The following is a 253,339-nucleotide window of genomic DNA, read 5'->3' as shown; positions in this document are numbered from 1 at the left end:
CTTCGCAGTTCGGCGCCAGTTGGAGATCCCAAGTGTAACCAGGTCGCTCTCCACCTGGTCCCTCCAACGGAGTGGAGGCCTTCCCCTTCCTCGGCTTCCTCGGCTTCCTCCGGCGGGTACTGCATCGAACACTTTCAGGGCTGGAGTGTTTTCGTCCATTCGGACAACATGACCTAGCCAGCGTAGCCGCTGTCTTTTTATTCGCTGAACTATGTCAATGTCGTCGTATAACTCGTACAGCTCATCGTTCCATCGTCTGCGGTATTCGCCGTTGCCAATGTTCTGAGGACCATAAATCTTGCGCAAAATTTTCCTCTCGAAAACTCCTAGTGTCGTCTCATCTGATGTTGACATCGTCCACGCTTCTGCACCGTAAAGCAGGACGGGAATGATAAGCGACTTGTAGAGCTTGATTTTGGTTCGTCGAGAGAGGACTTTACTGTTCAATTGCCTACTCAGTCCAAAGTAGCACCTGTTGGCAAGAGTTATTCTGCGCTGGATTTCGAGGCTGACATTGTTCGTATTGTTGATGCTGGTTCCCAGGTATACGAAATTATCTACGACCTCGAAGTTATGACTGTCAACAGTGACGTGGGAGCCAAGACGCGAATGCGCCGACTGTTTGTTTGATGACAGGAGATATTTCGTCTTGTCCTCATTCACCTCCAGACCCATTCGCTTCGCCTCCTTATCCATGCGGGAAAAAGCAGAACAAACGGCGCGGTTGTTGCTTCCGATGATATCAATATCATCGGCGTACGCCAGGAGCTGTACACTCTTGTAGAAGATTGTACCTTCTCGGTTTAGTTCTGCAGCTCTTATAATTTTCTCCAGCATCAGGTTAAAGAAGTCGCACGATAGGGAGTCACCTTGTCTGAAACCTCGTTTGGTATCGAACGGCTCGGAGAGGTCCTTCCCAATCATGACGGAGCTTTTGGTGTTGCTCAACGTCAACTTACGCAGCCGTATTAGCTTTGCGGGGATACCAAATTCAGACATCGCGGCATGTGTGTCGATCCTCTTTTCACGGGTCTTCTCCAAGATTTGGCGCATGGTGAATATCTGGTCAGTTGTCGATTTTCCAGGTCTAAAGCCACACTGATAAGGTCCAATCAGTTTGTTGACGGTGGGCTTTAGTCTTTCACACAGTACGCTCGATAGAACCTTGTATGCGATATTTAGAAGGCTGATCCCACGGTAAATGGCGCAGATTGTGGGATCTCCCTTTTTATGGATTGGGCAGAGCACACTGAGATTTCAATCGTCAGGCATGCTTTCTTCCGACCATATTCTGCAAAGAAGCTGATGCATGCACCTTATCAGTTCTTCGCCGCCGTATTTGAATAGTTCTGCCGGTAATCTATCGGCCCCCGCTGCTTTGTTGTTCTTCAAGCGGGTAATTGCTATTCGAATTTCTTCATGGTCGGGTAATGGAACATCTGTTCCATCGTCATCGATTTGGGGATCGGGTTCGCCATCTCCTGGTGTTGTACTCTCACTGCCATTCAGCAGGTCGGAGAAGTGTTCCCTCCATAATTCAGCAGGTCGGAGAAGTGTTCCCTCCATAAACTTCACATCACTTAATAGTTATAAAAATATTTTTGAAAATAATTATAAGAAATACTCTAGTCTGGAGAATATTACGTAAATGGATATGTGTGCAACTTGTAGGAACATATGTGTAATCTGTAATCATATGATAACATATTTTTGTATTAAAAATGCAGTAGTTCGAATATATAATAATAAGCTATCGATTGTGTATGTCATGTAAGCGATGTAAACGGCGACCACGCGACATTTTGCAAATTTTTAAACTCGTGATATCTTTCGAATGGAATGTACAAATTGAATAATTCCAAAAGTTATCTCCTGATTTTAATGCAGAGCTTTTATGGCGGTGGTATTTAAATATATTTTTTATGAAAAAAAAATCACTTCTTCTTCTTTTGGCAGTTTGGCGCCAAGTGGTTATACCAAGCGAAGCCAGGTACTTCTCCACCTGGTCCTTTCATCGGAGTGGAGGTCTCCCTCTTCCTCGACTTCCACCAGCGTGTACTGCATCGAACACCTTCAGAGCTGGATTGTACCTTCTCTATTTAGCTCTGCAGCTCGTATTATTTTTTCAGCATCAGGTTAAAGAATTCGCAAGATAGTGAGTCACCTTGTCTGAAACCCGATCCTGACGGAGCTTTTGGTGTTATTCAACGTCAGCGTATAAGTTTAGCAGGGATACCAAATTCAGACATAGAGCGGCATAGAGACAACTCCTTTCGTGCTGTCGAAAGCAGCTTTAAAACGGTTGACTAGAACATTTTTCGCCACTAAAACCGATTGTTCATTTATGATTTGTATTTATCACTAATATTTATATTAATAGTTTGTAGTGTTTATATTTAACTTATCGAGAGCGGAGAGAACAAATGGGTATGATCATGAGATATGTAGCGTCCCTTCAACCGATTGTTCCGATTTTAAGCTTTGCTTTGTAACATCTCAAATTAAAAGGCTAAAATTAAGAATCGTCACTAACGAATAGTGAATTCTGAAAATCGGATTAACATTATATGTAATATAAATATATATAGCTGTCATACAAGCGATATTCCATGAACCACATTTTCAACCGTGTTGCTTCATATTTTATTGAATTGTGAGAGCTCAACAAATTGTTACTTTTCCAGCTACGTTTGCTTACAAGTATATAACTTTATATTCCCGCAAACAGCTCAGCCTCATATATTTTGTAATACCGTAAACGGATCAACTTAGCGAGAAACCAATTGACTAACACCATCACAATATAAATACAGCCAAGCCGTAAAACTCACCTTGACACTTGCCAATCCTACGCGCCAGCAGCAACAAAGAGCTTGAATAGCGGTATTAGACGTTGGAAATTAGGTTAACGCAATCGCTCATCGCAATGCACACACACACACGCACCCATACACCCACAGAGACATACAATAAATATCTGGCAAACATTTTTATTAAAATCAGCTATAAATAACAAAAGAATCCAAGTTATTGCAATTTTCTGCGAACGTTAGTTGTTTCTTGTTTTTGTTGTACGCTACGACAACACACTATCACACACACACTTCAGCAACAATAGAAATTTTCCAGCTGCACGCGCATGCCAGCCGCCAAAAGCGCTCGACAAAACAGAGGGAGCACATGGATGGGAGCAGAGCCCAAACTGCAAGTGGCCGCCGCGCCACAGAATCATTCGAACAAAATGTTGCAGTTATAATGGCGCGAATCATATGTATGTCGATATGTTTGTCCCGGTTCTGCATTGAAAGTAGGTCATTTCTGCAAAAGTGAAAGAAAAATAATAAAAAGAACAAAATAGAAAAAACGAAAAATGTAAAGAGAACGAACGTACGAATTAAAAAGAAACCACAAGTGAGAATTTATTTATTTAAGTTGAACGAAAAAATAAAAGTGCAACTTTTCTAATAATGAATTTCACTTTTCATGTTATAAGCCAGCAAACACACACACACATACACACAAGTAGTAGTCGCATGATGTGTATTATTTGTTTAACTTTGTTTGTTTGTTTGTATGTACGAGTATGTGTGTGGCGCATAAGTTTTCGCTTGAATGCATCCGCGTGCTTAACCCGCCAACCTCATTTACTTACTTTGCATGCTTCGAGATAAACTGTTGATGCCTTTATGATTTTTTCTTCTCCTACCATTGTTTTCGCTTTCAATAAGCATCCATTGTGCTCACATACATATAGAAATACTTACATATTTATATGTATTTGCGTTGATATGCATGCATTGTAGAGCGGAATTCCAAGGTTGGTTCGAGGCTAAGCTTGGGAAACATATGTTGAAAGCAGTTCTGTCATTCAACTGGTGATCCACTGAGATGATGAGCTCCACGAAATATTACAATATACTGTAATACTAGTTCTTTTAAACGACCATAACAGCGAGAAGAATTAATTCTTTACATATTTTTCATTAAAATTTCAATTCTAGATGACCCATTCGATGGACTTGGCTTTAAGTCTAAGATAGTATATGGCTTGTAGAACACACTATACATATGTCTAGAGAAGCATCATAATAGATCAAAATGATTTGCATCTAGATTGTACTTTCGAATGAATATACTCTTCTGGATCTGGTTAAATGTTAGAACTTAAGTGGGTTTCACAATAACGCCAATTAAGATCCTTGCTCTTCATACATATATTTCTATAGATCCTATAACTACCGCCTGTCTTCTGAAGACTACTTCGAAAATTAGCACACTAACAAGTGTTTTCCTTTTAAAGCCATTGAACTAATATATCAAAAAAAATATAATCTCATATAAGATTACCTCATATTAGATCTAAACCACAAAACTATAATTACTTGCACAGACTCTAACTTGGACATTTACTTTATAATCTCTGCTGAAGTAGTTCGATTACCGTTTAATATCTTAAAGATAATAAATATTAAAAAATCTAAGCTTTCTGCAATAACGTCATCCTCCGAAACCTTCGAAATTGGTAATCCCAATATGCCTCGAAAAACGTAATAAGAATGATTAAAATAGTTCCGTTAGAATTTTCAAATTTTCATTTTTCAAAGAGAAAATATTTCTCCTTTCAAAAAATCTAAACCAACTAAATAAATAGACCAGTCAAAAGAATTGCCTTTGGAGCCTTAATATCAGGAGAAAGTCAATAATCCCTCTCTTTTATAAAGAGCATAGGTATTGATGAATATATCATCGTCTTAATGAACCTAAATATGCTGTTCAATGATAGAATTTATCTTCTCAAGGCTGAAATTATCTTTTCTTTCCTTCAATCTAGAGAAACATATTTTCTGCAGCTATACAAGGATAAGTCGTAATAATTAGTTGAATCCAAATTGGATTAGTTGAAATACATAAATTATATCAGCAGATCTTTAAAAAAAACTTGTTCTTGTCCGTCTTAGAGTTGTAAATAATAAAGGTTTGAGTCTTCTTTTACGAATAAAGCCTTAAGCCTTTGGGCCCTTAACACAAACTCAAAACTTTATTTAGTGTAAACATTAACACTCTCTCTCTCTCTTTATTAGGAGAGAACATCGACTAAACTATAAGCACAAGTCTTAGTGTTTCATTAATCATTTGCCTTTTCGGCTCTCCACTTCGTGTTCTAATCCCTTGTCCAAAAAATTCTACAAGTGAAAACAAATATTTGTATCACTTGAATTTAATACATAAAAGTATGTGAATACTTCTTTGAAGTGGTATAAGTTGTTTCCAATCTATCTCAATTTAAATATATCAGTTGCTTGTTCGCTATTCTCTAATCAGTTTTAAATCAAAGGCAATTATCGTTGGCATCAGTTGAAGTTGAGTTCTTATATTTATACCAGATACATAACTACAAACGAGTATATGAATACTTCTTTGAAGTGGTATAAGTTGTTGCCAATCTAGGTGTTCTGTGGGAACGCCGATTACGACAAAAGCTGTGAAATTTGGAAATAGTAAAGAAAAGTTGGTGACACTTTCGAAAGTTATCAAGTTTTCTTTCAATTCCTAAAAACACGGGATTGCTCTTGGTAGAGTTTTTATGAGGACACAACATTAAGTATTTTTTTAGGTTATAACGGATTTTCCTATGAAACTTAGTTATTTAACTGATAAATAACTTATCGCAATTAAATTATTTAAAACAGAAAAGTTTTAAAGAAAGTGAGCTTTTGAATAAAAAATAACTAAATAAAACGGACAGGACAAAAGCGTATAATATGGTACACTAGTGGCAGGCCAATTTGGTATAGTGTACCATATTACCGGCCCTATGTTATTTAGGTTAATATTTTAACTTGAATAATGATAAAAGCCATATCAGCTTTAAGAAATGGGGAAGTTGGTATTATACTGGCCTCAAAAATATACAAAGTTCCACAGCTTCCAGCGTACGCACTATGGGCCAGCGGACCACTTTTTTGGCAAAAAAACCATTTTTTTTGCATCGTTCACAAAAGGAAATTAATACATATAATTAATACCACTATACTTATCTTAAAAAAAAATATATATGGACAGATGGCAATCCTATTCATTTACCGTAAGTTCAAAGATGAAATTTCAATCATATGGTTTTTCGTGATTCGTATGAAGAATAATAACTCAAAACGCAAGTATTTCTAATAGTGAAAAGTGAACATTTGTTTTTCTTTCTAAAAATGGAAAATAGTTATCAAGGTATTTTATATATAATGGAATAGCTAGCATTTGTTTAATCATTGTTGTGAGCGAGTTTTAATTACGTGTAAGTATGTGGTTTTGTTGTGTAAATTTATCAATCGTATTTGTGTTCTGTGGATGTGAGCGTTACTTCATTTTGGTCCCTTTTGTATCAAACAATATATCAGGTTAAAGGTGATAATGTGTACTTTCATGTGGTAAAATTTTTGCGAATTATGGAAATAATGTATATTTTCAGAATCGATTAAACTCAAAAATAAAGATATTTTTAATGTATGGCTACAAAATAAGAAAAATAAAGATGTAGTTGAGAATTGGATTATCCATGAAATAAATAAAAATGTAAATGAAGAAGAATTGGAAGCGTTTAAAAAGAAATGAGAATGAAAAGAATTGAGAATCTTTGTTCATTCATAAATCGAAAATGGATCAAATACCAAAGGTCATTAACTCGTTTTAAGCAATATAATAATGAATGACTAGAGGGTGAGACAAATTTCATAATTGGACGCAAATGTAAAAGAGGAAGACCACAACTTAGTTATAGTGAGGCGAGTGATCGTTTGAAGAGAAAACTTGCCTCAGATGTGTCTTCGGAGCAACAAGATGACCCTATGATACTAGTTCACGCTGCCTCTAATGCAGCACGATGTGCAAATGAACCTGATTTAAGATTTGTTTTGAAAGAGTCGCTTAAATCTCCGACAAGGCCATCGAAAATTAAGAAAAGTCCAGTTAAGTTTCTACAACGAAAAGTCCAATTGCGTTATCTGCAGAAGAAGCTTTAGTGTTTTTATTAGAGAATAACTTGAGCAAGCAAGCACGTAATTGCGACATATACCCTGCGTACAATAAGTTAATTGAATGCAAGCTTCACTGCCGGCCAGAGGGGATAACGGATTGTGAAACTTACGTAGAAGTTCCTTTACAAAAACTGGTAGACCACATTGCCAAAATAATTGTATTGCTACAAAAAGAAGTTATCGAACAACTCTCAGATATAAATGAAGCTACATTGATATTTAGCTACGGTTTCGATCGTTCAACAGGACAGAGTATGTTCAAACAGATGTTTAACGAAAACACGCCCGAGTCCTTCTTTGTAACCTCAATTATACCTCTTAAATTAATATCATTTTCGAATCAGATCATTTGGCTTAACCGCAATCCATACGGTTTTGCAGACCAATTAAAATTGAGTACGTTAAAGAAACTAAAGAGCATATTTTAACTGAAAAAAATAAATTAGATCTGCAAATATCTACTTTAGCGCCGTTGAAATGGGATTTGGAGGATGGTACGGAAATTATCATTAGATATGATTTAAATATGACATTGATAGATGGCAAGGTTTTGAACATATTAACCGGAACAAGTTCTACTCAATCTTGTCCTATTTGTGGTGCAACTCCGAAACAATTTATGTCTATAAGAGATGTAAAATCTCATGTTTTTGAACCAAAACCAAGCACTTTAAAGTACGGCGGCAGTCCATTACATGCTTGGATACGATTTCTGGAATTTGTATTACATCTTTCGTATAGAATCGGTATAAAAAAGTGGCAAGTAAGGAATCCGGAAGACAAAAATACCATTAAGCAAAGAAAACAGGAAATTCAGAAAAATTTTTGGGAGAAAATGGGATAAGTCAAATGGATGTGGCTCAACAAACGACGGGAATACGGCTAGATGAGTGTTCGCTAACTTAGAACTATTTGAACTATTTGCATCAATTACTAATGTTGACATTGATCTATTTAGACATTTTCATATAATACTGGTGTTGATTTCGAGCGAATTTCGCATTAATTTTAAAAAGTTCAATGATTTCTGTATAGATACTGCCGATTTATATTTCAATAAGTACGATTGGTACCCAATGTCGGCAACAGTCCACAAGATTTTAGTTCATTCGGCACAAATAATGGAGGCGTCTTTAGTACCAGTTGGCTGCCTAGGCGAAAATGCATCAGAAGCAAGAAATAAGTTTTACAAAAAAGATCGTATTGCTCATGCGAGGGAAAATTCACGAAGTAACAATATTGTCGATGTGTTTAATAGAGCTATGGATTCCTCTGACCCTTTGTTATCAAGTATCTGCTTAAATAAACGTACTAAAAATAAATTAATCCGAAGAATACCACATGAAGTTACTGAACTTTTAGAGTTGCCTGCTGTTCCAGACAATTTAGACGTGGCTTCTACGTCCCGGCATGAAGATGATGATGAAAATTGTAGTTCGGAAGACGATATAGAGATGCTTTCTGAATATTCTTTTGAGTTAGAAGTTGATATTGAACAGGATTCGGAATAATGTATGGTTATATTGTAATGCATTTAAAAAATTATCTCACATGCCTGTTATTAATGTTCTTCCTTAGACAAATTTGTAGCTGTCGGGAAATCCGGTTGTGTTTGCCCGAAATGCACTCACTAATAAACGTAAACATTTAAAAACATAAACTTTTTTACTTTATACTCTCCATTTTTGCATAAAATAAATTCATTTTTATAAACTATTGAAACGTTTGCATATTACAGAATTTTTAATATTTTATATCTACGAGGGGTAGGAGTGGCAGTACTCCGACTACCCTCATTTTTACAAAAGTCTATAAGATATGTACATATGTATATGAAAAGCATTTCAGCGAAGTTTTAGCGATCTAGGACTTTTCTCTGATTTTATGCCAAAAATAATGGTGCGCTGGCCCATAGTGGTATGGCTAGAAGCAACGAATCATCAGAGGAGTTGCTTGCAACAAAACTTTGTCAGAAAACCATTTTTTAGCAGAAATAGAAATAGAGAGTGACATTGTATGGTACTTTTTGAAGAGAGAGTCGCACTTTTCAGGCCTGACGATAGAGGATTTGTGGTCTCTTACATTCAAAATTGACATAAAAAACAATATTCCTAATAAAACACCGGCACTTCTTTCGACCGTGCAAAAGGATTCATACGTCAAAATGTGTCTTCGTTTTTCAACTTCCTGACAACTCGTATTTGGAACGATGACGAAACGCGCATTGCTTATAATAGTTATAGCATATACATATGTATGAGTGCTGTCGGATTTTTAGCTCCTCCATATTTGATTTTCCCAAGAAAGAATTAACTCCTTATGAAGAAGGAGGGAAATCGTCGTGCCATCTGGGTATGGGTACAAATTCCAATTTTCACCAATTGGTTTAAACATTTCCTAGATTTCACAAAACCATCTAAAGAAGATCCGGATCTTTTAAACTATAGTCACACGCGAATAAATTCTAAATCGTTGATATTGTGTTGGTAATATGGTATACCATATTAAACGAACCATGTATACCACATTACCCGCATAATTTTCAAAGTACTACTTTTTGACTTTTTTTAATTTTTCTAATTTTTCGCAGGTAATTATTTTAGCCAATATTTCAGTGATAGTGTGTATCAAATTTCGAAAGTTTCGGAATCATACCTTCATAGTTATGATTAAAAAAAACAAATAGGTATTCCCATATTACCCGAACTTACTCTATTTGAGTATGTGTGCTGCCTGCAAACATGTTTGTATGCATTTTTAATAAGCTACTTGTATGTAAATATTTCTAGACCGTCTTTTTTCAATTTTATACATTTTTCACTCTCGCACAAGCTGCGCCATCAAATGAGTGGCCGTACTTCAATAACATTCGCTCAACAATGTATGTGTGAGTCTGTGTAAAGGTCTGTGTGTGCTTTGAATGCAACGCTTGCATCTTCTTATCAAACCGCCGATGTTGGAAAGCTATCAAAACTAAAACGCGCACACAATGACCAGCACAATATTCTATATGGAGCATAAACATTAAAGCAGTGGTCATTGAAATGGAAACACTTTGTGTTTTTTGTTGATTAAGTTTGATGCGAAGTGGATACACTCATATAAAATTACTAAATTTTGTGGAAATTTTCTTGGTTTAATTTAGGCATGTTGGTTGTCATCAGATCATAAATCATCAGATATCTGATTTTTCAACCGTTTACTGACGTAATTATTATTATAATGTGGTAGATGTTCGAGCAATATTCTGCAGTATTGTCAATCAAAAACAATGTAGAGCACACAGTATTATAGCCTTTTCGCACAGGCAAATTAATTTAATACATTAAGTGTATAATTGAAAAACCATTTTTTGCCTTTCGCACAACCGCGTACTCCATTAACGATCAGCTGTTATACAACTTTTTTTTTGCTGTTCATAAGATACATGGTGGACAACAATACGTACGGTTGCATTCCAATTTCAACTCGATTTGTATTCAATTAAAATTAATATAGTAAAATAAGATTATTCTTTTGTATGGTAAATCGATATATATCAGCGAGTTAATCGAGCAAAGGCCGGTTAATTGAACAATTAACTCATGTGTGAAAAGCCTATTAAGACTTATTGAATGGTAATTATAATAATTTTCAATTTCATTTTTTATTTCAATCTATTATATTCAACATACATCAGATAACAGCATTGCTGAGACCTTGCCTATAATTAGGCGCTTGATCTCAGTTTTTCGAAGCCACTTATCAAACGAAATTGCGCAAAATCGTAAACAATTTTATTACATCCGATCACAAAAACAATGGCATGCGTTCACTGTTTTATTGCTCAGCACTGTTCTGTGCGAAAGCACATTAGCCAAAGCATGCCACAAGCAAAGCCTCAGCTAAAAAGGGCGCTGCCTGCCGCCCAGCAGCTTTTAGTATTATTTCTGCACTGTGCGCGTTGCAAAGTGAATGAGTAAGTGCGCGGATTTAACGATTCGTTCGTTTAGAGAAATAAATCGCTGCCGTTTTGCCGCAAAACAATGTATCGAATGCGAAGCGGCAACATCATTGCCATGACTTTGCTATGCCACGTTGCACTCAACGTTGCAGTAACACCAGCAGCAGCAACACCAGCGACAGCTGCAGCGGTGGCAATAACGACGAATGCCAGCGTGGCAATAACAAATGCAACAACAATAACTGTCACAACAACAACAGCAGCAGCAACAGACACAAATCCGCAAATCCCATATACAGCAAATCGGAAAATAATTCCAAATACCCCACAATGGCTAAGAATGGCAACAGTTGCAGCGCTCGCGTCCGCGTCCCCGTCCGAAGCGGCCCGCATGTCGACCCCAACCGCGCTGGTTTTAGCCTCGTCTACAGCCTTAATATCCACGCTGCCGCCATTGAGTCAAAGCAATGCTGCAAATTACTTCACTTTAGTCGGCAAATTTAATCCGGTCGGTGGAGCGTTATGGACGCGCGCAGCAGAAGTAGCGACGGCAGGAACAGCTGTGAATGCAGCTGTTGCTGCCACAACGTTTGACAGTAATCCTAATACCAACAGTGGAAATAGCAAAAATAACCCTACTTTTACCACACCGTTAAATGTTAGTCAACATCCTGGCGAGTTGTGCAATCGTCGTTGCATGGCTGGCGACAGTCGCATTTGCTATTTCAAATTTACACTAGAACATTACCAGGTCATGGGGGTGTACGTAAGCCAAAACCCACATAGAAACACACACACATAAATACATACAAACATAAATACACTAAAAATAACCACAACGCTTTTATGTGTTCATATTCATACTGAAATATTTTTCTCAGCAATATGCTTTGAGGATCCGCTGTAGCCCACATAGTTTGTTGTGTGTGCAACGCCACAAACATTCGGTCAACACTCAGCGAAGCGGCGAGCGCACAATAAAATATTGATTGTCACAAAAATATCCTCGCGCAGTGCATAGCGACTGCTCGTTTCCGGCAGCCTGCAACTTGCAGCCAACAACTTCCTGAGTCCTGTATCCTGTGCTCTGTGTGACCGCTTTGGCATGCTGGCATAAGCATATTAACGGTTCTTGTTGTTTTTTGCCACTTTTTGTTTTTTCCACTTCCACTTCTTAATTCGCATTTTTTCCTGTTTTGCTATTTTATTGCGTTTCCGCTTGCATTTCGCTGCATTTCCATCGCCTTTGCATTCACCGTTGTTGCCGTTGACCCAGCACCTACTTCTCTAATGCCGACACTCTGACTTTCGCCACGACAACTTCATCACAACTGTCGACATCGTTGCGCGGTGTTTCGTACAGCCGCTGCACATAGGAGCATTTACCCTCAAAAACCGGACAAAATTATTTTAAGTGATTTTATGGATGAAAATGCATGATTGAATATAACAATGCAATATATTAAAATAAAACAAGTAAGGAAGGGCTAATTTCGGGTGCAACCGAACATTTTATATCGAATATATATTTAAATGAAATGATACAATAAAATTATAACAAAAAAAAAGAATAACTCCTCCGTGTGTGTTGTTACAAGGCCTCTTCTGATTCATCAGAATGTTCAGGCAACCCTGTTTCAGTGTCGACGTGGACCTCTGGTTCCTGTGACTCGAAGAACTTTATAGTTTTACTCAAGAAGGGTTGGCTTTTGCTTCGTTGACGTTTTCGCTGGCAACTTAAAAATGGATCAGATGTGAGAAGAAGCCTGTTTAAAATATCTTGGTTGCACCGAACCCGTGAAAATTTTCTTGCAAAGTCTTGTCGATATAGACGATAATGCTTGTTTCGAGCCTCCGCTGCCTCTTCTGATAGCTGACCGATAGGTAAGATAGCGTGTTTTATGATTGTTGGGCCATGTGCAAGTATTTTATGAAGAGTGGGGCTTTGGATGCCAGGAGTAGTTCTCCACGTACATTTTTGCTGTATCTTTGTAAAAGATTCGAAATTTCATTACATCAATTTTATGGCCAGATGACATTGCTTCTAGAATGACCTTAAGTTTGATTTTGAAATCTTTTTTTATTCCTGTAATTTCAGCAGCTAAATCTGGATCGCTGAAGAATCTTCGAGATGTGTTACCCGAATTAGAATTTCCGAAACCAGCTTTTCGCATGTCTATTAATAGTCCAGTCCTTTCCCTGTATACTTTTTGGATTCTTTCTTTATTTTCTTTCACAAGTTTTTTCTCTTCTGTGGTTCGGACTTGCCATTTCTTCAAAGGAAGTTTATAAGCAAGGTGTTAGTATGTTAGCAAGGTGAATTTGTATTCGGCGTCCAGTTGTGTACTAAAATGGAAGCGTTAAGCCATTCTTCGTATTTTTTGACAAATCTTTCTTCAGTATAACTGGACAATACCCATTTCTTTTCCCATATGAAATACTTTAAATCATTACTTAAAGTTTGGACACTTCATCATTTCTTGAAGCTTTTTTTCCATATATTCGTTTTATCTTCCCATTTTCTCGCAGCGCTTACCCTACAAAGTATATATAATGTTTTTCGAGACATCTCTATAACTTTTGATTTTGATCCTGAAAAAACGAAATAATAGAACAAATTCCTAACGTAGTTCTTGCACATTTTCAATTAAGTAATTTTCAATCCAGTAATTTTGGGTACTACTCGAAAAATGTATACCCTCTTCCCACCCGTCTAAACTAATTTAGCAGGATTTCAGTATTCAATTAATAAAAAATAATAAAGCAGTAATAATTTTTTTGCAACTGATTAACTTTTTTCAACGCGTTTTTTTTAAAGGGGGGGGAAAAACGGGGAAAATGTTTAAGCTGATATGTTAAGTAGAAACCCTGCAGTTTACTAAAAAAAAAAAATCAAAGCTCAACTTTGCCCAACACTATAACAAAAACACTGATTTCTAAAAAATTAAAAAAAAATTACTTTTTTTAATGATTCCTTGTTTTCTCGAAAAAAAACATAATAGTACATTAACTAAATTAATTTTTATATTATTAATATTAAATACATACCATGCTGTCCTGAATCCATAACAAATATTTCCAAGAATTCCGTTCACGCATAAAAAAAAACCACTTACAATCTCGAGAACAATGGAGAGTTTCGCGAATAATCATGTGCGTTCTGAACGAAGTCTAGGTTTCGACTACTTGTGTGGCAATATAGCGGCCTGAAGGTCATTCATTTAATCGGTTCATTGTAGACCGGTTATTTAGGTACCAAAAAAAATTAATTTTGAGGACCATCGCTGAATTTTGTAATTTTCAATTTTGTCCGGTTTTTGAGGGTAAATGCTCCTATGTGCGCTGGTGGAGTATGGTGTTTTTGGTCAATCGTGGCTTCCGCACTTATGTACTGCAAAATTCAGTGCTGAGGCAGCTACGAGAGCAGTTTGAAAAGTTAGCGAGATCTGACTAAACTTATTGTTGCTTCAGCTCAAGAAATGAGCACATAATATTTCGTGTTTCCAGCTTATGGCATTATCAGGCTCCTCGAAATCATTGGTTAGGGACTTATACCTTCGGTTTATTGTAACTAAATAAGACAACTATCGTCCAAAATGGTATTGATTATTTAATCCAAAATCACCTTACATAGCTTTATACAGGGATCGTGGATTTATATTTCAAAGGTTGATTTAGTATTATCCAGAGCCCATTATACATATATTCATGGTGCAACTTGTGTAAAAATTAAGATATCTTGAGGAAATTTGGTACACTTGCTCCTTGGGATCGTATCTGCTGGGCGAAATCGGACCATTGCCACGCCCACAAAATGGCGATAGGGAAGGACATATTTGGATGCAATATTCTTGTACAATATCGCGTGGTCTCGCCCCTAAATAAATTGTTATATATATTTCGTAAACTACTAGCTGTATCAACCAAAATCCCTATAGTCGTTTCCCTTAGGCACTTCCTTATACAGTCTAAAAATGGAGTAAAGCGGATTATAACCACGCCCATACAAAGGCTAGGTTGAAAAATACTAAAAGTGAGTTAACCCACTAAAGGAAAACATCAAAAACAAAAAATTTTACATAAGAAATGGCTGTACTCCAATAACCTTATCACGCCTGCCTCCTACTTCGGTTCACAACTACGTTTACTTCTCATATAACTCAATTTTGTATTCCTATGATTCCTTCACTATATAATATAAACATTAGGAACCAATGAAGATAGTGGAATACAACTTTACACTAATACCATATTTGAGCTGAGGTATCATTTGTGAATTGCCGAGATCGGACTATAACTTTAAAAGGTCCCGGATATCGAACAGGAAGAACTCCGTACTTAAGGGTAATTTTTTACCGAAAATATCTCTCACATATTTTAATGTAATTCAGAGGTACTGTTTTTCTTCTAATAATGTGTATCTGGACCAAAAAGGGTTAAAATGGGGTCTTAATTTCCGTTTGTCCCCATATACCTAATTATAGGTTTCCGCAAATATCGGTTAATTTGTGCCAAATTATGTCAAATTAAGTGGGCGTAGAGTCTTGAATATATTATACATTGTGGTGAAAATGAGTGAAATTGGTTCAAGAATTATCTCAGGCCTCATATACTATTTATGATGATTTTCATCATTCTATTGAGCCTAATGTATGGGTCAAATTGTGTTATCTTAATAAAAGTTCATCATGAATTGGGAGAGTAGAAAATGTTCCATTGCACCCAAACTTAGCCCTTCCTTACTTGTTTCTAACAAGCTTTATCTGGCCAATAACGTACTAGAAGTCGTTCGTCTCCTGTTTCGTAGAAAACGCAAATTTTAGGTTTCAATGCTTAATACTCAAACGCACGTACGGAAAATGGTCCTATAACTCTAATTCTATAAGGAACTTGATGTTTTACCGGTGACCTCAAGAAATTTTTCTCCATCCAGGACTTTGGAATATTAAATTCACTGACCTATCGAACAACCCTACGTACCTTCTGCTTTACTGATCAGAAACGCATTTACGTTTCACTCATCAACAACTCTCATTTCACCATTGCACCTCATAACATGCAATTCAACTGTCGACTTATAGACTCTATATTTAAGTTTGCTCCCCAACACTTGTTCTTTACCCTAAACATTAAACATTGCACTGTCCTACATTTAACATTTTCCTTTTCAATCGCTTTTATTGCACCAACTGTCAACGCTATCCCCAAACCTATATTACTACGCTGACGCTTTACACTTTCATGACATAATTTTTTTCACATATAGTAGACTCACTTTCTCTCTCTTCCCCACTGTTTCTCTCACCCACATAGCGCTTGTGGCCGTTGCGCGCTTGGCATCATCGCCGATTGCTTCGCACCGCAATGCATCTTGGCCGATGGCTATGAAAAAGGTGTGATGAGCATTAACCGGCAACTACCCGGTCCAACCATTCAGGTGTGTCGCGACGATTTGATTATAGTGGATGTGGCTAACCAAGCGCATGGCACCGCTGCAGCAATACATTGGCATGGTCAGCATATGGTTGCGACCCCCTGGTCGGATGGTGTACCCTTTGTCACACAATGCCCCATACATTTTGCCAACTCGTTCCGTTACCATTTTTGGGCCACTGAAGTGGGTACACACTTCTACCACTCGCATTCAGGTGAGTTTTTCTGTTTTTTTCTTTCCTCTTTTTTCTTTTTGTTAAATGTCGAGTTCACTGTGGGGTCCTGCTGTAAGTTTTATCTTGCATCAGCGCGGCAATTTTACACCAGTGCGTCCGGTTTTCATTATGCAATTTTTATGCTTACTAAATGTAGTACAAAAGGTGGAAGCTGTTAGGTACATCTGACATTCCGCCATAGAATGATTTACTTTCTGGTTAACCGTTATATTATTTGTAAAATGGAGAAGGGATACAACTAATGATGGTCCATGGCGATCCCAAGGATAACAAAAGTAAATGGAATAGATAAATCAAATAGATGGAGAATAATGTAATTTCTGGTCTTTAAATATCAAATTCGGAGCACCGCATTCTTAGAGTCCGGTTCGGTAAACTCTCAAGACACCTTTAATATGTCTACTGAACGTAGGATTGGTAGAGTAAGCCGTCACTGCTTTCGAAAATTTCAATTGCACCACTGGTACATGAATTTTGACCTACACAAAAGCTTCTTAATTCTACATAACTTAGGCTTTCAGTTATAAAGAAGCCAAGTCATTTTACTTTCTCTTCACTTTCAGGGCATCACAAGGTCAATGGGCAATATGGTGCTCTAATCGTACGCGATGACCCAGCTGCTATGCTCAGCAAAGATACCTATGACTTCGATTTACCCCAACATTATATACTCATGTCCGACTGGATGCATACATATGGCGAACAATATTTTCCAGGAGAGCCAAGTTCAGCGGGCATATTTCCGGATTCTGTGTTGATTAATGGTCGTGGCATATATTATACCAAAGAGGGTATACGCGTATCTTCAGTGGTGCCTCCAATGCGTTATTATGTTCTACCGGGAAAACGCTATCGTTTCAGGCTTATAAATTCGATAAGTCATTCGTGTCCATTTCAATTGCAGGTAAGTAACAAATAGTTTTTGATTCCGGAGACTTGTGAGAGAATTGTATTCTCTTGTGAGATATATAGAAATGCCTACAGCCAGTTCTTGGGTATATTTTATTCTCTTTTAATTTTCCTTAGATCGAACGTCACAACATGAGTATCATTGCTTCCGATTCGTATGACCTCAAGCCACGCTACTTCGATACAATCATCTCCAATGCCGGTGAACGCTACGATTTCGTTGTATTCACTAATCATACTGAGGGGGATTACTGGATTCGTGTGCGTGGCATGGGTGTTTGTGCCATTTTGCCGACAGAGTCATTTGCCCTGCTACGATATGTGAGTAATGAAGCCAACCCGGAATCTGATGATGAGCGTCCATTGCCACCAATGCCGTTATATAATGAGACATATGTTTCCGGTGTGGTAAGTAGACTATTTTAAGATGGAATGTTGTTTTAAGATAGACATATATATTTCTTATGTCGGGATGGATCCGGAAATACCTAACAAAGTAACTCGATCTCTTCGTTAGGACCAATGGTGAATTAGTATATAGGCTGAGGTAATTCATGAACCGATTTCACCAACATACATTGGATCTTAGAATATATGCTCATTTAATTTGCCTAAGATATTTCACATATTAACCGATTTATAAGCTATTAAGCCCATGGTATTTTTGTATCCTAAAATTAGGTATATGAGAGCTAGGGGAAGTTATGACCCGATTTTAACCATTTCTGGTGCAGAGACACACTATTAGAAGGAAAAAATTTCTTCTGAATTAAATTAAAATATTATGGCACAGAGTTTTTCATATTCAATATCCGGGGCATTGAAAAGTGATAGTCCGATTTCGACAATTTTTTCACAAGTAATGCCACGAATCATATACAGTATTTGGTTACAATTTTATTTCCTTATCTTGGTTCCTTATGTATATCATATAAAGTGAAGGAATTCAATATTGAGTTATATGGGAAGTTGTCGTAGTTGGAACCGATTTCATCCATTTTCCACAGGGTGTCAAGAAAATATTATATAACGAATTTCATTGAAATCTGTTGAGTAGTTCCTGAGATATGGTTTTTGACCCATAAGTGGGCGATGCCACGCCCATTTTTCATTTTGTAAAAAAAACTGAGTGCAGCCTCCTTTTGGTATTTCTTCTGTAAAAGATAGTTAGCGCACTTTTAGTAATTTACAACCTAACCTTTGTATGGGAGGTGGGCGTGGTTATTATCCGATTTCAAGCCTTTTCATGGTGTATGGTGGGGTACGAAAGCGAACCGACGGCAGTAAGTTTAGTTTATACAGCTTTATTGGTTTTCGAGATATATGCTAAAACCTATTTGAGGGCGGGGCCACGCCCACTTCCCCAAAAAAATTACATCCAAATATGATCCTTCCTAGTGCGATCCTTTGATCCAAATTTTACTATTATAACTTTATTTATGGCTTAGTAATGACACTTAATGTGTTTTCGGTTTTCGCCATTTTGAGGGCATGGCAGTGTTCCGATTTTGCCCATTTTCGAAAGCAACCCTCTCACGGTCCCAGGGAACATGTGTACCAAGTTTAGTCAAGATATCTCAATTTTTACTCATGTTATCCCTTGCACGGACTGACAGACATTCGGATTTCAACTCGTCACCCTGATCATATTGATATATATCCCTAGGGTTAGAACTCGTTTAGGTTTATAACTTATGTGAACAAAACTATAATACTCTCATAGCAACTTTTGTTGCGACAGTATAAAAAGCAAATTTGAAAGTTTCTTATTGGGTCCATAAAATCATGTTCGGAAGGAAAAGGTTCCTATTACTTACGCCTTCACCAGTGGCGGACACAGTGATTCCACCGTAAAGTTGCTAGTATCTTATAGGAAGCTTCTGATAACAGATAAAACTCAGTGATTTGGTATTCCGTATCCGAGAAGTTATCTACTATCAGAAAAACAAAAATCCTGAAGCTATGAATTTTACGCAAAATATTTACTTCAACCTCTTCTTTTTCATCGTCTTCTCATTAGTACCTCAACCATCCGAATGGTAGCTGTGGCGCGAGCGACAATCACTGCGTTAGCGAACTAGAGGCACGTGAACAGGATGAAGTACTGCGCACCGCTACACCGGATCATCAATTCTTTCTTGCCTTTCACAATTTTCCAGTGCCAAATAGTGAGATCTTCAGCAATGGCACCTACGCTCATTTCGCAAGTGCGTCTCTGTTACACGCTCTAATTTCATATCACTAAATGTAATGAACTTCTTTCAGATCTCCAAAACAATCTAACTATTGTGGGCGCTATCAACAATTTAAGTTTTGTCTTTCCAAGTTACCCACCGCTAACGCAACCCGAGGCTATCAACGATACACAATTTTGCACTGAACTTGAACGTCCGGCTGCATGTCGTGGTAATCGCCTCTGCCCATGTGTGCATCGGCTACGTGTCCGACTGGGTAGTATTGTCGAACTAATATTAGTTGATGAAACGGAATGTAAGTAGCGAGTTAGCTAATGGCGATGTATACATAACTGTAAAATAAGGTCAGTGTAATTAATTTTTATTTCTAATTACCCACTAAAACTCAAGGATAAGTATTCGTGTATATCGTGGTGGTTGTTAGAGCATATGAACCATCTACTTTCCAAATATCATCCTAATTTCTGTACTCTTGCTTTTACACCATATTGTTTATTTATATATTTTATATTATACATGTATTCTTATGTATACTGGGTGGTTCATATTGTGGTTTATTATATGAAATTTCAAAAGATATAGAAGCAGAATCTTTTTGTAGTTCCAATGTTAAATGTGGAGCTTGATGGCTAGGCGATGCTCATGCATTGAAACATTCTTAAGTGAAGTGGAAGTAATGTTTCCACGTTGACAACCGGTTAAAGTCTCAGCTTTTGCGATTGCTTAGACTTAACCTTGGCAGAAGCTCAAACTTTCACCTTTTCGTAATCGCATAAGATCCATAGTTTTAAAGCTAAGTCCGTGTCCGACGAGCTATCACTCCCAAAAAAATAGCATAAGAATACCAAAAACAAACCACTATATGGATCACTCTTTCTAAACATATAGTATATATCGTTATACATTGCTTTGTAGTGGTCGGTCGCTTGCATCATCCATTTCATTTGCACGGACATCGTTTTATCGTAACTGCCTTGGGACGTGATACTACTGCAATGCCAATGTCTGTTTCGACTGCCAAACGATTGAAAGTCAGCAACAATTTGTTGCCACATAACAGCAACAACACAAGGCCACCATTTAAGGATACCGTATCGATACCGAGTCGCGGCTATGCAATTGTACGCTTTCGAGCTGAAAATCCAGGTGAGTTCCAGTATCAATGTACACACATATTGCATGTTTGTTTGACTTTAATCTTTAAAATAACTTCATATGGGAGCTCAAATAGTTATTCCGTTTGCGAGTAATGGGTGCATCAGAGAGTACTGGTGTTATTTAAATATGTTATATAAAATTCTGAAAAAATTGTAAAATAATTATGATATATTTTCTATGTCGGGTCTGAATTAATTCTTTTTTGATACTCAAATATTGTCGACAGAGTCGCTGAATTTCAAACAAAATATGTATTAAGTTACGTGGTTCTACTCATAACGACATTAAAAAAGGTATTGAAGAGTACTCCACTATCAATTGGAGTGGATACTAGGGGTCACCCCGTAGCCGCTTTCTCACCAAGGTCCAATTGTTTTTAACCTTCTTTGTCTTCTAAAGGGGGTTAAATATTCTTATAGTGTGACTAATCTAACAAGAACTGTATACCTTCAAGTCAAACTCCTCTTTTGATAGCAGTTGATATTATCAGAAACCATTATCCGAAGGCTGGTGTTTTTCCTTATTCAATATCAGGCTATGTTTAGTAATTTACCATAGTTTCGAAAATATTCGATTACAGTGGCCGTAAATTCTACTGGCTTGGCTGATACTCGTATTCCTCCTCAAAAGGTAGATCAAATCAAGAGTCTATGGACAAGGTGCCTAGCGAGAAAATCTTGGGATGTGATTCCAACCTCAAAAAACATCGAAAGAATGTTTATAATCTATACTCGACAGGCAATGTTCTGATCGTGTTTCTTTAAAGTAATAGCATCTCATAAAACCCACAAACTTGCAGGAGTTGAATGAAATCCCGCTATTTGTCGGTTAATATATATCGGATTAATATCTAGCTCGACAATAACGTTTAAAAGTTTTCAAATTTAACAAATTACCGTGCCATCCAAATATAGATCTGTATTTTATAATGGAAAGAAAATTAAAAGCATTGAGTGGGTACTTAAAGTTGAGCTCCAGATTCAGTAAAAGGAAGAATTACAGTGTAAATACTCAGGCGTATCCGATCTGACCTTGTTGTGTTGGTATACCAAATTTGTAGCGGAAGTGTAGGTGTCTGGAATACACCTGGATATAATTAAATAGTTCACATAAAATGTGTCGAATCCCAACACTTTGTATAATAGCAATACTTCAAATATTAGTTACCTCCAATTCTACCACTAACTTAATGAAATGAAGTAAATATTGGTCACTGGACCCTGGTCTTGTCTGTACTTCATGTTTATAAATATATATACAACCACAAATGGCCTCATCAATTCCGCTACTTTCTAGACATGGAAATAATGGATCCTTTATCCATTAGTAAGTTTTTTATTAGTCTCCAGAAAGTGCATTTCATTTTAATTGACCAAACTATTTGATTTCACTGAATGTGCTGAAGTTTGTACATATGAATCCAGGCAATTATATGAATACTCCATTTGTATCATAGACACACACAACTCGATATATATACTTTATAGTACGTCTACACGTTATATCCCACCACTTGATGTGTGTATAGTTTGTGCTAGTTTATGAAACACAATGAAAACGTCCGTAGGCTCCTTAGTTTGAAGTAGAGTAGTCAGTGTAGTTGGTTGGACGTGCTTAATATAATTTCAATTGAAACCAATTTTCCATTCCATTAACTCACAACGATAATAATCGTAAAACACTTGCGGCATACAACATAATCCTGGCGCAATTGTTGCACAAAAAAAAAAGAATTTTTTGTTCCGAAAAGCTTTATTGACAATATTTCTTACAAATATTACACACAAAAGCATGGGGATGCCAGATTTCATAAACATGCGTCTACATGTATACAGGAAGATTAATGTGGCGGGAATAATTTTTCGAAGCGAAGGATGTGGTGAAATAAAACGAGTGTTTAATAATAAGGAATTTAATGAAGTTAAATAACTAAAGAAACGATAATACCCCAACATAGTTTTTAAATTAACAACTGTCGTGTTTATAATTGAGTCTGACTGACGAGTAGAGAACTGCGAGTAAAACTGTTGACAGGATTTCAAACATAGTCTGTTATGTACATCTAACGGAGCTAGGTATACGCACTATAAAAAGAAATATGAACCTTGAGAACACCAGAAATTAGCAGCTGCTTTCGAAAAAAAGAAAAAAGTTCGACATTAAATCCACACAAAAGAGAAATACTATCTACTCTTCTTCCCTTTCTCTCTCTCTCTTACATTTTCGCAGTAAACATATCCGCTCTTCTCTTAATTTCTGCTGTAAATAAATATATTCGATTTTTCGCTCTCGGTTTTTCTTTATCTCGAAAGCTACATTTACCAAGCCACTGAATACAATAAGTATTTTTTATATATTTTCCCCAACCATTCGAGTCAGTTCACTCTGTACATTTTTTCAACGTTGGCTTTGGAAAGAAAATGTTTTTCAACTGCATAGAAAAGAAGTAAGGAAGAGCTAAGTTCGGATGTAAACAAACATTTTATATTCTCGCAATTTATTGAAGAAATTTTATTTGCATAACACATAAATTTACCCATAAATTGGGCATAAAGTTTAATAGAATAACGAAAATATCTCACATATTACCCAATACATATATGCGGAATAAAGCCCACCGTATTTTTGAAAAACCTATAATTAGGTATTTGGCAGCTATGTATATATGTATTATAGTCCGTCTTCGACAATTTTTCCACAAATGTTTTATTCCGCTATCTTCATTGGTTCCTTATGTATACATTATAAAGTGAAGGAATAAGATGGAATTCAAAATTGAGTTATAAGGAAAGTAGTCGTGGTTGTGAACCGATTTCGCCCATTTTTTGTCCGTGTTATCAGGGGGTCAAGAAAATATTATATACCGAATTTCCTTGAAATCTGTCGAGTAGTTCTTGAGATATGGTTTTTGACCCATAAGTGGGCGATGCCACGCCCATTTTTCATTTTGTAAAAAAATATGAGTGCAGCTACCTTCTGATATTTATCGGTCGGACAGACATTCGGATTTCAACTTCACTCCTTATCCTCATCATTTATATATATATAACACCATATCTAACTCTTTTATTTCTTGGTGACACAAACAACCGTTATGTGAGCAAAACTATAATACTCTCTTTAGCAACTTTGTTGCGACAGTATAAAAATACAGACATAAAATTAAAGCAAGGGGAATCAGAAATGGATCTGTATTCATTATATGGCAAGCTTTTCTTTTCGTTTAGCAAAGATAAGATACACATATTCAAATAGGCATCGGAGAGAGAGTAGCTGTGATATATAATATTACCCTGAAATAAATGCGTTTTTAAGCGCTTGCGAGTAAAGAATAGAATTTCATTGAAAATATTTGTTTAACTATGTGAATACTTAGTCATTATAAACGGTATCAGAACTTCAAATTCCCAAGATTGTTGTAATTTCAACCTTATGTATGACGGCAAAGGGGTATAAACATCGTTTAAATTCATCAGATTGCAAATTTCAACTGGTAAGAAAAGTCCAGTTCTTAGCTCAAACCTTTCGACTCGTCAAAAAAAATTACGTATCCAACATTTTATAAAATAAATATATTACAAAGGTTGCGATTTAAATTATTTAACCTAAAATATGAAAAAAAAAAATTATTACCTCTAATGTTAATGTATACTCATAATTCCCAATTACTGCATGCGTTCACCAGTTTAACAAAACATTGTAATTAGAAAATGTTCTCTAACAAAAGAAGAACTTAATTTAGTGCAATTCATTAAAACAAGACCACAATTTCATAACTAGCTCCATATCCTCGCAGGCACTCTCACATGTATTTAAATTCAAAATACAAAATATATAATTTTAACATTCGAGCTAATTACATTCTACTCAATATATTGTAAACTCATTTTAATGTTCACATTAATGCACCCAAACGCACACATACTTACCTAACATGGCTAGTAGTGTATGCCATCAATGAAGAACAGTTCACTCATATGCTTGCATAATTTTCATTCCTCTCACGTTACCTCTCTATCTCTCTCTCTGTTACTTGTTACTTTACCACAGGCTTCTGGCTAATGCACTGCCACTATGAATGGCATTTGGCCATCGGTATGGGTTTAATACTGCAAGTGGGCAACACAAGCGAAATGGTGCCAACACCAAAAGGATTCCCCAGCTGCGGCAATTACCTACCCGAACTGAATGAACTGCAAGGATTTCGCGCCAAAAAAAGATATTTTATGTAACTAAAGTGAAAATTATTATTACTATGTGTTAAATTTTGATATTTTATTGGAAAAAAATTTAAAAATGTTTGGATAATAAAGCTTGATATCTATAGAAATATCTACTGGAATATTAGTATGCATTAGATAATTAGAACAGTTATGTTTGCGGCATAAATAAATTTTGAAAATTTCAGTTTGATGTGTTAGAACATAAACATATTTTATTATGAAAGTACCGTTGTTCTCATATACCGTTATATGTACATCTCTGAAACTCTACTGTATATTATTCAATCTAAGTGGATTCTTCATACAATTAATACGGTGGCCCAGGTGATATTTTGTCTTTTCACAAACCGAAATGACAAACGGCACTTGTAAATAACTAACCATTACAGCTTAATATTCTTAGTTGTTGCTTTGCTGTTGTACAGACAACCGACCATACAATATGGCAGTAGAATGGTAATAAGTACCATCGTATGTTGCTAAATTAAAATTTCAGTGAAGCCAAAAATAACAATGTGCGTACTTAAATAGATTTGTAAACAAATATTATACACTACTTATGCACACACACACATATACACAAAATATTTTGTTTGGTCTTCCTTTACGTTTGCATCGACACTTAATATTTTATTAATGAAGCTATTAATGCGGAATGTCCGTCATCAAAACTGACGATATCTAATATTGGCCATGACGTTGCTGTAGTCGTCATCATGCTTGCTTACTTTACTGGTCGCTCAGTCGTTCGCTTTTCGTCCACTCCGTCTGACTGTCCGTTATAACGATTTTAATATGCATGATAATAATAAAGATAATGATATGTTCAGCCAAGTGAAATGAAACGTACAACAAACTGTTGCTGCTGTTGTTGTTATTGTTGTTTACGTTGTCGTGTTGGCAAAACAAATGTACTTACCATTTTTGGCATAACTGCTGTCATATGTGATTATATAAATACATGCATATGTATATGTTTGCTTGCGTAGTCCCAGGTGATGCCTGCTCGCACCTTGAAATTCACATAGCTACTAATTTGCTATACAAGTGTAAATTTAGTGAATTCTATTTACACACATACGGTGGAGTACAGTTATATTTATAAATAAAGACGAAATATTAAACGGTATTTATCAGCTTTAGTGCCAAAGAGATTTGAAGTGTTTGAGGAAGGTTATTACGATCGCACCAACCATGTGGGTTAAGTAGAACACTATTATTTTATTTGACTTTCTAATTTCAACCGAGGTAGTTTTTTAAATTTTCTCCAAAACAATAGAAATTAAATTAAACTAGCCTATGAGTGTTTTTTGTCGAGAAAAGCTTCTCATAGAATCCATTAGCCTTCTCTTTCAAACTTACGGGATCTCTTAGAACGAGAACAGCCAGACCTGTATCATAGCAAATATGATTGTGGATAAGATATATATATATAACGGGTGATTTTTTTGAGGTTAGGATTTTCATGCATTAGTATTTGACAGATCACGTGGGATTTCAGACATGGTGTCAAAGAGAAAGATGCTCAGTATGCTTTGACATTTCATCATGAATAGACTTACTAACGAGCAACGCTTGCAAATCATTGAATTTTATTACCAAAATCAGTGTTCGGTTCGAAATGTGTTTCGCGCTTTACGTCCGATTTATGGTCTACATAATCGACCAAGTGAGCAAACAATTAATGCGATTGTGACCAAGTTTCGCACTCAGTTTACTTTATTGGACATTAAACCAACCACACGAATGCGTACAGTGCGTACAGAAGAGAATATTGCGTCTGTTTCTGAGAGTGTGGCTGAAGACCGTGAAATGTCGATTCGTCGCCGTTCGCAGCAATTGGGTTTGTGTTATTCGACCACATGGAAGATTTTACGCAAAGATCTTGGTGTAAAACCGTATAAAATACAGCTCGTGCAAGAACTGAAGCCGAACGATCTGCCACAACGTCGAATTTTCAGTGAATGGGCCCTAGAAAAGTTGGCAGAAAATCCGCTTTTTTATCGACAAATTTTGTTCAGCGATGAGGCTCATTTCTGGTTGAATGGCTACGTAAATAAGCAAAATTGCCGCATTTGGGGTGAAGAGCAACCAGAAGCCGTTCAAGAACTGCCCATGCATCCCGAAAAATGCACTGTTTGGTGTGGTTTGTACGCTGGTGGAATCATTGGACCGTATTTTTTCAAAGATGCTGTTGGACGCAACGTTACGGTGAATGGCGATCGCTATCGTTCGATGCTAACAAACTTTTTGTTGCCAAAAATGGAAGAACTGAACTTGGTTGACATGTGGTTTCAACAAGATGGCGCTACATGCCACACAGCTCGCGATTCTATGGCCATTTTGAGGGAAAACTTCGGAGAACAATTCATCTCAAGAAATGGACCCGTAAGTTGGCCACCAAGATCATGCGATTTAACGCCTTTAGACTATTTTTTGTGGGGCTACGTCAAGTCTAAAGTCTACAGAAATAAGCCAGCAACTATTCCAGCTTTGGAAGACAACATTTCCGAAGAAATTCGGGCTATTCCGGCCGAAATGCTCGAAAAAGTTGCCCAAAATTGGACTTTCCGAATGGACCACCTAAGACGCAGCCGCGGTCAACATTTAAATGAAATTATCTTCAAAAAGTAAATGTCATGAACCAATCTAACGTTTCAAATAAAGAACCGATGAGATTTTGCAAATTTTATGCGTTTTTTTTTTTTTAAAAGTTATCAAGCTCTTAAAAAATCACCCTTTATATTTGGCGTAGGAACCGCTTTAAACGATAATAGCCGAATCCACCAGAGCGCGCCACTCATTCCTCCTTTTTGCTTTTTGGCGCCAACTGGAAACACCAAGTGAAGCCAGGTCACTTTGCACTTGGTCTTTCCACCGGAGTGGAGGTCGTCCTCTTCCGCGGCTTCCTCCAGCGGGTACTGCATCGAATACTTTCAGAGCTGGAGTGTTTTCTTCCATCCGTACAACATGACCTAGCCAGCGTAGCCGCTGTCTTTTTATTCGCTGAACTATGTCGATGTCGTCGTATAAATCGTACAGCTCATCGTTCCATCGTCTGCGGTATTCGCCGTTGCCAATGTTTAGAGGACCATAAATCTTGCGCAAAACCTTTCTCTCGAAAACCCCAAGAGTCGTCTCATCGGATGTTGTCATCGTCCACGCTTCAGCGCCATACATCAGGACGGGAATAATGAGCGACTTATAGAGTTTGATTTTGGTTCGTCGAGAGAGGACTTTACTTTTCAATTGCCTACTCAGTCCAAAGTAGCACCTGTTGGCAAGAGTGATTCTGCGTTGGATTTCAAGGCTGACATTGTTGTTGTTGTTAATGCTGGTTCCCAGATAAACGAAATTATCTACAACTTCAAAGTTATGACTGTCAACAGTGACGTGGGAGCCAAGACGCGAGTGCGCTGACTGTTTGTTTGATGACAGGAGATATTTCGTCTTGTTTGATGACAGGAGATATTTCGTCTTGTAAGATATCAGAAGTTTTAAGGTTTTTTCTTAGGTCTGTTACTGCAAATCCTTAATAAATCAATCATCAGTTCTAACAAAACTTTTCAAATTCATAGAGCACACATCGATATCTTTGAAAGGATAAATTAGAAAAGCTGTTCCGATAGTAATTGGCTAACGATGGCAAGATCAAACTTTTCGGTATATTGTATTTTCGTTATAATAATGAACCGCCATTAATCACTCAACCCTTTAGAAGGAGCTGACAGTTCTTAGAGACCTACCACCAAATCATATATACATATGTACTACAAACTATGATCTTCTACTTACTATCTTATCTGCTTACCTATATTCACGATAATGTAGAAGAATAATAGGAAAATTAGCATAGATGTCTAAGATTTGCTTAAACATGTCTTAAAAGAGCCCTCCAGATTCTGTAATATGCTTGAATGCTTTTTAAGATATGTAAAATATAGATTGCTTGGGTAGAGAATACTCTATGATTTATAACGACCGAGACACTAATATACTTCATTGTTTTTTGTGGGATCATGTGTAAAAGAAATTTGTTGATTGCCTTTCACTTGGGAATGGCCACAAACGATTCTTCTCCACATGGTCCAAGCAGCTCATGAATTCCGGTTTTAGACCAAGTATCCTCGGAGTAGCCAACAAACAGCCGTTTGGAGACGAGCTAAATTGAGAATTCGAACCCGCTGCTGCGGTTGTGCGTAGGGTTTGGGACCCCCCCTCATAAAAACGAATTAGCAATGAAAAATCGAGCCTAGGATGAGCCCCTTTTGATGACGACCCCTGCAAAATCGTGATTTGAAGCCATGCTCCAGAAATGTCCGGACTCTCAATTGGGAAAGTGCCTCTGCCCAGCTGATTGATGTCTTCATACAACTAAATCAAATAATATATTGCATACCACTACAGCTCCGTTATGCTTTTTTGGGAAGCTTTTCCCAGAGAGCTCAATAGGTCTAACTTCCAATCCATTAACAACTTTCCACTTCATCAACCAGTTAATTACTTTAACAGCCCAATGATGTCAAGGCTATCTCACTCGATTTTTATAATTATTTACCGTAATTTCTTGTCTTACTTGGTTGTTCATATTGCAGTTGTTCGAAGACATTCATTTCGAGAACGGCTGATGAGTTTTTTAGAAACTCTTCAATTTGAGGTAATATGGTTGACCGCAAAAAATGATCGAGAGTAATGAATCTTTAATCTATAAAGGCGTAACAAAAATTTTGGCAATTCGAATTCCAAAAAACTACAAACGGTCAAACAACAAGATGTCTAACAGAGGATCTGTAGAAACGTGTTCATGGTGGTTTCAGCTGGTTTAATTCAAATCCGGGGTCTTTTGACTTTTAAGAGTATGGGAATCAACTACCAAGATTCCTAGCTGAATTTATATGGAACAAGTAAGGAAGGGCTAAGTTCGGGTGTAACCGAACATTTTACACTCTCGCAATTTATTTATTTAACTTTATTTATATTATATAATACACAATTTGACCCACATATGCGTCATATATATTGTATAAAGTCCATTGAAAGTTGGAAACCATAATATTAGGTTAGAAGCACTGAGGTCCTCATGTTCGATATATGGGGCCTTAAAAACCTCTGGTCCGATTTCGGCGATTTTTAGAATGGGGCTGGACTACATACTATCAACATAGTATTTGTGCAAAGTTTTGCACCGATATCTTCACTAGTACTTACTTTATATATTGTAAAGTAAACGATTCAGATTGTCTTCAAAGTTCTGGTATATAGGAAGTAGGCGTGGTTGTGAAGCGATTTGGCCTATTTTCACAACATATCATTGGGATGTAAGAAAACTATTACAAACCAAGTTTCATTGAAATCGGTCGAGTAGTTCCTGAGTTATGGTTTTTGACCCATAAGTGGGCGACGCCACGCCTATTTTCCATTTTGTAAAAAAATCTGAGTGCAGCTTTCATCTGCCATTTCTTATGTGAAATTTAATGTTTTTGACGTTTTTTTTAGTAATTTTCAACCTAACTTTTGTATGGGAGGTGGGCGTGGTTATGATCCGTTTTCTTTCATTTTTGGACTGCATTAGGAAGTGGCTAAAAAAACGACTGCAGAAAGTTTGGTTTACACTGCTCTATTGGTTTGCGAGATATGTACAAAAAACTTAGTAGGGGGCGGGGCCACGCCCACTTCTTCAAATAAATTACATCCAAATATGCCCCCTCATAGTGCGATCCTTCATACCAAATTTTATTTCCATAGCTTTTTTAATGGCTTAGTTATGGCACTTTACGTGTTTTCGGTTTTCACCATTTTGTGGGCGTGGCAGTGGTCCGATTTTGCTCATTTTCGAAAGCAACCTTCCCATGGTGCCAAGAAATAAGTGTGCCAAATTTCATCAAGATATCTTAATTTTTACTCAAGTTACAGCTTGCAAAGACGGACGGACGGAGGGACAGACAGACATTCGGATTTGAACTCCACTCTTCACCCTGATCACTTTGGTATATATAGCCCTATATCTAACTCGTTTAGTTTTGGGTGTTACAAACAACGGTTATGTGAACAAAACTATAATACTCTCTTTAGCAACATTTGTTGCGAGACAGTTAAAAATTTAATCTCTCTCTTGCTGCTTTCGAACACATAAAGGCTCAAGTTTCCAAATGAGTGCATTATTACGCTTTTAGACAAAACTGACCCCATAACGTACCATCCCTTTTGAACTTATCTATATGTACATATGTTTTAGACTCATGCCATCAATTTGTTATGGCTATTACGTAACATTGCAGTAATTTACATAACATAACATTACTTTGATTACTTTAATTATTAATTTGAAACGAGATATACATAGATATTCATAAAGTGACCTAACTAAAAAGATGATACACAAATGCATGACGCCATTGTATTCACTTTCATTCGCCACTTAAATCAAACACCACTTAACAACCTTTCCACTAACGACGCACTTTCAACACGAACTCTCAATTACTTCAGCGCCTGTGGGAGTGACCACAGCAGTGCTACGTGTATGTTCGACTTCTTAGTACTTAGTAGTTAAATCACTACTATCCCATTCTAAAATCGTGTAGTAATAAGACTTTATTTTACTTAGGGGAACAGAATTATGAAAATACGGTAATTACCGTTATTCTGTTATAATGCCGTTTGCATGCAAATGTGAGTTTGTTGTACTTTGTGTGTGATTGTATACGTATGTGCAACAATATGTTGTACAACAACATGTCTTACTATTAATAAAAGACATATATATAATTAACTGGACACCACGTGGTGTGTGATTAGGGAATATTGAATATTAGAACAGCCACAGACGTGCATACAAATGTCCATATACGGGTATCACGCAGCGACCATAAATGACTCTAATATATACATTTGGGTATGTGCTTGGAATGTGTTAGTTAATAAGCTGAAAGGCGAATACGTCATATGAACGCAACTGGGCTGTGAACGAAAATCACATTAACCAAGCATTACTCAGAGTGATATCTGAGTAGACGAAGATTTGAGCAACTTCTTTTGAAAATGCTCTGACAGAGTAACATTTTTTTAAGGATCGGCAGTCGTCTCTCGTTTCATAATTCACAGAGGAAGACAAGATCAAAAATAGTCCAAGGTATAATCAAATCCATCTTTACTTTGTCTTAATAAGCCACGGACGATCTTCCTCTACCATCATTATTAGATAACGCAATGAAATCAATTCAAAGTCTAAAATTCATCTCGACATCAGCAGTTGGTCAGTACGGAAGGATCTATTTTTTTCTCTTAAAAGAAGGTGACAATTATATCATCGGAAGCAACAACCGCGCCATTAGTTCTGCTTTTTTCCGCCTGGATAAGGAAGCGAAGCGAATGGGTCAACATCAACAATGTCAGCCTCGAAATCCAGCTCCAGAATCACTCTTGCCAACAAGTGCTATTTTGGACTTAGTAGACAATTGAGGAGTAAAGTCCTCTCTCGACGAACCAAAATCAAACTCTACAAGCCGCTTATCATTCCGTCCTGTGTCAACATCAGATGAGACACTAGGAGTTTTGAAAGAGGAAAATATTTCTCAAGATGTATGATTCCCAGAAAATTGGCAACGGCGAATAGCCCAGGTGATTGAACGATGAACTGTATGAGTTATTTGACGACTTTGACATAGTTCAACGAATAAAAATACAGCGGCTACGCTGGGTAGGTCATGTTGTCCGGATGGACGAAAACACTCCAGCTTTGAAAGTGTTCGATGTAATACCCGCTGGTGGATATCACGGGAGAGGAAGGCCTCCACTCCGTTGGAAAGATCAGGTGGAGACCGAATTGCGAAAGAAAGAGAGGAATGACGCACTGTTGTCGATTCGGCTATAACCGGCTAAACGGTTTCTACGCCAATTACAAAAAAGCTGCAAGAACATTAATCATTTAAAGCACACTGAGTTCGAAAGACCGACGTAACTCTTCTAAAAATAGTTCGTTATAGAGAATCAACTCAAAACAGACTTAATTTATTTCGCTATTACCTCTACTGCTTCTTCAATAAATAAAGATATACATATGTATACCAGAGTTCAATAGATGACTTCGCAATAGGTTGAACTGTAAGAATATTTTAAAATTTTAAAACAGTTTCTCAAGGTTTAGGGCATCAAGAATTTGTTTTGATGTTGAAAATTAGAATAGAATGGTCTTATTTATCTTGGTGATCTCCAGTACTGGATTATTTTGAGTATATGACTACCAAAGGTCATGTATCTTCGTAGTATATTCCCCGGTTTTCGATTCTATAAAGAAATCTGAATTAATAGTTGAAAAATGTTCAGGACATCAAAAGGCGTTCTGATGCCGGTTTTTCCGGCAGGAAATCTCAAGTCCTTCGAGCTTCTTCAAAAACATTAGCATATCAAATAGAGTTCCGAATTCGTAGATCTATCTATTAGTTGAGTACTCTCATTATATTTATTCCCCAACTATAATCGAGAAGAAGTACTTCAATAGAAGAACTTATTCCGGAAAAATCCAATTATTTTGGATACATAATTGAAGCATTTAGATTTTTTCCCTTGAACCACCCACGGTAGCAAATTCACTGAAAGCGCACCCAAAAAACTGTTTATCCGGCGTTCCAAGTAAAATATTGCCAATATAATTATGTTTGAGTCGCTGTTGGCGCATTTTGTATGCGTTTGCGACACCAAGCAACGAAGCAATCAACAAAATACTTATAACGCACACACTTGCATACACGTGGCGTGTGTTTAAGATGACTTAGCAAACGTAAGTATATTATTATTAACTTACCTTCTGATGCCACCGACGAACATTTCGCAAACACTTTGCGCATTTCGCTTGGGCCACTGGAGGCCTATGTCAGCAGCACTTATTTCTGTGCGACTGTGTGTGTCTGTGTTGATATGGAAATACGCGTTGCAACTTAGTGATGTCCTTTCGTAAGAAAACCTGACGTTCAAACTCATAGGGTTGCATATGTAAATACTTACATACTTACGTGTTTACTTACTTACAATCTTGCGTACTTAGGTGCTAACTTACTTACTTACATACCTGGGCGTCTACTTTGTGGAATACTTATGTATATACTTATACATATTCTTAGACTTACATACATGCTTAAGTACTTACGTATTAACTTACATACTTACGTATTTACTCGCATACTTGCTTACGTATTCTCTACATATACAAACATACTTACTTACAAAATTACATGTTTACTTATGCACCTGCTTACTTACCTCTACACTTACTTACGATTTGAGTCATAATATTATGCTCATACATCATTTATACAGTAGTAGTCCTCTTTTATTGCCTGGAAATGAAACTTCTTTACTTTTTAGAAAAGGTCAGCAGCATTTTCGTTTATTTCAAACTTTCTCATAAATATTTAATTTTTCCATACATTACACATTACACTGTGTATTTCGATAAATTTGTATAACAGTATTCACTGTGTATGTATGTACGCTTATTTATGTTTAATAGGTTTATATGTACAATAATTTATTTCGCTTAGTACTCAAAAATACTAAATATTTAACTAAGATATTTTTCGAATTCTATAATAATTTTAATTTTTCATTTATTTATTTTATGCTTTTTGTCTGCATTTCGCAATTGTAAACTATTCCTCTTAATAATATTTAGATTTATTTATTTTTAGAGTTTTCTTTTATTTTTGTTACTTTTTTTTTTTGGTAAATTCTCAATTTTTATTTTATGACTTCAATTGATCGAATACATACATTTCTATACAATTTGGCGGGAATTAGGTGATGTCTGTTGCACAAACAACTGTTGGAATATGATTTGATGTGTGTGTGTATGATTGCTAGTAAATAGACAGCTCTGTCATGCTGCCAGATCAATGAATCATCATTGCAAGCATAAATTATTTGTTGAAATTTGATTCATTTAAATGAATTGAAATCTAAATTGGAAACGAAGTACCCTGTAGGAAATGTTAAGCTCAAAGAAAGTATAAAATTTTAAAAGAAAGTGTATATAATGTAGTGACATTTTTGAAACATGTACAGATAACTGTCAGTGAATAAATGTTTTTGATCCTTCAAAAATTTGAAGATAGTTCCATAGAACATATAGCTCCTATAGTTTAAGAAATATAGTCTAACATTTCATAGTCTCTGAAGCCAATAAAAACTATAAAAATTACGAATTATATGTTTGCACAAGCAGTGAAACCGTTAATACGACACCCTAAAGTATTCGAATGGAGAGAATATGTCTTCCAATAATAATGTTCAAAGTATCTTCAACTATTGGTCAGACAGAGTCAGTAAATAAAACGTTTATTTGTCTTTTATCTCTCCAAATTACTTCGATAAACAGAACACTTTCATTTTAGCAAAATTAAAACTATCCACAATCGTATACGATTTATATTTCGAACTAACTAGCAGGTCGTAAGTCGAACACAACAAGGTTCTAACAAGGTTCGATCGAATTTCATAAACAAATATCTTTAATGACGGTAACAAATCAAACTGACTTTAAGCTGTTAAATATATGTGGACCGATACAAAATTCTATAATAATAAAAACCATTAGACCATATAGAACCCACGATTTTGCAGAAGCTTGCCAGTTAACCATAAGTTAGGCGTCAAATTATTATAAAGGTGACATATGTAATGCTATCCGATAGGCTATCTATTTTATAAAATATATTCGATTCGTCACTTTTTAAACTACTCTCAAATGCAGTAAAGTATTATAGTAACTGTGATTGCATAAAAAATATCAAATTCGCGACCTTAGTTCGAGATTTACCTAAAGAATCGAAACAAATGTGCTTATATTTCTTACAGAGTACGGATGAAAACAAAAAACAATAATTCTGTTGCTATATTACTTAAATAACTATGAATTAACAACAAAGGAATTCTACAGATTCTCTCACAAATCGAACAGTAACAATGCATGCAAGGATATGCATCTTTAAGAAATTATTTATTTTAAATGGAATTTTGTCAAATAGAATAATATGCATATTTCAAGTCATAAATGGATTGTTTACTGAAAAATTTACTAATGTGAGCTTAAGACATTTAAATTACTTTGTCACTGGCGAATTCAATGCAATCTTAGAGTTGAAATTCAATGTAGAATACGGAATTAAAATATTCTGGCTAAACTCGTGAAGCGAAATACAGACAACCTAAAATAAAGTATTAGTCTTTTGACTAGGTATATATTGACGTATTGGCTCCAATCGGGGCTCTGAACCACCACTGCTCTAGATTAAACTGGATTTGGACAGCAGTGTTAATAAAAGCAGATGTCAGTACAGGTTTTGACTAGATTTTATACTCGTAGCACTGTCGAGCTAATTATAGTTTTGAAACGAGGACTCTTAATCCACTCCTAAACGATTGCCGATATATGTATTTCTTAGGTGAAATCTATACAATTATTTTTCAAAGTGAAAGGTTTTTTTGCTGGTTTTGATACATTGTATATCATTGTTGAATATTTAAAACAAAAATATAATAATTACCGCATAGAATAACTAGTAACGCAACGATTGAACTTGGATAGTGCGAATCGAACAAACAAATGGTATACAACAAATAGTGATAGTTTAGCAACCAGTTAAAAAACTTCATTGAGGTAACCACATGCCTCAAACCAATGGAAATATTTTGTTGATTCACTTGTAAACTCTTCGGTAAGAGAAGATCAAAGAAGGCACATTTTTCTAACTAGATCAAATAATTACTCCGAATAGTAAATTTACGAATTTTGATTTTGATGAGAATGGATTCAATGATATTACAATTAAAAGAAGATCTAATACAAATTTTAAAGCTTCAATGTAATGTAGAGTGGCAAAAGGTGTTTAAATCTAAACTCGAGAGTCCTATGATTGCCAAATACGATGGCATTCTAAATTGGCGCATAATTCTGTGAATTCGATAAGGAATATCATGAATAAAACAATATAGAATTTTACCAAAATTCTCAATTTCAAAATTTTTTTGGGGTTCCACCTCGCTGCACTACGCTCTGCTTCAGTGAAATTCAATAAATTTTTACAAAACTAACTGAAACGAACAAAAACACCTACGAATGGGAAAACATTGCACTTCAATAACGGGCCACACAAAGACAAGTAAATTGCAATAGTTGTAGGTAAATAACAAAAATTGCTAACATTTTTCACAATTCTTGCTGGAATAGTGTAGATATTTCGAGACCTACTCGAAAAATAATAAAAGTTCAAAATAAATAAATGCTAGACCAGAGCAAGCTGAACTGCATTGCATAGGCACACACTAATCCATACATGACTAGGGTATACAAACAGATGTGGGTATTTAAAAGAGTGATATGCGCATAAATATGCAATTTCCTATCCTTTGATCTACTGTCGAAATAAACAATTTTATTATGGCATGCCAACAACTACCATTTAATGCTTGAGGTCTGTTAACGTTTGATATGCAAATTAAGATAGATACAGCAAAAGCTGGAGTGGGAGTGAGAAGGCGGAAACGGAACTCAACAGTCACAAACAAACGTACGCATATGAAAAAATAAATAAATAAAAAAGAAATAAAAATCTCGTATTAATGAACAACCACAAATTTTGTAGAAGAAATCCAATACAATTATAATTCCAATGATAATTTGGGATTACACTTATTAAGAATTTATGTTTACAATTACCTATACCCATCTATGGTTACTTCTTGATTACACGTGTAATAAATTACAATTTCCGATGTACCACATTTAACTGGAGATACCAATATGCCTTTGAATTTTCATATGGGTCTTTCTTTTTAAATTCAAAAGGCAAGTCAATCTTTTAATTATAGAAAATATGTAATTTAAAAATGATATTCTGGGTCGGTCTGGAGCACTTTCAAAATTTTTCATTACAATACGATTATCGATTTTGCTTATTAATTTCTACAACATCTCAAAAATATTATCCTAAAGTTTCAAGTCGATCCGAATAATAGTTTCGGCGATACAGCCTTTGGAAGGTGTGCACTCCAAGTCAGGTATTATTGTTAATCAAAACTTTAAACGCGTTTTTCTCGGAACCGTGTTTTCAAAGTCGGTTGTCAAATGTTCTCGATAACTTCTCAATCGATCTCGATGAAATTTTTCACAGGTGTTCGTGATACAATTTACTACGTCGAAGGATTTTTTTCAATTACAACTCTTTAATGCAAAATGTCAAGAAAATTTTACCGAAACTTTTTATTATTTTTGAAACATGCCTGCCAAAATTCCAATCTTTCTTTCGTTCAAGCACGAGATTATGGTCTTAACTGAAACATTGATTTTTGTTTATATTAGGTGATCTTGTCAGGAGTTTAATTTTTTTCCGAAAATTTCAGAAATTTTTCTTTCAATATGTAAGACTATAAGACAGAATAAAGTTTGAATTAAATAAATAATTTTTTACATAGAAAAAAATATTGAAAATTGCTTTTTTTTACCCGACAAAACCCATGTAACCCCTTAACGTCTTACTGATAAGACAGATCTAGACAGAGATTGGGAAGGTACGAACTCCGTTATCTATCCAAGTAGGGACAGGCTCTGTAAAGCTTAGGTGTTCCAATGTGAACAGAAGAATGAAAGAAATATTTGTTTGTTCTAGAGTTCGGCGGAATTTAGATCAAAAAGCAATAGCAAGGAAAAACCATTACGTTGGCTATGATCGACCATGGGTGTTCCAAAACGAGGTATGTATATAGATCGCTGGTTTCGATAAAGCACTTAACACTTTGAGCCCCGCGTGCCCCACCGGTGGACATTTATGTTTTGACGATTTGGGGGAATGTGACCACCCGTGAACATTGGTGGATTTTCATTATGGGACATCGTGACCACCGGTGGTCACAAAAAAAAAAACAGGAAAAAAACAACACAAATGGATTTGGTTTATCAAAAATAAATATCACAAAGTCACCTCAATCGCAAAAAATCAATAAAACTAATTAAACAAATTTTGGTCCCAGCTTGTCAACTAAAGCACAACCCTTCGTCAGCATGCGGTCCAACGGTGCAGAAAAAAAATGACTACGGGTGGGCACGCGGGGCTCAAAGTGTTAAAATGCTATGTGTATAACCCTGAAGAAATCGAGAGAATATGGTCTGGTAAATGCAAAATGCAATTTTAATGGTATAATTAAAGTGATCGGAATGGAACATAAAAATATATATGTATACATATATAAATATATAAATATGTATGTTTGTATGAGTGTAAGCAGTTGTTTGTTGTTTGTGTGTTTGTGTTTAATTGTTAATTATTTAGTTAAATATTAAAGTAAATACATAGCTTTCGTTTAAGTAGTCCTGTAATCCTTTTCACATATATGTATATATGTACATATGCATTTACATAGCTATAATAACTAGTGCATATGTATGTGTTTATGTAATATTTAATAACTATTTATTTATATATATATATATATACATTTGTATATGTAATTGTGGCATCGAGTTTATATTTATTAGCTATTTGAGCTTAACTGTACATATATGTATATTTATATTCACACATTATTTATTACTACATATATAATTACATATTTATCACTTTTTATTTATGCAGACATATAAATATGCACATATACATATGTGTCTAAGTGTGATCGCAAATTTTTTGATAAATTCAATTTTCTATTTTATTAATTACTAATTACCCTTAAATGCTAATTTACTAATCATCCATACATATCTGTATATACATATATATGTATTTTAAATATACATACGCGCATTAGCGTTTAATCTGCTTGTCTTTGTGGTTGAATTTATTTCCAGCAAATTTAGTTTATTAATTTTGGTTGGGTGCAATAATTATAGACGTGGAAACGGTATAATTTGTCAAATTAACAACAACAACAATAATACAGTAACAAAATAACATAAATAATAATTTATGAAATTGCTACCGTTTATTAATGACAGATGTGGGCACATTTTTGGTGTATGTATATAACATACATATATACTCGTATATACAATACAGCATATATGTGGATACACATACAAACCTAACCGCATGTGTCACCAAATAATGTCATTTGGTTTCATTATGAACCGAAAATAATACGGAAAATCAATAAAAATTAATTGACGCTGAGGTGAAAGTTTAACAAGCAGTCGCTTAAACAAGTATTTGTATATATATATAATATATAGAATATGTATGTACATATGTACATTTTCGGTTTTATATAACGTAGAAATTATATGACATTCAAACAGATGTAGAGATTGGGTGGCATGTGTGTAACTGAAGCTGCAGAAGAAATCATTATTGGCATTTTGCAATATAAATGAAAAAAAGAGGAAATAGGAAAGCATAGTTCATGATTCTGATGATAAAATTCATAATTTAATTAATTTATTAAGGTTTCATTTTTATCCATAATATTTTCAACATTACTTTTTGCAGAAAATTTGTCGATAATAGGATTAAATTGAAATTAACCTTGTTCAAGCCGAAACGAATTTGTGAACTTTGGTGTTTATCGATGTTTTTAAAACACATTTCCGTGTATATCGATTTTTGATACTAAAAATATCAGTAAATTTATCGAGTTGTGCGGTTTTCAAATGTGTCGAAAAATTTATATCTATTTTGTGATATTCAAATATGATATATGTATATCGAATTTATCGATAAAAATATATTATTTATACCGACTTTAGTTCTTTAATAAACCGGAAATTTATTTTTCGTATTTTTTCGTAATTCCAAATAATCAGTTTTCTTGAAAACAGTGTATTAAATAATGTCATATATAAAAGGTTTTTCAATAAGAGCGCTACAAAACAATATATAATAACAATTTGGGATATCACTGAAATTCTTTATTTCTGTTATTATGTATGGAACTTGATTTCTTTTGCATGGTCACCATGGGCACGCTGGCAGAAGTCCAGACGCCGAACCCAATTTTCGACATTTTTCTAGCATAAATCAGCCGATACTGCTGCAATTTCACGTTCGATATTCGTGCGAAGTTGATCAATCGTCGCTAGCTTGTTGGCATAGACCATAGACTTGACGGAGGAAATAGTCTAACAGCGTCAAATCACATGACCGAAGCGGTCAATGGACTGAAGTATTTCGTGAGATAACACGTTCACCAAACATGTTTTTAAATAAATCGATAATGACATTCGCTGTGAGGCTTTTGGCTGCCGCCCTGCTGGAACCACATATTGTCCAAGTCCATATCATCCACTTCGGGCCAAAAATATTCGGTTATCATAGTCACAATAACGAACTGGATTTGATCATCACGGAAGAAGTACGGTACCGCTGGCCTATAATCCTCATCAAACCCTATTTTTTTCGGGATGCAATGGTGACTAATGGAGTACGTGTGGATTTCTGGCTGACTAATAACGCATATTTTGCTTATTGACGAAGCCATTCAGCCAGAAATGAGCCGACCATAAATTGGACGTAGCGCTCTTAAAGCTGATGCCACTGACTCCGAATTTCGGTAGTACATTTTTAATAGTTTCGACTAGTTGTTGGATCGTATATCTTTCAAAGATGAAATAACAAATCTTACTGAAGAGAAATGTCAAAAGAGCGGAAAAAACTATGGCCTCGTTTGCCGTGCCTAACGGTCTACCTTTGTAGCTACCCTATTGAAAAACCATTTACTTAAATTAAATTATCCGATTTAAAAACAAGAATGTAAATATATGTTTAGTCAAATAAAATGTAAATAAAGTAACAGCGATAAATATTGTGTATTTATATACAGTTTAAATGTCACAAATTATCGATTATAAAATAGATTGGAAAATAATTCAAAAATTATCAATTAAAAAAAAATCGTCTAAATAAAAGTTAAGCCACAAATAAAGATTATTTTCAATTACAGAGTCAGGCAAAGTTGTAATTTATTATCCAAATACAATTATTGCTTAGAGTTTTTATTTTTTTTTTTCAAAAAATAACCGAAATTTATCACCAAACGTGCTTCATAATTAATAAATATTTGAGATGCCAGATGTTTAAGCCTCCATATTGCATTAAATAAAAGTATATCTCATTCGCTTTATACAGGGACTCGTTTCAGTACATTATCGACCATAGCCAGCTCTTCAATAATCGATTTCGATAATTTGGCTGTGTTATCTCTAATCGAGCAAATAATTAAACAAAAAATTTAAATAAAATAATTGGCTTTCTTCTAAATTATTAAACAAATTAAATTCACAAATTTTTATAGTGATGTTCAATGTAAATTTATTACCGTTATATTCTAACCATTCAAAATTGCATTTCATCCATTTAATTTACACTATCCTGTCATTATTGATGCATTGCATTAACATACATACATATTTATATTTTTAGGTCAAAAATGTTATATTTAAAAAAATACCCGTGCACCTTTATGTAATCAATTACATTTACTTGGAAATTTATCAAACACCAATCAGAAATTCGCAATATTTTTGCATTTAATCTGCTTTCGCCAAAGCTACTTAGGTATTTATGTGTAATATATGTACATACATATGTATATGTATATGTATTAGAAGTAATTTACATAGAAATATTGAATATTATTTTTAATCGTAATATATTAATTTTTTAACATTTCGTTACATTGATAAAGATTTATTGAAAAATATTTTAATCTAATTTTTATTTTTTTGTTTATTTTTGGTTTATACAAACATATACTTACACGCTTATTATAGTATAACTACAATTTGTAATTTGTGCTCACCGTTATTCATTTTGTTTCTATGTTTTTTGTGCAGTTTTCTGCTATTTTGTTGTTGTTGTGGTTTTTATGCGTAAACGTATTAATACTTTGTAGTTATTTAATTGGTAATTTAATATTCGTACAATTATTTAATTTTTTATTTTATGTTTTTGTTGTTATTTTGTAAGTTTGTGTGCGCCGCGAAGGAAATACGAGTACATCGAATTTATGAAATTCGTTTGATTTTACAATTTGTTGCCAACACATGTGTTTAATTTTGTAATTTATTTAATCATTACTTCTTTTGCTGTGGCGCATTATTCGCACTCCCACTTCCACTCTCACACTCTCTCTTACTTCCGCACTCTCTCATGCTTCAACTATTTATGGCTTTGGCTCTATCACTTGCTCTTAGGAGGGTAATCACGTTCGTGGTCCTTGATAACGGCAGTATGATCTTCCCATTATATCCTCGGGTGGTATCGTTTGATCGACAGGCGGAACTTTTTTGTGCTCCATACGATCGCGCACCTTCAGTGAAATAGAAGATAAGAACCGAAACAAGAATATGATTATAGCTGACGTTTTATGCGACTGTGTGTGATGTTAATAAATCGTTTAATTTCATTTGTTATTATTGATATAATTTTTTTGTTATATAACATCAAGATGTGCGCTTCTGATTGATTTGATATGATTTATGTATCTACATATGTACATACATACATACGTACATATACATATAAATTATACATAATACATATGTATGTACATTTGGGTTAAGATATATGGTCTAGATTTGTTTAAAATAAGTTTTTTCTATTTTTTACACAAAATTTGTATTTGATTTCCTTAAATCCTAGTTTTGTTATTAAATTGTATGTAGCACTAAATTAACATATTTACATAATCTGAGTACATATAAATTAATTGTAAATATTATTAAATAATATAGGAAAAAATATGTATTGGTCTTAAAATAAGAAAGTCCAAGTTTTATACAAGCTCCTGCTTCAATAGATTACAACACCGCTAGATATTTCCCCCAGCTCGTTTTCCGTTTTGTTGTTTGTTTGAGCTGCTTTTCGATGTCAGATGAAAGTTCGGAAGTTATCATTACTTCCCAACAGATGACGACCATTAGAATTACTTAATTAAACATTTTCAAATTTTATATTTATTTTAGACTCCTAGATTCCTCGAATAAAGATTTAATATCACCATCTCACATGAAAAAATATAAAATCTATCTTATAGAAAAATCTATCTATCATTATAGAAAACTACAATTATTCTAAAAGGCAATCTTACATTAATTTGTTAAATCATTGCTGAATAAGAGTTTTCCATTTCTTGTAGTGATGATATGCACTCACAGACCTCTTTCTTTAGGTAAAAGAAATGGTAATGATACTATGACCATAGACATTGACAGTTGTTAATGTTAAAGCTACATAATAAGTAGTTATAATATGACAACCCTCATAGAGGGAAAGTCTCGGCCAGAAATTACTAGCACTCACGGAAAAATCGCTGAGATTCTCTGATAAATTAATTAATAAATCATTGTATATATTTATTATCCATCACTACATTAACTCTCTCATGCTCGAAATAAAATGGGCGGAGCTAACATGTTTTTTAGAACAGATATATATTAGTCAAATATGAAGTGATAAAAATTTCAAAGTTCTATGTATTCTGGTTCATTAGTTACAGGATGTTACTTATAGGCACAAATTAAATTATTATAAATAAACTAAACACTTTTCTCATGATTTTTTTTTAAATAGATCTCTTACTCACTTTAGTATAAATTTGTTAATTTAAATATTCTATACCTAAATCCTACTTATATATATTATATATATACGAAATACAGATGTTGAAATATGGATTATCCCCAGATTCCAAATACATATGTATTCTGTCTAACAAGGTATTCACTATAATGAATATATCATTTTAAGGGGCATACCATAGTGATACTTTCAAAAAATCGATTTTTTTTTATTTGGCTTATTCGATAGTTTATATTTTCAAAAATATCCTGGCAAGATCGTATCTTAAATAGTTTTTGAATGGTAGCGTTAAATATCGACCGCTCGCAAGTATAAACCCCTATGGTTGAAACTTTAAACGCATTTTTTGTTGTAAAGGAAATATCTTCAACTGTAATAACATTTTCGATTTATTTTTTGTTTCAGCTACGTATTCGGTCGGAATAATGTCAGATTAAAAAAGTCTTAAAATATATTAATTATTAATATTATATTATAATTAAACACTTCCCTATAGCACAGGCCTAATAACACTCACCGTTAGGGTAAGTAGTAGTTTTTTTTCTTTACTTGACGACTCATTCGATACAAATGTATCAGTCCGTACTGATCTACAAGTGTAAAATTATTATCCATTGATAGTACAATCCGAGAAATCTGTATATTTTTGTACAGCTGATTTAAGATCAGAAGATCTCTCATCATATTTTATGATAGGCATATGGTTAGTTGTGGCCCATCCTTAGAAATCTTAATACAAAACTTTGTATGAGCTGGTCCCTCGTTGAAACTTGAAAGCCGCAATTTGCTATATAAATAAACTTATCCTCATGTGCGTCCACGTTAAATTAGATTTGTTTTTATTTGGAATAATGACGAATCTGAACGTCTAATTTTGATTTCTTTAAATTTTGAGGGGACACTAAGGGGATTACAAAGGTTCTTATAAGAAATTAAATATATATTATACCTTATAATGTCCAAACTTCAAAACATTCGATCGAGTACTTTCTTAAAAAACTTTCGCAAAAACCGCCTTCTTTTTAATGGGTTACACTGGTATAGCCCCTTAAAGGACAATTTTCGGTAAAGTTATTATTCATCGTTTTATGTATCTCGAGCGCTATACTCATCTTCCGGTCTTCTAAGTTTCCGACCATATTTGTGGACCGAAAACAAGTATTTTGCTACAAAATAGGCCGTAGTCTTGATTTGAGCTCTATGACTGCTAATTTTTTCTTTCTAGCGTTCTCATGAGATCTGAAAATAAGAACGGATTGCTAGCGAGTAGATCTGCATAATACAGTGGCATGGGAATAATTGGAAGCCCTATTTATTCAACTGCTTCGTCTTTCCACTCAGTTGATTTGCTTTATCTACGGCCAACTTGGAGGATTACTTTCATAGAAACATTACAAACTTTTCGGTCAGCCTGAAATATATAACCCACCAATGTTATACATTACATACTAAGGTAACTTAATTGATATTTTTACTGTTAACTGACCTAAAAGTTTTATTATTAAGTTTTTTATTAATAATTATTTTCCAAATGCATTTTACATTTAAAATTTTTACGGATATATATATTTGCAATTCTATCAATTTAAAAAAAAAATGTTATTTCTAAAACCAACTGCCCACCCACGTAAATATGAATGTAAAGACATTTTTTCAGTGTATTGCAGAGTATTTTATATTAAATGCATAAATTTCATATTTGATTGTGAATAGTTTACAGATAATATTTTATAAATTTGTATTTTATAGATTTTAGATATTTGTAAACATTTACATCTAGTATATTATTCTATGATTGTGTGTATAACGGTTTGACTACACTAATGGCCTAATGCAGACCTAAATGTATTTTCATAACAACAAAATGCAGTCAGCTTAAAACAAATACTGAATATTCGTTTCGTGAATATTTTTGTTTGGCGCAATTTTAAATTTATTTTTACCGGCTAAATGAACATTTTTAGTTTTGAACTCCTCTGGTATGGAGCGCAATCACTGCAGCCTGTGGATAAACAAGTTAACTTGTGCATTAATTCTAGTTTGCTAATTAATATTTTATTAATTTTTGAACTAACTTTTTTATATATACACGATTTGTGCAAATGGATTTTGTGCTTGATTAAACGAAGTTGAAATTTTATTAATTTTTGTTGATTATATTTCATATTTTGATTTATTTGGAACTTTATTTTATTTTAATTTTAACACCTTTCCTTGTCACTCATATGTATGTACTACTCTACGACCATAGATTTACTATTTTTGTGGTACTTGAAGTTGTAGTCTGTAAATCAACAGCTTGGAATGTGGACAGATGCTTATGGAGTTTATATTAAAAATCATGAAGTACTAGTTACTTTCTAAGAAATTTTATTTGAAATTAAAATATGGTCAGTCTAATCCTATATCAATCCCACTTAAGATTATTCCTAAACTAAATCATTGAAAAAACCTTAAATTTGGTTCAATAATATACTTCACCGAAACAAATATATATAGGCGAGCTATTCCACGATATTTCCTTCGTTCGACGTTTTAAGCCCGTTTCGTAAAATAGTCGATGGCCCATCATTATCACAAAAATCTTTTCAGCAAAAAAACGTTGTTTGGTAGTCAATGAAGATCTCCTAAAATATTTACCAGTTATAATATTCCATTAAAACTACTGCTCTTGACTTCCAGCCTAAAAAGTTAATCTCAAATTCTAGCACGAAAACTTAATCTTGAAAAATAAAAACGATTTATTTATGTTTATCTTTATGTTTACTGTTACCTCAACTTAATTTAATGCACAAATTTAATATATTTGGTTTCATAAATTGATAGGCTCTTTAAGCATTAAAAAAACATATTTAATAGCAGTGCTCTTAGGTTAATAAATGTATGCGCATAAATAACCCCGTAGTTCCAATTACTTTGCCGAGAGTTTATTTACCTACCACTTTAAAATTTCTACAATAAACATACTCGTACATTCTTATACACTACATACTATATATTTACTCTCTATATAGTTTACCTTTGCCGTTTGTTTTGAAAAAATCTTAGTTGAAGATGTATGGCATAAAAATAAATCTGGACCCCTAGAATACTTGTACTTGTATATACAGGGTGACAAGAAAATTTTCAACCAATGAAAAAATCACATTCCGTAAAGAATGGGTTTAGCACGATTCGCTCAACTTATTATCAAAATAATCGGCCTATCTGTTCGCTATTCGCAACACCATCATCCATCTTCATTCAGTATTCATTATTAGATAATATTCGACCGAATAGACCATGTTCAGCACACTGTGAAGACAATATAGCAGAAGAAGGGGAGAGTGTTGATTCGGTGCCGTTCGCAGCAACTCGGACTGTTATCACGCCATGAGAATCGACTATTTTATGCCTGAAACTGAAGCTCGTGATCTCGGCGACATTTGGTCTCAACAAGACGGCGACACTTCCCACACATCGCATCAATCTATGGATTTATTGAGAGAATACTTTGGTGAGCAGATAATTTCAAGTTTTGAGACGGTCGATTGACTACCAAGATTGTGTTCGACTTTTTCCGTCACCGTTTGACTTTTTTCTGTGAGGATATGTAAAGTCTAAACTCTGTGCGATTAACTCCGCTTCATTTCATGCTTTGGAGCAAAACATCACGCGTATCATTCGCCAGTTACCAGTCGAAACGAGTCATCGAAAATTGGACTCAACGGATCGACAATATGAGACCAACATTTGAAAAAGATAATCTTTAAAAAATAAATGCTAAATAATTTTCTTTCGAATGAAACATTCCCCATTGAATTTGAATTTTCTGAGTGTTTTTCTGTAAAAACGTAGGGAACCTCGAAATGGATCAGCTTACATATCCATAGCAAACGGCATTATGGGAATTAATCTTTAAAAATATCCGTTGTTTATGTTTTTATTTTGGTAATACAACAAATTTGTTTTTATAAATTCCACCCTCTTTCTGTTTTTTATTAGGTAGTTCACATCAACTAACAAAGAAATTGCAACTTAAATGCTATTAATATGAAATTTTGTCATCATTTCCTGTCACCCTGTATAAAATTATGCTCTCCTGTGTGTGTATATATTTCCGTGAAAAAAGGGTCAAACTTTCTTCCTTAAACCGCAACAACTTCAACATGTCTGACCCTTGCCAGCATTGCTTAGATACACAAACATACAAACATACAAACATACATATATTTCTTATGTATGTACATACATATGTAATGCTCGTCAATGCCATTTTCGCAAGTCCTTCTACGAAGCACTTTTTCCCTACTACAAATTGTAATTGATGAGCAAAAAACGGGAAAAAACGCACAAAACAGTGGAGAGCAGAAACTTGGCAGCAAAAGTGAAATAAAACAAAAAAACGTAAACAAAACATTTTATCTCAGCTTACATTTTACTTTGGTTTTATGTTTATGCTCTACTCCCTACATTGCTTCTTCTTGTTCTTGCATACTTAATAATGAAATGAGTGCAAAAAATCAAAAAAAAAAAACACCAACAACATAAAATCATTGCAACGCAAGGTAAAAGTGCCGTTTGCTCTGCTGCAACGGAAATATGCATGACATGGACACGGTAGAATCTTTCATTTTTCAGACGGACTTAAATGACTTTCTTGCTTGCTGCTTCTACAACCAATTATTCTACTTCAATGCAGTGCACTCATCTTGCTTCGTTTATTTTTATTTTCTCCCTATAGCGTGTATTTGCATTTGTTATTGTTGCACATGCATATTGATAACTGTTTTTTTTTGCAATAAATTTTACTTCTGCATCGTTATTAGTTTTCCACTTGTTTTGGCATAATTAACGAAGTGCACACACTACTACACACTTACATACATTTGATTATTGATTATCCTTAAATAACGGTTAGAATTATTTGGTTTATTTTTCTTGGATTTGTTTTGAGTTGCAGCGTTGCTATTGCTTTTTTCTGTTTTACCGTAAACTTGATTAATTACTCTTCGGTTGAATCTGATTTTACTAAGTTTTATTTGTTTTTGTTTTTATAAGTTTTTCTAAGTTTTTTTTTTCTAACTCTTTGTTGTTGCTTGTTTTCGCTTTAAATTACTAATGCGCACAGTTCTGAATTAATTAGCCGTTTGATTGCATGGCGTGGTCGGCACAGGTGGACTTATTTCAGTTTTAGCATCCTTCATCTGTTTACTTACCGCTTCGACTTCTTTGAATACGCGTATTAAATTCTTTCCAGCCACTTTCGCTATATCCGCCTCGGTCCATTTATCAGACGCGAGCAGTGCCGCAAATAGGTGTGGATACTTCGAAACGTCCTCCAGTCCTTTGGGCACACTGTATGGTGTGGAGAAATGCAGATAATGAGTTTAAATAAATGAAGAAATTGAATTACTTTAAAGTTAGTTTTAATTTGTGGGTTTAAAATAAATTTTCTTAATTTTTAGAATTCTCATTTTAATACAAAACCAGTATGTAACGCAAAGCTATGCTGATGAAGCACATTAATGCCAGATTAATTCATTATTTAAGATTACATTTTATTAATCATAATGCCTACTGTAATTAATTACAATGATTACATCAATGATGCAATCGAATTAATTTTGAGCATTATGTTAAGAAGAAGTCAAAAAATTAGCAAGTTCAATCATTGTAATCATAATCTTACATTCAATGATTACAATTATAAATACAACACATTCAACGCTGATGACTACTGTAATAGTAGTTAATACTTCCATTACTATCATAGCGATTAAATGTTTCTAAATTACACTACTACCTACTGCTACTATCTACTGTAATCACAATCAATATTTATTTAATTACTTAAGTAATCGTAATGTCTCAATCTATCGATAGATATAATAATGTACAGGGTCATATGCTGTAATAGTAATCCTGTTAATTTTGAGCCTTTCGATTGTTGTAATTGCAGTAATAAAAATCATGAGTGTGAATATTTCAACTGCAGTTCCATAAAATATAATTATTACAACAAATGTAATCGTAATCTCATGTTATCATAATAGTGATTACAAAAATAGTAATGACTAATTACTTAATGTTTACAGGAGTTATAATTCTAATTCTAATTGTAATTGCAATTAAAATTGCAGTTATTAGCGTACTGATTATTTTTGTTTCAGTAGAATTACTAAAATCACAGCAATTTTGGCACTGAAAAAGTAATCGTAATCCAAAAATACCATCTCTGGTTAAAAACAATACTAAAGGGTCACGGCAAGCACGGTTTCTATGAAATCTGAAATCTAAGTGTAGATAGTTTATATACGAGTATCCGTTTTTGAAAAACTATCAGCTTAAGCATAAGATGAGATATTTTTATAGAGCGAGAGAGAGTTCTTAGAATGCTTGAAACTGTAGTTATATTCTTATTATCAAAATACTTAATTTTCTGGTATTTATTATTATGTTTATTATCTGGTACGCAGCGAGTTATTAGGAAACATCAATTACTCTCCTTTAATAGTAATTCTAGAAGCTGCGAATAATTATGCGTGTTTACGTAATTTCACGCTTCAGCGGGAATTTGTTATATGAACAACAGCTAGGTAATTACTATGATAAATAAAATATGTGAAAAAAATAAAACGAAATAAACATTTTAATTTAAGTAGTTATAAGCTTAGTAGTAGCATAAATGCTATGAAAAAACTTACAGATTAACGCCATCGTAACCCGCACCAATGCCGACATGATCCACACCGGCAACTTCACGTATGTGATTTATATGCACTGCAATTAAAGTTTAATTAAATTATTGTTAATAGAAAAAGTAAATAAATTGAGCGAGCTTGAGTGTAAAAACTACTACAGTGATTCTCAAACTATTAGATATAAAGTCTGCTGTGGTTAGGTATACGCAGTGTAGCACTCTTTTTATTTGAATTTTATTTTAATGACTCTCTTAAAGTTACTACAGAGCACTTTTATTTATTTTTTTTCTTTTTTTGTTAGCTATACGATATGAATAACAGGAGAATAAAATACGCAGCCGTAATGTATAAGGTAGCTTTCTAGAATAATATATTGTCCATTAAGTAACATATATTACTCATATATTACTCATACCTGACCATACCCAGGTGAATGTCATGCTCAATTAAGTCTTAACTAACTTAACACTTATAAATTAAAGCGTTTTTACACCAAATTATTGATCAATAAAAATTTTGATTGAGAAACCCTTTTTTGCCCTTCACACTGCCAACTACTCGATAACCGATCAGCTGTTATACATTTTTGGTTTTGCTTTTCATAAGAAGTTGGTAAGTTTCATCAGCTGATTGTTATCTACCATAGGCAATCGCAGACAAAGAACGTATATATAATTGCAAATACGTCTCTGTCGCAGAGTTGCATTTCATTTTCAAGTCGATTGAAGTTCAATTTAAAATTTATGTAGATTTGTGTTATTAAATATAACTTAATTGAGCTTTATTTTAGTAAAATCTATCTGTTTTTGGCAAATAAATATACTTTTGTGTCTATAATAATAATTTGCTGAACCGCTTTCAAAATAATGTGTGGTTAATTAATGAAATTTAAAAAAAAATACAACTTCAAATATTTTACTGTCATGTCAGGCTTGCCATGTATTTATATAAATTATATAGAAATTAGATTTTATGCATTTAAATATGTATTCTACCTGGAATTTTATGATTTATGCAAATAAACATTTGCTTGAACATAACAATGCACTTTTGTACGTTTGTCAAAAATATATATGTCACATTTATTTTCGCTAAATTACGCACATAAATAGAATTAGTATTTAATATTTGCTTAAATTAGACAAATACCGAAATGATTAAAACCATTAAATGGACTGATGCCCTCACTAAATTAGCTAATTCTCGCAATAAAACCGCAATACAATTTATTTGCATGCTTACAAGCACACTTCTATATGTGTAAGTGTGTGTGTGGGTTTGTTGTGCTCAACAATTTATGCAACATGCTCAACAATTTGTTGTTTATTAAAATTTTACACAGCCAATAGATTGAGGTTTTGTTTGAATTTTAGTTTTATTGTTGTTGTATTTTTTGTACTCCCACTGGTTGTCATTTTAATGCGCAACAACATTTTTGTAATATTTTCTTCAAATTTTTTTTTTTTTTTTGTGGCTTTTTGGTATGCCTTGGCTTCCTATTGCCATCAAGTAAGAATATCATTTGTTGGAGCGGTATATGTGTGTTTCTGTGCACCCTGCTGTTGGCATCTAACAACGGTTACATCGATTTTCCATTTTACTGAATATTAATATGATATTGACTTTGATATTTTATTGCATATCTGCTACAAATATGCATAAATGTAGGAATATATGTATGCTTGGCGTATAAGATACTCATATTTACATACCAATAACATCATCGAGTGTCGCCTGCGTCGAGCAACTAAGAAAATGTGGATAGAATGCGACCATCACCAGACCGCCGTTGACTGCCTGAAAGGATGCCAAACAAACCAAAAATGTGTGCATACATACAAATAAAGGCATCTAAATGTAGATAAAGTCTATATAAATATATATTTATTTAAAACAGTTGATATGAGTGTGTATAGATGTATGGGGGGATGTGTGTGTGTGTGTTGCAGATATGCAGTTTCCAGTACTTTCGAGCATTCCATGGCACAACAGAGTCATTTTTATATCCATATTTTTACATTTGTGTATGTGTGTGTGTATTCATGCAGCGTAAACAGAGATAAGGGCAGATCAAATCGTCTGCATTGGTTAAGTGTGTCCTTCACAAAATTTAAGCGCTACGTATATATTTTATTTTTTTAAATAGTCCTCTGTGGCACCGACCAACATTTAACGTACGCTCCTTTCATTTTACATACACATGTATGTGTGCATGTGTTGCATGCCAGCAATGCACCTACAACGCTTTATACTCCCTGTGCATCAGCGAAGCAGTCAACTAACTAACCAATTGATTGGGAAAGAGGACACTCGAGAGTAAAGTTGCGCGCTGTTCACTTTCCGCTGTGAAGTTGGTTGCATGAATGCAATATTTTACCGTTGTTTTTTCATACCATAAACATATACAGTTGTTTGTATGGTGTATGCTTAAATTGCAGAAGCGTACAAGTGCCATTCGATAGGTCATTGAGTCTTTTTTTTTTATTTTTAAACTATAAGGCTAGGGTAAGTTTGGTTTATAGAGATAAAATAGATCAGTTTAGGTTATAGCCTTTTCGCACTGCCAAATTAATTTGATATATAAAGATAATAATTAATAATAAATAACCAGTATTTGCCTTTCGCACAGCCGGCTACTCAATTAACGATCAGCTGATTTCTATTTTATCAATAAAATTTTATAAATAACCTCAACCAAATACCGTGGACAACAACTCGAAGAGTTGTATTCCATTTTCAACTCGTTTTGTATTCGATTTATAAGTAGAATTTGATATTTATTTTTTTGTAAGACAAATCGATCTAAATCAGCGCTTTAATCGAACAAACGCCGATTAATCGATCAATTAGCTCCTGTGAGGCATGAATAGGTTATGTTAAAAGTGACTACCAAAAACCAGTTGATATTAAATTAAGGTATGCATCAGCACATTCCTCTTCAGAATGAAAAACGAGTTTCATTTAACGTCCCCTTGTTTACATATGTATAGTGTTAGACTATCATTAAGTAAGGTCTCATGCGACGAAATATAATATTTCTGCTGATGATATTTCACCAAAGATTCTTATATCGCAAGTTTTTGGCCTATTTTGTCTTAGAGCTAATCGGCCGATAGTTTTCATGTTCATCGTCAATAACAGCAGTATCTTCCACAGCTATTATAAAGTTCAGCAACTCATGATGTCTTCCGTTTGCAAATCTTTTATTCTATTCTCTTGAACTATCAGTTTCATTCCTTTCATTTATTTAGATACCCAAGATATAAAGATCTGGCTGAATCACTCTGTACAATACTCGGCTGGGTATTGGGCCAAACTTTCCGGAAGATTGAGTTATAAGTAAACAAAGTGAATATAACGTTTTTGAATTTAGCTTCTAAAATATAAGGATTCGAAGTTCGAAAAAAGGACTTTTGAAAAAAATGATTATTACCAAAAAATTTAATTCCTCCTGAAAAAAGTTGTTTGGTTCAATACCTAGAAAAAAGTCAATTTGTCATATAGTGTTTTTTATAGAACCGTTTATCTCTTTATCATCTTGAATGAATCACTCTAGTGATAGTTGAATTTTAGGATCCTATGGTTTAGTAGGATCCAAAAGAATTCGGCAGCGCTCCGGGCAATAGTTTACCATTAATTAGTTCTTTATAAACATAGCAAGAGAGATTTGTTGACTAACTGAAGATGTCGTTATGTAGGTATATTCGGTCATTGAATACTTAAAAATTATGAAGCATTAATTGGACCAACAATTTCACTTTGTTGTACATGGGACCAAACACATTTCCATGTCATTTCGTAATACTGGACCCAATGCTAACCCATCATCAACAAGCCAAGGAATGATCGAAACAGATTATTTATGAAGCTGTGACTTGAGCTCAAATTGGGTTTCCCTATCGATAGATTGATGTCAATAGTTTTCTAAGGTATCCATTCTCTGTTTTCACCACTCTAAAACGATCCATGAAAACCAATGTATGCTGCTTAAGCTGCTGCTTGAGCTCAAATTGGGTTTCCCTCTCGATAGATTGATGTCAATAGTTTTCTAAGGTATCCATTCTCTGTTTTCACCACTCTAAAACGATCCATGAAAACCAATGTATGCTGCTTAAGCTGCTGCTTGAGCTCAAATTGGGTTCCCCTCTCGATAGATTGATATCAATAGTTTTCTAAGGTATCCATTCTCTGTTTTCACCACTCTAAAACGATCCATGAAAACCAATGTATGCTGCTTAACTGATCCAATTAAAATAGGTCGCATTTGTTCTATATATATACTTGTAGTTTAATTGATGAATCTGTGTGAGTTTAAGTCGTTTTCACAAAGAAATATATTCGACAATGTTAAATTTTCAAAAATAGAAAATGTTATTCTAGACATAAATGGTTTCCATAAAGCTTTAATTTATCTTTCAAGTGAAGGTAAATATAACCTCAATCCTCTGAGAAACTTGGTGATTCAAGGAAGCTGCGGTTGCAGTCGACGAAATTATTCTTTACTTCGAGTTTTTCGTCATAGAAAAAGTCTTAGATGCTGAAAACGTAGAAAACTAAATACTATCGGGAGAGTTTTACAAAAAACTACAATGGTTTTTCAAACCACACTCGTTCGCTGGCACGGCTTGTAAAAGTATATTTATATTTAGATAAGTGTGCGCGGCTACAAAATATTTTCCCTCGGCGGGTCAATTGAGAAGAACCCACCGGTGAGTGGTTTTACTAGCGCCGCGCGCTCGTAACTTCCGCACAAAATGAATTCAAATGCAATGGCATGAAAATGAAATGCCAAACTAGTAAAAGTAGTGAAAATTGCGCAAAACGACTAAAACAAAAACAAGACCGAGTGATATGAAAAGTAAAACTAAAACAAAAACTCCGGCAATGCGCCATGTAAAAATGTTGTGTTAAATGGTGAATATACAAGGATGGCAAAAACTTACAATTTTCTGCAGGACATGATCTGGCACATTACGCGAACTGTTGCATATGGCATGCGCGGAGGAATGCGAGAATATCACAGGCGCCTTCGATGTGCTCAACGCGTCCAACATTGTGGGCACCGAGACGTGGGACAGGTCGACAATCATGCCCAGTCGATTCATTTCATGCACCACCAACTGAAATTGCAACGACGCGCGCCAAGAAGAAAATATGAAAAGAGACGAAATGTGAGTGAAAATATAAATCAGCGTTACAAAAACGAAACAAACAAACACACATAACAAAAGTGTGTAGCGACAAAAAATTGGTTTGTTGAGCTGGAAAAAAGACACGCCATTACAAACTGTATTAGAATGCGCAGATAATGGAGGAAATTAATGGTGTGTACGAGACCTGTGTGTGTGTTTGTAGTTATAAATATTCAATGAATAATGTGATTTTGAAACTTAACAAGAATAAAATATTTGCGAGAGCGGAAATAAATTTTAATAAACAAACAATTCGTATGCAAAATTAAGTGCAAAAATATTAAATTTTTATTTTGTAATTAAATCTCATGAACCTTTTTTGTTATGTTATTTTTTAATATAAATATTTGTTTTCTTTTATAAAAATCGTTATGTATATGTATACAGTGATTCCCGCTTAAGTGCCCCCCGTTCGCTTAAGAGCCTTTCCCGCTTAAATGCCTGTAACTTTTAAGCCACAAATACAAAAGTGTTTACAATTTTCCTCTTTTAAGTGCCTTTTAATATTTTTGACATTGAATGAGTATTGTCAAAACGAAAAATTCATAAGGGGCACTTAAGCGAGGATTACTGTATTATATTATAAGTAAATATTTTCAGTGACTATCTTTTGTTCGAGAACCGAAACCTCTCCTTCAACTCTGAAATGGAAACTATAAATACTCTTACTTCAATGTTTATACTCTTGCAACAAAGTTGCTAAGAGAGTATTATAATTTTGTTCATTATACTCTCGCACCAAAGTTGCTAAGAGAGTACTATAGTTTTGTTCACATAACGGTTGTTTGTAACACCCAAAATTAAACGAGTTAGATATAGGGTTATATATATACCAAAGTGATCAGGGCGACGAGGCGAGGCAAAATTCGAATGTCTGTCTGTCCGTCCGTCCGTCTGTGCAAGCTGTAACTTGAGTAAAAATTAAGATATCTTGATGCAACTTGGTACACTTATTTCTTGGCACCATAGGAAGGTTGCGCAAAATCGGACCACTGCCACACCCACAAAATGGCGAAAACCGAAAACACATAAAGTGCCATAACTAAGCCATAAATAAAGCTATGGAAACCAAATTTGGTATGAAGGATCGTACTATGAAGGGGTATATTTGGATGTAATTTTTTTGTGGAAGTGGGTGTTGCCCCGCCCCCAAATAAGTTGTTTGTACATATCTCCAAAACCAATAGAGCTATATAAACCAAACTTTCTGCAATCGTTTTTTTAGCCACTTCATAATACAGTCCAAAAATTAAAGAAATCGGATAATAACCACGCCCACCTCCCATACAAAGGTTAGGTTGAAAATTACTAAAAGTGCGTTAACTCACTAACGAAGTAAGTCAAAAACACTCAATTTTACATAAGAAATGGCAGATGCAAGCTGCACTCAGATTTTTTTACAAAATGGAAAATGGGTGTGGCATCTCGCATTTATGGGTCAAAAACCATATCTCAGGAACGACTCGACAGATTTCAATGAAATTCGGTATATAATATTTTCTTGACACCGTGACAACACGGATGAAAAATGGGCGAAATCGGTTCACAAGCACCCCAACTTCCCATAGAACTCAATTTTGAATTCCATCCATTCGTTCACTTTATAAGATATACATAAGGAACCAATGAAGATAGCGAAATAAAAGTTTACATAAATACTGTATATCATCCGTGGCATAACTTGTGAAAAAATGATCGAAATCGGACTATAACTTTTCAAGGCCCCGGATATCGAATTTGAAGAACTCAGTGCCTTATGGTAATTTTTCACCGAAAATATCGGTAAATCTCTAAGATATCTTAATTTAATTCAGAGGATATCTTTTTCTTCTAATAGTGTGTCTCTGTATCAGAAATGGTTAAAATCGGGTCATAACTTCCCCGAGCTTTAGTATAGCTAATTATAGGATATTCAAAAATACAATGGGCTTAATAGCTTATAAATCGGCTAATATATGAAATTTCTTATCCAAATTAAATGAGCATATAATTTTAGATATATGTTGGTGATGAAAATGAGATTAATCGGCTCAGCAATTAACTCAGCCTATATATCATATATGATGATTTTCGTTATTCTATTGGACTTTATGCCGAATATATGGGCCAAATTGTGTGTTTTCTTGATAAAAATATAGCAATAAATTGCGAGAGTATAAAATGTTCGGTTGCACCCGAACTTAGCCTTTCCTTACTTGTTTAGATTACAAATATTATTTTGATTCAGAAGGAACCCCTAGCATTAGCACTCCTAATAATCCGAAAATTTTATTTTTTTCATTTCACTGAGTTCTTAGTTTGAGTTACAAGGGCTATATATTATATTGAGCTAAATCATAGATTGCTAACTAATAAGGAGTTAGTACCACGCTAAGCTTTAACAAATACAGTTATTAATGGAAATTACTCGTAATCTATTTAATACAGACTCTCCTTATCCTAATATCCTTGGGTCCTTGAAAGATCGTTCTATACATCCAGTATCCAGAATCCAGTATCTCTTCAAGTTTGAGTATGGCTTCCCCTTAGATACCTCATGTATTAGCTCTTTGTTGGTTCCCAAAATATCATACTGCTATTGAACCCAAGCAGTTCCTGTTCGAAACAAATTTTTAGCTAACAGCTTCTTTAGAACTAAAGATCCATTGTCATTGATTACATATCAACAGTGGGTATTGCAGATAAGAATATTTCAGCCCACCACTGTATCAATATGTCTCAAAAGCTATAAGCTATAGCTTAGCGAGTATCGCTTAAAATCTGCTATAGTACGAAGTTCTGATTGTATTTTCAGTCTGTTGAACCCAGTGAAAAATTATGTTGTATTTATGGCTTCTTAAGCTTGATAGTGGATCCCTCATTGGACAAAAAATTAATTATTTTCCCTTTTTCACTCTTAAGGGGTTATATACAGTTAGAATTTTCAAAAAATCGATTTTTTTTATTTCATTTTCTTAATGTACATATATTTAAGAATACACACAGAAAATTTCATATCGTTCCGGGGAATATTTTCAAAGTTACAAGCAAATGAAAAATTTGAAAAGGCGTTTCAGGGTGCTTTTAAGTACAAGGTCCAAACTTTAAACGCGTTTTTCTCAAAATGGTGTTTTCAAAGTCGGTGACCAACTTTACTCGAAAACGGCTAGACCGATTAGTCTCAAATTTTAACACGACCTTCTTAAATATATTTTTTAGTAATTAATCGTAGATTTTTTCTCTCTGATAAATATTTTTTTTTTATAAACAATTTAAGGCCGAAATTTCGGTGAAAAATCGATTTTTTTTTTTGAGAAACCGCCATTTTGTCAAAAAATTTTATTTTGCTTATTCCTTCGATTAATTACTAGATTTAACATTATTTTACCGAAATCTGTTTGATTTTTTAATTTCGGATGATCCAGTTCCGAGATATAGTGGTCACCGCAAAACGTCTTTTTTGAGAGGAGCTCCTGGAGATCAGCTGTAGCTCTTTTTCAAATAAATATTTTTACTAAAACTAAGTCTTAAAATACAGTTAAAAGATACCATAATATGTGTATAAATTTTTGGATCAATAAATTAAAAAGTTTTCTCAGAAAAAATTCTGGAAAATTTACTTTTTTTCGGCCGTCTAACTGTATATAACCCCTTAAACATAGTTGGGTTTTAGTTCACCGCGTATTATAAAAATGAACTAGGGATGCGAAGCGCATTATCTTGATAATCTAATCATACAGCATATAGGAATTAATATTGCAAGCCACAGATTCCTTAATTATATCGAGCAGTAAGAGACTTATTTATACTCTAGGCAAGAACTGTTTAAACAGTAAATACTTTATACTCAAAAGGAACGAGGAAAAACTCGATGATGTCCCATTCGATTACAGTCTTTCAAGAACTGTAAAACCAATATATTTTGGATACTCAGTTTAAAAGAGTAGCAAACCAACTTTTAGAATGTCAATGCATAGTACTCATTATTATCAAAGATAAAATTGTGAACTGCAATAAAGAAATTATTAACTGTTACAAACTTATTCATGCATTTCTATTGAGTTTTCTTATGTAATTATATTGAAGGAAATATTACTTAGCATAAAGAACTCTACAATTTGATTATATTTCGCATTCTACCGTGAAATTAAAAACATATTTTAATACATACATAAATATGAAAGTAAGTCTGTTATATTTTCCAGCTTTTTCTACCATTTCATCAAATGGCGTATAAATTAACACCTCAACCTCCGCACTTGTGCGCGCTTCCACTTACCTTGCCGAATTTGGAGAGTCCCCCAATATGTGGATATTTTCCCGGCTCGTCAACCTTACAGCAATCCGCCCTACAAAGGTAAAGTAATAAAAAAAAGCATTTACAAATACATTCATATACTGGTATGTATGTATAGTTAAATCCATGTAAATAAGCAACGCAACGGCAAAAACGTCAAATATGAAACACATTAATCCACATTAAAAATGCGCTGCAAGATGAACACTTCTTCACTTCTGGAAGTGGATTTCTCATCATCATAATTTGAGTGAGCGAGCGTTAGCACACACACATTTGCACACAATTTATTTGCAAGGGAGTAATTTTACGCTGACAGAGAAAGTGACAAAATATATTCGGGGATTGAATGGTTTCTTTTATTCTAGTTTGGGGTCCCTCTTTTTCGAACTAGTTGAATGTGAAGCTCGCTTAAATCTTTGCTCGACTTTACTCACCATAAAATCATTGAAGAATTGTCTAATGAAACTGGGAAGAAACCCCCCAGATTAGCTTAACTTTGGCTTTGGTGCTATATATTCCGATTTCTAAATTCGTTGTCTTTCGAACTTTTCGAATAAATACCAAAAAGGTTGTCTAACATCTAATAAGACCATCAAATGATGATGCATAAAGATCTAAGAATAACTTATAAAATTGAGGGCATTATTTTCAGGGACCTATCAGCAGTCTGCTCTTCCCTATTTCATTCACCCGTGTTATTATTATGCCTATAACAGGTTGTAAACTTAGATCCAGGGAATGAATATTTCATTTTGAGACATCTTCATCTTTTTCACCATACTGTTTTCTGCTGCAATTCATCATGATAAACTTGAAAAAGTAGTTCGGATGCTATTAAGCTCTCAAAGCTAAGGGTCTCAGTTAGAGTTCATGTATAGATTTATATCGTAAAGAGACCCCTTTTGTCACGATTTAAGAAAAATCACAACGGTTTTACGGTAAAAGCTATATTATAAGTAATGATTAGTTAACTAGTTGATTAGATCTATACGAACACTACCGGCTGACCAAGCGGATTGGTTTGAAGTAATACCCGAAAGGCGTAACAAACTTTTCTACACTGGGTTGCTTTTAACAGGACCTGTGGGTGCGTGTTTGCGAGCATAATTTCGTACCAGATGAACTCATCAAAAAATTTTAAGCATCTACATGGATGCATCTGTCATTGAATAGGTTCATAGCACACATGTATGCCTGTATTATTACGGATAATATTTATCGCACATCCACAAGTGCTTACATATGTATAGGGAAGTGTATTTACATATATAAATTTAAGAATTCCCATTTGGCATGCCGAAAAGAATTAAATTTGTATTTTAACAAGTATTAAAAGATCCTGAAGTGTCCCAAATCCATCCACCTGTGGATTAATGGGTTCATAAAGTGGAAATTATGAGTAAGTACATTGCAAGAAATAATGTAGGCAAGGTCAGAGCACATCACAAATTATTTTGGCTGTCAAATTGACGGTATGACATGGGTGAAATCTTTAGCACACATTTATCGTAAACATTTTTGGAGTTGCAGTTCGGATTCAGAAATATTTAATTTAAAAACAAGTAAGGAAGGACTAAGTTCGGGTGAACATTTTATACTCTCGCAATTTATTTATTTAACTTTATTTATATTATATAATACACAATTTGACCCACATATTCGTCACATATATATATATATATTTGGCGTAGGAACCGCTTTAAGCGATTATAGCCGAATCCACCAGAGCGCGCCACTCATTCCTCCTTTTTGCTTTTTGGCGCCAATTGGAAACACCAAGTGAAGCCAGGTCACTTTGCACTTGGTCTTTCCACCGGAGTGGAGGTCGTCCTCTTCCGCGGCTTCCTCCAGCGGGTACTGCATCGAATACTTTCAGAGCTGGAGTGTTTTCTTCCATCCGTACAACATGACCTAGCCAGCGTAGCCGCTGTCTTTTTATTCGCTGAACTATGTCAATGTCGTCGTATAAATCGTACAGCTCATCGTTCCATCGCCTGCGGTATTCGCCGTTGCCAATGTTTAGAGGACCAAAAATCTTGCGCAAAACCTTTCTCTCGAAAACCCCAAGAGTCGTCTCATCGGATGTTGTCATCGTCCACGCTTCAGCGCCATACATCAGGACGGGAATAATGAGCGACTTATAGAGTTTGATTTTGGTTCGTCGAGAGAGGACTTTACTTTTCAATTGCCTACTCAGTCCAAAGTAGCACCTGTTGGCAAGAGTGATTCTGCGTTGGATTTCAAGGCTGACATTGTTGGTGTTGTTAATGCTGGTTCCCAGATAAACGAAATTATCTACAACTTCAAAGTTATGACTGTCAACAGTGACGTGGGAGCCAAGACGCGAGTGCGCCGACTGTTTGTTTGATGACAGGAGATATTTCGTCTTGTCCTCATTCACCACCAGACCCATACGCTTCGCTTCTTTATCTAGTCTGGAAAACGCAGAACAAACGGCGCGGTTGTTGCTTCCGATGATATCAATATCATCGGCATACGCCAGGAGCTGTACACTCTTGTAGAAGATTGTACCCTCTCTATTTAGTTCTGCAGCTCGTATTATTTTTTCCAGCAATAGATTGAAGAAGTCGCACGATAGTGAGTCACCCTGTCTGAAGCCTCGTTTGGTATCGAACGGCTCGGAGAGGTCCTTCCCGATCCTGACGGAGCTTTTGGTGTTGCTCAACGTCAGCTTACATAGCCGTATTAGTTTTGCAGGGATACCAAATTCAGACATCGCGGCATAAAGGCAGCTCCTTTTCGTGCTATCGAAGGCAGCTTTAAAATCGATAAAAAGATGGTGAGTATCGATTCTTCTCTCTCGGGTCTTTTCCAAGATTTGGCGCATGGTGAATATCTGGTCCATTGTGGATTTTCCAGGTCTAAAGCCACACTGATAAGGTCCAATCAGTTCGTTGACGGTGGGCTTTAGTCTTTCACACAATACGCTCGACAAAACCTTATATGCGATATTGAGGAGACTTATACCACGGTAGTTGGCGCAGATTGTGGGGTCTCCCTTCTTATGGATTGGGCAGAGCACACTAAGATTCCAATCGTCAGGCATGCTTTCTTCCGACCATATTCTACAAAGAAGCTGATGCATGCACCTTATCAGTTCTTCGCCGCCGTATTTGAATAGCTCGGCCGGTAATCCATCGGCCCCCGCCGCTTTGTTGTTCTTCAAGCGGGTAATTGCTATTCCAATTTCTTCATGGTCGGGTAATGGAACATCTATTCCATCGTCATCGATTGGGGAATCGGGTTCGCCATCTCCTGGTGTTGTACTTTCACTGCCATTGAGCAGGTCGGAGAAGTGTTCCCTCCATAATCCCAGTGTGCTCTGGACATCCGCTACCAGATTACCTTCTCGGTCCCTACATGATAATGCTCCGGTCTTGAAACCTTCTGTTAATCGCCTCATCTTTTCATAAAATTTTCGAGCATTACCAATGTCGGCCAGCTTTTCAAGCTTTTCATACTCACGCATTTCGGCCTCTTTCTTTTTACGTCTGCAAATGCGTCTCGCTTCCCTCTTCAGTTCTCGATATCTATCCCACCCCGAACGTGTTGTGGTCGATCGCAACGTTGCGAGGTAGGCAGTCTGTTTTCTCTCCACTGCGGAACGACAATTCTCATCGTACCAACTGGTTTTTTGGCGTTGCCGTAGACCAATTGTTTCGGCTGCAGCGGTATGCAATGAGTTTGAGATGCCGTTCCACAGCTCCCTTATATCGAGATGCTGATGAGTGCTCTCAGAGAGCAGGAGTGCAAGTCGAGTAGAAAATCGTTCGGCTGTCGGTTGTGATTGCAGCTTTTCGACGGCGAACCTTCCTTGTGTTTGTTGACGGGCGTTCTTTGCTGCACAGAGGCGAGTGCGTATCTTTGCTGCTACTAGATAATGGTCCGAGTCAATGTTTGGTCCTCGGAGCGTACGCACGTCTAAAACACTGGAGACATGTCTTCCGTCTATCACAACGTGATCGATTTGGTTGCGCGTGTTTCGATCAGGGGACAGCCACGTTGCTTGATGAATTTTTTTATGCTGGAATCTGGTACTACAGACAACCATATTTCGGGCCCCAGCGAAGTCGATCAGCCTCAGGCCGTTTGGCGATGTTTCGTCATGGAGGCTGAATTTTCCGACTGTTGTGCCAAAGACACCTTCTTTACCCACCCTGGCGTTAAAATCGCCAAGAACGATTTTGACATCGTGGCGGGGGCAGCGCTCATAGGTGCGTTCTAGGCGCTCATAGAAAGCGTCTTTGGTCACATCGTCCTTCTCTTCCGTTGGGGCGTGGGCGCAAATCAGCGATATGTTGAAGAACCTCGCTTTTATGCGGATTGTGGCTAGACGTTCATCCACCGGGGTGAATGCCAGGACTCGGCGACGGAGTCTCTCTCCCACCACAAATCCAACACCAAATTTGCGCTCCTTTATATGGCCGCTGTAGTAGATGTCACAAGGACCCACCTTCTTCCGTCCTTGTCCCGTCCATCGCACTTCTTGGACGGCGGTGATGTCAGCCTTTAGTTGTATGAGGACATCAACCAGCTGGGCAGAGGCACCTTCCCAATTAAGAGTCCGGACATTCCAGGTGCATGCCCTCAAATCATGATCCTTAGTACGTTTGCAGGGGTCGTCATCAAAAGGGGAGTTTCTCATCCGAGGCTCGGTGTTTGTTTTCATTGGGGAGATTTTTTTATGTGGTGGGTCCCAAGCCCTACGCACAACCGCACAAGCGGGCTTCGCCTTCTCACTTTAGCTCGCCTCCAAACGGATGTCTGTTAGCTACCCAGGGGATACTTGGTCTAAAACCGGAAGTCGTGAGCTGCTTGAGTCATATGCAAAAGAATCGTTCCTGGCCACTCCCAAGTGAACACATATATTGTATAAAGCCCATTGAAAGTTGGAAACCATATTATTAGGTTAGAAGCACCGAGGTCCTCCTGTTCGATATATGGGGCCTTAAAAACCTCTGGTCCGATTTCTGCGATTTTTAGAATGGGGCTGCCACACTATTAACATAGTATTTGTGCAAAGTTCTGCATCGACATCTTCACTAGTGCTTACTTTATATGTATATTGTAAAGTAAACGATTCAGATCGTCTTCAAAGCTCTGGTATATAGGAAGTAGGCGTGGTTGTGAAGCGATTTTGCCTATTTTCACAATATATCATTGGGATGTAAGGAAACTACTACAAACCAAGTTTCATTGAAATCGGTCGAGCAGTTCCTGAGACATGGTTTTTGACCCATAAGTGGGCGACGCCACGGCCATTTTCCATTTTGTAAAAAAGTCTGAGTTCAGCTTTCATCTGCCATTTCTTATGTGAAATTAAGTGTTTCTGGCGTTTTTCGTTAGTGAGTTAACCCACTTTTAGTAGTTTTCAACATAACCTTTGTATGGGAGGTGGGCGTGGTTATTATCCGATTTCCTCCATTCTTGGACTGTTAAGGTAGTACCTAAAATAAACGACTCTAGAAAGTTTTCTTGATATAGCTTTAGTTGTTTGCGAGATATGTACAAAAAACTTAGTAGGTGGCGGGGCCACGCCCACTTCCCCAAAAAAATTACATCCACATATGCCCCTTCATAGTGCGATCCTTCATACCAAATTTTACTTCCATAGCTTTATTTATAGCTTAGTTATGGCACTTTAAGTGTTTTCGGTTTTCGCCATTTTGTGGGCGTGGCAGTGGTCCGATTACGCCCATTTTCGAATTTAACCTTCTTATGATGCTAAGAAATACGTCTTCCAAGTTTCATCAAGATATCTCAATTTTTACTCAAGTTACAGCTTGCACAGACGGACGGATAAATGGACGGACAGACAGACATCCGGATTTGAACTTTTCTCGTCACCCTGAACATTTTGATATACACTGAAGAGCAAAACTGGAACAATAATTACATAAATGAACTTTGATGCAATAAATTGCAAGCATATATATATTTTTGTAAAAAAATGTTAATATATTATTTTCATACAGGTTTAAAATACACTATAACTAAAAAAAATTGACAAATTCACTCGTGAAACAAAAAAAAATAACAAAAATGTGGCAAAACTCCATTGTTCCACTTTTGCACCCACACAAAAAGTTATATTTTTTCCATTAGTTTAGTAGTCCGTCCACAATCCTTTCACCTTTTTTAACGAATTCAGTCTTCGTGGCATGCTTTCATACAATTTTTGTACGAAATCTGGCGAAATTGAATACCACTCGTCCTCGACGCGCTCCCAAAGCTCCTGCATGCCTTTTGGTGGATTCGGGTAATTTGCCAGTTGCCGTTTCAAATAACTCCATAAGTTCTCTATGGGGTTCATATCTGGGCTCTGCGCAGGCCACCTCATTGTTGAAAAACTTTGCGATTTCAACCAATTTTGCACTAATTTCGAAGAGTGTTTAGGATCATTGTCCTGTTGGAATATAATCCTGTTCTCCCGTAAGCGAACCATATCCATAGCAATCGGCAAATTTGTTTTTAAAATGTCCAAATATTGTTCCTTTTTCATCTTTCCATCGATTTTCACAATGGGTCCAACTCCATACTGCGTAATACACCCCCACATCATTAAACATCCACCTCCAAACTTTATAGTTTGCTTTACTTGATGGGGTTGAAGTGGTCCTGAGTTGTTTGACCAGTACCAAGAGCGGCCATCTGACTGGAATCGGTTAATTTTGGTCTCATCTGACCAAATTACCTTAAAGAAATTCAAAAAAACTAAAGACTGCCCACAAATAATTAACATTTACAATTACTCGTTTCCAGTCATCACACGTCCAGTATTCGTGGCGTGCCAGGAAATCCTTTCGGGCTGAAACATTTTTTTTTGTCAATGCAGGTTTCTTCTTCTTCTCTTTCGCTTTGTAACCAGCATCTTTCAACGCGCGACGCAATGTCCAGACACTAACATTTTGCGTTAAAAGCGGTAGTCCTTGCTTTGGGGTAGTCAATTTGTTGGATATAAGAAGTCGTCCAACATGTCTAGCTTCACGAATTTGAATTTTTTTGGGTCTCCCGCCCTTATTGCATGTTAGCCTTTCCAGGTTGCTATTCTTTCCTATCCGCAAAACCGTTGTATGGCTGATTTTGAGCTCCTTGCCAATATCGCGGGCAGATTTCCCAGCAGAGAAATATCTTTCAACTTTTCTTTTAATTTCTTCACTTACACCACTCATTGTAAACGAATTTAACCGTAACACAATAAAGAAATACAAATTTCTGCCAGAAATTTCAATTTGAATATTTAATTGCAACGTTTACTTAGTGAGTGCAAAACTGGAACAATGTAGTTATGCCATACTTTTTATTTTTTTTTAGGCCTGCCACATAATTTCCTGCAATTTTTTTTAGTCACAGGGTAATTCAACCCACCTAAAAACGAAGATATTAAAAAAATAATAAAACAAATAATCCTTCCATGAAATACAGTACATCAAAGTTCATTTATGTAATTATTGTTCCAGTTTTGCTCTTCAGTGTATATAACCCTATATCTAATTCGTTTAGTTTTAGGACTTACAACCAACCGTTATGTGGACAAAACTATAATACTCTCTTAGCAACTTTGTTGCGAGAGTTTATAAATCTTACCGGACTTATCCTACAGGTTTAAAGAACTTTAAACAAAACGAAGTTCATACGAAGTTTTTTGATGACAGAGAGAAACTTCTGTCAAGCACTTATACTTAACAGTTTATGAATCGGAAGAGAGCTCGTAAACCAGTGTTGCCTCTTATGGCTGCTGATACAAGACTCAAAGGGTGATAAGGTGTCTAGCACCCTTATTGGGCTTTATAGCCGTCTGACAAGCAACTTGTTTCATTTCAATCTCCTCTGCTTATCGAAATTCTAACTTCACCTCAACAGGTTTGGCTGTTTTGAGAACATTACTACTTTCACCACCAAAAATATGTGCTGCAAGCTGTCACTGACGTCATAATAGCGATATTAATTTTTTCATAAAAGTATAGAAATAATTATATATATTTTGCCATTAATCAGTCAAATGCAGAGGTATTCGTTATGCAATGAATAGGCTTAGTATGAATTATGCATTACTGGTGGTCAACGTAATAGGCTTAGTGGTTTAATTTTTCTATGAATATGCTCTCTATTGACTATAAATATATATACTGAAATGTATTTACATACATTAAGCCGCTCTTTTTTATCACATAAACTCCTTTGCAATCTATCAGAAACAAAAAATGATGATACAAAAATCAATTACCTCGCATTACAAATCGAAATAGCGGCTTAAATGCAAAAAGCATAGGCATTAGGGAAGTTTGTTTGCTTAATGAGCTTATGTATGTATTTTATATATGGATGTCCAGACAATTGTAAATGCAGCTGAGCAATGGCCAGCACAAAAAAAAAGTTAAGTTGAAATTTAAAAGAGAGCAATGTGTAATTGAAGAAACCTTTCATTTTAGCAGTTTTTTTTTGTGCTATATTGAATTTCTTTCTTTTTCGATACTTTTTTTAAGTTCTGCTTTCAATTCCATAAACTGCCTCCACCACTCTGCGCTAACAAATTGCACTATTTATGCGTTGAATTGAAGCTTCAAATCTTGTACGCTTACAATTTCCTTTATATTTAAAGTTTGCCACATTTTTGCGACCCTTTTCAAAGCACATGCACACACATGATTATATACAAAAATATATGGGAAAATATGAAAGAAAAAATCTCAAATATTTGTAGGTTGTGGGCAACCAAACGTATAAAAAATACTTTTCACATGGTAATACAAGTTTGTATATTCACATATGTGGCTCTACACAAATTTGTATATACATTTTTAAAACGCCCACAAACTACCCAACATATCCTTATTTACATCTATTGCATATACACATACATACCATGGCGTATTGCAGGTGTGTGTCAGTGTCAAATAGCGCGCACCCAACTGATAGAACATACGTAAAACGCTGAGGCTGGTGCCAATCGAATGGCCACCCTCCACCCCGATCAGACTGGCAATTTTTCCACTTTTATGCACCTCTTCAATTCCTGTAAATACAACAACAACAAAAGGTAAATGTAAAAAAAATGACGGTAATACTTAGAAGAGAAAACATGTCAAAAGAAATGTTTAAATATATTTTAAGAAATGTGACAGCTAATGGTTACATGTACATATACATATTTTTATTATATCAATAATATCCGCCGAAATATACATAAATGGGACTTCTTGAGAACATATGTAAGCTTTAGGAACTATTTCTTTATAAATTATTTTTAGGCCCGGTCTATTTGAGGTTTAAATTATGAGTTTTTTTACTAAGAAGGTTTTGCATACATGTCAGTCACCCGAAAATTTTACAAGACTAGTACGAAGAGCCAAATAATTGGTGATTTTTAGTACGATTGATTTCATTCGTATTCTCAATAAATATTTTTTTTAATGTTACCCTATTTGATCTCTTACAAATTCCTCCATTAAAACAGGAAACATTTCTACCTGAATAATTTCGTTATAGGGGACCAAACTAAATCGTGTTATATCTTGATTAGAATTGAAAGTATTTTTTTTACTTCAGGGAACACCATTATTTTAAAGTCTAATTAAAGAAAATAGCCATCACCAATTTTTATACGAGGCAGGAGGGACTTATAGCGTTTTTAGACAGGAGCGAAGTGATCAATTAACCGGCCTCTGCTTAATTTAATCGCTTATTAAGATAAAATCTACATTTACTTTTAATTGAATTTTAATCGACTTGAAAATCAAATGTAAATGATCAAAGACGTACGATATATGTTCTTTGTCTGCGATTGGCTGAATTTTTTGATAAAAAAAATCTACGATAGATGTCGCTGCTAAAAATATTAATCAGCTGATGAAACTGACCAACTTCTTATGAAAAGCAAAAACAAAAATGTATAACAGTTGATTGGTTATCGAGTAGCCGGCAGTATAAAGGGCAAAATTTTAATTGATCAATTAACTTGGCTGTTTAAAAACGCTAGTGATATCTAACTAAATAGTGGTGTAATTACATCCGGTATTATTTTTCGATAATTTAGTTATATATTGATTGCTCATAGATAGGGCCTGGCTCATTTTTACAACACCATAACAACATCGTATGTTTTACAAGTCCATGGTAACATAAAGAGTTTCTGGTAGCTAAATATTGACTTCAGCACCACCTAGTGAGTCAATAAGTAGCTTATGGCAATCTTGATATTTTTAATGGTTTGGGGATGATTATCTGTGAATGGCACAGGCAATATTGTAGTTCTGTAAGGAAAAGTTACTGCTGAAGATAATTAATATTTTAAAGGAGCACACCATCCCCGAATGTGAAAGATTTGACCTTATGTGCTTCTTCAACAGGACATCGCAGCCGTTCATACTGCAAAATCTCAACCGAATACCTAAAAAATTAAAATGTGAGTGTGTTGAAATGGCCTACTCAAAGCCCTGATGTGTTACAAATAAAGAATGCTTGAGCGATGCTAAAAATGAATATAACTGAAGAGAACACCCAAAACCTGCCTGATTTGAAGCACCTCATCTATAACATATGGAAAAATCTTGCTCAAAACGAGTGTTTGAAGCTTGTAACTCCATGCAACAACATCAACTAGCAACGCGGAATTATGGACATAGTGGATATTAAACAATTAGATAAATTTTTTTCCAATGGAATTTACTGTTTGTGTTTATGTTTCCATTTAATAAAATTAATGAATTTATTTTTTGTTTTAAAAATACTTCAATTTGATACTTTAAAATATGGAAATATGATCTCAATGTAAAAAAAAAAGTATTTTATTTAAAAAATATAAATTTTAACATTTTATTCACATCGATATTTTATATTTCACTTTGATAACTTACTACTGTATGTATATAACTTCATAGTAGAAAATTATTAGAAATTGATAATCTCTATGCTCTGAAAGTCATACGAAAATGAAAAGCATATTTTATTATTTGCAACTGGATTCCTTTGCAGAATATTATTTTCATTTTTGCCATTTTGCAAGAAAAAAGTATTATTTCACAAATGCTGCACATATCGTCTGCCGCAGCTGCTGCTGTTAACCCATGCATTGAGTTCAGCAAGCCGCAGACAGACTTACATACAGGCATACTCATAAATATATACTGGTATGATATTATATAAAGAAGCATTTGACTTGCAGCTTACCTGAAGCATCTGTGACGAAAGCCATTTGATTTGGATATAAGTTCACCAGACGTCTTATTAAGTCGATTTGTTCCAGTGTCAATTGTACAGCGTCCATATGTTGGGAGGAGCACGGTACATATGCCGACCAAAACTGTTGTTGTAGGTGTTGAAATTGTAGAAAAATATGAAGTAGAATAGAGTGAAATTCACAATATAAAAGCAACAAATAGGTTTTATATGAGTGTGTCTATGAGTTCCTGCATGCCTTGGCAACCAATAACCAGGCGAATGAAACAAAAATAAAAAATATTTCAGACAAAAAATAAAAAAGCGCTGTTTATCAGTCGACAAACTCAATTTGAGCGACGCTGGTGCTTTACTTGCTTTGTATGGTATGGTAAACTTATGGAATTTCACGATTTTTGCAAGGCAACCTGTTGAGCGCCTCAAACTATGCAACGAAAAATGCGAAAAAACTATGCAGGAATGCCAGCAAGCCCATGCATGTGGCTGTGTGTGTATAAATTGTTTTTTATTCTATGTACATACCTGTGCCGACACCATGCCCTCTTTCAATCGCGGCAAATCGGTGTGACTCCAAGCGCTCGCCGACCATGGCAACACCTCACGCAAATCGCCGGCAAATGGGAAATCTTGCAGACGATTTTTCAAAAATTTCCGTATATTCCATGCCAAATCGTTGTGTCTGCGATGCGATGCATTGTGGTGGATGTGGTGATGACGGCGTTGAAAATAGAAAGACAAAGAAAACAAGAAATATATGTGGTTAGATTTGGTGTGAAAATGCATTGTTGTCTGCCAGCGATGGCGATTATTTTCAGCTATTCAATGTATAGTATATACTCTATATATGTATGTGTGTGCATGCATTTTCTGACTCACATAGCGCTATGTGTGCGAAAAGCTGAACGTAGGCTGGAATTGAATATAAATTTATGAGTGTAACTGTAAATTGATTTAGTTTCGTACACGCCTTAATTTATATTTACGCTAGCTTAGATAAGATTTTTGGATCAAGAAAGCACTTAGATATTCTGGTATAAATGGAAACAGAGATTCAAGAAGTGGTCTCTTACCGCTTATTGTTCCCTATGGTTCTGCAGCCGACACCCGAAACTAAATTTGGTATAACAAATTGGCAGAACCTAAAGCTTTTAACAATGGGGAACATTATCTATAAAGCAGACAGAGAGAAGGTTTGAAAAATGTAAATTTTTCTACCTTTATGTTTAAAAATCCGCAGCCAATATTCGAACAAGAACTGGATGTTGTGAACATGTCAGCACTCGTGCTTGATTTCGATGCAGCTTTGATAAGAAAGCTTTCAACATTTTTAAATTCCGTTGAGTTTTCAAATGATTACAAGCCACACAAAAAAAAATTGTGTCATGACCTGGTGCTTTTACCATGTTCACTATATGTTTTTGGGATCGCTGAATCCGAATCGGAGGTCCATTTAACCCCATCAGACGAGGGTTTTGAGAATCGCCTGAATCGCTGATTACGAAGTTGATGTTACTTTATAAAAATTCATAATGACGAACCATTATGACGGACATATTTTAAAACTTCCCCATATTGCATCCGCTATTTTGAATTTGAAAAATCCTGATCGGATGGAGTTAAATGGACCTCGTATTCGAATTTAGCGATCCCAAAAATATATAGTATACTTAGTAAGAGCCCCAGGTCATGACAAACTTTTTTTTGTGTTATCCGAATTACAAAATTATCTGAATCTGAACTTTCCACGCACCTTTGATTGATTTGTCCTTCAAGATATCTGCAAACTCACCAGCACAACAAGCTCCAAAAACATTTCTACAATCGAATGAATATCAATAAAGAAGCAACAGATAACGAAACATCACAAAGTAAGAACTTTGACCTCCGTCTGTCGGACCTAGTTATTACACTCTCATATTAAACTTGAAACCTTTAGATAAACGTGGGATGTTCAGGTTACAGGTTTTCCTCAACCTTTTTAGCTTTCGACGTTAGATCTCAATATTCGATTTATGGCTGTTGATCGTTCTGATAAACTACGGTCTACCCGTTCGATATGATAGAAGACCCTTGACAGCGACGAACTAACATATGAATGCATGAAATGATTTCTATAACTCGAGCTCTACAAAAACAGTTCTTGCGTGAGTGGAGGTATTTTCTTATTAAATTTTTTCAATAATCTAATTAATAAGTTTTTATCGCTTACACTTCAATTTTCTAGAAAATGCGATCAAAATATTTTCAGAATAAATAAAAAAAAATCGTTTTTTATACTCTCGCAACATATGTTGCTAAAGAGAGTATTATAGTTTTGTTCGCATAACAGTTGTTTGAAACACCCAAAACTAAACGAGTTAGATATAGGGTTATATATACCAAAGTGATCAGGGTGAAGAGTGGAGTTCAAATCCGAATGTCTGTCTGTCCGTCCGTCCGTCCGTCTGTGCAAGCTGTAACTTGAGTAAAAATTAAGATATCTTGATGAAACTTGGCATACTTATTTCTTGGCACCATAGGAAGGTTACTTTCGAAAATGAGCAAAATCGGACCATTGCCACGCCCACAAAATGGCGAAAACCGAAAACACATAAAGTGCCATAACTAAGCCATAAATAAAGCTGTGGAAATAAAATTTGGTATGAAGGATCGCACTATGAAGGGGCATATTTGGATGTAATTTTTTTGGGGAAGTAGGCGTGGTCCCGCCCCCTACTAAGTTTTTTGTACATATCTCGCAAACCAATAGAGCTACATAAACCAAACTTTCTGCAGTCGTTTTTTTTTAGTCACTTCCTAATACAGCCTGCGCAGCTACAGCTGCCAAGGTATCATGCAGCTGGCTGGCACCGATCTACGCGAACTGCGTCAGACTGGGTCATATTCCGGGGGCTTGGAGGCAGGTTAAGGTGTATTTCATCCCAAAAGCTGGTAAAAGCTCTCATGTTACTGCAAAAGATTTCAGGCCTATTAGCCTCTCCTCGTTCCTCTTGAAGACGCTCGAGAGGCTCATGGATCTGTACATAAGGGACAAAATTCCTAGAAATAAACTTATTAAAGCTCAACACGCCTACTGTAAGGGCAGGTCGGTGGAAACCGCCTTACACTCTGTAGTGTCGTGGATAGAGGAAGCCCTATTAAATAATGATTACGCGGTAGGTACCTTCCTCGATATCGAGGGGGCCTTTAACAATGTAAGACCGGAAGCGGTCATTGCTGCATTAAACGATTTTTCCTACTGGAGGAACTTGAAAATCAAGGCTGTCGAGTGACGGCCTATGCTGATGATGTAGCCCTTTTGGTCAAAGGAAAATTCCTAAACACCGTATATGAAATGACCCAAGGTTACCTAGAAGTGGTAACCCGCTGGGCGCATAGAAGTGGCTTAGCCATAAACCCGAGTAAAACGGAACTCGTCTTATTCACAAGAAGGTACAAAATTCCAAATGCCACTCTCCCCTCATAGGGAGGCTCCAGTCTGCAACCTGCGGACAAGGTGAAATACCTGGGGCTTATTCTTGACAGGAAGCTCTCATGGAAGCCAAACATTGAGGAGAGGGTAAGAAAGACTTCGGTAGCTCTTTACTGCTGTAGAGGGGCTATTGGAAAAAGGTGGGGTCTCTCACCGAAAGTGGTTTTATGGTTGTATGAGCCCATTATTAAACCTATAATGTTCTATGGCGTTGTCGTCTGGTGGAGGGCACTCGAGAAAGTCACACTAGCTAAGCAGCTGGAGCGTGTCCAAAGAGCGGCTCTCATTGGAATCAGCGGAGCGCTAAGAACAACACCAACAATGGCTTTAATGCCATTTTACACGTCGCACCTGTTGATATCGGCGGTAGGTGCACTGCGGCAAAGGTCGCTGTCAGACTCAGAGACGCTGGGTACATGATCGGTCCCAAGCAGGGGCATTCTGAAATTCTCCGTCGGTTCGATTGCATCCCTGACTACTTGGACCACTGCACCGCGGAATCGTCCCCTAGAGGCTTCTTCTCTGCACATATACCTACAAGGGATATGTGGGAAGGTAGAAGTCAATGGAGGAGAAGTGCAGTCAGCTTTTTCACGGATGGATCGAAGCTTAGGGGAAAGGTGGGTGGGGGAGTTTTCTGTAGAAAGCTTTCTATCAATACTAGCTTTAGGCTACCTGACCACTGTAGTGTCTTCCAAGCAGAGGTCCCTGCGATCAAAGTAGCAGTGGACGCACTGCTTCGTATGGTGACCTCTTTTAGAGAGGTATGTATTCACTCCGACAGCAGGGCGGCAATACTGGCATTGGAATCGATGACAGTACGCTCTGTGATAGTTAAGGAGTGTCTTAGATCCTTATCAATAGCTTCCAGCTATTTTGCAATCCGACTAGTGTGGGTACCCGGTCACCGCGGGATCGCTGGTAACTGTATAGCGGACAAGCTTGCAAGGGAGGGTACCCTAGCTACATTGACGTCGGAATGGGAGCGCATTGGTAGTCCATGGTCCACCTGCGCAAGAGCGCTGGACATGCAGACTACGCATGAGCTCGTCAAACGCTGGTCAACTACCGGTACTTGTGCAGTGGCGAGGTCCTTTTGGCCCTCTGTGGAGCGTAAGCGGTCCTTTCAACTGCTATCTCTGGGCAAGGTCCATCTCAGCGCAATCATAGGTGTACTTACTGGACATTGTCCAATGGGTACCCATACGGTTAGACTTGGGATCGTGGCAGATGCAAGTTGCCAAAGCTGTATGGAGGAAGGCGAGATGGAATCATCTAAGCATTTCCTACTGCATTGTCCAGCTTTTGCCAGACTGAGGTTGAAACACCTCCGAAAGCCCTTTTTCGACGATCCTAGCGAATTGGCTAGAATCGATATTACTAGTCTTAATAAATTTATAACGGATTCCAAGCGGTTTGCTGAATCTTAAAGGTCTTTGATCCACGGGGAGTTTTATTAGCACCACAATGGACAGCGCCTCGCTGTCTAAGTGAGATCTTCTGTCTTTGCAAAGATCTGCCTACAAACCTAACCTAACCTAACCTTCTTCTTCTTAACTGGCGTAGAAACCGCTTACGCGGTTATAGCCGAGTCCACAACAGTGCGCCACGCATCTCTCCTTTTGGCGGCTTGGCGCCAATTGATAATACCAAGTGAAGACAGGTCCTTCTCCACCTGGTCCTTCCACCGGAGTGGAGGTCTCCCTCTTCCTCGGCTTCCACCAGCGGGTACTGCATCGAAAACTTTCAGAGCTGGGGCACTTTCATCCATTCCAACAACATGACCCAGCCAGCGTAGCCGCTGTCTTTTTATTCGCTGGACTATGTCAATGTCGTCGAACAACACATACAGCTCATCATTCCATCTTCTGCTGTATTCGCCGTTGCCAATGTTTAAGGGACCGTAAATCTTCCGCAAAACCTTTCTCTCGAACACTGCTAGTGCCGTCTCATCGGATGTTGACACCGTCCACGCTTCTGCACCATAAAGTAGGACGAGAATGATGAGGGACTTGTAGAGTTTAGTTTTTGTTCGTCGAGAGAGGACTTTACTTTTCAATTGCCTACTCAGTCCATAGTAGCACCTGTTGGCAAGAGTGATTCTGCGTTGGATTTCAAGGCTGACATTATTATCGGTGTTAATGTTGGTTCCTAGGTATACGAAATTATCTACAACTTCAAAGTTATGACTGTCAACAGTGACGTGGGAGCCAAGACGCGAATGCGCTGACTGTTTGTTTGATGACAGGAGATATTTCGTCTTGTCCTCGTTCACCACCAGACCCATTCGCTTCGCTTCCTTATCCAGGCGGGAAAAAGCAGAACTAACGGCGCGGGTGTTGTTTCCGATGATATCAATATCATCGGCGTACGCCAGGAGCTGTACACTCTTGTAGAAGATTGTACCTTCTCTATTTAGCTCTGCAGCTCTTATAATTTTCTCCAGCATCAAGTTAAAGAAGTCGCACGATAGCGAGTCACCTTGTCTGAAACCTCGTTTGGTATCGAACGGCTCGGAGAGGTCCTTCCCGATCCTGACGGAGCTTTTGGTGTTGCTCAACGTCAACTTACACAGCCGTATTAGTTTTGCGGGGATACCAAATTCAGACATCGCGGCATAAAGGCAGCTCCTTTTCGTGCTGTCGAAAGCAGCTTTAAAGTCGACAAATAGATGGTGTGTGTCGATCCTTTTTTCACGGGTCTTCTCCAAGATTTGGCGCATCTGTTCCATCGTCGTCGATTGGGGAATCGGGTTCGCCATCTCCTGGTGTTGTACTTTCACTGCCATTCAGCAGGCTGGAGAAGTGTTCCCTCCATAAACACAGTATACTCTGGTCATCAACCACTAGATCACCGCTGGGGGTCCTACAGGAGTGTGCTCCGGTCTTGAAACCTTCAGTTAGTCGCCGGATCTTTTCGTAAAATTTTCGAGCATTACCCCTGTCGGCCAGCTTGTCAAGCTCTTCATACTCACGCATTTCTGCCTCTTTCTTTCTTTTTCTGCAACCTAACCTAACCTAATACAGTCCAAAAATGAAAGAAATCGGATCATAACCACGCCCACCTCCCATACAAAAGTTAGGTTGAAAATTACTAAAAGTGAGTTAACTCATTAATTAAAAACGTCAGAAACACTAAATTTCACATAAGAAATGGCAGATGAAAGCTGCACTCAGATTTTTTTACAGAATTTAAAATGGGCGTGGCGTCGCCCACTTATGGGTCAAAAACCATATCTCAGGAACTACTCGACCGATTTCAATGAAACTTGGTTTATAATAGTTTCCTTACCTCCCAATAACGTGTTGTGAAATTTGGCCAAATCGCTTCACAACCACGCCTATTTCCTATATACCAGAACTTAGAATATGATCTGAATCGTTTATTTTACAATATATATAGTTAGCACTAGTGAATATATCGGTGCAAACCTTTGCACAAATACTGTATTTATAGTGTGGCAGGCCATTTCTAAAAATCGCCGAAATCGGACCATAGGTTTTCAAGGCCCCATATATCGCACATGAGGACCCCGGTGCTTCTAACCCAATATTAGGGTTTCCAACTTCCAATGGACTTTATACAATATATATGACGAATATGTGGGTCAAATTGTGTATTATATAATATTAATTAAGTTAAATAAATAAATTGCGAGAGTATAAAATGTTCGGTTACACCCGAACTTAGCCCTTCCTTACTTGTTTAAATATCAGTTTCTCCCATTTACTTCAATTCCACTTTTTCAATAATATAAAATTAAATAGAGCGATTGATTGCATCTGCTGTGATATGCTCATTCGTTTTTATCATCGCAATGAGAAAAAAATGCGTTAACAATTTTTATCGTTGCTGAATGAATTCACTTCAAGGGCAATTGATATTTCCAATACCGCCAGCAATGTTAAGCGTTAAAAAGAAGTCACTGCATTTTATTTCTCAATATCAATAAACGAGCTGTTTATTAATAAAGTGTTTCAATAACTTTACATAAAGTGGAATTAAATTATGATACTCGATTTAAATGACCAAAAGCGTCTTGAAGTATAATGCTAAATTTTTTTTTTAATTTTGTGATAGGCTGTTAATCCAGCCAATCTAAAGGTGTTTGTATAAACAATATTTATTGCAAACAAATTAACGAAATTGATCAGATTTGTTTATGTATTCGTAAATTTTACGGCAAAACCTTCGGGTGTTAATTTTTGTATTACTTCTTTCAGCATAGCTGGTCTTATCACATCAAACATGCTCGAGTAATGGATTCCAACTACTCCCTTGTAGCTTGTTCAACAGTTTAGACCTTTGACCTGATGAACACGAAGAAAAGTAATATAATAAACTCTAATCTCAGTGTCTATGAGGCCAATTGTCAACATGCTCCGATCGAAAAAGCGACGATTAGCATTGGCGGGAGAACTCATTTACATATAGAACTTTGGATCGATCCTCCGCCTTCACATACCAGCATAGTTCACTTTTTACTGTCCCCCAGTTAAAGTCCTGATTTTCCTTAACAGGGCTGAACATAAACCAAATAACTCCCTATGCCCATTTCTTGATTGCTAGTCGCAGAGTTGCTGTAAGTCATTAAACAAAATTCCCTTTTTCTGAAAATCGTTTCTGGGTTGATTGGGACCATCAACGTCCAAGAACAGTCCATGAATCTAATGTATTAGGTTGTGAAATATTCCATTCCTCCGAAGTTCGAAGTGATAGAGTCCCATCACACAAAACATCATTAATCTCACGGAACGTTTCTCTAGCGAATTTGCCTTTAACGAAGGAAACTTTAAAATAGCGCGAATTTCGGCATTAGTGAACTCCATGTTTACACGTCTATAACTGTTTAACTAATCATGCATAGCGTCGTTTTGCAGGTTATGTCAAGACCTTTCAAGGATGTATACTATTGCCAGATACAAGCTTTGTAACGCTTTATACATAGCCGCGAAATTCAAAAGACAAAAAGGCGGAAGGGATATTTGAAAACCTTATATTTTGAATCTTTGTTTAGAGCTTCAGTCAGAAATTTACATTAAATTTTGTCAATAATGGAATATCTTGTTAGAATAGCTATAATTAGAGGGGAGAACCAAGTCTTCATGCTCCAGCTCATAGTCTAATGGGCTTTCGGCATTTTAGGAGCTTACACAGATAAAGAAAGAACTTGCAGAGCCAAAACCTTCATCCAAGCTGAGCAAATTATACAAGGTTCTGCTACCAGAATGGTTTAGAATATCTAGAGAGATATATTACATTGATTAAACAAAATCGATACACATCTCCATATTTAAAAAGCTTAAACGCACCCTGTATTCGGTGGTCCAGTATGACCTTGAATCAGCGGAATAACTTCATCAGCGTGCTTTAACTGCTCAAGTTGGGAGCAAAGCGAGTGACGTAAAGGATTACAAGCTTTTTCTGCATGTTAAACTGTATAATATTCTGCCATCAAACTAACATACCATACATCCGTTATAAGCTGACGTGCTCACTATCTTTAATATATTTTTAAATATTCTTATATTTTTTAAATCGTTTGCAGTTTTTCCTTTTTAACCAGCTGAAACTGTGCCAATTTGTAACGGCCAAATATTCTAAGAGTGTAATTGTTGTTGTTTTTGCTGCCGCTTGGCGCTAAATAAACTGAATGTTTCTCGTGTGAGCCGGAAAAATGTTTGTTAAGCCAATTTTCTGTTAATAAATGCATTTTTGACAATGTCACTGTGGGCAGCTAATAAATGTACATACATATATACATAAGTATGTACATATGAAAGTGAGCTTCTAAACGAATGTTAAACGTCAAGGCGACATTATGTTGGTTCGCTGCCAATTAGCCTATAGACAGTTGTATAACATACATAGATGTCGGAAACTAAAAGAGCCACAAGGATAACTAACTAACACTGATAATACATTAAGAATTATGTGATTATGCAAGAAGTTTGGAGCTTACACATAAAAAAAAATTTTGCTATGAATACTTGGAGAAAAAAACAGAAAAATTGGGTCGGTCAGTTTTTAGTTAGCTGAGTCACTTATAAGTGATGTTTCCGTTCGTTTGTCCAGTTCAACTGAGAGCGTTCTCAATATTCGTTCTTGCAAAGATTACAATCCTTCTGAGATTCTGTTGGAACCACATATTGTCCAAGTCCATATCATCCGATTCGGGCCAAAAATATTCGGTTATCATTGAGCGGTAGCGATTCCCAATCACAGTAACGTGACGGAAGAAGTACGGTCCAATGACGCCGGCGGCTATTTAGCCGGAAATAAGCCTCATCGCTGTATAAGGCGTAGAGTTCTCAAAGTTGAGGCCGCTGACTTCGAATTTCGATAGTAAATTTTAATAATTTCGACTCGTTATTGGATCGTATATCTTTCCATGATGAATGTCAAAAGTTTAAGTGCTTATACATCCCGGTTTTAAAGAAATAGAGAACCAGAAATTAGAAACTCGTTGACACCTGTCAACTGATATTCGCCTGACAACCTTGTCTTGTGATATCTGATATCTATTTGACAGCTGACATTCGTTTGATGGCTGCGATCTGACAATAACTGGACAACTTCCATCTGATTCTCAAGTTGGCTTTCTATGTAATTTTTTTGTTCGTGGTCAGTTACTAATAAAAAATGAAGAATTAATTTGTGCAAAAATTTTAATTGTTCTGGACCCGTATATATAGACCCTATGTGTTATACTTTGGTGTAACCTTTATTAAATTTGTTCAATATTTTATAAAAATACTGCTAATGTCCAACTTCTACCATTAAAATTACTTAAATGACCCATAATCGCGCGAAAGCGTGCCGCTTTAATGATAAGCCGCCCCCAAAAGCTTAATTGGCTTGTAGCGCGTTTTTTAGCTCATAAGCTACTTATCAAAGCGTGTTAAACAGTTGCTCGTAAAGCTGTTATCCACCCCCAAATCCCTGCTATAATTTTAAAGAGATGTACTTGTACATAAATGTGATTACACTTAAGGATGTTTATCGCTGAGTAAAGCTAACGGAAAATATGAAACCAAATGGATTTATGCATTCAAACTGGCACACAGGCATCCAGGTAGATAAATGAACGTGGTCAGGCGGTGGCACACACATACTTGCATATATTTTTATTTTGCATATTCATATGTGGTAAGTGGTGGAATGCCGTTATACTATATATGTATACATTTAAAGTAATTTCCCACACTCTTTCGCTTATCAATTTTGATTGAGCTGAATAGTTGCTGCGCTTGCACGCTGGGATTTCGCTTGGCAACCGCGGCACCGTGGTCACTGATTCAAAAAGCTGCAAAAAGTTTGACATTTATTTTGGCTTTTCAAACACGTCAACCGCGCTAGTGGTCAGGTGAAATGATAGCATAAGGAAAAAATGCCAATTTATCTTTTTCCGTTGCAAGTTTCTGGGGGATTTCAACATTTATTGGGGATTTGCGGAAGACATCAAAAGTGACGGTGGCTACAATGGCCACAGCGGCTGTTAAATGGCAACCGTTGTGCAGCGGTACACAAGTACAGTGGGCCAAAGTTATGTTCTATAATTTCATCAGAGAGTCGCCTTTCATTTATAAAACTTTCCATTTACGAGGGCTGCTATATATGTATATTTCTGGCCTAATAATGAAAGTAGGAAAATATATCAACGAAAATGGTTTTATTGTTTTTCAAAATATTCTCCATCAAGATTTATACACCTTTTCATGCGCTCAAACCAATTTTCGAAGCACTTTTTTTAGCCTTTTTTTTGAGCGATTGTCAAATTGCAAATTGCGGGATCCAACGAGAACAAACCTTTTTTACGGCCAGGTGTTGATGCAATATAGAATGTATGCTGGTGGGAGAAATGCATAGGCATACATCTATCTGAAGGTATCGATGTTTTCTGCCACAACGGCTGTTTTTGGATGACCTTCACGGAATTCGTCTTTGAGCGAGCGTCGGCCACGGTTGAATTCGTTGTACCAGTTTTTCACAGTGCTATAGGATGATGCTTCATAGCCATACAATATAGCAGCCCTCGTATTAGTTAGACAAAGGTCTCTTAATGAAATTCGTGTCCCAATTGGGAAAGTAGCTGAGGCAACCGATGTTTAGAAGTTTCCCTTTAAGCTAATTTTTCACCAGTAAAAACTTTCGTGAAATATAGGAACAACTAGTAATCATCTGTTGTCATGTCCGGACTATAAGGTGGATGGTCCAAGAGAGTCATTATCGATGTGGTATTGTCCTGATGGAACAGCCAAAGATTGCGGCTTCTGGGAAATTGCTACCTTTAGATGGGTTTAGGTTCGATTTAAGAGTATGGCCGTTTATTAGTGGCTCATATGGCCCTGCTAATCCTTCGTGATCGTCAATTCTGGCTTGGCCACTGTTCATGTCGGGGATTCTACAGCAACCTTTCTCGCTTGATATTACCGTAGTGTTCTTCATCAGCAATATCCATACGCTTCAGAAATTTATCTCTTTTTTTGTAAGTCAGGAGCGATTCGCAGATGGCAGTGCAGTCAACTCCTGTGGCACCCAACTTCTTTTTGTACTCAACCGTATTTAAATGGGTCCAAACAGTTTTTAGGCAATGTTCAGCTCTTGGAAAATCGAAACAACGCTTACCTGTCGTTCGGACTTGACAATTTCCAATATTTTATTAATATTTTCGACAACTGGCCTTCTCCTTGGAACATTTCAAATTTTCAGATTTGTTTCAGTCCACATTTAGTTCAACCACATCTATAGGAAGTGTATTAGTTTCAAAAGAAATCTCTATCGTATTCTGAAAAATTAATATCTATTGCCTGTTCTTAGAAAATTTGATCACTGTGCCCTGCACTTAGCTTGACTGCCTGCCAGCAGAGCATTATCATTCAAGTTATTTGTGTATATATATAGTACTTCCATATACATATGTGTGAACCTATATGTGTGCGCCTAAAACTGTGCTAAGGTACTTTGTGCTACGGTAGCCTAAAAGCTATAAATATATGTTCTTGTCGTTTGTGCGCTGTAAGGATATTGTTGCCATTGTTGCTGTTGTTGTTGTTGTCAACCTGAATGTTGCCGTTAGCAGATGCAAGAAGTTGTGAAGTTGCACATCTGTAGAGATTTGTTTATTGATCGCTTTTTCATCCTTCATCATTCGGTTTTAGTTTTGCTACAACTCTTTTTGTGAATTTTCCGTTTTTCTGCATTTTTTCCTTTTATTTTTTAGATTAGTAAATTTTGTTTTTGTAAGCTTTGCAAGCGCATTGCTGTTCTCAAAACTGTTTTTTCCACTTTTTATTTTTGCTACGTTAAATAAATGTTATATTAAGGTGAGTGGCGGAGAGAGCGAGAGAAAGGGAGAGTGGGACGGGGCAAAAGTTTTTCAGCTCTCATGTTCTTTTGCACTGAGTGCCATTTTGCTTGAATATTTGGCATGCATGCGCTTTGCTGCACACAGAGTCCTTTGAATGCGCACATACATATCTTTTATATTTGTATGTAACATTCGCCTGTGAGCACATTTTAACTTTGCTTTCAGCATTTTAAGGTATTTATAAACATACGTACGCCATTACAAGCGCATTTACACACATTGATTCAAGTGTATATGTATGTAAGCGCTGCCTGTTGCTTTAAGTCGCCCCCTTTTCCATCCGTTTGAAGAATTGTCACGGTGCAACCGCCACAATATGTCGAGCTTAAGAGTTAAAAGCTGCTCTGAACAACACCTTCCTTCATCAGCATATTCCCGCCAATGAACACACCCACCCACTCAATTTGGTGTATGTATACACCCACATAGCTGTGCAAATTCTTACACTGCCGAGTCGGGCACATTGCTATGCTAAATACACAACAGCTATGCTTAATTGCCTTCTTGAGGCTGTGTCATTCGTTAATTACGCTTTTCAGTTTGCTTTTATTGTCGCTCGCTGGGTGGAGCGTTATGGCGATAAGCAAAGATGAAATATATGCAAAATGGGTTAATACTCTGGAAAAGCATATTCTATTATGCATAGTATATAGAAATTGTTTAACGCCCATTATGTGCAGGATAGCGTGTTGAGCCTTATATACATACATATGTATATACTGTATAACGGCATATTCACAAAATTATAGTAACAGCTGTGTGCGGAAAATAAGCAGTGATGTAGAGACCTAGATATTAATTATATAAGCATATTACTACTCTGCTCTGAATTCAAATTCCAGTCTAGCCAAAATTGGAACAAATATTGAATGTTTTTCCTTTGAGGTGAAATCTAACATCCCAGAATATTTCCAAAAAATTTTGTTTCTAAAATCTATCTAACATCCAAAGACGACTTATCAGTCACTCCATTGTATAATGCCGTTAGGTAAAATAGTCAAAATTATCAAGAGGAGTCAATGATATGTACTAGATAACAAGTTCCAACGAATTAGCCTCATAAACGATATTAAACTACTATTTCCTCCGACCATTAAAAATTGTCTTCACATATAAAGGGTGATTTTTTAAGAGCTTGATAACTTTTAAAAAACGCATAAAATTTGCAAAATCTCATCGGTTCTTTATTTGAAACGTTAGATTGGTTCATGACATTTACTTTTTGAAGATAATTTCATTTAAATGTTGACCGCGGCTGCGTCTTAGCTGGTCCATTCGGAAAGTCCAATTTTCGGCAACTTTTTCGAGCATTTCGGCCGGAATAGCCCGAATTTCTTCGGAAATGTTGTCTTCCAAAGCTGGAATAGTTGCTGGCTTATTTCTGTAGACTTTAGACTTGACGTAGCCCCACAAAAAATAGTCTAAAGGCGTTAAATCGCATGATCTTGGTGGCCAACTTACGGGTCCATTTCTTGAGATGAATTGTTCTCCGAAGTTTTCCCTCAAAATGGCCATAGAATCGCGAGCTGTGTGGCATGTAGCGCCATCTTGTTGAAACCACATGTCAACCAAGTTCAGTTCTTCCATTTTTGGCAACAAAAAGTTTGTTAGCATCGAACGATAGCGATCGCCATTCACCGTAACATTGCGTCCAACAGCATCTTTGAAAAAATACGGTCCAATGATTCCACCAGCGTACAAACCACACCAAACAGTGCATTTTTCGGGATGCATGGGCAGTTCTTGAACGGCTTCTGGTTGCTCTTCACCCCAAATGCGGCAATTTTGCTTATTTACGTAGCCATTCAACCAGAAATGAGCCTCATCGCTGAACAAAATTTGTCGATAAAAAAGCGGATTTCACATTTCGAACCGAACACTGATTTTGGTAATAAAATTCAATGATTTGCAAGCGTTGCTCGTTAGTAAGTCTATTCATGATGAAATGTCAAAGCATACTGAGCATCTTTCTCTTTGACACCATGTCTGAAATCCCACGTGATCTGTCAAATACTAATGCATGAAAATCCTAACCTCAAAAAAATCACCCGTTACAAACACCTGTGTAATTCCTTTGACACTTGAGAGGATATTCTCTCAGAAATGTCTTCTTGAAAAACTAAAAAGTCCGTCCTCAAACATTGCAGACGTTATTCTCTCAATAGTGTATTCTTGAGAAATTGATAGATCAGCTATTTTCTATACAGTAAAACTAGCGCAATTTTTCTGTGTCGTTAATTTCCATTTTATGATCGTCATAATCGTCCTGTTAGATCAACAATCGAGCGTCTAGTGGAAAAATTTGAATCCACAGACACAGTACAAAATGTTCCTGTGCTAGTGAGACAAAGAAGTGTCCGTAGTGTGGAGAATATTGCTACCGCTAGCCCATCAATTGAGAAAGACCTCACACGTCGTTCTCAAGCGCTGGGCATCTCTGTGACGTTGTTGTTGTGAAAAGATCTTGGCCTACATCCTTACAAGATCAAATTGACGCAAGAACTGAAGCCGCTTCACCACTAGAATCGTCATATGTTCGTGAATTGGAGTGAGCAACAACTTCAAAATGATCCGGATTTTCATCGATAAATCATCTTCAGCGATGAGGCTCATTTCTGGCTGAATGGTTCGTTAATAACCAAAATATGCGTTATTGGTCAGGCAGCAATCCACGCGTACTCCATGAATCACCATTGCATCCCGGTTTGGTGCGGTTTATGGGCCGGCGGCGTCATTGGGCAGTACTTCTTCCTTGATGATCAAGACCGGCACGTTACTGTGAATGGAAATCGCTACCGCTCAATGATATTTTTACCCCAATTGGTTGATATGAACTTGGAAAATATGTGGTTCCAACAGGATGGCGCCATAAGCCACCAGCGACTGTCACAATCGATTTATTGAAAACCATGTTTGATGACGGGTTGATCCGTGTTTTAGTTGACTTAACATTAGCTAAACACATCGACTTATGATTCAAGATGTAATTTTTTAATACATTGACCTCCGTGACAGGCGGAGCAGTCTTCCTTATGAGGTCTTCGGTGTTAACTTCTGTCGATCCGGAAAACGAATGTAAATTTAAAGAATATCTCTGTCTTGTAGCTAGCTAAGGAGCTTAAAGACGTGAATTTAAGTTAGGTGACTAGTAGAGTTGGCTAATTACTTTGTTTAGATATTTTAACGCTACTATTTTCCCAAACACAACTGTACTGTGCGGAACTTGTTTAAAATATTCATTCATTAGCAATCCTCTCCACCGCCCATTGACCTATTAATGACGGTCTTAGTAGCTTTAAGCGCATATTGTTTCGCAGATACTACTCGTGATGCTTGGAGATACACTAGTATTTGAAGATACTCATGCTTCATTGTGCGGGAGTGCCTTATATACATACATACATATATTATAGACTCGTGCATTTTACGCTTGTCAAATAGTACGTAAATTTTATGAAAATAATCGCATTTAAAATGGTTTATTGTTTTTTATAGAACTTCGGTTACTTTTTACAAATCCATAAACCTTATCTTGGCGCTAATAAAAGGCGCAAATTAGCTAATTTAGGCGTTTAAATGTTTTTCCTTATTTTATATATCAGCTATAAATTTGTGGTTGTTTCAACAGATTTATGTGCAAACTGTGCTCTTAATTTCTCTTTTGTTTGCTCTTTTATTTTAACGCGACTTTGTAGCAATAAAGGTTTGGTCAATCTACACCGCGAACATAAAATTTATCTGTATATTTGAACATATTTACTTTTGGTTAGCCGTAAGGGTGTTAGGATAAGAAGAGCAGCAGTTATGTGGCAGAGTAGAAAGCAGAAAGAGTAAAACTTACAAAGTATAAAGTAAATTCGTAAAGTAAAAATTCAAAAAGTTTCCAGCAGATTATGAATTAAAAGATTGCAAACCCGTTAATTAGATTTTTACATAGGTAGATATCGGGTTAAGTGTGTTCATACAGAGAGAAAGAGAAAGTTTTAAAAATTAATGTCTCTCTTTTACATGTGTTTCATAAAATGTCAACTCAGTAGTGGTTTTCGAAGAAATTTCGTTTTGTGAATATACTTATTTGCTAATACTCTGATAGGGAGATCTCTTGGAGTTTTATCAACATTTGTTTGATGTATCTTCATTAAACATTTAAAATGACAGCGTTGTTCTCAGCATACTATATTGGCTTTGGAACCTCAGTTTCCTAGTATTGAGACAAAACTTCCAGGTTATATTCTTCGTAGACTGTTAAACCCTCTATCATTAATCGATTTTAAGAAGATACACTTCATCGACAAAAAAGATGTTTATGGTCGAGGGTTGCCATAAAAAAAAAAAAAAAAAATATTCTGTTAATTATGGTAATATACGCCTCAATGAATATTAAAAAGATGCATAGCTAAAGGCATAATCTGCAAATTTCCAGTGAAAACTTGCATAAATTCATTAACACGTTGACTGCCAACTACGAGATAACTCGTAGTATGATTTCCCTTCCAGGAAGCCAACTACGAGTTTCCTAAAATTACCACTTTTCGTATAGCTACGAGTAAAATGAGTAAGTATTATAATAGTGTTAGTATCGATAAATGGCTTCTGGGAAAATAAAAAAATTTTGGGTTTGGTTTCCGTGAGCTTTTTTTTATTAAAACAGTAATTTTAGAGAATGTTTATAAATCTAAAAAGAAAGAAAATAATAATAAAAATATGATAATTTTAATAAATAATAATAACTATAAAACAAAATACTATAGAAAGCAAAAATTATGTTTTTTTTAGGAAAAAAGGACCTGCCTTCTACGAGATAATTCGTAGCGTTCTTTCCCAGACGCCAACTACGAGATAACTCGTAGGTCCTTTTCCTCCTTAAAAAAACATCATTTTTGATTTTTGATGATACCAATAATGATCTAGAAATAGAGTTTTTAGTTATATAATGCGATAAAATCAAAATGTCATTTTTGGACAGTTTTCAGAAAATGGCCTCCGCAGTCAATATGTTAAAAAATCACAAAAACTGTGTAAACTAAAAATGTTGTCAGACAAAAAAGTGCACAATAACAGTAATTCCGGTTAATTAAAAATATATGCTTTTTTCCATGCGGTGCCTCAAATGGTCATTGATAACGGAATTGTAGGGGATGCAATTAAAAGCACTTCTAATGAGTAATGATTTTTTCAATTGGTGGTCGCGCTGTTTTTTATAGTTTTTCGCTTGTGTGCGCAAAAATTATAATTGATTTAAACACAAATTAACCTTAATAAATATATGAACGAGTGTGAGTTATTTGTTTGGAAATAATTTAAATACTGTTGCTTAAATCTTGACTTATTATATGCTTTGGAAGCAATTTGATGTCTCGAGTTGTTTTCAGCAAAAAATATATATCGATTTCTTAAAGAAATAATTGCTTTTTTCTCACAATTAAACTGGTATAATATCAATAGTCAATTGAAATGAAAATAAAATATAAGGCGTAACCCGACCATAAAATTTTCAAGGTCCGAGGAGAAAATATCGACACAACAGTAAATGTCATGCTCTTCTAGTCCATCTACCATATCTCTCTTCGAAAGACTTCCATAAAATTGTTCCAGAATAGTACCACCGCGGTATCGAAACAAATATATAAACTATGATTACAAATAAAAAACTACCTCCTTTTGTTTGAGTGGTGGACGTGATCCGTTAAAACAAAGCTTTCGTAAAAAGGAGGCAAGTGGGTAATTCCGCAGGTAGGCGTGAAACAAAAATAAAGGGTTATTTTACCCTCTCGAGGATTTCTTAAAAACCAAAAGTTAGGTCAGAACAGGTACAAATCAAACGGTACTTTACAGGTGCGTTTGTACCTGCAACTTATAAAAGGACAACCTATGTGCCAATGCATATCATAACCACAACGGAGTTCATTAGAGCAACATTAAAATTATAAACACACAACAGTAAAAAAAAATAAATACAAAACATGACATCTTTAAACAAGAGTAAAATCGTCCAACGAAATAACGCCGTCAGGAAGATACATCCCATTAACTCAAATTGGCTTTTGAACAACAAAGATAGTAAATTATCTTTAAGCGGACGGCCACAAACCGGAGTTAACAACCAACGCATCGGTGATCCGAAGACTATAACTGGAGATGACAAGAACCCCATTAAGAACAACAAAGTCAGTGGTAGTGAGTTGTTTCTAAGAGACAAGCCACAAAATGGAGTTCCAAAGGCAAGCATTGGAAATGAAAAATTGCAACACATATCGACACGTAAAATTCGTGAACGACTAATTCATATGCTGGGTTTTAATTCGTATACCAAAATTGAACTGTATGCAATCCTACAAAGGGAAGGTTTGCGCGATTGCGAAAGCAAAGTAATCCATACAGTGCTTAAAGATATATCCCAGATATGTAAAGGCGTATATAGCTTGCGTCAATGTATCTGGCGAGAAGTCGACGAAAAATGGCCTTATTACACCGCCAAACAGGTGCAACAAGTGAAAATACGCAAGGAACGCGGTTTAAATCCAAGCAACAACTCAAAAGAAGTTACCTCCTTAAAGACCACGAGTTCATTAACAACTAGAACCAATCTACAGCAACATGAAAATAAGCCGCTCAAAACTGATAATGCATCAAAGCGCCCAAGCGCTCCTCCAAGTGATAGTCAACCGTCAAAGAAAAGACGCACCGATTATTCTACCGAACACCTAAATTACAACTTTCATGATTACACAGAAATCATAAACTTGGAACAACGTCAACAATATAAGGCTGCATTTGACCGATATTACGCAGAATATATGCCACTCTTGCAGCAACACGATGAACTGAAACGCAGTTTCCGCGCACTTGGCGTGCAAATTCTTGATATACCTGCAGATCACACCGACTACGAGCGCATCCAGAAATGTATTGTGGAGAAATTCAAGCGTATTAATAGCGAGGACGAACTTAAGCGTAAGCAGCGTTGTGACTATTTGCATGCTAAATTGGATCACATCAAGCAGCTCATTACGCTCTATGACCGGAAACGTTTAGAGGAATCAGCAGTGGCTTTTGCAATGTCAATTGCTAACCAATATCGTCAGCAGTCAGAACAACAGCACATTATCAGGATGGATGATCGGGAAATATTGACGGCCCCAAAAGGTGATGGAATTCCGTCTACGAAAAACGATGGAGCAGCAAAAGCCCCTAAAGAAACTCCACACACAAAACACGACTGTATTCCTGATATTATGACCGACGATCTGGCGCTGTCGGATAGTGATGAGGAAATGATTGTGACCCCGAAGAACGATGCAACAACAAAAGTCCCTCAAGTAGCGCCACGCACAAAATACGAATGTATTTCCAATATTTTGACCGACGATCTGATGCTGTCGGATAGCGACAGCGACGAGGAAATGATAGCGACCCCGACTTTAAATGATATTCTGACTACGAAAGACAATGGAGCAGCAAAAGCTCGTATAGAGATCCCTTCCTCCAAATATGAAAGTATACCTGATATTTTGACCAACGATCTGGCGCTGTCGGATAGTGACAGTGATGAAGACTGACGTGGATTTACTATGGATTAGATTAAGACTTTTATGTTTGTTTATGTTTATATTAAAAAAAAAATAAAAATTAATATTATATGTATAATACTCTGTATTGTGTTTTTTATCAATCAGGAAAATAGATGATAAACTCTGGCCTAATGAAGATATCGGAACCGAACTTTGCCAACATGCATTTAAAGAGTGGCATCGCCCTTCTAAAAATCGTCGAAATAGGTCCATAAGTTTTCAAGACCCTATTTATCGAATATGAGGACCTCAGTGCTTCTAACAAATTGTTTACCGAAAATATAGGTAAGTCTCTCAGATATTTTGAAGAAATTCAGAGGAAATATTTTTCTTCTAATAATATGTCTCCGTGCCAAAAATGAGTGAAATCGGATCATAACGTACCCTATCTTCCATGTACTTAATATTAGGGTTTTCAAACTTTCAATGAACTTTATACCAGAATAGTACCACCGCGGTATCGAAACAAATATATAAACTATGATTACAAATAAAAAACTACCTCCTTTTGTTTGAGTGGTGGACGTGATCCGTTAAAACAAAGCTTTCGTAAAAAGGAGGCAAGTGGGTAATTCCGCAGGTAGGCGTGAAACAAAAATAAAGGGTTATTTTACCCTCTCGAGGATTTCTTAAAAACACCAAAAGTTAGGTCAGAACAGGTACAAATCAAACGGTACTTTACAGGTGCGTTTGTACCTGCAACTTATAAAAGGACAACCTATGTGCCAATGCATATCATAACCACAACGGAGTTCATTAGAGCAACATTAAAATTATAAACACACAACAGTAAAAAAAAATTAATACAAAACATGACATCTTTAAACAAGAGTAAAATCGTCCAACGAAATAACGCCGTCAGGAAGATACATCCCATTAACTCAAATTGGCTTTTGAACAACAAAGATAGTAAATTATCTTTAAGCGGACGGCCACAAACCGGAGTTAACAACCAACGCATCGGTGATCCGAAGACTATAACTGGAGATGACAAGAACCCCATTAAGAACAACAAAGTCAGTGGTAGTGAGTTGTTTCTAAGAGACAAGCCACAAAATGGAGTTCCAAAGGCAAGCATTGGAAATGAAAAATTGCAACACATATCGACACGTAAAATTCGTGAACGACTAATTCATATGCTGGGTTTTAATTCGTATACCAAAATTGAACTGTATGCAATCCTACAAAGGGAAGGTTTGCGCGATTGCGAAAGCAAAGTAATCCATACAGTGCTTAAAGATATATCCCAGATATGTAAAGGCGTATATAGCTTGCGTCAATGTATCTGGCGAGAAGTCGACGAAAAATGGCCTTATTACACCGACAAACAGGTGCAACAAGTGAAAATACGCAAGGAACGCGGTTTAAATCCAAGCAACAACTCAAAAGAAGTTACCTCCTTAAAGACCACGAGTTCATTAACAACTAGAACCAATCTACAGCAACATGAAAATAAGCCGCTCAAAACTGATAATGCATCAAAGCGCCCAAGCGCTCCTCCAAGTGATAGTCAACCGTCAAAGAAAAGACGCACCGATTATTCTACCGAACACCTAAATTACAACTTTCATGATTACACAGAAATCATAAACTTGGAACAACGTCAACAATATAAGGCTGCATTTGACCGATATTACGCAGAATATATGCCACTCTTGCAGCAACACGATGAACTGAAACGCAGTTTCCGCGCACTTGGCGTGCAAATTCTTGATATACCTGCAGATCACACCGACTACGAGCGCATCCAGAAATGCATTGTGGAGAAATTCAAGCGTATTAATAGCAATAGTATCGTCAGCAGTCAGAACAACAGCACATTATCAGGATGGATGATCGGGAAATATTGACGGCCCCAAAAAGTGATGGAATTCCGTCTACGAAAAACGATGGAGCAGCAAAAGCCCCTAAAGAAACTCCACACACAAAACACGACTGTATTCCTGATATTATGACCGACGATCTGGCGCTGTCGGATAGTGATGAGGAAATGATTGTAACGAAGGACGATGCAACAACAAAAGTCCCTCAAGTAGCGCCACGCACAAAATACGAATGTATTTCCAATATTTTGACCGACGATCTGATGCTGTCGGATAGCGACAGCGACGAGGAAATGATAGCGACCCCGACTTTAAATGATATTCTGACTACGAAAGACAATGGAGCAGCAAAAGCTCGTATAGAGATCCCTTCCTCCAAATATGAAAGTATACCTGATATTTTGACCAACGATCTGGCGCTGTCGGATAGTGACAGTGATGAAGACTGACTTGGATTTACTATGGATTAGATTAAGACTTTTATGTTTGTTTATGTTTATATTAAAAAAAAAAATAAAAATTAATATTATATGTATAATACTCTGTATTGTGTTTTTTATCAATCAGGAAAATAGATGATAAACTCTGGCCTTGTAGAGAAGAAGAATTGTTCCAATAATCTGGAATTGAAAACATTTTGTTTTTAAGTTTAAGTCCTATACCACATCCCAATAATGCTAAGTACCTAGGAATCACCCTAGATGCTAAGCTTCGCTGGAAAGAGCATGTCAAGAAAAAAGTGGTGAGCTTAATCTAAATGTTGCTAAGTTTTACCATCTAGTCGGTACAAGATCCACGCTTTCAATCGAAAACAAGGCTCATTTCTGGCTGAATGGTTCGTTAATAACCAAAATATGCTTTATTGGTCAGGCAGCAATCCACGGTTTGGTGCGGTTTATGGGCCGGCGGCGTCATTGGGCAGTACTTCTTCCTTGATGATCAAGACCGGTACGTTACTGTGAATGGAAATCGCTACCGCTCAATGATATTTTTACTCCGAATTGGATGATATGAATTTGGACAATATGTGGATCCAACAGGATAGCGCCACACAGCGACTGTCATAATCGATTTATTGAAAACCACATTTGGTGAACGTGTTGATCCGTATTTTAGTTGACTTAACATTAGCTAAGCACATAGACATATGATTCAAGATCTAATTTTTTAATACATTGACCGACCGTGATAGGCGAAGAAGTCTTCCTTATGAAGTCTTCGGTGCGATAAACAGACGAAGTTAACTTCTATCAATCCGGAAAACGAATGTGTTAAAATAAATTTATAGAATATCTCTGTCTTGTAGCGAGCAAAGGAGTGTAAGAGCTTACGGCTATCAGGCTATAAAAATTAGTCTGATGCTTGGACGTGAATTTAAGTAAGGTGACTGCTAGAGTTGGCTAATTGCCCTTTTTACATTTTTATACTCTCGTAACAAAGTTGCTAATGAGAGTATTATAGTTTTGTTCACATAAAGATTGTTTGTGTCACCATGAAATAAAAGAATTAGATATGGGGTTATATATATAAAAGATCAGGATGATAAGTGGAGTTTAAATCCGAATGCCTGTCCGTCCGTCTGTCTGTCCGTGCAAGCGATAGCTTGAGTAAAAATTGAGATATCTTAGTGAAACTTGGAACACATATTCCTTAGCACTCTGTGGAGGTTGGTATTGAAAATGGGCGAAATCGGTCCATTGCCACGCCCACAAGTCTCGCACTATGAAGGGGCGTATGTGAATGTATTTTTTTGGAGAAGTGTGCGTGGTCCCGCCCCCTACTAAGCTATATGAAGAAAACTTTCTAGAGTCGTTTCTTTTAGGTACATTATATAGTCCAAAAATGGAGGAAATCGGATTACAACCACGCCCACCTCCCTTACAAAGGTTATGTTGAAAACTACTAAAAATGCTTAAATTCAGTAAGGACAACCACCAGAAACCTTAAATTTCATTATGAAGATTGTACAGAAGAGTTGCACTCAAAATGGTATACACACTTTTAAATGGACGTGGTTCCGCCCACTTAGGGGTCAAAAACCATATCTCCGAAACTACTCGACCAATTTCAATGAAATTCGGAAGATTCCCAATGATATGTTGTGAAAATAGTTCAAATCGGATCACAACCACGCCTACTTTCCATACACCAGAACTTTGAAGTCAACATGAATCGTGTACGTTACAATATATAAAGTAAGCACTAATGAAGATATCGGAACCGAACTTTGCCAACATGCATTTAAAGAGTGGCATCGCCCTTCTAAAAATCGTCGAAATAGGTCCATAAGTTTTCAAGACCCTATTTATCGAATATGAGGACCTCAGTGCTTCTAACAAATTGTTTACCGAAAATATAGGTAAGTCTCTCAGATATTTTGAAGATATTCAGAGGAAATATTTTTCTTCTAATAATATGTCTCCGTGCCAAAAATGAGTGAAATCGGATCATAACGTACCCTATCTTCCATGTACTTAATATTAGGGTTTTCAAACTTTCAATGAACTTTATACCAGAATAGTACCACCGCGGTATCGAAACAAATATATAAACTATGATTACAAATAAAAAACTACCTCCTTTTGTTTGAGTGGTGGACGTGATCCGTTAAAACAAAGCTTTCGTAAAAAGGAGGCAAGTGGGTAATTCCGCAGGTAGGCGTGAAACAAAAATAAAGGGTTATTTTACCCTCTCGAGGATTTCTTAAAAACCAAAAGTTAGGTCAGAACAGGTACAAATCAAACGGTACTTTACAGGTGCGTTTGTACCTGCAACTTATAAAAGGACAACCTATGTGCCAATGCATATCATAACCACAACGGAGTTCATTAGAGCAACATTAAAATTATAAACACACAACAGTAAAAAAAAATTAATACAAAACATGACATCGTTAAACAAGAGTAAAATCGTCCAACGAAATAACGCCGTCAGGAAGATACATCCCATTAACTCAAATTGGCTTTTGAACAACAAAGATAGTAAATTATCTTTAAGCGGACGGCCACAAACCGGAGTTAACAACCAACGCATCGGTGATCCGAAGACTATAACTGGAGATGACAAGAACCCCATTAAGAACAACAAAGTCAGTGGTAGTGAGTTGTTTCTAAGAGACAAGCCACAAAATGGAGTTCCAAAGGCAAGCATTGGAAATGAAAAATTGCAACACATATCGACACGTAAAATTCGTGAACGACTAATTCATATGCTGGGTTTTAATTCGTATACCAAAATTGAACTGTATGCAATCCTACAAAGGGAAGGTTTGCGCGATTGCGAAAGCAAAGTAATCCATACAGTGCTTAAAGATATATCCCAGATATGTAAAGGCGTATATAGCTTGCGTCAATGTATCTGGCGAGAAGTCGACGAAAAATGGCCTTATTACACCGACAAACAGGTGCAACAAGTGAAAATACGCAAGGAACGCGGTTTAAATCCAAGCAACAACTCAAAAGAAGTTACCTCCTTAAAGACCACGAGTTCATTAACAACTAGAACCAATCTACAGCAACATGAAAATAAGCCGCTCAAAACTGATAATGCATCAAAGCGCCCAAGCGCTCCTCCAAGTGATAGTCAACCGTCAAAGAAAAGACGCACCGATTATTCTACCGAACACCTAAATTACAACTTTCATGATTACACAGAAATCATAAACTTGGAACAACGTCAACAATATAAGGCTGCATTTGACCGATATTACGCAGAATATATGCCACTCTTGCAGCAACACGATGAACTGAAACGCAGTTTCCGCGCACTTGGCGTGCAAATTCTTGATATACCTGCAGATCACACCGACTACGAGCGCATCCAGAAATGTATTGTGGAGAAATTCAAGCGTATTAATAGCGAGGACGAACTTAAGCGTAAGCAGCGTTGTGACTATTTGCATGCTAAATTGGATCACATCAAGCAGCTCATTACGCTCTATGACCGGAAACGTTTAGAGGAATCAGCAGTGGCTTTTGCAATGTCAATTGCTAACCAATATCGTCAGCAGTCAGAACAACAGCACATTATCAGGATGGATGATCGGGAAATATTGACGGCCCCAAAAAGTGATGGAATTCCGTCTACGAAAAACGATGGAGCAGCAAAAGCCCCTAAAGAAACTCCACACACAAAACACGGCTGTATTCCTGATATTATGACCGACGATCTGGCGCTGTCGGATAGTGATGAGGAAATGATTGTGACCCCGAAGGACGATGCAACAACAAAAGTCCCTCAAGTAGCGCCACGCACAAAATACGAATGTATTTCCAATATTTTGACCGACGATCTGATGCTGTCGGATAGCGACAGCGACGAGGAAATGATAGCGACCCCGACTTTAAATGATATTCTGACTACGAAAGACAATGGAGCAGCAAAAGCTCGTATAGAGATCCCTTCCTCCAAATATGAAAGTATACCTGATATTTTGACCAACGATCTGGCGCTGTCGGATAGTGACAGTGATGAAGACTGACTTGGATTTACTATAGATTAGATTAAGACTTTTATGTTTGTTTATGTTTATATTTAAAAAAAAATAAAAATTAATATTATATGTATAATACTCTGTATTGTGTTTTTTATCAATCAGGAAAATAGATGATAAACTCTGGCCTTGTAGAGAAGAAGAATTGTTCCAATAATCTGGAATTGAAAACATTTTGTTTTTAAGTTTAAGTCCTATACCACATCCCAATAATGCTAAGTACCTAGGAATCACCCTAGATGCTAAGCTTCGCTGGAAAGAGCATGTCAAGAAAAAAGTGGTGAGCTTAATCTAAAAGTTGCTAAGTTTTACCATCTAGTCGGTACAAGATCCACGCTTTCAATCGAAAACAAGGCTCATTTCTGGCTGAATGGTTCGTTAATAACCAAAATATGCTTTATTGGTCAGGCAGCAATCCACGCATGAGTCACCATTGCATCCCGGTTTGGTGCGGTTTATGGGCCGGCGGCGTCATTGGGCAGTACTTCTTCCTTGATGATCAAGACCGGTACGTTACTGTGAATGGAAATCGCTACCGCTCAATGATATTTTTACTCCGAATTGGATGATATGAACTTGGACAATATGTGGATCCAACAGGATAGCCCCACACAGCGACTGTCATAATCGATTTATTGAAAACCACATTTGGTGAACGTGTTGATCCGTATTTTAGTTGACTTAACATTAGCTAAGCACATAGACATATGATTCAAGATCTAATTTTTAAATAATATGTGGATCCAACAGGATAGCCCCACACAGCGACTGTCATAATCGATTTATTGAAAACCACATTTGGTGAACGTGTTGATCCGTATTTTAGTTGACTTAACATTAGCTAAGCACATAGACATATGATTCAAGATCTAATTTTTAAATACATTGACCGACCGTGATAGGCGAAGAAGTCTTCCTTATGAAGTCTTCGGTGCGATAAACAGACGAAGTTAACTTCTATCAATCCGGAAAACGAATGTGTTAAAATAAATTTATAGAATATCTCTGTCTTGTAGCGAGCAAAGGAGTGTAACAGCTTACGGCTATCAGGCTATAAAAATTAGTCTGATGCTTGGACGTGAATTTAAGTAAGGTGACTGCTAGAGTTGGCTAATTGCCCTTTTTACATATTTATACTCTCGTAACAAAGTTGCTAATGAGAGTATTATACAGGATAGCGCCACACAAGCTTATCAAGAACAAGCTATATCAAGAAAACTTTCTAGAGTCGTTTCTTTTAGGTACATTATATAGTCCAAAAATGGAGGAAATCGGATTACAACCACGCCCACCTCCCTTACAAAGGTTATGTTGAAAACTACTAAAAATGCTTAAATTCAGTAAGGACAACCACCAGAAACCTTAAATTTCATTATGAAGATTGTACAGAAGAGTTGCACTCAAAATGGTATACACACTTTTAAATGGACGTGGTTCCGCCCACTTAGGGGTCAAAAACCATATCTCCGAAACTACTCGACCAATTTCAATGAAATTCGGAAGATTCCCAATGATATGTTGTGAAAATAGTTCAAATCGGATCACAACCACGCCTACTTTCCATACACCAGAACTTTGAAGTCAACATGAATCGTGTACGTTACAATATATAAAGTAAGCACTAATGAAGATATCGGAACCGAACTTTGCCAACATGCATTTAAAGAGTGGCATCGCCCTTCTAAAAATCGTCGAAATAGGTCCATAAGTTTTCAAGACCCTATTTATCGAATATGAGGACCTCAGTGCTTCTAACAAATTGTTTACCGAAAATATAGGTAAGTCTCTCAGATATTTTGAAGATATTCAGAGGAAATATTTTTCTTCTAATAATATGTCTCCGTGCCAAAAATGAGTGAAATCGGATCATAACGTACCCTATCTTCCATGTACTTAATATTAGGGTTTTCAAACTTTCAATGAACTTTATACCAGAATAGTACCACCGCGGTATCGAAACAAATATATAAACTATGATTACAAATAAAAAACTACCTCCTTTTGTTTGAGTGGTGGACGTGATCCGTTAAAACAAAGCTTTCGTAAAAAGGAGGCAAGTGGGTAATTCCGCAGGTAGGCGTGAAACAAAAATAAAGGGTTATTTTACCCTCTCGAGGATTTCTTAAAAACCAAAAGTTAGGTCAGAACAGGTACAAATCAAACGGTACTTTACAGGTGCGTTTGTACCTGCAACTTATAAAAGGACAACCTATGTGCCAATGCATATCATAACCACAACGGAGTTCATTAGAGCAACATTAAAATTATAAACACACAACAGTAAAAAAAAATTAATACAAAACATGACATCTTTAAACAAGAGTAAAATCGTCCAACGAAATAACGCCGTCAGGAAGATACATCCCATTAACTCAAATTGGCTTTTGAACAACAAAGATAGTAAATTATCTTTAAGCGGACGGCCACAAACCGGAGTTAACAACCAACGCATCGGTGATCCGAAGACTATAACTGGAGATGACAAGAACCCCATTAAGAACAACAAAGTCAGTGGTAGTGAGTTGTTTCTAAGAGACAAGCCACAAAATGGAGTTCCAAAGGCAAGCATTGGAAATGAAAAATTGCAACACATATCGACACGTAAAATTCGTGAACGACTAATTCATATGCTGGGTTTTAATTCGTATACCAAAATTGAACTGTATGCAATCCTACAAAGGGAAGGTTTGCGCGATTGCGAAAGCAAAGTAATCCATACAGTGCTTAAAGATATATCCCAGATATGTAAAGGCGTATATAGCTTGCGTCAATGTATCTGGCGAGAAGTCGACGAAAAATGGCCTTATTACACCGCCAAACAGGTGCAACAAGTGAAAATACGCAAGGAACGCGGTTTAAATCCAAGCAACAACTCAAAAGAAGTTACCTCCTTAAAGACCACGAGTTCATTAACAACTAGAACCAATCTACAGCAACATGAAAATAAGCCGCTCAAAACTGATAATGCATCAAAGCGCCCAAGCGCTCCTCCAAGTGATAGTCAACCGTCAAAGAAAAGACGCACCGATTATTCTACCGAACACCTAAATTACAACTTTCATGATTACACAGAAATCATAAACTTGGAACAACGTCAACAATATAAGGCTGCATTTGACCGATATTACGCAGAATATATGCCACTCTTGCAGCAACACGATGAACTGAAACGCAGTTTCCGCGCACTTGGCGTGCAAATTCTTGATATACCTGCAGATCACACCGACTACGAGCGCATCCAGAAATGTATTGTGGAGAAATTCAAGCGTATTAATAGCGAGGACGAACTTAAGCGTAAGCAGCGTTGTGACTATTTGCATGCTAAATTGGATCACATCAAGCAGCTCATTACGCTCTATGACCGGAAACGTTTAGAGGAATCAGCAGTGGCTTTTGCAATGTCAATTGCTAACCAATATCGTCAGCAGTCAGAACAACAGCACATTATCAGGATGGATGATCGGGAAATATTGACGGCCCCAAAAAGTGATGGAATTCCGTCTACGAAAAACGATGGAGCAGCAAAAGCCCCTAAAGAAACTCCACACACAAAACACGGCTGTATTCCTGATATTATGACCGACGATCTGGCGCTGTCGGATAGTGATGAGGAAATGATTGTGACCCCGAAGGACGATGCAACAACAAAAGTCCCTCAAGTAGCGCCACGCACAAAATACGAATGTATTTCCAATATTTTGACCGACGATCTGATGCTGTCGGATAGCGACAGCGACGAGGAAATGATAGCGACCCCGACTTTAAATGATATTCTGACTACGAAAGACAATGGAGCAGCAAAAGCTCGTATAGAGATCCCTTCCTCCAAATATGAAAGTATACCTGATATTTTAACCAACGATCTGGCGCTGTCGGATAGTGACAGTGATGAAGACTGACTTGGATTTACTATGGATTAGATTAAGACTTTTATGTTTGTTTATGTTTATATTAAAAAAAAAATAAAAATTAATATTATATGTATAATACTCTGTATTGTGTTTTTTATCAATCAGGAAAATAGATGATAAACTCTGGCCTAATGAAGATATCGGAACCGAACTTTGCCAACATGCATTTAAAGAGTGGCATCGCCCTTCTAAAAATCGTCGAAATAGGTCCATAAGTTTTCAAGACCCTATTTATCGAATATGAGGACCTCAGTGCTTCTAACAAATTGTTTACCGAAAATATAGGTAAGTCTCTCAGATAATTTGAAGAAATTCAGAGGAAATATTTTTCGTCTAATAATATGTCTCCGTGCCAAAAATGAGTGAAATCGGATCATAACGTACCCTATCTTCCATGTACTTAATATTAGGGTTTTCAAACTTTCAATGAACTTTATACCAGAATAGTACCACCGCGGTATCGAAACAAATATATAAACTATGATTACAAATAAAAAACTACCTCCTTTTGTTTGAGTGGTGGACGTGATCCGTTAAAACAAAGCTTTCGTAAAAAGGAGGCAAGTGGGTAATTCCGCAGGTAGGCGTGAAACAAAAATAAAGGGTTATTTTACCCTCTCGAGGATTTCTTAAAAACCAAAAGTTAGGTCAGAACAGGTACAAATCAAACGGTACTTTACAGGTGCATTTGTACCTGCAACTTATGAAAGGACAACCTATGTGCCAATGCATATCATAACCACAACGGAGTTCATTAGAGCAACATTAAAATTATAAACACACAACAGTAAAAAAAAATTAATACAAAACATGACATCTTTAAACAAGAGTAAAATCGTCCAACGAAATAACGCCGTCAGGAAGATACATCCCATTAACTCAAAATGGCTTTTGAACAACAAAGATAGTAAATTATCTTTAAGCGGATGGCCACAAACCGGAGTTAACAACCAACGCATCGGTGATCCGAAGACTATAACTGGAGATGACAAGAACCCCATTAAGAACAACAAAGTCAGTGGTAGTGAGTTGTTTCTAAGAGACAAGCCACAAAATGGAGTTCCAAAGGCAAGCATTGGAAATGAAAAATTGCAACACATATCGACACGTAAAATTCGTGAACGACTAATTCATATGCTGGGTTTTAATTCGTATACCAAAATTGAACTGTATGCAATCCTACAAAGGGAAGGTTTGCGCGATTGCGAAAGCAAAGTAATCCATACAGTGCTTAAAGATATATCCCAGATATGTAAAGGCGTATATAGCTTGCGTCAATGTATCTGGCGAGAAGTCGACGAAAAATGGCCTTATTACACCGCCAAACAGGTGCAACAAGTGAAAATACGCAAGGAACGCGGTTTAAATCCAAGCAACAACTCAAAAGAAGTTACCTCCTTAAAGACCACGAGTTCATTAACAACTAGAACCAATCTACAGCAACATGAAAATAAGCCGCTCAAAACTGATAATGCATCAAAGCGCCCAAGCGCTCCTCCAAGTGATAGTCAACCGTCAAAGAAAAGACGCACCGATTATTCTACCGAACACCTAAATTACAACTTTCATGATTACACAGAAATCATAAACTTGGAACAACGTCAACAATATAAGGCTGCATTTGACCGTTATTACGCAGAATATATGCCACTCTTGCAGCAACACGATGAACTGAAACGCAGTTTCCGCGCACTTGGCGTGCAAATTCTTGATATACCTGCAGATCACACCGACTACGAGCGCATCCAGAAATGTATTGTGGAGAAATTCAAGCGTATTAATAGCGAGGACGAACTTAAGCGTAAGCAGCGTTGTGACTATTTGCATGCTAAATTGGATCACATCAAGCAGCTCATTACGCTCTATGACCGGAAACGTTTAGAGGAATCAGCAGTGGCTTTTGCAATGTCAATTGCTAACCAATATCGTCAGCAGTCAGAACAACAGCACATTATCATGATGGATGATCGGGAAATATTGACGGCCCCAAAAGGTGATGGAATTCCGTCTACGAAAAACGATGGAGCAGCAAAAGCCCCTAAAGAAACTCCACACACAAAACACGACTGTATTCCTGATATTATGACCGACGATCTGGCGCTGTCGGATAGTGATGAGGAAATGATTGTAACGAAGGACGATGCAACAACAAAAGTCCCTCAAGTAGCGCCACGCACAAAATACGAATGTATTTCCAATATTTTGACCGACGATCTGATGCTGTCGGATAGCGACAGCGACGAGGAAATGATAGCGACCCCGACTTTAAATGATATTCTGACTACGAAAGACAATGGAGCAGCAAAAGCTCGTATAGAGATCCCTTCCTCCAAATATGAAAGTATACCTGATATTTTGACCAACGATCTGGCGCTGTCGGATAGTGACAGTGATGAAGACTGACTTGGATTTACTATGGATTAGATTAAGACTTTTATGTTTGTTTATGTTTATATTAAAAAAAAAAAATAAAAATTAATATTATATGTATAATACTCTGTATTGTGTTTTTTATCAATCAGGAAAATAGATGATAAACTCTGGCCTTGTAGAGAAGAAGAATTGTTCCAATAATCTGGAATTGAAAACATTTTGTTTTTAAGTTTAAGTCCTATACCACATCCCAATAATGCTAAGTACCTAGGAATCACCCTAGATGCTAAGCTTCGCTGGAAAGAGCATGTCAAGAAAAAAGTGGTGAGCTTAATCTAAAAGTTGCTAAGTTTTACCATCTAGTCGGTACAAGATCCACGCTTTCAATCGAAAACAAGGCTCATTTCTGGCTGAATGGTTCGTTAATAACCAAAATATGCTTTATTGGTCAGGCAGCAATCCACGGTTTGGTGCGGTTTATAGGCCGGCGGCGTCATTGGGCAGTACTTCTTCCTTGATGATCAAGACCGGTACGTTACTGTGAATGGAAATCGCTACCGCTCAATGATATTTTTACTCCGAATTGGATGATATGAATTTGGACAATATGTGGATCCAACAGGATAGCGCCACACAGCGACTGTCATAATCGATTTATTGAAAACCACATTTGGTGAACGTGTTGATCCGTATTTTAGTTGACTTAACATTAGCTAAGCACATAGACATATGATTCAAGATCTAATTTTTTAATACATTGACCGACCGTGATAGGCGAAGAAGTCTTCCTTATGAAGTCTTCGGTGCGATAAACAGACGAAGTTAACTTCTATCAATCCGGAAAACGAATGTGTTAAAATAAATTTATAGAATATCTCTGTCTTGTAGCGAGCAAAGGAGTGTAAGAGCTTACGGCTATCAGGCTATAAAAATTAGTCTGATGCTTGGACGTGAATTTAAGTAAGGTGACTGCTAGAGTTGGCTAATTGCCCTTTTTACATTTTTATACTCTCGTAACAAAGTTGCTAATGAGAGTATTATAGTTTTGTTCACATAAAGATTGTTTGTGTCACCATGAAATAAAAGAATTAGATATGGGGTTATATATATAAAAGATCAGGATGATAAGTGGAGTTTAAATCCGAATGCCTGTCCGTCCGTCTGTCTGTCCGTGCAAGCGATAACTTGAGTAAAAATTGAGATATCTTAGTGAAACTTGGAACACATATTCCTTAGCACTCTGTGGAGGTTGGTATTGAAAATGGGCGAAATCGGTCCATTGCCACGCCCACAAGTCTCGCACTATGAAGGGGCGTATGTGAATGTATTTTTTTGGGGAAGTGTGCGTGGTCCCGCCCCCTACTAAGCTATATCAAGAAAACTTTCTAGAGTCGTTTCTTTTAGGTACATTATATAGTCCAAAAATGGAGGAAATCGGATTACAACCACGCCCACCTCCCTTACAAAGGTTATGTTGAAAACTACTAAAAATGCTTAAATTCAGTAAGGACAACCACCAGAAACCTTAAATTTCATTATGAAGATTGTACAGAAGAGTTGCACTCAAAATGGTATACACACTTTTAAATGGACGTGGTTCCGCCCACTTAGGGGTCAAAACCCATATCTCCGAAACTACTCGACCAATTTCAATGAAATTCGGAAGATTCCCAATGATATGTTGTGAAAATAGTTCAAATCGGATCACAACCACACCTACTTTCCATACACCAGAACTTTGAAGTCAACATGAATCGTGTACGTTTCAATATATAAAGTAAGCACTAATGAAGATATCGGAACCGAACTTTGCCAACATGCATTTAAAGAGTGGCATCGACCTTCTAAAAATCGTCGAAATAGGTCCATAAGTTTTCAAGACCCTATTTATCGAATATGAGGACCTCAGTGCTTCTAACAAATTGTTTACCGAAAATATAGGTAAGTCTCTCAGATAATTTGAAGAAATTCAGAGGAAATATTTTTCTTCTAATAATATGTCTCCGTGCCAAAAATGAGTGAAATCGGATCATAACGTACCCTATCTTCCATGTACTTAATATTAGGATTTTCAAACTTTCAATGAACTTTATACCAGAATAGTACCACCGCGGTATCGAAACAAATATATAAACTATGATTACAAATAAAAAACTACCTCCTTTTGTTTGAGTGGTGGACGTGATCCGTTAAAACAAAGCTTTCGTAAAAAGGAGGCAAGTGGGTAATTCCGCAGGTAGGCGTGAAACAAAAATAAAGGGTTATTTTACCCTCTCGAGGATTTCTTAAAAACCAAAAGTTAGGTCAGAACAGGTACAAATCAAACGGTACTTTACAGGTGCATTTGTACCTGCAACTTATGAAAGGACAACCTATGTGCCAATGCATATCATAACCACAACGGAGTTCATTAGAGCAACATTAAAATTATAAACACACAACAGTAAAAAAAAATTAATACAAAACATGACATCTTTAAACAAGAGTAAAATCGTCCAACGAAATAACGCCGTCAGGAAGATACATCCCATTAACTCAAAATGGCTTTTGAACAACAAAGATAGTAAATTATCTTTAAGCGGATGGCCACAAACCGGAGTTAACAACCAACGCATCGGTGATCCGAAGACTATAACTGGAGATGACAAGAACCCCATTAAGAACAACAAAGTCAGTGGTAGTGAGTTGTTTCTAAGAGACAAGCCACAAAATGGAGTTCCAAAGGCAAGCATTGGAAATGAAAAATTGCAACACATATCGACACGTAAAATTCGTGAACGACTAATTCATATGCTGGGTTTTAATTCGTATACCAAAATTGAACTGTATGCAATCCTACAAAGGGAAGGTTTGCGCGATTGCGAAAGCAAAGTAATCCATACAGTGCTTAAAGATATATCCCAGATATGTAAAGGCGTATATAGCTTGCGTCAATGTATCTGGCGAGAAGTCGACGAAAAATGGCCTTATTACACCGCCAAACAGGTGCAACAAGTGAAAATACGCAAGGAACGCGGTTTAAATCCAAGCAACAACTCAAAAGAAGTTACCTCCTTAAAGACCACGAGTTCATTAACAACTAGAACCAATCTACAGCAACATGAAAATAAGCCGCTCAAAACTGATAATGCATCAAAGCGCCCAAGCGCTCCTCCAAGTGATAGTCAACCGTCAAAGAAAAGACGCACCGATTATTCTACCGAACACCTAAATTACAACTTTCATGATTACACAGAAATCATAAACTTGGAACAACGTCAACAATATAAGGCTGCATTTGACCGTTATTACGCAGAATATATGCCACTCTTGCAGCAACACGATGAACTGAAACGCAGTTTCCGCGCACTTGGCGTGCAAATTCTTGATATACCTGCAGATCACACCGACTACGAGCGCATCCAGAAATGTATTGTGGAGAAATTCAAGCGTATTAATAGCGAGGACGAACTTAAGCGTAAGCAGCGTTGTGACTATTTGCATGCTAAATTGGATCACATCAAGCAGCTCATTACGCTCTATGACCGGAAACGTTTAGAGGAATCAGCAGTGGCTTTTGCAATGTCAATTGCTAACCAATATCGTCAGCAGTCAGAACAACAGCACATTATCATGATGGATGATCGGGAAATATTGACGGCCCCAAAAGGTGATGGAATTCCGTCTACGAAAAACGATGGAGCAGCAAAAGCCCCTAAAGAAACTCCACACACAAAACACGACTGTATTCCTGATATTATGACCGACGATCTGGCGCTGTCGGATAGTGATGAGGAAATGATTGTAACGAAGGACGATGCAACAACAAAAGTCCCTCAAGTAGCGCCACGCACAAAATACGAATGTATTTCCAATATTTTGACCGACGATCTGATGCTGTCGGATAGCGACAGCGACGAGGAAATGATAGCGACCCCGACTTTAAATGATATTCTGACTACGAAAGACAATGGAGCAGCAAAAGCTCGTATAGAGATCCCTTCCTCCAAATATGAAAGTATACCTGATATTTTGACCAACGATCTGGCGCTGTCGGATAGTGACAGTGATGAAGACTGACTTGGATTTACTATGGATTAGATTAAGACTTTTATGTTTGTTTATGTTTATATTAAAAAAAAAAATAAAAATTAATATTATATGTATAATACTCTGTATTGTGTTTTTTATCAATCAGGAAAATAGATGATAAACTCTGGCCTTGTAGAGAAGAAGAATTGTTCCAATAATCTGGAATTGAAAACATTTTGTTTTTAAGTTTAAGTCCTATACCACATCCCAATAATGCTAAGTACCTAGGAATCACCCTAGATGCTAAGCTTCGCTGGAAAGAGCATGTCAAGAAAAAAGTGGTGAGCTTAATCTAAAAGTTGCTAAGTTTTACCATCTAGTCGGTACAAGATCCACGCTTTCAATCGAAAACAAGGCTCATTTCTGGCTGAATGGTTCGTTAATAACCAAAATATGCTTTATTGGTCAGGCAGCAATCCACGGTTTGGTGCGGTTTATAGGCCGGCGGCGTCATTGGGCAGTACTTCTTCCTTGATGATCAAGACCGGTACGTTACTGTGAATGGAAATCGCTACCGCTCAATGATATTTTTACTCCGAATTGGATGATATGAATTTGGACAATATGTGGATCCAACAGGATAGCGCCACACAGCGACTGTCATAATCGATTTATTGAAAACCACATTTGGTGAACGTGTTGATCCGTATTTTAGTTGACTTAACATTAGCTAAGCACATAGACATATGATTCAAGATCTAATTTTTTAATACATTGACCGACCGTGATAGGCGAAGAAGTCTTCCTTATGAAGTCTTCGGTGCGATAAACAGACGAAGTTAACTTCTATCAATCCGGAAAACGAATGTGTTAAAATAAATTTATAGAATATCTCTGTCTTGTAGCGAGCAAAGGAGTGTAAGAGCTTACGGCTATCAGGCTATAAAAATTAGTCTGATGCTTGGACGTGAATTTAAGTAAGGTGACTGCTAGAGTTGGCTAATTGCCCTTTTTACATTTTTATACTCTCGTAACAAAGTTGCTAATGAGAGTATTATAGTTTTGTTCACATAAAGATTGTTTGTGTCACCATGAAATAAAAGAATTAGATATGGGGTTATATATATAAAAGATCAGGATGATAAGTGGAGTTTAAATCCGAATGCCTGTCCGTCCGTCTGTCTGTCCGTGCAAGCGATAACTTGAGTAAAAATTGAGATATCTTAGTGAAACTTGGAACACATATTCCTTAGCACTCTGTGGAGGTTGGTATTGAAAATGGGCGAAATCGGTCCATTGCCACGCCCACAAGTCTCGCACTATGAAGGGGCGTATGTGAATGTATTTTTTTGGGGAAGTGTGCGTGGTCCCGCCCCCTACTAAGCTATATCAAGAAAACTTTCTAGAGTCGTTTCTTTTAGGTACATTATATAGTCCAAAAATGGAGGAAATCGGATTACAACCACGCCCACCTCCCTTACAAAGGTTATGTTGAAAACTACTAAAAATGCTTAAATTCAGTAAGGACAACCACCAGAAACCTTAAATTTCATTATGAAGATTGTACAGAAGAGTTGCACTCAAAATGGTATACACACTTTTAAATGGACGTGGTTCCGCCCACTTAGGGGTCAAAACCCATATCTCCGAAACTACTCGACCAATTTCAATGAAATTCGGAAGATTCCCAATGATATGTTGTGAAAATAGTTCAAATCGGATCACAACCACACCTACTTTCCATACACCAGAACTTTGAAGTCAACATGAATCGTGTACGTTTCAATATATAAAGTAAGCACTAATGAAGATATCGGAACCGAACTTTGCCAACATGCATTTAAAGAGTGGCATCGACCTTCTAAAAATCGTCGAAATAGGTCCATAAGTTTTCAAGACCCTATTTATCGAATATGAGGACCTCAGTGCTTCTAACAAATTGTTTACCGAAAATATAGGTAAGTCTCTCAGATATTTTGAAGAAATTCAGAGGAAATATTTTTCTTCTAATAATATGTCTCCGTGCCAAAAATGAGTGAAATCGGATCATAACGTACCCTATCTTCCATGTACTTAATATTAGGGTTTTCAAACTTTCAATGAACTTTATACCAGAATAGTACCACCGCGGTATCGAAACAAATATATAAACTATGATTACAAATAAAAAACTACCTCCTTTTGTTTGAGTGGTGGACGTGATCCGTTAAAACAAAGCTTTCGTAAAAAGGAGGCAAGTGGGTAATTCCGCAGGTAGGCGTGAAACAAAAATAAAGGGATTTCTTAAAAACCAAAAGTTAGGTCAGAACAGGTACAAATCAAACGGTACTTTACAGGTGCGTTTGTACCTGCAACTTATAAAAGGACAACCTATGTGCCAATGCATATCATAACCACAACGGAGTTCATTAGAGCAACATTAAAATTATAAACACACAACAGTAAAAAAAAATTAATACAAAACATGACATCTTTAAACAAGAGTAAAATCGTCCAACGAAATAACGCCGTCAGGAAGATACATCCCATTAACTCAAATTGGCTTTTGAACAACAAAGATAGTAAATTATCTTTAAGCGGACGGCCACAAACCGGAGTTAACAACCAACGCATCGGTGATCCGAAGACTATAACTGGAGATGACAAGAACCCCATTAAGAACAACAAAGTCAGTGGCAGTGAGTTGTTTCTAAAAGAAAAGCCACAAAATGGAGTTCCAAAGGCAAACATTGGAAATGACAAATCCCAACACATATCGACACGTAAAATTCGTGAACGACTAATTCATATGCTGGGTTTTAATTCGTATACCAAAATTGAACTGTATGCAATCCTACAAAGGGAAGGTTTGCGCGATTGCGAAAGCAAAGTAATCCATACAGTGCTTAAAGATATATCCCAGATATGTAAAGGCGTATATAGCTTGCGTCAATGTATCTGGCGAGAAGTCGACGAAAAATGGCCTTATTACACTGCCAAACAGGTGCAACAAGTGAAAATACGCAAGGAACGCGGTTTAAATCCAAGCAACAACTCAAAAGAAGTTACCTCCTTAAAGACCACGAGTTCATTAACAACTAGAACCAATCTAGAGCAACATGAAAATAAGCCGCTCAAAACTGATAATGCATCAAAGCGCCCAAGCGCTCCTCCAAGTGATAGTCAACCGTCAAAGAAAAGACGCACCGATTATTCTACCGAACACCTAAATTACAACTTTCATGATTACACAGAAATCATAAACTTGGAACAACGTCAACAATATAAGGCTGCATTTGACCGATACTACGCAGAATATATGCCACTCTTGCAGCAACACGATGAACTGAAACGCAGTTTCCGCGCACTTGGCGTGCAAATTCTTGATATACCTGCAGATCACACCGACTACGAGCGCATCCAGAAATGTATTGTGGAGAAATTCAAGCGTATTAATAGCGAGGACGAACTTAAGCGTAAGCAGCGTTGTGACTATTTGCATGCTAAATTGGATCACATCAAGCAGCTCATTACGCTCTATGACCGGAAACGTTTAGAGGAATCAGCAGTGGCTTTTGCAATGTCAATTGCTAACCAATATCGTCAGCAGTCAGAACAACAGCACATTATCAGGATGGATGATCGGGAAATATTGACGGCCCCAAAAAGTGATGGAATTCCGTCTACGAAAAACGATGGAGCAGCAAAATCCCCTAAAGAAACTCCACACACAAAACACGACTGTATTCCTGATATTATGACCGACGATCTGGCGCTGTCGGATAGTGATGAGGAAATGATTGTAACGAAGGACGATGCAACAACAAAAGTCCCTCAAGTAGCGCCACGCACAAAATACGAATGTATTTCCAATATTTTGACCGACGATCTGATGCTGTCGGATAGCGACAGCGACGAGGAAATGATAGCGACCCCGACTTTAAATGATATTCTGACTACGAAAGACAATGGAGCAGCAAAAGCTCGTATAGAGATCCCTTCCTCCAAATATGAAAGTATACCTGATATTTTGACCAACGATCTGGCGCTGTCGGATAGTGACAGTGATGAAGACTGACTTGGATTTACTATAGATTAGATTAAGACTTTTATGTTTGTTTATGTTTATATTAAAAAAAATAAAAATTAATATTATATGTATAATATTCTGTATTGTGTTTTTTATCAATCAGGAAAATAGATGATAAACTCTGGAATTGTAGAGAAGAAGAATTGTTCCAATAATCTGGAATTGAAAACATTTTGTTTTTAAGTTTAAGTCCTATACCACATCCCAATAATGCTAAGTACCTAGGAATCACCCTAGATGCTAAGCTTCGCTGGAAAGAGCATGTCAAGAAAAAAGTGGTGAGCTTAATCTAAAAGTTACTAAGTTTTACCATCTAGTCGGTACAAGATCCACGCTTTCAATCGAAAACAAGGCTCATTTCTGGCTGAATGGTTCGTTAATAACCAAAATATGCTTTATTGGTCAGGCAGCAATCCACGCATGAGTCACCATTGCATCCCGGTTTGGTGCGGTTTATGGGCCGGCGGCGTCATTGGGCAGTACTTCTTCCTTGATGATCAAGACCGGTACGTTACTGTGAATGGAAATCGCTACCGCTCAATGATATTTTTACTCCGAATTGGATGATATGAACTTGGACAATATGTGGATCCAACAGGATAGCGCCACACAGCGACTGTCATAATCGATTTATTGAAAACCACATTTGGTGAACGTGTTGATCCGTATTTTAGTTGACTTAACATTAGCTAAGCACATAGACATATGATTCAAGATCTAATTTTTTAATACATTGACCGACCGTGATAGGCGAAGAAGTCTTCCTTATGAAGTCTTCGGTGCGATAAACAGACGAAGTTAACTTCTATCAATCCGGAAAACGAATGTGTTAAAATAAATTTATAGAATATCTCTGTCTTGTAGCGAGCAAAGGAGTGTAAGAGCTTACGGCTATCAGGCTATAAAAATTAGTCTGATGCTTGGACGTGAATTTAAGTAAGGTGACTGCTAGAGTTGGCTAATTGCCCTTTTTACATTTTTATACTCTCGTAACAAAGTTGCTAATGAGAGTATTATAGTTTTGTTCACATAAAGATTGTTTGTGTCACCATGAAATAAAAGAATTAGATATGGGGTTATATATATAAAAGATCAGGATGATAAGTGGAGTTTAAATCCGAATGCCTGTCCGTCCGTCTGTCTGTCCGTGCAAGCGATAACTTGAGTAAATATTGAGATATCTTAGTGAAACTTGGAACACATATTCCTTAGCACTCTGTGGAGGTTGGTATTGAAAATGGGCGAAATCGGTCCATTGCCACGCCCACAAGTCTCGCACTATGAAGGGGCGTATGTGAATGTATTTTTTTGGGGAAGTGTGCGTGGTCCCGCCCCCTACTAAGCTATATCAAGAAAACTTTCTAGAGTCGTTTCTTTTAGGTACATTATATAGTCCAAAAATGGAGGAAATCGGATTACAACCACGCCCACCTCCCTTACAAAGGTTATGTTGAAAACTACTAAAAATGCTTAAATTCAGTAAGGACAACCACCAGAAACCTTTAATTTCATTATGAAGATTGTACAGAAGAGTTGCACTCAAAATGGTATACACACTTTTAAATGGACGTGGTTCCGCCCACTTAGGGGTCAAAAACCATATCTCCGAAACTACTCGACCAATTTCAATGAAATTCGGAAGATTCCCAATGATATGTTGTGAAAATAGTTCAAATCGGATCACAACCACGCCTACTTTCCATACACCAGAACTTTGAAGTCAACATGAATCGTGTACGTTACAATATATAAAGTAAGCACTAATGAAGATATCGGAACCGAACTTTGCCAACATGCATTTAAAGAGTGGCATCGCCTTTCTAAAAATCGTCGAAATAGGTCCATAAGTTTTCAAGACCCTATTTATCGAATATGAGGACCTCAGTGCTTCTAACAAATTGTTTACCGAAAATATAGGTAAGTCTCTCAGATATTTTGAAGAAATTCAGAGGAAATATTTTTCTTCTAATAATATGTCTCCGTGCCAAAAATGAGTGAAATCGGATCATAACGTACCCTATCTTCCATGTACTTAATATTAGGGTTTTCAAACTTTCAATGAACTTTATACCAGAATAGTACCACCGCGGTATCGAAACAAATATATAAACTATGATTACAAATAAAAAACTACCTCCTTTTGTTTGAGTGGTGGACGTGATCCGTTAAAACAAAGCTTTCGTAAAAAGGAGGCAAGCGGGTAATTCCGCAGGTAGGCGTGAAACAAAAATAAAGGGTTATTTTACCCTCTCGAGGATTTCTTAAAAACCAAAAGTTAGGTCAGAACAGGTACAAATCAAACGGTACTTTACAGGTGCGTTTGTACCTGCAACTTATAAAAGGACAACCTATGTGCCAATGCATATCATAACCACAACGGAGTTCATTAGAGCAACATTAAAATTATAAACACACAACAGTAAAAAAAAATTAATACAAAACATGACATCGTTAAACAAGAGTAAAATCGTCCAACGAAATAACGCCGTCAGGAAGATACATCCCATTAACTCAAATTGGCTTTTGAACAACAAAGATAGTAAATTATCTTTAAGCGGACGGCCACAAACCGGAGTTAACAACCAACGCATCGGTGATCCGAAGACTATAACTGGAGATGACAAGAACCCCATTAAGAACAACAAAGTCAGTGGTAGTGAGTTGTTTCTAAGAGACAAGCCACAAAATGGAGTTCCAAAGGCAAGCATTGGAAATGAAAAATTGCAACACATATCGACACGTAAAATTCGTGAACGACTAATTCATATGCTGGGTTTTAATTCGTATACCAAAATTGAACTGTATGCAATCCTACAAAGGGAAGGTTTGCGCGATTGCGAAAGCAAAGTAATCCATACAGTGCTTAAAGATATATCCCAGATATGTAAAGGCGTATATAGCTTGCGTCAATGTATCTGGCGAGAAGTCGACGAAAAATGGCCTTATTACACCGACAAACAGGTGCAACAAGTGAAAATACGCAAGGAACGCGGTTTAAATCCAAGCAACAACTCAAAAGAAGTTACCTCCTTAAAGACCACGAGTTCATTAACAACTAGAACCAATCTAGAGCAACATGAAAATAAGCCGCTCAAAACTGATAATGCATCAAAGCGCCCAAGCGCTCCTCCAAGTGATAGTCAACCGTCAAAGAAAAGACGCACCGATTATTCTACCGAACACCTAAATTACAACTTTCATGATTACACAGAAATCATAAACTTGGAACAACGTCAACAATATAAGGCTGCATTTGACCGATATTACGCAGAATATATGCCACTCTTGCAGCAACACGATGAACTGAAACGCAGTTTCCGCGCACTTGGCGTGCAAATTCTTGATATACCTGCAGATCACACCGACTACGAGCGCATCCAGAAATGTATTGTGGAGAAATTCAAGCGTATTAATAGCGAGGACGAACTTAAGCGTAAGCAGCGTTGTGACTATTTGCATGCTAAATTGGATCACATCAAGCAGCTCATTACGCTCTATGACCGGAAACGTTTAGAGGAATCAGCAGTGGCTTTTGCAATGTCAATTGCTAACCAATATCGTCAGCAGTCAGAACAACAGCACATTATCAGGATGGATGATCGGGAAATATTGACGGCCCCAAAAGGTGATGGAATTCCGTCTACGAAAAACGATGGAGCAGCAAAAGCCCCTAAAGAAACTCCACACACAAAACACGACTGTATTCCTGATATTATGACCGACGATCTGGCGCTGTCGGATAGTGATGAGGAAATGATTGTGACCCCGAAGGACGATGCAACAACAAAAGTCCCTCAAGTAGCGCCACGCACAAAATACGAATGTATTTCCAATATTTTGACCGACGATCTGATGCTGTCGGATAGCGACAGCGACGAGGAAATGATAGCGACCCCGACTTTAAATGATATTCTGACTACGAAAGACAATGGAGCAGCAAAAGCTCGTATAGAGATCCCTTCCTCCAAATATGAAAGTATACCTGATATTTTGACCAACGATCTGGCGCTGTCGGATAGTGACAGTGATGAAGACTGACTTGGATTTACTATGGATTAGATTAAGACTTTTATGTTTGTTTATGTTTATATTAAAAAAAAAATAAAAATTAATATTATATGTATAATACTCTGTATTGTGTTTTTTATCAATCAGGAAAATAGATGATAAACTCTGGCCTTGTAGAGAAGAAGAATTGTTCCAATAATCTGGAATTGAAAACATTTTGTTTTTAAGTTTAAGTCCTTTACCACATCCCAATAATGCTAAGTACCTAGGAATCACCCTAGATGCTAAGCTTCGCTGGAAAGAGCATGTCAAGAAAAAAGTGGTGAGCTTAATCTAAAAGTTGCTAAGTTTTACCATCTAGTCGGTACAAGATCCACGCTTTCAATCGAAAACAAGGCTCATTTCTGGCTGAATGGTTCGTTAATAACCAAAATATGCTTTATTGGTCAGGCAGCAATCCACGCATGAGTCACCATTGCATCCCGGTTTGGTGCGGTTTATGGGCCGGCGGCGTCATTGGGCAGTACTTCTTCCTTGATGATCAAGACCGGTACGTTACTGTGAATGGAAATCGCTACCGCTCAATGATATTTTTACTCCGAATTGGATGATATGAACTTGGACAATATGTGGATCCAACAGGATAGCGCCACACAGCGACTGTCATAATCGATTTATTGAAAACCACATTTGGTGAACGTGTTGATCCGTATTTTAGTTGACTTAACATTAGCTAAGCACATAGACATATGATTCAAGATCTAATTTTTAAATACATTGACCGACCGTGATAGGCGAAGAAGTCTTCCTTATGAAGTCTTCGGTGCGATAAACAGACGAAGTTAACTTCTATCAATCCGGAAAACGAATGTGTTAAAATAAATTTATAGAATATCTCTATCTTGTAGCGAGCAAAGGAGTGTAAAAGCTTACGGCTATCAGGCTATAAAAATTAGTCTGATGCTTGGACGTGAATTTAAGTAAGGTGACTGCTAGAGCAGTTGGAGGATGGGATCATGTGTAGAAGTTCACGCAAGTGAGGAAAGTTTTTGATTGTCACTCACTTGGGAGTGGCCAGAAACGATTCTTCTCCACATGGTTCAAGCAGCTCACGACTTCCGGTTTTAGACCAAGTATCCTCTGGGTAGCCAACAGACATCCGTTTGAAGGCGAGCTAAAGTGAGAAGGCGAAGCCCGCTTATGCGGTTGTGCGTAGGGTTTGGGACCCACCACATAAAAACACCCCCCAATGAAAAATCTACGAAAGCCTCGGATGAGACACCCCCCTTTTGATGACGACCCCTGCAAACGTTTTAAGGATAATGATATAAGGGCATGCACCTGGAATGTCCGGACCCTTAATTGGGAAGGTGCCTCTGCCCAGCTGGTTGATGTCCTCATACGACTTAAGGCTGACATCACCGCCATCCAAGAAGTGCGATGGACGGGACAAGGACGGAAGAAGGTGGGTCCTTGTGACATCTACTACAGCGGCCATATAAAGGAGCGCAAATTTGGTGTTGGATTTGTGGTGGGAGAGAGACTCCGCATCAAAGCGAGGTTCTTCAACATATCGCTGATTTGCGCCCACGCCCCAACGGAAGAGAAGGACGATGTGACCAAAGATGCTTTCTATGAGCGCCTAGAACGCACCTATGAGCGCTGCCCCCGCCACGATGTAAAAGTCGTGCTTGGTGATTTTAACGCCAGGGTGGGTAAAGAAGGTGTCTTTGGCACAACAGTCGGAAAATTCAGCCTCCATGACGAAACATCGCCAAACGGCCTGAGGCTGATCGACTTCGCTGGGGCCCGAAATATGGTCGTCTGTAGTACCAGATTCCAGCATAAGAAAATACATCAAGCTACTTGGCTGTCTCCTGATCGAAACACGCGGAACCAAATCGATCACGTTGTGATAGACGGAAGACATGTCTCCTGTGTTTTAGACGTGCGTACGCTCCGAGGACCAAATATAGAGTCGGACCATTATCTGGTCGCAGCGAAGATACGCACCCGCCTCTGTGCAGCAAAGAATGCCCGTCAACAAACACAAGGAAGGTTCGACGTCGAAAAGCTGCAATCGCAACAGACAGCCACGAAATACTCTACTCGACTTGCACTCCTGCTCTCTGAGAGCACTCATCAGCATCTCGGTATAAGGGAACTGTGGAACTGCATCTCAAACTCACTGCGTACCGCTGCAGCCGAAACAATTGGTTTTCGGCAACGACAAAAAACAAGCTGGTACGATGAGGAGTGCCGTCTCGCAGCGGAGAGAAAACAGACTGCCTACCTCGCAACATTGCAAACGACCACAACACGTGCGGGATGGGATAGATACCGAGAGCTGAAGAGGGAAGCGAGACGCATTTGCAGACAAAAAAAGAAAGAGGCCGAAATGCGTGAGTACGAAGAGCTTGAGAAGCTGGCAGACAGAGGGAATGCTCGAAAATTTTATGAAAAAATGAAGCGACTTAACGAAGGTTTCAAGACCGGAGCATCCTCATGTAGAGACCAAGGTGGTAATCTGGTAACCGATGTCCAGGGCATACTGGGATTATGGAGGGAACACTTCTCCGACCTGCTGAATGGCAGTGAGAGTACAACACCAGGAGATGGCGAACCCGATCCCCCAATCGATGACGATGGAACAGATGTTCCATTACCCGACCATGAAGAAATTCGAATAGCAATTACCCGCTTGAAGAACAACAAAGCAGCGGGGGCCGATAGATTACCGGCAGAACTATTCAAATACGGCGGCGAAGAACTGATAAGGTGCATGCATCAGCTTCTTTGCAGAATATGGTCGGAAGAAAGCATGCCTGACGATTGGAATCTCAGTGTGCTCTGCCCAATCCATAAAAAGGGAGATCCCACAATCTGCGCCAATTACCGTGGGATCAGCCTCCTAAATATCGCATACAAGGTTCTATCGAGCGTATTGTGTGAAAGACTAAAGCCCACCGTCAACAAACTGATTGGACCTTATCAGTGTGGCTTTAGACCTGGAAAATCGACAACTGACCAGATATTCACCATGCGCCAAATCTTGGAAAAGACCCGAGAAAAGAGGATCGACACACACCACCTTTTTGTCGATTTTAAAGCTGCTTTCGACAGCACGAAAAGGAGTTGCCTTTACGCCGCGATGTCTGAATTTGGTATCCCCGCAAAACTAATACGGCTGTGTAAATTGACGTTGAGCAACACCAAAAGCTCCGTCATGATTGGGAAGGACCTCTCCGAGCCGTTCGATACCAAACGAGGTTTCAGACAAGGTGACTCACTATCGTGCGACTTCTTTAACCTGATGCTGGAAAAAATTATAAGAGCTGCAGAGCTAAACCGAGAAGGTACAATCTTCTACAAGAGTGTACAGCTCCTGGCGTACGCCGATGATATTGATATCATCGGAAGCAACAACCGCGCCGTTTGTTCTGCTTTTTCCCGCATGGATAAGGAGGCGAAGCGAATGGGTCTGGAGGTGAATGAGGACAAGACGAAATATCTCCTGTCATCAAACAAACAGTCGGCGCATTCGCGTCTTGGCTCCCACGTTACTGTTGACAGTCATAACTTCGAGGTCGTAGATAATTTTGTATACCTGGGAACCAGCATCAACAACACGAACAATGTCAGCCTCGAAATCCAGCGCAGAATAACTCTTGCCAACAGGTGCTACTTTGGACTGAGTAGGCAATTGAACAGTAAAGTCCTCTCTCGACGAACCAAAATCAAGCTCTACAAGTCACTTATCATTCCCGTCCTGCTTTACGGTGCAGAAGCTTGGACGATGTCAACATCAGATGAGACGACACTAGGAGTTTTCGAGAGGAAAATTTTGCGCAAGATTTATGGTCCTCAGAACATTGGCAACGGCGAATACCGCAGACGATGGAACGATGAGCTGTACGAGTTATACGACGACATTGACATAGTTCAGCGAATAAAAAGACAGCGGCTACGCTGGCTAGGTCATGTTGTCCGAATGGACGAAAACACTCCAGCCCTGAAAGTGTTCGATGCAGTACCCGCCGGAGGAAGCCGAGGAAGGGGAAGGCCTCCACTCCGTTGGAGGGACCAGGTGGAGAGCGACCCGGTTACACTTGGGATCTCCAACTGGCGCCGAACTGCAAAGGAGAGAGACAGGTGGCGCACTATCGTCGATTCGGCTATAACCGGCTAAACGGTTGCAACGCCAATCACATACATACAGACTGCTAGAGTTGGCTAATTGCCCTTTTTACATTTTTATACTCTCGTAACAAAGTTGCTAATGAGAGTATTATACAGGATAGCGCCAAACAAGCTTATCAAGAACAAGCTATATCAAGAAAACTTTCTAGAGTCGTTTCTTTTAGGTACATTATATAGTCCAAAAATGGAGGAAATCGGATTACAACCACGCCCACCTCCCTTACAAAGGTTATGTTGAAAACTACTAAAAATGCTTAAATTCAGTAAGGACAACCACCAGAAACCTTAAATTTCATTATGAAGATTGTACAGAAGAGTTGCACTCAAAATGGTATACACACTTTTAAATGGACGTGGTTCCGCCCACTTAGGGGTCAAAAACCATATCTCCGAAACTACTCGACCAATTTCAATGAAATTCGGAAGATTCACAATGATATGTTGTGAAAATAGTTCAAATCGGATCACAACCACGCCTACTTTCCATACACCAGAACTTTGAAGTCAACATGAATCGTGTACGTTCTTCTTCTTAACTGGCGTAGAAACCGCTTACGCGGTTATAGCCGAGCCCACAACAGTGCGCCACGCATCTCTCCTTTTGGCGGTTTGGCGCCAATTGGTAATACCAAGTGAAGACAGGTCCTTCTCCACCTGGTCCTTCCACCGGAGTGGAGGTCTCCCTCTTCCTCGGCTTCCACCAGCGGGTACTGCATCGAAAACTTTCAGAGCTGGGGCACTTTCATCCATTCGAACAACATGACCCAGCCAGCGTAGCCGCTGTCTTTTTATTCGCTGGACTATGTCTATGTCGTCGAACAACACATACAGCTCATCATTCCATCTTCTGCGGTATTCGCCGTTGCCAATGTTTAAGGGACCGTAAATCTTCCGCAAAACCTTTCTCTCGAAAACTCCTAGTGCCGTCTCATCGGATGTTGACACCGTCCACGCTTCTGCACCATAAAGTAGGACGGGAATGATGAGGGACTTGTAGAGTTTAGTTTTTGTTCGTCGAGAGAGGACTTTACTTTTCAATTGCCTACTCAGTCCATAGTAGCACCTGTTGGCAAGAGTGATTCTGCGTTGGATTTCAAGGCTGACATTATTATCGGTGTTAATGTTGGTTCCTAGGTATACGAAATTATCTACAACTTCAAAGTTATGACTGTCAACAGTGACGTGGGAGCCAAGACGCGAATGCGCTGACTGTTTGTTTGATGACAGGAGATATTTCGTCTTGTCCTCGTTCACCACCAGACCCATTCGCTTCGCTTCCTTATCCAGGCGGGAAAAAGCAGAACTAACGGCGCGGGTGTTGTTTCCGATGATATCAATATCATCGGCGTACGCCAGGAGCTGTACACTCTTGTAGAAGATTGTACCTTCTCTATTTAGCTCTGCAGCTCTTATAATTTTCTCCAGCATCAAGTTAAAGAAGTCGCACGATAGCGAGTCACCTTGTCTGAAACCTCGTTTGGTATCGAACGGCTCGGAGAGGTCCTTCCCGATCCTGACGGAGCATTTGGTGTTGCTCAACGTCAACTTACACAGCCGTATTAGTTTTGCGGGGATACCAAATTCAGACATCGCGGCATAAAGGCAGCTCCTTTTCGTGCTGTCGAAAGCAGCTTTAAAGTCGACAAAGAGATGGTGTGTGTCGATTCTTTTTTCACGGGTCTTCTCCAAGATTTGGCGCATGGTGAATATCTGGTCAGTTGTTGATTTTCCAGGTCTAAAGCCACACTGATAAGGTCCAATCAGTTTGTTGACGGTGGGCTTTAGTCTTTCACACAGTACGCTCGATAGAACCTTATAAGCGATGTTAAGGAGGCTTATCCCACGATAGTTGGCGCAGATTGTGGGGTCTCCCTTTTTGTGGATTGGGCAGAGTACACTGAGATTCCAATCGTCGGGCATGCTTTCTTCCGACCATATTTCGCAAAGAAGCTGATGCATGCACCTTATCAGCTCTTCGCCGCCGTATTTGAATAGCTCGGCCGGCAATCCATCGGCCCCCGCCGCCTTGTTGTTCTTCAAGCGGGTAATTGCTATTCTAATTTCTTCACGGTCGGGCAATGGAACATCTGTTCCATCGTCGTCGATTGGGGAATCGGGTTCGCCATCTCCTGGTGTTGTACTTTCACTGCCATTCAGCAGGCTGGAGAAGTGTTCCCTCCACAAACACAGTATACTCTGGACATCAACCACTAGATCACCGCTGGGGGTCCTACTGGAGTGTGCTCCGGTCTTGAAACCTTCAGTTAGTCGCCGGATCTTTTCGTAAAATTTTCGAGCATTACCCCTGTCGGCCAGCTTGTCAAGCTCTTCATACTCACGCATTTCTGCCTCTTTCTTTCTTTTTCTGCAAATGCGTCTCGCTTCCCTCTTAAGCTCTCGGTATCTTTCCCATCCCGCTCGTGTTGCGGTCGATCGCAACATTGCGAGGTAGGCAGTCTGTTTTCTCTCCACTGCGAGACGACAATCCTCATCATACCAGCTGTTTTTTGGCTTTTCCGAAAGCCAATGGTTTCGGTTGCAGCTGTACGTAAGGAGTTTGATATGCCGTCCCACAGCTCCCTTATACCGAGATGCTGATGAGTGCTCTCAGAGAGCAGGAGTGCAAGTCGAGTAGAAAATCGTTCGGCTGTCGGTTGTGATTGCAGCTTCTCGATGTCGAACCTTCCTTGTGTTTGTTGACGTGTGCGCTTTTCTACACAGAGGCGGGTGCGTATCTTAGCTGCTACAAGATAGTCGTCCGAGTCGATGTTGGGACCACGAAGCGTACGCACATCAAAAACACTGGAGACATGTCGTCCATCTATCACAACATGATCGATCTGGTTGCGAGTGATTCGATCCGGGGACAACCAAGTAGCTTGATGGATTTTCTTATGCTGGAATCTAGTGCTACAGATGACCATATTAAGGGCCCCGGCGAAGTCGATCAGCCTCAGACCGTTTGGTGATGTTTCGTCATGGAGGCTGAATTTTCCGACTGTTGTGCCAAAGACACCTTCTTTACCCACCCTAGCATTGAAATCACCAAGCACGATTTTGACATCGTGGCGGGGGCAGCGCTCATAGGTACGTTCTAGGCGCTCATAGAAGGTATCTTTGGTCACATCGTCCTTCTCTTCCGTCGGGGCGTGGGCGCAAATCAGCGATATGTTGAAGAACCTCGCTTTGATGCGGATTGTGGCTAGACGTTCATCCACCGGAGTGAATGCCAGGACTCGACGACGGAGTCTCTCTCCCACCACGAATCCCACACCGAATTTGCGCTCCTTTATATGGCCGCTGTAGTAGATGTCACAAGGACCCACCTTCTTCCGTCCTTGTCCCGTCCATCGCATTTCTTGGATTGCGGTGATGTCAGCCTTTACTCTTACGAGGACATCAACCAGCTGGGCAGAGGCACCTTCCCAATTAAGGGTCCGGACATTCCAGGTGCATGCCCTTAAATCATAGTCCTTTATACGTTTGCCGTGGTCGTCATCAAAAGGGGGGTTTCTCATCCGAGGCCTGTGTTTCTTATTCACTGGTTATTCGTTTTTATGTGGTGGGTCCCAAGCCCTACGCACAACCGCATAAGCGGGATTCGCCTTCTCACTTTAGCTCGCTTCCAGACGGATGTCTGTTGGCTACCCAGAGGATACTTGGTCTAAGACCGGAAGTTGTGAGCTGCTTGAGCCACATGTAAAAGAATCGTTCCTGGCCACTCCCAAGTGAATGGCAGTCAGAAACTTTCCTCACTTACGTGAACTTCTACATATGACTCCATCCTCCATCGTGTACGTGTACGTTACAATATATAAAGTAAGCACTAATGAAGATATCGGAACCGAACTTTGCCAACATGCATTTAAAGAGTGGCATCGCCCTTCTAAAAATCGTCGAAATAGGTCCATAAGTTTTCAAGACCCTATTTATCGAATATGAGGACCTCAGTGCTTCTAACAAATTGTTTACCGAAAATATAGGTAAGTCTCTCAGATATTTTGAAGAAATTCAGAGGAAATATTTTTCTTCTAATAATATGTCTCCGTGCCAAAAATGAGTGAAATCGGATCATAACGTACCCTATCTTCCATGTACTTAATATTAGGGTTTTCAAACTTTCAATGAACTTTATACCAGAATAGTACCACCGCGGTATCGAAACAAATATATAAACTATGATTACAAATAAAAAACTACCTCCTTTTGTTTGAGTGGTGGACGTGATCCGTTAAAACAAAGCTTTCGTAAAAAGGAGGCAAGTGGGTAATTCCGCAGGTAGGCGTGAAACAAAAATAAAGGGTTATTTTACCCTCTCGAGGATTTCTTAAAAACCAAAAGTTAGGTCAGAACAGGTACAAATCAAACGGTACTTTACAGGTGCGTTTGTACCTGCAACTTATAAAAGGACAACCTATGTGCCAATGCATATCATAACCACAACGGAGTTCATTAGAGCAACATTAAAATTATAAACACACAACAGTAAAAAAAAATTAATACAAAACATGACATCTTTAAACAAGAGTAAAATCGTCCAACGAAATAACGCCGTCAGGAAGATACATCCCATTAACTCAAATTGGCTTTTGAACAACAAAGATAGTAAATTATCTTTAAGCGGACGGCCACAAACCGGAGTTAACAACCAACGCATCGGTGATCCGAAGACTGTAACTGGAGATGACAAGAACCCCATTAAGAACAACAAAGTCAGTGGTAGTGAGTTGTTTCTAAGAGACAAGCCACAAAATGGAGTTCCAAAGGCAAGCATTGGAAATGAAAAATTGCAACACATATCGACACGTAAAATTCGTGAACGACTAATTCATATGCTGGGTTTTAATTCGTATACCAAAATTGAACTGTATGCAATCCTACAAAGGGAAGGTTTGCGCGATTGCGAAAGCAAAGTAATCCATACAGTGCTTAAAGATATATCCCAGATATGTAAAGGCGTATATAGCTTGCGTCAATGTATCTGGCGAGAAGTCGACGAAAAATGGCCTTATTACACCGCCAAACAGGTGCAACAAGTGAAAATACGCAAGGAACGCGGTTTAAATCCAAGCAACAACTCAAAAGAAGTTACCTCCTTAAAGACCACGAGTTCATTAACAACTAGAACCAATCTACAGCAACATGAAAATAAGCCGCTCAAAACTGATAATGCATCAAAGCGCCCAAGCGCTCCTCCAAGTGATAGTCAACCGTCAAAGAAAAGACGTACCGATTATTCTACCGAACACCTAAATTACAACTTTCATGATTACACAGAAATCATAAACTTGGAACAACGTCAACAATATAAGGCTGCATTTGACCGATATTACGCAGAATATATGCCACTCTTGCAGCAACACGATGAACTGAAACGCAGTTTCCGCGCACTTGGCGTGCAAATTCTTGATATACCTGCAGATCACACCGACTACGAGCGCATCCAGAAATGTATTGTGGAGAAATTCAAGCGTATTAATAGCGAGGACGAACTTAAGCGTAAGCAGCGTTGTGACTATTTGCATGCTAAATTGGATCACATCAAGCAGCTCATTACGCTCTATGACCGGAAACGTTTAGAGGAATCAGCAGTGGCTTTTGCAATGTCAATTGCTAACCAATATCGTCAGCAGTCAGAACAACAGCACATTATCAGGATGGATGATCGGGAAATATTGACGGCCCCAAAAGGTGATGGAATTCCGTCTACGAAAAACGATGGAGCAGCAAAAGCCCCTAAAGAAACTCCACACACAAAACACGACTGTATTCCTGATATTATGACCGACGATCTGGCGCTGTCGGATAGTGATGAGGAAATGATTGTGACCCCGAAGGACGATGCAACAACAAAAGTCCCTCAAGTAGCGCCAGGCACAAAATACGAATGTATTTCCAATATTTTGACCGACGATCTGATGCTGTCGGATAGCGACAGCGACGAGGAAATGATAGCGACCCCGACTTTAAATGATATTCTGACTACGAAAGACAATGGAGCAGCAAAAGCTCGTATAGAGATCCCTTCCTCCAAATATGAAAGTATACCTGATATTTTGACCAACGATCTGGCGCTGTCGGATAGTGACAGTGATGAAGACTGACTTGGATTTACTATGGATTAGATTAAGACTTTTATGTTTGTTTATGTTTATATTAAAAAAAAAATAAAAATTAATATTATATGTATAATACTCTGTATTGTGTTTTTTATCAATCAGAAAATAGATGATAAACTCTGGCCTTGTAGAGAAGAAGAATTGTTCCAATAATCTGGAATTGAAAACATTTTGTTTTTAAGTTTAAGTCCTATACCACATCCCAATAATGCTAAGTACCTAGGAATCACCCTAGATGCTAAGCTTCGCTGGAAAGAGCATGTCAAGAAAAAAGTGGTGAGCTTAATCTAAAAGTTGCTAAGTTTTACCATCTAGTCGGTACAAGATCCACGCTTTCAATCGAAAACAAGGCTCATTTCTGGCTGAATGGTTCGTTAATAACCAAAATATGCTTTATTGGTCAGGCAGCAATCCACGCATGAGTCACCATTGCATCCCGGTTTGGTGCGGTTTATGGGCCGGCGGCGTCATTGGGCAGTACTTCTTCCTTGATGATCAAGACCGGTACGTTACTGTGAATGGAAATCGCTACCGCTCAATGATATTTTTACTCCGAATTGGATGATATGAACTTGGACAATATGTGGATCCAACAGGATAGCGCCACACAGCGACTGTCATAATCGATTTATTGAAAACCACATTTGGTGAACGTGTTGATCCGTATTTTAGTTGACTTAACATTAGCTAAGCACATAGGCATATGATTCAAGATCTAATTTTTAAATACATTGACCGACCGTGATAGGCGAAGAAGTCTTCCTTATGAAGTCTTCGGTGCGATAAACAGACGAAGTTAACTTCTATCAATCCGGAAAACGAATGTGTTAAAATAAATTTATAGAATATCTCTATCTTGTAGCGAGCAAAGGAGTGTAAAAGCTTACGGCTATCAGGCTATAAAAATTAGTCTGATGCTTGGACGTGAATTTAAGTAAGGTGACTGCTAGAGTTGGCTAATTGCCCTTTTTACATTTTTATACTCTCGTAACAAAGTTGCTAATGAGAGTATTATACAGGATAGCGCCACACAAGCTTATCAAGAACAAGCTATATCAAGAAAACTTTCTAGAGTCGTTTCTTTTAGGTACATTATATAGTCCAAAAATGGAGGAAATCGGATTACAACCACGCCCACCTCCCTTACAAAGGTTATGTTGAAAACTACTAAAAATGCTTAAATTCAGTAAGGACAACCACCAGAAACCTTAAATTTCATTATGAAGATTGTACAGAAGAGTTGCACTCAAAATGGTATACACACTTTTAAATGGACGTGGTTCCGCCCACTTAGGGGTCAAAAACCATATCTCCGAAACTACTCGACCAATTTCAATGAAATTCGGAAGATTCACAATGATATGTTGTGAAAATAGTTCAAATCGGATCACAACCACGCCTACTTTCCATACACCAGAACTTTGAAGTCAACATGAATCGTGTACGTTACAATATATAAAGTAAGCACTAATGAAGATATCGGAACCGAACTTTGCCAACATGCATTTAAAGAGTGGCATCGCCCTTCTAAAAATCGTCGAAATAGGTCCATAAGTTTTCAAGACCCTATTTATCGAATATGAGGACCTCAGTGCTTCTAACAAATTGTTTACCGAAAATATAGGTAAGTCTCTCAGATATTTTGAAGATATTCAGAGGAAATATTTTTCTTCTAATAATATGTCTCCGTGCCAAAAATGAGTGAAATCGGATCATAACGTACCCTATCTTCCATGTACTTAATATTAGGGTTTTCAAACTTTCAATGAACTTTATACCAGAATAGTACCACCGCGGTATCGAAACAAATATATAAACTATGATTACAAATAAAAAACTACCTCCTTTTGTTTGAGTGGTGGACGTGATCCGTTAAAACAAAGCTTTCGTAAAAAGGAGGCAAGTGGGTAATTCCGCAGGTAGGCGTGAAACAAAAATAAAGGGTTCTTTTACCCTCTCGAGGATTTCTTAAAAACCAAAAGTTAGGTCAGAACAGGTACAAATCAAACGGTACTTTACAGGTGCGTTTGTACCTGCAACTTATAAAAGGACAACCTATGTGCCAATGCATATCATAACCACAACGGAGTTCATTAGAGCAACATTAAAATTATAAACACACAACAGTAAAAAAAATTAATACAAAACATGACATCTTTAAACAAGAGTAAAATCGTCCAACGAAATAACGCCGTCAGGAAGATACATCCCATTAACTCAAATTGGCTTTTGAACAACAAAGATAGTAAATTATCTTTAAGCGGACGGCCACAAACCGGAGTTAACAACCAACGCATCGGTGATCCGAAAACTATAACTGGAGATGACAAGAACCCCATTAAGAACAACAAAGTCAGTGGTAGTGAGTTGTTTCTAAGAGACAAGCCACAAAATGGAGTTCCAAAGGCAAGCATTGGAAATGAAAAATTGCAACACATATCGACACGTAAAATTCGTGAACGACTAATTCATATGCTGGGTTTTAATTCGTATACCAAAATTGAACTGTATGCAATCCTACAAAGGGAAGGTTTGCGCGATTGCGAAAGCAAAGTAATCCATACAGTGCTTAAAGATATATCCCAGATATGTAAAGGCGTATATAGCTTGCGTCAATGTATCTGGCGAGAAGTCGACGAAAAATGGCCTTATTACACCGCCAAACAGGTGCAACAAGTGAAAATACGCAAGGAACGCGGTTTAAATCCAAGCAACAACTCAAAAGAAGTTACCTCCTTAAAGACCACGAGTTCATTAACAACTAGAACCAATCTACAGCAACATGAAAATAAGCCGCTCAAAACTGATAATGCATCAAAGCGCCCAAGCGCTCCTCCAAGTGATAGTCAACCGTCAAAGAAAAGACGCACCGATTATTCTACCGAACACCTAAATTACAACTTTCATGATTACACAGAAATCATAAACTTGGAACAACGTCAACAATATAAGGCTGCATTTGACCGATATTACGCAGAATATATGCCACTCTTGCAGCAACACGATGAACTGAAACGCAGTTTCCGCGCACTTGGCGTGCAAATTCTTGATATACCTGCAGATCACACCGACTACGAGCGCATCCAGAAATGTATTGTGGAGAAATTCAAGCGTATTAATAGCGAGGACGAACTTAAGCGTAAGCAGCGTTGTGACTATTTGCATGCTAAATTGGATCACATCAAGCAGCTCATTACGCTCTATGACCGGAAACGTTTAGAGGAATCAGCAGTGGCTTTTGCAATGTCAATTGCTAACCAATATCGTCAGCAGTCAGAACAACAGCACATTATCAGGATGGATGATCGGGAAATATTGACGGCCCCAAAAGGTGATGGAATTCCGTCTACGAAAAACGATGGAGCAGCAAAAGCCCCTAAAGAAACTCCACACACAAAACACGACTGTATTCCTGATATTATGACCGACGATCTGGCGCTGTCGGATAGTGATGAGGAAATGATTGTAACGAAGGACGATGCAACAACAAAAGTCCCTCAAGTAGCGCCACGCACAAAATACGAATGTATTTCCAATATTTTGACCGACGATCTGATGCTGTCGGATAGCGACAGCGACGAGGAAATGATAGCGACCCCGACTTTAAATGATATTCTGACTACGAAAGACAATGGAGCAGCAAAAGCTCGTATAGAGATCCCTTCCTCCAAATATGAAAGTATACCTGATATTTTGACCAACGATCTGGCGCTGTCGGATAGTGACAGTGATGAAGACTGACTTGGATTTACTATGGATTAGATTAAGACTTTTATGTTTGTTTATGTTTATATTAAAAAAAAAAATAAAAATTAATATTATATGTATAATACTCTGTATTGTGTTTTTTATCAATCAGGAAAATAGATGATAAACTCTGGCCTTGTAGAGAAGAAGAATTGTTCCAATAATCTGGAATTGAAAACATTTTGTTTTTAAGTTTAAGTCCTATACCACATCCCAATAATGCTAAGTACCTAGGAATCACCCTAGATGCTAAGCTTCGCTGGAAAGAGCATGTCAAGAAAAAAGTGGTGAGCTTAATCTAAAAGTTGCTAAGTTTTACCATCTAGTCGGTACAAGATCCACGCTTTCAATCGAAAACAAGGCTCATTTCTGGCTGAATGGTTCGTTAATAACCAAAATATGCTTTATTGGTCAGGCAGCAATCCACGGTTTGGTGCGGTTTATGGGCCGGCGGCGTCATTGGGCAGTACTTCTTCCTTGATGATCAAGACCGGTACGTTACTGTGAATGGAAATCGCTACCGCTCAATGATATTTTTACTCCGAATTGGATGATATGAATTTGGACAATATGTGGATCCAACAGGATAGCGCCACACAGCGACTGTCATAATCGATTTATTGAAAACCACATTTGGTGAACGTGTTGATCCGTATTTTAGTTGACTTAACATTAGCTAAGCACATAGACATATGATTCAAGATCTAATTTTTTAATACATTGACCGACCGTGATAGGCGAAGAAGTCTTCCTTATGAAGTCTTCGGTGCGATAAACAGACGAAGTTAACTTCTATCAATCCGGAAAACGAATGTGTTAAAATAAATTTATAGAATATCTCTGTCTTGTAGCGAGCAAAGGAGTGTAAGAGCTTACGGCTATCAGGCTATAAAAATTAGTCTGATGCTTGGACGTGAATTTAAGTAAGGTGACTGCTAGAGTTGGCTAATTGCCCTTTTTACATTTTTATACTCTCGTAACAAAGTTGCTAATGAGAGTATTATAGTTTTGTTCACATAAAGATTGTTTGTGTCACCATGAAATAAAAGAAGATATGGGGTTATATATATAAAAGATCAGGATGATAAGTGGAGTTTAAATCCGAATGCCTGTCCGTCCGTCTGTCTGTCCGTGCAAGCGATAGCTTGAGTAAAAATTGAGATATCTTAGTGAAACTTGGAACACATATTCCTTAGCACTCTGTGGAGGTTGGTATTGAAAATGGGCGAAATCGGTCCATTGCCACGCCCACAAGTCTCGCACTATGAAGGGGCGTATGTGAATGTATTTTTTTGGGGAAGTGTGCGTGGTCCCGCCCCCTACTAAGCTATATCAAGAAAACTTTCTAGAGTCGTTTCTTTTAGGTACATTATATAGTCCAAAAATGGAGGAAATCGGATTACAACCACGCCCACCTCCCTTACAAAGGTTATGTTGAAAACTACTAAAAATGCTTAAATTCAGTAAGGACAACCACCAGAAACCTTAAATTTCATTATGAAGATTGTACAGAAGAGTTGCACTCAAAATGGTATACACACTTTTAAATGGACGTGGTTCCGCCCACTTAGGGGTCAAAAACCATATCTCCGAAACTACTCGACCAATTTCAATGAAATTCGGAAGATTCCCAATGATATGTTGTGAAAATAGTTCAAATCGGATCACAACCACACCTACTTTCCATACACCAGAACTTTGAAGTCAACATGAATCGTGTACGTTACAATATATAAAGTAAGCACTAATGAAGATATGGGAACCGAACTTTGCCAACATGCATTTAAAGAGTGGCATCGCCCTTCTAAAAATCGTCGAAATAGGTCCATAAGTCTTCAAGACCCTATTTATCGAATATGAGGACCTCAGTGCTTCTAACAAATTGTTTACCGAAAATATAGGTAAGTCTCTCAGATATTTTGAAGAAATTCAGAGGAAATATTTTTCTTCTAATAATATGTCTCCGTGCCAAAAATGAGTGAAATCGGATCATAACGTACCCTATCTTCCATGTACTTAATATTAGGGTTTTCAAACTTTCAATGAACTTTATACCAGAATAGTACCACCGCGGTATCGAAACAAATATATAAACTATGATTACAAATAAAAAACTACCTCCTTTTGTTTGAGTGGTGGACGTGATCCGTTAAAACAAAGCTTTCGTAAAAAGGAGGCAAGTGGGTAATTCCGCAGGTAGGCGTGAAACAAAAATAAAGGGTTATTTTACCCTCTCGAGGATTTCTTAAAAACCAAAAGTTAGGTCAGAACAGGTACAAATCAAACGGTACTTTACAGGTGCGTTTGTACCTGCAACTTATAAAAGGACAACCTATGTGCCAATGCATATCATAACCACAACGGAGTTCATTAGAGCAACATTAAAATTATAAACACACAACAGTAAAAAAAAATAAATACAAAACATGACATCTTTAAACAAGAGTAAAATCGTCCAACGAAATAACGCCGTCAGGAAGATACATCCCATTAACTCAAATTGGCTTTTGAACAACAAAGATAGTAAATTATCTTTAAGCGGACGGCCACAAACCGGAGTTAACAACCAACGCATCGGTGATCCGAAGACTATAACTGGAGATGACAAGAACCCCATTAAGAACAACAAAGTCAGTGGTAGTGAGTTGTTTCTAAGAGACAAGCCACAAAATGGAGTTCCAAAGGCAAGCATTGGAAATGAAAAATTGCAACACATATCGACACGTAAAATTCGTGAACGACTAATTCATATGCTGGGTTTTAATTCGTATACCAAAATTGAACTGTATGCAATCCTACAAAGGGAAGGTTTGCGCGATTGCGAAAGCAAAGTAATCCATACAGTGCTTAAAGATATATCCCAGATATGTAAAGGCGTATATAGCTTGCGTCAATGTATCTGGCGAGAAGTCGACGAAAAATGGCCTTATTACACCGCCAAACAGGTGCAACAAGTGAAAATACGCAAGGAACGCGGTTTAAATCCAAGCAACAACTCAAAAGAAGTTACCTCCTTAAAGACCACGAGTTCATTAACAACTAGAACCAATCTACAGCAACATGAAAATAAGCCGCTCAAAACTGATAATGCATCAAAGCGCCCAAGCGCTCCTCCAAGTGATAGTCAACCGTCAAAGAAAAGACGCACCGATTATTCTACCGAACACCTAAATTACAACTTTCATGATTACACAGAAATCATAAACTTGGAACAACGTCAACAATATAAGGCTGCATTTGACCGATATTACGCAGAATATATGCCACTCTTGCAGCAACACGATGAACTGAAACGCAGTTTCCGCGCACTTGGCGTGCAAATTCTTGATATACCTGCAGATCACACCGACTACGAGCGCATCCAGAAATGTATTGTGGAGAAATTCAAGCGTATTAATAGCGAGGACGAACTTAAGCGTAAGCAGCGTTGTGACTATTTGCATGCTAAATTGGATCACATCAAGCAGCTCATTACGCTCTATGACCGGAAACGTTTAGAAGAATCAGCAGTGGCTTTTGCAATGTCAATTGCTAACCAATATCGTCAGCAGTCAGAACAACAGCACATTATCAGGATGGATGATCGGGAAATGTTGACGGCCCCAAAAGGTGATGGAATTCCGTCTACGAAAAACGATGGAGCAGCAAAAGCCCCTAAAGAAACTCCACACACAAAACACGACTGTATTCCTGATATTATGACCGACGATCTGGCGCTGTCGGATAGTGATGAGGAAATGATTGTGACCCCGAAGGACGATGCAACAACAAAAGTCCCTCAAGTAGCGCCACGCACAAAATACGAATGTATTTCCAATATTTTGACCGACGATCTGATGCTGTCGGATAGCGACAGCGACGAGGAAATGATAGCGACCCCGACTTTAAATGATATTCTGACTACGAAAGACAATGGAGCAGCAAAAGCTCGTATAGAGATCCCTTCCTCCAAATATGAAAGTATACCTGATATTTTGACCAACGATCTGGCGCTGTCGGATAGTGACAGTGATGAAGACTGACTTGGATTTACTATGGATTAGATTAAGACTTTTATGTTTGTTTATGTTTATATTAAAAAAAAAATAAAAATTAATATTATATGTATAATACTCTGTATTGTGTTTTTTATCAATCAGGAAAATAGATGATAAACTCTGGCCTAATGAAGATATCGGAACCGAACTTTGCCAACATGCATTTAAAGAGTGGCATCGCCCTTCTAAAAATCGTCGAAATAGGTCCATAAGTTTTCAAGACCCTATTTATCGAATATGAGGACCTCAGTGCTTCTAACAAATTGTTTACCGAAAATATAGGTAAGTCTCTCAGATATTTTGAAGAAATTCAGAGGAAATATTTTTCTTCTAATAATATGTCTCCGTGCCAAAAATGAGTGAAATCGGATCATAACGTACCCTATCTTCCATGTACTTAATATTAGGGTTTTCAAACTTTCAATGAACTTTATACCAGAATAGTACCACCGCGGTATCGAAACAAATATATAAACTATGATTACAAATAAAAAACTACCTCCTTTTGTTTGAGTGGTGGACGTGATCCGTTAAAACAAAGCTTTCGTAAAAAGGAGGCAAGTGGGTAATTCCGCAGGTAGGCGTGAAACAAAAATAAAGGGTTATTTTACCCTCTCGAGGATTTCTTAAAAACCAAAAGTTAGGTCAGAACAGGTACAAATCAAACGGTACTTTACAGGTGCGTTTGTACCTGCAACTTATAAAAGGACAACCTATGTGCCAATGCATATCATAACCACAACGGAGTTCATTAGAGCAACATTAAAATTATAAACACACAACAGTAAAAAAAAATTAATACAAAACATGACATTTTTAAACAAGAGTAAAATCGTCCAACGAAATAACGCCGTCAGGAAGATACATCCCATTAACTCAAATTGGCTTTTGAACAACAAAGATAGTAAATTATCTTTAAGCGGACGGCCACAAACCGGAGTTAACAACCAACGCATCGGTGATCCGAAGACTATAACTGGAGATGACAAGAACCCCATTAAGAACAACAAAGTCAGTGGTAGTGAGTTGTTTCTAAGAGACAAGCCACAAAATGGAGTTCCAAAGGCAAGCATTGGAAATGAAAAATTGCAACACATATCGACACGTAAAATTCGTGAACGACTAATTCATATGCTGGGTTTTAATTCGTATACCAAAATTGAACTGTATGCAATCCTACAAAGGGAAGGTTTGCGCGATTGCGAAAGCAAAGTAATCCATACAGTGCTTAAAGATATATCCCAGATATGTAAAGGCGTATATAGCTTGCGTCAATGTATCTGGCGAGAAGTCGACGAAAGATGGCCTTATTACACCGACAAACAGGTGCAACAAGTGAAAATACGCAAGGAACGCGGTTTAAATCCAAGCAACAACTCAAAAGAAGTTACCTCCTTAAAGACCACGAGTTCATTAACAACTAGAACCAATCTACAGCAACATGAAAATAAGCCGCTCAAAATTGATAATGCATCAAAGCGCCCAAGCGCTCCTCCAAGTGATAGTCAACCGTCAAAGAAAAGACGCACCGATTATTCTACCGAACACCTAAATTACAACTTTCATGATTACACAGAAATCATAAACTTGGAACAACGTCAACAATATAAGGCTGCATTTGACCGATATTACGCAGAATATATGCCACTCTTGCAGCAACACGATGAACTGAAACGCAGTTTCCGCGCACTTGGCGTGCAAATTCTTGATATACCTGCAGATCACACCGACTACGAGCGCATCCAGAAATGTATTGTGGGGAAATTCAAGCGTATTAATAGCGAGGACGAACTTAAGCGTAAGCAGCGTTGTGACTATTTGCATGCTAAATTGGATCACATCAAGCAGCTCATTACGCTCTATGACCGGAAACGTTTAGAGTGGCTTTTGCAATGTCAATTGCTAACCAATATCGTCAGCAGTCAGAACAACAGCACATTATCAGGATGGATGATCGGGAAATATTGACGGCCCCAAAAGGTGATGGAATTCCGTCTACGAAAAACGATGGAGCAGCAAAAGCCCCTAAAGAAACTCCACACACAAAACACGACTGTATTCCTGATATTATGACCGACGATCTGGCGCTGTCGGATAGTGATGAGGAAATGATTGTAACGAAGGACGATGCAACAACAAAAGTCCCTCAAGTAGCGCCACGCACAAAATACGAATGTATTTCCAATATTTTGACCGACGATCTGATGCTGTCGGATAGCGACAGCGACGAGGAAATGATAGCGACCCCGACTTTAAATGATATTCTGACTACGAAAGACAATGGAGCAGCAAAAGCTCGTATAGAGATCCCTTCCTCCAAATATGAAAGTATACCTGATATTTTGACCAAGATCTGGCGCTGTCGGATAGTGACAGTGATGAAGACTGACTTGGATTTACTATAGATTAGATTAAGACTTTTATGTTTGTTTATGTTTATATTAAAAAAAATAAAAATTAATATTATATGTATAATACTCTGTATTGTGTTTTTTATCAATCAGGAAAATATTTAGATGATAAACTCTGGCCTAATGAAGATATCGGAACCGAACTTTGCCAACATGCATTTAAAGAGTGGCATCGCCCTTCTAAAAATCGTCGAAATAGGTCCATAAGTTTTCAAGACCCTATTTATCAAGGCTCATTTCTGGCTGAATGGTTCGTTAATAACCAAAATATGCTTTATTGGTCAGGCAGCAATCCACGCATGAGTCACCATTGCATCCCGGTTTGGAGCGGTTTATGGGCCGGCGGCGTCATTGGGCAGTACTTCTTCCTTGATGATCAAGACCGGTACGTTACTGTGAATGGAAATCGCTACCGCTCAATGATATTTTTACTCCGAATTGGATGATATGAACTTGGACAATATGTGGATCCAACAGGATAGCGCCACACAGCGACTGTCATAATCGATTTATTGAAAACCACATTTGGTGAACGTGTTGATCCGTATTTTAGTTGACTTAACATTAGCTAAGCAGATAGACATATGATTCAAGATCTAATTTTTTAATACATTGACCGACCGTGATAGGCGAAGAAGTCTTCCTTATGAAGTCTTCGGTGCGATAAACAGACGAAGTTAACTTCTATCAATCCGGAAAACGAATGTGTTAAAATAAATTTATAGAATATCTCTGTCTTGTAGCGAGCAAAGGAGAGTAAAAGCTTACGGCTATCAGGCTATAAAAATTAGTCTGATGCTTGGACGTGAATTTAAGTAAGGTGACTGCTAGAGTTGGCTAATTGCCCTTTTTACATTTTTATACTCTCGTAACAAAGTTGCTAATGAGAGTATTATACAGGATAGCGCCACACAAGCTTATCAAGAACAAGCTATATCAAGAAAACTTTCTAGAGTCGTTTCTTTTAGGTACATTATATAGTCCAAAAATGGAGGAAATCGGATTACAACCACGCCCACCTCCCTTACAAAGGTTATGTTGAAAACTACTAAAAATGCTTAAATTCAGTAAGGACAACCACCAGAAACCTTAAATTTCATTATGAAGATTGTACAGAAGAGTTGCACTCAAAATGGTATACACACTTTTAAATGGACGTGGTTCCGCCCACTTAGGGGTCAAAAACCATATCTCCGAAACTACTCGACCAATTTCAATGAAATTCGGAAGATTCCCAATGATATGTTGTGAAAATAGTTCAAATCGGATCACAACCACGCCTACTTTCCATACACCAGAACTTTGAAGTCAACATGAATCGTGTACGTGAAATAGGTCCATAAGTTTTCAAGACCCTATTTATCGAATATGAGGACCTCAGTGCTTCTAACAAATTGTTTACCGAAAATATAGGTAAGTCTCTCAGATATTTTGAAGAAATTCAGAGGAAATATTTTTCTTCTAATAATATGTCTCCGTGCCAAAAATGAGTGAAATCGGATCATAACGTACCCTATCTTCCATGTACTTAATATTAGGGTTTTCAAACTTTCAATGAACTTTATACCAGAATAGTACCACCGCGGTATCGAAACAAATATATAAACTATGATTACAAATAAAAAACTACCTCCTTTTGTTTGAGTGGTGGACGTGATCCGTTAAAAGAAAGCTTTCGTAAAAAGGAGGCAAGTGGGTAATTCCGCAGGTAGGCGTGAAACAAAAATAAAGGGTTATTTTACCCTCTCGAGGATTTCTTAAAAACCAAAAGTTAGGTCAGAACAGGTACAAATCAAACGGTACTTTACAGGTGCGTTTGTACCTGCAACTTATAAAAGGACAACCTATGTGCCAATGCATATCATAACCACAACGGAGTTCATTAGAGCAACATTAAAATTATAAACACACAACAGTAAAAAAAAAATTAATACAAAACATGACATCTTTAAACAAGAGTAAAATCGTCTAACGAAATAACGCCGTCAGGAAGATACATCCCATTAACTCAAAATGGCTTTTGAACAACAAAGATAGTAAATTAGCTTTAAGCGGATGGCCACAAACCGGAGTTAACAACCAACGCATCGGTGATCCGAAGACTATAACTGGAGATGACAAGAACCCCATTAAGAACAACAAAGTCAGTGGTAGTGAGTTGTTTCTAAGAGACAAGCCACAAAATGGAGTTCCAAAGGCAAGCATTGGAAATGAAAAATTGCAACACATATCGACACGTAAAATTCGTGAACGACTAATTCATATGCTGGGTTTTAATTCGTATACCAAAATTGAACTGTATGCAGTCCTACAAAGGGAAGGTTTGCGCGATTGCGAAAGCAAAGTAATCCATACAGTGCTTAAAGATATATCCCAGATATGTAAAGGCGTATATAGCTTGCGTCAATGTATCTGGCGAGAAGTCGACGAAAAATGGCCTTATTACACCGCCAAACAGGTGCAACAAGTGAAAATACGCAAGGAACGCGGTTTAAATCCAAGCAACAACTCAAAAGAAGTTACCTCCTTAAAGACCACGAGTTCATTAACAACTAGAACCAATCTACAGCAACATGAAAATAAGCCGCTCAAAACTGATAATGCATCAAAGCGCCCAAGCGCTCCTCCAAGTGATAGTCAACCGTCAAAGAAAATACGCACCGATTATTCTACCGAACACCTAAATTACAACTTTCATGATTACACAGAAATCATAAACTTGGAACAACGTCAACAATATAAGGCTGCATTTGACCGATATTACGCAGAATATATGCCACTCTTGCAGCAACACGATGAACTGAAACGCAGTTTCCGCGCACTTGGCGTGCAAATTCTTGATATACCTGCAGATCACACCGACTACGAGCGCATCCAGAAATGTATTGTGGAGAAATTCAAGCGTATTAATAGCGAGGACGAACTTAAGCGTAAGCAGCGTTGTGACTATTTGCATGCTAAATTGGATCACATCAAGCAGCTCATTACGCTCTATGACCGGAAACGTTTAGAGGAATCAGCAGTGGCTTTTGCAATGTCAATTGCTAACCAATATCGTCAGCAGTCAGAACAACAGCACATTATCAGGATGGATGATCGGGAAATATTGACGGCCCCAAAAGGTGATGGAATTCCGTCTACGAAAAACGATGGAGCAGCAAAAGCCCCTAAAGAAACTCCACACACAAAACACGACTGTATTCCTGATATTATGACCGACGATCTGGCGCTGTCGGATAGTGATGAGGAAATGATTGTGACCCCGAAGGACGATGCAACAACAAAAGTCCCTCAAGTAGCGCCACGCACAAAATACGAATGTATTTCCAATATTTTGACCGACGATCTGATGCTGTCGGATAGCGACAGCGACGAGGAAATGATAGCGACCCCGACTTTAAATGATATTCTGACTACGAAAGACAATGGAGCAGCAAAAGCTCGTATAGAGATCCCTTCCTCCAAATATGAAAGTATACCAGATATTTTGACCAACGATCTGGCGCTGTCGGATAGTGACAGTGATGAAGACTGACTTGGATTTACTATAGATTAGATTAAGACTTTTATGTTTGTTTATGTTTATATTAAAAAAAATAAAAATTAATATTATATGTATAATACTCTGTATTGTGTTTTTTATCAATCAGGAAAATAGATGATAAACTCTGACCTTGTAGAGAAGAAGAATTGTTCCAATAATCTGGAATTGAAAACATTTTGTTTTTAAGTTTAAGTCCATTACCACATCCCAATAATGCTAAGTACCTAGGAATCACCCTAGATGCTAAGCTTCGCTGGAAAGAGCATGTCAAGAAAAAAGTGGTGAGCTTAATCTAAAAGTTGCTAAGTTTTACCATCTAGTCGGTACAAGATCCACGCTTTCAATCGAAAACAAGGCTCATTTCTGGCTGAATGGTTCGTTAATAACCAAAATATGCTTTATTGGTCAGGCAGCAATCCACGCATGAGTCACCATTGCATCCCGGTTTGGAGCGGTTTATGGGCCGGCGGCGTCATTGGGCAGTACTTCTTCCTTGATGATCAAGACCGGTACGTTACTGTGAATGGAAATCGCTACCGCTCAATGATATTTTTACTCCGAATTGGATGATATGAACTTGGACAATATGTGGATCCAACAGGATAGCGCCACACAGCGACTGTCATAATCGATTTATTGAAAACCACATTTGGTGAACGTGTTGATCCGTATTTTAGTTGACTTAACATTAGCTAAGCAGATAGACATATGATTCAAGATCTAATTTTTTAATACATTGACCGACCGTGATAGGCGAAGAAGTCTTCCTTATGAAGTCTTCGGTGCGATAAACAGACGAAGTTAACTTCTATCAATCCGGAAAACGAATGTGTTAAAATAAATTTATAGAATATCTCTGTCTTGTAGCGAGCAAAGGAGTGTAAAAGCTTACGGCTATCAGGCTATAAAAATTAGTCTGATGCTTGGACGTGAATTTAAGTAAGGTGACTGCTAGAGTTGGCTAATTGCCCTTTTTACATTTTTATACTCTCGTAACAAAGTTGCTAATGAGAGTATTATACAGGATAGCGCCACACAAGCTTATCAAGAACAAGCTATATCAAGAAAACTTTCTAGAGTCGTTTCTTTTAGGTACATTATATAGTCCAAAAATGGAGGAAATCGGATTACAACCACGCCCACCTCCCTTACAAAGGTTATGTTGAAAACTACTAAAAATGCTTAAATTCAGTAAGGACAACCACCAGAAACCTTTAATTTCATTATGAAGATTGTACAGAAGAGTTGCACTCAAAATGGTATACACACTTTTAAATGGACGTGGTTCCGCCCACTTAGGGGTCAAAAACCATATCTCCGAAACTACTCGACCAATTTCAATGAAATTCGGAAGATTCCCAATGATATGTTGTGAAAATAGTTCAAATCGGATCACAACCACGCCTACTTTCCATACACCAGAACTTTGAAGTCAACATGAATCGTGTACGTTACAATATATAAAGTAAGCACTAATGAAGATATCGGAACCGAACTTTGCCAACATGCATTTAAAGAGTGGCATCGCCTTTCTAAAAATCGTCGAAATAGGTCCATAAGTTTTCAAGACCCTATTTATCGAATATGGGGACCTCAGTGCTTCTAACAAATTGTTTACCGAAAATATAGGTAAGTCTCTCAGATATTTTGAAGAAATTCAGAGGAAATATTTTTCTTCTAATAATATGTCTCCGTGCCAAAAATGAGTGAAATCGGATCATAACGTACCCTATCTTCCATGTACTTAATATTAGGGTTTTCAAACTTTCAATGAACTTTATACCAGAATAGTACCACAGCGGTATCGAAACAAATATATAAACTATGATTACAAATAAAAAACTACCTCCTTTTGTTTGAGTGGTGGACGTGATCCGTTAAAACAAAGCTTTCGTAAAAAGGAGGCAAGTGGGTAATTCCGCAGGTAGGCGTGAAACAAAAATAAAGGGTTATTTTACCCTTTCGAGGATTTCTTAAAAACCAAAAGTTAGGTCAGAACAGGTACAAATCAAACGGAACTTTACAGGTGCGTTTGTACCTGCAACTTATAAAAGGACAACCTATGTGCCAATGCATATCATAACCACAACGGAGTTCATTAGAGCAACATTAAAATTATAAACACACAACAGTAACAAAATATAAATAAAACATGACATCGTTAAACAAAAGTAAAATCGTCCAACGAAATAACGCCGTCAGGAAGATACATCCCATTAACTCAAATTGGCTTTTGAACAACAAAGATAGTAAATTATCTATAAGCGGACGGCCACAAACCGGAGTTAACAACCAACGCATCGGTGATCCGAAGACTATAACTGGAGATGACAAGAACCCAATTAAGAACAACAAAGTCAGTGGCAGTGAGTTGTTTCTAAAAGAAAAGCCACAAAATGGAGTTCCAAAGGCAAACATTGGAAATGACAAATCCCAACACATATCGACACGTAAAATTCGTGAACGACTAATTCATATGCTGGGTTTTAATTCGTATACCAAAATTGAACTGTATGCAATCCTACAAAGGGAAGGTTTGCGCGATTGCGAAAGCAAAGTAATCCATACAGTGCTTAAAGATATATCCCAGATATGTAAAGGCGTATATAGCTTGCGTCAATGTATCTGGCGAGAAGTCGACGAAAAATGGCCTTATTACACCGCCAAACAGGTGCAACAAGTGAAAATACGCAAGGAACGCGGTTTAAATCCAAGCAACAACTCAAAAGAAGTTACCTCCTTAAAGACCACGAGTTCATTAACAACTAGAACCAATCTACAGCAACATGAAAATAAGCCGCTCAAAACTGATAATGCATCAAAGCGCCCAAGCGCTCCTCCAAGTAATAGTCAACCGTCAAAGAAAAGACGCACCGATTATTCTACCGAACACCTAAATTACAACTTTCATGATTACACAGAAATCATAAACTTGGAACAACGTCAACAATATAAGGCTGCATTTGACCGATATTACGCAGAATATATGCCACTCTTGCAGCAACACGATGAACTGAAACGCAGTTTCCGCGCACTTGGCGTGCAAATTCTTGATATACCTGCAGATCACACCGACTACGAGCGCATCCAGAAATGTATTGTGGAGAAATTCAAGCGTATTAATAGCGAGGACGAACTTAAGCGTAAGCAGCGTTGTGACTATTTGCATGCTAAATTGGATCACATCAAGCAGCTCATTACGCTCTATGACCGGAAACGTTTAGAGGAATCAGCAGTGGCTTTTGCAATGTCAATTGCTAACCAATATCGTCAGCAGTCAGAACAACAGCACATTATCAGGATGGATGATCGGGAAATATTGACGGCCCCAAAAAGTGATGGAATTCCGTCTACGAAAAACGATGGAGCAGCAAAAGCCCCTAAAGAAACTCCACACACAAAACACGACTGTATTCCTGATATTATGACCGACGATCTGGCGCTGTCGGATAGTGATGAGGAAATGATTGTAACGAAGGACGATGCAACAACAAAAGTCCCTCAAGTAGCGCCACGCACAAAATACGAATGTATTTCCAATATTTTGACCGACGATCTGATGCTGTCGGATAGCGACAGCGACGAGGAAATGATAGCGACCCCGACTTTAAATGATATTCAGACTACGAAAGACAATGGAGCAGCAAAAGCTCGTATAGAGATCCCTTCCTCCAAATATGAAAGTATACCTGATATTTTGACCAACGATCTGGCGCTGTCGGATAGTGACAGTGATGAAGACTGACTTGGATTTACTATAGATTAGATTAAGACTTTTATGTTTGTTTATGTTTATATTAAAAAAAAATAAAAATTAATATTATATGTATAATACTCTGTATTGTGTTTTTTATCAATCAGGAAAATAGATGATAAACTCTGGCCTTGTAGAGAAGAAGAATTGTTCCAATAATCTGGAATTGAAAACATTTTGTTTTTAAGTTTAAGTCCTTTACCACATCCCAATAATGCTAAGTACCTAGGAATCACCCTAGATGCTAAGCTTCGCTGGAAAGAGCATGTCAAGAAAAAAGTGGTGAGCTTAATCTAAAAGTTGCTAAGTTTTACCATCTAGTCGGTACAAGATCCACGCTTTCAATCGAAAACAAGGCTCATTTCTGGCTGAATGGTTCGTTAATAACCAAAATATGCTTTATTGGTCAGGCAGCAATCCACGCATGAGTCACCATTGCATCCCGGTTTGGTGCGGTTTATGGGCCGGCGGCGTCATTGGGCAGTACTTCTTCCTTGATGATCAAGACCGGTACGTTACTGTGAATGGAAATCGCTACCGCTCAATGATATTTTTACTCCGAATTGGATGATATGAACTTGGACAATATGTGGATCCAACAGGATAGCGCCACACAGCGACTGTCATAATCGATTTATTGAAAACCACATTTGGTGAACGTGTTGATCCGTATTTTAGTTGACTTAACATTAGCTAAGCACATAGACATATGATTCAAGATCTAATTTTTAAATACATTGACCGACCGTGATAGGCGAAGAAGTCTTCCTTATGAAGTCTTCGGTGCGATAAACAGACGAAGTTAACTTCTATCAATCCGGAAAACGAATGTGTTAAAATAAATTTATAGAATATCTCTGTCTTGTAGCGAGCAAAGGAGTGTAAAAGCTTACGGCTATCAGGCTATAAAAATTAGTCTGATGCTTGGACGTGAATTTAAGTAAGGTGACTGCTAGAGTTGGCTAATTGCCCTTTTTACATTTTTATACTCTCGTAACAAAGTTGCTAATGAGAGTATTATACAGGATAGCGCCACACAAGCTTATCAAGAACAAGCTATATCAAGAAAACTTTCTAGAGTCGTTTCTTTTAGGTACATTATATAGTCCAAAAATGGAGGAAATCGGATTACAACCACGCCCACCTCCCTTACAAAGGTTATGTTGAAAACTACTAAAAATGCTTAAATTCAGTAAGGACAACCACCAGAAACATTAAATTTCATTATGAAGATTGTACAGAAGAGTTGCACTCAAAATGGTATACACACTTTTAAATGGACGTGTGGTTCCGCCCACTTAGGGGTCAAAAACCATATCTCCGAAACTACTCGACCAATTTCAATGAAATTCGGAAGATTCCCAATGATATGTTGTGAAAATAGTTCAAATCGGATCACAACCACGCCTACTTTCCATACACCAGAACTTTGAAGTCAACATGAATCGTGTACGTTACAATATATAAAGTAAGCACTAATGAAGATATCGGAACCGAACTTTGCCAACATGTATTTAAAGAGTAGCATCGCCCTTCTAAAAATCGTCGAAATAGGTCCATAAGTTTTCAAGACCCTATTTATCGAATATGAGGACCTCAGTGCTTCTAACAAATTGTTTACCGAAAATATAGGTAAGTCTCTCAGATATTTTGAAGAAATTCAGAGGAAATATTTTTCTTCTAATAATATGTCTCCGTGCCAAAAATGAGTGAAATCGGATCATAACGTACCCTATCTTCCATGTACTTAATATTAGGGTTTTCAAACTTTCAATGAACTTTATACCAGAATAGTACCACCGCGGTATCGAAACAAATATATAAACTATGATTACAAATAAAAAACTACCTCCTTTTGTTTGAGTGGTGGACGTGATCCGTTAAAACAAAGCTTTCGTAAAAAGGAGGCAAGTGGGTAATTCCGCAGGTAGGCGTGAAACAAAAATAAAGGGTTATTTTACCCTCTCGAGGATTTCTTAAAAACCAAAAGTTAGGTCAGAACAGGTACAAATCAAACGGTACTTTACAGGTGCGTTTGTACCTGCAACTTATAAAAGGACAACCTATGTGCCAATGCATATCATAACCACAACGGAGTTCATTAGAGCAACATTAAAATTATAAACACACAACAGTAAAAAAAAATTAATACAAAACATGACATCTTTAAACAAGAGTAAAATCGTCCAACGAAATAACGCCGTCAGGAAGATACATCCCATTAACTCAAATTGGCTTTTGAACAACAAAGATAGTAAATTATCTTTAAGCGGACGGCCACAAACCGGAGTTAACAACCAACGCATCGGTGATCCGAAGACTATAACTGGAGATGACAAGAACCCCATTAAGAACAACAAAGTCAGTGGCAGTGAGTTGTTTCTAAAAGAAAAGCCACAAAATGGAGTTCCAAAGGCAAACATTGGAAATGACAAATCCCAACACATATCGACACGTAAAATTCGTGAACGACTAATTCATATGCTGGGTTTTAATTCGTATACCAAAATTGAACTGTATGCAATCCTACAAAGGGAAGGTTTGCGCGATTGCGAAAGCAAAGTAATCCATACAGTGCTTAAAGATATATCCCAGATATGTAAAGGCGTATATAGCTTGCGTCAATGTATCTGGCGAGAAGTCGACGAAAAATGGCCTTATTACACCGACAAACAGGTGCAACAAGTGAAAATACGCAAGGAACGCGGTTTAAATCCAAGCAACAACTCAAAAGAAGTTACCTCCTTAAAGACCACGAGTTCATTAACAACTAGAACCAATCTACAGCAACATGAAAATAAGCCGCTCAAAACTGATAATGCATCAAAGCGCCCAAGCGCTCCTCCAAGTGATAGTCAACCGTCAAAGAAAAGACGCACCGATTATTCTACCGAACACCTAAATTACAACTTTCATGATTACACAGAAATCATAAACTTGGAACAACGTCAACAATATAAGGCTGCATTTGACCGATATTACGCAGAATATATGCCACTCTTGCAGCAACACGATGAACTGAAACGCAGTTTCCGCGCACTTGGCGTGCAAATTCTTGATATACCTGCAGATCACACCGACTACGAGCGCATCCAGAAATGTATTGTGGAGAAATTCAAGCGTATTAATAGCGAGGACGAACTTAAGCGTAAGCAGCGTTGTGACTATTTGCATGCTAAATTGGATCACATCAAGCAGCTCATTACGCTCTATGACCGGAAACGTTTAGAGGAATCAGCAGTGGCTTTTGCAATGTCAATTGCTAACCAATATCGTCAGCAGTCAGAACAACAGCACATTATCAGGATGGATGATCGGGAAATGTTGACGGCCCCAAAAGGTGATGGAATTCCGTCTACGAAAAACGATGGAGCAGCAAAAGCCCCTAAAGAAACTCCACACACAAAACACGACTGTATTCCTGATATTATGACCGACGATCTGGCGCTGTCGGATAGTGATGAGGAAATGATTGTGACCCCGAAGGACGATGCAACAACAAAAGTCCCTCAAGTAGCGCCACGCACAAAATACGAATGTATTTCCAATATTTTGACCGACGATCTGATGCTGTCGGATAGCGACAGCGACGAGGAAATGATAGCGACCCCGACTTTAAATGATATTCTGACTACGAAAGACAATGGAGCAGCAAAAGCTCGTATAGAGATCCCTTCCTCCAAATATGAAAGTATACCTGATATTTTGACCAACGATCTGGCGCTGTCGGATAGTGACAGTGATGAAGACTGACTTGGATTTACTATAGATTAGATTAAGACTTTTATGTTTGTTTATGTTTATATTAAAAAAAAATAAAAATTAATATTATATGTATAATACTCTGTATTGTGTTTTTTATCAATCAGGAAAATAGATGATAAACTCTGACCTTGTAGAGAAGAAGAATTGTTCCAATAATCTGGAATTGAAAACATTTTGTTTTTAAGTTTAAGTCCTTTACCACATCCCAATAATGCTAAGTACCTAGGAATCACCCTAGATGCTAAGCTTCGCTGGAAAGAGCATGTCAAGAAAAAAGTGGTGAGCTTAATCTAAAAGTTGCTAAGTTTTACCATCTAGTCGGTACAAGATCCACGCTTTCAATCGAAAACAAGGCTCATTTCTGGCTGAATGGTTCGTTAATAACCAAAATATGCTTTATTGGTCAGGCAGCAATCCACGCATGAGTCACCATTGCATCCCGGTTTGGTGCGGTTTATGGGCCGGCGGCGTCATTGGGCAGTACTTCTTCCTTGATGATCAAGACCGGTACGTTACTGTGAATGGAAATCGCTACCGCTCAATGATATTTTTACTCCGAATTGGATGATATGAACTTGGACAATATGTGGATCCAACAGGATAGCGCCACACAGCGACTGTCACAATCGATTTATTGAAAACCACATTTGGTGAACGTGTTGATCCGTATTTTAGTTGACTTAACATTAGCTAAGCACATAGACATATGATTCAAGATCTAATTTTTTAATACATTGACCGACCGTGATAGGCGAAGAAGTCTTCCTTATGAAGTCTTCGGTGCGATAAACAGACGAAGTTAACTTCTATCAATCCGGAAAACGAATGTGTTAAAATAAATTTATAGAATATCTCTGTCTTGTAGCGAGCAAAGGAGTGTAAAAGCTTACGGCTATCAGGCTATAAAAATTAGTCTGATGCTTGGACGTGAATTTAAGTAAGGTGACTGCTAGAGTTGGCTAATTGCCCTTTTTACATTTTTATACTCTCGTAAAAAAGTTGCTAATAAGAGTATTATAGTTTTGTTCACATAAAGATTGTTTGTGTCACCATGAAATAAAAGAATTAGATATGGGGTTATATATATAAAAGATCAGGATGATAAGTGGAGTTTAAATCCGAATGCCTGTCCGTCCGTCTGTCTGTCCGTGCAAGCGATAACTTGAGTAAAAATTGAGATATCTTAGTGAAATTTGGAACACATATTCCTTATCACTCTGTGGAGGTTGGTATTGAAAATGGGCGAAATCGGTCCATTGCCACGCCCACAAGTCTCGCACTATGAAGGGGCGTATGTGAATGTATTTTTTTGGGGAAGTGTGCGTGGTCCCGCCCCCTACTAAGCTAAATCAAGAAAACTTTCTAGAGTCGTTTCTTTTAGGTACATTATATAGTCCAAAAATGGAGGAAATCGGATTACAACCACGCCCACCTCCCTTACAAAGGTTATGTTGAAAACTACTAAAAATGCTTAAATTCAGTAAGGACAACCACCAGAAACCTTAAATTTCATTATGAAGATTGTACAGAAGAGTTGCACTCAAAATGGTATACACACTTTTAAATGGACGTGGTTCCGCCCACTTAGGGGTCAAAAACCATATCTCCGAAACTACTCGACCAATTTCAATGAAATTCGGAAGATTCCCAATGATATGTTGTGAAAATAGTTCAAATCGGATCACAACCACGCCTACTTTCCATACACCAGAACTTTGAAGTCAACATGAATCGTGTACGTTACAATATATAAAGTAAGCACTAATGAAGATATCGGAACCGAACTTTGCCAACATGCATTTAAAGAGTGGCATCGCCCTTCTAAAAATCGTCGAAATAGGTCCATAAGTTTTCAAGACCCTATTTATCGAATATGAGGACCTCAGTGCTTCTAACAAATTGTTTACCGAAAATATAGGTAAGTCTCTCAGATATTTTGAAGAAATTCAGAGGAAATATTTTTCTTCTAATAATATGTCTCCGTGCCAAAAATGAGTGAAATCGGATCATAACGTACCCTATCTTCCATGTACTTAATATTAGGGTTTTCAAACTTTCAATGAACTTTATACCAGAATAGTACCACCGCGGTATCGAAACAAATATATAAACTATGATTACAAATAAAAAACTACCTCCTTTTGTTTGAGTGGTGGACGTGATCCGTTAAAACAAAGCTTTCGTAAAAAGGAGGCAAGTGGGTAATTCCGCAGGTAGGCGTGAAACAAAAATAAAGGGTTATTTTACCCTCTCGAGGATTTCTTAAAAACCAAAAGTTAGGTCAGAACAGGTACAAATCAAACGGTACTTTACAGGTGCGTTTGTACCTGCAACTTATAAAAGGACAACCTATGTGCCAATGCATATCATAACCACAACGGAGTTCATTAGAGCAACATTAAAATTATAAACACACAACAGTAAAAAAAAATTAATACAAAACATGACATCGTTAAACAAGAGTAAAATCGTCCAACGAAATAACGCCGTCAGGAAGATACATCCCATTAACTCAAATTGGCTTTTGAACAACAAAGATAGTAAATTATCTATAAGCGGACGGCCACAAACCGGAGTTAACAACCAACGCATCGGTGATCCGAAGACTATAACTGGAGATGACAAGAACCCAATTAAGAACAACAAAGTCAGTGGCAGTGAGTTGTTTCTAAAAGAAAAGCCACAAAATGGAGTTCCAAAGGCAAACATTGGAAATGACAAATCCCAACACATATCGACACGTAAAATTCGTGAACGACTAATTCATATGCTGGGTTTTAATTCGTATACCAAAATTGAACTGTATGCAATCCTACAAAGGGAAGGTTTGCGCGATTGCGAAAGCAAAGTAATCCATACAGTGCTTAAAGATATATCCCAGATATGTAAAGGCGTATATAGCTTGCGTCAATGTATCTGGCGAGAAGTCGACGAAAAATGGCCTTATTACACCGACAAACAGGTGCAACAAGTGAAAATACGCAAGGAACGCGGTTTAAATCCAAGCAACAACTCAAAAGAAGTTACCTCCTTAAAGACCACGAGTTCATTAACAACTAGAACCAATCTAGAGCAACATGAAAATAAGCCGCTCAAAACTGATAATGCATCAAAGCGCCCAAGCGCTCCTCCAAGTGATAGTCAACCGTCAAAGAAAAGACGCACCGATTATTCTACCGAACACCTAAATTACAACTTTCATGATTACACAGAAATCATAAACTTGGAACAACGTCAACAATATAAGGCTGCATTTGACCGATATTACGCAGAATATATGCCACTCTTGCAGCAACACGATGAACTGAAACGCAGTTTCCGCGCACTTGGAGTGCAAATTCTTGATATACCTGCAGATCACACCGACTACGAGCGCATCCAGAAATGTATTGTGGAGAAATTCAAGCGTATTAATAGCGAGGACGAACTTAAGCGTAAGCAGCGTTGTGACTATTTGCATGCTAAATTGGATCACATCAAGCAGCTCATTACGCTCTATGACCGGAAACGTTTAGAGGAATCAGCAGTGGCTTTTGCAATGTCAATTGCTAACCAATATCGTCAGCAGTCAGAACAACAGCACATTATCAGGATGGATGATCGGGAAATATTGACGGCCCCAAAAAGTGATGGAATTCCGTCTACGAAAAACGATGGAGCAGCAAAATCCCCTAAAGAAACTCCACACACAAAACACGACTGTATTCCTGATATTATGACCGACGATCTGGCGCTGTCGGATAGTGATGAGGAAATGATTGTAACGAAGGACGATGCAACAACAAAAGTCCCTCAAGTAGCGCCACGCACAAAATACGAATGTATTTCCAATATTTTGACCGACGATCTGATGCTGTCGGATAGCGACAGCGACGAGGAAATGATAGCGACCCCGACTTTAAATGATATTCTGACTACGAAAGACAATGGAGCAGCAAAAGCTCGTATAGAGATCCCTTCCTCCAAATATGAAAGTATACCTGATATTTTGACCAACGATCTGGCGCTGTCGGATAGTGACAGTGATGAAGACTGACTTGGATTTACTATAGATTAGATTAGGACTTTTATGTTTGTTTATGTTTATATTAAAAAAAATAAAAATTAATATTATATGTATAATACTCTGTATTGTGTTTTTTATCAATCAGGAAAATAGATGATAAACTCTGACCTTGTAGAGAAGAAGAATTGTTCCAATAATCTGGAATTGAAAACATTTTGTTTTTAAGTTTAAGTCCTTTACCACATCCCAATAATGCTAAGTACCTAGGAATCACCCTAGATGCTAAGCTTCGCTGGAAAGAGCATGTCAAGAAAAAAGTGGTGAGCTTAATCTAAAAGTTGCTAAGTTTTACCATCTAGTCGGTACAAGATCCACGCTTTCAATCGAAAACAAGGCTCATTTCTGGCTGAATGGTTCGTTAATAACCAAAATATGCTTTATTGGTCAGGCAGCAATCCACGCATGAGTCACCATTGCATCCCGGTTTGGTGCGGTTTATGGGCCGGCGGCGTCATTGGGCAGTACTTCTTCCTTGATGATCAAGACCGGTACGTTACTGTGAATGGAAATCGCTACCGCTCAATGATATTTTTACTCCGAATTGGATGATATGAACTTGGACAATATGTGGATCCAACAGGATAGCGCCACACAGCGACTGTCACAATCGATTTATTGAAAACCACATTTGGTGAACGTGTTGATCCGTATTTTAGTTGACTTAACATTAGCTAAGCACATAGACATATGATTCAAGATCTAATTTTTAAATACATTGACCGACCGTGATAGGCGAAGAAGTCTTCCTTATGAAGTCTTCGGTGCGATAAACAGACGAAGTTAACTTCTATCAATCCGGAAAACGAATGTGTTAAAATAAATTTATAGAATATCTCTATCTTGTAGCGAGCAAAGGAGTGTACAAGCTTACGGCTATCAGGCTATAAAAATTAGTCTGATGCTTGGACGTGAATTTAAGTAAGGTGACTGCTAGAGTTGGCTAATTGCCCTTTTTACATTTTTATACTCTCGTAACAAAGTTGCTAATGAGAGTATTATACAGGATAGCGGCACACAAGCTTATCAAGAACAAGCTATATCAAGAAAACTTTCTAGAGTCGTTTCTTTTAGGTACATTATATAGTCCAAAAATGGAGGAAATCGGATTACAACCACGCCCACCTCCCTTACAAAGGTTATGTTGAAAACTACTAAAAATGCTTAAATTCAGTAAGGACAACCACCAGAAACCTTAAATTTCATTATGAAGATTGTACAGAAGAGTTGCACTCAAAATGGTATACACACTTTTAAATGGACGTGGTTCCGCCCACTTAGGGGTCAAAAACCATATCTCCGAAACTACTCGACCAATTTCAATGAAATTCGGAAGATTCCCAATGATATGTTGTGAAAATAGTTCAAATCGGATCACAACCACACCTACTTTCCATACACCAGAACTTTGAAGTCAACATGAATCGTGTACATTACAATATATAAAGTAAGCACTAATGAAGATATCGGAACCGAACTTTGCCAACATGCATTTAAAGAGTGGCATCGCCCTTCTAAAAATCGTCGAAATAGGTCCATAAGTTTTCAAGACCCTATTTATCGAATATGAGGACCTCAGTGCTTCTAACAAATTGTTTACCGAAAATATAGGTAAGTCTCTCAGATATTTTGAAGAAATTCAGAGGAAATATTTTTCTTCTAATAATATGTCTCCGTGCCAAAAATGAGTGAAATCGGATCATAACGTACCCTATCTTCCATGTACTTAATATTAGGGTTTTCAAACTTTCAATGAACTTTATACCAGAATAGTACCACCGCGGTATCGAAACAAATATATAAACTATGATTACAAATAAAAAACTACCTCCTTTTGTTTGAGTGGTGGACGTGATCCGTTAAAACAAAGCTTTCGTAAAAAGGAGGCAAGTGGGTAATTCCGCAGGTAGGCGTGAAACAAAAATAAAGGGTTATTTTACCCTCTCGAGGATTTCTTAAAAACCAAAAGTTAGGTCAGAACAGGTACAAATCAAACGGTACTTTACAGTTGCGTTTGTACCTGCAACTTATAAAAGGACAACCTATGTGCCAATGCATATCATAACCACAACGGAGTTCATTAGAGCAACATTAAAATTATAAACACACAACAGTAAAAAAAAATTAATACAAAACATGACATCTTTAAACAAGAGTAAAATCGTCCAACGAAATAACGCCGTCAGGAAGATACATCCCATTAACTCAAATTGGCTTTTGAACAACAAAGATAGTAAATTATCTTTAAGCGGACGGCCACAAACCGGAGTTAACAACCAACGCATCGGTGATCCGAAGACTATAACTGGAGATGACAAGAACCCCATTAAGAACAACAAAGTCAGTGGTAGTGAGTTGTTTCTAAGAGACAAGCCACAAAATGGAGTTCCAAAGGCAAGCATTGGAAATGAAAAATTGCAACACATATCGACACGTAAAATTCGTGAACGACTAATTCATATGCTGGGTTTTAATTCGTATACCAAAATTGAACTGTATGCAATCCTACAAAGGGAAGGTTTGCGCGATTGCGAAAGCAAAGTAATCCATACAGTGCTTAAAGATATATCCCAGATATGTAAAGGCGTATATAGCTTGCGTCAATGTATCTGGCGAGAAGTCGACGAAAAATGGCCTTATTACACCGCCAAACAGGTGCAACAAGTGAAAATACGCAAGGAACGCGGTTTAAATCCAAGCAACAACTCAAAAGAAGTTACCTCCTTAAAGACCACGAGTTCATTAACAACTAGAACCAATCTACAGCAACATGAAAATAAGCCGCTCAAAACTGATAATGCATCAAAGCGCCCAAGCGCTCCTCCAAGTGATAGTCAACCGTCAAAGAAAAGACGCACCGATTATTCTACCGAACACCTAAATTACAACTTTCATGATTACACAGAAATCATAAACTTGGAACAACGTCAACAATATAAGGCTGCATTTGACCGATATTACGCAGAATATATGCCACTCTTGCAGCAACACGATGAACTGAAACGCAGTTTCCGCGCACTTGGCGTGCAAATTCTTGATATACCTGCAGATCACACCGACTACGAGCGCATCCATGCAAATGTATTGTGGAGAAATTCAAGCGTATTAATAGCGAGGACGAACTTAAGCGTAAGCAGCGTTGTGACTATTTGCATGCTAAATTGGATCACATCAAGCAGCTCATTACGCTCTATGACCGGAAACGTTTAGAGGAATCAGCAGTGGCTTTTGCAATGTCAATTGCTAACCAATATCGTCAGCAGTCAGAACAACAGCACATTATCAGGATGGATGATCGGGAAATATTGACGGCCCCAAAAGGTGATGGAATTCCGTCTACGAAAAACGATGGAGCAGCAAAAGCCCCTAAAGAAACTACACACACAAAACACGACTGTATTCCTGATATTATGACCGACGATCTGGCGCTGTCGGATAGTGATGAGGAAATGATTGTGACCCCGAAGGACGATGCAACAACAAAAGTCCCTCAAGTAGCGCCACGCACAAAATACGAATGTATTTCCAATATTTTGACCGACGATCTGATGCTGTCGGATAGCGACAGCGACGAGGAAATGATAGCGACCCCGACTTTAAATGATATTCTGACTACGAAAGACAATGGAGCAGCAAAAGCTCGTATAGAGATCCCTTCCTCCAAATATGAAAGTATACCTGATATTTTGACCAACGATCTGGCGCTGTCGGATAGTGACAGTGATGAAGACTGACTTGGATTTACTATGGATTAGATTAAGACTTTTATGTTTGTTTATGTTTATATTAAAAAAAAAATAAAAATTAATATTATATGTATAATACTCTGTATTGTGTTTTTTATCAATCAGGAAAATAGATGATAAACTCTGGCCTTGTAGAGAAGAAGAATTGTTCCAATAATCTGGAATTGAAAACATTTTGTTTTTAAGTTTAAGTCCTATACCACATCCCAATAATGCTAAGTACCTAGGAATCACCCTAGATGCTAAGCTTCGCTGGAAAGAGCATGTCAAGAAAGAAGTGGTGAGCTTAATCTAAAAGTTGCTAAGTTTTACCATCTAGTCGGTACAAGATCCACGCTTTCAATCGAAAACAAGGCTCATTTCTGGCTGAATGGTTCGTTAATAACCAAAATATGCTTTATTGGTCAGGCAGCAATCCACGGTTTGGTGCGGTTTATGGGCCGGCGGCGTCATTGGGCAGTACTTCTTCCTTGATGATCAAGACCGGTACGTTACTGTGAATGGAAATCGCTACCGCTCAATGATATTTTTACTCCGAATTGGATGATATGAATTTGGACAATATGTGGATCCAACAGGATAGCGCCACACAGCGACTGTCATAATCGATTTATTGAAAACCACATTTGGTGAACGTGTTGATCCGTATTTTAGTTGACTTAACATTAGCTAAGCACATAGACATATGATTCAAGATCTAATTTTTTAATACATTGACCGACCGTGATAGGCGAAGAAGTCTTCCTTATGAAGTCTTCGGTGCGATAAACAGACGAAGTTAACTTCTATCAATCCGGAAAACGAATGTGTTAAAATAAATTTATAGAATATCTCTGTCTTGTAGCGAGCAAAGGAGTGTAAGAGCTTACGGCTATCAGGCTATAAAAATTAGTCTGATGCTTGGACGTGAATTTAAGTAAGGTGACTGCTAGAGTTGGCTAATTGCCCTTTTTACATTTTTATACTCTCGTAACAAAGTTGCTAATGAGAGTATTATAGTTTTGTTCACATAAAGATTGTTTGTGTCACCATGAAATAAAAGAATTAGATATGGGGTTATATATATAAAAGATCAGGATGATAAGTGGAGTTTAAATCCGAATGCCTGTCCGTCCGTCTGTCTGTCCGTGCAAGCGATAACTTGAGTAAATATTGAGACATCTTAGTGAAACTTGGAACACATATTCCTTAGCACTCTGTGGAGGTTGGTATTGAAAATGGGCGAAATCGGTCCATTGCCACGCCCACAAGTCTCGCACTATGAAGGGGCGTATGTGAATGTATTTTTTTGGGGAAGTGTGCGTGGTCCCGCCCCCTACTAAGCTATATCAAGAAAACTTTCTAGAGTCGTTTCTTTTAGGTACATTATATAGTCCAAAAATGGAGGAAATCGGATTACAACCACGCCCACCTCCCTTACAAAGGTTATGTTGAAAACTACTAAAAATGCTTAAATTCAGTAAGGACAACCACCAGAAACCTTTAATTTCATTATGAAGATTGTACAGAAGAGTTGCACTCAAAATGGTATACACACTTTTAAATGGACGTGGTTCCGCCCACTTAGGGGTCAAAAACCATATCTCCGAAACTACTCGACCAATTTCAATGAAATTCGGAAGATTCCCAATGATATGTTGTGAAAATAGTTCAAATCGGATCACAACCACGCCTACTTTCCATACACCAGAACTTTGAAGTCAACATGAATCGTGTACGTTACAATATATAAAGTAAGCACTAATGAAGATATCGGAACCGAACTTTGCCAACATGCATTTAAAGAGTGGCATCGCCTTTCTAAAAATCGTCGAAATAGGTCCATAAGTTTTCAAGACCCTATTTATCGAATATGAGGACCTCAGTGCTTCTAACAAATTGTTTACCGAAAATATAGGTAAGTCTCTCAGATATTTTGAAGAAATTCAGAGGAAATATTTTTCTTCTAATAATATGTCTCCGTGCCAAAAATGAGTGAAATCGGATCATAACGTACCCTATCTTCCATGTACTTAATATTAGGGTTTTCAAACTTTCAATGAACTTTATACCAGAATAGTACCACCGCGGTATCGAAACAAATATATAAACTATGATTACAAATAAAAAACTACCTCCTTTTGTTTGAGTGGTGGACGTGATCCGTTAAAACAAAGCTTTCGTAAAAAGGAGGCAAGTGGGTAATTCCGCAGGTAGGCGTGAAACAAAAATAAAGGGTTATTTTACCCTCTCGAGGATTTCTTAAAAACCAAAAGTTAGGTCAGAACAGGTACAAATCAAACGGTACTTTACAGGTGCGTTTGTACCTGCAACTTATAAAAGGACAACCTATGTGCCAATGCATATCATAACCACAACGGAGTTCATTAGAGCAACATTAACATTATAAACACACAACAGTAAAAAAAAATTAATACAAAACATGACATCTTTAAACAAGAGTAAAATCGTCCAACGAAATAACGCCGTCAGGAAGATACATCCCATTAACTCAAATTGGCTTTTGAACAACAAAGATAGTAAATTATCTTTAAGCGGACGGCCACAAACCGGAGTTAACAACCAACGCATCGGTGATCCGAAGACTATAACTGGAGATGACAAGAACCCCATTAAGAACAACAAAGTCAGTGGCAGTGAGTTGTTTCTAAAAGAAAAGCCACAAAATGGAGTTCCAAAGGCAAACATTGGAAATGACAAATCCCAACACATATCGACACGTAAAATTCGTGAACGTCTAATTCATATGCTGGGTTTTAATTCGTATACCAAAATTGAACTGTATGCAATCCTACAAAGGGAAGGTTTGCGCGATTGCGAAAGCAAAGTAATCCATACAGTGCTTAAAGATATATCCCAGATATGTAAAGGCGTATATAGCTTGCGTCAATGTATCTGGCGAGAAGTCGACGAAAAATGGCCTTATTACACCGCCAAACAGGTGCAACAAGTGAAAATACGCAAGGAACGCGGTTTAAATCCAAGCAACAACTCAAAAGAAGTTACCTCCTTAAAGACCACGAGTTCATTAACAACTAGAACCAATCTAGAGCAACATGAAAATAAGCCGCTCAAAACTGATAATGCATCAAAGCGCCCAAGCGCTCCTCCAAGTGATAGTCAACCGTCAAAGAAAAGACGCACCGATTATTCTACCGAACACCTAAATTACAACTTTCATGATTACACAGAAATCATAAACTTGGAACAACGTCAACAATATAAGGCTGCATTTGACCGATATTACGCAGAATATATGCCACTCTTGCAGCAACACGATGAACTGAAACGCAGTTTCCGCGCACTTGGAGTGCAAATTCTTGATATACCTGCAGATCACACCGACTACGAGCGCATCCAGAAATGTATTGTGGAGAAATTCAAGCGTATTAATAGCGAGGACGAACTTAAGCGTAAGCAGCGTTGTGACTATTTGCATGCTAAATTGGATCACATCAAGCAGCTCATTACGCTCTATGACCGGAAACGTTTAGAGGAATCAGCAGTGGCTTTTGCAATGTCAATTGCTAACCAATATCGTCAGCAGTCAGAACAACAGCACATTATCAGGATGGATGATCGGGAAATATTGACGGCCCCAAAAAGTGATGGAATTCCGTCTACGAAAAACGATGGAGCAGCAAAATCCCCTAAAGAAACTCCACACACAAAACACGACTGTATTCCTGATATTATGACCGACGATCTGGCGCTGTCGGATAGTGATGAGGAAATGATTGTAACGAAGGACGATGCAACAACAAAAGTCCCTCAAGTAGCGCCACGCACAAAATACGAATGTATTTCCAATATTTTGACCGACGATCTGATGCTGTCGGATAGCGACAGCGACGAGGAAATGATAGCGACCCCGACTTTAAATGATATTCTGACTACGAAAGACAATGGAGCAGCAAAAGCTCGTATAGAGATCCCTTCCTCCAAATATGAAAGTATACCTGATATTTTGACCAACGATCTGGCGCTGTCGGATAGTGACAGTGATGAAGACTGACTTGGATTTACTATGGATTAGATTAAGACTTTTATGTTTGTTTATGTTTATATTAAAAAAAAAATAAAAATTAATATTATATGTATAATACTCTGTATTGTGTTTTTTATCAATCAGGAAAATAGATGATAAACTCTGGCCTTGTAGAGAAGAAGAATTGTTCCAATAATCTGGAATTGAAAACATTTTGTTTTTAAGTTTAAGTCCTATACCACATCCCAATAATGCTAAGTACCTAGGAATCACCCTAGATGCTAAGCTTCGCTGGAAAGAGCATGTCAAGAAAAAAGTGGTGAGCTTAATCTAAAAGTTGCTAAGTTTTACCATCTAGTCGGTACAAGATCCACGCTTTCAATCGAAAACAAGGCTAATTTCTGGCTGAATGGTTCGTTAATAACCAAAATATGCTTTATTGGTCAGGCAGCAATCCACGCATGAGTCACCATTGCATCCCGGTTTGGTGCGGTTTATGGGCCGGCGGCGTCATTGGGCAGTACTTCTTCCTTGATGATCAAGACCGGTACGTTACTGTGAATGGAAATCGCTACCGCTCAATGATATTTTTACTCCGAATTGGATGATATGAACTTGGACAATATGTGGATCCAACAGGATAGCGCCACACAGCGACTGTCATAATCGATTTATTGAAAACCACATTTGGTGAACGTGTTGATCCGTATTTTAGTTGACTTAACATTAGCTAAGCACATAGACATATGATTCAAGATCTAATTTTTAAATACATTGACCGACCGTGATAGGCGAAGAAGTCTTCCTTATGAAGTCTTCGGTGCGATAAACAGACGAAGTTAACTTCTATCAATCCGGAAAACGAATGTGTTAAAATAAATTTATAGAATATCTCTGTCTTGTAGCGAGCAAAGGAGTGTAAGAGCTTACGGCTATCAGGCTATAAAAATTAGTCTGATGCTTGGACGTGAATTTAAGTAAGGTGACTGCTAGAGTTGGCTAATTGCCCTTTTTACATTTTTATACTCTCGTAACAAAGTTGCTAATGAGAGTATTATAGTTTTGTTCACATAAAGATTGTTTGTGTCACCATGAAATAAAAGAATTAGATATGGGGTTATATATATAAAAGATCAGGATGATAAGTGGAGTTTAAATCCGAATGCCTGTCCGTCCGTCTGTCTGTCCGTGCAAGCGATAACTTGAGTAAATATTGAGACATCTTAGTGAAACTTGGAACACATATTCCTTAGCACTCTGTGGAGGTTGGTATTGAAAATGGGCGAAATCGGTCCATTGCCACGCCCACAAGTCTCGCACTATGAAGGGGCGTATGTGAATGTATTTTTTTGGGGAAGTGTGCGTGGTCCCGCCCCCTACTAAGCTATATCAAGAAAACTTTCTAGAGTCGTTTCTTTTAGGTACATTATATAGTCCAAAAATGGAGGAAATCGGATTACAACCACGCCCACCTCCCTTACAAAGGTTATGTTGAAAACTACTAAAAATGCTTAAATTCAGTAAGGACAACCACCAGAAACCTTTAATTTCATTATGAAGATTGTACAGAAGAGTTGCACTCAAAATGGTATACACACTTTTAAATGGACGTGGTTCCGCCCACTTAGGGGTCAAAAACCATATCTCCGAAACTACTCGACCAATTTCAATGAAATTCGGAAGATTCCCAATGATATGTTGTGAAAATAGTTCAAATCGGATCACAACCACGCCTACTTTCCATACACCAGAACTTTGAAGTCAACATGAATCGTGTACGTTACAATATATAAAGTAAGCACTAATGAAGATATCGGAACCGAACTTTGCCAACATGCATTTAAAGAGTGGCATCGCCTTTCTAAAAATCGTCGAAATAGGTCCATAAGTTTTCAAGACCATATTTATCGAATATGAGGACCTCAGTGCTTCTAACAAATTGTTTACCGAAAATATAGGTAAGTCTCTCAGATATTTTGAAGAAATTCAGAGGAAATATTTTTCTTCTAATAATATGTCTCCGTGCCAAAAATGAGTGAAATCGGATCATAACGTACCCTATCTTCCATGTACTTAATATTAGGGTTTTCAAACTTTCAATGAACTTTATACCAGAATAGTACCACCGCGGTATCGAAACAAATATATAAACTATGATTACAAATAAAAAACTACCTCCTTTTGTTTGAGTGGTGGACGTGATCCGTTAAAACAAAGCTTTCGTAAAAAGGAGGCAAGTGGGTAATTCCGCAGGTAGGCGTGAAACAAAAATAAAGGGTTATTTTACCCTCTCGAGGATTTCTTAAAAACCAAAAGTTAGGTCAGAACAGGTACAAATCAAACGGTACTTTACAGGTGCGTTTGTACCTGCAACTTATAAAAGGACAACCTATGTGCCAATGCATATCATAACCACAACGGAGTTCATTAGAGCAACATTAAAATTATAAACACACAACAGTAAAAAAAAATTAATACAAAACATGACATCTTTAAACAAGAGTAAAATCGTCCAACGAAATAACGCCGTCAGGAAGATACATCCCATTAACTCAAATTGGCTTTTGAACAACAAAGATAGTAAATTATCTTTAAGCGGACGGCCACAAACCGGAGTTAACAACCAACGCATCGGTGATCCGAAGACTATAACTGGAGATGACAAGAACCCCATTAAGAACAACAAAGTCAGTGGCAGTGAGTTGTTTCTAAAAGAAAAGCCACAAAATGGAGTTCCAAAGGCAAACATTGGAAATGACAAATCCCAACACATATCGACACGTAAAATTCGTGAACGTCTAATTCATATGCTGGGTTTTAATTCGTATACCAAAATTGAACTGTATGCAATCCTACAAAGGGAAGGTTTGCGCGATTGCGAAAGCAAAGTAATCCATACAGTGCTTAAAGATATATCCCAGATATGTAAAGGCGTATATAGCTTGCGTCAATGTATCTGGCGAGAAGTCGACGAAAAATGGCCTTATTACACTGCCAAACAGGTGCAACAAGTGAAAATACGCAAGGAACGCGGTTTAAATCCAAGCAACAACTCAAAAGAAGTTACCTCCTTAAAGACCACGAGTTCATTAACAACTAGAACCAATCTAGAGCAACATGAAAATAAGCCGCTCAAAACTGATAATGCATCAAAGCGCCCAAGCGCTCCTCCAAGTGATAGTCAACCGTCAAAGAAAAGACGCACCGATTATTCTACCGAACACCTAAATTACAACTTTCATGATTACACAGAAATCATAAACTTGGAACAACGTCAACAATATAAGGCTGCATTTGACCGATATTACGCAGAATATATGCCACTCTTGCAGCAACACGATGAACTGAAACGCAGTTTCCGCGCACTTGGAGTGCAAATTCTTGATATACCTGCAGATCACACCGACTACGAGCGCATCCAGAAATGTATTGTGGAGAAATTCAAGCGTATTAATAGCGAGGACGAACTTAAGCGTAAGCAGCGTTGTGACTATTTGCATGCTAAATTGGATCACATCAAGCAGCTCATTACGCTCTATGACCGGAAACGTTTAGAGGAATCAGCAGTGGCTTTTGCAATGTCAATTGCTAACCAATATCGTCAGCAGTCAGAACAACAGCACATTATCAGGATGGATGATCGGGAAATATTGACGGCCCCAAAAAGTGATGGAATTCCGTCTACGAAAAACGATGGAGCAGCAAAATCCCCTAAAGAAACTCCACACACAAAACACGACTGTATTCCTGATATTATGACCGACGATCTGGCGCTGTCGGATAGTGATGAGGAAATGATTGTAACGAAGGACGATGCAACAACAAAAGTCCCTCAAGTAGCGCCACGCACAAAATACGAATGTATTTCCAATATTTTGACCGACGATCTGATGCTGTCGGATAGCGACAGCGACGAGGAAATGATAGCGACCCCGACTTTAAATGATATTCTGACTACGAAAGACAATGGAGCAGCAAAAGCTCGTATAGAGATCCCTTCCTCCAAATATGAAAGTATACCTGATATTTTGACCAACGATCTGGCGCTGTCGGATAGTGACAGTGATGAAGACTGACTTGGATTTACTATGGATTAGATTAAGACTTTTATGTTTGTTTATGTTTATATTAAAAAAAAAATAAAAATTAATATTATATGTATAATACTCTGTATTGTGTTTTTTATCAATCAGGAAAATAGATGATAAACTCTGGCCTTGTAGAGAAGAAGAATTGTTCCAATAATCTGGAATTGAAAACATTTTGTTTTTAAGTTTAAGTCCTATACCACATCCCAATAATGCTAAGTACCTAGGAATCACCCTAGATGCTAAGCTTCGCTGGAAAGAGCATGTCAAGAAAAAAGTGGTGAGCTTAATCTAAAAGTTGCTAAGTTTTACCATCTAGTCGGTACAAGATCCACGCTTTCAATCGAAAACAAGGCTAATTTCTGGCTGAATGGTTCGTTAATAACCAAAATATGCTTTATTGGTCAGGCAGCAATCCACGCATGAGTCACCATTGCATCCCGGTTTGGTGCGGTTTATGGGCCGGCGGCGTCATTGGGCAGTACTTCTTCCTTGATGATCAAGACCGGTACGTTACTGTGAATGGAAATCGCTACCGCTCAATGATATTTTTACTCCGAATTGGATGATATGAACTTGGACAATATGTGGATCCAACAGGATAGCGCCACACAGCGACTGTCATAATCGATTTATTGAAAACCACATTTGGTGAACGTGTTGATCCGTATTTTAGTTGACTTAACATTAGCTAAGCACATAGACATATGATTCAAGATCTAATTTTTAAATACATTGACCGACCGTGATAGGCGAAGAAGTCTTCCTTATGAAGTCTTCGGTGCGATAAACAGACGAAGTTAACTTCTATCAATCCGGAAAACGAATGTGTTAAAATAAATTTATAGAATATCTCTGTCTTGTAGCGAGCAAAGGAGTGTAAGAGCTTACGGCTATCAGGCTATAAAAATTAGTCTGATGCTTGGACGTGAATTTAAGTAAGGTGACTGCTAGAGTTGGCTAATTGCCCTTTTTACATTTTTATACTCTCGTAACAAAGTTGCTAATGAGAGTATTATAGTTTTGTTCACATAAAGATTGTTTGTGTCACCATGAAATAAAAGAATTAGATATGGGGTTATATATATAAAAGATCAGGATGATAAGTGGAGTTTAAATCCGAATGCCTGTCCGTCCGTCTGTCTGTCCGTGCAAGCGATAACTTGAGTAAAAATTGAGATATCTTAGTGAAATTTGGAACACATATTCCTTAGCACTCTGTGGAGGTTGGTATTGAAAATGGGCGAAATCGGTCCATTGCCACGCCCACAAGTCTCGCACTATGAAGGGGCGTATGTGAATGTATTTTTTTGGGGAAGTGTGCGTGGTCCCGCCCCCTACTAAGCTATATCAAGAAAACTTTCTAGAGTCGTTTCTTTTAGGTACATTATATAGTCCAAAAATGGAGGAAATCGGATTACAACCACGCCCACCTCCCTTACAAAGGTTATGTTGAAAACTACTAAAAATGCTTAAATTCAGTAAGGACAACCACCAGAAACCTTAAATTTCATTATGAAGATTGTACAGAAGAGTTGCACTCAAAATGGTATACACACTTTTAAATGGACGTGGTTCCGCCCACTTAGGGGTCAAAAACCATATCTCCGAAACTACTCGACCAATTTCAATGAAATTCGGAAGATTCCCAATGATATGTTGTGAAAATAGTTCAAATCGGATCACAACCACGCCTACTTTCCATACACCAGAACTTTGAAGTCAACATGAATCGTGTACGTTACAATATATAAAGTAAGCACTAATGAAGATATCGGAACCGAACTTTGCCAACATGTATTTAAAGAGTGGCATTGCCCTTCTAAAAATCGTCGAAATAGGTCCATAAGTTTTCAAGACCCTATTTATCGAATATGAGGACCTCTGTGCTTCTAACAAATTGTTTACCGAAAATATAGGTAAGTCTCTCAGATATTTTGAAGAAATTCAGAGGAAATATTTTTCTTCTAATAATATGTCTCCGTGCCAAAAATGAGTGAAATCGAATCATAACGTACCCTATCTTCCATGTACTTAATATTAGGGTTTTCAAACTTTCAATGAACTTTATACCAGAATAATACCACCGCGGTATCGAAACAAATATATAAACTATGATTACAAATAAAAAACTACCTCCTTTTGTTTGAGTGGTGGACGTGATCCGTTAAAACAAAGCTTTCGTAAAAAGGAGGCAAGTGGGTAATTCCGCAGGTAGGCGTGAAACAAAAATAAAGGGTTATTTTACCCTCTCGAGGATTTCTTAAAAACCAAAAGTTAGGTCAGAACAGGTACAAATCAAACGGTACTTTACAGGTGCGTTTGTACCTGCAACTTATAAAAGGACAACCTATGTGCCAATGCATATCATAACCACAACGGAGTTCATTAGAGCAACATTAAAATTATAAACACACAACAGTAAAAAAAAATTAATACAAAACATGACATCTTTAAACAAGAGTAAAATCGTCCAACGAAATAACGCCGTCAGGAAGATACATCCCATTAACTCAAATTGGCTTTTGAACAACAAAGATAGTAAATTATCTTTAAGCGGACGGCCACAAACCGGAGTTAACAACCAACGCATCGGTGATCCGAAGACTATAACTGGAGATGACAAGAACCCCATTAAGAACAACAAAGTCAGTGGTAGTGAGTTGTTTCTAAGAGACAAGCCACAAAATGGAGTTCCAAAGGCAAGCATTGGAAATGAAAAATTGCAACACATATCGACACGTAAAATTCGTGAACGACTAATTCATATGCTGGGTTTTAATTCGTATACCAAAATTGAACTGTATGCAATCCTACAAAGGGAAGGTTTGCGCGATTGCGAAAGCAAAGTAATCCATACAGTGCTTAAAGATATATCCCAGATATGTAAAGGCGTATATAGCTTGCGTCAATGTATCTGGCGAGAAGTCGACGAAAAATGGCCTTATTACACTGCCAAACAGGGGCAACAAGTGAAAATACGCAAGGAACGCGGTTTAAATCCAAGCAACAACTCAAAAGAAGTTACCTCCTTAAAGACCACGAGTTCATTAACAACTAGAACCAATCTACAGCAACATGAAAATAAGCCGCTCAAAACTGATAATGCATCAAAGCGCCCAAGCGCTCCTCCAAGTGATAGTCAACCGTCAAAGAAAAGACGCACCGATTATTCTACCGAACACCTAAGTTACAACTTTCATGATTACACAGAAATCATAAACTTGGAACAACGTCAACAATATAAGGCTGCATTTGACCGATATTACGCAGAATATATGCCACTCTTGCAGCAACACGATGAACTGAAACGCAGTTTCCGCGCACTTGGCGTGCAAATTCTTGATATACCTGCAGATCACACCGACTACGAGCGCATCCAGAAATGTATTGTGGAGAAATTCAAGCGTATTAATAGCGAGGACGAACTTAAGCGTAAGCAGCGTTGTGACTATTTGCATGCTAAATTGGATCACATCAAGCAGCTCATTACGCTCTATGACCGGAAACGTTTAGAGGAATCAGCAGTGGCTTTTGCAATGTCAATTGCTAACCAATATCGTCAGCAGTCAGAACAACAGCACATTATCAGGATGGATGATCGCGAAATATTGACGGCCCCAAAAAGTGATGGAATTCCGTCTACGAAAAACGATGGAACAGCAAAAGCCCCTAAAGAAACTCCACACACAAAACACGACTGTATTCCTGATATTATGACCGACGATCTGGCGCTGTCGGATAGTGATGAGGAAATGATTGTGACCCAGAAGGACGATGCAACAACAAAAGTCCCTCAAGTAGCGCCACGCACAAAATACGAATGTATTTCCAATATTTTGACCGACGATCTGATGCTGTCGGATAGCGACAGCGACGAGGAAATGATAGCGACCCCGACTTTAAATGATATTCAGACTACGAAAGACAATGGAGCAGCAAAAGCTCGTATAGAGATCCCTTCCTCCAAATATGAAAGTATACCTGATATTTTGACCAACGATCTGGCGCTGTCGGATAGTGACAGTGATGAAGACTGACTTGGATTTACTATAGATTAGATTAAGACTTTTATGTTTGTTTATGTTTATATTAAAAAAAAATAAAAATTAATATTATATGTATAATACTCTGTATTGTGTTTTTTATCAATCAGGAAAATAGATGATAAACTCTGGCCTTGTAGAGAAGAAGAATTGTTCCAATAATCTGGAATTGAAAACATTTTGTTTTTAAGTTTAAGTCCTTTACCACATCCCAATAATGCTAAGTACCTAGGAATCACCCTAGATGCTAAGCTTCGCTGGAAAGAGCATGTCAAGAAAAAAGTGGTGAGCTTAATCTAAAAGTTGCTAAGTTTTACCATCTAGTCGGAACAAGATCCACGCTTTCAATCGAAAACAAGGCTCATTTCTGGCTGAATGGTTCGTTAATAACCAAAATATGCTTTATTGGTCAGGCAGCAATCCACGCATGAGTCACCATTGCATCCCGGTTTGGTGCGGTTTATGGGCCGGCGGCGTCATTGGGCAGTACTTCTTCCTTGATGATCAAGACCGGTACGTTACTGTGAATGGAAATCGCTACCGCTCAATGATATTTTTACTCCGAATTGGATGATATGAACTTGGACAATATGTGGATCCAACAGGATAGCGCCACACAGCGACTGTCTTAATCGATTTATTGAAAACCACATTTGGTGAACGTGTTGATCCGTATTTTAGTTGACTTAACATTAGCTAAGCACATAGACATATGATTCAAGATCTAATTTTTAAATACATTGACCGACCGTGATAGGCGAAGAAGTCTTCCTTATGAAGTCTTCGGTGCGATAAACAGACGAAGTTAACTTCTATCAATCCGGAAAACGAATGTGTTAAAATAAATTTATAGAATATCTCTGTCTTGTAGCGAGCAAAGGAGTGTAAAAGCTTACGGCTATCAGGCTATAAAAATTAGTCTGATGCTTGGACGTGAATTTAAGTAAGGTGACTGCTAGAGTTGGCTAATTGCACTCAAAATGGTATACACACTTTTAAATGGACGTGGTTCCGCCCACTTAGGGGTCAAAAACCATATCTCCGAAACTACTCGACCAATTTCAATGAAATTCGGAAGATTCCCAATGATATGTTGTGAAAATAGTTCAAATCGGATCACAACCACGCCTACTTTCCATACACCAGAACTTTGAAGTCAACATGAATCGTGTACGTTACAATATATAAAGTAAGCACTAATGAAGATATCGGAACCGAACTTTGCCAACATGTATTTAAAGAGTGGCATCGCCCTTCTAAAAATCGTCGAAATAGGTCCATAAGTTTTCAAGACCCTATTTATCGAATATGAGGACCTCTGTGCTTCTAACAAATTGTTTACCGAAAATATAGGTAAGTCTCTCAGATATTTTGAAGAAATTCAGAGGAAATATTTTTCTTCTAATAATATGTCTCCGTGCCAAAAATGAGTGAAATCGAATCATAACGTACCCTATCTTCCATGTACTTAATATTAGGGTTTTCAAACTTTCAATGAACTTTATACCAGAATAGTACCACCGCGGTATCGAAACAAATATATAAACTATGATTACAAATAAAAAACTACCTCCTTTTGTTTGAGTGGTGGACGTGATCCGTTAAAACAAAGCTTTCGTAAAAAGGAGGCAAGTGGGTAATTCCGCAGGTAGGCGTGAAACAAAAATAAAGGGTTATTTTACCCTCTCGAGGATTTCTTAAAAACCAAAAGTTAGGTCAGAACAGGTACAAATCAAACGGTACTTTACAGGTGCGTTTGTACCTGCAACTTATAAAAGGACAACCTATGTGCCAATGCATATCATAACCACAACGGAGTTCATTAGAGCAACATTAAAATTATAAACACACAACAGTAAAAAAAAATTAATACAAAACATGACATCTTTAAACAAGAGTAAAATCGTCCAACGAAATAACGCCGTCAGGAAGATACATCCCATTAACTCAAATTGGCTTTTGAACAACAAAGATAGTAAATTATCTTTAAGCGGACGGCCACAAACCGGAGTTAACAACCAACGCATCGGTGATCCGAAGACTATAACTGGAGATGACAAGAACCCCATTAAGAACAACAAAGTCAGTGGCAGTGAGTTGTTTCTAAGAGACAAGCCACAAAATGGAGTTCCAAAGGCAAACATTGGAAATGACAAATCCCAACACATATCGACACGTAAAATTCGTGAACGACTAATTCATATGCTGGGTTTTAATTCGTATACCAAAATTGAACTGTATGCAATCCTACAAAGGGAAGGTTTGCGCGATTGCGAAAGCAAAGTAATCCATACAGTGCTTAAAGATATATCCCAGATATGTAAAGGCGTATATAGCTTGCGTCAATGTATCTGGCGAGAAGTCGACGAAAAATGGCCTTATTACACCGCCAAACAGGTGCAACAAGTGAAAATACGCAAGGAACGCGGTTTAAATCCAAGCAACAACTCAAAAGAAGTTACCTCCTTAAAGACCACGAGTTCATTAACAACTAGAACCAATCTACAGCAACATGAAAATAAGCCGCTCAAAACTGATAATGCATCAAAGCGCCCAAGCGCTCCTCCAAGTGATAGTCAACCGTCAAAGAAAAGACGCACCGATTATTCTACCGAACACCTAAATTACAACTTTCATGATTACACAGAAATCATAAACTTGGAACAACGTCAACAATATAAGGCTGCATTTGACCGATATTACGCAGAATATATGCCACTCTTGCAGCAACACGATGAACTGAAACGCAGTTTCCGCGCACTTGGCGTGCAAATTCTTGATATACCTGCAGATCACACCGACTACGAGCGCATCCAGAAATGTATTGTGGAGAAATTCAAGCGTATTAATAGCGAGGTCGAACTTAAGCGTAAGCAGCGTTGTGACTATTTGCATGCTAAATTGGATCACATCAAGCAGCTCATTACGCTCTATGACCGGAAACGTTTAGAGGAATCAGCAGTGGCTTTTGCAATGTCAATTGCTAACCAATATCATCAGCAGTCAGAACAACAGCACATTATCAGGATGGATGATCGGGAAATATTGACGGCCCCAAAAGGTGATGGAATTCCGTCTACGAAAAACGATGGAGCAGCAAAAGCCCCTAAAGAAACTCCACACACAAAACACGACTGTATTCCTGATATTATGACCGACGATCTGGCGCTGTCGGATAGTGATGAGGAAATGATTGTGACCCCGAAGGACGATGCAACAACAAAAGTCCCTCAAGTAGCGCCACGCACAAAATACGAATGTATTTCCAATATTTTGACCGACGATCTGATGCTGTCGGATAGCGACAGCGACGAGGAAATGATAGCGACCCCGACTTTAAATGATATTCTGACTACGAAAGACAATGGAGCAGCAAAAGCTCGTATAGAGATCCCTTCCTCCAAATATGAAAGTATACCTGATATTTTGACCAACGATCTGGCGCTGTCGGATAGTGACAGTGATGAAGACTGACTTGGATTTACTATGGATTAGATTAAGACTTTTATGTTTGTTTATGTTTATATTAAAAAAAATAAAAATTAATATTATATGTATAATACTCTGTATTGTGTTTTTTATCAATCAGGAAAATAGATGATAAACTCTGACCTTGTAGAGAAGAAGAATTGTTCCAATAATCTGGAATTGAAAACATTTTGTTTTTAAGTTTAAGTCCTTTACCACATCCCAATAATGCTAAGTACCTAGGAATCACCCTAGATGCTAAGCTTCGCTGGAAAGAGCATGTCAAGAAAAAAGTGGTGAGCTTAATCTAAAAGTTGCTAAGTTTTACCATCTAGTCGGTACAAGATCCACGCTTTCAATCGAAAACAAGGCTCATTTCTGGCTGAATGGTTCGTTAATAACCAAAATATGCTTTATTGGTCAGGCAGCAATCCACGCATGAGTCACCATTGCATCCCGGTTTGGTGCGGTTTATGGGCCGGCGGCGTCATTGGGCAGTACTTCTTCCTTGATGATCAAGACCGGTACGTTACTGTGAATGGAAATCGCTACCGCTCAATGATATTTTTACTCCGAATTGGATGATATGAACTTGGACAATATGTGGATCCAACAGGATAGCGCCACACAGCGACTGTCTTAATCGATTTATTGAAAACCACATTTGGTGAACGTGTTGATCCGTATTTTAGTTGACTTAACATTAGCTAAGCACATAGACATATGATTCAAGATCTAATTTTTAAATACATTGACCGACCGTGATAGGCGAAGAAGTCTTCCTTATGAAGTCTTCGGTGCGATAAACAGACGAAGTTAACTTCTATCAATCCGGAAAACGAATGTGTTAAAATAAATTTATAGAATATCTCTATCTTGTAGCGAGCAAAGGAGTGTACAAGCTTACGGCTATCAGGCTATAAAAATTAGTCTGATGCTTGGACGTGAATTTAAGTAAGGTGACTGCTAGAGTTGGCTAATTGCCCTTTTTACATTTTTATACTCTCGTAACAAAGTTGCTAATGAGAGTATTATACAGGATAGCGGCACACAAGCTTATCAAGAACAAACTATATCAAGAAAACTTTCTAGAGTCGTTTCTTTTAGGTACATTATATAGTCCAAAAATGGAGGAAATCGGATTACAACCACGCCCACCTCCCTTACAAAGGTTATGTTGAAAACTACTAAAAATGCTTAAATTCAGTAAGGACAACCACCAGAAACCTTTAATTTCATTATGAAGATTGTACAGAAGAGTTGCACTCAAAATGGTATACACACTTTTAAATGGACGTGGTTCCGCCCACTTAGGGGTCAAAAACCATATCTCCGAAACTACTCGACCAATTTCAATGAAATTCGGAAGATTCCCAATGATATGTTGTGAAAATAGTTCAAATCGGATCACAACCACGCCTACTTTCCATACACCAGAACTTTGAAGTCAACATGAATCGTGTACGTTACAATATATAAAGTAAGCACTAATGAAGATATCGGAACCGAACTTTGCCAACATGCATTTAAAGAGTGGCATCGCCTTTCTAAAAATCGTCGAAATAGGTCCATAAGTTTTCAAGACCCTATTTATCGAATATGAGGACCTCAGTGCTTCTAACAAATTGTTTACCGAAAATATAGGTAAGTCTCTCAGATATTTTGAAGAAATTCAGAGGAAATATTTTTCTTCTAATAATATGTCTCCGTGCCAAAAATGAGTGAAATCGGATCATAACGTACCCTATCTTCCATGTACTTAATATTAGGGTTTTCAAACTTTCAATGAACTTTATACCAGAATAGTACCACCGCGGTATCGAAACAAATATATAAACTATGATTACAAATAAAAAACTACCTCCTTTTGTTTGAGTGGTGGACGTGATCCGTTAAAACAAAGCTTTCGTAAAAAGGAGGCAAGTGGGTAATTCCGCAGGTAGGCGTGAAACAAAAATAAAGGGTTATTTTACCCTCTCGAGGATTTCTTAAAAACCAAAAGTTAGGTCAGAACAGGTACAAATCAAACGGTACTTTACAGGTGCGTTTGTACCTGCAACTTATAAAAGGACAACCTATGTGCCAATGCATATCATAACCACAACGGAGTTCATTAGAGCAACATTAAAATTATAAACACACAACAGTAAAAAAAAATTAATACAAAACATGACATCGTTAAACAAGAGTAAAATCGTCCAACGAAATAACGCCGTCAGGAAGATACATCCCATTAACTCAAATTGGCTTTTGAACAACAAAGATAGTAAATTATCTTTAAGCGGACGGCCACAAACCGGAGTTAACAACCAACGCATCGGTGATCCGAAGACTATAACTGGAGATGACAAGAACCCCATTAAGAACAACAAAGTCAGTGGCAGTGAGTTGTTTCTAAAAGAAAAGCCACAAAATGGAGTTCCAAAGGCAAACATTGGAAATGACAAATCCCAACACATATCGACACGTAAAATTCGTGAACGACTAATTCATATGCTGGGTTTTAATTCGTATACCAAAATTGAACTGTATGCAATCCTACAAAGGGAAGGTTTGCGCGATTGCGAAAGCAAAGTAATCCATACAGTGCTTAAAGATATATCCCAGATATGTAAAGGCGTATATAGCTTGCGTCAATGTATCTGGCGAGAAGTCGACGAAAAATGGCCTTATTACACCGCCAAACAGGTGCAACAAGTGAAAATACGCAAGGAACGCGGTTTAAATCCAAGCAACAACTCAAAAGAAGTTACCTCCTTAAAGACCACGAGTTCATTAACAACTAGAACCAATCTACAGCAACATGAAAATAAGCCGCTCAAAACTGATAATGCATCAAAGCGCCCAAGCGCTCCTCCAAGTGATAGTCAACCGTCAAAGAAAAGACGCACCGATTATTCTACCGAACACCTAAATTACAACTTTCATGATTACACAGAAATCATAAACTTGGAACAACGTCAACAATATAAGGCTGCATTTGACCGATATTACGCAGAATATATGCCACTCTTGCAGCAACACGATGAACTGAAACGCAGTTTCCGCGCACTTGGCGTGCAAATTCTTGATATACCTGCAGATCACACCGACTACGAGCGCATCCAGAAATGTATTGTGGAGAAATTCAAGCTTATTAATAGCGAGGACGAACTTAAGCGTAAGCAGCGTTGTGACTATTTGCATGCTAAATTGGATCACATCAAGCAGCTCATTACGCTCTATGACCGGAAACGTTTAGAGGAATCAGCAGTGGCTTTTGCAATGTCAATTGCTAACCAATATCGTCAGCAGTCAGAACAACAGCACATTATCAGGATGGATGATCGGGAAATATTGACGGCCCCAAAAAGTGATGGAATTCCGTCTACGAAAAACGATGGAGCAGCAAAAGCCCCTAAAGAAACTCCACACACAAAACACGACTGTATTCCTGATATTATGACCGACGATCTGGCGCTGTCGGATAGTGATGAGGAAATGATTGTGACCCCGAAGGACGATGCAACAACAAAAGTCCCTCAAGTAGCGCCACGCACAAAATACGAATGTATTTCCAATATTTTGACCGACGATCTGATGCTGTCGGATAGCGATAGCGACGAGGAAATGATAGCGACCCCGACTTCAAATGATATTCTGACTACGAAAGACAATAAAGCAGCAAAAGCTCGTATAGAGATCCCTTCCTCCAAATATGAAAGTATACGTGATATTTTGACCAACGATCTGGCGCTGTCGGATAGTGACAGTGATGAAGACTGACTTGGATTTACTATGGATTAGATTAAGACTTTTATGTTTGTTTATGTTTATATTAAAAAAAAAATAAAAATTAATATTATATGTATAATACTCTGTATTGTGTTTTTTATCAATCAGGAAAATAGATGATAAACTCTGGCCTTGTAGAGAAGAAGAATTGTTCCAATAATCTGGAATTGAAAACATTTTGTTTTTAAGTTTAAGTCCTATACCACATCCCAATAATGCTAAGTACCTAGGAATCACCCTAGATGCTAAGCTTCGCTGGAAAGAGCATGTCAAGAAAAAAGTGGTGAGCTTAATCTAAAAGTTGCTAAGTTTTACCATCTAGTCGGTACAAGATCCACGCTTTCAATCGAAAACAAGGCTCATTTCTGGCTGAATGGTTCGTTAATAACCAAAATATGCTTTATTGGTCAGGCAGCAATCCACGCATGAGTCACCATTGCATCCCGGTTTGGTGCGGTTTATGGGCCGGCGGCGTCATTGGGCAGTACTTCTTCCTTGATGATCAAGACCGGTACGTTACTGTGAATGGAAATCGCTACTGCTCAATGATATTTTTACTCCGAATTGGATGATATGAACTTGGACAATATGTGGATCCAACAGGATAGCGCCACACAGCGACTGTCATAATCGATTTATTGAAAACCACATTTGGTGAACGTGTTGATCCGTATTTTAGTTGACTTAACATTAGCTAAGCACATAGACATATGATTCAAGATCTAATTTTTTAATACATTGACCGACCGTGATAGGCGAAGAAGTCTTCCTTATGAAGTCTTCGGTGCGATAAACAGACGAAGTTAACTTCTATCAATCCGGAAAACGAATGTGTTAAAATAAACTTATAAAGGGTGATTTTTTAAGAGCTTGATAACTTTTTTTAAAAAAAAAACGCATAAAATTTGCAAAATCTCATCGGTTCTTTATTTGAAACGTTAGATTGGTTCATGACATTTACTTTTTGAAGATAATTTCATTTAAATGTTGACCGGGGCTGCGTCTTAGGTGGTCCATTCGGAAAGTCCAATTTTGGGCAACTTTTTCGAGCATTTCGGCCGGAATAGCCCGAATTTCTTCGGAAATGTTGTCTTCCAAAGCTGGAATAGTTGCTGGCTTATTTCTGTAGACTTTAGACTTGACGTAGCCCCACAAAAAATAGTCTAAAGGCGTTAAATCGCATGATCTTGGTGGCCAACTTACGGGTCCATTTCTTGAGATGAATTGTTCTCCGAAGTTTTCCCTCAAAATGGCCATAGAATCGCGAGCTGTGTGGCATGTAGCGCCATCTTGTTGAAACCACATGTCAACCAAGTTCAGTTCTTCCATTTTTGGCAACAAAAAGTTTGTTAGCATCGAACGATAGCGATCGCCATTCACCGTAACGTTGCGTCCAACAGCATCTTTGAAAAAATACGGTCCAATGATTCCACCAGCGTACAAACCACACCAAACAGTGCATTTTTCGGGATGCATGGGCAGTTCTTGAACGGCTTCTGGTTGCTCTTCACCCCAAATGCGGCAATTTTGCTTATTTACGTAGCCATTCAACCAGAAATGAGCCTCATCGCTGAACAAAATTTGTCGATAAACACATTTCGAACCGAACACTGATTTTGGTAATAAAATTCAATGATTTGCAAGCGTTGCTCGTTAGTAAGTCTATTCATGATGAAATGTCAAAGCATACTGAGCATCTTTCTCTTTGACACCATGTCTGAAATCCCACGTGATCTGTCAAATACTAATGCATGAAAATCCTAACCTCAAAAAAATCACCCGTTAGAATATTTCTGTCTTGTAGCGAGCAAAGGAGTGTAAGAGCTTACGGCTATCAGGCTATAAAAATTAGTCTGATGCTTGGACGTGAATTTAAGTAAGGTGACTGCTAGAGTTGGCTAATTGCCCTTTTTACATTTTTATACTCTCGTAACAAAGTTGCTAATGAGAGTATTATAGTTTTGTTCACATAAAGATTGTTTGTGTCACCATGAAATAAAAGAATTAGATATGGGGTTATATATATAAAAGATCAGGATGATAAGTGGAGTTTAAATCCGAATGCCTGTCCGTCCGTCTGTCTGTTCGTGCAAGCGATAACTTGAGTAAAAATTGAGATATCTTAGTGAAACTTGGAACACATATTCCTTAGCACTCTGTGGAGGTTGGTATTGAAAATGGGCGAAATCGGTCCATTGCCACGCCCACAAGTCTCGCACTATGAAGGGGCGTATGTGAATGTATTTTTTTGGGGAAGTGCGTGGTCCCGCCCCCTACTAAGCTATATCAAGAAAACTTTCTAGAGTCGTTTCTTTTAGGTACATTATATAGTCCAAAAATGGAGGAAATCGGATCACAACCACGCCTACTTTTCATACACCAGAACTTTGAAGTCAACATGAATCGTGTACGTTACAATATATAAAGTAAGCACTAATGAAGATATCGGAACCGAACTTTGCCAACATGCATTTAAAGAGTGGCATCGCCCTTCTAAAAATCGTCGAAATAGGTCCATAAGTTTTCAAGACCCTATTTATCGAATATGAGGACCTCAGTGCTTCTAACAAATTGTTTACCGAAAATATAGGTAAGTCTCTCAGATATTTTGAAGAAATTCAGAGGAAATATTTTTCTTCTAATAATATGTCTCCGTGCCAAAAATGAGTGAAATCGGATCATAACGTACCCTATCTTCCATGTACTTAATATTAGGGTTTTCAAACTTTCAATGAACTTTATACCAGAATAGTACCACCGCGGTATCGAAACAAATATATAAACTATGATTACAAATAAAAAACTACCTCCTTTTGTTTGAGTGGTGGACGTGATCCGTTAAAACAAAGCTTTCGTAAAAAGGAGGCAAGTGGGTAATTCCGCAGGTAGGCGTGAAACAAAAATAAAGGGTTATTTTACCCTCTCGAGGATTTCTTAAAAACCAAAAGTTAGGTCAGAACAGGTACAAATCAAACGGTACTTTACAGGTGCGTTTGTACCTGCAACTTATAAAAGGACAACCTATGTGCCAATGCATATCATAACCACAACGGAGTTCATTAGGGCAACATTAAAATTATAAACACACAACAGTAAAAAAAAATTAATACAAAACATGACATCTTTAAACAAGAGTAAAATTGTCCAACGAAATAACGCCGTCAGGAAGATACATCCCATTAACTCAAATTGGCTTTTGAACAACAAAGATAGTAAATTATCTTTAAGCGGACGGCCACAAACCGGAGTTAACAACCAACGCATCGGTGATCCGAAGACTATAACTGGAGATGACAAGAACCCCATTAAGAACAACAAAGTCAGTGGTAGTGAGTTGTTTCTAAGAGACAAGCCACAAAATGGAGTTCCAAAGGCAAGCATTGGAAATGAAAAATTGCAACACATATCGACACGTAAAATTCGTGAACGACTAATTCATATGCTGGGTTTTAATTCGTATACCAAAATTGAACTGTATGCAATCCTACAAAGGGAAGGTTTGCGCGATTGCGAAAGCAAAGTAATCCATACAGTGCTTAAAGATATATCCCAGATATGTAAAGGCGTATATAGCTTGCGTCAATGTATCTGGCGAGAAGTCGACGAAAAATGGCCTTATTACACCGCCAAACAGGTGCAACAAGTGAAAATACGCAAGGAACGCGGTTTAAATCCAAGCAACAACTCAAAAGAAGTTACCTCCTTAAAGACCACGAGTTCATTAACAACTAGAACCAATCTACAGCAACATGAAAATAAGCCGCTCAAAACTGATAATGCATCAAAGCGCCCAAGCGCTCCTCCAAGTGATAGTCAACCGTCAAAGAAAAGACGCACCGATTATTCTACCGAACACCTAAATTACAACTTTCATGATTACACAGAAATCATAAACTTGGAACAACGTCAACAATATAAGGCTGCATTTGACCGATATTACGCAGAATATATGCCACTCTTGCAGCAACACGATGAACTGAAACGCAGTTTCCGCGCACTTGGCGTGCAAATTCTTGATATACCTGCAGATCACACCGACTACGAGCGCATCCAGAAATGTGTTGTGGAGAAATTCAAGCGTATTAATAGCGAGGACGAACTTAAGCGTAAGCAGCGTTGTGACTATTTGCATGCTAAATTGGATCACATCAAGCAGCTCATTACGCTCTATGACCGGAAACGTTTAGAGGAATCAGCAGTGGCTTTTGCAATGTCAATTGCTAACCAATATCGTCAGCAGTCAGAACAACAGCACATTATCAGGATGGATGATCGGGAAATATTGACGGCCCCAAAAGGTGATGGAATTCCGTCTACGAAAAACGATGGAGCAGCAAAAGCCCCTAAAGAAACTCCACACACAAAACACGACTGTATTCCTGATATTATGACCGACGATCTGGCGCTGTCGGATAGTGATGAGGAAATGATTGTGACCCCGAAGGACGATGCAACAACAAAAGTCCCTCAAGTAGCGCCACGCACAAAATACGAATGTATTTCCAATATTTTGACCGACGATCTGATGCTGTCGGATAGCGACAGCGACGAGGAAATGATAGCGACCCCGACTTTAAATGATATTCTGACTACGAAAGACAATGGAGCAGCAAAAGCTCGTATAGAGATCCCTTCCTCCAAATATGAAAGTATACCTGATATTTTGACCAACGATCTGGCGCTGTCGGATAGTGACAGTGATGAAGACTGACTTGGATTTACTATGGATTAGATTAAGACTTTTATGTTTGTTTATGTTTATATTAAAAAAAAAAATAAAAATTAATATTATATGTATAATACTCTGTATTGTGTTTTTTATCAATCAGGAAAATAGATGATAAACTCTGGCCTAATGAAGATATCGGAACCGAACTTTGCCAACATGCATTTAAAGAGTGGCATCGCCCTTCTAAAAATCGTCGAAATAGGTCCATAAGTTTTCAAGACCCTATTTATCGAATATGAGGACCTCAGTGCTTCTAACAAATTGTTTACCGAAAATATAGGTAAGCCTCTCAGATATTTTGAAGAAATTCAGAGGAAATATTTTTCTTCTAATAATATGTCTCCGTGCCAAAAATGAGTGAAATCGGATCATAACGCACCCTATCTTCCATGTACTTAATATTAGGGTTTTCAAACTTTCAATGAACTTTATACCAGAATAGTACCACCGCGGTATCGAAACAAATATATAAACTATGATTACAAATAAAAAACTACCTCCTTTTGTTTGAGTGGTGGACGTGATCCGTTAAAACAAAGCTTTCGTAAAAAGGAGGCAAGTGGGTAATTCCGCAGGTAGGCGTGAAACAAAAATAAAGGGTTATTTTACCCTCTCGAGGATTTCTTAAAAACCAAAAGTTAGGTCAGAACAGGTACAAATCAAACGGTACTTTACAGGTGCGTTTGTACCTGCAACTTATAAAAGGACAACCTATGTGCCAATGCATATCATAACCACAACGGAGTTCATTAGAGCAACATTAAAATTATAAACACACAACAGTAAAAAAAAATTAATACAAAACATGACATCTTTAAACAAGAGTAAAATCGTCCAACGAAATAACGCCGTCAGGAAGATACATCCCATTAACTCAAATTGGCTTTTGAACAACAAAGATAGTAAATTATCTTTAAGCGGACGGCCACAAACCGGAGTTAACAACCAACGCATCGGTGATCCGAAGACTATAACTGGAGATGACAAGAACCCCATTAAGAACAACAAAGTCAGTGGTAGTGAGTTGTTTCTAAGAGACAAGCCACAAAATGGAGTTCCAAAGGCAAGCATTGGAAATGAAAAATTGCAACACATATCGACACGTAAAATTCGTGAACGACTAATTCATATGCTGGGTTTTAATTCGTATACCAAAATTGAACTGTATGCAATCCTACAAAGGGAAGGTTTGCGCGATTGCGAAAGCAAAGTAATCCATACAGTGCTTAAAGATATATCCCAGATATGTAAAGGCGTATATAGCTTGCGTCAATGTATCTGGCGAGAAGTCGACGAAAAATGGCCTTATTACACTGCCAAACAGGGGCAACAAGTGAAAATACGCAAGGAACGCGGTTTAAATCCAAGCAACAACTCAAAAGAAGTTACCTCCTTAAAGACCACGAGTTCATTAACAACTAGAACCAATCTACAGCAACATGAAAATAAGCCGCTCAAAACTGATAATGCATCAAAGCGCCCAAGCGCTCCTCCAAGTGATAGTCAACCGTCAAAGAAAAGACGCACCGATTATTCTACCGAACACCTAAGTTACAACTTTCATGATTACACAGAAATCATAAACTTGGAACAACGTCAACAATACAAGGCTGCATTTGACCGATATTACGCAGAATATATGCCACTCTTGCAGCAACACGATGAACTGAAACGCAGTTTCCGCGCACTTGGCGTGCAAATTCTTGATATACCTGCAGATCACACCGACTACGAGCGCATCCAGAAATGTATTGTGGAGAAATTCAAGCGTATTAATAGCGAGGACGAACTTAAGCGTAAGCAGCGTTGTGACTATTTGCATGCTAAATTGGATCACATCAAGCAGCTCATTACGCTCTATGACCGGAAACGTTTAGAGGAATCAGCAGTGGCTTTTGCAATGTCAATTGCTAACCAATATCGTCAGCAGTCAGAACAACAGCACATTATCAGGATGGATGATCGGGAAATATTGACGGCCCCAAAAGGTGATGGAATTCCGTCTACGAAAAACGATGGAGCAGCAAAAGCCCCTAAAGAAACTCCACACACAAAACACGACTGTATTCCTGATATTATGACCGACGATCTGGCGCTGTCGGATAGTGATGAGGAAATGATTGTGACCCCGAAGGACGATGCAACAACAAAAGTCCCTCAAGTAGCGCCACGCACAAAATACGAATGTATTTCCAATATTTTGACCGACGATCTGATGCTGTCGGATAGCGACAGCGACGAGGAAATGATAGCGACCCCGACTTTAAATGATATTCTGACTACGAAAGACAATGGAGCAGCAAAAGCTCGTATAGAGATCCCTTCCTCCAAATATGAAAGTATACCTGATATTTTGACCAACGATCTGGCGCTGTCGGATAGTGACAGTGATGAAGACTGACTTGGATTTACTATGGATTAGATTAAGACTTTTATGTTTGTTTATGTTTATATTAAAAAAAAAAATAAAAATTAATATTATATGTATAATACTCTGTATTGTGTTTTTTATCAATCAGGAAAATAGATGATAAACTCTGGCCTAATGAAGATATCGGAACCGAACTTTGCCAACATGCATTTAAAGAGTGGCATCGCCCTTCTAAAAATCGTCGAAATAGGTCCATAAGTTTTCAAGACCCTATTTATCGAATATGAGGACCTCAGTGCTTCTAACAAATTGTTTACCGAAAATATAGGTAAGTCTCTCAGATATTTTGAAGAAATTCAGAGGAAATATTTTTCTTCTAATAATATGTCTCCGTGCCAAAAATGAGTGAAATCGGATCATAACGTACCCTATCTTCCATGTACTTAATATTAGGGTTTTCAAACTTTCAATGAACTTTATACCAGAATAGTACCACCGCGGTATCGAAACAAATATATAAACTATGATTACAAATAAAAAACTACCTCCTTTTGTTTGAGTGGTGGACGTGATCCGTTAAAACAAAGCTTTCGTAAAAAGGAGGCAAGTGGGTAATTCCGGAGGTAGGCGTGAAACAAAAATAAAGGGTTCTTTTACCCTCTCGAGGATTTCTTAAAAACCAAAAGTTAGGTCAGAACAGGTACAAATCAAACGGTACTTTACAGGTGCGTTTGTACCTGCAACTTATAAAAGGACAACCTATGTGCCAATGCATATCATAACCACAACGGAGTTCATTAGAGCAACATTAAAATTATAAACACACAACAGTAAAAAAAAATTAATACAAAACATGACATCTTTAAACAAGAGTAAAATCGTCCAACGAAATAACGCCGTCAGGAAGATACATCCCATTAACTCAAATTGGCTTTTGAACAACAAAGATAGTAAATTATCTTTAAGCGGACGGCCACAAACCGGAGTTAACAACCAACGCATCGGTGATCCGAAAACTATAACTGGAGATGACAAGAACCCCATTAAGAACAACAAAGTCAGTGGTAGTGAGTTGTTTCTAAGAGACAAGCCACAAAATGGAGTTCCAAAGGCAAGCATTGGAAATGAAAAATTGCAACACATATCGACACGTAAAATTCGTGAACGACTAATTCATATGCTGGGTTTTAATTCGTATACCAAAATTGAACTGTATGCAATCCTACAAAGGGAAGGTTTGCGCGATTGCGAAAGCAAAGTAATCCATACAGTGCTTAAAGATATATCCCAGATATGTAAAGGCGTATATAGCTTGCGTCAATGTATCTGGCGAGAAGTCGACGAAAAATGGCCTTATTACACCGCCAAACAGGTGCAACAAGTGAAAATACGCAAGGAACGCGGTTTAAATCCAAGCAACAACTCAAAAGAAGTTACCTCCTTAAAGACCACGAGTTCATTAACAACTAGAACCAATCTACAGCAACATGAAAATAAGCCGCTCAAAACTGATAATGCATCAAAGCGCCCAAGCGCTCCTCCAAGTGATAGTCAACCGTCAAAGAAAAGACGCACCGATTATTCTACCGAACACCTAAATTACAACTTTCATGATTACACAGAAATCATAAACTTGGAACAACGTCAACAATATAAGGCTGCATTTGACCGATATTACGCAGAATATATGCCACTCTTGCAGCAACACGATGAACTGAAACGCAGTTTCCGCGCACTTGGCGTGCAAATTCTTGATATACCTGCAGATCACACCGACTACGAGCGCATCCAGAAATGTATTGTGGAGAAATTCAAGCGTATTAATAGCGAGGACGAACTTAAGCGTAAGCAGCGTTGTGACTATTTGCATGCTAAATTGGATCACATCAAGCAGCTCATTACGCTCTATGACCGGAAACGTTTAGAGGAATCAGCAGTGGCTTTTGCAATGTCAATTGCTAACCAATATCGTCAGCAGTCAGAACAACAGCACATTATCAGGATGGATGATCGGGAAATATTGACGGCCCCAAAAGGTGATGGAATTCCGTCTACGAAAAACGATGGAGCAGCAAAAGCCCCTAAAGAAACTCCACACACAAAACACGACTGTATTCCTGATATTATGACCGACGATCTGGCGCTGTCGGATAGTGATGAGGAAATGATTGTGACCCCGAAGGACGATGCAACAACAAAAGTCCCTCAAGTAGCGCCACGCACAAAACACGAATGTATTTCCAATATTTTGACCGACGATCTGATGCTGTCGGATAGCGACAGCGACGAGGAAATGATAGCGACCCCGACTTTAAATGATATTCTGACTACGAAAGACAATGGAGCAGCAAAAGCTCGTATAGAGATCCCTTCCTCCAAATATGAAAGTATACCTGATATTTTGACCAACGATCTGGCGCTGTCGGATAGTGACAGTGATGAAGACTGACTTGGATTTACTATAGATTAGATTAAGACTTTTATGTTTGTTTATGTTTATATTAAAAAAAATAAAAATTAATATTATATGTATAATACTCTGTATTGTGTTTTTTATCAATCAGGAAAATAGATGATAAACTCTGACCTTGTAGAGAAGAAGAATTGTTCCAATAATCTGGAATTGAAAACATTTTGTTTTTAAGTTTAAGTCCTTTACCACATCCCAATAATGCTAAGTACCTAGGAATCACCCTAGATGCTAAGCTTCGCTGGAAAGAGCATGTCAAGAAAAAAGTGGTGAGCTTAATCTAAAAGTTGCTAAGTTTTACCATCTAGTCGGTACAAGATCCACGCTTTCAATCGAAAACAAGGCTCATTTCTGGCTGAATGGTTCGTTAATAACCAAAATATGCTTTATTGGTCAGGCAGCAATCCACGCATGAGTCACCATTGCATCCCGGTTTGGTGCGGTTTATGGGCCGGCGGCGTCATTGGGCAGTACTTCTTCCTTGATGATCAAGACCGGTACGTTACTGTGAATGGAAATCGCTACCGCTCAATGATATTTTTACTCCGAATTGGATGATATGAACTTGGACAATATGTGGATCCAACAGGATAGCCCCACACAGCGACTGTCATAATCGATTTATTGAAAACCACATTTGGTGAACGTGTTGATCCGTATTTTAGTTGACTTAACATTAGCTAAGCACATAGACATATGATTCAAGATCTAATTTTTAAATACATTGACCGACCGTGATAGGCGAAGAAGTCTTCCTTATGAAGTCTTCGGTGCGATAAACAGACGAAGTTAACTTCTATCAATCCGGAAAACGAATGTGTTAAAATAAATTTATAGAATATCTCTATCTTGTAGCGAGCAAAGGAGTGTACAAGCTTACGGCTATCAGGCTATAAAAATTAGTCTGATGCTTGGACGTGAATTTAAGTAAGGTGACTGCTAGAGTTGGCTAATTGCCCTTTTTACTTTTTTATACTCTCGTAACAAAGTTGCTAATGAGAGTATTATACAGGATAGCGCCACACAAGCTTATCAAGAACAAGCTATATCAAGAAAACTTTCTAGAGTCGTTTCTTTTAGGTACATTATATAGTCCAAAAATGGAGGAAATCGGATTACAACCACGCCCACCTCCCTTACAAAGGTTACCACCAGAAACCTTAAATTTCATTATGAAGATTGTACAGAAGAGTTGCACTCAAAATGGTATACACACTTTTAAATGGACGTGGTTCCGCCCACTTAGGGGTCAAAAACCATATCTCCGAAACTACTCGACCAATTTCAATGAAATTCGGAAGATTCCCAATGATATGTTGTGAAAATAGTTCAAATCGGATCACAACCACACCTACTTTCCATACACCAAAACTTTGAAGTCAACATGAATCGTGTACGTTACAATATATAAAGTAAGCACTAATGAAGATATCGGAACCGAACTTTGCCAACATGCATTTAAAGAGTGGCATCGCCCTTCTAAAAATCGTCGAAATAGGTCCATAAGTTTTCAAGACCCTATTTATCGAATATGAGGACCTCAGTGCTTCTAACAAATTGTTTACCGAAAATATAGGTAAGTCTCTCAGATATTTTGAAGAAATTCAGAGGAAATATTTTTCTTCTAATAATATGTCTCCGTGCCAAAAATGAGTGAAATCGGATCATAACGTACCCTATCTTCCATGTACTTAATATTAGGGTTTTCAAACTTTCAATGAACTTTATACCAGAATAGTACCACCGCGGTATCGAAACAAATATATAAACTATGATTACAAATAAAAAACTACCTCCTTTTGTTTGAGTGGTGGACGTGATCCGTTAAAACAAAGCTTTCGTAAAAAGGAGGCAAGTGGGTAATTCCGCAGGTAGGCGTGAAACAAAAATAAAGGGTTATTTTACCCTCTCGAGGATTTCTTAAAAACCAAAAGTTAGGTCAGAACAGGTACAAATCAAACGGTACTTTACAGGTGCGTTTGTACCTGCAACTTATAAAAGGACAACCTATGTGCCAATGCATATCATAACCACAACGGAGTTCATTAGAGCAACATTAAAATTATAAACACACAACAGTAAAAAAAAATAAATACAAAACATGACATCTTTAAACAAGAGTAAAATCGTCCAACGAAATAACGCCGTCAGGAAGATACATCCCATTAACTCAAATTGGCTTTTGAACAACAAAGATAGTAAATTATCTTTAAGCGGACGGCCACAAACCGGAGTTAACAACCAACGCATCGGTGATCCGAAGACTATAACTAGAGATGACAAGAACCCCATTAAGAACAACAAAGTCAGTGGTAGTGAGTTGTTTCTAAGAGACAAGCCACAAAATGGAGTTCCAAAGGCAAGCATTGGAAATGAAAAATTGCAACACATATCGACACGTAAAATTCGTGAACGACTAATTCATATGCTGGGTTTTAATTCGTATACCAAAATTGAACTGTATGCAATCCTACAAAGGGAAGGTTTGCGCGATTGCGAAAGCAAAGTAATCCATACAGTGCTTAAAGATATATCCCAGATATGTAAAGGCGTATATAGCTTGCGTCAATGTATCTGGCGAGAAGTCGACGAAAAATGGCCTTATTACACCGACAAACAGGTGCAACAAGTGAAAATACGCAAGGAACGCGGTTTAAATCCAAGCAACAACTCAAAAGAAGTTACCTCCTTAAAGACCACGAGTTCATTAACAACTAGAACCAATCTACAGCAACATGAAAATAAGCCGCTCAAAACTGATAATGCATCAAAGCGCCCAAGCGCTCCTCCAAGTGATAGTCAACCGTCAAAGAAAAGACGCACCGATTATTCTACCGAACACCTAAATTACAACTTTCATGATTACACAGAAATCATAAACTTGGAACAACGTCAACAATATAAGGCTGCATTTGACCGATATTACGCAGAATATATGCCACTCTTGCAGCAACACGATGAACTGAAACGCAGTTTCCGCGCACTTGGCGTGCAAATTCTTGATATACCTGCAGATCACACCGACTACGAGCGCATCCAGAAATGTATTGTGGAGAAATTCAAGCGTATTAATAGCGAGGACGAACTTAAGCGTAAGCAGCGTTGTGACTATTTGCATGCTAAATTGGAACACATCAAGCAGCTCATTACGCTCTATGACCGGAAACGTTTAGAGGAATCAGCAGTGGCTTTTGCAATGTCAATTGCTAACCAATATCGTCAGCAGTCAGAACAACAGCACATTATCAGGATGGATGATCGGGAAATATTGACGGCCCCAAAAAGTGATGGAATTCCGTCTACGAAAAACGATGGAGCAGCAAAAGCCCCTAAAGAAACTCCACACACAAAACACGACTGTATTCCTGATATTATGACCGACGATCTGGCGCTGTCGGATAGTGATGAGGAAATGATTGTGACCCCGAAGGACGATGCAACAACAAAAGTCCCTCAAGTAGCGCCACGCACAAAATACGAATGTATTTCCAATATTTTGACCGACGATCTGATGCTGTCGGATAGCGACAGCGACGAGGAAATGATAGCGACCCCGACTTTAAATGATATTCTGACTACGAAAGACAATGGAGCAGCAAAAGCTCGTATAGAGATCCCTTCCTCCAAATATGAAAGTATACCTGATATTTTGACCAACGATCTGGCGCTGTCGGATAGTGACAGTGATGAAGACTGACTTGGATTTACTATAGATTAGATTAAGACTTTTATGTTTGTTTATGTTTATATTTAAAAAAAATAAAAATTAATATTATATGTATAATACTCTGTATTGTGTTTTTTATCAATCAGGAAAATAGATGATAAACTCTGGCCTTGTAGAGAAGAAGAATTGTTCCAATAATCTGGAATTGAAAACATTTTGTTTTTAAGTTTAAGTCCTATACCACATCCCAATAATGCTAAGTACCTAGGAATCACCCTAGATGCTAAGCTTCGCTGGAAAGAGCATGTCAAGAAAAAAGTGGTGAGCTTAATCTAAAAGTTGCTAAGTTTTACCTTCTAGTCGGTACAAGATCCACGCTTTCAATCGAAAACAAGGCTCATTTCTGGCTGAATGGTTCGTTAATAACCAAAATATGCTTTATTGGTCAGGCAGCAATCCACGCATGAGTCACCATTGCATCCCGGTTTGGTGCGGTTTATGGGCCGGCGGCGTCATTGGGCAGTACTTCTTCCTTGATGATCAAGACCGGTACGTTACTGTGAATGGAAATCGCTACCGCTCAATGATATTTTTACTCCGAATTGGATGATATGAACTTGGACAATATGTGGATCCAACAGGATAGCCCCACACAGCGACTGTCATAATCGATTTATTGAAAACCACATTTGGTGAACGTGTTGATCCGTATTTTAGTTGACTTAACATTAGCTAAGCACATAGACATATGATTCAAGATCTAATTTTTAAATACATTGACCGACCGTGATAGGCGAAGAAGTCTTCCTTATGAAGTCTTCGGTGCGATAAACAGACGAAGTTAACTTCTATCAATCCGGAAAACGAATGTGTTAAAATAAATTTATAGAATATCTCTGTCTTGTAGCGAGCAAAGGAGTGTAAGAGCTTACGGCTATCAGGCTATAAAAATTAGTCTGATGCTTGGACGTGAATTTAAGTAAGGTGACTGCTAGAGTTGGCTAATTGCCCTTTTTACATTTTTATACTCTCGTAACAAAGTTGCTAATGAGAGTATTATACAGGATAGCGCCACACAAGCTTATCAAGAACAAGCTATATCAAGAAAACTTTCTAGAGTCGTTTCTTTTAGGTACATTATATAGTCCAAAAATGGAGGAAATCGGATTACAACCACGCCCACCTCCCTTACAAAGGTTATGTTGAAAACTACTAAAAATGCTTAAATTCAGTAAGGACAACCACCAGAAACCTTAAATTTCATTATGAAGATTGTACAGAAGAGTTGCACTCAAAATGGTATACACACTTTTAAATGGACGTGGTTCCGCCCACTTAGGGGTCAAAAACCATATCTCCGAAACTACTCGACCAATTTCAATGAAATTCGGAAGATTCCCAATGATATGTTGTGAAAATAGTTCAAATCGGATCACAACCACACCTACTTTCCATACACCAAAACTTTGAAGTCAACATGAATCGTGTACGTTACAATATATAAAGTAAGCACTAATGAAGATATCGGAACCGAACTTTGCCAACATGCATTTAAAGAGTGGCATCGCCCTTCTAAAAATCGTCGAAATAGGTCCATAAGTTTTCAAGACCCTATTTATCGAATATGAGGACCTCAATGCTTCTAACAAATTGTTTACCGAAAATATAGGTAAGTCTCTCAGATATTTTGAAGAAATTCAGAGGAAATATTTTTCTTCTAATAATATGTCTCCGTGCCAAAAATGAGTGAAATCGGATCATAACGTACCCTATCTTCCATGTACTTAATATTAGGGTTTTCAAACTTTCAATGAACTTTATACCAGAATAGTACCACCGCGGTATCGAAACAAATATATAAACTATGATTACAAATAAAAAACTACCTCCTTTTGTTTGAGTGGTGGACGTGATCCGTTAAAACAAAGCTTTCGTAAAAAGGAGGCAAGTGGGTAATTCCGCAGGTAGGCGTGAAACAAAAATAAAGGGTTATTTTACCCTCTCGAGGATTTCTTAAAAACCAAAAGTTAGGTCAGAACAGGTACAAATCAAACGGTACTTTACAGGTGCGTTTGTACCTGCAACTTATAAAAGGACAACCTATGTGCCAATGCATATCATAACCACAACGGAGTTCATTAGAGCAACATTAAAATTATAAACACACAACAGTAAAAAAAAATAAATACAAAACATGACATCTTTAAACAAGAGTAAAATCGTCCAACGAAATAACGCCGTCAGGAAGATACATCCCATTAACTCAAATTGGCTTTTGAACAACAAAGATAGTAAATTATCTTTAAGCGGACGGCCACAAACCGGAGTTAACAACCAACGCATCGGTGATCCGAAGACTATAACTAGAGATGACAAGAACCCCATTAAGAACAACAAAGTCAGTGGTAGTGAGTTGTTTCTAAGAGACAAGCCACAAAATGGAGTTCCAAAGGCAAGCATTGGAAATGAAAAATTGCAACACATATCGACACGTAAAATTCGTGAACGACTAATTCATATGCTGGGTTTTAATTCGTATACCAAAATTGAACTGTATGCAATCCTACAAAGGGAAGGTTTGCGCGATTGCGAAAGCAAAGTAATCCATACAGTGCTTAAAGATATATCCCAGATATGTAAAGGCGTATATAGCTTGCGTCAATGTATCTGGCGAGAAGTCGACGAAAAATGGCCTTATTACACCGACAAACAGGTGCAACAAGTGAAAATACGCAAGGAACGCGGTTTAAATCCAAGCAACAACTCAAAAGAAGTTACCTCCTTAAAGACCACGAGTTCATTAACAACTAGAACCAATCTACAGCAACATGAAAATAAGCCGCTCAAAACTGATAATGCATCAAAGCGCCCAAGCGCTCCTCCAAGTGATAGTCAACCGTCAAAGAAAAGACGCACCGATTATTCTACCGAACACCTAAATTACAACTTTCATGATTACACAGAAATCATAAACTTGGAACAACGTCAACAATATAAGGCTGCATTTGACCGATATTACGCAGAATATATGCCACTCTTGCAGCAACACGATGAACTGAAACGCAGTTTCCGCGCACTTGGCGTGCAAATTCTTGATATACCTGCAGATCACACCGACTACGAGCGCATCCAGAAATGTATTGTGGAGAAATTCAAGCGTATTAATAGCGAGGACGAACTTGAGCGTAAGCAGCGTTGTGACTATTTGCATGCTAAATTGGAACACATCAAGCAGCTCATTACGCTCTATGACCGGAAACGTTTAGAGGAATCAGCAGTGGCTTTTGCAATGTCAATTGCTAACCAATATCGTCAGCAGTCAGAACAACAGCACATTATCAGGATGGATGATCGGGAAATATTGACGGCCCCAAAAAGTGATGGAATTCCGTCTACGAAAAACGATGGAGCAGCAAAAGCCCCTAAAGAAACTCCACACACAAAACACGACTGTATTCCTGATATTATGACCGACGATCTGGCGCTGTCGGATAGTGATGAGGAAATGATTGTGACCCCGAAGGACGATGCAACAACAAAAGTCCCTCAAGTAGCGCCACGCACAAAATACGAATGTATTTCCAATATTTTGACCGACGATCTGATGCTGTCGGATAGCGACAGCGACGAGGAAATGATAGCGACCCCGACTTTAAATGATATTCTGACTACGAAAGACAATGGAGCAGCAAAAGCTCGTATAGAGATCCCTTCCTCCAAATATGAAAGTATACCTGATATTTTGACCAACGATCTGGCGCTGTCGGATAGTGACAGTGATGAAGACTGACTTGGATTTACTATAGATTAGATTAAGACTTTTATGTTTGTTTATGTTTATATTTAAAAAAAATAAAAATTAATATTATATGTATAATACTCTGTATTGTGTTTTTTATCAATCAGGAAAATAGATGATAAACTCTGGCCTTGTAGAGAAGAAGAATTGTTCCAATAATCTGGAATTGAAAACATTTTGTTTTTAAGTTTAAGTCCTATACCACATCCCAATAATGCTAAGTACCTAGGAATCACCCTAGATGCTAAGCTTCGCTGGAAAGAGCATGTCAAGAAAAAAGTGGTGAGCTTAATCTAAAAGTTGCTAAGTTTTACCATCTAGTCGGTACAAGATCCACGCTTTCAATCGAAAACAAGGCTCATTTCTGGCTGAATGGTTCGTTAATAACCAAAATATGCTTTATTGGTCAGGCAGCAATCCACGCATGAGTCACCATTGCATCCCGGTTTGGTGCGGTTTATGGGCCGGCGGCGTCATTGGGCAGTACTTCTTCCTTGATGATCAAGACCGGTACGTTACTGTGAATGGAAATCGCTACCGCTCAATGATATTTTTACTCCGAATTGGATGATATGAACTTGGACAATATGTGGATCCAACAGGATAGCCCCACACAGCGACTGTCATAATCGATTTATTGAAAACCACATTTGGTGAACGTGTTGATCCGTATTTTAGTTGACTTAACATTAGCTAAGCACATAGACATATGATTCAAGATCTAATTTTTAAATACATTGACCGACCGTGATAGGCGAAGAAGTCTTCCTTATGAAGTCTTCGGTGCGATAAACAGACGAAGTTAACTTCTATCAATCCGGAAAACGAATGTGTTAAAATAAATTTATAGAATATCTCTGTCTTGTAGCGAGCAAAGGAGTGTAAGAGCTTACGGCTATCAGGCTATAAAAATTAGTCTGATGCTTGGACGTGAATTTAAGTAAGGTGACTGCTAGAGTTGGCTAATTGCCCTTTTTACATTTTTATACTCTCGTAACAAAGTTGCTAATGAGAGTATTATACAGGATAGCGCCACACAAGCTTATCAAGAACAAGCTATATCAAGAAAACTTTCTAGAGTCGTTTCTTTTAGGTACATTATATAGTCCAAAAATGGAGGAAATCGGATTACAACCACGCCCACCTCCCTTACAAAGGTTATGTTGAAAACTACTAAAAATGCTTAAATTCAGTAAGGACAACCACCAGAAACCTTAAATTTCATTATGAAGATTGTACAGAAGAGTTGCACTCAAAATGGTATACACACTTTTAAATGGACGTGGTTCCGCCCACTTAGGGGTCAAAAACCATATCTCCGAAACTACTCGACCAATTTCAATTAAATTCGGAAGATTCCCAATGATATGTTGTGAAAATAGTTCAAATCGGATCACAACCACGCCTACTTTCCATACACCAGAACTTTGAAGTCAACATGAATCGTGTACGTTACAATATATAAAGTAAGCACTAATGAAGATATCGGAACCGAACTTTGCCAACAAGCATTTAAAGAGTGGCATCGCCCTTCTAAAAATCGTCGAAATAGGTCCATAAGTTTTCAAGACCCTATTTATCGAATATGAGGACCTCAGTGCTTCTAACAAATTGTTTACCGAAAATATAGGTAAGTCTCTCAGATATTTTGAAGAAATTCAGAGGAAATATTTTTCTTCTAATAATATGTCTCCGTGCCAAAAATGAGTGAAATCGGATCATAACGTACCCTATCTTCCATGTACTTAATATTAGGGTTTTCAAACTTTCAATGAACTTTATACCAGAATAGTACCACCGCGGTATCGAAACAAATATATAAACTATGATTACAAATAAAAAACTACCTCCTTTTGTTTGAGTGGTGGACGTGATCCGTTAAAACAAAGCTTTCGTAAAAAGGAGGCAAGTGGGTAATTCCGCAGGTAGGCGTGAAACAAAAATAAAGGGTTATTTTACCCTCTCGAGGATTTCTTTAAAACCAAAAGTTAGGTCAGAACAGGTACAAATCAAACGGTACTTTACAGGTGCGTTTGTACCTGCAACTTATAAAAGGACAACCTATGTGCCAATGCATATCATAACCACAACGGAGTTCATTAGAGCAACATTAAAATTATAAACACACAACAGTAAAAAAAAATTAATACAAAACATGACATCTTTAAACAAGAGTAAAATCGTCCAACGAAATAACGCCGTCAGGAAGATACATCCCATTAACTCAAATTGGCTTTTGAACAACAAAGATAGTAAATTATCTTTAAGCGGACGGCCACAAACCGGAGTTAACAACCAACGCATCGGTGATCCGAAGACTATAACTGGAGATGACAAGAACCCCATTAAGAACAACAAAGTCAGTGGTAGTGAGTTGTTTCTAAGAGACAAGCCACAAAATGGAGTTCCAAAGGCAAGCATTGGAAATGAAAAATTGCAACACATATCGACACGTAAAATTCGTGAACGACTAATTCATATGCTGGGTTTTAATTCGTATACCAAAATTGAACTGTATGCAATCCTACAAAGGGAAGGTTTGCGCGATTGCGAAAGCAAAGTAATCCATACAGTGCTTAAAGATATATCCCAGATATGTAAAGGCGTATATAGCTTGCGTCAATGTATCTGGCGAGAAGTCGACGAAAAATGGCCTTATTACACCGCCAAACAGGTGCAACAAGTGAAAATACGCAAGGAACGCGGTTTAAATCCAAGCAACAACTCAAAAGAAGTTACCTCCTTAAAGACCACGAGTTCATTAACAACTAGAACCAATCTACAGCAACATGAAAATAAGCCGCTCAAAACTTATAATGCATCAAAGCGCCCAAGCGCTCCTCCAAGTGATAGTCAACCGTCAAAGAAAAGACGCACCGATTATTCTACCGAACACCTAAATTACAACTTTCATGATTACACAGAAATCATAAACTTGGAACAACGTCAACAATATAAGGCTGCATTTGACCGATATTACGCAGAATATATGCCACTCTTGCAGCAACACGATGAACTGAAACGCAGTTTCCGCGCACTTGGCGTGCAAATTCTTGATATACCTGCAGATCACACCGACTACGAGCGCATCCAGAAATGTATTGTGGAGAAATTCAAGCGTATTAATAGCGAGGACGAACTTAAGCGTAAGCAGCGTTGTGACTATTTGCATGCTAAATTGGATCACATCAAGCAGCTCATTACGCTCTATGACCGGAAACGTTTAGAGGAATCAGCAGTGGCTTTTGCAATGTCAATTGCTAACCAATATCGTCAGCAGTCAGAACAACAGCACATTATCAGGATGGATGATCGGGAAATATTGACGGCCCCAAAAGGTGATGGAATTCCGTCTACGAAAAACGATGGAGCAGCAAAAGCCACTAAAGAAACTCCACACACAAAACACGACTGTATTCCTGATATTATGACCGACGATCTGGCGCTGTCGGATAGTGATGAGGAAATGATTGTGACCCCGAAGGACGATGCAACAACAAAAGTCCCTCAAGTAGCGCCACGCACAAAATACGAATGTATTTCCAATATTTTGACCGACGATCTGATGCTGTCGGATAGCGACAGCGACGAGGAAATGATAGCGACCCCGACTTTAAATGATATTCTGACTACGAAAGACAATGGAGCAGCAAAAGCTCGTATAGAGATCCCTTCCTCCAAATATGAAAGTATACCTGATATTTTGACCAACGATCTGGCGCTGTCGGATAGTGACAGTGATGAAGACTGACTTGGATTTACTATGGATTAGATTAAGACTTTTATGTTTGTTTATGTTTATATTAAAAAAAAAAAATAAAAATTAATATTATATGTATAATACTCTGTATTGTGTTTTTTATCAATCAGGAAAATAGATGATAAACTCTGGCCTTGTAGAGAAGAAGAATTGTTCCAATAATCTGGAATTGAAAACATTTTGTTTTTAAGTTTAAGTCCTATACCACATCCAAATAATGCTAAGTACCTAGGAATCACCCTAGATGCTAAGCTTCGCTGGAAAGAGCATGTCAAGAAAAAAGTGGTGAGCTTAATCTAAAAGTTGCTAAGTTTTACCATCTAGTCGGTACAAGATCCACGCTTTCAATCGAAAACAAGGCTCATTTCTGGCTGAATGGTTCGTTAATAACCAAAATATGCTTTATTGGTCAGGCAGCAATCCACGGTTTGGTGCGGTTTATGGGCCGGCGGCGTCATTGGGCAGTACTTCTTCCTTGATGATCAAGACCGGTACGTTACTGTGAATGGAAATCGCTACCGCTCAATGATATTTTTACTCCGAATTGGATGATATGAATTTGGACAATATGTGGATCCAACAGGATAGCGCCACACAGCGACTGTCATAATCGATTTATTGAAAACCACATTTGGTGAACGTGTTGATCCGTATTTTAGTTGACTTAACATTAGTTAAGCACATAGGCATATGATTCAAGATCTAATTTTTTAATACATTGACCGACCGTGATAGGCGAAGAAGTCTTCCTTATGAAGTCTTCGATGCGATAAACAGACGAAGTTAACTTCTATCAATCCGGAAAACGAATGTGTTAAAATAAATTTATAGAATATCTCTGTCTTGTAGCGAGCAAAGGAGTGTAAAAGCTTACGGCTATCAGGCTATAAAAATTAGTCTGATGCTTGGACGTGAATTTAAGTAAGGTGACTGCTAGAGTTGGCTAATTGCCCTTTTTACATTTTTATACTCTCGTAACAAAGTTGCTAATGAGAGTATTATAGTTTTGTTCACATAAAGATTGTTTGTGTCACCATGAAATAAAAGAATTAGATATGGGGTTATATATATAAAAGATCAGGATGATAAGTGGAGTTTAAATCCGAATGCCTGTCCGTCCGTCTGTCTGTCCGTGCAAGCGATAACTTGAGTAAAAATTGAGATATCTTAGTGAAACTTGGAACACATATTCCTTAGCACTCTGTGGAGGTTGGTATTGAAAATGGGCGAAATCGGTCCATTGCCACGCCCACAAGTCTCGCACTATGAAGGGGCGTATATGAATGTATTTTTTTGGGGAAGTGTGCGTGGTCCCGCCCCCTACTAAGCTATATCAAGAAAACTTTCTAGAGTCGTTTCTTTTAGGTACATTATATAGTCCAAAAATGGAGGAAATCGGATTACAACCACGCCCACCTCCCTTACAAAGGTTATGTTGAAAACTACTAAAAATGCTTAAATTCAGTAAGGACAACCACCAGAAACCTTAAATTTCATTATGAAGATTGTACAGAAGAGTTGCACTCAAAATGGTATACACACTTTTAAATGGACGTGGTTCCGCCCACTTAGGGGTCAAAAACCATATCTCCGAAACTACTCGACCAATTTCAACGAAATTCGGAAGATTCCCAATGATATGTTGTGAAAATAGTTCAAATGGGATCACAACCACACCTACTTTCCATACACCAGAACTTTGAAGTCAACATGAATCGTGTACGTTACAATATATAAAGTAAGCACTAATGAAGATATCGGAACCGAACTTTGCCAACATGCATTTAAAGAGTGGCATCGCCCTTCTAAAAATCGTCGAAATAGGTCCATAAGTTTTCAAGACCCTATTTATCGAATATGAGGACCTCAGTGCTTCTAACAAATTGTTTACCGAAAATATAGGTAAGTCTCTCAGATATTTTGAAGAAATTCAGAGGAAATATTTTTCTTCTAATAATATGTCTCCGTGCCAAAAATGAGTGAAATCGGATCATAACGTACCCTATCTTCCATGTACTTAATATTAGGGTTTTCAAACTTTCAATGAACTTTATACCAGAATAGTACCACCGCGGTATCGAAACAAATATATAAACTATGATTACAAATAAAAAACTACCTCCTTTTGTTTGAGTGGTGGACGTGATCCGTTAAAACAAAGCTTTCGTAAAAAGGAGGCAAGTGGGTAATTCCGCAGGTAGGCGTGAAACAAAAATAAAGGGTTATTTTACCCTCTCGAGGATTTCTTAAAAACCAAAAGTTAGGTCAGAACAGGTACAAATCAAACGGTACTTTACAGGTGCGTTTGTACCTGCAACTTATAAAAGGACAACCTATGTGCCAATGCATATCATAACCACAACGGAGTTCATTAGAGCAACATTAAAATTATAAACACACAACAGTAAAAAAAATTAATACAAAACATGACATCTTTAAACAAGAGTAAAATCGTCCAACGAAATAACGCCGTCAGGAAGATACATCCCATTAACTCAAATTGGCTTTTGAACAACAAAGATAGTAAATTATCTTTAAGCGGACGGCCACAAACCGGAGTTAACAACCAACGCATCGGTGATCCGAAAACTATAACTGGAGATGACAAGAACCCCATTAAGAACAACAAAGTCAGTGGTAGTGAGTTGTTTCTAAGAGACAAGCCACAAAATGGAGTTCCAAAGGCAAGCATTGGAAATGAAAAATTGCAACACATATCGACACGTAAAATTCGTGAACGACTAATTCATATGCTGGGTTTTAATTCGCAAACCAAAATTGAACTGTATGCAATCCTACAAAGGGAAGGTTTGCGCGATTGCGAAAGCAAAGTAATCCATACAGTGCTTAAAGATATATCCCAGATATGTAAAGGCGTATATAGCTTGCGTCAATGTATCTGGCGAGAAGTCGACGAAAAATGGCCTTATTACACTGCCAAACAGGTGCAACAAGTGAAAATACGCAAGGAACGCGGTTTAAATCCAAGCAACAACTCAAAAGAAGTTACCTCCTTAAAGACCACGAGTTCATTAACAACTAGAACCAATCTACAGCAACATGAAAATAAGCCGCTCAAAACTGATAATGCATCAAAGCGCCCAAGCGCTCCTCCAAGTGATAGTCAACCGTCAAAGAAAAGACGCACCGATTATTCTACCGAACACCTAAATTACAACTTTCATGATTACACAGAAATCATAAACTTGGAACAACGTCAACAATATAAGGCTGCATTTGACCGATATTACGCAGAATATATGCCACTCTTGCAGCAACACGATGAACTGAAACGCAGTTTCCGCGCACTTGGCGTGCAAATTCTTGATATACCTGCAGATCACACCGACTACGAGCGCATCCAGAAATGTATTGTGGAGAAATTCAAGCGTATTAATAGCGAGGACGAACTTAAGCGTAAGCAGCGTTGTGACTATTTGCATGCTAAATTGGATCACATCAAGCAGCTCATTACGCTCTATGACCGGAAACGTTTAGAGGAATCAGCAGTGGCTTTTGCAATGTCAATTGCTAACCAATATCGTCAGCAGTCAGAACAACAGCACATTATCAGGATGGATGATCGGGAAATATTGACGGCCCCAAAAAGTGATGGAATTCCGTCTACGAAAAACGATGGAGCAGCAAAAGCCCCTAAAGAAACTCCACACACAAAACACGACTGTATTCCTGATATTATGACCGACGATCTGGCGCTGTCGGATAGTGATGAGGAAATGATTGTAACGAAGGACGATGCAACAACAAAAGTCCCTCAAGTAGCGCCACGCACAAAATACGAATGTATTTCCAATATTTTGACCGACGATCTGATGCTGTCGGATAGCGACAGCGACGAGGAAATGATAGCGACCCCGACTTTAAATGATATTCTGACTACGAAAGACAATGGAGCAGCAAAAGCTCGTATAGAGATCCCTTCCTCCAAATATGAAAGTATACCTGATATTTTGACCAACGATCTGGCGCTGTCGGATAGTGACAGTGATGAAGACTGACTTGGATTTACTATAGATTAGATTAAGACTTTTATGTTTGTTTATGTTTATATTAAAAAAAAATAAAAATTAATATTATATGTATAATACTCTGTATTGTGTTTTTTATCAATCAGGAAAATAGATGATAAACTCTGGCCTTGTAGAGAAGAAGAATTGTTCCAATAATCTGGAATTGAAAACATTTTGTTTTTAAGTTTAAGTCCTTTACCACATCCCAATAATGCTAAGTACCTAGGAATCACCCTAGATGCTAAGCTTCGCTGGAAAGAACATGTCAAGAAAAAAGTGGTGAGCTTAATCTAAAAGTTGCTAAGTTTTACCATCTAGTCGGTACAAGATCCACGCTTTCAATCGAAAACAAGGCTCATTTCTGGCTGAATGGTTCGTTAATAACCAAAATATGCTTTATTGGTCAGGCAGCAATCCACGCATGAGTCACCATTGCATCTCGGTTTGGTGCGGTTTATGGGCCGGCGGCGTCATTGGGCAGTACTTCTTCCTTGATGATCAAAAACCAAAAACCACATTTGGTGAACGTGTTGATCCGTATTTTAGTTGACTTAACATTAGCTAAGCACATAGACATATGATTCAAGATCTAATTTTTAAATACATTGACCGACCGTGATAGGCGAAGAAGTCTTCCTTATGAAGTCTTCGGTGCGATAAACAGACGAAGTTAACTTCTATCAATCCGGAAAACGAATGTGTTAAAATAAATTTATAGAATATCTCTGTCTTGTAGCGAGCAAAGGAGTGTAAAAGCTTACGGCTATCAGGCTATAAAAATTAGTCTGATGCTTGGACGTGAATTTAAGTAAGGTGACTGCAAGAGTTGGCTAATTGCCCTTTTTACATTTTTATACTCTCGTAACAAAGTTGCTAATGAGAGTATTATACAGGATAGCGCCACACAAGCTTATCAAGAACAAGCTATATCAAGAAAACTTTCTAGAGTCGTTTCTTTTAGGTACATTATATAGTCCAAAAATGGAGGAAATCGGATTACAACCACGCCCACCTCCCTTACAAAGGTTATGTTGAAAACTACTAAAAATGCTTAAATTCAGTAAGGACAACCACCAGAAACCTTAAATTTCATTATGAAGATTGTACAGAAGAGTTGCACTCAAAATGGTATACACACTTTTAAATGGACGTGGTTCCGCCCACTTAGGGGTCAAAAACCATATCTCCGAAACTACTCGACCAATTTCAATGAAATTCGGAAGATTCCCAATGATATGTTGTGAAAATAGTTCAAATCGGATCACAACCACGCCTACTTTCCATACACCAGAACTTTGAAGTCAACATGAATCGTGTACGTTACAATATATAAAGTAAGCACTAATGAAGATATCGGAACCGAACTTTGCCAACATGTATTTAAAGAGTGGCATCGCCCTTCTAAAAATCGTCGAAATAGGTCCATAAGTTTTCAAGACCCTATTTATCGAATATGAGGACCTCAGTGCTTCTAACAAATTGTTTACCGAAAATATAGGTAAGTCTCTCAGATATTTTGAAGAAATTCAGAGGAAATATTTTTCTTCTAATAATATGTCTCCGTGCCAAAAATGAGTGAAATCGGATCATAACGTACCCTATCTTCCATGTACTTAATATTAGGGTTTTCAAACTTTCAATGAACTTTATACCAGAATAGTACCACCGCGGTATCGAAACAAATATATAAACTATGATTACAAATAAAAAACTACCTCCTTTTGTTTGAGTGGTGGACGTGATCCGTTAAAACAAAGCTTTCGTAAAAAGGAGGCAAGTGGGTAATTCCGCAGGTAGGCGTGAAACAAAAATAAAGGGTTATTTTACCCTCTCGAGGATTTCTTAAAAACCAAAAGTTAGGTCAGAACAGGTACAAATCAAACTGTACTTTACAGGTGCGTTTGTACCTGCAACTTATAAAAGGACAACCTATGTGCCAATGCATATCATAACCACAACGGAGTTCATTAGAGCAACATTAAAATTATAAACACACAACAGTAAAAAAAATTAATACAAAACATGACATCTTTAAACAAGAGTAAAATCGTCCAACGAAGTAACGCCGTCAGGAAGATACATCCCATTAACTCAAATTGGCTTTTGAACAACAAAGATAGTAAATTATCTTTAAGCGGACGGCCACAAACCGGAGTTAACAACCAACGCATCGGTGATCCGAAAACTATAACTGGAGATGACAAGAACCCCATTAAGAACAACAAAGTCAGTGGTAGTGAGTTGTTTCTAAGAGACAAGCCACAAAATGGAGTTCCAAAGGCAAGCATTGGAAATGAAAAATTGCAACACATATCGACACGTAAAATTCGTGAACGACTAATTCATATGCTGGGTTTTAATTCGTATACCAAAATTGAACTGTATGCAATCCTACAAAGGGAAGGTTTGCGCGATTGCGAAAGCAAAGTAATCCATACAGTGCTTAAAGATATATCCCAGATATGTAAAGGCGTATATAGCTTGCGTCAATGTATCTGGCGAGAAGTCGACGAAAAATGGCCTTATTACACCGCCAAACAGGTGCAACAAGTGAAAATACGCAAGGAACGCGGTTTAAATCCAAGCAACAACTCAAAAGAAGTTACCTCCTTAAAGACCACGAGTTCATTAACAACTAGAACCAATCTACAGCAACATGAAAATAAGCCGCTCAAAACTGATAATGCATCAAAGCGCCCAAGCGCTCCTCCAAGTGATAGTCAACCGTCAAAGAAAAGACGCACCGATTATTCTACCGAACACCTAAATTACAACTTTCATGATTACACAGAAATCATAAACTTGGAACAACGTCAACAATATAAGGCTGCATTTGACCGATATTACGCAGAATATATGCCACTCTTGCAGCAACACGATGAACTGAAACGCAGTTTCCGCGCACTTGGCGTGCAAATTCTTGATATACCTGCAGATCACACCGACTACGAGCGCATCCAGAAATGTATTGTGGAGAAATTCAAGCGTATTAATAGCGAGGACGAACTTAAGCGTAAGCAGCGTTGTGACTATTTGCATGCTAAATTGGATCACATCAAGCAGCTCATTACGCTCTATGACCGGAAACGTTTAGAGGAATCAGCAGTGGCTTTTGCAATGTCAATTGCTAACCAATATCGTCAGCAGTCAGAACAACAGCACATTATCAGGATGGATGATCGGGAAATATTGACGGCCCCAAAAGGTGATGGAATTCCGTCTACGAAAAACGATGGAGCAGCAAAAGCCCCTAAAGAAACTCCACACACAAAACACGACTGTATTCCTGATATTATGACCGACGATCTGGCGCTGTCGGATAGTGATGAGGAAATGATTGTGACCCCGAAGGACGATGCAACAACAAAAGTCCCTCAAGTAGCGCCACGCACAAAATACGAATGTATTTCCAATATTTTGACCGACGATCTGATGCTGTCGGATAGCGACAGCGACGAGGAAATGATAGCGACCCCGACTTTAAATGATATTCTGACTACGAAAGACAATGGAGCAGCAAAAGCTCGTATAGAGATCCCTTCCTCCAAATATGAAAGTATACCTGATATTTTGACCAACGATCTGGCGCTGTCGGATAGTGACAGTGATGAAGACTGACTTGGATTTACTATGGATTAGATTAAGACTTTTATGTTTGTTTATGTTTATATTAAAAAAAAAATAAAAATTAATATTATATGTATAATACTCTGTATTGTGTTTTTTATCAATCAGGAAAATAGATGATAAACTCTGGCCTTGTAGAGAAGAAGAATTGTTCCAATAATCTGGAATTGAAAACATTTTGTTTTTAAGTTTAAGTCCTATACCACATCCCAATAATGCTAAGTACCTAGGAATCACCCTAGATGCTAAGCTTCGCTGGAAAGAGCATGTCAAGAAAAAAGTGGTGAGCTTAATCTAAAAGTTGCTAAGTTTTACCATCTAGTCGGTACAAGATCCACGCTTTCAATCGAAAACAAGGCTCATTTCTGGCTGAATGGTTCGTTAATAACCAAAATATGCTTTATTGGTCAGGCAGCAATCCACGGTTTGGTGCGGTTTATGGGCCGGCGGCGTCATTGGGCAGTACTTCTTCCTTGATGATCAAGACCGGTACGTTACTGTGAATGGAAATCGCTACCGCTCAATGATATTTTTACTCCGAATTGGATGATATGAACTTGGACAATATGTGGATCCAACAGGATAGCGCCACACAGCGACTGTCATAATCGATTTATTGAAAACCATATTTGGTGAACGTGTTGATCCGTATTTTAGTTGACTTAACATTAGCTAAGCACATAGACATATGATTCAAGATCTAATTTCTAAATACATTGACCGACCGTGATAGGCGAAGAAGTCTTCCTTATGAAGTCTTCGGTGCGGTAAACAGACGAAGTTAACTTCTATCAATCCGGAAAACGAATGTGTTAAAATAAATTTATAGAATATCTCTGTCTTGTAGCGAGCAAAGGAGTGTAAAAGCTTACGGCTATCAGGCTATAAAAATTAGTCTGATGCTTGGACGTGAATTTAAGTAAGGTGACTGCTAGAGTTGGCTAATTGCCCTTTTTACATTTTTATACTCTCGTAACAAAGTTGCTAATGAGAGTATTATACAGGATAGCGCCACACAATCTTATCAAGAACAAGCTATATCAAGAAAACTTTCTAGAGTCGTTTCTTTTAGGTACATTATATAGTCCAAAAATGCAGCTCATTACGCTCTATGACCGGAAACGTTTAGAGGAATCAGCAGTGGCTTTTGCAATGTCAATTGCTAACCAATAGCGTCAGCAGTCAGAACAACAGCACATTATCAGGATGGATGATCGGGAAATATTGACGGCCCCAAAAGGTGATGGAATTCCGTCTACGAAAAACGATGGAGCAGCAAAAGCCCCTAAAGAAACTCCACACACAAAACACGACTGTATTCCTGATATTATGACCGACGATCTGGCGCTGTCGGATAGTGATGAGGAAATGATTGTGACCCCGAAGGACGATGCAACAACAAAAGTCCCTCAAGTAGCGCCACGCACAAAATACGAATGTATTTCCAATATTTTGACCGACGATCTGATGCTGTCGGATAGCGACAGCGACGAGGAAATGATAGCGACCCAAAATGATGATATTCTGACTACGAAAGACAATGGAGCAGCAAAAGCTCGTATAGAGATCCCTTCCTCCAAATATGAAAGTATACCTGATATTTTGACCAACGATCTGGCGCTGTCGGATAGTGACAGTGATGAAGACTGACTTGGATTTACTATGGATTAGATTAAGACTTTTATGTTTGTTTATGTTTATATTAAAAAAAAAATAAAAATTAATATTATATGTATAATACTCTGTATTGTGTTTTTTATCAATCAGGAAAATAGATGATAAACTCTGGCCTTGTAGAGAAGAAGAATTGTTCCAATAATCTGGAATTGAAAACATTTTGTTTTTAAGTTTAAGTCCTATACCACATCCCAATAATGCTAAGTACCTAGGAATCACCCTAGATGCTAAGCTTCGCTGGAAAGAGCATGTCAAGAAAAAAGTGGTGAGCTTAATCTAAAAGTTGCTAAGTTTTACCATCTAGTCGGTACAAGATCCACGCTTTCAATCGAAAACAAGGCTCATTTCTGGCTGAATGGTTCGTTAATAACCAAAATATGCTTTATTGGTCAGGCAGCAATCCACGGTTTGGTGCGGTTTATGGGCCGGCGGCGTCATTGGGCAGTACTTCTTCCTTGATGATCAAGACCGGTACGTTACTGTGAATGGAAATCGCTACCGCTCAATGATATTTTTACTCCGAATTGGATGATATGAACTTGGACAATATGTGGATCCAACAGGATAGCGCCACACAGCGACTGTCACAATCGATTTATTGAAAACCACATTTGGTGAACGTGTTGATCCGTATTTTAGTTGACTTAACATTAGCTAAGCACATAGACATATGATTCAAGATCTAATTTTTTAATACATTGACCGACCGTGATAGGCGAAGAAGTCTTCCTTATGAAGTCTTCGGTGCGATAAACAGACGAAGTTAACTTCTATCAATCCGGAAAACGAATGTGTTAAAATAAATTTATAGAATATCTCTGTCTTGTAGCGAGCAAAGGAGTGTAAGAGCTTACGGCTATCAGGCTATAAAAATTAGTCTGATGCTTGGACGTGAATTTAAGTAAGGTGACTGCTAGAGTTGGCTAATTGCCCTTTTTACATTTTTATACTCTCGTAACAAAGTTGCTAATGAGAGTATTATAGTTTTGTTCACATAAAGATTGTTTGTGTCACCATGAAATAAAAGAATTAGATATGGGGTTATATATATAAAAGATCAGGATGATAAGTGGAGTTTAAATCCGAATGCCTGTCCGTCCGTCTGTCTGTCCGTGCAAGCGATAACTTGAGTAAAAATTGAGATATCTTAGTGAAACTTGGAACACATATTCCTTAGCACTCTGTGGAGGTTGGTATTGAAAATGGGCGAAATCGGTCCATTGCCACGCCCACAAGTCTCGCACTATGAAGGGGCGTATGTGAATGTATTTTTTTGGGGAAGTGTGCGTGGTCCCGCCCCCTACTAAGCTATATCAAGAAAACTTTCTAGAGTCGTTTCTTTTAGGTACATTATATAGTCCAAAAATGGAGGAAATCGGATTACAACCACGCCCACCTCCCTTACAAAGGTTATGTTGAAAACTACTAAAAATGCTTAAATTCAGTAAGGACAACCACCAGAAACCTTAAATTTCATTATGAAGATTGTACAGAAGAGTTGCACTCAAAATGGTATACACACTTTTAAATGGACGTGGTTCCGCCCACTTAGGGGTCAAAAACCATATCTCCGAAACTACTCGACCAATTTCAATGAAATTCGGAAGATTCCCAATGATATGTTGTGAAAATAGTTCAAATCGGATCACAACCACGCCTACTTTCCATACACCAGAACTTTGAAGTCAACATGAATCGTGTACGTTACAATATATAAAGTAAGCACTAATGAAGATATCGGAACCGAACTTTGCCAACAAGCATTTAAAGAGTGGCATCGCCCTTCTAAAAATCGTCGAAATAGGTCCATAAGTTTTCAAGACCCTATTTATCGAATATGAGGACCTCAGTGCTTCTAACAAATTGTTTACCGAAAATATAGGTAAGTCTCTCAGATATTTTGAAGAAATTCAGAGGAAATATTTTTCTTCTAATAATATGTCTCCGTGCCAAAAATGAGTGAAATCGGATCATAACGTACCCTATCTTCCATGTACTTAATATTAGGGTTTTCAAACTTTCAATGAACTTTATACCAGAATAGTACCACCGCGGTATCGAAACAAATATATAAACTATGATTACAAATAAAAAACTACCTCCTTTTGTTTGAGTGGTGGACGTGATCCGTTAAAACAAAGCTTTCGTAAAAAGGAGGCAAGTGGGTAATTCCGCAGGTAGGCGTGAAACAAAAATAAAGGGTTATTTTACCCTCTCGAGGATTTCTTAAAAACCAAAAGTTAGGTCAGAACAGGTACAAATCAAACGGTACTTTACAGGTGCGTTTGTACCTGCAACTTATAAAAGGACAACCTATGTGCCAATGCATATCATAACCACAACGGAGTTCATTAGAGCAACATTAAAATTATAAACACACAACAGTAAAAAAAATTAATACAAAACATGACATCTTTAAACAAGAGTAAAATCGTCCAACGAAGTAACGCCGTCAGGAAGATACATCCCATTAACTCAAATTGGCTTTTGAACAACAAAGATAGTAAATTATCTTTAAGCGGACGGCCACAAACCGGAGTTAACAACCAACGCATCGGTGATCCGAAAACTATAACTGGAGATGACAAGAACCCCATTAAGAACAACAAAGTCAGTGGTAGTGAGTTGTTTCTAAGAGACAAGCCACAAAATGGAGTTCCAAAGGCAAGCATTGGAAATGAAAAATTGCAACACATATCGACACGTAAAATTCGTGAACGACTAATTCATATGCTGGGTTTTAATTCGTATACCAAAATTGAACTGTATGCAATCCTACAAAGGGAAGGTTTGCGCGATTGCGAAAGCAAAGTAATCCATACAGTGCTTAAAGATATATCCCAGATATGTAAAGGCGTATATAGCTTGCGTCAATGTATCTGGCGAGAAGTCGACGAAAAATGGCCTTATTACACCGCCAAACAGGTGCAACAAGTGAAAATACGCAAGGAACGCGGTTTAAATCCAAGCAACAACTCAAAAGAAGTTACCTCCTTAAAGACCACGAGTTCATTAACAACTAGAACCAATCTACAGCAACATGAAAATAAGCCGCTCAAAACTGATAATGCATCAAAGCGCCCATGCGCTCCTCCAAGTGATAGTCAACCGTCAAAGAAAAGACGCACCGATTATTCTACCGAACACCTAAATTACAACTTTCATGATTACACAGAAATCATAAACTTGGAACAACGTCAACAATATAAGGCTGCATTTGACCGATATTACGCAGAATATATGCCACTCTTGCAGCAACACGATGAACTGAAACGCAGTTTCCGCGCACTTGGCGTGCAAATTCTTGATATACCTGCAGATCACACCGACTACGAGCGCATCCAGAAATGTATTGTGGAGAAATTCAAGCGTATTAATAGCGAGGACGAACTTAAGCGTAAGCAGCGTTGTGACTATTTGCATGCTAAATTGGATCACATCAAGCAGCTCATTACGCTCTATGACCGGAAACGTTTAGAGGAATCAGCAGTGGCTTTTGCAATGTCAATTGCTAACCAATATCGTCAGCAGTCAGAACAACAGCACATTATCAGGATGGATGATCGGGAAATATTGACGGCCCCAAAAGGTGATGGAATTCCGTCTACGAAAAACGATGGAGCAGCAAAAGCCCCTAAAGAAACTCCACACACAAAACACGACTGTATTCCTGATATTATGACCGACGATCTGGCGCTGTCGGATAGTGATGAGGAAATGATTGTGACCCCGAAGGACGATGCAACAACAAAAGTCCCTCAAGTAGCGCCACGCACAAAATACGAATGTATTTCCAATATTTTGACCGACGATCTGATGCTGTCGGATAGCGACAGCGACGAGGAAATGATAGCGACCCCGACTTTAAATGATATTCTGACTACGAAAGACAATGGAGCAGCAAAAGCTCGTATAGAGATCCCTTCCTCCAAATATGAAAGTATACCTGATATTTTGACCAACGATCTGGCGCTGTCGGATAGTGACAGTGATGAAGACTGACTTGGATTTACTATGGATTAGATTAAGACTTTTATGTTTGTTTATGTTTATATTAAAAAAAAAATAAAAATTAATATTATATGTATAATACTCTGTATTGTGTTTTTTATCAATCAGGAAAATAGATGATAAACTCTGGCCTTGTAGAGAAGAAGAATTGTTCCAATAATCTGGAATTGAAAACATTTTGTTTTTAAGTTTAAGTCCTTTACCACATCCCAATAATGCTAAGTACCTAGGAATCACCCTAGATGCTAAGCTTCGCTGGAAAGAGCATGTCAAGAAAAAAGTGGTGAGCTTAATCTAAAAGTTGCTAAGTTTTACCATCTAGTCGGTACAAGATCCACGCTTTCAATCGAAAACAAGGCTCATTTCTGGCTGAATGGTTCGTTAATAACCAAAATATGCTTTATTGGTCAGGCAGCAATCCACGCATGAGTCACCATTGCATCCCGGTTTGGTGCGGTTTATGGGCCGGCGGCGTCATTGGGCAGTACTTCTTCCTTGATGATCAAGACCGGTACGTTACTGTGAATGGAAATCGCTACCGCTCAATGATATTTTTACTCCGAATTGGATGATATGAACTTGGACAATATGTGGATCCAACAGGATAGCGCCACACAGCGACTGTCATAATCGATTTATTGAAAACCACATTTGGTGAACGTGTTGATCCGTATTTTAGTTGACTTAACATTAGCTAAGCACATAGACATATGATTCAAGATCTAATTTTTAAATACATTGACCGACCGTGATAGGCGAAGAAGTCTTCCTTATGAAGTCTTCGGTGCGATAAACAGACGAAGTTAACTTCTATCAATCCGGAAAACGAATGTGTTAAAATAAATTTATAGAATATCTCTATCTTGTAGCGAGCAAAGGAGTGTAAAAGCTTACGGCTATCAGGCTATAAAAATTAGTCTGATGCTTGGACGTGAATTTAAGTAAGGTGACTGCTAGAGTTGGCTAATTGCCCTTTTTACATTTTTATACTCTCGTAACAAAGTTGCTAATGAGAGTATTATAGTTTTGTTCACATAAAGATTGTTTGTGTCACCATGAAATAAAAGAATTAGATATGGGGTTATATATATAAAAGATCAGGATGATAAGTGGAGTTTAAATCCGAATGCCTGTCCGTCCGTCTGTCTGTCTGTGCAAGCGATAACTTGAGTAAAAATTGAGATATCTTAGTGAAACTTGGAACACATATTCCTTAGCACTCTGTGGAGGTTGGTATTGAAAGCGAAATCGGTCCATTGCCACGCCCACAAGTCTCGCACTATGAAGGGGCGTATGTGAATGTATTTTTTTGGGGAAGTGTGAGTGGTCCCGCCCCCTACTAAGCTATATCAAGAAAACTTTCTAGAGTCGTTTCTTTTAGGTACATTATATAGTCCAAAAATGGAGGAAATCGGATTACAACCACGCCCACCTCCCTTACAAAGGTTATGTTGAAAACTACTAAAAATGCTTAAATTCAGTAAGGACAACCACCAGAAACCTTAAATTTCATTATGAAGATTGTACAGAAGAGTTGCACTCAAAATGGTATACACACTTTTAAATGGACGTGGTTCCGCCCACTTAGGGGTCAAAAACCATATCTCCGAAACTACTCGACCAATTTCAATGAAATTCGGAAGATTCCCAATGATATGTTGTGAAAATAGTTCAAATCGGATCACAACCACGCCTACTTTCCATACACCAGAACTTTGAAGTCAACATGAATCGTGTACGTTACAATATATAAAGTAAGCACTAATGAAGATATCGGAACCGAACTTTGCCAACATGCATTTAAAGAGTGGCATCGCCCTTCTAAAAATCGTCGAAATAGGTCCATAAGTTTTCAAGACCCTATTTATCGAATATGAGGACCTCAGTGCTTCTAACAAATTGTTTACCGAAAATATAGGTAAGTCTCTCAGATATTTTGAAGAAATTCAGAGGAAATATTTTTCTTCTAATAATATGTCTCCGTGCCAAAAATGAGTGAAATCGGATCATAACGTACCCTATCTTCCATGTACTTAATACTAGGGTTTTCAAACTTTCTATGAACTTTATACCATATATATGCCGAATATGTGAGTCAAATTGTTTGTTATATTAATAAAATTAAAGAAATAAATTGCGAGAACATAAAATGTTCGGTGACACCCGAACTTAGCCCTTCCTTATTTGTTAACGCTACCATTTTCCCAAACGCAACTGTACTGTGGGGAACTTGTTTAAAATATACATTCATTAGCAATCCTCTCCACCGCCCATTGACCTATTAATGACGGTCTTAGTAGCTTTAAGCGCCTATTGTTTCGCAGATACTACTCGTGATGCTTGAAGATACTCATGCTTCATTGTGCGGGAGTGCCTTATATACATACATACATATATTATAGACTCGTGCATTTTACGCTTGTCAAATATATATATATATATTTGGCGTAGGAACCGCTTTAAGCGATTATAGCCGAATCCACCAGAGCGCGCCACTCATTCCTCCTTTTTGCTTTTTGGCGCCAACTGGAAACACCAAGTGAAGCCAGGTCACTTTGCACTTGGTCTTTCCACCGCAGTGGAGGTCGTCCTCTTCCGCGGCTTCCTCCAGCGGGTACTGCATCGAATACTTTCAGAGCTGGAGTGTTTTCTTCCATCCGTAGAACATGACCTAGCCAGCGTAGCCGCTGTCTTTTTATTCGCTGAACTAAGTCAATGTCGTCGTATAAATCGTACAGCTCATCGTTCCATTGTCTGCGGTATTCGCCGTTGCCAATGTTTAGAGGACCATAAATCTTGCGCAAAACCTTTCTCTCGAAAACCCCAAGAGTCGTCTCATCGGATGTTGTCATCGTCCACGCTTCAGCGCCATACATCAGGACGGGAATAATGAGCGACTTATAGAGTTTGATTTTGGTTCGTCGAGAGAGGACTTTACTTTTCAATTGCCTACTCAGTCCAAAGTAGCACCTGTTGGCAAGAGTGATTCTGCGTTGGATTTCGAGGCTGACATTTTTCGTATTGTTAATGCTGGTTCCCAGATAAACGAAATTATCTACAACTTCAAAGTTATAACTGTCAACAGTGACGTGGGAGCCAAGACGCGAGTGCGCTGACTGTTTGTTTGATGACAGAAGATATTTCGTCTTGTCCTCATTCACCACCAGACCCATACGCTTCGCTTCTTTATCTAGTCTGGAAAACGCAGAACAAACGGCGGGGTTGTTGCTTCCGATGATATCAATATCATCGGCATACGCCAGGAGCTGTACACTCTTGTAGAAGATTGTACCCTCTCTATTTAGTTCTGCAGCTCGTATTATTTTTTCCAGCAATAGATTGAAGAAGCCGCACGATAGTGAGTCACCCTGTCTGAAGCCTCGTTTGGTATCGAACGGCTCGGAGAGGTCCTTCCCGATCCTGACGGAGCTTTTGGTGTTGCTCAACGTCAGCTTACATAGCCGTATTAGTTTTGCAGGGATACCAAATTCAGACATCGCGGCATAAAGGCAGCTCCTTTTCGTGCTATCGAAGGCAGCTTTAAAATCGATAAAAAGATGGTGAGTATCGATTCTTCTCTCTCGGGTCTTTTCCAAGATTTGGCGCATGGTGAATATCTGGTCCATTGTGGATTTTCCAGGTCTAAAGCCACACTGATAAGGTCCAATCAGTTCGTTGACGGTAGGCTTTAGTCTTTCACACAATACGCTCGACAAAACCTTATATGCGATATTGAGGAGACTTATACCACGGTAGTTGGCGCAGATTGTGGGGTCTCCCTTCTTATGGATTGGGCAGAGCACACTAAGATTCCAATCGTCAGGCATGCTTTCTTCCGACCATATTCTACAAAGAAGCTGATGCATGCACCTTATCAGTTCTTCGCCGCCGTATTTGAATAGCTCGGTCGGTAATCCATCGGCCCCCGCCGCTTTGTTGTTCTTCAAGCGGGTAATTGCTAATCGAATTTCTTCATGGTCGGGTAATGGACCCATCGTCATCGATTGGGGAATCGGGTTCGCCATCTCCTGGTGTTGTACTTTCACTGCCATTGAGCAGGTCGGAGAAGTGTTCCCTCTATAATCCCAGTGTGCTCTGGACATCCGTTACCAAATTACCTTCTCGGTCCCTACATGATAATGCTCCGGTCTTGAAACCTTCTGTTAATCGATTCATTTCATAAAATTTTCGAGCATTACCCATGTCAGCCAGCTTTTCAAGCTTTTCATACTCACGCATTTCGGCCTCTTTCTTTTTACGTTTGCAAGTGCGTCTCGCTTCCCTCTTCAGTTCTCGATATCTATCCCACCCCGAACGTGTTGTGGTCGATCGCAACGTTGCGAGGTAGGCAGTCTGTTTTCTCTCCACTGCGGAACGACAATTCTCATCGTACCAACTGGTTTTTTGGCGTTGCCGGAGACCAATTGTTTCGGCTGCAGCGGTATGCAATGAATTTGAGATGCCGTTCCACAGCTCCCTTATATCGAGATGCTGATGAGTGCTCTCAGAGAGCCGAACCGAACCGAACGATTTTCTACTCGACTTGGACTCCAATGCAAAAGAATCGTTCCTGGCCACTCCCAAGTGAATGGCAATCAGAAACTTTCCTCACTTGCGTGAACTTCTACATATGACCCCATCCCCCAGTACGTAAATTTTATGAAAATAATCACATTTAAAATGGTTTATTGTTTTTTATAGAACTTCGGTTACTTTTCACAAATCCATAAACCTTATCTTGGCGCTAACAAAAGGCGCAAATTAGCTAATTTGGGCGTTTAAATGTTTTTCCTTATTTTATATATCAGCTATAAATTTGTGGTTGTTTCAACAGATTTATGGGCAAACTGTGCTCTTAATTTCTCTATTGTTTGCTCTTTTATTTTAACGCGACTTTGTAGAAATAACGATTTGGTCAATCCGCACCGCGAACATAAAATTTATCTGTATATTTGAACATATTTACTTTTGGTTAGCCGTAAGGGTGTTAGGATAAGAAGAGCAGCAGTTATGTGGCAGAGTAGAAAACAGAAAGAGTGAAACTTGCAAAGTATAAAGTAAATTCGTAAAGTAAAAATTCAAAAAGTTTCCAGCAGATTATGAATTAAAAGATTGCGATCCCGTTAATTAGATTTTTACATAGGTAGATATCGGCTTAAGTGTGTTCATACAGAGAGAAAGAGAAGTTTTAAAAATTAATGCCTCTCTTTTACATGTGTTTCATAAAATGTCAACTCAGTAGGGGTTTTCGAAGAAATTTCGTTTTGTGAATATACTTATTTGCTAATACTTGGATAGGGAGATCTCTTGGAGTTTTATCAACATTTGTTTGATGTATCTTTATTAAACTTTTAAAATGACAGCGTTGTTCTCAGCATACTATTTTGGCTTTGGAACCTCAGTTCCCTAGTATTGAGACAAAACTTCCAGGTTATATTCTTCGTAGACTGTTAAACCCTCTATCATTAATCGATTTTAAGAAGATACACTTCATCGACAAAAAAGTTGTTTATGGTCGAGGGGTGCCATAAAAAAAACAAAAATATTCTGTTAACTAAGGTAATATACGCCTCAATGAATATTAAAAAGGTACATAGCTAAAGGCATAACCTGCAAATTTCCAGTGAAAACTTGCATAAATTCATTAACACGTTGACTGCCAACTACGAGATAACTCGTAGTATGATTTCCCTTCCAGGAAGCCAACTACGAGTTTCCTAAAATTACCACTTTTCGTGTAGCTACGAGTAAAACCGTATTATAATAGTGTAAGTATCGATAAATGGCTTCTGGGAAAATAAAAAAAATTTTGGTTTGGTTTCCGTGAGCTTTTTTTTATTAAAACAGTAATTTTAGAGAATGTTTATAAATCTAAAAAGAAAGAAAATAATAATAAAAATATGATAATTTTAATAAATAATAATAACTATAAAACAAAATACTATAGAAAGCAAAAATTATGTTTTTTTAGGAAAAAAGGACCTACCTACTACGAGACAATTCGTAGCGTTCTTTCCCAGACGCCACCTACGAGTTATCTCCTTTTCTCCTTAAAAAAACATCATTTTTGATTTTTGATGATACCAATAATGATCTAGAAATAGAGTTTTTAGTTATATAATGTGAAAAAAATCAAAATGTCATTTTTGGACAGTTTTCAGAAAATGGCCTCCGCAGTCAATATGTTAAAAAATCACAAAAACTGTGCAGACTAAAAATGTTGTCAGACAAAAAAGTGCACAATAACAATAATTACGGTTAATTAAAAAAATATGCATTTTTTCCATGCGGTGCCTCAAATGGTCATTGATAACGGAATTGTAGGGGATGCAATTAAAAGCACTTCTAATGAGTAATGATTTTTTCAATTGGTGGTCGCGCTGTTTTTTATAGTTTTTCGCTTGTGTGCGCAAAAATTATAATTGATTTAAACACAAATTAACCTTTATAAATATATGAACGAGTGTGAGTTATATAAATTATTCCTGAATTTTTAAATTTGTTTGGAAATAATTTAAATACTGTTGCTTAAATCTTGACTTATTATATGCTTTGGAAGCAATTTGATGTTTTTCTTGTCACTAATGTCTCGAGTTGTTTTCAGCAAAAAATTTATATCGATTTCTTAAAGAAATATTTGCTTTTTTCTCACAATTAAACTGGTATAATATCAATAGTCAATTGAAATGAAAATAAAATATAAGGCGTAACCCGACCATAAAATTTTCAAGGTCCGAGGAGAAAATATCGACACAACAGTAAATGTCATGCTCTTCTAGTCCATCTACCATATCTCTCTTCGAAAGACTTCCATATAATTGTTCCAGAATAGTACCACCGCGGTATCGAAACAAATATATAAACTATGATTACAAATAAAAAACTACCTCCTTTTGTTTGAGTGGTGGACGTGATCCGTTAAAACAAAGCTTTCGTAAAAAAGAGGCAAGTGGGTAATTCCGCAGGTAGGCGTGATCCAAAAATAAAGGGTTTATTTTACCCTCTCGAGGATTTCTTAAAAACCAAAAACAGGTACAAATCAAACGGTACTATACAGGTGCGTTTGTACCTGCAACGTATAAAAGGACAACATATGCGCCAATGCATATCATAACCACAACGGAGTTCATTAGAGCAACACTAAAATTATAAACACACAACAGTAAAAAAAATAAATACAAAACATGACATCGTTAAACAAGAGTAAAATCGTCCAACGAAATAACGCCGTCAGGAAGATACATCCCATTAACTCAAATTGGCTTTTGAACAACAAAGATAGTAAATTATCTTTAAGCGGACGGCCACAAACCGGAGTTAACAACCAACGCATCGGTGATTCGAAGACTATAACTGGAGATGACAAGAACCCAATTAAGAACAACAAAGTCAGTGGTAGTGAGTTGTTTCTAAGAGACAAGCCACAAAATGGAGTTCCAAAGGCAAACATTGGAAATGAAAAATTGCAACACATATCGACACGTAAAATCCGTGAACGACTAATTCATATGCTGGGTTTTAATTCGTATACCAAAATTGAACTGTATGCAATCCTACAAAGGGAAGGTTTGCGCGATTGCGAAAGCAAAGTAATCCATACAGTGCTTAAAGATATATCCCAGATATGTAAAGGCGTATATAGCTTGCGTCAATGTATCTGGCGAGAAGTCGACGAAAAATGGCCTTATTACACCGACAAACAGGTGCAACAAGTGAAAATACGCAAGGAACGCGGTTTAAATCCAAGCAACAACTCAAAAGAAGTTACCTCCTTAAAGACCACGAGTTCATTAACAACTAGAACCAATCTACAGCAACATGAAAATAAGCCGCTCAAAACTGATAATGCATCAAAGCGCCCAAGCGCTCCTCCAAGTGATAGTCAACCGTCAAAGAAAAGACGCACCAATTATTCTACCGAACACCTAAATTACAACTTTCATGATTACACAGAAATCATGCACTTGGAACAACGTCAACAATATAAGGCTGCATTTGACCGATATTACGCAGAATATATGCCACTCTTGCAGCAACACGATGAACTGAAACGCAGTTTCCGCGCACTTGGCGTGCAAATTCTTGATATACCTGCAGATCACACCGACTACGAGCGCATCCAGAAATGTATTGTGGAGAAATTCAAGCGTATTAATAGCGAGGACGAACTTAAGCGTAAGCAGCGTTGTGACTATTTGCATGCTAAATTGGATCACATCAAGCAGCTCATTACGCTCTATGACCGGAAACGTTTAGAGGAATCAGCAGTGGCTTTTGCAATGCCAATTGCTAACCGATATCGTCAGCAGTCAGAACAGCAGCACGATAAGGAAGTAATGGCGGCTCCAAAAAGTGATGTAATTCCGTCAACCAAAGACGATGGAGCACCAAAAACACATAAAGAAACTTCACCGACAAAACACGGCTGTATTCTTGATATAATGACCGACGATCTGGCACTGTCGGATAGCGACAGTGATGAGGAAATGATTGTAACCCCGAAGGACGATGCAACAACAAAAGTACCTCAAGTAGCGCCACCTACAAAATCTGAAAATATTTCTAATATTTTGACCGACGATCTGGCGCTATCGGATAACGACAGTGATGAGGAAATGATAGCGACTACAACTTCAAATGATGTTCCGGCTACAAAAGATGATGGGGCAGCAAAATCTCGTATAGAAACCGCTTCCACCAAATACGAAAGTATACCTGATATTTTGACCAACGATCTGGCGCTGTCGGATAGCGACAGTGATGAAGACTGACTTGGATTTACTATGGATTAGATTAAGACTTTTTATGTTGGTTTACGTTTATATAAAAAAAAAATAAAAATTGTATTGTGTTTTAGTCAAAAAAATTAGTTACAGTTTTTTTAAGTTTAAGTATCAAGTTTTTATCAATAAATATAAGTATCAATAATATAATAAAAGTAGAACAACATTTTAACAAAATTTATTACAAAAAATAAATCAGTTTTATTTACATAAATAAATATTTAAAAGGAATTATTTAGTTTAATTTTATTTTATTTTATTTTGTGTTTATCTCCATGTTAAACTGTTCGTTTTGTTTGTTACGATAATTTTTCTTTTTCTTCACTTTTCACGTTTCAATTTTACGTTCTTAATTGCAATATTTCTTTATTACATTGTTTTTACAATAATTTTTCTTTTTCTGCATTTTCCATGTTCCACATTTACGTTCTTCATTCCAGTATGTTCTTGTACTATTACGTTCTTTATACATTTTCGTTGTTAAACTATTCATTTTGTTATTTATTTTTCTTCACTTTTCACATTACATTTCTACGTTCGTTTTGTACTTTACACTTAAAACTTTTTTTGTTCCTTTTTTTAAAGATACATATTTTTATACTCGCTGGGGCCCGAAATATGGTTGTCTGTAGTACCAGATTCCAGTATAAAAAAATTCATCAAGCAACGTGGCTGTCCCCTGATCGAAACACGCGCAATCAAATCGATCACGTTGTGATAGACGGAAGACATGTCTCCAGTGTTTTAGACGTGCGTACGCTCCGAGGACCAAACATTGACTCGGACCATTATCTAGTAGCAGCAAAGATACGCACTCGCCTCTGTGCAGCAAAGAACGCCCGTCAACAAACACAAGGAAGGTTCGACGTCGAAAAGCTGCAATCACAACCGACAGCCGAACGATTTTCTACTCGACTTGCACTCCTGCTCTCTGAGAGCACTCATCAGCATCTCGATATAAGGGAGCTGTGGAACGGCATCTCTAACTCATTGCATACCGCTGCAGCCGAAACAATTGGTCTCCGGCAACACCAAAAAACCAGTTGGTACGATGAGAATTGTCGTTCCGCCGTGGAGAGAAAACAGACTGCCTACCTCGCAACGTTGCGATCGACCACAACACGTTCGGGGTGGGATAGATATCGAGAACTGAAGAGGGAAGCGAGACGCATTTGCAGACGTAAAAAGAAAGAGGCCGAAATGCGTGAGTATGAAAAGCTTGAAAAGCTGGCCGACATGGGTAATGCTCGAAAATTTTATGAAAAGATGAGTCGATTAACAGAAGGTTTCAAGACCGGAGCATTATCATGTAGGGACTGAGAAGGTAATCTGGTAACGGATGTCCAGAGCACACTGGGATTATAGAGGGAACACTTCTCCGACCTGCTCAATGGCAGTGAAAGTACAACACCAGGAGATGGCGAACCCGATTCCCCAATCGATGACGATGGAATAGATGTTCCATTACCCGACCATGAAGAAATTCGAATAGCAATTACCCGCTTGAAGAACAACAAAGCGGCGGGGGCCGATGGATTACCGACCGAGCTATACAAATACGCCGGCGAAGAACTGATAAGGTGCATGCATCAGCTTCTTTGTAGAATATGGTCGGAAGAAAGCATGCCTGACGATTGGAATCTTAGTGTGCTCTGCCCAATCCATAAGAAGGGAGACCCCACAATCTGCGCCAACTACCGTGGTATAAGTCTCCTCAATATCGCATATAAGGTTTTGTCGAGCGTATTGTGTGAAAGACTAAAGCCCACCGTCAACGAACTGATTGGACCTTATCAGTGTGGCTTTAGAGCTGGAAAATCCACAATGGACCAGATATTCACCATGCGCCAAATCTTGGAAAAGACCCGAGAGAGAAGAATCGATACTCACCATCTTTTTATCGATTTTAAAGCTGCCTTCGATAGCACGAAAAGGAGCTGCCTTTATGCCGCGATGTCTGAATTTGGTATCCCTGCAAAACTAATACGGCTATGTAAACTGACGTTGAGCAACAACCTTGCCGTTTGTTCTGCGTTTTCCAGACTAGATAAAGAAGCGAAGCGTATGGGTCTGGTGGTGAATGAGGACAAGACGAAATATCTCCTGTCATCAAACAAACAGTCAGCGCACTCGCGTCTTGGCTCCCACGTCACTGTTGACAGTCATAACTTTGAAGTTGTAGATAATTTCGTTTATCTGGGAACCAGCATTAACAACACCAACAATGTCAGCCTTGAAATCCAACGCAGAATCACTCTTGCCAACAGGTGCTACTTTGGACTGAGTAGGCAATTGAAAAGTAAAGTCCTCTCTCGACGAACCAAAATCAAACTCTATAAGTCGCTCATTATTCCCGTCCTGATGTATGGCGCTGAAGCGTGGACGATGACAACATCCGATGAGACGACTCTTGGGGTTTTCGAGAGAAAGGTTTTGCGCAAGATTTATGGTCCTCTAAACATTGGCAACGGCGAATACCGCAGACAATGGAACGATGAGCTGTACGATTTATACGACGACATTGACTTAGTTCAGCGAATAAAAAGACAGCGGCTACGCTGGCTAGGTCATGTTGTACGGATGGAAGAAAACACTCCAGCTCTGAAAGTATTCGATGCAGTACCCGCTGGAGGAAGCCGCGGAAGAGGACGACCTCCACTCCGGTGGAAAGACCAAGTGCAAAGTGACCTGGCTTCACTTGGTGTTTCCAGTTGGCGCCAAAAAGCAAAAAGGAGGAATGAGTGGCGCGCTCTGGTGGATTCGGCTATAATCGCTTAAAGCGCCAAATATATATATATATATATATTTATACTCTCGCAACCTGTTGCACAGAGTATAATAGTTTTGTTCACATAACGGTTGTTTGAACTTCGGTTACTTTTCACAAATCCATAAACCTTATCTTGGCGCTAACAAAAGGCGCAAATTAGCTAATTTGGGCGTTTAAATGTTTTTCCTTATTTTATATATCAGCTATAAATTTGTGGTTGTTTCAACAGATTTATGTGCAAACTGTGCTCTTAATTTCTCTATTGTTTGCTATTTTATTTTAACGCGACTTTGTAGAAATAACGATTTGGTCAATCCGCACCGCGAACATAAAATTTATCTGTATATTTGAACATATTTACTTTTGGTTAGCCGTAAGGGTGTTAGGATAAGAAGAGCAGCAGTTATGTGGCAGAGTAGAAAACAGAAAGAGTGAAACTTGCAAAGTATAAAGTAAATTCGTAAAGTAAAAATTCAAAAAGTTTCCAGCAGATTATGAATTAAAAGATTGCGATCCCGTTAATTAGATTTTTACATAGGTAGATATCGGCTTAAGTGTGTTCATACAGAGAGAAAGAGAAGTTTTAAAAATTAATGTCTCTCTTTTACATGTGTTTCATAAAATGTCAACTCAGTAGGGGTTTTCGAAGAAATTTCGTTTTGTGAATATACTTATTTGCTAATACTTGGATAGGGAGATCTCTTGGAGTTTTATCAACATTTGTTTGATGTATCTTTATTAAACTTTTAAAATGACAGCGTTGTTCTCAGCATACTATTTTGGCTTTGGAACCTCAGTTTCCTAGTATTGAGACAAAACTTCCAGGTTATATTCTTCGTAGACTGTTAAACCCTCTATCATTAATCGATTTTAAGAAGATACACTTCATCGACAAAAAAGTTGTTTATGGTCGAGGGGTGCCATAAAAAAACAAAAATATTCTGTTAACTAAGGTAATATACGCCTCAATGAATATTAAAAAGGTACATAGCTAAAGGCATAACCTGCAAATTTCCAGTGAAAACTTGCATAAATTCATTAACACGTTGACTGCCAAATACGAGATAACTCGTAGTATGATTTCCCTTCCAGGAAGCCAACTACGAGTTTCCTAAAATTACCACTTTTCGTGTAGCTACGAGTAAAACCGTATTATAATAGTGTAAGTATCGATAAATGGCTTCTGGGAAAATAAAAAAAATTTTGGTTTGGTTTCCGTGAGCTTTTTTTTATTAAAACAGTAATTTTAGAGAATGTTTATAAATCTAAAAAGAAAGAAAATAATAATAAAAATATGATAATTTTAATAAATAATAATAACTATAAAACAAAATACTATAGAAAGCAAAAATTATGTTTTTTTAGGAAAAAAGGACCTACCTACTACGAGACAATTCGTAGCGTTCTTTCCCAGACGCCACCTACGAGTTATCTCCTTTTCTCCTTAAAAAAACATCATTTTTGATTTTTGATGATACCAATAATGATCTAGAAATAGAGTTTTTAGTTATATAATGTGAAAAAAATCAAAATGTCATTTTTGGACAGTTTTCAGAAAATGGCCTCCGCAGTCAATATGTTAAAAAATCACAAAAACTGTGCAGACTAAAAATGTTGTCAGACAAAAAAGTGCACAATAACAATAATTACGGTTAATTAAAAAAATATGCATTTTTTCCATGCGGTGCCTCAAATGGTCATTGATAACGGAATTGTAGGGGATGCAATTAAAAGCACTTCTAATGAGTAATGATTTTTTCAATTGGTGGTCGCGCTGTTTTTTATAGTTTTTCGCTTGTGTGCGCAAAAATTATAATTGATTTAAACACAAATTAACCTTTATAAATATATGAACGAGTGTGAGTTATATAAATTATTCCTGAATTTTTAAATTTGTTTGGAAATAATTTAAATACTGTTGCTTAAATCTTGACTTATTATATGCTTTGGAAGCAATTTGATGTTTTTCTTGTCACTAATGTCTCGAGTTGTTTTCAGCAAAAAATATATATCGATTTCTTAAAGAAATATTTGCTTTTTTCTCACAATTAAACTGGTATAATATCAATAGTCAATTGAAATGAAAATAAAATATAAGGCGTAACCCGACCATAAAATTTTCAAGGTCCGAGGAGAAAATATCGACACAACAGTAAATGTCATGCTCTTCTAGTCCATCTACCATATCTCTCTTCGAAAGACTTCCATATAATTGTTCCAGAATAGTACCACCGCGGTATCGAAACAAATATATAAACTATGATTACAAATAAAAAACTACCTCCTTTTGTTTGAGTGGTGGACGTGATCCGTTAAAACAAAGCTTTCGTAAAAAAGAGGCAAGTGGGTAATTCCGCAGGTAGGCGTGATCCAAAAATAAAGGGTTTATTTTACCCTCTCGAGGATTTCTTAAAAACCAAAAACAGGTACAAATCAAACGGTACTATACAGGTGCGTTTGTACCTGCAACGTATAAAAGGACAACATATGCGCCAATGCATATCATAACCACAACGGAGTTCATTAGAGCAACATTAAAATTATAAACACACAACAGTAAAAAAAATAAATACAAAACATGACATCGTTAAACAAGAGTAAAATCGTCCAACGAAATAACGCCGTCAGGAAGATACATCCCATTAACTCAAATTGGCTTTTGAACAACAAAGATAGTAAATTATCTTTAAGCGGACGGCCACAAACCGGAGTTAACAACCAACGCATCGGTGATTCGAAGACTATAACTGGAGATGACAAGAACCCAATTAAGAACAACAAAGTCAGTGGTAGTGAGTTGTTTCTAAGAGACAAGCCACAAAATGGAGTTCCAAAGGCAAACATTGGAAATGAAAAATTGCAACACATATCGACACGTAAAATCCGTGAACGACTAATTCATATGCTGGGTTTTAATTCGTATACCAAAATTGAACTGTATGCAATCCTACAAAGGGAAGGTTTGCGCGATTGCGAAAGCAAAGTAATCCATACAGTGCTTAAAGATATATCCCAGATATGTAAAGGCGTATATAGCTTGCGTCAATGTATCTGGCGAGAAGTCGACGAAAAATGGCCTTATTACACCGACAAACAGGTGCAACAAGTGAAAATACGCAAGGAACGCGGTTTAAATCCAAGCAACAACTCAAAAGAAGTTACCTCCTTAAAGACCACGAGTTCATTAACAACTAGAACCAATCTACAGCAACATGAAAATAAGCCGCTCAAAACTGATAATGCATCAAAGCGCCCAAGCGCTCCTCCAAGTGATAGTCAACCGTCAAAGAAAAGACGCACCGATTATTCTACCGAACACCTAAATTACAACTTTCATGATTACACAGAAATCATGCACTTGGAACAACGTCAACAATATAAGGCTGCATTTGACCGATATTACGCAGAATATATGCCACTCTTGCAGCAACACGATGAACTGAAACGCAGTTTCCGCGCACTTGGCGTGCAAATTCTTGATATACCTGCAGATCACACCGACTACGAGCGCATCCAGAAATGTATTGTGGAGAAATTCAAGCGTATTAATAGCGAGGACGAACTTAAGCGTAAGCAGCGTTGTGACTATTTGCATGCTAAATTGGATCACATCAAGCAGCTCATTACGCTCTATGACCGGAAACGTTTAGAGGAATCAGCAGTGGCTTTTGCAATGTCAATTGCTAACCGATATCGTCAGCAGTCAGAACAGCAGCACGATAAGGAAGTAATGGCGGCTCTAAAAAGTGATGTAATTCCGTCAACCAAAGACGATGGAGCACCAAAAACACATAAAGAAACTTCACCGACAAAACACGGCTGTATTCTTGATATAATGACAGACGATCTGGCACTGTCGGATAGCGACAGTGATGAGGAAATGATTGTAACCCCGAAGGACGATGCAACAACAAAAGTACCTCAAGTAGCGCCACCTACAAAATCTGAAAATATTTCTAATATTTTGACCGACGATCTGGCGCTATCGGATAACGACAGTGATGAGGAAATGATAGCGACTACAACTTCAAATGATGTTCCGGCTACAAAAGATGATAGGGCAGCAAAATCTCGTATAGAAACCGCTTCCACCAAATACGAAAGTATACCTGATATTTTGACCAACGATCTGGCGCTGTCGGATAGCGACAGTGATGAAGACTGACTTGGATTTACTATGGATTAGATTAAGACTTTTTATGTTGGTTTACGTTTATATAAAAAAAAAATAAAAATTGTATTGTGTTTTAGTCAAAAAAATTAGTTACAGTTTTTTTAAGTTTAAGTATCAAGTTTTTTATCAATAAATATAAGTATCAATAATATAATAAAAGTAGAACAACATTTTAACAAAATTTATTACAAAAAATAAATCAGTTTTATTTACATAAATAAATATTTAAAAGGAATTATTTAGTTTAATTTTATTTTATTTTATTTTGTGTTTATCTCCATGTTAAACTGTTCGTTTTGTTTGTTACGATAATTTTTCTTTTTCTTCACTTTTCACGTTTCAATTTTACGTTCTTAATTGCAATATTTCTTTATTACATTGTTTTTACAATAATTTTTCTTTTTCTGCATTTTCCATGTTCCACATTTACGTTCTTCATTCCAGTATGTTCTTGTACTATTACGTTCTTTATACATTTTCGTTGTTAAACTATTCATTTTGTTATTTATTTTTCTTCACTTTTCACATTACATTTCTACGTTCGTTTTGTACTTTACACTTAAAACTTTTTTTGTTCCTTTTTTTAAAGATACATATTTTTATACTCGCTGGGGCCCGAAATATGGTTGTCTGTAGTACCAGATTCCAGTATAAAAAAATTCATCAAGCAACGTGGCTGTCCCCTGATCGAAACACGCGCAATCAAATCGATCACGTTGTGATAGACGGAAGACATGTCTCCAGTGTTTTAGACGTGCGTACGCTCCGAGGACCAAACATTGACTCGGACCATTATCTAGTAGCAGCAAAGATACGCACTCGCCTCTGTGCAGCAAAGAACGCCCGTCAACAAACACAAGGAAGGTTCGACGTCGAAAAGCTGCAATCACAACCGACAGCCGAACGATTTTCTACTCGACTTGCACTCCTGCTCTCTGAGAGCACTCATCAGCATCTCGATATAAGGGAGCTGTGGAACGGCATCTCAAACTCATTGCATACCGCTGCAGCCGAAACAATTGGTCTCCGGCAACACCAAAAAACCAGTTGGTACGATGAGAATTGTCGTTCCGCCGTGGAGAGAAAACAGACTGCCTACCTCGCAACGTTGCGATCGACCACAACACGTTCGGGGTGGGATAGATATCGAGAACTGAAGAGGGAAGCGAGACGCATTTGCAGACGTAAAAAGAAAGAGGCCGAAATGCGTGAGTATGAAAAGCTTGAAAAGCTGGCCGACATGGGTAATGCTCGAAAATTTTATGAAAAGATGAGTCGATTAACAGAAGGTTTCAAGACCGGAGCATTATCATGTAGGGACTGAGAAGGTAATCTGGTAACGGATGTCCAGAGCACACTGGGATTATAGAGGGAACACTTCTCCGACCTGCTCAATGGCAGTGAAAGTACAACACCAGGAGATGGCGAACCCGATTCCCCAATCGATGACGATGGAATAGATGTTCCATTACCCGACCATGAAGAAATTCGAATAGCAATTACCCGCTTGAAGAACAACAAAGCGGCGGGGGCCGATGGATTACCGACCGAGCTATACAAATACGCCGGCGAAGAACTGATAAGGTGCATGCATCAGCTTCTTTGTAGAATATGGTCGGAAGAAAGCATGCCTGACGATTGGAATCTTAGTGTGCTCTGCCCAATCCATAAGAAGGGAGACCCCACAATCTGCGCCAACTACCGTGGTATAAGTCTCCTCAATATCGCATATAAGGTTTTGTCGAGCGTATTGTGTGAAAGACTAAAGCCCACCGTCAACGAACTGATTGGACCTTATCAGTGTGGCTTTAGAGCTGGAAAATCCACAATGGACCAGATATTCACCATGCGCCAAATTTTGGAAAAGACCCGAGAGAGAAGAATCGATACTCACCATCTTTTTATCGATTTTAAAGCTGCCTTCGATAGCACGAAAAGGAGCTGCCTTTATGCCGCGATGTCTGAATTTGGTATCCCTGCAAAACTAATACGGCTATGTAAACTGACGTTGAGCAACACCAAAAGCTCCGTCAGGATCGGGAAGGACCTCTCCGAGCCGTTCGATACCAAACGAGGCTTCAGACAGGGTGACTCACTATCGTGCGACTTCTTCAATCTATTGCTGGAAAAAATAATACGAGCTGCAGAACTAAATAGAGAGGGTACAATCTTCTACAAGAGTGTACAGCTCCTGGCGTATGCCGATGATATTGATATCATCGGAACCAACAACCGCGCCGTTTGTTCTGCGTTTTCCAGACTAGATAAAGAAGCGAAGTGTATGGGTCTGGTGGTGAATGAGGACAAGACGAAATATATATATATAAAGGCGAAAGTCTCCAATGTAACAATAGGATATGTCACTTATTACATATAAAAATATTTTGTAAAAATTTATTTCAAAACTTTATGAATTGAAATATAAATAAATGAGTTTGCGTGACCCTCTTGAATCGATTCCACAAAATTTCGGTAAAAGGAACGAGAAGAACGAAATAATAAAAAATCGTATTAGTATTGCTATACTACCCACACCTAACACATTTGTATTGCTGAATAAAAAAAATGCATACAAATTATGCATGTTCTTGTGCTTATTTTTGAATAAATAATGAAAGTATTATATTACATTGAAAAAGAGAATTTTAGAGTTCTGGGAATTGAAAACATTTTTGAGAAACAATTTTTAAGCGTTTTAATAGTTGTCGTGCTCTTTGGGACACCTAGTAATGAAACTTGATTACCAAAAAATATTTCAAATTCACTAAAAATTCACGCATAGACACGTTGTAGATATAATAATTTCGCCAACAACACCAACAATGTCAGCCTCGAAACCCAACGCAGGATCATTCTGGTCAACAGATGCTACTTTGGACTGAGTAGGCAATTGAAAAGTAAAGTCCTCTCTCGACGAACCAAAATCAAACTCTACAAGTCGCTAATCACTCCCGTCCTGCTTTATGGTGCAGAAGCGTGGACGATGTCAACATCCGATGACTCGAGAGTAAAAGTTTTCGAGAGAAAAGTTTAGCGCAGGATTTTTGGACCTCTTAACATTAGCAACGGCGAATACAGCAGACGACAAAATAATGAGCTGTACGAGTTATTCTACGACATAGATATAGTTCAGCGAATAAAAAGACAGCGGAGGCTAGGTCATGTTGTCCGAAAGGACGAAAACACTCCAGCTTTGAAAGTGTTCAATGGCGTATCCACCGATGGAAGCAGACCTGACCTGATTGCACTTGGAATTTCCAATTGATGCCAACTAGCAAGAACGAGGTATGAATGGCCCGCTCTAGTAGATTCGGCTATAATGCACTAAGCGTTTCTTACGTCAAATATGTATATACCCTGTTTGGACCAGTAAGTAGTAAGTTCATAGAAAGTAGTGATAATAAGAGATCTTGAACTTTCTTTTAAAGATTCAAAACGTTAAGTGCTACTAAGACAATTTAGTTAAATCTTCAGCGTTATCCATATTATCAGGAACCTGACTATAGCAGATTAAAATAAATAAAAATAAAACCCGAACTCCATCTAAAATGATGAAATTTAGTCGATTCATTGACTGCTTTGACTCCAATAAATAATTGAGAAGTCTTGTATAATATTTTCAAAAAGAAATTTGAAAAATTATCGGAACCCAGAAAAAAGTCACGGTATTACTTCCAAAGAATAAAGTATTTTTCCTCAACGTATTTTTTGATATTATCTGTTAAATATTTTTTTCAACTAGATTCGAGATTTGAAAAAAAAAATAGTTGACCATCATCGCAATAGACTCAACTGCAATACGTTGGTAAGTGTCCCACATATCGTTGCCGTATAGTTACAGAGAGAGAGAGAGAGATAGAAGCAAGTTATTGGAACAGCTTCTCTTTACCTTTCACTAATTATGAGAACCAATTATGACTAGCTCATGTGTAGTCATTTAATGTGGAACACTCGTAAATAATTGTTGTGCTCCACAAAATGCACGTGATCAACCAACACAAATTATCTTCGGCAAACGTACACAAGCAATGCAAATAAGAGTGAGCGCAAAAAATTGTCCAAAGATTTAATGATAATATTTACTTAATGCTCTTCGCAATAAATCTCCTTAAAACTAATTAATGGCAAAAGGAAAACTTTTCTCTTCCGACACTTATGCGCGCGCTGTTCGATCGACATTTTGTAGTCATATGGGTTGGGTATGAATGTGTATGCGCAAGTTCTTTATTATTTTATTATATATATATATATATATATGTATATTTGTAAGTTTGTATGTGCGTTGTATGTTTGCATTTTTTCCTGTTAGTTTAACATACCCAAAAGCTGTACCAACCGCAGCTGGTGCATCAATTTACGACTCTGTGCGCCATTTATTTAATACATACACATACACACAAAAGCAAAAACACTTAAGCACATGCTTACACCAAGCCATGTGCAACTAAATGCTTATATATGTGTGTGTGCGCGGTTGTAAAAACAAGCAAAAACCAAAAACGAATATACTACACACATTTTACTAATAACTCGTAATCTATTTCTGGCGTGGAAGCTAGTAAATGCCTGGCAGCCAAGCGACTGCAAAGGAGAACGGCACACACACATACACATATAAACTCGTATGTATGGTATGTTCACATTGGCACTGGTATTGGTGTAGTGTTTAAGTCACAGTTGGAGCGCTGGCAAATGAGAGATGCGCCCCGGTTAGTTTTAGGGTTGAGTGAAAAATCTATTCCATCGCTGTTTTTAGCTTGGTTGACATGTGAACATTAATTACACACAAGTAATGCAAATATTTTGTGAAAGAAATTACAAATTTGTACATGCGCATGTATGAGTATGTGCTCTCCGTTGTTTACTCACGCATTTACAAATATGTACATATATATAAATATTTACATGGGAGCGTCTTAAAGTTCGGAATTCGTAAGATAATACCTGTTTTTGAGGTGTTTTATGATGAAAAAATTCGAATTATCTACGAATTTGGAGGTTTTAAGCCTACCGTTTCGACAAAACATCAAGAGAGGGGAACATCTGTTTCCATCTTTAATAAGAAATTCAACATATTATTTATGGCAATACATTCATTTGAATCCTCAGGCACAGTACAAAAATCATGTTCAGCGATAAGGCTTATTTCTGCCTGAATGGTTCGCCAATAACCAAAATATGCGTTATTGGTCAGGCAGCAATCCACGCGTACTCCACGAGTCACCATTGCATCCCGAAAAAAATACGGTTTGGTGCGATTTAAGGGCCGGCGGCGTCATTGGGCCGTACTTCTTCCGTGATGATGATGAAGACCGGCACGTTACTGTGAATGATAACCGATATTTTTGGCCCAAAATGGATGATATGGACTTGGACAATATGTGGTTCCAACAGGAAGACGCCACAAGGCACACAGCGAATGTCTCAATTGATTCATTGAGAATAAAGTGTTATCTGACGAAAATGGCCCAGTCAATTGGCCGCCTCGGTGGTGCGACTATTTCCTGTGGGGCTACGTCAAGTCTATGAACGTGAAATTGCAGTAGTATCGGCCGATTTATGCTTAAAAACCGTCGAAAATTGGGTTCTGCACTTCTGCAAGCGGGCCCGTGGTGGCCATGCCACTTGACCAAAGAAATCGAGTTCCATACATAATGGCATCGAATGTACTTTCACAGGAATAAAAAATTTCATTGCTATCCCAAACTGTTGAAGCGCTCTTATTAAAAACCCTTTACTTGTAAGACCCATGAAATGGTTCGGAAGATGTGGTGGATATCACTACATTAACAAACAAATTTCCGAAGTCTTATATAAAATTAGATCTACCTCTATCTGTGTCTGAGTAGAAATTTTTGGTGTAGATAGTTCTATACTAAACAGGAAGGATGTCTTGTCATCAACGTAATCTAAGGAGAAGATGTTGGTGTTGATGATGAGTTGAGTGGGCATACAATGAGGTGATTAAAAACAATTGGAGGCTCATTGCAATACATAGGTCGGGTGTATCAGGGTTAAGTCTGGTATAACCCGCTACTCATCCAGAACAGATAAGGGCCACGCTATAAACTCTCTCCCTAATTCGTATTTATGCTGCCGATGTGTCAATTAAACGGTTACAACTTAATAAATTCATGCATGTAATACATTCCTGAAACATTAAAACCTACCCTCGTATATTTATTAACCCACTTACAACCCACTGCTTGCAACAAATTGTCTTAATCATGTGTAAATAAAAATTTCCCCAGACAAATAACTGTGTGTAAACATGTGGTTGTGTATGTAAATTTACTTAATTATATAAAAGCACATATATCTACAATCACATACCATAAGGAAACAATCGATAACATTAGTAGTACAATGTGCAACATACCCATCAATGAGCGGCGTCTCGCGCAACACATGTTTCGCACGCTGCAAACGATAATCGAAATCATTCGCCAGACGCGTTTGTTCCGGCATCGCCAGCATGAGTGGTAAATATAGGAAAATCAAGAAACTGAAGCCACACAACACGTAACAGCCGTCAAGTAGCTGCTTCAGCAAGTTCATTGCCTTGTAGTTGTGTTGGAATTTTCGGACTGACGCGAAATACGCTGTAAGCTCACACGCTCACTATACGGAGCACTTGACGGCGGTCGGCGTCGGTTAACGGAGCCCAGCCAGCGATATGCCTCACATGCAATATCTTTTGAAGTGTACCACTGACGTGTCGGCTGACTATTATTTTGACTGACGCTTCCGGCTGGCTGACTGATGACTTGCGCTTGCCAACTGACTGCCTGACTGACTTGACTAACTGCGGCTGCTGGATTGCTTGACTGGACTACACAGCTTAAGAACTGCTCTGTCTTCTCTTTGTGTTTGTGTGCATTGTTGTTGTTGGCGGTCTAAGTGACTCGCTGTTTTATTGCTACGGTGGAGCGTTGTTTCTCTTATCTCAATGCATTTCCTTTCAACTTTATTTTGTTGCTCCGTTTCGGTTTCCTTCCTTATTTCTGTACAGTTCTACGAGCTGCCATTTTATCGTCTGCAAATAAATAAAACGCATAAGAATAGAGTCGAGTGGAGACACAACTTAAGAGTAAAGTAGCGACAAGTACATAATATAAAATGAAATGGCAACATTAAAATGTGAAAAAGGGAATTATCTTTCCGAATGCAGTATAGCTAAGAACTCGCCGATTTAATTCCCTTCATATAAGTGCAGATAGTGTTTGTTGTAAGATATTACTTTCAGCGCATTCAGATGCGTATGCATTTGCAGTTATAAAGTAAAGTTGTAAGAAGAAACGGTATAATAATAATAATAAAAATAATATAAACAATAAAAGTTGCTACCCTGAAATGTAAGAATAATAAAAAATCAGCGCTGAGTGCAGTCGTCCCCTTTTCGAGGGGTAAGTGACACATATAATCCCTATTAAAGCAAATACTCCCGTATTTGTTTACTGAAAATTATGGTTAAATTAAGTTTAGAAAATTTTTTCATATGACCTTAGACCTGATACAGTAATAAATAGTCGACTTATAAGCGTTTGCTTCCTGACTTAGTATTAGGAATTTAAAAATCAAGACCCACTTTTTAAAAATGCTAAGAAAGTAAGCCTTTCCGCATGCTTGTCCTCTCATATGATGTAGAAAACGGACGATGAACGCTTTTAAGGCCGTCAAATACACTACGGACGCTTACCGCTTCGATCTTCAGACAGCTTGAGTAATTTTCAACAACTAAGCTATTATATTATTCTGTGAATAGATCAAAACCCTGCTCTAGAAAATGTAACTGACGATGCTGTACCTAAATCTCTGAATGACAAGAAAGAAGAGCAAGACCATTCTCGTGATATTTAGGTCAATATGACTTGATGGACTAGGCCTTTTACACGTTCTCGGTAGCATACCTCTTTTTTTGGAATACCTCAGAATACTCATTGTGGCAGATCCTTAATTTATATTTTGTTTGGAACTATATTTCGATAGTGAGTGGTACCAATATTTAAAGAGCTACAAAGTGCATCTAATCTGTTAGTCGTCCTGATAGGATAAACCTGGTTCCAACCTTCTGTATCACATAGATAAAAAACAGAGTTAAGTTCTGTTATTTTTGGTTCAGTAGTTTCTTGCAAGACACAGGATATTGGGATATTTTTGACAGCAACCATTTGACAGCTATTTGATAACTGACATGTGACAAATTACACACTACAGCTTTTGACAATGGCTGACTGTCAGATACATAGAAAGATTAAAGTCTCATGAAATTGAAAAGTACATAGACGATGATTAACAATGACGGTTTTTGTACCCAGCAAGGGACTGTGCGTCAAGTTAGGAGCACAATGGGCCTAATGATGGCCTAAGTGCGGCCGTTTGCGGTCACGCTCTCTTCACCTCCTTTTCCAACCAACCAACCATGCGTCAAGTTAAACGAGTTGTTGACTCTTTATACTCTTTATACTCTTACAAAAAAACGGAATGAAGCAAAAGTAGGACAGTTAAAGCTAGATGAAGAGAGCCGATAGAAAGCATTAAGATCTTTTTGAGGATACCTACGTATGTAATATATATCTAACTATATATTAGACCAGTTGGTTCAATTGTCTCAGACGTGCAAAGAAGAACACATCAGTATTTGTCAAAATTAGACTCTATCGTTAGATTGTATAGATTCGTTCGTTAGATTGTATACATTAGTTACATCCACAAGTCTCTTAAGTAATAGTTAGTTTAAGAATACTTTATAACTGAGACGGCACTAAGCCCTAAGATATTGGAGATGAGTATGGCTGGTATGTGTGGGAACTATACTCTCCGATCTTGTAGATTTGTGAATAGTGATTGAATAAACTGAAGGTCATCAAAAAAAGAAAAAGAGTTCCAAATTCAGCTCTAATCGCCTCGCCTCGCTAACGTTCACTAAATTAAGAAAGGAATTTCCAACCGGATGCTTCCAAGTTTAAAGCTGCCGAAGACAATTCTCAGCACTTTGCACAAATCTCTTTAAGATTTCTTGTACTCTCGTCTTCCACAAGCTGCGTTTATACACAGCATTTATTAAATATCAACGTTGTTCCCCCTAACCTAAGATAATATTACATTTTCTAGACAACTTTGCTGCAAAATTACTTTCTTCAAAACTTTCATTTTTGTTGTTTGTCTAAACACTTTTCCTGCGCAACCGCTACAGTAAATATTTACACATTCAAACTCACTTTAAAACAAACAAAAATATGGCACTCGCTGTTTGCTGTTGTTTTTGCACACACTCGATGCATTGAAATAAAGTATTCCGGCGATGAATCGCATATCCTTTAACAGCACATAACGGTATGTACCGTGCATATAGCCAATGGTATCAAATGGCCTTAAACAAATGCGCGCTGACAGTCCCATATAGCACATATACATGTCAACTAACGGTGGCAGCTAGCGCACTGCAGCAACTGCCACAGACAGTGTCAGCTCACAGCGCGTTGCCTGCCTTAGCGCTCAGAAGTCAACAGCTGACTGGTTGTCGCATGCAAAGTGAACGCGGTGGCGGGGGACAGAGGGAGATGGACAAAACTTGCCGACACGCTGACTCTGCTAGAAGCTGGACTGACAAAAACGGCAGTTGCTCACTTCTGCCTGGACTTGCCGTCCTCGTCGTCGCCAGCGCTCACTCGATTGCATTTGATTTTCCAAAATACCAGCAATGAATTTGCGAAAATATGCAGCGAGAAGATATATGTAACGAGTATGTACAGATATATGTGTAATATGAACATATGTATGTCTGTGGACGTCTGCATATTTACTTGACAGCAATTTCGTAGATGCGCAATCTCACACATGCAAGCAAACACATGTACAAACACACATAAACATACATATCTGCTTGTCTATATAAATCCAATAAAAGTATGTTAATATGTATTTATGAACGTATATATGCTCATATAAAATGTCTTTCGCCAACGACGATAAGCGCAATGGATTGGGGTGAAGTGCAACAAATGGGTGGCACGAAGGACGCTGGTTACCAAATTTGTGCGGCAGCTAGCGGGCGGCATGAGTTAAAGCTGCTGCTGCTGCTGGCATAACTGTGGCATCCAGCGTTAGTTGTGTCGGCGTACCACCAACCAATTTGACTATGCTTCGTATGTCCTCTGTGAAAAAGTTTGCCACAACTCGCTTGCGGCATTCTTAATTTCGCCCATTTCCCCTATTTCAACTCGGATGGCTCACTCCGAGGCTGCCTGACTGCTTGTTGGCTCCCTAACGCTCTGCTTGAGCACCAGCGCTTTGCTGTGCAACCTTTTTCGTTGTTTTTGCTGTTTCCGCTTTTTTTCGCAGTGTCTCTAGCCTGCTTTCGGTGCGGCAGTCAACTACAGTTGCTATGAGTACTTCTATGACTTTGACTTAAAATTTATTTTAGCGCTTTTTTATAATTTTTGTTTTTGGACGTTTCGCAAACTTTTTTTTATACATTTTCTTCGTTTTGATTACAACTTGATTTCGTCGTTGTTGTAGTTGTTTTTTTCGCAATATTTTTTTGAAATACTTTTTTCTGCATTTAACCCGCGGAACATGTTGCACTGAGTGTAATTGATTTGTACACATAACTGTTGTTTATTAGAGAAAAAGTCAGTCGATTTACCGTTATACCTCCTTGTCTCTCCATCATAACGTAAGCAGGTCTTCCTATATAAGTCAATTTATAGTAATTTTAAGGGCAGGTTACACATACTATTACCACGTCCACAAAATGGCGAAAACCGAAAACGTATAAAGTGTTATAACTAAAGAAAGTTATGAAAGTAGTATTTGTTACAGAGGATCTCATTAGGGTGGGGATGTAAATTTTTGTAAAAAGTGGGCGTGACACCGCCCCCAAATATGTTTTTGTATATATCTCGCAAACCCGTAAAGCTATATAAACCAAATTTTCTGCAGTCATTTACCTTACGTACTCCATCACACACCATGAAAATTGGTGAAATGGATAATAACCACGCCCACCTTCCCAACAAAGGTTATGTTGAAAATTACTAAAAATGCGTTAACTCACTAACGAAACGCATAAAAAACGCTAAATTTTACAGAAGAAATGGCAGAAAAAAGCTGCACTCAGATAAAAAAAAAAGAAAAAGGGCGTGGCTTCGCCCACTTATGGGTCAAAAACCATATCTTAGGAACTACTCGACAGATTTCAATGAAATTCGGTATACATATAATACTTTTTTAACATTCTGATGAGATGGATGAAAAATGAACAAAATCGGTCACAACTACGCCTACTTCCCATATAAATCAATTTAGAATTTCATCTGATTCGTTAATTTTATAATATATATGTACATTAGGAGCCAATGCATTTGAGGTGTGGCATCACTTGTGGAAAAATTATCGAAATCAGACTATATATTTTCAATGCCCCGGATATCGAACATGAACAACTCAGTGCTTAAGGGTAATTATTCACCAAAAATATTGGTAAATCTCTCAGATATTTTAATGTAATTCAGAGAGAATATTTTTAGTCAAATACTATGGCTCTGTATCTAAAATAATTAAAATCGGTTCATAACTTTCCCTAGCTCCCATATACCTAAATATAGGTTTTTCAAAAATACGATGCGCTTACATAATACTTTATAAATCGGTTAATATGTGAACTATCTTAGCGGAATTAAGTGAGCGCATTATGTTGGATATAATGTAGTTTGGTGGTGAAAATGAGTAAAATCGGTTCAGGAATTACTTCAGCCCTCATATTTATATATGATGATTTTCGTTTTTCTATTGGACTTTATGCCGAATATATGGGTCAAATTGTGTGTGATCTTAATAAAAATATAGCAATAAATTGCGAGAATACAAATTGTTCGGTTGCACCCAAACTTAGCCTTTCCTTACTTGTACATGTAACGAATATGCGCATAACCGATTTCTGCATTTCATCTTTTTATAGTTAATTCTCACAGTGAATCTATAGATTTGGTACACTTTATACACCAACAGTATGTCAGCGCTTCTAATACTCGGTTCCGCTTGCAATTTGTCACACCTTACCCATTTATATTTAAATTTTTTAACATTTGTTTTTTGCAAATTTTCCTTTTTTTCTGAATTTCTACATTTTGATTACAACTTATTTTCGTTGTTGGCACTTTTGTTGTTGTTGTTATCTTTTTGAAATATTTTCTTTACTTTGCTTGCCGACAAGCGAGTGTCTGCCTTGGCAAATAGCGACAGTGAGTTATCAAGCTGTATACATAACGACAGTGACAGCGCAAAATAAAAGGATAGATAATGGAGCGAAGTAAAAGCGAAGAAAATAGAATAAAAATGAGTTTAAATATGAATATTAAAAGAAAAAAGAAATAACAATAACAAGAAAGCGTGGTTGTCAAAGTTTAACCCAAATTTTTATTTGTAGAAAAATTGCTTGCACCGTTATAAATTTTTTTTCGTCGTCTTCTAATTTTCTTAATATTTCAACTTGCTTCAAGAGTGTATGCTCGAGTGTATGTATATGTAGGCTTGTATCTGTGTTATGTTTGTATCAACAAACACTAATGCAAAACGCTTGCTTGCTTGCTCATCACTCCAACCATCCTTTGCCGCCCACGATCTACACTGTCACATTTATTTATTTTTCGTTGTTATCTCTTCGTTTTCTTTTTAATTTTTTGCCCCATTATTATAATATTTGTTTTCATCTTATTCTATTTGCCAACCATTCGTCCTTTTAGCGCATATAATAATAATTCTTTGCATTCCTTATGAAATATTTAGCCACAAAAGGACACTCACACTTGCCAGCACACACACACACACACTCATGCTTAGCAACGCACAAGCAAACACAAAAAAAACTGCGAAAAACAACAACAACCACAACAAATATAAATCTCATAGAAAAAAAATGACTAAGACAACAAACGGGAACAATAACGGTTAGCAGCAATGGTGCTGCTGCCAACCGACGCAAAGGAGGAAGCAAACAAAACCTTTTATGTAATTTCCTTTTGGTTAAACTTTATCACAATAAAACTTCTACACTCAGCGGCCGTTTGTATGTTTGCTTGTGAGTATGTATGTGTGTATGTAAGTGCTAGAGGAAGCAATACGGCGCACACATGCAAACATACAAATGAAAAATCACACACATATACATATACACGAATGTACGCAAGCAACGTGCAAACTTTGAAGTGGAATATTTTTGTTTACTCTGCTGCTGTCACCAGCGCCTAGCGCGCAGTCATACGAGTATATATGTATGTGTATTTACTTCTATGCACGCGTATGTGGGTGTCACGAGCATGCGGCCTCCTGCGCGTCGGCGGCCACTTTGTGGCGCTTGTGCGCTGTGCCGCAACTAGCTGACTGACTGACTGACTGGCTGGCATTATTATGCCACATATGCGCTACGGTCCCCGTATGTGTCTGTGTGTGAGTGTGGGAATAAATTTTCCAACTTCCTCTTGTTATTGTTGTTTCTACTATGCATCTAGTTGCATATGTGCATGCCCATCAAGCGCTTCAGTCATACACACTTCGCTTTGCAAACTCGCGCATTAACCATGCTAACGCCGCCTTCTGCCGCTCAGCGACACACACACGTTTGCCCCACATTTTATGCCAGACCAAATTGCGAATACTCAATGAGCGCTGCGCGCGTTCTGTGTGTGTCTGCGCGCTGGCGTATTGATTAGAATCCATTGATAAAAGATAGTGTGTAGCTGCACATCACGCGCGCGCTCACTAACTCATTCTCTACCTCTCACTCTCCTTCACCTGCCTTTGATAAACACTATTTACCTAAACACACACAAATATTGCACTGCAATTACTAAATACATACATACATACAAACACCTTGACTGCCATTTCACGCTGCCTCATGCCACACCATATCGATTTGCTCCACAAATTTAATGCCTTGCACCCCCACACTCCCCACATTGAACACGCCCAGCTTTAGAAATTCCATCAGCTCTAGTTATTCGCTACAAACGCTTATGCTGTTGATCTGTTGGTTTGTTGTCTGTCGCTAGCGTCGTTATACGCCGCCTGCTACCCGCTCGTCTGCCCATTAAAGCTTTGCGTTCGCCTACATTGACTAGCTTTTGTTGGCACAACATGGCGTATGAGTAATTAACATTTGCTGCAGGCCATTGTGAAAATTTATGCTATTGTCCTGCAGAAAACACACACATTCACACGTATATATACATACAAGCATAGCAGGCGCTAAGCATAAATATGTGTATGTACAAGCGTTTCAACTATTGTTTATATGTATGTATGGCCAGCAATTAATTTGTTTGTCTGCTCTTGTCTCTTCTCTATGCATATAAACATGCCTATATAGACACTTATATATGTGTATATGTTGTTGGTGCACGCGCTCATCTATTTGTGTGCCTTGTCTGTGGCACATTGTTTGGTGAGTTGGTCAGGCGGTAAGTGCAGGTGCTACGCTCATATACATGCATTCATATGTATGTATGTATGTGCGCGCTGGTGTGTTGCTGAAATGTTGCCAAATACATGGTCACAAACACATAATGCATAGCAGACAACACTCCTGCCGCCTGCCAGCCAGCTGCACAACAATGGCAATTTTAATTATTTTTGTCGCACTTATAATTATGCATTGCTGAGCAACTTTAGCTGCATTAATACACATACATATGTACATATATATAATAGTAGCAACATTTACTTATACACATATTTGTTTATGCTCACCTTTGTAATCAGCAATTTGTCGTAAATATGTCACGTGTGTCCAAAGATGCATTACTTTCATTACTTTTAAAGCGATTTATTTACACGCACACACAAGTGTACATATGTATTTTTATAAATATATATTTATATTTAAATTAAATGCTCAAGGCCGCTAAAGCTTGCGCGTAAATACATTTTCACTTTGAGTTATATTTTATGATTATTTTCTTTTAATTCTGCTTTTGCCTGCATTCTTGGCAAAATATTCCTGTATTTGCATAAGCACACATACATATGTACAGTCAGACGTATACGAGTTGTGTATTTATATTTATTTGGCCTACTTCACCAGAATTTCCGCTCTACGCTGTGGATTCGTCCGTTGCGCGCACTCAAGTAGCGCCTCATAAGCAACATTGCAATAAGTTAACGGTATATACATTTATAAATACAAAAATAAAGGCCTTACGCACACACACATATATATATGTATACATGAGTAACTTATATAGTCATTTATTGTATTTTGATATGATTTATTTAACTTTTTGAAAATCCATATTTCTCATTATAAATCTGTCGCGCACTGTTCAATAGAAGATAAATAGATTCTAGTGGACTGTGGAGACAGAAAAATGAAGGCAGATCACAACTTGGTAAAAAATAAAAGAAAGGAGAAGAAAATCAAAAATAATAAATGAGAAAACGCTTCTTAAACATGAAAACAAAAATATGATAATAATATGGTTTATCACAAAAATAATTGTTAAAAAATATTAAAAATTAAAAAAAAAATATTTAAAATTATGATTTTCAAAATTAAATAACATATGGTTATTTCCGCCATGTCGAACGGGACAATCGTACACCTTTCAACTAAAAAAAATATGAACTGAAATGTTTTTTAATTTTGACAGTAGGATTTTTTAATAGCCCTGCATTAGCTCTACATTCAGTGTTAAGGTTGATTTTGGAACGGTTTTCATTTTCGAGATAATTGCAAAAAACCAAGGCATTCGCACGGGACAAAAAATGGAAGACGTTTTTGGGGACACGATTCAAACGGCGATTTCAGCGAATTGTGAGGCAATAATCAAATGTTTTTGATTGTAAAATGTTGCGCATTGATGGCCTTTAAAGATGGTATGAATTTCATCCAAAAATAATGTATAGTTTTTTTTTAATTAATTATTAACCACATTCGCACGGGACATGTCGCACGGGACATTTTTTTTCCATCATAATATTTATGTTGATTTTGTTTTATAATACGGAATTATTAAAAAATGGCTTAAAAAAGTAGTAAATGTGTTTATTTATTTATTTTAACTAATATCCAACAAGAAACACAACAAAAATTCTATAGTATGAAATGAAAATAGTATTATGAATGTGAAATACAGCTTTTTTCAGAAAATGCTGTCCTCGGATATAAAAATTTTTGGATGTCGTTATCTGCCAGACTTTCCTTTTGATAACTGCTTCCACTCCATCGACGGCTCCTTGCAAAAAAATTCTATTCTAATGAAGACTATTTTAATTATTTTATAAAATCAACCAGGCTTGATAATATAAATTTGTTTTTAAACTGAGAGCAGTTACATAAAAAAAAAAATAAATATTTTAGAAAAGCAACTAAAGGATTTCTTAATTTTAGTTAAGAGATTTATCGTGCGTTAACTTGTCACTTTTAAAGGCAAACGATTTTCTTCTGACAACATTGTTAAAATGAGCACTCTTATTTTGATTTGTAAGCCTATAATTTTCGCCAAAATCTATTTGAATAGCTATTTCAGTGGAATTTAAAGTGCGGTTTTTGCTCATTTGTAAATAATTAATGTAAATGTATCTATTTACATACTTAAGTCAATTTTACAAGAAAAAAAATAATTTTCAATTTTTAAATTACACACCTACGATGTCGCACGGGACCAATTTTAAGAAGTTACCAAAACCACAAATCTTCTGATTTTTGAGCAAGGTTTTTTTTATTTTAATTGTATAAAAATTTACTGTTTATACCCAAAATTTGGCGAGTTTGCTGCTTATATTTGCGATACAGTGGGAACAAGTGCTGTTTTTTGATGTCGCACGGGACATTAAAATATAGGATAATAAGGGAACAAAAACTTACAGTTATTTGCAATCGCATGCTTTCTTATGCATTTTATTTTGCTCTTTGTACCGTTATAAAGGTTTTACACAAAGCAAAAAATTATACATGATATGTTTCTTTAACAATTTTGACGAAAAAACAAATTCAGTAGAAAAATCGAAATTAGAAAAGTAGCTCCTATTCGACTTGGCTTTGGTATATCTCGCAATTGGTTATGAATTAATTTAAAATTAATTTAATATACATAAATTTAAATATTTTCCTATGAAAATATGCAAACACTTTGTAATTCTAATAATGTTTAATATTTGTCTGTGGTGGACCTTCTGGCGGAAATGCCCATATACAAATAGAGTATTAAATTAAATAAAAATATTATGAAACAAAGTACAGCAAAAAATACAAAAATTATTTACAAAATATAAGAGAATCCGTAAAAATTCAAAAATATATTAAAGGTAATGAAAACAAAATAAAATAAAATATTATAAAAATGTATAAGCTTTTATGTGCAATAAAAACTATGAGATTCATTCCTTAAATTAAATGATTTATAAAGCTAGAAAAATTTAAAAATTAATTAAAAAAACAGTAAAAATATATATAACATTAAAGAACAAAATAATTTAAAAATTTATAACATTGGCTCGAAAACCATTAAATTATTAAATAGTAAAAGACATTTTGTTAATAAAAAATTCAAAAATATGAGCAATAACATAGGTTTTGTATTTATAAGAAAATTAGGTAAAAATTAAAAAAATGGTTACTGAATTATATAAAATAATAATAATAGTGTAAAATATTTATAATAAAAAAATAATAAAAATGTAAAAGTAATAAAAAATAACATAGTAATAAAATATTAAAAAAAAAAAAACAATTAAAGTAAAAATACAAATTAATATAAATGTATGTATGTATGTATGTGATTGGCGTTGCAACCGTTTAGCCGGTTATAGCCGAATCGACGATAGTGCGCCACCTCTCTCTCTCCTTCGCAGTTCGGCGCCAGTTGGAGATCCCAAGTGTAACCAGGTCGCTCTCCACCTGGTCCCTCCAACGGAGTGGAGGCCTTCCCCTTCCTCGGCTTCCTCCGGCGGGTACTGCATCGAACACTTTCAGGGCTGGAGTGTTTTCGTCCATTCGGACAACATGACCTAGCCAGCGTAGCCGCAGTCTTTTTATTCGCTGAACTATGTCAATGTCGTCGTATAACTCGTACAGCTCATCGTTCCATCGTCTGCGGTATTCGCCGTTGCCAATGTTCTGAGGACCATAAATCTTGCGCAAAATTTTCCTCTCGAAAACTCCTAGTGTCGTCTCATCTGATGTTGAGATCGTCCACGCTTCTGCACCGTAAAGCAGGACGGGAATGATAAGCGACTTGTAGAGCTTGATTTTGGTTCGTCGAGAGAGGACTTTACTGTTCAATTGCCTACTCAGTCCAAAGTAGCACCTGTTGGCAAGAGTTATTCTGCGCTGGATTTCGAGGCTGACATTGTTCGTGTTGTTGATGCTGGTTCCCAGGTATACGAAATTATCTACGACCTCGAAGTTATGACTGTCAACAGTGACGTGGGAGCCAAGACGCGAATGCACCGACTGTTTGTTTGATGACAGGAGATATTTCGTCTTGTCCTCATTCACCTCCAGACCCATTCGCTTCGCCTCCTTATCCATGCGGGAAAAAGCAGAACAAACGGCGCGGTTGTTGCTTCCGATGATATCAATATCATCGGCGTACGCCAGGAGCTGTACACTCTTGTAGAAGATTGTACCTTCTCGGTTTAGTTCTGCAGCTCTTATAATTTTCTCCAGCATCAGGTTAAAGAAGTCGCACGATAGGGAGTCACCTTGTCTGAAACCTCGTTTGGTATCGAACGGCTCGGAGAGGTCCTTCCCAATCATGACGGAGCTTTTGGTGTTGCTCAACGTCAACTTACACAGCCGTATTAGCTTTGCGGGGATACCAAATTCAGACATCGCGGCATAAAGGGCGCGTTTACAAAAACTAAAATTTAGATATAGTTGACATTCAAAAATACAAAAACAAAATTGTCCTGTATAAAATTTCAAGCTATTAGGACATTAAATAAAGGGTGAAATGAATCACATATAATAAAATAATTGGAATTAATATATATTATATATTTTTTTTATTCTCCATAATATAAAAAACAATAACTAAATTTTATGAAAATACAATGAGGATGAATTATGATAGTATGACATTACATAATAATAAAGAAAAGACAAATTAAATTAATAAAAAAAATATAAAAATAATAATAAGAATAAAAAATAAATAAATAAAAATAAAATAAATAAACAATAAAAAAAAACAAAAAATTACTAAAAAACAAAAAAATAACAAAAACTTTTACATTAATTGAATAGAAAGGGAAGATCTAACGAGTGGTATATTTTCAAACTTCTAACTTGCAAACTATTGTCCAGCAGTTGAATCGCAAATATATTTTCATGATGCTCCAAACGGAACACACACAAATCGGCACAACCGTTTAGAAGGAGTTCAGTGATTTTTTGCAAATAATAATATTCTATCTAAAAGAAATAGTTTAATTTTCAAAGTCTTAAGCCAACTAGAAAAATAAAAATTAATAAAAAGATAAAAACGAACATTTTAAATAGACTTCAATTGTTAAAAATATTTTTTTTCTTCAAAGAACAAATTATTTTCAGCAAAGCAATAAACCTAAACATCTGTTGTCATGTAGCATACTTTTAGGCTCCAAAGCCACTACATTCGAAAACCTTACACATATCTTTGTTTAACCATAAACATTAATTATCAATGTGATATTCGGGGAAAAGTTCAAATATTGCAATTCTTATAAATATATTTTTAATAAATTATTATATATTTCGAAAATGAGCTGATGTTGCATTACGAGAACAATTTAAAATTTTGGAACACTGTGCAACCTTGTTAGTTTTTTGGTGACTAGATTTCACTAACAGTCAGCGCATTCACGTCTTGGCTCCCACGTCACTGTTGACAGTCATAACTTTGAAGTTGTAGATAATTTCGTCTACCTGGCAACCAGCATTAACAGCAATAACAATGTCAGCCTGGAAATCCAACGCAGAATCACTCTTGCCAACAGGTGCTACTATGGACTAAGTAGGCAATTGAGAAGTAAAGTCCTCTCTCGACGAACAAAAACCAAACTCTACAAGTCTCTCATCATTCCCGTCCTACTTTACGGTGCAGAAGCGTGGACGATGTCAACATCCGATGAGACGGCACTAGGAGTTTTCGAGAGAAAGGTTTTGCGGAAGATTTATGGTCCCCTAAGAATTGGCAACGGCGAATACCGCAGACGATGGAACGATGAGCTGTATGTGTTATTCGACGACATAGACATAGTCCAGCGAATAAAAAAACAGCGGCTACGCTGGCTAGGACATGTTGTTCGAATGGATGAAGGTGCTCTAGCTCTGAAAGTATTCGATGCACCCGCTGGTGGAAGCAGAGGAAGAGGGAGACCTCCACTCCGATGGAAGGACCAGGTGGAGAGGGACCTGGCTTCGCTTGGAATAACCAATTGGCGCCAAACTGCCAGAAGGAGAGATGCGTGGCGCGCTGTTTTGGACTCGGCTATAACCGCGTAAGCGGTGTCTACGCCAGTCAAGAAGAAGAAGAAGATTTCACTATTTGGATACAAGACTGAGCGCTATTAAAACTGTAATATTCATCAAGATTAATACAAATATTTTGAAAAGTCTTCGTTTTAATTTAAACGTTCTTGGATTTCTTATATAAATTTCTTTAATATTTGTTCGACTATTAACTTCATTAATTCCTAAGTTCAATGAATTCTTTAATTCAATGAATTCGTGTGACAATTTGACTAATTGACTTCATTCATTCGCTTTGTGAAGTACATCTCTGCTATTAAACCTCTAAGCATATCGTATTTTTGTTTCATTATATACTTGACTATTTAACTTATTTTACTTTGATTAATCATCCACTTAATTGACTGACTACAGTCTCATTTTCATTTACATACATGCTTATTGCGAGTGACTGTACAGACTAATCGGGTTTGCTGTTGACTTGTCTAATATAGTGAGATGACTTCTTTTATTGTGGACTGCTGAACTGTCACCATTGAATATCCGCTTTAAAGAGCAATGCCCCTAAATGACGGTGTAAACATCTGCAATTCTCTGAAGGTTTATAGTTAAGAATGAGATTGCTATTTAAATAGAATAGTATAAGACAGAAAATATATTAATGCTTAAACATTATTTTACCTTGAAAAATATTTTGAAGCAGTCAATTTTGTAGTTTCAGGAATTATATATTAAATCTGTCGAAGAAATATCACTAAGTTTTTTGCTCAAGCACTCTCAAAATGGTTATAACAGTAAAAAAAACTGAAGTGATTAAGATTTGCTACTTTGTTTCCTGTTTAGTTACCGAGGAAATGTCAAACTAATTAAGTGTTAATTAGCTCCTTTGCTAATTTGTTGATTGAAGAGTATATTGACATCTGAGATTTGAGCTCTCACAGAGATACTGCAAAGCTTTGATTTATTTATTAAGAGTGGAACATGCTTTATATATAGATCACAAAAACACATTTCTAAAACAAACTTGCAGCTCGATTTACATAAAAAATTATCATTTGATTCTCGAGCATCTTTAATATCGAAAATAACAGTAATGTGAACATAATTTAAAACATATCGAATTAACGTATTATCATTAACAGTGTATAAAAAACTTTGGACAAATCTCTTTCAAACCATTTTTAATAGGAGCATCTTCCTCTAACCACTCTAAAATTTATGCGACTAAATTTTACCGCTGACTTTAAATTTTTTTATTACTCAATTTGTATAATTTTTTTAATTTAAATTATTTTTTTTTAATTTTCTTCAACAAACGTTATACGCTTTCGATCGCCAAATTGAAAAAATAATTATCACTTTAATTTATAATTAATTAAAGACAAATATTAATAAACAATTTTTTTCGAATAAACCCATAAATTATGCAATAAAAATAAGGAAAAGCTCAACCAAGCAGCCAGCAAAGTTACACCGACTCTAAGTTAACTTTGGCTTACTCTTTGACCTTACAGCAGCAACTTTTTCCAACTTAACTCCTTCACTTTGTGATTAATTTACATTCATGTGCTGCCATTAACCCCTTGAACCTTTAACCCGCCAAACTTTCTACTTTTGAACAGCATCTAGTATGAAAAAAAACGTCATCTAATATGAAAACTGTGTGCCTCTGCCACTCGGAACTCTCATAAACCATCAACAAAGTGTCTAACTGCCTTCCGGCTTTAGCATTTTTTTAACTTATTTTAACAGCTCCTCTGCTGCTTTCATACATTTACAAAGTCATGCGTTCGGGTCTGCTTGCGTCTTATCAAATAACAAACTTGGATCGCTGCTTTCTTTCATCCAGCCAGGCATGAGCGATTATTTTGTGTTTTTTTTTTCTTTTCTTTAATTTTATTTACTTTTACTTTTATTGCTTATTTTTATTTTTTTGTATTTTTTATTTATTTTTTTTTCTTTTGTATTTTTATTTTTTTATTTTATATCTTTATTTTATTTTTAGTTTTTTTCTTTCTTTTCTGTTCTTTTATGTTTAGTTTTTATTCCTACATTTTTATCTGCCTTAATTTCCCTCTACTCGCACAGCCAACTCCCATTGTGCCACTAACACTAAAAAAATAGTTCACTGCCTTAGATTGCCCGTTAGTCGTCCGTTTGTCTGGCAGTCGCACTATTTGGTGTTACAATTCACACGCATACACAGCCACACGCGCACAGCCAGACATTTGCAACAAATCAGCTTTAGAGATACAAATGCCCTGATAGTGATGCCTAACCCACATAAATACATACGTACGTACAACTGTTTGTTTGAGTGTGTTTGGCATGTATCTCGTTGGCTAACAGGGCGTATAGTATTCAATCTCGACATCAACATCAACTACAGCATTTTTAGCGGCAGCTTTGCTTTGTTGTTGTTGCTGTGTGCGCGCTATGTTCGGTGTTAAGTTTATTTCTTATTTTATTAGTCTACTTACAGGCGTTTAACTGCCTGTGATTCTAACACTTCGCTTTTATATTTTCATTTTCACAGTAAACTCATACACATACAGACACTCACTTATTTACAGCTTCAAACTACACAAATCTGCTGCCAACGCGTCGCGAATATAACTTTGGACGCTTATGTCTCTGGCTATCCGCGCGTAAATTACACATTAATGAGAGATATTATCTAACTACAATTAATTAGGTTAAACGTTTCGAAAGCAGTACAATTGTACGACTATTTTTGGTTGAACGAACAGGCGAATACGCGAAGTGCTCGTGTGTCTTTTTTACTGCTGCTGCTGCTTCCTCACATTCGCGTCACGGTCGTATTTTTCGTTTTTGTTTTGTTCGGTTTCGTTTTTTTTTTTCAATTACATGCTTTTCCGACGACTTTTTTATTCGCACGAAATCGGCCTGCTTTTCCTCGTTTTATCGCCACGACGATTTTGCCGCGTATGCAACAGCGCCGTTCCACGTTTCAAAACCAACTAAACACTTGTGAGCCATCGCTGACCGACGCTAGCGAAATGATGATTACGACGACGACGACTACAGCGAGGACAACGAGGACAACGAGGACGACGAGTACGACGCCGACAACAGGATAAGAGCTAGTCATACAGGCATTTCCCCATAATGTGCACACTCATATGTAAGTATGTGTACACTCAATAACAAACGAATCATAGAAGCGTGAAAGCACAATGGACTGTTAACTCATGAAAGCTCAACAGAGCGCCGACAGGCGACAAAAACAATACAATCTAGATTGAGTGCGAGTTCATAAAAAGCTTGAGCGCATAAAGTGGCGTACAGGACAACACTCTAGTGGCAACAACGGTAACAACAAATCGTACCTTACACGAGTCAACACCGCGCGTGAGCGCAATTGAGAGAGAGTGACCGAAGGCATCAGCATATAAAGCCACGCAATGAAATTAATTAGAAAGTCCTGTTGTGGCAGGTTGCAATGTTTTTGTTTAAGCGGTAAACAAACAAAATGCGTAAATGTTGGTCAAACAGGACACACACACACATACACATACACCTGCTGCCTTACAACAATCATCAATGTACTCTAATGAGTTGAGTGTACGAGAGTACCTATAGTTGTGAGCATCAACGCTGAAGCTTCCAGCAAGTGGCAGTTGGAACGACTGTTGCTTTGGGAAATTGTTGAGAAAGGTAGGATATATGGTAATTCATATAAATCCGCACAAACATATCCACATAATGAGTGTATACAGTGGACCAAAGCTTGTCAAAATGCTAGTAAAGCTACTCAAAACGTTGCCATATAATACCTTTTGTATTAAACAAACCTTAATGAAACAATCTTTATAGTCTTCAATTGTCGAAACGAAGCCCATGAGCAAGATTGGACAAGTAATAAAACCATTCCTTGGAAAGCTTTTATTTGTAGATTAAAATTGACGGTAGTTGTAATGATTTACAGAATATTGATTCATTCCTGTATACTTTTCAATATTTTTCAACAACAGGGCAAACATGTATATGGCATCCCCGTTACAGCTGTGTAAACAGACGTTAAACAATGCCCAAATCTCCGACAAAATCGAGAATGGCCCTTTTCGAGGCGGTCGATACCAAACGAGGTCTCAGGGAGTGTGACTCATTATCTTGTGACTTCGATAAGGAACCGAAGCATATGGTAGTGAACGAGGAAAAGTAGAAATATCTCCTCTCATCAAACAAATAGTCTTCGCTTTCGCGGGATAACTCTCACGCCACAGTTGACAGTAATAACTTTGAATTTGTAGATAATTTCGTCTTTCTGGGAACCAGCATCAACAACACCAACAATGTCAGCCTTGAAATGCATCGCTGAATCACTGTTACCAATAGGTGCTACTTTGGATTCTCTCTCTCGACGAACAAAAATCAAACTCTAAAAGTCCCTCCTCATTACCTTCCTGCTTTATGATGCTGACGCGTGTACGATCTCAATATTCAATGATACGGCACTAGGAGTTTTCCATAAAAAGATGTTTGAACATTAGCAACGGCGAACATTAGCGCAGACGATGGGACGAGTTATACGACGACATTGACATACATAGTTCAGCGAATAAAAAAACAGCCGCTACGCAGGCTAAGTCATATTGTCCGAATGGACGAAAAGACTGCAGCTTTGGTAGTGTTCGATATAGTAACCGCTAGGGGAAGCAGAGGAAGATCTCCACTCCGTTGGTAGGGAGCGACCTGGTTTCGCTTGGTATCACCAATTAGGGCCCCAAACAGCGAAAATGTAAAATGATCGCGTAAGCAACGCCAGTAGAGAAAGAAGAAGATTAAACAAATTACACTATAGGAAGCAATATTGTTTGGGATCTTAGTCTGTCGCAAAGAGGTTGATTGATTGTAATATTGAGATGTTTATTTTCTAGTATTAGAGAGCACTGCTGAGGAATGTTCGTTAAGATAGTACTTTGGTTGGTTGGTTGAAAAGGGAGGCGAAGAGAGCCTGACCGCAAGCGGCCCCCAAAGGCAAGGTAGTACTTTAGTTGTAGGAGAGTTTGACTGTTCGCTTCGATTGCTGAAGCTTGCTGATTTTCATTAAGCTTTACAAATAACTGTTGATAATAAATGATATATTTGTATCTCATTGATTTTAAGCGAAGCATTTTCTATCGTTAAGTTAACAATTAATATAATTTATTAGCATTTTCAAAATTAAAATTTTTTTCTTTCTCATACCTTCATCTTTCTTAACCAAGAGCTTCAAAGTATTGAAAAACGTGCTACATCTTTAATGGTGTAAAAACAAATGGGAAATGAACCTACAAAAACATAAACTGCTTAAGTACAGCTTCAATTCACATTCATCTTCTTAAGTATAACAATGGAATGTCGTACGTACGACTCTCAGGCTTTCTTCAATTGTTTTCTAATTTACTCAAACTCATTAACTCGGCAGCTGGAGCTTTTGAGCTTTCACGCTGAGCGAACCTGCGCAATATGCGCGCTCAAAACAGCTGACTATGCATATCCGCTCTCACACGCTCACGCACACTACGTGACCGTTATGCGGTGGCAGAGGTTTAATGTGCGCTCAGAGTGGTATAATGTGAATAGTGGTAAATTTCTTTGATTGGACAATTTTTGAATTGCATATTTTCGTACTTAACATTCCTTCGAAGAGACTCCTCGTGCGCCCATTCAAGTAGGCTAACCAATTGTATATGCATGTGCGTATGCTTGTTTGTGTGTGTAGTTGTTGTAAGCATACGGTGAATGAATGCCTCACGGTCTTTAAATAGTGGTAAATCATCATTTCACACCATTGAAAGTGTTGCAATGTCGTTGCCGCCGCCGCTGCTACCACTGCCACTACACTTTTACAGCGTCCAACAAAGTTTTCTATATTTTTTGTTGTACTTTTTTTGGTTAGGTGGCAGCTGAGGCCAATGTTACAGTTTCAATTAATTAAAGCATTTCCATTTTTTTCGGTATTGTTATTGTTGTTGTTGTTTTGTGTTATTTGGTTCATTCTCCGCGGCTTTACCACTTGTAGTCGCGTAGCACGCGCAAGACAATGGGTACCTAAACAACGCCCAGCGCACGGCTAAGGGCAAGGATATGAGGGTCGGGTCGGGTCTCTGCACGTCATTGTAACCATGTGCTGGGTTAGCTGTTGCTGTTACTATTGTTGTTGCTGTTTACCGTGTTTTTTAGCGTATTTGGTGTAGCTGCTGGTGTTCAGTGACACTTCGTCAAAGAAAAGTTTTTGTTCGCCCCCTCTAGCTCCCCTTTGTGCCATGGAAATGCATAATTAGTTATGTGTGTTTTAAGGTAATTTATGTTTCTCAACGAAGTGGCTTATTAATTCTTACAATAATTATTATGTTAGAAAACTTTTTGACTATTTAATTGTACGTTTAATTAGCGCACTTTAAGAAGTATTTAAAACAGAGGGGTTCAGCTTCGTCGAGACCCTTCTCAATCTTTGCCATAATTAAATGAAAAGATTTAAATGTACCACACAAGTGAGAAGCGTAAAGTAAATGTGCTATTGAATACTTGGAACTTTGGAAAGCACTTGAAGCGTGCAACATTTCCTGGAACTTGTCGACTTTGAGTTGTAGTGTTTATGAACTTAATACGGAGACTATTTCATACATGTAAGTCTGTATGTTTGTGAATTTCTTGAGAATTGTGAATGCTGTTACGGTTAATTGATCTTCCTCTTATTTCCATGTTATTGACGTCTAGCAGATATTAGTTGAGCCTACAAAGGCTCACCTGTCGCTGAGGACAAAGCCAAAACTCTATTTATCCAACCTCTATATATCCTCTATATTTTACTAAGGGCAGTTGGATTTATGGAGGATGGAGTCATATGTAGAAGTTCACGTAAGTGAGGAAAGTTTCTGACTGTCATTCACTTGGGAGTGACCAGAAACGATTCTTCTCCACATGATTCAAGCAGCTCACGACTTCCGGTTTTAGACCAAGTATCCTCTGAGTAGCTAACAAACATCCGTTTGAAGGCGAGCTAAAGTGAGAAGGCTGGCATTCACTCCGGTGGATGAACGTCTAGCCACAATCCGCATCAAAGCGAGGTTCTTCAACATATCGCTGATTTGCGCCCACGCCCCGACGGAAGAGAAG

At 37.7% G+C, this 253,339-nt stretch overlaps 2 protein-coding genes across 4 annotated transcripts; one reads left to right on the top strand and one right to left on the bottom strand.

The window, feature by feature from the left end:
* Positions 1-10,928: 10,928 nt before the first annotated feature.
* LOC105219623 (uncharacterized) lies at positions 10,929-25,183 on the top strand. Its single transcript, XM_011195892.3, has 8 exons — positions 10,929-11,733; positions 16,285-16,619; positions 17,204-17,544; positions 17,667-17,957; positions 19,570-19,756; positions 19,815-20,039; positions 20,660-20,890; positions 24,953-25,183. Exons 1-8 carry the CDS (start codon positions 11,054-11,056, stop codon positions 25,132-25,134), a joined length of 2,472 nt encoding a protein of 823 aa, XP_011194194.2. The 5' UTR covers positions 10,929-11,053; the 3' UTR covers positions 25,135-25,183.
* A 9,318-nt stretch (positions 25,184-34,501) lies between these two features.
* LOC105219624 (dipeptidase 1) lies at positions 34,502-249,530 on the bottom strand. Of its 3 annotated transcripts, none has more exons than XM_054231660.1 (11): positions 248,778-249,530; positions 232,139-232,795; positions 72,563-72,719; positions 72,032-72,164; positions 69,728-69,878; positions 60,821-60,890; positions 56,314-56,490; positions 53,083-53,167; positions 51,374-51,449; positions 49,886-50,024; positions 34,502-43,416 (listed from the first exon to the last, which is right to left on the bottom strand). In XM_054231660.1, the coding sequence occupies exons 2-11, from the start codon at positions 232,315-232,317 to the stop codon at positions 43,309-43,311; spliced, it is 1,275 nt and encodes a 424-aa protein (XP_054087635.1). In that variant the 5' UTR covers positions 232,318-232,795; positions 248,778-249,530; the 3' UTR covers positions 34,502-43,308. The 3 variants fall into 3 exon arrangements, with proteins under 3 accessions (XP_054087635.1, XP_054087639.1, XP_054087641.1); XM_054231664.1 differs by lacking the exon at positions 248,778-249,530 and adding an exon at positions 246,896-247,611; XM_054231666.1 differs by lacking the exon at positions 248,778-249,530 and adding an exon at positions 240,511-240,868.
* Positions 249,531-253,339: the final 3,809 nt, after the last annotated feature.

Source organism: Zeugodacus cucurbitae, chromosome 2, assembly GCF_028554725.1.
Source record: "Zeugodacus cucurbitae isolate PBARC_wt_2022May chromosome 2, idZeuCucr1.2, whole genome shotgun sequence".
Classification (NCBI taxonomy): Eukaryota; Metazoa; Arthropoda; class Insecta; order Diptera; family Tephritidae; genus Zeugodacus; species Zeugodacus cucurbitae.
The sequence above is the reverse complement of the archived record's forward strand: the minus strand, read 5'-3'. Positions and strand labels throughout refer to the sequence as shown.

Excerpts from the sequence above, each read along its gene's own strand:
- LOC105219624 (XM_054231660.1), bottom strand. The coding sequence starts at position 232,317 with ATGAACTTGCTGAAGCAGCTACTTGACGGCTGTTACGTGTTGTGTGGC. Across the intron at positions 50,025-51,373 it reads GGTTACGATGGCGTTAATCT|TGTGCCCAAAGGACTGGAGG; the intron begins GTAAGTTTTTTC and ends CACACCATACAG. Across the intron at positions 43,417-49,885 it reads TATTCAAAGAAGTCGAAGCG|GTGCGCGATCGTATGGAGCA; the intron begins GTAAGTAAACAG and ends ATTTCACTGAAG.
- LOC105219623 (XM_011195892.3), top strand. The coding sequence starts at position 11,054 with ATGTATCGAATGCGAAGCGGCAACATCATTGCCATGACTTTGCTATGC. Across the intron at positions 17,545-17,666 it reads CGTGTCCATTTCAATTGCAG|ATCGAACGTCACAACATGAG; the intron begins GTAAGTAACAAA and ends AATTTTCCTTAG. Across the intron at positions 20,891-24,952 it reads CTTTCGAGCTGAAAATCCAG|GCTTCTGGCTAATGCACTGC; the intron begins GTGAGTTCCAGT and ends ACTTTACCACAG.